This window comes from Anopheles merus, chromosome 3R (genome assembly GCF_017562075.2).
Source record: "Anopheles merus strain MAF chromosome 3R, AmerM5.1, whole genome shotgun sequence".
NCBI lineage: Eukaryota > Metazoa > Arthropoda > Insecta > Diptera > Culicidae > Anopheles > Anopheles merus.
Window position 1 is genome coordinate 24197565 of NC_054084.1, and position 285852 is coordinate 24483416.

Consider the following 285852-nt stretch of genomic DNA (forward strand, 5'->3'; position numbering starts at 1 on the left):
CTTTAAAAAAATGGTTACAAATTTAAGAAGTTTTTTAAAATAAACTCAAACAAGCACACTGAATAAACTTTTAATAAAAACAATACTGCAAAAACGATTTGTAATTATTATTTTAAATTATTTAAAAATGATTTTTTAAATAAGCACAAAACCCCTGCAATAGCTATTTCTGTCTAACGATCCCTTTCCGTATAAAAACCATTCCGCTCTCTCGCTCTTTCTCACTCTCTCTACAGTATACAATTGTTAATCGCTCATTTATACAGAGAGAGAGAGCACACAACCGTGGTCCGTGTTTTCGTTTGATAGCAGAATTTTTAACCGTGCGACTCAGGTCATTTTCCTTTTACAGTCGCTTGCAGACGGGACGGCAAATCGGACCATGTGTTAATCTGCACCTAAAACAACTGGAGTGCTGTGTGTGTGTGTGTGTGTGCGCGCGCGCGTGTGTATCTCTGTCTGTGTGCGTGTGTCTTTTCGTGTGCATTTCAAAGTTTTCCCTCCTGCCATTTTCACCCATCTCTGTGAGGTCTAACTCGGAGGTCTACTTACAACGGTACTTAAATCTTGCTGTTTTCGCGGGCGGTAGAAAAGGTCTTTCAGGTCTGTACGGTTGGTACATCGTGTGCATGTGTGTGTGTGTGGAAGTGTTTGCTTTATTATCCACCGAGCTGTGAAACGGTGTATGTACGCGGTGTGCTAACGTGTCAACAACAATTGCCAAAACCGCGCTGCTTTTAAAGGCAAATTCGCCACGGCATTATTGTTGTACCATTTCTCGTGAATGGTTTAAAGTGCTGCTCGCTGCCGCCACCAAATAGCAATCCAAGAGCTCCGTGTTTTTTTTTTTTAAATCACGCCCGGTACATTGCGCTTTTCCTCTCCCTGGATCTACCTTTATTGGGCGCTGTGTGCGTGCGTGCGTGCGCCTGTGTATCCAAGTAAGCGTGAAAGAGTGAAACGGAAGATTTGTTGTGTTTACCGTTGAGAGTAGGCGCAGCGAAGAAAAGGAAACAAAAAAGTCTCCATCGAAACCCATCAAAGGGTTGCTGCTGCTGCTGCTGGGAGCCGTGAACCAAGCAAAACCGGTTCCGAGCAGGGCGGAAGTGAAGCTCAATAGAATCATTCCCTTCGTGTGTTGTTGCTTGCTAGGGAAGCGAAAGTGTTTCGAGTTGCAACGGTGGTGCGTGTGTCTCTGTGTGAGCAGACAGAGCGAGAGAGAGAGAAAGAAAAAGGAGCGGAAGTGGATAATACGCCCGGAAGCACGAACAACCAGCGAGAGTTTTACTTGTAGAACGGAAAGAAAACACCCCAAAGAACGTGAACGAGAGTGTGCGCAAGCATTCAGCAGCATTCGGTGTCAGCAAAAGCGACTACTAAAAGAGCTCCAAAAGCAATGGTGCAGAAGTATGAATCTCCCGTCAGGATCTACAAGTATCCCTTCGAGCTGGTCGTGGCGGTAAGTGCAATGATTTCGTTTACCATGCTAAACTGTACTCCCTTTGCATATCTGTAGCTTTAGCTGGGCGGTCATATACGCTGACGATCCCGGTTTGCACGTGCAACCAACAAGCGATCGAAGAGCGATAATTATAACGGCAAATTGACCACCACCACCAACACCAACCTGTAACCGATCGTGTGTGGTCATGTGCAAACGCTTGAACGCTGAAGGACACTTAGCGGCAGTATCGCAAACTGGCTGGCCGGCAGGGCGGCTGATGCGACATGGTGCAACAATAGCCGATGACCTGTTTATTTTTATATTTCGTGCCCGCCACGGGAAAGGTGTGACCACCAACCGATCGACCGACCGACGTAAACAATGTTATGTGGTTTTTCGAGAAAAGGAAAAATTGCAATCACACTAGCACACCCCCTAGCTATTGGCGAAAACAGCTGATAAAGGCGCCAAAGGTGCTCATTCTGGTTCACGTGGCCCAGTTCCGGCCCAGTGCGCAACATGATTAAATTAAAACCATGTTACCGCTCATTGCTTCAGTCTCATAAATCAGGCGGCGGTGGTCGTGTCCACCGCTAGCCTGTCAGTAAGACAATGGACCATTTGTTTACCAGCGCTCTTCTAGCCTGCTGTGATGCGAAGGATTAGTTGAAGTGTTCGCAATGACCTTCGCTGCACCTGAACCGTGTGCGGTGCCGTGTAGATGCCACTCGACGGTCGGTGCTCGACTTTGGTGGGCGCTAGTGGGGTGCTCTCATGGTCCGGGTTGGTTGGTGGTGATGGTGATTGCGGGTCAAAAGAGCCCCCGAACCAGGGGTCTTTCTTGTTTTGTAACACGTTGTGTATGCCACTGCCGTCTTCGTGTAATAACAACAATCAAGTAAAGTGATAGTAGACCTATGATATCAAGAAATAGTCAACATTCTGATCAAAGATATGCAACACCAATTTGATAGACACGTTTGTTGAAAACCAGTTATTATTATACGAAGGGCAGCCTGCCCGGTAGTCTAAGTTGTTGTTGTACATGCTCCTACAAGGACGTTTAGTGGTTCGATTCCCTTCTAAGCTCGTCTATGCATTACACAAGGATTGTCTGTCCATATCTGGGGGTACATGGGGCCTCTAAATAAGTCCAATAAATCATCTGTCTAGTGCCAGGGCGACGGCCAAACAAAAATAAAAATAAGATGTTTTTCTATTATTGAACGTTAATATTGGAAAAAAGCAAATATTTCAAAATTAAAATTTAATTTATTTTATTTTATTTCACACAATAAGCACACTTTATACAATAGTTTACTATTCGTCTGTTAATTACAAATTCTGTATCGATAAATTTATCTGAGGGTTTTTCACTTAAAAGCAATAATGCTTGCTCTTCAATAATCTTAAAGATGTATATAACTTGTATTTGTTTGTTGTATACTCTTGTGGTCATCATATATTTTCCTTGAAATATTCAACACAGCACTATGGTTGCGTGGTAGGTTGTGATAGATATTCAACGAAATTATTGTTATAACCATGTGGGCAGTAGTTCATTGACCTGGTAAACCCTGTAATGTAATCAGAATTGGACAAAATCAAATTGGAATTTCCAAGGAGCCTGTCCAAAACGGGTGCCATAGAGGTGCCAATTTCCATCGTATGAAGTTGACTTCTCATAAAAAAAAGAGCCAAGGAAGTGTCCCACAACTAAGAGAACCCTTGGAAAATCCGTTAATTATCAATAAAATAGAAAATTAATACCTAACTTCCATTGTTTTACTAAATGTTATTTCGATTTTTTTAACATTTCTTCTCAATCCTCTACTTTGAATGCACATAAAGAGATCATATTCCGTGGTACTAACACTACTCATAAGCGTAGAGTAAGAATTATTGAAGAATCATCTTATAGAGTTGAATACACTTAATGATTTCGGTAAAAGTAAATAGGCAAAAATTTTACCTTATTATGACAGATATTGTGTTTTTAAATAATAAACTTATCGCAAGTTTGTCTTCCTTTTTTACAAACGACCCTGTTTTTTTTATTTTGCTTCTCACACACTAGCACGAACAATCAAACCCCTTTCAAGAACACGAAGCCCCAATCGTCAGATGAAAGCACTAAAATGCGCCACCGTTTGACGTAATCGGATCGTTTTCATGCTAGAAAAGTAAAACGCTACACCCAAAAGCCCCTACAGAGACACGGCGCCACATCGATATTGATTAAAAAACGAAGAGCCACGCTTTTTGTTAACTGCGGGCCACAGCGCCCGGGGAATGATATTGGTAGCCAAAAAACAACGAACAGTATCGAAAAAAAACAAGCATCATGCCGCCGCCTAGGTGGTTGGAATTCTATCGCAGAACTTTGTTCGCTATCGCTAGGGGTTAAATGTGGCAAGACAGCACCAGAAGAAAGGAGGAGTTCAATGTAACGCTATCAGGTACATCTCTCTTTAGATGCATGAACTTAGCTCCAAATACCAAGTACAAATCACCAGAACAAAAGTTGCCTGATAAGATTAAAATTGGTCGAAAAAAAAGACAGCTTTCCAAAAAGCTTTTCCACTAAACATACTTATCCGGATAAACCATGGAAAAGCTTTCGTTTATCTGGCCACCACCACCTGCAAACCGTGTGCTTGCATCCTTGCTTCTCTCCATCAGCACACACTCCACTGTTGGGTTTTCCGTTGGCAACGAACGTGTTTCGGGTGGTCTCCCGCGAGTACTTTATCAATTTAATGCTTTACTAGCACTCTAATCCTAATTTGCTGCTCTTTCGAGTTCGCGTTTATATCGCGCGCGCGCTCCTCGGTCGGTGTTAAAAAGTTTCACCGCACCATCCCGGTCGTTCGTCTGGGGGTCGCCGGTTTTGATGGATTTTACGTGACAAATCTTTTCGGTGCCAATCGTACTCGAGCTGCTCCTTGGTATCAATGGCAATGTGTAAAGTTTGGGGACGTTGTTGTAATGGAGCCAAATCTTTCTTAAGAAGTTTTGCACTTGATGTTGCACCGCAGAGAGATTTTTATTGCTTTACCAAGTAAATTTTGGAACATGAATGATTTAAATTACAAATTATTTTGCTCGAGATTGTACACAAAAGAACGGTTAGCAAACGTTTCATTTTTCTATTATATTTTTATCACGCCATCCTTGTTTGTAACTAAGATCTGCTCTATTTTTCTTATGCCTTTTTCTCTTCTTCATCTTACATCTGCAACTATTTTTAATCCTTCCTTGTTATGGTGGTGCACACCACACTATCTTCTGCTCCACTGGCTTTCCAGGAAATTCCTGCTTTCCAACCAACACAAAAAAAAATATTAAAATTCCGTTTTTCACCCGATTTGCCGCAAGGTTTTCGCCGCAGTTTTTGCTTTATGCTTTGATATTAAAGAGAAATTGCATCAACCAGCGTGTTTCGTGCCATTCCTTCAAAGATTTTCAAGGTTGCACCATGCGCTCAAACAACCCAACCACAACACACTCACACACGCACACACACACACAAACGGGGTGGACCGCAACGGAATATCGCACAGTAAACACGACGCACAGTAAGCGTTGCATTCGCGGCAAAACCGAACCAACAGCGACCGAAATGTGTCAGTTTGTGTGTGTGCGCGCGCACACCAAAACACACCTAGTGCACAGCATTTTCCCAACATTCACCAGCTTTTTCCTCGCGTCTTCTTTTTCCATTCTATTGCCACTCGGCAAGGTCCCCGCGTGGCGGAGACGAGGGTCTGTGTGTGCGGCCACAGTCTAAAATGTCGAACACTATTTTGTGGAATGTAATACACACGGCTGCGGTAACGGCGGGGTAGTGTGTGTGTGTGTGGGCAGCAAGGGAGGGAAAGTTTCGCAAAAGTAATAAATTTTAAATCGCATCACTACCGCGGCGCTACGCCGTTTTTGGCTCGCTCGTGGACGGCCGTGTAATGCTGGTGATGATGATGATGATGATGTTAAAGGAACTTCAATTATGCATGCAAACGCCTACTGCCTCTGCTACTGTGTTGTGTTGTTTCGTGCCAATTCCAGTTGTTCACATGTTCGAGATGGTGAGAAAGGGCCGTTTCGACCAATGCAGTGAGCAGCGACAATGCAGTGGTAGTAGTAGCAGTAGCACGTGCAGTACGTACCCCCCCCCCCCCCCCACCATACACGCGGTGCAGCATTATCTCCCACCCTGTGTTCGGTCAGCTGTTGAAAAGGGGGATGCCGTCGACGGGCCAGTAGCAGTAATGAAATTGCAAAGGTCAACAAACGGCGCCGAAATCCGGCGCAATGTTTTTATAATCCACTGTTGTTGGCCTCGGGTGGACTGCTGCAAGTGTGTACCAGGTTTTTGGCATCGTGCCAGCCAGGGTGTCAGGTAGTTTACTTTTTCTATCCTTTCCTGGCCGAAATCTCTTAAAACTGATAGAGTAAAAGGGGGAGTAAAGGTGTGCAGCTTAATCGTTCAGGATGTGTTGCTAGTTTACTGATGTTTTAGTTACTACAAAGAATCCTAGGAATAGTGAAGACTGCTTACTATCTAATCCTTCACTAGTGAAAACGATTTACGCATGCTTATTTCTTCGAGTTCATTCTTTTACAGATAAGCAAAACACACAAGTGGCGCCTGCTCACTTTTCCCCCACTTTACTGTACGTCTATTGATTACACTAGAAGATATAACTATACAACTAGCAGCGTTTCAGGTGTATTAAATAGTAAATAAATAGACAAAATAATACAGGATAATATTACTATGCAGGTTTATTGCATGTTTGCTGATCAGTTGCACGAACGGCAAAGTTTGGGAGCCAATTTCAGAAACGTGATGGGTTTAATATCAATCAATTAGACCGATATAGGTTGGGGATCTTTTCAGGGCCTTATGGGAGCAGTATTAGTTCCGGTACAAATATGGATTGGAGAACAGTTTCAGGATTCATGTAGGTTCTGCAATGTGAGAACCGATGTGAGTTCAGGTACAGCTTCAATACAGGAACTTCTTCAGGATAGGCATCAGGAGTTCAAGTCATGAAATCAGTTCCAGGACCGAAATAGTTTTGTGATCCGTTCCAGGAATGGTATTGGTTCGGGAAAAGTTCCAAGTACGTTGTAAGCTTGCGATTCATTCCATGGTTGCTATGGGTTCATATTCAGTACTTAGACCGGTATGGGTTAGAGATCTTTTGAGGACCTTATGCGTTCAATATGGGTTTCGGAACAGGTATGGTTTAAAGAAAAGATCCATAACCGGTATCGCTTCAGTAAAAGCTTCAAGAGTTGAATTATTTCAGGATAGGCATCAGTTCTTGGACCGATATAGATTCCATGCAAGAAATCTGTTCCAGGAACGAAATAGTTTTGTGTTCCGTTCCAGGAATGGTATTGATTTCAATTATTGAAAAAGTTCCAAGTACGTTATTGGCCTGGGATCCATTCCATAAATATGGGCTCGATTTCAGTTCTTAGGCCGGTTTAGGTTAGGAATCTTTTGAGGACCTTATGAGTTCAATGTTAGTTCTGGAACAAATATGGTTTGGGGAACAATTTTTTATAGGATCCGTATCGGTTCTGTATTATTTCCAGGGCGAATATCGGTTCAGGAACAGTTGGAGAAATGCTGTGGATTCAAGAACAGCTTCCAGGAAGAAATAATTTTAGGATAGGCATCAGTTCTTGGACTGGTACAGGTTTAAAACATATCATGAAATCCGTTAAAGGACCGACATAGTTTTGTGATCCGTTCCAGGAATGATATTGATTCGGAAAAAGATCCATGTACGTTATAGGCTTGTGAACCTTTACATTAATATGGGCTCAATGTCAGTTCTTAAACCGATATGGATTAGGAATCTTTTAAGGATCTAATGGGTTCAGTATTAGCTCTGGTTCACATATGGGTTGGGGAACAGTTTCACTATCCTTATGGGTTAGTTCCGGAACTAGTATGGTTTGAGGAACAGATCCTGCACCGATATGGGTTCAGTGACAGCTCCGGGACATGATTTTTTCAGAATAGGCATCAGTTCGTGAACCGGTATGGACATAGCTTTGGGACAAGTTCCCAGTGCGGTAAAGGCTCAGGATCTATTCTAGATAGTTTCCAGGATCATAGATGGTTTCAGGGTCCAATCCAGGGCCGATATGGTTTCAGGATCATTTCCACAGCAATAATGGTATTAATCAATTTTCACTTGATATATTCCTTGGATGTTTGGGGCCCCTGGGAATAGCTTTGTACACTCCTGTAACTGTAACCAATTCAACTTGTGTGGAATTAAGGAAACACTTTTGTTTATACTTTTAGTAAGATCTCGTTTGGATCAAAATAGCTGCAATATTCCACAGTAAATTGAATTAAAACTACTCTAGTGCTATATACATTTCACTCCCTGTATAATCTTCAATATTGCATCAATTCGTTCCTCATTCTGAAACAATTTCTTCATAATTGTGCCCAAAAGGTCTACATAAAATGATAACCCATCCAAAGCCCTTATGCTCCCCAAGGTCAAACAAATGTACAGTTTAACGAATGCTTACCTTCCCATGTGCTACGTGTGCGCTACGATCATAAAAAAATGAGATTGCGGCCGCTAACAGTGTGCTGAGGTGGGTGTGCGCGTGTGTGTGTGTGTATTTTTGGAGCCATCCGAATGGCACCGAGAGCTGCAAACACAAAACACACGAAACAACTCACCTGGAAGAGTGCGTTGATACGACGGCGTGTGGCGAATGGCGACAGTAATGGCCTTTCATGGTACACACTTTTCGAAAAACGGTCGCTGTACATGCCGGGGCAGCATCTTACGAATGTCGTTGGCTTAACCGAACCGAACTGCAGGACCACTTGCTTCTGTGTGTGTGGGGGGGCGGGGGGAGCACAGTCCTCAGTATGATAGAGGGCGGAGTAATTTTATTTGCTTTGCAATCTTGCTTTCATCGTTTTTAGTGTTTTTTTTGTTTGTTTTACAACACAGACTAATAGAGCCATTTTTTGTGTGAAAGCTGGAAGGGGAAACTCTGCAAAGGGCTTTCAATTTCACTATTTATTCGCAAGTAATTGTGTTTATTTTGGCATTTTCAAGGTTTTTAATTTGAATATTAGAGTTTGGTGACTTTAAATTGTATTGTTTGAATTGAAATGGAGCAAACACTGGTATCTTGAAAAGTCTGATGTTGTTCTTCGAGTTGAATTATAAGGATTGTATCAAAGAATAAAATCAAATTAAAATATTCTTGACATTCTCCATTACTATAAGAATATTTTATTATTATTTTTTTATATTTCATTGTATTATGTTTTTTTTATAAACTACTCAATATAAATGGAATAAAAAGTCGTTTTTTTTAAAAGATGATATAACAGGCGATTTAAAAAAAGCCAAATCGTGGAAAAATAGCTCTTTTCCTATAACTATTCCCCACAAAAGTAACTAAATAATTAAATTATGCACAAGCTGCCGATAATGGACGTTAATGTTTCCCTTCGCCCGACAAACCCCCCATCGCAGCGTTGCACCAGTTTACCTTTGCCGACGTCAAAGTCACACTTCCAAAACGTTACGAAAGCCATATTAACAACAAGGCATAGGACTTTACGTAACAATGTTATGATTACCTGCCCAGTGTGCATAATCGCTGTGCTTTTTGTGCTGTCCTATTTGGCGCTCCACACAGTAGACGACCTCAGCATGCAACAATTTGCCTAGGGCCTTAATCGCTAGGGGGAAAAGGGTGTAGAATATGAAACGTAAACAAAACCCAAACACTGCACAAACATATAACTACACACATGCACACTGGGCTGGACTGGACTAGGTAGTGTTGTGTGAGGCTATAGATAGATTTGCGTTGTGCGGCCCAGTGCATCGCCCTCCCCGTTGTAGGGTTTCTGCAACTTCTGCCGCCAAAAGTCTGTATTGAGGAGGGGGAAAAGTGTGTGAAATAAGCTGCACTTTTGGAGAAGCAATAACAACCACCAATACGTGGTCAAAACATAGAACAAACATGCGCAACCGTTGGTAAAACGGAAGCAGTATGGTGCGCCCTTTGGAAACTGAAGGAATGGATGGGTGCAAAGTGCGTCGCAATTCAAAGTTTTCCCATTTTTGCAAACGACTAATAAGAACAACTACTGGAATAAGGAAGGAAAGACTGGACAGTGTAAACAAAACCTATGAGGTAGTTGGAAAATACGGCCCTCCCGTATGGGGAGCTTGTTGGAATTTCACATTTGATGTCGGCCGGCTGACCATGGTCATGTCAGGAACGGTGTTTGCTTAGGCAAACTTTCCCCATAACGCCAGCGATACAGTTTGGCGAAGTCCTCGACATCCATTGTCAAATGGTTTTGGGGGGAGGCGACCACCCTTATGTGTTCCAAATGCGCACAGAAATTGGCCAAAGAAAAAAAAAAACAAGAATTGAAACGGTAGACGATTCGCCCTCCTCCCCAGTAGGTGTGACCCCCTTTTTGGATGATGACCTACAGCATAAAGCAGAGACCTTCCTGCCTAGTGACTTGATCTTGGCAAACAATGATAGATAATTTTGCTTGTTTGCACACACACACACACACACACACACACACACACACACACACACACACTCAGAGTGAAGAACTCTGAGGCAGAAATGGCAGAATGCAACGACCACAGTGCAACACCGCACGAAAGCCCACTTGTAAAAAGGGACGACGCAATGTGGTCGCAATTTGCTTAATCTATTCGTCCTTGAGGTCGAGCGACCCCTTTTGGATGGCGGGGTCGGGAGTTTATTAACGGAGCTTATAACTTTGAATAATGCAACGGTTTAATCACGGATGCCCGCGCCACTCGAAACGGTTGCAGGTGGTTAAAGGTGGCCTTTTTTCCACCGCCATGCCCATTATCAAAGTAAGTCATGAATTTTTAGCTTTGTACTTTTCACATAGGCCTCCTATTTTAAGAAGGGAATACAGAGAGAGAGAGAGAGAGAGAGAGTGTGTGTGTGAAAGGGAGAGTGTGAAAGGCTCTGCTTAACAACAGGTGCTGTGGATGTGTTTTTTATTCCCTTCAAACCTCCTGCTTGGTGTGCTTCTCATCCTTCGTGGGGAGAGCTTTAAATGATTGATAGTTTAACGGGATGGGTGCGCTACAGGAAATCGATGGGAACGACTGGGAATGGGCCGTTGTTGTTGTGGCCCTCCCAACCCCTCAGCACTGGCAATCAAGCGCTATGTAGAGCTTCCGTTTTGGTATCGCGTTCCCAAACAGCGGTTCTGTCCCGGATCGATACCGTTTGCTTTCCACTGCAATGGTGACACTCAAAGTCCACACCACCGTCCATTAGTGGTGGCCCAGCGGTGTATTGAAGGGGGACAACAAGAACAACAAAAAAAGCAGCGGATATAAAAGTATAGAAAAGCGCCCGGGCTGGAGCTGCTGGACGCCGTGCCGCCAGGCCAGTGTTTCGGTCAATTCCGCCTGATTGGATAATCAACGTTCAAAGTCGATGATTAGCTGCTGGTATTTGTAATAGTAGTAGTAGTAGTAGCAGGGGGTAGTAGTAGGGGGGGGGGGGGGTACTTCCTTATCGACGCCTGCTAACTAGCGCCCCTTAGTGCCCGGTGACTGTTTGTTTGCATTTTTTGAACACGCAACAACCGTCCCATTTCCTTTTCGTTCGAGAGAACACATTTTCCCTTCGCTTTTGAGTGGGCTGGAAACCTGGCCTGGTGGCATGTCGATACTCGCTAGAAATCGATGTGGATGTTTTTTTTTTTGGTTAGGAATAGCAGCTGCTGCACAGGGGAGGGCACTTCATGTGCAGTTTGTCCTGAAAGCTTTGTACGCTAGCGGAGAATGTCGTTGGTACGTGTGTACCAACGCACCAGCCAATCTTGGAAATGGAAAGGAAAAGTCAAAGTTCAGCGTGACGTCGTCGCAATCTCGGTCGTGCCACCCCCTGTAGCCGTGGTTGGGTGTGTGTGTGTGTGTGTGAGTGTGCGTGTGTGAACGTTCAAATCTGGTGAAGGTGCTTAAGGTGGTACCGCCATTGGCCCACTGTGGGTCGTTGAGAAGATTTCATCAAGTGGCACACCTGTACCCGGGTCGAGATCGAGACTTGCGGCGGTCCCTGAACCACGTGCCTATGATTATGTAGGGGGGAGGGGTAAATTACACACCACGCTGCAATGATTGCAAGTATTTAAATTATAGATCTGTTGACACCGTAGGTTCTACTTTGTGAGATTGTGGTGTGTTGTGCATGTATCATTTGTAAGGGGTTTATTGATGGGGAGAGATCATACAATTGTTACAAAAAGCTTTTTAGGTATAATATTTCTTGGTGTTCTATTATATTGCCATTCTATTCTGGAAAAAATGTTGAAATAGAATGTAGAATCTGATGATGAAATTGTAACATTTGAAAAGAACCATTAAAAAAGTAACGGAACATTGAGCACAACGTCACGCTCATTAAGCGTCACGTTAAAATAGAAGGCATAAGTGGAGCTATACTGGTCATGAAACTGTCCCACAATCGATCGGAATCGGTTCGTTGATCAATAACGACGAAAAACCCCCTGAAGCCTTTTTCGTGCCTATACGGATTGAAGAATTTAGATGATGATGATGAACTGGTCCTGAACCTTTCCTGGAACTGTCTCCAAATCCAAAGCGATGCAAGATTTGATCTTTAATATATCCGCAGTTCAGGTATTAAGTCCGAACTCATGCCTTTTCTAGAACTATTGCCTGTCGAATATCTGGCTACAATGATAGTAATTAATCATTGTATTGTAATTATATTTGTGGAATTTGGTGGAATATATTGACACAGGCATTTACCACTCAGGATTATTACGTAGGAAGGTATCTGTAACAACTACCAATGGACTATTTACTGTGCAATATTCCTCAATGTTATATTTATCTGGACCTACTCGACGAGATTGGAGAAAGAATTCGACATTCAACCAACGATCATCAATAAGTTCCGTGAATTGCTCCTGTACTGGCTCCTGGCGCATCTGGCGACGAATGACCGAGCGCATTTATCAAACAATTTGGAGCCGCTACAGAAAATATTTTATTTTTCCATGATTTTTACTTAAACTGGACTGTAAAAGCTTTGTAATTGATCGATAAATATGCAAGTATTTCAGACATTTTCGCATCAAAAAATGGTGAAAAAACTACTTAAATTGAAGATCCGGCATGATCATTCCCTCGATGACCAAAAAAAAAAAGCTTCCACCAGCCGCCGACACTAGCGAGTACGGACAATGTACCCCGGCCTTAAAACAATAGCTACACTCAGACACCTTTTCAATCTACTAGAAGATCGTATAGCTAAGACAATTTTACCAAAAATGATTGCAAAACTGAGTCATCCAAGTATCGCCGCATTACTTCGATGAGTGCCGTTGTGAAACTATTCCAAGTTCTTGTTTATAACCCTGTATTGTCTACAAACTATACCTATAACAGCCCAAATCAGCGTGGACTCGTTGCCAGAAGGTCAACAACGACCGGTCTGGTGCAATTTTTAAGCTGCAGCCACATATCTGTTGATGATCAGATGGATGGCATATTAAAAGGCCTTAAAGCTGCTTTCGACAATGTCGCTCTGCTCGCCAATGCTTTACAAACTTGGCCTACCTCATGGTGACATGGCTAAGATCATATCCGAAAGAGGGAACATAATCAATTAGATTGAGTCCCAATCTGTCTAGATCTCTTTGTGCTTCCTTCGGCGTACCTTTGTTACTCTGAGGGCCTTTGTTGTTTACGCTTGTCCAGAGGACAATCACCCCCTGTATGCGGACGACGCAAATTCGGGGCCCAGACGATCATCAGAAAGCGTGATGCGCTTTTCGATTACGCACTAAACGGGCAAACGCTGAAAAGATCAGATTGTGACGATAACTTAGGCATCCTAGTTTGAACCTAGCTTGCTCATGGCGCAAGAATGCAGCCAATTGCTGTGCCTTGTGCAGTGTGCTAGCCCTCTCGTACTTGGGCTCTAAGGTGACTAGAGTCAATCCAGCATAGAGCAACCCTTGGAGCTCTGTTACTGGAATCACGTCTTATGGAGTAAAGGATTACTCGGAGTGCCACAACTAGATCTTCGCATTCGACATGCCAAATTGGCTTTCATCATTGGACTCCTCAACGGGTGCATTGACTGCCTGGCTATCATCCATTTGTTTGTACGTGTCTGCAATAACGCTTTGTGCTGCGTATTGCGAAGCTATTGCAAAGCCGTCGACTAATAAATAAATAAATTACTGGAATAGTACCCGTGAGATGCAGCATCTGATCCTCTAGAATCGTTGCCGTTCGTTGCGATCTTGTTATTTATTTGTAAGGGACTTGGCCGCAAAGTAATTTCAATTAAGTTATTGTCCGCTGATCAGATGCCACATGTCCCAGCTTTTGCTTACATTTGCAACAATGTCCATCTCCATCCTCTTAGGTAGGCCTGGTTGGACAATTGGTCTAAGCCTCGTCATTCAAAGATACTTGGCAATGATTCGCGCCTTGCTCTTTGGCATTTTCAACCAATTTCTTTTTCATCGAAATAAGTGCACTGAATCAACTTTTTATAACTTTTTATAACGTGTTTAAAAATGGCGTTTTTTATTTGTTTTAATTGAAACATGACACAAAAAATATCCTTTCCGCCATCAATCAAGTTGAGTTTTCACGTCGCGCTGTGTTTATAACGCAACACTGACAATAATAGTTTGAAAAACGATATGATCAACAAGTGAACAATGTTGAACGTGTCCATCAAACCACCCCGAAAAGCAGACATCTTCCTTCCTTTCACTTTCATTGCAGCAACCATCGCTTGTTTCAATCGGCTAATGCAACATATTTTGATCAAACTAGCGAAAAGGGGCGGTTTACTGTGGCCCCTGTGGCAAAACGGTCACGGAATGCGAAACCAAACGGTCCGCGCGATCGCAACAAAGCCCCCACTTCTCTCCGGGCCTGTATCCGGATGTGTATGTGTGCTTTTTTGCGATTACACTCAAGACCTACCACAGAAAGAAGGCACATTTATCAGCGGCACACGACGACGACGACGACGACGACGGCTGTTCCGTTCCGGCTGCGCATCCGCCTAGTGGAAGACAATGATAATGAAGCTGAAGCTGGCGGCCTGTGCATGGCGGCGCGCATGGCTCCACTACGTGCCCCCACCACTTGCTGATGGCTTTATACCCTTTATCACCGGACCGGCGGCGTGCCATGTTGTCAATGACAGTGAAAAGTATCATTTTTCCACACCCACACGCGCCCACCGTTGGAATCTTCCCGCAAAAAGGAGCGGAGATTCTGCACCCGCTTTGGTGGGGAGATGTGCGGTTGTGGTTTTATGCCTCGCTTGATATTGCCCACCGCACAGGTCCTTGATGTGATGGTGTCCTCCCAGGGGGGGGGGGGGGGGGCTGGATGGGAGCAGCTGGATACGACGAATGTTATTTATAAATTAATGAACAACGTGGGCGATTTCTCGAACGATTCGATGACGGCAGGAAATAAGCCACACTTGACTGTGCAACGGAAGGTACCCAACGGGAAAATTGGATCCTTTTGCTCTGCTTCTTCTTGCTGGGAGTGGCCCTAGGTGGCAATGGGTGTGTAGTACGTACTCCTCTGTACAATTGATGGCGTGTTTTATGAGCTAAAGCTATAGTTAATTTATCTTCAATCGAACAACGCTTCTCCTGTCCGTTAATTGTTCCCTAATTGATTGGCCATTGGACACGTTGGCGACACAGGACGAAGAGTAATGGAATAATCCATTGACAGGCTTAGGATAACACTGTTTAGGAAGGTCACAGTTAGGTGCGCTGCCTGCAATCGATCTCTTTCAATTCAGGGCCTACGCTTTTCCTGCCCGTTACTATGAAGTTTTCTCTCCTATCACATATCCTCTCGGGGTGAAGGTCATCATGAACCCTGTCCATGCTTCAGTTTTTGTTTTCCACTCCAAACCCTCAACCTTGTCCTTGTAATAGAGGCTTCAGGATTGCAGTGGGTGTATTTGTGTGTGTGGTTGTGTGCAGGAACTCCTCCTGAATGAAAACGCCCTTTTGGAGAGGGCGTCAACGTGTTCCTCCCCCCCACCCAGTGGGGAATGCTGAATTGCCGGGAATGCGTTCCGGGAAGCAACGACCCACACCAATCCGCCTGTTTTGATTGACACAGTCCAACGCTGACGACGGTTATTGACAAAACTTTTATCATAACTGGTGCCTGGATGGTGTGCTCTACCGTCCGCCTCTTCCCCGCCTCTACTGCCACCGATGCTTGATGAAGGTTAAGGGGCTGCGAAACAAATGGAACCCATTCAGACCAAATGTATGCGTTAGCGAAGTCGGTCCTTTTCGCAGGCCATTCAGAACCGCCCGGGACACTGTCACTGTGTGCCGGTGGGTAGCTGTCAACCCACACACCGAAACCCAAGGGACACTCCAAGGGATGGGGGTGGCCTGGGAGGAGATTATGTCAACTGTAATCAGCGTGAGCTGGTGCGGGGGGGGGGGGCAAAAAGGATGCTTCTGGGCTTACCGGTGCTTCTGTCTTTCTGAAGCAGAACCATACGCCGTACGCTCCAGCGAGCAGTGCGAGGTGCACTCTCGTACGGCTTAACTTCACTTCACTGTTAAAGGGTGTTTCGGTCCATATTGGGTCGTTTGAAAGGTTCTATAATTCAATCCGCGTTGGTCTTGTGCAGTTGTCTATAAAACATAATGATTGAAGAATTCTATTATTTTTTGTGAAACATCAGTTATACGAATATTTGTGCAACCATATCGTAAACAGTGAATATTCATATCGTAAAGCATACAACGTTGAATAGATCTTCTCTTTTTTAACTCTTTTTATGTTGTCCATGATCTAATCCTAATAATTTACATTTCAATCATTCCTATTACACGTTATTGGTTAAATTCCTATCACAAAAATGATTGTCGTGGCCTCCCAAGACATCATGAAGATTCTTTATACCTTCACAAAAAACAGAAAAAAAGGATGAATATTAGTGATGGGCGGGGCGACCCTAACCGGATCGAGTAGGCTTAGTAGGTTCGCCAAAGCATATGCAATTCCGACCCGTGGGTGCAACAAGTTCAATAGGTTCGTACGAGTTAGGTAGGTTCTTACGAGTTCAATAGGTGCATACAAGTTCAAACGGTTCAGTAGGTTCAGTGGGTTCAAACGGGTTCAGTAGGTTTGATGAGTGCCTGCGAGTTCAGTAGGTTGAGTTGTTTAACAGACGGCGAAAGTGATGAATAGAAATGTAAAAAAAAACAATCTATTTTTATTTATTACATTCGACGTCTATCAAACAACCCAACTATAGAGTACAAACTCTCTAGTTAGTACGCAATTGTACCAGCAAAGTCTTACTGTATTACAACTGAACTCGTAGACACCCATCCAACCCATTAAAGCTACTAAACTCGTATGAGCCTACCAAACTCGTATGAACCTATTGAACTCGTTGCACCCACGGGTCGGAATCGATCCCGGCCTAGCTGCACTCGATTCCGGATCGATCCGTTAGTGGAGTCGTACCTGCCAACTCCCAACAATAAATCCAGAACTTCGATATTTTGTAATGACATATTCTGTCTTTGAATTTTAAAGATAGTTGTTCTAAATCCCTAAAAATCTAGGGCCGGTCTGGTGGTACAGTCGTCAACTCGTACGACGTAACAACATGCCCGTCATGGGTTCAAGTCCCGAATAGACCGTGTCCCCATACCCCCATACGTAGGACTGACTATCCTGCTATGGTAACAATAAGTCACTGAAAGCCGCCAAGCTCACTTCACTAGTAGGTACAGGCAGGCTTTGTGACCGACAGCGGTTGTTGTGCCAAAGAAGAAGAAGAAATTCTTAATCCCTTGACGGTTACAGTCTCAAAGGAATCCATATTATGTGCTATATTGGGATACCTATCCTGTAGGATGCAGTTGCAGTTAGTTTGAACAGATCGATGTCGCACAATAATTACGCGGTTTTGGTGAAATTGTTATAAAAATATATATTTTAGTAAAATTCAATAGCCACAGATATTGAAACAAGTGTAAACCCTTTTTAAAGACTGGCCCTCATTTGGTTTAAATTTTTGTTTCTATATTCTTGCTATCATACACATTATTTGAGCTTGTTTATTAATCTGTCTTATACAAAACGCCCATGAATATATTAACTAAAAATTGCCCTATTTATACACCTATAATTGATGAAACGATAAATGGAGCACCCTGTATCTGAAAACATTCTATTGTACTTAGCTGCCATGGACTGTCATGGTGGCTTATGTTGAATTTGTGCAAGCAAGCACCAACACACTGGTAACAGATTGATTAAATTTAGTTTTTATTTATCTATTTTAAAATAAACGGAAATAACGATACAGTACGGTACGGTACTTCCAGCCCCGCGCTGTGGGTGGCTTAAACACATACTCTTAATGGCGTACAGCAAGCTGTTTATTGATCGTTGCAAACATCCAAACAAGTAGTTGCTAGTTATGATAAAATTGCACCATCCGGGGCGAAAGATAACGTTTCGCTAGCTCACGTGCCGCGGAAGAGCTTCCTCAATCATCTGAGAGCGATATGTATGTGCCGTGAGGCGTATATCTAAAAATAAATAAACATCTTCAGATAGCAGTTTGCCAATAAAAGTCCCTTTAAATAGAGATATTTCCATCTTCTTTATCATTGAATAAAGAAAACAACATTCTTACCTCTTATTTAATACTTCATGCTTTTCAATGCTCTTTTTTCCCCACAACCAGGCCTACGAGCGTCGCTTCCCGACCTGCCCGCAGATGCCGATCGTACTCGACTGCGAGATCATCGAGGACAACGTGTTCGACAATGGTGCCCGGCGTGACACGAAGCGCCGTTGCAAGATCGCAGTCGAGGCGCCGTACCTGATCAAGAAGATCATCGGCGTCGATGTGGTGTTCTTCATCCAGCAGAACTTCCTCGACATGAAGACGCGCACGCTGAACATCGAGGCAACGAACGAGTCGTTCGCGACGCGTGTGGAAATCTTCGAAAAGTGCCGGTACTACGCCCACCCGGAGAATCCCGACTGGACGTGCTTCGACCAGACGGCAACGCTGGACATTAAGAACTTTTTCGGCATCGAGCATTCGATGGAGAAGATGGGCATGAAGCAGTACACGCAGACCACGCTGAAGGGCAAGGAGATTATTGAGTTTTTCGTAAACGAGCTCAAACAGGAGGGCATCACGCACGTGGATAGGTAGGTGGAAGATGGGTTGAAAATTAAATCAAATGATACTAATTCTGTGCTCTTATCGTGCTTCTTTGTAGATGGGTTGACGATGCGACCGTCACGTCCACCACAGCTGGTACAGCAACCAACACAACGCCACCGGAAAAGCCACCGCTCTGCCGGGACAACTCCATCCTGGACGCCGATTACATCGCCAAGTATCTCGGCCAGCTAACGCCGCTGCAGGAGTCGAAGCTGGTGCAGCTGCGCAAACGGTTCGAGCACGGCACGTCCGAACACCCGGAACCGGACTACCAGACGCTGTTGCGGTTTTTGCGTGCGCGCGATTTCAGCATCGATAAGGCGACGGGCATGCTGCAGGAGTCGCTCCAGTGGCGCAAGGAGCAGCGCATCGACAGCATACTCGGCGAGTACAAAACGCCGGTCGTGGTGGAGAAGTACTTCCCGGGCGGCTGGCACCACCACGATAAGGACGGGCGACCTTTGTACATACTGCGGCTCGGCACGATGGACGTCAAAGGATTGCTGAAGTCGGTCGGCGAGGACGAGCTGCTCAAGCTGGTACGTGAGGGGCATTGACCGCTGCGGCTGGCGTGTGCTGGCTATTATCTGTTCCAAAAATGGGCAAAACGTGTCGCGCAAAGACCTCCTCATTTGACTCTGACCCACGGGGCTGGCGCTTATCATTTTCCGCCTTTGTGCACATGTGTCTAGCCCCCAAGACACCAGCCAGTCCCAAAGTAATGGGGTCAAAGGGGGGGGGGGGGGGGGTCGGGTTGCGAACCGCTCTTGATTCCGGTTGTGTTATCTCCCGTTTGGTGTTGTGGAGCCGCCAGCAGTACACAGAAAGTTGCTGAAATTAATTTCTATTTCCTTCTTTTCGTAACCTCTTTTAATCGTTTGCGCAGACGCTGCACATTTGCGAGGAAGGCTTGCGGCTGATGAAGGACGCGACCAAGCTGTTCGGCAAACCGGTCTGGAACTGGTGCCTGCTGGTCGACCTGGACGGGCTGTCGATGCGGCATCTGTGGCGGCCGGGCGTAAAGGCGCTGCTGCGCATCATTGAAACGGTCGAGAAAAACTATCCGGAAACGATGGGGCGCGTGCTGATCGTGCGCGCGCCGCGCGTTTTCCCCGTCCTGTGGACCATTGTCAGCACGTTTATTGGTGAGTTAACAGCAGAGAAAGATACAATTTCAGTCACTAAATCTATTCTCTGATGCCGTTTTTTGCAGATGAAAACACACGCTCCAAGTTTCTGTTCTTCGGTGGACCGGACTGTATGCACGCGGAGGATGGAATTGAGCAGTACATCGATACGGACAAGATTCCCAGCTTTTTGGGCGGCTCGTGCAATGTAAGTGTGCCAAATTAAGCAGACCGCATTCCTTACCAGATTGGCAAAACAGCCCTGAGAAAGCTGATCACTTGAATTATTGAAAGTTTGAAGACGCAAACGCTTTGAAGACTCTATCCTTTGGTAATCTGTACCAGTACCGGATCAACCTTTCTCTTCCATCCCTCTATTTCCTTGCTTTTTCTTTTCCCCACTTCCTTTGCGCTGCATAAAACTGTGCTGCAAAACTCTATTTGATACTGATACTAACCACAACACTCCCACTGTCACCCACAAACCCCCCCCTAATTTGCTCAATTCTGTGCAGCCCAGCATACCGACGGTGGTGGAAACGATACCGGCTAAACTGTACACACGCTGCTTTCTGGGCGCGTGTCACTGTGTAAGATACTGTGTTTGTTACTTCATTTTCCTTCGTTTGTTTTTTTGTTTTCGTCCCCACCCGATACTCCTTCACGAAGATCTCAAGCTAATGATATGCGTAAAATTATGGAAAATTCCAACATCCACCATGCTCCGTTTTATGTTTTCGTATGCTCATTTAACGCCACACAGCCACAAACCTAATATTAGCCATGTCGTGTACTACGAGTATCACCGAGTCGATTGTCCAATTGTTGCATTACCAAATTGTGTGTGTGAATCGTCCCGTTAGCTCGTCCTCATTTGATTCGTCCATCGTAAAGCTTTCACCGCCACCTGCTCCTTCCCTTCATGCGTTTTGCTCCGTTGCCACTGCAGTTGCATTCCCATTGCATTTTGCTACACTTACGCGCAAACAACATTTGGCCCGCCCGCCGGGGGGGGATTGTGTACCATCCATGTACATTTTTATTATGAAATGCTCGTCCCACATCGTCACCGTCACTTGAAAGGCGCTCTTTAAAACTGCATTCCACCATTGGATCGTTTCGCTTGTGCTCGATAAATAACCTCTTTCAAAAGCCGTCCAATTTCATGCTCCGTTTTGTTTGGGTATCATTCTTCTTTTACATATCTCTTATTTACTATATTATGTTCCCTTTTTCCTAACCATTTTTCGGCACAGACGCTAATCCACGAGGGTGGTTTGGTGCCGAAGCATCTGTACAAGTCGGAATCGATCGAGGAAACGAACGGCGCGATCCAGGCGCACGATCATCACGGCCTGTACAAGGCGGTGGACCTGAAGCCGGGGCAACTGTTCGAGCTGCTGATACGCAACACCGACCCGAAGAGTGTCCTCACGTGGGACTTTGAGGTGCTGAAGAACGATACGCTGTTTGCCGTGTTTCACACCGAGAAGGAGATCGAACAGAGTGGAAATGGTATGGCGTTGGCTAAGCAATCAAGTTAAACGATCGGCTTTAATAATTTAATGGGGCTTTTTTTTCTTTCAGATGACTTTTCCTCCGTGTTTGATGGGCCAGACTTTAAGGAGGGTACCAATTACAAGAAGATCGAACAGAGTGTTAAATGCCGCCCGAAGGAAGGTGTACAGGTAATTGAGATCGTTTATTATTTTATTCCAATTATTAATTCATGCTTCCTTTTTTTTACGGGTTGCACTTCCAAAGGGCTCGCACGAAATGGCATCGACCGGCACGTACGTTCTGCAGTGGATGTGCCCACCGTCCTGCGATGGGCCAGCGCAGCTAATGTACTTCCACGAGATCCTCAGCTCGGCCAACTACAAAGGCTCGATGACCAGTCTGCAGTCGGGCTTCTCCTCCAACAGCTTGCAATCGCGATGATGAACGCTGCACGAGACTGAACGGCGAGGGATCACTGCCCTCCAATCAGTACCACATGCCGACGGCGGCGACGGTAGCGGTGAGGGTTGCTCCAGGAGCAACCTGTAATGTTCAAACAGAAACCAGCCAGCATGCATGATGCGTGATCGTGATCATGATCGTGAATCTCTTACAAACTGAACGTAATCTCTACTCCTACACAAACATGGCAAAGCTATAGTTGGAAACGAAAAGTTAAAGGAAAACTCATACACACATACACAAAAGGTTGTAATACAATGGAAACCAAAAGCAAGGAACGTGAATCGAATCGTAATTGTAAAAAGCTAAAAGTTATAAACGTGTCTAGAGACAGAGAAAGAGATATGGAAGCAAACAAAAATCATTTTACACGCTACCCACACACAACCCCATACACTAAGCGCAACATTTTGCAATGCAGCAACACGAGTGAACGAAAGTGAAGCATAATCAATTAGTAGGATAATAATAGTAATACAAAACAACCCCCCCTCCCCCACCCTCCTCATGCCACGTAAACAAGAAGATCTCGCCCGTTTAGATACGGAAGCGGAAGCGTTTCGTTGTACCGTACGTACGTAATCGAAGATATTAGACAAACAACACAACCAGCACAACAACACAACAGCATAAATATGAATCTTTCAAGAAGCTACTTCCCTGCCGTCCTTTCTCAAGTAGGCTGAGTGTGTGCGCGACGTATGTACGTGCGCGTTTGTGTGTCCCCATGTGAAGCGGACAATAATAGTAGGAATTTACTTGCAAACAAATACGTACGTGATGAAGAGGTGTAGAACGCAAAGGAAGAACAGGAACCTTACGCAGCCAGCATTCTTGCGCAGCAGTTAGCACGTGATGATGATGTGTGTAGGTAAGTGCAAACGTTTTTTTTAATTATTATTAAGCAAACAATCAGACACACCAGCCACGGAATAGTAAGATATGAGATATCAGCTTTTAAAATCACGATGCCGTTTTCAATGTTGACCGTCGTAATAGAAATAGCTTTCATAGACTCACATATACATCTCTATATATAGATAAAGTTAACCCTTATATACGCTCAACACTAGAACGCTATCGACGTGGTGTGCTTAAGGTGTGTGTGTCTTAGGGTAACGGGGCTGCGGGGTATGGATGGTTTAAAGTTTAGAGAAACCGTTGTGACGGAGAAGAGAGAAAAGGGAACCTTTTTTGTAAATGTACGCGCAGCAAGGTTACGCAGCAAATTGCTAGGTAGAATGAATTTTATTTGAAAAAAAAACAAACCGCCACAAGCAAAGCATCACTACAGAGGAGCACACAGCCGTAAATGCGTGCGTGTTTTGTCCCATTTTTTTAAAAAAAAGAGAAGGCTTAATATTCGCATCATTGCTGGTAAATGACGAAGAAATATAAGGAGGTGTGTAGGAATGTTAGAAAATAAGCAAACAGGTGATAATTAATTACGGCTAATTTCCGTTACAAACGCGTGTCTGTGTGTGTGTGTGTGTGCTGTAAATGATTTTATTTTAACGTACTTGTGCTGTATAAGTGGGAAGATCGTCTGCGCGTCACGCGAAAGGGAATGGATGAGCGGAGTTTCGTTTAACACTTAACGGGCCACAATGTACCACTTGCGGGCGCGTGCATTGTTAATGTTTTTGGGGCGAACGTTTTACATTAGAAGTGGTTTTTTGTTTGTAGATGGTTTTATTTTGCATTAGTTCAGCAAATATCACCATCACCTTGAAACATTTCACCCCAAAACGTATCTCGCATTGTTTGCTAGCGAAGTAAGTGACTACACCGATTGTGCAAAATACATTGTAGGCTGGGTTGGCGCAACACGCAGCTTTGATGGCAGCTCGGTTTAGCTCTGCAATCATTAAATTGGGGTATGCAATGTAGCTGATTAGCGGGCAAGCGATTTGTTTTACTTTTACCTTGTGAAGTATGTTCAAATAGTGAGTAGAGAGCTGAGGTGAGAATACTATATATGTTGTCGTTAAAAACGTGTGGCGAAATTAGCTCAGCACAGTCGTGTGTTGTTTGTAGGTTCTTTTTTTGTGTAAGAAAATGCAAAAAATAGATTTTTTTACACGCTAGTTTGTTAATGGGTAGCATTTTCACTTTTTTGTAAAATTCAAAAACTACAACCACACAATAGAGTGTAACCACATACGAGATTGATGATTATTGTACAACTTTATAGACGCCTTTTTTCCCAATCAGTGTGTGTGTGTGTGTCTCCCGAAGAAGGAGACGCTGGAGAGCAGTTTGTTAGATTTGCAGCGCTGATTTGTTCATGTTGTTTTCTAAGGCATAAAAATAGGTAAAAAAAAAGAACCCCCTTTTTCGCGCAACCAAAAAGCAGACAAAAAAAAAGAAGCAACAACCACCAAGTGATAGGAAATTGTCATCCAGCAACAGCAAAATGCAACAGCAGGCAACAACCAAAAAAAAAAAACAAATGGCAAAAGTAAACGATGGTACACAAAATCATACATATTGAATGCCCCGCCATCGCCCCGTGTGTGTGTGTGTGTGTGTGTGGTGGTGGCGATGGATGGTGGCAAGATACGGTTTTAGGCTCAGTGGCGCGTGGAATAGGAAAGTGCAAGAACACAACGTGGTGGGAAGATGGAGGGAAACAAAACGGCCCGTAAACACAATTTATGGAAGTATTGTATTGTCGACAACTAGCATATATACTGCAGATAATAAACAGAATATATCTATTGAAATGCAACATCGTCGAAGTTGAGGTTCGGGCAAATTTCGCTTCAAAAGTCCCGAAATTTAGTAACGCATGGTTTATTTGTTTAAGCGTTTCCTTCAGCTGGACGGTTTATTTGTGCAATAAGGAGTTTCTTCATTTGCTCACTGAACAAAGACGCGTGTTTTTTAAGCAATGCATTTCGCAAAAGCTTCCATAAGCATTTTACGGCAATTTCGATGTCGTCAACATTAAACGCTTGAATTAGCTGTAAATTAAATTTTTCAACGATTTTACAACCGAAAGCTTCTCGATGGCGGCTCCTTTTTCCAGCGTAATACCAACACAGTGTGTTATGGTGAGCTCCTGAAATGAGCGAGAATAAAATCAACTAAAACGTTTAAATCAAGATGAAGATGGTGAGACTTACCATCAGATAGAAGCAATTGTTAACGATCGAATCGAGCGAAACGTTCGTCAGCGCTCGCAGGTTCACCAGCACCAACATCCTCAGATGGGTCAGCTTGCGTGTAATTAACTCCAACGCCTCATCCTCTAACCCACGCTTGTTCGACTCCAGATGCAACCGCTCAATAAGCGGACAGTTGCGCACAAGGTACGATAAGCCCTCGAAGGAAACATTCGGACAGTGCGTGAGGTAAAGTTCCCGCAGCACCGGCAGGTTCATCGTCAGCAGCGACGCGTCCGACATATCGCGGCAGCTATACTTCAAGCACTCCAGCCGCTCCATCTCCTCAAACCGCACCACACCATCGTTCAGGATTTCGCGCTCTTTAAACACAAAGTTTTCCAGATCGAGCACGCGCACCTGCCGCATACACGCCATCAGCGTGCGCACGACCACAATGTCGCGCATCAGCGTATCGTCGTCTACGTCCTCCAGATACAACCGCTCCACGCACGGAAAGGAGCAAAATATGGCTGGGGAAATTAGTGGAAATGTTACCGCGAGCGAAAGCTCCGTCACACCCTCGAGCTGTACCGTTTCGTCCCACGCCCGGACATCGTACAGACACAGCGTAAGCCGGCGCAGATGCCGCAGCTCGCTCAGTGCCTTACAGTTGTTGATGCTTTCCGCAATCAGCTCCAGCTCCTGCAGGTGGAGCAGCTTCTGCGGCAGTGCGTCGACCGCCCGCAGGGACAGTTCCGAGCCGATCGTAAGCGCACGGAGCTGCGGCTGCTGGTCGTACAGCTGGACCAGGGCGTCGGAAAAGTCGTCCTCATTGCCGGCACTCTTCACATTTAGTCGGTGAAGCTGGAGCGACGGGTAGGAGTTTAGCAGCGTCAGCAGTGGTTTCATTTCCTCCACCCGTACCGTCAGCTCGCGCAACGTGCGATGATGATCGTCCAGCAGGGGGCGCAGGTGGTGTAGCTCCATCTCGAACCGTTCGAGCGCTAGCGACACGAGCCTTGCGCCGCTCAGGAAGGCGACACTGCGCAGGATGGTGTACGAGGGCAGATGCAGCCGGAGGCGGGTGAGCGATTTGAGGGAGGTTAGGGCCATCTCGACGTTCGCTGGCACGGGCCCGTACAGCGATTCCGACTCGCTGACGATGCAGAGACTTTCGAGGTTGTAGAGCGTGGGGAACGCGGCAAGAATGTCCACCGTAAGCTCGGTACACTGGATGGTGAGCGTTTTGAGCGAGTGTCCTTGCTGGTTGAAGAAGCGCATAAACTCTGGTTGACCGGGTAGGTCCCCATTGGGAATGGTTAGCTTCAGGTTGGTCCAGGGGAATGGTTTCACCGCTTGCTCCTTCAGGACCGTCTCCATGGCAATTAGCTGGTGTGTTACGGGATGTACCGGACGAACGTGCAGTAGGCCCTGCTTGGGCAGCACGAACGTTCGGATTACATCACACCAGGCGGAGCAGACGAGCGAAACGACGTTGACGAGCTCGTTCACCGGCAGAAAGTTGAAGATTTTTTCCAGCAGCTGTAAAGAGTGTTTCCCAACAGGTAAATTTTACTTAAGAACTGTTCATTTGATATGTAAAACTACACACGCACCTCGTTCGGTAGATCCGCTAGTTCCATCGCTGTTCCGGGGCTGTTGGTGGCAACTTTAGCGTTCGCTTTTCACACAGTCCGTTCTGTTTTTCGTTCGGTCCGACTGCCCCGCTGGTCGAAATGTGGTCCCGTCCCGTTTATTTGATCAATACTTTCACGGTGGATTATAAATAGCCGCATCATGTGACGACGAACGGCAACAATCGCCCATTACGCTGGCCGCGCTGCAGTGACATTGACGTCCTCGCGTGGAATGGACCGACCGAGTGGACGGACGGAAAATTCTCCAAGCAACAGGTGCAACAGGTGCGGAACGGAGCTGCATTTTGGATGGGCGTGCGCACTGCGCACATTCCTAAGGATTCCCAACTTTCCCAGTGTTACTGTTTGTTGTTGAACGGTGCGCTGTAAAAAAAGGAAGTGAAAATGGGGAAGGATCAAGATTACCCCAGCAAGTTGATGGATTTGTGTTTTTACAACAGATTTTCTTCTTCTTCTTTGGCATAGCAACCGTTGTCAGTCAAGGCCTGTCTGTAAAAATCCTACTGGAGCTTGGCTTTCAGTGACTTACTGGTTTACACATGGCAGGATAGTCAGTTCTTCGTATGACGGCACGGTCCATTCGAGGGCTTGAATCCATGACGAGCATGTTATTAAGGCGTACGAGTTGATGTTTGATGTACCACCAGGCCGGTCCATAGTGAAAGGTTGATGATCTCTTTTATGTCTCGGGACAGCTTCGGAAACAGTTCCAGGAGCACTATGATTTTTAGATAAGTTCCAGGAACGGCATGGATGCGGAAGGATTTTCAGAATCTTTAAGGTTTAAGATCAGTTTGGGGACCAAGATAGGTATGGGGTATGTTTCAGAGCATGGATATGGTAGGAGGCGGCTCCTGAACCGGGATGGATTCGGAATCAATTCCAGGATCATGGTAGATTTGGGGTAAGTTTCAGGACATGGACATTGTTGCGGTCAGTTCTTACACTTATAAAGATTTGGAATTTATTCTAGGACCAATATGAGTTTCGAAGCAATTTCAGGTTTATGATGAATTCCAGGATCGTGATTTAGGAGCAGGATAGATTCCATGTTAGTTCCAGAATAGTTTTAGGACATGGATATGGTCGGATCAACTCCCCGGACAGGTATGGATTCGGATTCATTTCCTGGATCGAAAAAGGCTCGGCATCAGTTCTTTTATCGAGCTGGATTCGAAATCTATTCCAGGACCGATATTAGTTCGGAATCAGTGCCAGGAACGGCGTAGATTCAGAATAAGTGCTAGCCTCTTTATTGGTTCATTATTAGTTTTAGGACCAGAATTGGGAAGCGGTAAACATGATTACTGGGAAATGATCGGAAACGGTTCCTGTACCGAGATGGATTCGGGGTTCAGTTTCAGAACTAGGATAGGCTTTGGTTTAGCTGCAGGGCATGGGTATGATCGAGACCAATTCCCAAACCATAGATTTGAAACCAGATATAGAATGGTGATAGTTTTGAGATCAGTTTCAGGACCGGGATAGGCTTGATCATTTGATGAACCGAAATGGATTCATAATCAATTCGAAGACCAGTATGAATTCAGGATCAGTTCCTGCATGACAGTTTCGGCAGCTTTTCTAGGAATGGCATAGCTTGGGAATCAGTTTTAGTGTCGTTTTAGGTTCCAGATTTTTTTCAGAACATGAATAAGATTGATTAGTTCCTGAAGTGGGAGGAATTCAGCGTCAATTCCAAGATGGCAATGAGTTCGGGATCAGTTCCAAACACGGCTTGGGTTTAGAATCAGTTTCAGAAGCGTGATAGTTTCCATTTCCGTTCCAAGATCAGGATAGGTTTGCGGTAAGCCTCAAGACAGGTATACGATTGGGGTCAGTTTCTGAACCGGGAAGAACTCAAATTCAATTCCAAGATCGATATGATTTCGTGATTAGTCCCAGTAACAGCATGAACTCGGAATCTTTTTCTACAACGGGTATAAATTATGAAAATTGCTAGGACCAAGGTACAAAAACAGTGCCATGACCAAGTGCAGGTTTGAGAAAACTCTTATTTGGGGTTCACCACGTAGTTGGGGAACGTCTCTAAATTACGATGCGCAACGCTAACAAAACCGGGCCATATTTAACGAATAACACCAAACGCACTTTAATATATAGAGCTTTTATTTCGTTAATAATTACTCAATCAGTTTATCTATAATTATAAATCACATTTTACTGCAGTTGTTTTGTTCATTCATTTATCGTCATTCGTGTTTAAAGGAGATTGTGTTTGTGTGGCTGTGTAGGGGTGTGTTTGAATGTGTTTTGTCCTTCTCCTCCGTGTTTCATTTTCTCCCCCTCAGAGTGTTCTCCTCCATCCTGGAGCCCTAAAGGTTTCTACTTTAACTGAAACGTAACCCTACACTCTTCTTCGTTTTCTACTCCTTTTTTTCTCTCCCTCAAACACGCACACACACACACAAGACTCGCTCTTATTAATCGAGCGCCATCCTGTACGCAACACGCAGGAAACTTAAGGATGTCCAGGCGCTGCCGGGGGAACGTTCGTTTTCCCTAACCGCATAGCGATTTCTAATTAGCTCACACAGAAACGGCATCATCAATCGTGGCAGTTGCTTGGCATGTGTTTTTCTAGCAACAGGATTGTATTGGGTTTTTTTTTTCTTTGTGTCCTCTCCCCCTCTTTCTCACCTTGTTTGTTCTTTTACTCGTTTTCTCTGATTTTTCCTCTATTTTTCATTTTCTACACCTTTTGTTTGCTTACTTGGCTGTTGTAATAGTACGCTTCTTCCCCCCTTCTATCTTTGTGTATCATTCAATTGTTTTTTTTTTAACGTTGTGTTGATAGAATTAATAATTTACTTCCTTCGTTTCCGGGCAGATCGTCTTTCTGTTGGCAGTTTTTAGCCGAAAAATAAATCTGCACTGCTTCAGACCCCAACATCGTGTCCAACACACAGCGAGAGAGCGCAACAAACAAGAGATGGGATTTTCTCGTGAAACTTTGTATTTCTTCCTTTTGTTTTTTTTTTCGTTTGTTTGCTCTCTATTTGCTTGTTTGCACTCGGAATCAGTTCTTTTTTTTTTATTTACTTTTCGTTTTTGTTTCGTTATTTACTACTGAGCGTTTGTTTTACTTTTATTACGACGCCCCCGTCCCTTTCGGCACCAACAACAGCACTGCCATTGTCCCCCCACAGGCGGAGGCATTGTGGATTTGTATCCTTCTCTCTACTTCCCCAAATTCAACTCAAAGCCCACCAACAGGGACCGCGCGCACAAGCGCCACCACACGAGACGGCCGCTCGCGCAATAGTAACAAACGCCTTCCCATGCTCCTTTAGTACTGTACACCCTCGGGCTTATTTGAAACGGAACGAATCACTACACTTCTGGCTCAAGAGACATTCGCGCTACTCTTTTTTTACACACACACACACACATATACGTACAATCAACTAACAGATGAAAGAAGTTTACCCGATTTGCCCGCGTTACCGCTTCCTGTTCCTGTGCTGTGGCTGTGTTCCTGTGCAGCGCTTTTGCTTTCTCACTTATCTCCTGTAATTATCTACACCCTTTTGCTACCCCTCGTCCGTATCTACCACGCCACGCCGTAGATGGACAGCTTCGCGTTCAAAGACGCAATGGACGCAGCAAGTTTCATCTTCGAGGTGGTGGTTTCGCGTTGTCGTAAAGGAAGATGTTTGCTGAGTGATGAGGGGTGATGATGCTATTATACACAGGCAACTCAAACTCCCCAGGCTTCTCTATGGGTGCGTGTGTGTGTGTGTATGTGTGTTGTATTACTTAAGTGATTAGCTTTCTTGCTTTGCTGCTCTTTTTGTACAAACGATTCAACTAAGAGCTTGTTCGTAATTGGCAAAGAAATTAGACAAAAATGTTTCTCTCTAAACCGCTGTTTAACTCGTTCTCCAACTAGATTGGGCATTTAATTTAAAAGAAAAACCTCTTAACGAAAACAGGAACCGTAAACAGCAACTTGAGCATGACCAACTGCGTCTTTTGTGAATGTTAACACCAATTCTATGCAGACTTAGGTGGGTGTTGAATGGTTATGGATGAGTTGTTTGCTGGATGAACAACAAACTAAGCAGCGAATCATGTTTTTAACCCATCCCCAAAACGGCTAGCAATGGACTTAAGTGCACGGATTTTCCTTAAGGACGTACGTTCGACAGTTTGATTGATGAGTGAGTGTGTGTGTGTGTGTGTGTGCCCCGCTTACGTATATGGGGGCTTCTTGTTTGGGGTGAAGAATCGAGAAAACCCCCATCCTTAAGTGAGCAGGGTTTGTCGTGTGTAAGATGGTTCTAGCAGTTACTTTTTACATAGCAATGGTGATTTCGGCGCAAATGATGGATGGGTGAGCGCGCGTGTGCTGAGCTGTGCAGATGAAATTATCCGTTTTTTAACCATTAAACCCTTCCTAAAACGGCAACACGAACGAAGGCGGCGTGAGATGGCAAACGTGCACATAAACCGCCCGATCGATCTGTGTTTTTTCAGCTACAAAATATCTTTTCAATGCGCTTATTCCTCAATGGAACGCGCTCGTTTAGGAAAGGGGAGGGGGATGATGATGTTGTTTGTGTGTTTGCATACTTTTTTGTTTTTCTCTTACTTTCTGTTTGTGTTTGTCGCTAATTTTTGCCTGCTTACGGGGTTTGTTTTGTTTTGTTTTGTTTTGTTTTGTATCTTTTTACACATATTTTTTCTTGTTTGCTTCACTTTGAACTTTTAAAATCTATTCTCTATCATCAATCAATCATGGATTATGTTATGGTTTTACGTTGTGTATGTTTTCTTTTTTTCTTTTGCTTCTAAAGGTTTACGATTTCACTAAAACATTGTTCGTAGCTGGGACCGATCTCTCACGATGAGGCACACCACACAAACTCTATTCACACAAGCGCCAATTGACATTCCCAAAACGTTCAAGAGAAACAACGAGATACATGAGGCAGCCAGCGTATATACCTCCGCTGCCGTTTGAAAATGCAAAAGTGCATCCGCATCCACACGGCTGTGCCGGCGGTTTCCAAAATCGTGCCGAAAATACGGCCCACGGACAGACGACGAGCACCGCTGATTTATGTACAGGATGGTGGAAGCTTCCTTTTTCTAAAAAAAAAAGAATGAAAAGCTTAACGAAGAGAGAACCAAAGGCAAACATTTTTAAATCCGAGTCTTTGCAAGTTCCACACGGCGGAAAGTCGTGGGATGTTACTTTCAACTGGGTGAACCCCTTTTCAAAGGGAAATGCCGTTTGTACAGGTATGCGTTTACGCAGAGTATCGATGATCATCAATCTTCACTATTCAACTGTTGTCGTGGATATTGAACAACGAAACGGAGGCTCTTTTTGCAGTATGGGAACGTATGCATTCATTGATACGGTATGTCGGTAGTAAGAAGCGCGTTGCTTGTTGTTTGCCGCCGCTACCTTCAAGTACGATAGACTTCCTCCACCGAAACTGTACAGCGACGGCATTATTTTTCGTTTTTTGTTTTGTTTCTCTTTGTGTGTTTGGTGTGAGTGGTGGTTGCGGTTGTTTCGCCCCCGTTTGGGGTTGGAGGGGGTGGTTTTTTGGGGATTGGTTTGTTTTCAGAACATTTTATAGTTTTTATTGATCAATTTTTTTCGCTTCATTTTGTTTTTTTCCACATATTTTTTAAAAAAGGAGTTCCGTAATCTGTAAAGATCAATTCAGGTCCCTGTCTTCTAAGTACTTGTATTCAAACGTAAACCCTTCCTTTTTACGCTGGCCCCATTTTTCATAGTCAAAATAGATGTAGGTTCCCTGGAAAGAAGAACAAAAAACCGAAAGGAAAAAAAATAGTGTTGTACTCATATATAAAACGAAACAAAAATTGTCGTTCGCACTAAACACGAAATGGACAAGAGCGGTTTGAAGCGGTAAAAGGTTAGCCTAACATTGCCGCATTCGCGTCTTACCTGCTCGTATTCTTCGTTGATCACTTTCGGTTCTTCGTGGCGTTGAAACCACATCATATATTTCGTATGAAATCTCCAGCTCTGCTTTTTCAGCGCCTTCGCGGCTAGATATTGAGCCTTCGTTCCCTCCATGTAGTAAAACACGAAGAAGAGCGTTTCGGGTGACAGACGCTGGAAAAACTCAACCGTTTCAGAATGTGGAAGTTGTTGCTGAAATGGTAGGAAAAGAGTAGAGCATTAACATTAACGAACCATGCATTTATGGACAGATCAAATATTTATATCAAAGTTTATCGGTTAAAATTTTACACAATAGTTACTTCTGCACCTGATCAATGTGTGGCCAAATTGAACCATATTAGAGTATTACTAAGTATTAGCGGTAGTGTTGCAAAATGTTACTGTCAATGTCATAAAAAAATCTGACTTAAACAAAATCAATGTCAGCGTCACGTACTCAAGTGTGGTGAACAGAGATGATACTCAAAACGATTGGTGAGACCAATACATGCTTCGTGGCATTTTTGCACCCATCGCTTGCTCAGTCACTATGTCATGACTTTTTTTTACAGTGATTAGTTTTACAAAATGGCAATGACATAATCATGACAAATTCCAACTTAAAAAAAAACATGTCAGCGTCACGAGCTCTACTGCAATGATCAGAGGTGAGACTCAAGCAGTTGGGTTCGACCATCACATGTTTCATGACATTTTGTGCGACCTTGACGAGACTCTTGGTCAGTTACTCAATGATCATCACGATGGCCAGATATGCGGTGCTTGCGAGTGGTTCCAAGAAACAAAATGAGCATATTTGCTCGCTCTGTTTGATCCGACAGTTAATCAAAGTAAACAGAGCAAGAAAGAATGCTTATTTTGTTGCTTGAGACCACACACCAAGCATGCCACAACAATGTGGCGATTCCAAGAATGTGATTATCACCGACAGAAATTGTCGTGACCAAGTGAAGGACTAAGAATTGGGTACTAAACAAAATGTCACCAAGCATGTGAATGATCCACCAACTGGTTGCGTCTCACCTCTGATCGCCTCTGATTTGTGAGCTGATTTGAGCTTCGTTTCAGTCATGAGTGTTGGTGACTGCAACAGTGGCATTTGACAACATTGTACACAGCATGAAAAAATCATGATTATGCTTGTGCCGGCATTAAGCTCAGCTTGCCAGTCAGAGTTTCGCGTTTGACTCAAGCACTCGCATGTCGTTTGCAGCCCGTCATAACGCACTTTCATTGAGTATCAGCAATGAGCTTCAAGCTACCACGGACATGTTGATTGTTTTCGTTGGTGAACATGAACATCATGACATTTTGTAGCACTGATTAGAGGTAGTCTGTAAATCATCTTGTCTAAAATCCATCTTACCTGTGGATAGTGCGGTGGAGTTTGGACAGGTTGACGTTGCAAGTACGGCCTTAGCCTCTCTGAATCGCTTGGTGTTGGCAGATGATAGTAGGCGGCTTCCATGAGTTGGAACTGGCAAAAGAAAACAAATGTTCATCAGCAACCAGCGTTCCACAGAACAATATCCTCCCCATCAGTATTACTTGTATTTGATGCTCCTTCTGCAGCTTGGACGTGCCCAGCGGTGCCACGCCGAGTAGCGGCGGTATGCAGGCCTCGTGCGTACCGGCCGACGGCTTCATGCCTCCGGGGCCGCCGCCGCCGCCGCCGCCACCGCCGCCACCACTGTTCACGTTGGCGGCGTTCGAAATACTAGAGTTAGTGTTGATGATCGTGTTCGGTCCGTTCGTGATGGCGGCAGTAGCCGATGACGTTGGCAACAGGTTGTTGCCCGCGTTGGCTCCCGCCGGCACGCCGCTCGCATCGACCATTAACGACTGGCCGGCGCCGCCGCCGCCACCGCCACCGGACTGTGGTTGGGGCGTTTGATTCGAAGGAACTGGCCCAGCCTGTCTCGAATCTGCTGGCTGTGGTTGTGGTTGCTGCTGTTGCGATTGTTGCTGCTGCTGTTGTTGTTGCTGTTGCTGTTGTTGCTGCTGTAGCTGACCAGCCGCCGCGACAAATGCGGATGCTTGTGCCGCTGCTGCTGCCGCTGCCGCCGCTGCAGCTTGTTGCGCAGTGGTGGCTGCGGCTGCCGCGACCGCCGTTGCACCCTGGGTATTCGACGATTGTTGCTGTTGGCTCTGCTGCTGCTGCTGCTGTTGCTGCTGCATTAACGCGTTCGGGTTGGCGGTTGGGCCCGTTTCGAGAACTCCCGTTCTATTTATCACTTCTTGCGCTACACCAAGATGTACAAGCGAACACGAGAAAGAACACGGAAATAGCATCAGTGAATCATTAACATGCGCCAACACACACAAACACACTTGTTACACAACACGGCATCATTGTGTTTTGTGTGAGTGTAGGGAGCAAAGGTAGGGAGAGGGGGTAGGAGAGAGTGTTGTCAGTACAACAACAAACACCTACACTTACCGAGTGCTGTGGGACCGTTCAACAACTGTTGCTGCTGTTGCTGCTGTTGCTGCTGCTGCGGAGGTGACATCAAGCTAGGTGACGCTCTGAGTAAAACACAAACACAGGGAACAAAGGGCACAGAGAAAAGCCGAAGTTAGAAGAGAACGCCGTTACTACAGACGCCGGGAGCGCAACGGTTACACGTCGCAACGGTTCACTTACCTGCTACTGACTGCGGAATTGCTGGGAGAGACACAGTTATTAATAACGTTCGCCCCGCTACTACTGATGGTAGACGCGGACGATGTACTCATTACATGATTGTTGCTCTCCGTACTCGATGCCGACGACAGGGCATTGTGAAGTAGCATGGAATTCTGACCGGGAGGAATCTGCTGCTGGGCCTGCTGCTGCTGCTGCTGCTGTGCTTGCTGCTGCTGTTGCTGCGCCTGCTGCGCCTGCTGCTGCTGTTGTGAAGATGCGTTCGACTGTGTCGAAGACGGCACACCACCACTACTGCTATTCGCGGCGGCGACAACGGCTGCAGCACTCGGTAGACTACTCGGCGTTTGCTGTTGCTGCTGCTGCTGACTAAGCTTAGTTTGAGATGTATTAATAATCTGACTGAGGCTGCTAAAGACATTCGATGAATTCGGTGCTTGCGTTTGCAGAGGCCCGCTTGTCGACGATGCGGACGATGCGCCAGCACCCGTCGTGGGCGTGCTGGGTTGGAGTATAGAACCATTTTCTAAAAGAAAAGAGAGAGAAAAGGGAAGCATTCCATTAATGCTACACAACTCCAGTAACCGGTGCTAAGCAACAATGCCATCTCTTTAATGTGAACAGACAGGGTGCACATCTTCTCTCTCTCTCTCTCTTTCTTCCACTCGAATATACTCACTGGGATGTTGTTTTGCAACGGCAGCAAAAGCGGGCCCGATGATCGGTATACTGTTGGGCGGCTGCGGTAGCACCAGCATGGTGGGTAGCGGCGCGGCAGCATTCGCGTGGTTTTTGCTCGGCGTCGAGCTGATTAGCCCGGTCTTGGACGTATTGTTGTTGCTAATAGTGGTACTACTACTATTACTACTGGTGCTATTGCTGCTGCCGTTATTGTTGACGGCATTGCTGACAGCGGTGACGGACGGGTCCACCTTGCTAGCGCGGATTGCGGTCGGTTTCACCGGCTGCATGCGTATTTCGGAAGCATAAAACAAAACAAAAAACAACATACTTCAGTCGCATTAAACCAAAATGTACAGGGGGCGGCTGAGACTTACCGTAATCTTCGTGCCCTCGCTCTTCGAACGCTTCTCATTCAGATTGTTGTTATCGGCGGACAGATCGCTACTGTGATTGTGTAACGTGCTGGCACTGTAGTTTAGCACCGGTGACTGCGCCGGACTAGTTCCCGATATTAGACTGCTTGGCGAACCTGCCGTCTCGTTGCTGTTATTGCTATCCGTACCGGTCGACACCGGGATGCCTACGATGGGACGAGAGAAAGAAAGAACATCTTACTCAATCTCAAGCCCTTGCAAATGGAGCATTTTAAGGGGGGCAACTGTAGCCACCGAAACAAAACATTACCAGAGATTTCCACGTCATCCAGCCCGATGATATCGTCGTAGATGTACTCGTTCTCCTCAAAGTCGGGCTCCTGCGACGAGTCGATGTAGTACTCGACGTCCTCCTTGATCTTCTTGATCTGCTCCACCTCGACGCCGTCGTTGTCGAGCATCCGCAGCAGCGTCTCCAGCTTCGTGACGTGGAACTTGTGCCGCTCCAGCTTGCCCTTCAGCTCGTCCATCTTGTCCTGCTTGTCCTTGTCGAGCTTTTTCTTCTTCCCGGCGAGCAGCGACTCGACCTCACACTCGAACTGATCGATCTGTATCTGCAGCGAGGTAATGGACGACGTTAGCCACGTGCTAATCTCTTCCTTTTCCCGCTGCGCCGGATCCATCTTCTGGGCCGCGCCAAGGCCCTCCTTCGAGTAGGCTTTCGTTTTCGTTTCCCGTTCGACCACCTTAAACCGCTCCATTTGCTGTCGGATCCGAAGCCCGGGGTTGAAGTTGGGGTTGGGGGATTGACGAGGAGAATAAAACATAAAGAGCGTATAGAGTACTGTGGGGTGGGTGGGTAACGGTTTCGGCACACCATTTTCTTTTGCCGACACACTTACGGTTTCTATGAGCCGACGGTTTTCCAGCAGAGCGCTTTTATCCTTGATCTCGCCGGATGCGATCCATGATTTGATTTGATCGCGCAACCGCTGCAGCTTTTTAATTTCCTTCTTGAGATCTGCTTCATACTTTTCCTGCATTGCAAAGGAAGCAGAAGTATTATTGGGGCTGCTCAGTAGGGACCGGCTATTTGTACGGAGAGACACACAAACCTTTTGATTGCTGTTGGTAGCATTGTGAACCTTCTGCCAGATATCTTCGAACGTTTCTACACCCTCAGTGACTTTCTTCAGGCACCGATCGATTTCACCTGCAAACACGGAAGAAACATTTTGTTAGAATATTGTACTTAAATGCTTAAATGTGCTATTTTTAAATCCTAAATCTGCTAAATATTATCGAATGTTAGAACGTCCAATCTTCCAATTCCAACCGAATGTTAGAACTCTAACAAACCAATTAGAAAAACGTAGCAAATGGGAAGGAAATGATACCCCAAACCTAAAAATACTATTCGATAAATTGAACCGATATTCCCGCTCAAGAGGAGGATGGAGGGATAAGTGTGGTGGTTGGCAAATGTTTATGTAGCCTTTTGTTTATAGCAGCAGTACATGTGATTCGCCCGCCAGCTGCAACAACTGACAGTGTGGTCGCGAGCGTCGCCGGTCGCGATCCTCTCGTCATTCATATGTGTCATTCGGTACCGTTCGCTTCCCCCCCTCCCTCACGAGCCATGCAGAGAGCTCCGCGAGACACACACTTCATTAGCATCAATTTCTCTGTAACCCCTTCGCCGGTCTGACTAGATATGTATATCACACACATATATCCTCGCAGCACGCTCTAACACTCGGTGTATTTATGCCATCTTTGGTTCGTTTTTGCACAATATTCTACCCAATTAGTTTTCGCTCGGTGGTACGATCAAAGTAGCGGCAAGTAATCCAACGTGTTTTTGGGAAGGACAGAGTGATGTTGTGTCCAATAATGGTGATAGATTAGATAGAACAACAAACAAAAAAATCCTAACTTTTACTTATTTAAAAATCCCAATGCCACAGTCACTGCTTTTCCGTCCCTTCGGTGTTCGTTCCTACACACAGATTGCGTTTCGCACAGTATCTGTATCTCCATGCAAATTGTTATTTTGAGACAGAAATTGCACAATCATGTGATTTGAATAGATGCAAAATTATGCGACCAAGCGGAGACGGGGGGATAGGGTGGAGGGGAGATGAAACATACTCCAACACCGCACACACACGCAGAACGCGACCCGGTGTTGTCACGGGATAGTTCCGACATACGAGATGCTATCCCCTCCCACTAAACGGCCCTGGTTCGATTGTGAAAAACTGTTCACATTGAAATTGTCACTTTCTTTACTGTGTTACACACACGGCCTACTACTGCTGCTGCTACTGCGTTTGCCAGTGCGTGCGCGAAACCGAGGCAATAATAACCGCACCGAAAAAAAAAACTACCCAAACGCACACACACAATATACACACACACACGCGCGCGCGTTATTCTCACCTTGCAACTTTCGCGTCGCAGCCATGGCTATGTACACATCTGCTCACAGATATCAGACATAATCTACTCATGCAAAACGGGCCTCCGGAATGGTTCTGGCGCGCGCTTCAACAACTTCCTGTCCGCCGCCGCACTCCCGTTCGCTCCAGATTCTTATGCTGCTGCCGCTGCTGCTGCTGCCGCTGCTGCTCCACTCTGTTCCACCGATGTCGGAACGGAAACGCTTGGGGGTAATTTTGAGCTCCGCAGAATGTACTCCTTTCGGATGCAATCGTTCAGCTCGTTACCCTTTTCGTTCCCTGCTTTTGCACTGTGTACGGTTGTGGTCACACCGAGAGGGCAACCGATGGCGAATATGTATGGGGCGAGTGAGCTTCTGCTCCTGCTGCTGCTACTGATGATTGGGGGGGGGTTGGGGGTTTCTTTTTTTCCTGCGCCTTCCTAGATCCAGCATCTAATGCCAGCCATGGAGGAAAAAGAAACGCGTTGTTCCGGTACGGCAACAAAAATGGTGCGGCGGTGGGGGGAACGAGGAGCCCTGTATGCCGAGAGCTTCCGCCGGTGCTGGAAGTTGACGAGACGGATGGCCGTGTGTGTGTGTGTTGGTTGCAAATCGTGGATTTATGCTGCTCCGTTTGCTCGGGGTTTTTCTTTTCCGACGGACCGCAAACACAGGAACCACGGTAAGTTTGCGAAGCAAAAGAGAGCGAGAGAGAGCGAGAGAGCCCCCTCCTCCTCTTCACGACACACGGCGGGGCCGAGCGGCTAAGGCGACGTTTGTGTGTATGTGCGCGGCGCACGTACGTACGTGTCTACGTTTGTGCGTGTGTTTGTGGTGCCTCACTTTCAAGATGGCCGCAGCCGTGCTCATTCAGCGAGTGGCGATCTGTTTCAACCTTTGCACACCGAACCGTTTCGCAATTCGCGACTAGATTGGACCGATTTTAACGCGCACGCGACAGCCCTTTTCCCGGAGCTGCTAACGCCTGGCACTGTATTACTGGATGCCGTTAATTAACGCACGATTTTCCATTGACGATTAGAGTACTCTTCTTCCAATTCGGAGCACTGCTTTCGGAACTTTGCCCAGCGAACATTTCGGGTGGCTGCTTCCCAGCAAACATTCGGGCGCTGTTTTGTCAAAAACAGCTGTCAAACCAGTTGGCCGCGAAAAGGGAATTCCCATGCAACGGAAATGTTTTGTTATTTTTTTGGTACGATGTTCGGTTTTCTCATTTCTTTGTTCCGGAAAGCTGCAATTAGATGAGTAGGAATGGGTCTTATTAGTTAAATTTCTTGAAAAAGGAGCTTCATATTCACCAGACTATGTTAGTAGAAAGCCTTGTTTGGGCTTCAGGTAAAGCCACTTTATCGTCCACATAAATAGGAAGTTTGCACAACATTTGCGCTTAAATAATCAATTGTAAAAGTAGAAGATTTGTTTAAAGATCGGTCTACATGGCTGATTAAATCATATTTAAAGCACAAGGAAATATTAAGGAAAAAAAGTAAATATTAAAACACACACGACTTGGCAGTTTTAATTATGACGCATGTATTCAAATTTGAAAGAGAGCTCTATTTTAATTGTGTTGCTCACTGCGTGTATTTATTGCTGGTAACAAACTAATTTAAAACAAAATTATGCAAATAAAAAACCGTGCAAAAATGTTCTCTGGATTTTGCAATGTGTCCGTGTCGTTTCGCTACTGTCCGATAGAGTGCGCCGTCAAGCTAGAAAAGTAAAGCATGCATTATTTTTTCAAGATAATGTTTGAATAATTGCAGAAAAACTCGTTAATTTTTATTTTCCATAACGAAATGTGATCACTACATAAACGATAGGAGCTTAAGTTTTATTGTAAGACACTAAAAACCAGCTGTCACTATAGTACAATATTGGTCACAATAACACTACCGCACGTAGGACATAAATAAGTATAAAATAATAAATTACTGACCATTTTCTCAATATTATGAACAATCCCTGTTGATTTAATTAAATGATAATAAGATGCTAAGTTTCAGCAATTTTAGCGTTAGAATCGATGGCACACCTGTTTTCATTAACATATTAGCTAAGGCGATATTTCTATTGTTCGCAATGGCACCTTCCCTCCCAACGACTGGCGAAACAAACACACTCGCTAGAGTTTTCTGGATTCGATGCTAAAAACGACAGAAACGGAAATTTATATTGGGCAAGCAATTACACTTTCGGCACCCTCATCCTTGGCTTTAGAGAACGGCAGATGCTAGCTGCCAGCATGATTTCACGTAGATGTGCCTCAATACTAGTGAAGGGATAAACAATTCCATTTATTCCGTTCGATTGGAATACATATTGACCCATGGGTACAACGACAGCGTGTTATTTCGACTGGAAGAGGTAATGCAACCGCCGTTAGTTATCTTTACCATTTTTGTCAAGTGGAATAGAGCCTTCGGAAGCCAGTAGCTAATTTGCCCAACTTGTTAAATGAAAAGGAAATTTGCTATCAGTACCGTGCCCTTCATGTTCACTCGTTTAAGAATGCATGAAAATTCCACTTTCGGATTAGAGATGAAACGAGCAAATTCTCCTCCACTATTCGCCTCGCCAAGTGAACCAAAACTGTGTAGCAATAGGGTTTTCAAATTAGCATTTGAAAGTTGTATATTTATGATCCTCCGTATTAAGGGATCAAATGAAGCTTACTATCTAAGGAGTAAACTAGCGGCGATACCAAACCGTCCCTCTCTCTTCAAAAACCCGAAACGACCGACGACGACGACGAACAACAACAAAATCGAAACCGCGTTTATTGTTTGATTCCAATTCGACTGAATAGAAACATTACATTTATTCACAACATCTCAAATCGTTTGTCTCACAATCGACCTGGGGGTGGTCGCGCTCCATCACTTCACAGCACACGCCCACCGGAGAGGGGACGGGCTGCAGAACATCCGGAGACGGAAAGAGAGAGAGATAAACAGAACTGAACTCGTGGGGGGGATGCGAATAGGAATCTTCCCATTGCCGCACACCACACACTCGCACACTACTACCACCTCTAACAGGTTAAACGACACCGATCGCGCCAAAAACACACACACACCGCGTCCAAACATAATGTTTATCTTCAGCGAATAGTAGAAGCAAAAAATAAACGATTGTTTTTTTTCTGTTGCTCGCCTCATCCTTCGCACAGGCGAAGAACAGGGCAGAACAAGGATGATACACCACCACGAAGAGAAGAAGAACGGTCGACGGCGACGGGGCAGCCCGTTTAGGCTTCGACGTCGGCCTGGATCTTGGCCAGGAAGTCGGCCTTGTGCTTCGCGATCTTCTCCTTGCGGGCGGCGAGCGGCAGCTTGGCCATCGTCCACCGCTTCTTGGTGACCTTCTTCTCGGGTTTCTTCGTGAAGGAGGGATCCTTGCGGATGGCGGCGTGGGCGTTCTTGTAGATGTTTTCGATCTGGAGGGAGCGTAAAAAGGAAAAACAAAACAGTTAGCATTAGACATTCTTTGATGGAGCGCTTTGCCTGATCAGCTGAAAGCAGTGACGACTGTACAACAAAAATTAGGAAGTTTACTGGGTGGATATAGTCCCGCATACTCCGAACTATTTGTCGCAAGCTTGCTGTGGTCCATTTTCGGACACTGACGTGACGCGGGGGGTTAAAGATCGCCGCCAGTAATTTGGAATGGACGTGTGTGAGACATACTAAAACAAAACAAACAAACAACAATACTCACATCATCAGCCTTGATGCCCAGCGAGATGTACTTGCTGAACTGGCGCTTGAACGCCTCCTCGTCCTCCTCCTCCAGCGTGCGCATGTAGTTGGCGACGTGCAGGCCGAAGATGTGGTCACGGTGCATTTCCGCGTTGAAGCTCTTGTTCTCGGCGCTGTAGCCCGGGAAACGCTTGACCGAGTGCGGAATGTTCAGTCCGCCATCGACGGCACCCTTCATGGCGCCGAACACACGGGCACCGGTGGTGGTGCGGGCCAGACCCACATCCAGGTAGCACCGGAAGGCGGCCGGTCCTTCATCGACCGGCTCGACCAGGTACTCCTCGCCGGTCACATCGGTACAGCCGGCGTACAGCGTGTCCAGGCGCAGCTTCTGCAGGATGCGGCGAGCAACGAGCAGACCGGTGCAGTAGGCGGCGGCATAGTTGGTCAGACCAACCTTCACGCCGTAACGTGGCAGCTCGTGCGAGTAGGCCGCGCACACAATGCGATCTCCCTCGATGCGGGCGTACGCGATCTGGCAGGTGATGTCGCGGTTGCTCAGGCGAACGATCAGCCGGAACTTCGGCGTGTTGTATTTGTTTTTGTCCTGGAAAATCAGGCGCTTGCGGGCATAGTAGTCGGTCTTGCCCTCGCGACGGCGACGGAACCTGACCTGATAACGCTTGAAGTACTGCTTGTTCTTCACTACCTTAACGAACCCCTGTGGTGTGCGAGAGAAAGGGAGAGAGCAAAAAGAAATGAAGAAAAACCGGATGAGTCCAATGCAGTTTAGTGAGGTTAGGTTTGCTTCACGGTGCAATCCTTGCCGTCGGCCGTTTGTTTATGGTGACCCGAATTGCATCAGCAAGGAAAGTGCGATTGAGAGGCAGGTTCGATGAAATGCTTCCTAAACTATTTCAAGCACCACACTGCAGGCCACACGGGGGCACGCGAAACGGTCCAGCCGCCAGCCAGCCACACCACACGTCTCCACGATGGGATATGCTGAACGAGAGGGGGGAACATCCAGACCGTAGGATTTTGAGGTGCTTGAAATTGTTGAGTTCACCGAAATTTCCATCTCACATCACTTCGCCTCGATGCAATGGGGCTTGCTGCACGTGAATAGCGTTTTCACAACCCGAATAGCTTACCATTTCGAATTAAATTGGGAAATTTTCGACACACGAAACGCTCAACACGTTTTCTACACGTCGGTGTCTACCAGAAAAAAGAACGAGAAAACAAGATGGCCTTTTGACACTGACAGCCGAGCGCGCCCAAGTAGCAATTTCCGATGGAGAGCATTGCTGCACAGTGGGAGAGAACTGCTAATTATTGGTTAAAATTTATTTCTACTAATTAAAAGAGAAGAACATTTATGAATGATTGCACTAATTAAAGTAATTTGCAGATAAGTTGACGTTTATAGCCAATTCTAGATATTTTAAACTCTAGAAAGACAGATTCAATAAAAGCAGCATATACAAAACCAAAACAATTTAAAATAAGCGTGGTAATTTTTTTGCATTATGAACACGTCCAGAGTATAGAAAAAATATTTTCAGCCGACATAATATTACTCAAAAAATAAATGTTGAGATCTTGTTGCATCATTATTGGCATAATTTTCAAAATTTAACCGTTTTTCTCCAGCAGAGACCACATTCCTCTCAAAAGCCAATTGAAATCCGACGTCAAAAACATCCGGCACACGGATAACCCGACCGCCATCAAAAACACCTCCCCGAATAAACGATGTTCCACGTTTGCTGCGAATTATACACACACGGACACGCACACATGCGTACACACACCTGACGAAAACAAAAGTCCATAAAATTCCACCGTCACAGTGAGATCCTACCGTCGTCGTTACAGTGTGATCTGGAATTGGAGAAAATATGTGCAAATACTAACCCAGTCCGCCCACTCCAGTCACTTCCAGGTGGAAGGGGAAGTTAGGCCTGTGCTATGGGCAATGAACAGTCGCAGCTGAAAGGGGTGGAAATCAGCAAGAAAGCGATCCAGGTGACCGACTACTGGTCGCTGTACAATGGCGAGCTGCCGAACGCGAACGGGGCCGCCCCGAGCAGCATATCCATCTTCCAGGGCGAAACGCTCGTCAGCGGCCAGTTCTGGACCAATCAGAATCCGCTCGAGCGGGCGATCAGGAATCTGAAAATCTACCGCCACCCGTACATCCTCAAGTACTTCGCGTCCTGGAGCAAGGGTTCGCTCAAGATGCTCGCCACGGAACGTTGCCGTCCGCTGGCGACCTGCCTAAACATCACCAGCGACGTGCAGATCTGTCTCGGGCTGCGGAACGTCCTCTGTGCGCTGATCTTCCTGCTCGAGCAGGCGGCCGTGCGGCATCTGAGCATCAGCATCTCGTCCATCTACGTCACCGACGATGGTGCGTGGCGTTTGGCCGGGTTCGAGCATCTGTGGCGGACGGTCGACTTTAACCAGACGCTGCTGGAGAAATCTCAACCGTACCGGTACACCAAAGCGATCGACAGCAACGAGCTGACCGGCAAGGGGCAGGCGCTGGAGCAGTACGCGTTCGGCGTGATGTGCGAGGAGATACTGCACAACAAAACCGACGCCAACATACCGGCGGTGGAAGATTTCAAAGCCTACTGTGCGACGCACCTGAAGCATGGCAATCCGGCGATGCGCCCGAACCTGTCCGCCGTGCTGCTGCATCCGATCTTCAATCACGACTTCATACTGATCCATTCCTTCCTGACCGAGCTGCCGCTGAAGGGCACCCAGGCAAAGCAGGAGTTCTTCATCAGCCTGGCCGACCGGTTGCGCTCCTTCGATCCGGAAACGGTCGCGGAACAGATGTGTTCGCTGCTGCTGTCGCGCATCGTGCTGCTCGATACGACTGCGCAGCTGTGCGTTACGCCGTACGTGCTGCGCCCGAAGAGTGACGATCTTTCGCCGGGTCTGTTTACGCCCAAGATATTCTCCGCGTACATTTTGCCAAAGGTGAAGCAGGTGTTTTGCGTGCAGGACGCCCAGATACGGCTCATGCTGCTGGAGTACTTCCCCGCGTACGTGGAGTTTTTCACCAAGGAGGATTTGCAGGACCACATACTACCTCAGGTACGATGCTTTGGCACCCATCATGCCCTTAATTAAACAACATTTTTCACCATTTTCAGCTTCTGCTAGGGATAAAGGACACAAACGATGTGCTGGTCGCAAAAACGTTGCTCTGTCTGGCCGATCTGGTGCCCATCCTGGGGTCGGCCGTCGTGATCGGAGGCAATCGTAGCAAAATATTCGCCGACGGACGACCGCAGGGCATTCCGGATGCGGCCGGCCCGTGGAGTGGCGTCCGCTCGATCACGCCCGTCATTGGATCGGGCGAGTTCCTGTCCGGTAGCCCTGTACCAGACGCCGGTGGCGATAATAGTGCATCGTTCACGTCCGTCCTACTGCGACCGGACAATTTCAACACCATGCCCGAACGGTTATCGCCCGAGGGGGAAGACATCTATCGCACCAACAACTCGGACGTCGAGCTGGAGGTGGACGAGTGGAGCGACTGGGAGAACGATGGCAGTGAGGTGGTGCCGGTGAACCATCTGCGACTAATAGACACGGGTGCACCGGAACCGATTCCAATGAACGGTGTCCCAGAGGAAACAATCCTGGCGCCCGAACCGAACGCACCCTTCACGACGCTCAGTCGCGAAAGCTCAACCGAAAGCAAGGGTAGCAAACAGCCCGATAAAGGTCGGGCGGAAAGAATAGAACGGTTAGACATAAAAACGCAACCCACCGCAACCCGGAAGTCGGATGCAGCCGGAGGTGCCGGTGAGGAGTTCGATTTCTTCAAAGACATGGAACCGGTCATACAGAAAGCGAACGTGCTGCTGATCGACGATGAGACGGGTCCCACGAAGCAGCAGGACGATGGCGGTCAGGAGGTCAACAAAATCGAACAATCGGGCGGATCGGCGGCGTCGGCGGCGTCGAAGGAAGGGTCTGCCCACGAGCTTAACGAACGGGAGGAGGAAGAAATTCCGCTCGTCAGCAGCAGCCGGTTAGAGATTAAGGTGGACGACAGCATGGCAACCACCGAGGATGGTTGGGGCGACGAGGACGACGAGGATGAGGGGAACGGTGGAGGGTGGTAAAATGCCGGAACAGTAAGGGACGACACCACCACTCCGTTTATACGCTTTTGTTTTCATTATGATTTAGCCGCGCTAAGCAATAAACAGATTTTTAAAACCGTTACCAAGAAGTGGAAATATGGAAAATAGTCGGTTGTTGGCGTGTCAACGGTCTATAAATATGTTGAAATAATTACTTTACACAAGCAACAGGGCTAAAAATAGCAGCAGTAGCAGCAGCAGAAATGATTTGTTAAGAATAATAACAGTATCCAATCCAGTTTACCTCGCAGCTGGAGGACGCCCACAAACGGATCGATCGCTTACTCACGTAACACCATCATCCGACATTGCGGTGTGTACCGCAGAAAGATAACGATTTCGTCGTGCTTAAAACTTGCATTTACACTAGTGGTGGGAACACGGAATCGAACCTACCCGATTCCGATTCCGTGTTCGGAATCAATTCCGGAGAGGATGCCATTGCTGGAATCGATTCCAATTCTGGAGCCAATTCCGGAGCCGATTTCAGGATCGGAATCGGTTCCAGAGTCATAATCGACCTGGGAATCGTAACTTACTCCGTAGACGGAATTTGGATTGACTCCAGAAATGGAATTAGCTCCGGAACGAGAGTCAGTTCTTGCATTGAAATAAAAAGTTTCAGCAGCGAAATCAGTCCAAGAATCTCGATGAGAATGAATCATTTACAAGTAAAATTTTGATTCTCCGCGGCATCATTGGACCCAAACGCCTATTCTTAAGGCTGTGGGGCACATTGGCCGTTCTCGCTAGTTACGAAAATCTAAATTGCGATTTTCACTAGCGCATCTGGCGGCGGCTGACCGAAGCATTTTGCTAAACAATTTGGAGCAGCCTCAGAAGATATGTTTTTTTTTCCAAGTGTTTAACTTAAACTGGACTGGAAAAGCTTTGAACTCGATAGATGCATATGTTGTGCAAGTATTTCAGCCCTTTTGGCACCAAAAACGGTGAAAAAATACTTAAATTTGAGATCCGGCACGAGCATTTCCTCAATGACCAAGAAAAGCTTCCACCAGCCGCCGCCAGATGCGCTAGGGAAAATTGAAATTACGCGAGTACGGACACCCCGGCCTTTATAAAAATGCCGAAACCGGCTCCGATTCTGATTTCGGAATCGATTCCGGACCTACTATATGGAATCGATTCCAGAAAACTTCGGAACTATCCGTAATCGGTTCCGGCGAAATCTTCATTTTTCCCATCACAAGTCGTGTGGAGTCGTAGTTGCCTAGATCAGAGTCGTCCGGAGTCGTCCTGAGCTGTCCAAAGTCGTCCTGCATTGCCCGGACTCGTCCTGAGTTGTGCGGAGTCGCCCGGAATCGTTCGGAGTCGGATTCGGCCGCGGTTGTCCGAAATCGTCCGGAGTCTGTGGGAGTCGACCGGAGTTGGAGTCATTCGGAGTCGACAGGAGTCAACAGGAGTCGTCCGGTGCAATGTGCTTGTGACCAGGCCTTTCATTTCGTTGCGTTTTTTTGTCTTTCACTGCCAGGAAACACTTCGTATACAGGCCATTATTTCAAAGGGCAACTCCAGCCGATTCCATACGACTCCAACTTCGGCCGACTCCGGACGGCTAAAGACGTTTCCGAACGACTCCGGATAATGCTGGGCGGACCTACCTCCCGGAGTCGGTTCCGAAATTATCGAGGTCGGATCGGAGTCGAGCCTGGATGTTTTCCAACTTTACCCATCACTATTCTACACCGCGATCTTGCCCTTGGCTCGTTGAAATGCATCTTCCGCTCTCGTCCAGACTCTCTCCACGCTCTCCCTCCCTCTCTCTCGCATTCTCTGAGCAAAGGGAGTACAACAACAATCTTGCAAAACAAATGACGCGACTACTGGGTGCAATATTCAAACGAACGTCGTGTACGGCCATGGAAATGTGATAATGTGCTAGGTTTGCTAGGATTATCTCACGGTACGGGCGTTCCATGACAAGCTTCTCAGCGAAGACTGATGCTTTTATTTGCTTACTAAAATTGATTCAAACACTCACGCTACATATTACTACGAATTCAATTAACCTAGGCTTTTACATTTAAACTCGTAAAGAGAGACTGCTGAAGAAGGATGGGGGGAGGAGCACAACGAACACCGTAGCCGTGTGAGAAACTTGATCTACCCGGGGCTGGTGGGCTGCGGGGACGCACTCAACCATGATTAATTGACCCTAAAGTAGTCACTTCCTCGGCGCACGACTCGGTTCGACCTTTCTCCTTCATGTTAATGGCGTTTTCGTACAGCCCCCGGTTAACTGACTGTACCCACAGCGGCTTTCTATCCCCACCTGGGGGCGGCTGCTCAGAACCGGGTCTCTAAACGAGTCGCGCAAGATCGAGCGACGGCAACTGGGCGCACCGGATCTGCGGGTTATCGACCGCTGGGACGCGGAAAATGTCACGCTGCACCCGGTCGACCTGTGCCGTGTCGCACATAAACCGTGCCGCACTGTACTCCGCCAGCAGTGCATCGACCCGCTCCAACGGGACCGGCGATGAGTCGACCTCGATCGCCAGCGATCGGTCCAGCTGCTCCCGGATCAAGCAGGACAGCGTTGGGCCAACGATCCCACCATTCACCGGCCGCTCCGCGATCGCTCCGACGATCAGATCGACATCGTGCACGGTTGCGTACGAGGCGCGCACAATTTCCAAATCGTCCGCTTTCAGCACCGGCTCGAGGTCGGCCCAACCACTCACCGGGCGGCCAGTGCACAGCGCGTAGTAGTCGGTGTAGCGGGCCAGCCCATGATCCCGTCCGCGCTGGATGTCGAGCGCGAGCACATCGAGCCCCACGTTGCGCACACCGAACAGCAGATGCGCCAGGTCGTCCACGTACGCGGTGTCGAGGGACATTGCGTTCTGCCCCAGCACGGAACCGACCAGATGGGCAAAGTATTCCCGCTTGCGCAGATCCTTCGGCCGGTAGAACAGACGCTCGAGATCGTACGATCCGATCGCGTTCGCGATTTCGCCCGGCATCATCGCGTTGTAGAAGCGGATGGCGGCCGTTGCAAACTCGTTGCTCACCCGATCGTTCCGTTCGCCGACGGGTGGTGGCGGTGTGCGATCCGCGGCCGCCTCACCCACCACCGCACGCAACCACTCGCGCACAATCCGCTGGTAGAGGCGCGTATTGACGGTCCGTGCCACCGCGAACAGCCGCTCGTCCGTCCAGTCCGGGCGCAGCTGGGCCAAATGCTTCGCCAGCCGATTGTGCGACCGCAGGAACAGCGTGTGCAGCAGCGTAATGTACGGGTTCACGTTGACGCGCGTATCGCCCGACCCGTAGCAAACGGTTTCGAGGTTCGCATCGGCCACGCACAGCCGCCCGTCGGCCGCCGGCTGCAGATACTCGGCCGAATCGAACAGCTGCGCCTGCAGCCGACCGCCCCTGCCCGTGCGCAGCAGGCGCGTATCGTTCGCCCCACTGCCGTACAGTTGCGACAGATCCAACCGGTTGGTGGCCGCGTTCAGCTGGTTCGCCGGCCCGAGATGGCAACCGCCGGTGCTGCCGAGCGAAAGGGCACTGCGCACGTAGTTGAGACACGTCGCCCGGTACGTGCGGTAGTATGGGTCGTCCTCGCGCACCTCCATCGGCTGGCAGGACGGATGCCGGTACCGGGGCAACAGCGGACCGTGCTCGCCCGTACAGCACTCAATGCCCGTGCCGTCGTGCATCGTCTGGACGGTGGTTTTCGCAAGATCGTGCTCAACGAACTGGCTCCACTGGACGAGCGCCACCGAGTGGCGTGCGTCGGGGGCCGGCTGCCGCCCACTGCGGGCCGCATGGAAGTGGCTGGAGATGTCCCGTGCCGCCGGCAGCTCTCCACCGGTGGTGCTGCGCCGGAACTTGTACACACCGTCGTCGTACAGGGCGGGGAGTAGTCGCCGGTACTCGTCGTTGTATTCTTTCGCCTCGATCAAGCTGCGACACTGATCGGCGATCGTGGACGGGGGGATTTCGGTGCCGGCAAGGAAGAGGCCACACTCGTACGAAGGAATGCCGCTCGGCAGGCAGTAACGGTTGACGAAGAAGCCGGACGCACGCAGCACTTTGCGGGCGAGCAGATCCTGCCGCTGGGTGCTGGGTGTCGGGTAGCCGTCGATGATCTGCGCGTACGTGGTGCCACCCTTGACGACCTTGGTGCGCGTGCCGGCCGCTAGCGAGCATTCGAGGCGTTTGGATCGTTCGTAGATTGCCTCGCCGTAGTCCAGCGCTGTCTCCAGATTGGTTTTGCTCGCGTACCCGGCCAGCCGATCGCGCGTTGACAGCGTCGCGAGCCTTTCCGCGACCAGTGGTGCAACTGTGCACGCTACCAGCGCCACCAGCAGCAGCAACACCTTACACATTTTGTTTCAGTTTCTGTTCTGTGTGGAAATTTTCTTCATAAAAGCACACTTTTTCAGCACACAATCACACTGACGAACCTGATGATTTGCGCACAACAACAACAAATTCACAACTCCGATACGCAAAGCGGTTGCGGCAAGAGAGTGCGCGCGCGCGCGTCCACTCGTTCGGATCGCTAGCGGAGAATTGACTCTTCTCGCTGCGCATGGATGTTTTTGTTTACTCCAAACATTATCACCAAGTTCCTTCGTAGGGAACCTCCCTCCCCTCTGTTTCTCACCCCTCCAGCTGTCCCGCGGGGCCACAAAACGGGTTCCACCACCGCTGACTCAATCCCTCTGTCTCGTTCTCTTTCGCGTGCCGCGTGTTCCCCTTTGGTGGTGACCCATGCGGTTGCTATTACCTTATCGGGGGACGGGAGAGTGTCTGTTTGTCTCTGTGTCTGTGTGCAGCGTGATCGTTTATGTGGCCTTTTCCCGTCCTGCGATGCGTTCAAACCCCGATCAAGTCAACAAACACAAGAGATCGCCAACGGCGCAACACAACGACGTGTTCTATAGCCGCGCCGTTTTGCGTGCGGGTGTGACGACGGACACACGCTCGCGGAATAGTCAACACACAACGGGGCTCGCGTCAATCCCAAACCGCGGAACAAAAGCGAGGGAGGGAAAGCTGGATCGGTCTCCCAGCCAGCAAACACGTGTGTGTACGTGATGGGACTGTTTGAAATGGTCTGAAAAATGTGCGGATAAGCGATCGGAAATCAAGCACAAAGGCGTTGGCTTTAGTTAAGGTTTGGTTCGGTTTGTTTGAATAGGAAGAAAATGTGCTCTTCTGGCGAGATTTTGAGTCGATCTTGCCCCTTCAAACCTTCTTCGACTCATTGTAGGAAGAGGAAACATTCCAACCGACCGATGCCGAGAGGATAATTAGAGACGCATTTAAATGCGTTGCTCTCTACCCCTATTTCGATCGCGCACTGTTCGCGCATGCAAGGCACTGTCGGCGGCGCAACGTGTCTTCTTTTCCGCGTTTCGCGAGCGATCGCCACTTCGGAAAAACACGCTTGCTTGTTAGAACGTGGGGGGAGCAAAATGACTCATCAAAGGGAAATTAAGTGCTATTAAGGGCGACCTTTAGCTGGCCCAGCACGCATGGGCACTGGCAAAAAAGCGATTGGAACGCAGCGAGAGGCTGTATTCTGTTCCACTTGTCTGTTGAATGAATGGGATAGAAAAATCTTCCTCACTCGTAAACAGGATGTTGGAAATACATATCCATAAAAAAGGCGCATTTTGCAATAAAGATTGTGAATCTGCCGCAAACTGGTACCGGACCAGGCCCAGGCGGCGGTTTTGCGTCAGTTGATTGAAAACCATTTAGCAAAAAACCGGTACGCGTATTGCGGTTTTCGAAGCATCGAAGAACGTGTGAATCGATTACCAATTGCCAACGCGAGAAAAAGGTGAAGGAAGGAAGGAGACGCATTTTTACTGCGAGTTGTCAGTTGCAGTTTTTACAGTTTGTTTGTAGGAGTAGGTTCCGCCCGCTAACGGTTCATTCCCGACCACAAAACGAAGGCTTACACGGTGTGTTTAGATTTTGCTGCAAATAAATGAAAGCTTTGGGTTAGTTTTAGAAACAAACATTTCGACGGGAAACCCGCATTACTTAGAAAGCGGAACCGAGATAGTGAAAAAAACGAGATTTTAGATTAAGTTCTTTCAAATTATCAATCAGATCAATCGTCAGGTACCTCTCGATCGCACACGATCAACGTGATCACTCTTTCTCTCTTCGTTTTCATAGTTTTTCAATAGCTCACGATAGAATAATTTATTCATATTGGGGAGGGGTTGTTGTTTGTTGCTTCACTTTCCGTCCTGTGCATGGACGATTTTGGGTTTATATGCTGCAAAACGCTCGCTCCTTATGCATTATGTATTGTGTTTTTTTGATTAATACACACACACACACACACTCTTTGTATTTGGGGGGGGATGTGGTCGCCTGCTATCGGCGAGGGGCAGCAAAAGTCACTAAATATGCACTAAATGTAGTACACCTCTTTCAATACCCAAGCACAGTGGAGGCTATCGTTGATTTCGTGTCGAAATGCTTCGTTAATGCTGAATGATTTCGTTGCAAAGGTGTGTGTGTATGTGTGTCTCTCTCTTTGTATGTATGTATTTATGTATCACTTTGCCAGAAGAAGCCAAAAACAGAAAGTTAAATTCAAACATCACGCATAATTTGGCAAACTTATAAGAGCACTCTTCTCTATATCCCTCACACTCATTGATAGTAATAGTAGTAATTATAGTAGTAGTAGTAGTAGTAGTAGTAGTAGTAGTAGTAGTAGTGGATTGCAACCGTTTGTTTAACCGGGCCCAACCACCCGAGCGGCGTTTGGGTCGGGTAATATTATAATATTCTGACTATATTTACACAATCTCTACGGTTTTTTTCTTGCACGGTTTTGCTTGCAGGAGATGCGGATATGCGAAAGAAGTAATAATAAAGCTTAATTCAATATATGTATATATATAGATCTCTTTCCCATTCCCTGGCATTGCTAAACGCCAGTGGGGAGGGAGCCACAAATTGGACTCTAAAACGATCGGATGAATGTCTCCTATAACTCAGCCTGCCTGTTTTTATATTAATATGGTTTTAACTGCATTTGTGTTTGCTGTCCTTGTTTGAAGTGGATGGATATTAGTGACGCTCTGCGTGAATTACAATTATCTGTAGCGTATTTTGCAATTTGCGGAATTTGCGAGGCTAATGTGTGTGGATGGGGGCGTTACCAGGGCTTCCAGGGGTTCTCATAGTGGCGGGACACTTCCTTGACACTTTCTGATGGGAAGTGAACTTCAAATGATGGAAATTGAACTCAATGGCACCTTTTTTAGATAGACTCCTTGAAAATTCCTATTGGATTTGTCCAGCAAGGGTGCTAGAGAGTCCTATTCCCATTACATTAAGTTCATTTCACGTAAGAAAGACTTAATAAAGTGTCCCACAGCTACGACAACTCCTGGCAAACCCTGTATGCATGTGGAAGTTGAAGTTTACCTTTCTCAATACTAATTGGTTCCTGTGTTCGCAGTTTTGTTCGTTTGCTGCCTGTTGGCTCATTTTGCATCCTTCTGCGCGTGTCCTTCTTATTGTCCTTCTGGCTTGTTGTTGATGATAAGCGTTTCATATTATATTCTACACCCTCTTTTGGGTTCCTCTCCGTTTTTTTTTGTTCGTTTCGTAAAGCTAACACAAGAAGGAAAACGATACGATAGCTTGGTCTGGAAAGAAGGAGAAAAGCAGAAAAAAGCAGAAGCAGCTGCTAGACCACAATCCATGCCACCGCTGGACAGAGTTAAGAAAAGACGGATGGCTCAGTTTGTAGTGTAGTTTTTGTTTAACTCTATCATTCTATGGATCTTAGTTAGCAGACTAATTGACCTCACTACAACACACAGTCGTCTTGTGGCTTTTGTACAGAAATGTTGTTTTAGTGATGAAAGTTACTGCGGGAGTTTAATTCGAGAATAGAATAGTGTGTGTGTGTGTGACGTGTGATAGTATTTCTCCTACACTTACTGCTTGAAATTCGTCAATATTGTGTGGTTTGGGTGAGGAAGAAACCGTTCAAAACTATTGCCTCTATCTCTATGATCGCGATAACGCACGATGCTTTTTTTGGGATTTTACTGTCTTTCGGTTCCACTCCATAAACGATTCTAAAAAGCCAATAAGCCATCTACAAACTGTATATTCTGTTTATGTGTGTATAAAACCATACCCTATTCTGCACTGATGTGATGACGCCTTTGGTGGACGCGATGGCCCCACCACCGTCGTCGTCCCAACACTTGGCTGTTGGTCGCCTGTAATGGATGATATCATTTTCTTGAGGCACGTTACGTTTCCCAAAGCACACTCATTGTATTTATGTCTGCTTGTGTCCTTTCAAGCGCAGTACGATTCCTGTTTAACATACTGCAAAACGAACCGTTTTCTTTACATTTCACTCCACTCCAGTTTATGCCGATGCAGGTTGTCTAGGCCTTTTTTTAGGTTTAAAATAACACTACAATGAATCAGTGCAAAACCATCGTTCCAGAATGATTGTAAATTGTTACTTTGTTACAGCACTAAAACCGAAACTTTCCTTTGCTGAGAGACAGTGGCTTGCCTTTTTTTTAGAACGTTTAGATGATATGATTATCAAACAATATTGTTTCATTATCCGATGCATTACTCCCTAAACTGCACTCTAAACGGCTCCTGTTTCATTGCCTTTTTATGCAATTTTCTTACTATGTAAAAAGGGTGTTTCTGTGTGTATGTGTTTGTAGTGAGTACTACGAGGTTTACAAGTTTACAGACTATCGTTAAGAACTCATTACGGAAATGCTGCAATGGTTGAAAGAAGTGGAATGATTATTAGTTGTTTAACGTACAGGGTTTGTTATTATAATAAAAGGTTAAATTGCGCAGCTACAATCGAGCAGGGCCGCGGTGGTAGACAGAATTACAAGAAAATGGTAATGCAAAAAAGAAAAAAAAAACACATTTTGAGATCTTTACCACTACACAATGAGGTGTGCGTTAAATGTTACGAAAAGAAAATGTGTGAAGCATTCATTAAAATGTGGAAAAATTTAATTTGATTGTGCGTCATTTTTTGTAACAGAAGAAAAGAAGGATTTGATTTATCTACCGATCATAACATAATGCCGAATTTTCAATGATTCTCCTTTTTTATTACAAGGAAAGGGGACAAGCAATAACCGAGCCATTCCAGTCAGGCATTTAACAACGAAATGAAAAAAAACCGCAAACGTGCCTATTTTAAATGATACTAAAAACTAGCCATTAACTAAAATATCAAATTCCATCGCTTAAACACACATATTACCACAATTTGTGACGATGACTGAAGATGAGTAACATTTTGTTTTGCTTTGCAATGTGTGTGTTCGTGCAGTTTCGTGCCCCCGGTTTTTTATCGTCATAATTTCATTACACCTTTTGCACAACTAAGATTATGCTAAGAAAGATAAATAAATATGCATTGCTAACATGCCGTCGTGTGTGTGTGTGAGTGTGTACGATCGTAATTGGTAATAATAGTCTCATAATTCTACGTAATGTGTGTGTTTTTTTCTATACAAATTAAGCTTGCTAAATAACAATTGTCCGCCTTATGATGACTTGGTTTTATCCTACCGGTAAAAATTACGCATACGTCGTGCCAATGATGAGAGAAAACGTATTCACTTCCCCTGGCTAACTACGCTAAGCTGTGTGATGGTGCAGATTTGGGCCATAACTAAAACCAAACGAACGATCGTTTTTGGGGTGGGTGTGAATATTTCAGCATGCCGACAAACAATTAAGCTGCTCACTGCCAAAACAAAACGGCTGCCCTAATGCGCGGTGCTGTTGTCCAAGCATGGTATATAAAGAATTCGACAAATTTGACACAAACCTTGCTTTCGATTGGCGTCGACTTTTGGTTAAAATTTACCCACCAGCAGTACGGTGAGATATTTTGGATGAGGTCCGGGAGAGTACGACACAACGCGAGATTGACTTTATATCCATTCACAAGATAAGCTGCTACCGCTAACGCACCACCACCACCACACTGCCGATAAAACTCGCCAATGTAAGTCAAATATCGGTCACTCTCCGCTGGTTGTAAGGGGTTGTAACACATAGATCGCGTTACGCGTATAAATCTCTTCTCCCTTCTACTGGGTAGTGATGGGAATGCCCACCAAGGACTCCAGCTGACCGCCGCCACACTGTTCTTCAACAACGATACTGCGGGGTTGGGAAGGAGAAAGTGGATGAAGCCGTGGATTGTGTTGTTGTTGTTGTGATTATGATGTTGTGTTGTATATGGTTGTTTTTTTTGCCCGGTTATTATTTATTCATCCAAGCGAATTGATGAATTGTTGTGTTGTGATGCATTTGTGGAATGAAAGAGAAGAGAGAAGAAAATCGTCTTCAATAAGCTAAAACATCAAAGGGCACAACTGTTGTTTTCTCTACAAACAAACCAAACAAGAGTCTAATCATAATTATGGTTTCAAATCTACTGTGTAAATTACCGCAGATTGAAATGAAATCAAGCCTATCGCGAGAAAACGAAACAGAAAAAAAAATAGTGAACAACAAACAGATAAACATACATTAAAAAAAACGCATGTCAATTTCATCACAGAATACTCCCCTTTCCCCGTTTTCCTCTCGACGGCGGGTGTATTGCACTAGAGCACACACTATATAAAATACACCTATAACAAAACACCGCTCGAAAAAAAATAAAGAACGGCAATCAAACAGTGCGCAATGTTCGCTATCACCACGCTGAACTGGTGCCGAAACAAACCGAAAAAAGCGTACAAAATAAACGAAATTCTATACACAAAGCTAGCAGCAACCAGCATGCGCCTAATACACGTGGTTGGAGAAAATTCGGTACCCATTAGGATCGCGCGTATCGTCCACGATGTTGCTGGTCAGCCACGGATGGTCCAGTATGTCCTCGCTGGAGAACCGCAGCTCCGGGTCGGACTGCAGCATGTTGATGATCAGATCGCGCACACTGTCGCCGATGTTGTTCCAGTACGGAGCGGGGAAGTCAAAGTACCCGTTCAGTATCGCATCGAACAGCTGCTCCTGTTGATTGTCGGGCGAAACGAATGGTGGGAAGCCGCACAGCAAAATGTAGAGGATAATGCCAGCGGCCCAAACATCAATCTGGAGAAGGCAAAACAAAAGACAAAAGATGTAAGTATATAAAACGGCCCATCGTCCAAGCAGCTTGTATGTAACAAACAAAACAAAACTATACCTTCACGCCGTAGCCGGATTCCATCAGAATCTCGGGCGCAACGTACGTCGGTGTGCCGCAGATCGAGAGCAATGGTTCGGTTACCTCGCAGGCGAGCCCAAAGTCACCGAGCTTCAGCAGCACGACATTACCATCACTATCCAGCTCCACCTGGCAAAGGGGAAAGTAAAATTCCAGTTAGAAAACACACAATTTGTCATCCATCGACCAGCTCCACTCACCAGCAAATTTTCCGGCTTAATGTCCCGATGGACAATGCTGAGGGAATGCATGTACGCCATCGCGGAGGCTAAATGTTTCATCATGATCTTCGATTGGTTCTCCGAGAAGCGGGTCACACGCGTGATGGCGTCGAACAGATCGCCGCCGCGCACCAGCTCCAGCACGAGATACATGTTCTTCATCGTTTCGATATCGTGCACCAGCTGTATGATGTACGGATGGTTTAGCTTCTTCATCACACGGATTTCGGCCGCTAGATAATGGTCCTAAAACGAAGGGGAAGTAAAAAAAACTAGGACTAGTAAGGATTGTTTTCTTTTACTAAGAATTTATCAATTTACCTTGCCGGCGCATTTTGATTTGTCGATAATTTTCAGTGCATATTCTGTGTGGTTCTGTTTGTCCTTCAATTTCAGTACTACGGCGAAATTTCCATCACCTAGTGGAAGGGTAAGGGGGTTAAAAGATGCAATTACAATTCACCCGTTCTACTAGAACAGCAAACAAAACTCACCAACTATAGACCCGAGCGTATATTTGGCCTGCAGCTCCAGCGGCAACGAGTCCGGCAGAATGCCACCGTTCAGTGCCGACTCGTCCACGCAAACGAACGTATCGTTGTGGCTCTTGACCGGCATCTTGGGCTTTGGTCCCGTGCGCGTCGTACTGCTGCGTAACGTTTTCCGGTGCGCGGCGATCGCTTTGCTTTCCTCGGCCTCCAGCTCGAAATCGTTGTTGCCGACCCGCTCGTTACCGTACGCGAAGAAGACGTCATCTTCCTCGAAGAACTGTGCTAACCGCTGCACCGGCACCCCGGCCACGGTAAACACCTTCCGCACGCAGCCGGTATCTAGCTTGACGCATTGCGTGATCGCGGTCAGCACGTGCTCGTACGTGGGGCTGTTCCGTTTGTTTAGCAGTAATCGCAGGATCTGTGGAGGCGACAAGGCGAGCAAAGGCAGGTAAAGTAACATGGGTTCACCCTCACTACTAATCAGCTTACAAACAGCTTGTTTGCTGCTCGATTTTTACCTTTCGCGGTTTTACACCATTGCGGATGAGTGTCACGATCCGTGGATGCACCACGGAATCGATCTCTTTCAGCGGCGTTGACCCATTGGAGCCACCGTTCTTTACTGGCGATAGGGGGCGTATTAGTCTGCCGGAAAAAAACAGGCCGCAAATAGCATTAGATTACGCACTCGATTCTATTGATTGTTTTGAGCTTGGCTCCTAAATTCCTACCTAGACAGTCTGTTGGGATTCTTGGTGTTTGTGTTAGATACGTTATAGTCTATTCGCTTGAAGCTTTCATTGTTGCAGGAACACACGTAACATTTGCCATCCTCCAGATCGTCCACCTTTTCGATCTTTTTGCCCTCGAGCGTGTAGATGGCGCGTATCGCACCGGTCAGCGTCACGCTGTCCTCGAGCAGGCGCGTCAAATCTTCCGTCAAACTGTCGAATGATCTGTAATGGGAAAGAGCAAAAACACGTTAGCACATGATTGAGTAACGCAAAGTACAACATTTGGCTGCCGCCTTGGCTAAAATTACCTGTAACGCTCCACCGACACCGGTATCGTGCTGCCGGGATAGAATTTGTCCCCATTACGAAAAAATCGTATTCTTTTCGCTTTCTTCGCCGGCGTTCGACTGCTCGAGATGCGCTTCTTGAGTGTGTTGGATTTGTTGTTCGCGCCGCCGCTGATGTCGAGATCGATCAGTTCCTTCTCGAGCTCCGAGTTGGAGCTGGTCCGACTGTTGCTTCGACTCAGTGTCGAAGTTGTATGGGTGCTCACTTCCATGCCACCTTCCGTCTATGTGTGCCTCCTACCAGTGTGTGTACCAGTGAAGGTGGCGCCCCGTGATGGAAATCGCACCTTACGCAAGAATTTCTAGTTCTAGCCGCTGGAGGAGCGGGCCGGGGAGCTGCTGCTTCGTGTTAGCAACACCAGGCAGGCTTCTGGAAATGAGAGAAAAAAGCAACAAAATTGTGGATAAATATTACGCTTACGACCCCGGCGTGTGCAATGGAATGTGCAAAGGGCAACACTTTCAACCTTCCAGACATTAGTTCCCATCAGTTTTTCCCTTCAATTCTGGTGGAAAACACTCACCAACACTCCACTAAAATCATTAGTTTTTTCAATGCCAGCATATAATAATTCTACTCACACTCCCCTGCCCTTACACTATCTCATCATAATCATTATCATCATGAACCGTTGATGTAAGAAGCGTGTAATAGAAAATCAATCCCACTACTGGTGGAGCAGCGCGCAGGGAAAAAGGTTCACTCGTACCCCCACCCTTCCCGAGTAAACACAACCTTTGAAGCTGTTCAGTGTACCGTTTCGTATCGAAAATGGCCCATTAAGGTACACGCACTTTCGTTACCAAATAGGTTATTTGATTGCAATCTGCTAGCTTTCTTCATAGGAGGAAAATAACGGGTGAGAATAGCTTAGAAGTTTCTTTTTGATTTCATGATTCTACTATGATCATGCTGCAAACTCTAGCTCTATAACAGAGCTTTTAGTAGTGATATTTGTGATATAAGTCTTCAACTGTTTGAAGTACAATCGTAACTTTACATCCAAGGTAATTAAAGCAATATTTAGCATATATTTGTCCTGTGGTATATATTCCCTTAAGAATTGACTTTACATGAAACCTTCTTCTACTCGTCCTAGGCTTTCTCGCGTAACGTCCTAGGCGGACAGGACAAGCTGGCCTATACATGTCTTCGGGACTTAATTCATTGCAACACGCAGCCTTAAAGTCCATCCTTGCTACGGGGGGACGGTCGATTCTAGGCTTGAACCCATGACGGGCATGTTATTGAGTCGTTCGACTTGACGACTGTGCAATGGGACCACTCCTTGAAACCTATCGGTCCCTAAAATCTAAAATAAGCCGAACTCCATCCTTGAATTAGGAGTAATAGTTAAGGCATTTAAAAACGATTGCTTATTGAATTGAGTTGAATTTGTTGCCCAAAATATGTTTAGTTGAGGCAATTGACTTATATGTCTATATATTATAAAATGACTGGAAATCGAAGAAAGTAGTTAAATTTAATCCATCATTAATACTTTATCAAGAAATAAATAAATATTCATGTGATCAATGCTATCAATTTCATCAATTTCTTCAGCCACCTGTGTCAATTTCCAAATCAAATGTGTCATATAAAATGCCCTGGAAACCTATTATTAGCCAGCAAACAGAGTAACTGTCGATTTCTTTTTGTCGGACTGATGATAAGAATTTAACTTTTCTTTTCAATTCGTTCAAAAGAAGAAATTTATATTTAAAAAATGGAAAGTAAGACTTGTACAGCATAGAAGGAATTGATCCATCGATCATAAAGCAACCATGACTTGACTGTTGACCGCTAAGCAGTAAATCTAAACAACGAAACATCGCAATTGACGGCCGTCCAAAGGTAAATCCCTCCACCAAAGCAGAATGTTGTAGCAACAGTTTCCCTTTGCTCGTAAAATGTTTCTTAACATTTGGAAAAAAAAAAAAAACATTTTCCATCCCCCAACTGCCGACCTTGAAACTTATGCCCCACAGGCCTGGTCTGAACAGCAAATGTAAACATAAAGAAAATTTAATGCAAACATTGTTCTTTCACCATGAAAAGAAGGAGAAAAGTTTTACGATTTTTTTGCCAAACTATTTGATTGCAAACAAAAGGTTTTCAAAAATAAAATGATCATTAAACTGCAGTACATCGGAACAATGATTTAAAACGCATTAGAAAATTTGTAATAAAAATTTAATTTCATTAGTGTAATAACCCGCTCGATCACAAACAGATAAGACGAAAGTACAGCAAAAACGGATTCCCCCTGATGTTTCGACGTGCTCGTTGAGCAGGAGCAACATATTCGCAACGGGAAACATCAGCACGGAATGTGCACCCCCTCTGTCATGTATGGAATCCAGTACGCACAAATGGTTGAACAACGATTGCAAATTTTGATTGCTGCATCGACGCCTGGTGCAGTCGGCGACGGTAATGGTCAGTTGTGTGCGACAGTGTTGGAAGTTTAATTTTATTTATTTAAAACAAGTCCCTCCTCTGTCCCGGTTGATAGTTTATTTATTGGAGTAAAAAAAATAGCAGTACTTGTTTGTAAAAAGGGGGAAAATAACGGACTCCCCTCAACGATAATGACCTAATACGTAGGTTGGCAAAAAACCCCACTTCTTGATCTCACCAATAACAACGTATGAATAATTTGTTTATATGTTTCGGTCATGTTTATGTTGGCCATTTTAACATTAAACCCTATGCATATTGAAGCTGTACGCTTTGATGGATTGTGATAATTCTACTCGATCGTTCTAATATTCAAGATGATCACACAGCAAGGTTGATCGATTTCTGTGTGCTTCACTTATCTACGGGTACGTTTTACGTAACTATCCTCCAATGCCCTACCAATGTCCGATACGGATTGCCACCCACAGTCAACACACTGGGGGGGTAGTACATGAGCAACGTTAGCAAATTAGTAAGAAAATACTATGCAGTGCACATTACCCATTACGCTGGAGCTAATGTAGGGGGAGGGGGAAGGCAAATACAAAAAAAAAAGACTGGACCGACTGTTTAGAGTATGATGGATTCGCTTGATGGCGTAACGGTCGTCGTGGCATCGATCGTCGGACTGAACGCAACTGAATGCAACGCGGCTCGCTCAGTGGGTGGTAAACGTGTGTGTGTGAGTGTGTGTGTGTGTGTGTGTGTGTGTGTGTGTGTGTGTGTGTGTGTGTGTGTGTGTGTGTGTGTGTGTGTGTGTGTGTGTGTATACTATGTATTGCTACGCTAATTTCCTGACCACCTGCTGCAAAACGCTGAGCCAGCCTAATTGTAGCGCGAAAGTGGCGCACACAGGACCGAAGACCAACGTCTTCGTCGCTTACCACCGGCCCCGAAAGACCTTCACAGGCGACGACGGTTAAGGAAATGGAATGGAAGAATTGCGCGCGCGGATCCACCACCATCAAAGATAAACACTCGTCGTCTATCGTCTGCCAGACTGACCTCTAAAGCTATCCTAATAGAAAGGGCGGAAGATGCTTACTGCCTTGCCACTGTTTCTAACTGACCTGCTTGCAGTAGAGTGATCTGTTTATTATTTTTTTGCGTTTACTGTTTTATTTTGCGTTCACTTTTGGTGAACATAGTCCGTACATTAATTGCTTTAATTGAACTTTAAAAGCGATTACGATAAACTCTTCATCGGATGTGTGTACAATATTCACATCCTTGTAGTTAGCTTTTTTATTATAGCTTATCATAGTTTAATAACAAGTAGAATATGTTTGTTCATTTACTACGAAGAATAGATTATTCTTGTAAATAACGTAAAGCTTTTTTGTTATAATAAAGGAATAATAGTAAAACATATTATCGAATAATATTTAAAAAAACACAGAAAAAAGGCATTAGTATTGAGAAAAATTATGACATCTTGGAAAAAGTAGTTCAAAAATTGATGACACCTTAATAATCACACTAAATGAATAGTTTTTTTTTAATTATTTATTATTATTTAACGCATTTTTTTATAGAACGGATGGGAATTGAAAACAATTTTTACTTATGTTTATTTTCATTACACTTCAGTTTTAAACATAAAAGTTAAAATTGTTTCCAATTCAAAGAGGTTTCCATGTGTTTTTAAAAAAGTTTTAACGTACAATTTGAAAAGTTAAGGTATACGCCTCCTTTGATGATAAAACAAACATCTGACAAACAATGTATCTTTCTGTCAAATTGAAAAAGTAAGTTAAAGAAAAGCTGAAGAAGAAGAAGAAGAAAAAGAAGGAGAAATAAAAGCTTAAAAATAAATAAAGCAAAGATAAAATGAAAATAACGAGCTAAAATAGATTTGTTATTCTATTTTGTTTCAACGGACAGAGAACAAACAATCAATATGATCCTACAAAAAGATCAGAGGGAGAGTAGAGGACACAACCCAACCACCACCTTACACAACAACAGACGTCCAACAAGATAAATACGATACCGGGACATGACACGCACGCAGGCAGCAGTGTGCGTCCGTTTTATTGCTGTCTAACGTTTTCTTGGCAAACATTTGCCTTCCATCTGCGTTCTGATAACAACGATTAGTCCCAACGAGCATATTTCAACTCCTCTCTCTCTCTCTCTGTCTCTCTCTGACTCGAGTGCAATGTGCAGCAATCATATTTTTCCTTCCGTGCGTCAGTAAACTGAATAAGCAATCAGTAAACTGAATAAACTCCTTATGAACTCTCTTCTCTTGGCCCTACAAACCATCACATTCCGACTAGCTAAGCAGCGAGGTAGCTAGGGAGTTGTCCGTTGCCCAAATGGAACGGATTCTTCGGTTCGGTAGCAGCACACACCGTCTCTAGCTTTACAAATCCGGAAAAGATGAACATTTTTCCCTCCTCCGGCTTTGCGGCGTCGTCGGCATAATATCAAAATATTAATAAACGTTCCACCTGAGGGATTTACAGATCACACGATCGCGCCCATTTCCCTTACCCATCCATCCATCCATCCACACGCCCCATTTTTCAGCCCCACAAACGTCAATGATTTACAACCGCTTCGATTAGAATTAATTGTAACACACCAGAGCAGCGCGTCACGGTGGCGGCGGCGACGGTGGCACCCCGGTAGCAATTACTATCCGTGGTTCCGTGAGTGAATCGAAGGGGGGGGGGGGCAGCAGTAGCGACTACGGTGGAGCTTTCCCTTTCGAAAACGAAATCAACGGGCCCACCCGAATGGGGTGGGTTTGTGCTGGTGGCACAAAAAAAAGTAAAAACCTAGCAAGCCTCCATTGCACATTGCCTTAGCAACACAGCACAGTGTGCACCTTGGATGCGAAACTGACGCTGCCGATCGGGGAAGCTAACCAGTCAGCCAGCCAGCCCCATTTGGAGAAAGCGTAGCCGAAAAACCATCATTAATACCACTTAGTTTTGGACCACTTTCGATGTGTCGATGCGCCGTGGTGGTCGTGGGCCCATGGCAGCGGAAACCGACCTAGGAAAGAGAAATATGTGGTCGTCATGCTACTTCGCCCGAGTGTGTACGCGAAGAAGTCAGTTTTGAGTTGCACAGCAGGCAAGCAGCAAACGAGGCCCCCGTTAATGAGTAATTTTTCACAAAAACAAAATCTATTATTTACGACACCGTAATAATTCCCTTTCTTTTAACCGCATGCCATAGACATAAACATAAAAGAGGGGAAAAGAAATAAGCGTATACAAAACAAAAGTTTCTTCCAAAAGGGCAGTGGACAGGGGGGTGGGGCTTCATTTACTGTATTGGTTTCCCCTCTAAAGCATGTGCACTTTTTCTTACACAGCACATTAATGATACGAAGGGACATTAGATCAACTGCCGCAGGTATCTGGTACACTCTTCATTTAAAGGGGAATGGCATAAAAGCTACCGAAAATCGATATATCATAAAAAGCCTGGGGGTGCGTTGTGAAAATATGATTACCCTATATTCTTCTTCTTCTTTGGCTCAACAACCGTTGTCGGTCAAAGGCCTGTCTGTACCACACTTGTGGCCTTGGCTTTCAGGGACTTTATGGACTAACCCCACCATAGCAGGATAGTCAGTGTCAGTCAGTCAGTCAAGTCCTACACGTATGGCGGCACGGTCCATTAGGGGCTTGAACCCATCACGGGCATGGTATTAAGTCGTGCGCGTTGACAACTGTACTACGAGACCGGCTTGATGATTACCCTATAACAAGTGATTTTGATAGAAACTTCCGCAGTCGAGAAAAAATGAAACAACTAGATCCGCCGGAGTCGGAGTCGTCTGGTGTCACCCGGAGTCGCCCGGAGTCGCCCGGAGTCGCCCGGAGTCGCCCGGAGTCGCCCGGAGTCGCCCGGAGTCGTCCGGAGTCGTTCGAAGTCGTTCGGAGTCGTTCGGAGTCGTTCGGAGTCGTCCGGAGACAACAGGAGCCGTTTGGGTAAATGTGCTTGTGATCAGACATTTCCTTTCATTGTGTGATTTTGTCTTTCACTTTGCGCGTGTACTTTTTATACAAGCCGACCTCGGCCGAATCCAGACGACTCCGGATGCCTCCATCTGCAGTCGATTGTGGATGACTCCATACGACTCCAGACGACTCCGGACTATTCCGAACGATTCCAGATGACTCCGGACGATTCCAAACGACTCCGAACGACTCCGGACGACTCCAACTCCGGGAGACTCCGAACGACTCCCGACGACTCCAACTCCGGACGACTCCAAACGACTCTGAACGACTCCGGACGACTCCGACTCCGGGCGATTTTTGCAACTTTACTAATCACTTGTCCAGAGGCTTAGCTTTATTGGGACTTTTTAGAATATTACATTTGGTATTCGCAAGCACAGGAAGATTGTATCAAGCTGTTTTTGGTATTGCACAAAAAAAAAAGAACTGTCTCTATCAGTGACATATGTTTCGTAATCGAAATTTGGGTTATCATGGGTTACGTAGCAGGAGGAGTCACAACATCCATAATCGAATCCCGAGTGCATCAGTAAAAATGAGGGGAGAGGAGATTGATTGACATCGCTTCCAAAATACACATTTGTGACACTTTTACAACCCTGGGAACATATTTTATCCCTTCTTCCAAATTTAATAGGCCTTTTTATTCATTTTTTGATTAAAACAAAAAAGCATACAAACATACTCTCACAAAAAAGAAGCTTGTCACTCAAAGCGGCACACTAAAACAGCAATTAGCAAACACGGGCAACAGTAAACAAAGCCGGAAGGTGCAATCCGCTGATTGTACCGGCTGCACTACACACCCCACCCATTTCTCTTATCGATTGATCAATATTCATTCATAACCTGTCACTCCGAATGATACTGGTGCCCCTGATAGCATCGGCACAAACCCGTGAGATATACATGCGACAAAAACCCCGCGAATGGTCTGGGGCGACGACGAAAGCACGCTTCTTCTATCCTTAACCTTGTCGTCAGTCAGTCGGTCGGTCGGTCGGTCGAGGCTACAGCTAAGAGATAAGAGAGTGTGTCGGGAGAGTGTCGCGCGTCGGAAGCGATCGCAAAAAAGAACGAACACGTTGGCGACACAGTTACAATTAAATCCACAGCCGGTGGGCCCTTTTTAATAAACTGAATAAACTCCTTATGAACTCTCTTCTCTTGGTCCTACAAACCATCACCTTCCGACTAGCTAAGCAGCGAGGTAGCAAGGGAGTTGTCCGTTGCCCAAATGGAACGGATTCTTCGGTTCGGTAGCAGCACACACCGTCTCTAGCTTCACAAATCCGGAAAAGATGAACATTTTTCCCTCCTCCGGCTTTGCGGCGTCGTCGGCATAATATCAAAATATTAATAAACGTTCCACCTGAGGGATTTACAGATCACACGTACTCCCCAAAGGGAAGAGAAACCTTAATCCCAGGTTTTCCACGCATTTCCCCCACCAAACAGTTCAGGTCGCAAGTTGGTCGGGATGGTTCCTCCCGAAAATTTACCGCTGCTTTTGGGGAAGTTTGCACTATTGGGCCGTTCTGCCCGCGGTGTCAATGACCCGCTCAGTTGTGTTTGCCGTTCAGTTTAGTAGCTCTCGCTCAATTCGCGACGCCCGAGGGGAGGGATCGGTCGTCGGACTGGCGGTAAATGACGCACTTTTTTTTGTTGCAAATGCTAATAAATTCAGCCCACCGCGAACAGCGTACTGGTTTGGCAAAGGTTCAATTTCATCTCACCCTCTAAGCACCTACGGAAGAGGAAGAAAAAACCCCGTGGAGCTCTCTACCTTCATCCATTTTGCAGCGCGGCGGTGGATCGATAACGAACGGTGGCTGGAGCTGGGGAGAGGACCGGAAGTGGTCCGCAAAAAAACAACGAAAAAGCGGGGAGGAAAGAAGAGGTTTATGTCGAACCAGCTGGTCGGATTGTTGGGACCGAGGAACCAAGAAGCATAATGTCACCTTCTTCTTCTTCTCCTGGCGGATGTGGTTGCCGCCAGAACGGTGGCATCGATGGGGAGACCCACGGAGAGAGAGAGAGCAGAGGGAGGAAAACAATCTGTTAAATGGCCGTGTTTATTTGTTTGTCCAATGGAAGAGCGAGAGAGAGATCGAAAGATACACTAAATCCCACCAGTGTAATGAAGGCATTATGGATCTTCTCCATGCGCTGGAGGAAGAGAAGAACTCGAACCGGAACGACCAGCAACGCAATATTTGTTTTACGGACGGTACCATTTACCGTTTGCAGATAATTAGTAAAGTGTTGTAAAAATATTGAAGAAGCAAAAAAAAAACTTTTTTTTGGGCAATTAAACGGGCTTTGAACATTAATCTCTCCGCAAGCATCCGAGATTTTGCTGGGAGATTAAACATGCGTTCACACTTTTAATAGCATATTATTTTTTTTTAAATCGCACAACAACAACAGTGCTATTCATAAGAGCGAAGTGAGTGTTGAGTCTTGGCGAATAAATCTCTTCTGTCCCTTGGCCGGTCGATGCTACTAACGGCCATCAAAAATTTACATAATAACGTCCAAGCCCCAAAACACGTTGAACCGTTCTTCACGAAAAACGGTGCCGTCATCGAAACACACACACACACACACACACACTTCCACATACTTGGTTGTGTGTGTAGGACCGGTTAACGGGCCGTTTACACGAACACATAATTTTAGAAAAACTCATTTTTATAAATGAAACACACACGTGATAAAGCAGGGGAGAAGGAGGAGTAATGCCACAACGCACAGCTGTGACACACAACGACAAGGGGCCAATTCTTCTACCAGAGGGATTTATAGATAGAGCAGTGTCGTTCGCTCAGATTGATTATGACATTAAGAAAAAAAACTCACACACACAATCGCTCGACGACATTTTAAACATTCCTTTAATTGTTTACACTGCTTGAACAGTGTAGCCCGTTGGCATTAGAACGAAGCAAAGAAAGCGTTTGATCGTTGTACAGGGTTCGTCTTCCTTTGGCGCACAGGAGATCGTCGAAATTGCACGTGTACACCACTGTCATCGGACTACTGTGTGAGCTGCGAGGGTATAGCACACATAAAGTGTTCATACTAATTAACCAAAAATCGGGTTGTTCACACCGACCACACTGCATGATAGACTGATAAAACATGCGTCAACATCATGGCAGGATACGTTTCGTTTCGCCATCATACGATTGTTTATGCGACTGTGGCCCAGTACTGCTACAACCACCGCCATCATCACCACCGAAACGAAGTCTAACAACTGCAGCAGCGGTAAATTTATTATTTCATTATGGTTATATTCTAGGCCAAAAGCCGTAGAGCGCCAGGCGGGGCAATAAATGAAGTGGAAGCCTCCCCTTTGTGCTGTGTGACCGAGCAAAAATCAATTCGAATTAGAACCGGGAGCACTGGATGGCGCTGCTGCTGACCGCACCCGAGCCCCCCGAAGCGGGTCGTTTGCGGAGGTAAGGCAAGCACGGTGGTGCTATCTTGCGTCAAAGAATGGACCGAAAACATTTAACGACCCCTCGCGTCGGTTTGCTTTACGGCTGAAACTCGGTCAAAGTTCAGCTATTGGGGGGACAGTCGCGCCCTGTGCAACAGTGGCGGCGGTGGCGGCGTTCTTGCGTTCACCGGAACTTCCATCATTGGCCATCCAGTGGTGCCGCGCGCTCATTCGTCACGGCACGTGCTGTGCTGAGAAGGCTAGAGGTACAGTACCTTTGTTTGTAAGATTTCGAATAACTTTTTCTGTGCCAGACATAGGGACACAGAAGTCAAACTCATTCGCCAAGTGATTGGGGTATTTTTGATGGCCATTTAAGGAGAATGGCGAGAGAGAGAGAAAAAACTACAAATGCAGTATTATATTATACAGAGTATATGTTAAAAAAATAGAATAATTTCTTCATTCTGTAGCTCTCAAAAGTACAATTTAATGCTTATTTTATACGAAAATTGCATCTATGAAACGAATACCATGTACGTTACGCTGAACGATCCACAAGAGATCGACAAACATGGCATTACAATTGACTTCCCGCCGCCTGACATTGACATCGGCCACAGCGCGAGGGTGCTGCTGCTGCTGTTGCTGCTGCTTGACATGAATATTTATTATTAGAACACTTCATCGCTTTCCACACTTCATACTTCATGTGAGTCAGACAGTTTGGAATGTGGTGGTCGCGGGAGACTGCCATTGGAAGAAAGAACTCAATAAGAATGGGCTGGAACGTCATGACGCCAGATTGTGTGTCTGAAGCGATTTTACTATAAGCATCGTTTCCTACAAGATAAAAGATACTTCCCTCATGCAATAGGAAATGACCCATCCCATTGGGAAAAAATGACACATTCTAGCATTCACCGGGACACACATTTTAAAATCCTTCTTCCTCCCGCCTATAATCATTATTGGGTAAGTCGCAATCGCAAGTGTAATGGCTACACGAGTCTTCAATTTCCCTTTCGTTCTTCTGAATGGACAACTGAGACTCTTCCTGGCAAACCAATAATCGGACATAAAATCCCAGTTACTCTCTCTCTCACACTTGCTGGATCAGTCTGACCGATCGGCGTGAGTCGTTGGCAGATATCTCGAGACGTCTTCGCCAACGGGGACGGCAACGATTTCGCACCAAATACGGACAATAAAACCTTGCGAGACAGCAGCTTGCAAACCGGTTTGGTTTTGCATAACCAACAGCGCACGTCAAGCTGGAACGGACGAATTGGCCAGCAAGGCTTCGAATCAGCAAAGCGGGGGGAACTGTTTGTTTTGTACTTCTCACGCTGTGCGATCCTCCTCGTAAGTGATCGTGGGGCTGATCCTTCGGGGCTTCTTTCTTCCTCATTCCCACGAAAAGAACGCAACACGGAGGAGAGCGTTTGAAGGTATGACTCATCCATTTGAAGCTTTATTTGTGGAAGGCTTGGGGACAGCACGTGTTTGGCGTTACGATATTGGCAGTCCACACCCACCGGAAGAAATCCATCGATACCATTTGTCATAAGGCGTACCCTGGGGTGGCTTACAACTTTGTTTTAAAGGTTTGCAAAATTGACATTTCTTAAGGGATTTAACATAAAATTAAACGATATTACAATAAAAATACAACACATGAAACATAACATATACAAAAAGGATGCTTCTGCCGAAGAATTTCACAATAATGTGGCACATTATATTACAAAACCACCCAATAAAATCCACACAATCGATCGACAGCAGAATTGTTTCTTTTAACATGATTTTGCTGTTTAAATGTTGATTACTTTGGTATGTTAAATGAAGAATGACGTATAAAGCCGTACACTAAGAAACAAGTAACACAGCTAAAAAACACATTAACGGCTCGTCAGCATGAAGCAGCAGCTAGTAACACGGTTGACCTACATCATTAAGACCAGCAACACCGTTGCCGTACGTTACTCGAGCGAATTCATTCAAACTACAGCCAGCGAGCGCGTTGGGAACATTGCTGTTTTGAATGATGTAAAGCTACAAAAAGGAAGAAAAAAGTCTCCCGATTTGCGTGTCTCGAGCGCCTCCCCTACCAGCAAATGGTTTCACACACGACACATCGCAATCCGGACCGCCGCGTTCGTCATCACAGTCGGTTATCACAGAATGTGCGGCGCACACAATCTCGGGCGGCCTTATGATTGTCCACCACCCTCTCATCAGCCCATCCTTTACCGTGTGATGATTGTCCACCCGGTGCTTTACAAAAGTAGCTTAAGAACATTCGGCATAATTACACGTGCATCAAAGTAGGCCAGCAGCTGTAGAAAGTGTAGAAACTCCCGGCGGAGTTTCGCGTTCACAACCGTCACTGCAGTCCGCGCTCGCCTACCGTGTGCTTGGTGTGTGGCCCACTCCTCTCTTTCTGCTTTCATGTACAAGAGACCTCCCATTTTATCAACAACAAATTCGTAAGGGGGGCGCGAGAACGGGTAAAGCTAGAAGCGCCACACCCCGGGATGGCCAGCCAAGCATGGTGATGAAACGTGTGCGTAATAAAACTGAAATATTTTCACGTCAACGTTAGTCCAGCCGCAAGCCTAAACTCCAAAGGTGGTAAAGACGCGTGGCATTGTAGTGGCTACTACAGTAACTGTAATCCATCTAGTTGCCACTGGCCAAACACTATACACACGTGCACTGGAGCCATAGCAGCAAGCAAGCCGAACATGTAGCGCGTGCTTGTTTGTGCGCGCTACCTTTTTAAACAGAAAAAGGAGATAAAATTGTGTGAGTGGCACACAATTACCATATTCTTTTTCAACGGCGCTCCAAATTATGTACTACACTGTCAACAACACTGTTGTGTTGTGGTTTTTTTTATGCATGTCCATCGGCACGAATTTTATCACTAACCCTGTAAGCGCACTCGCCGCGGCGACCGGATGGCTCATCTTGTGCTTGTCGAGACTTAGAGATAAGCCTCATCATGCAAACAATGCTGTGTTGAAGGAGTCGCGCTCAACAACCGAATCGTGCTAGATCATAAAAGCTATGTGCAACTGCTGGGTAAAGAAGTAGTGCTGGTGGCGCCTGGCAGCATAAGATGCATTATGATTTTCACAATACAAGTGTATAAAGGGACACATCAGCAAACACTTGCAACAATCCCCTTTTTTCTTATTTTTTTAAATAGATAAAAAGGGGTTTTTCATGCTCGGCGTTCATGCCACTTTGTACAGGCTTTCTTGGACCTTAATAAAGGTGTCACGCAATCAAACACAGCCAAGTCCTTGCTACGAGGAGTTGGGTTGGGATGGGAATAGATCGCTTCTGGTCGTGCAGGAGCCGATGCGTTTATCGAGTCGATAATTGAGCCTGCATCGATCAGGCAAGAATAATGCACCTTTTATTCAGCCAACCGAGGTATGTCGAAGTTGCTTTAATAAATGTTTGTTTTGAAAAGTTTACCTTTAAGTTGGTTTCCTGGGCTTGAATCGCATTGAATTATAATGCAATTATCCTGATTATTAAAACGGTTTAAATAATTCCACTAAACACCAAACCACCAATAATTTAAAAATCAACAAAATACTTCACTTTATAAAGACTAACGAGAAAAAATGTTTTTAATTTTAAAACATTTTATACTTTTAATGTATTAAGTCCCAATTTGATTTTCACGTAGAAGCGTTTATTATTTTTAAATTATTTTGAATGGCTTGCACTTCATCCGTCATTAAAATATTCTTGACTTTAAAAATATTGTCGTTCGCTTGTAATATTGTGAAAATTCCGTAGGTTCTACCATATTCTATGACGCTGAGCCAAACTGTTGAACGTTAAGTTTGGCCGCAAAATGAGAGTATAAATCAACAAGAGCATTGACACCGGGCAAAACGTCCGTCGCCGGTGTAACAAATCACACACACACACGCGCGTACCCTCTCTGATAGAACACACTAGCAGCAACAATCGAAACCGACATAAATACTGCTCTAATATTATCCAACCCCAACTCCCAACACGCTGACTGCTATTACTACTATATTGACTACTGTCACGAACATGTGGAAGACTGAGAAGCCCAGCAGTAGAGTAGGAACCAAAACACACAAGCCACCGCAGACGCAGTGTAGATAATTGGACCCGAAAGCAATTGAGATCAACTGGTGAGGTCTAAAAGGACGAGAAAAGATTCATTTTTGCCGCATAGCGATAGTTACAGACCGTGGCGCAATAGACGGTCCCTCTCTCCCCGCAGGGGTCCGAGTAATTGTTGGCCATCGTGTCGTGTAACTTATTGCAGGATGAAAAATGACTGATGCGATTGTGATTGTGATTGAAGGGACTTGCAGAAAGCAACGTGAGCTACCTCTCGGACCAACAACACGATGGGCGAGTACGTACAACGAGCATTGGAGGATTGTTGCTTCAATAACCAAAATAGCGCACCGGCAAAACGCCCGAACTGCGCCATCATCTTCCACGGGCGACGTATTTGCGTAAATCGCGTAAAACATCAGTGCTGCGAATGCTTTCCGACAGAACCGGTGACATCTTTCATCAATCATCCATGAAACAGACACTGGGTCCAACTTTGCCTACATCGCGGCACCAAATGAACGACTTAGGCTTTCCCTATTTTCGTACGAGTTTTACTCCTCCACTGCTGTGCAATACCGACGAACAGTCGTCCATCGTGGTACAGCCAAAGTGGTTAAGAGATTATTGAAAATGGAAACAACAGAAACAGAACCAACATTAAAGCAACACTGAACACCGCCAACCAGTCGGGCCGGGTGCACGCACCGTTTGGCACAACCGTTTGGCAAAACTGGAGCTGGAGAAAGTATTTCCACCCATAAAACATCCCTTTTGACGGTCGACGGCAGCAGCACCGATTGCAAATGATCGAGTGAATTTATTTAGGTTAGCCGGGGAGGAGGGTTAAGCATTTTCGATTTTGTTCCTTTTTTCACCGACTGAGAATAAGGGTTGGGGTCAGGCAAAGTGGTACAAGCCGCGTAATTAACAACGATTTATTTGTACGTTTTACACAGCCGGCAAAACAAAATAAAAAAAAAAAACTGAAGCCAAACTTTCGGTTCGAAGTGCAAAACAAATGTACTCGCTTTTTCTTTTCTTTTTAGAACAATTATTTATGCACACAACGAAACCGGGTGGTGGAGAACTTTGCACAAAAGGGAAATATGCAAAAAAAAACCTCCGCAATGCTCATTCAGAAAAGCGCCAGTTGGCGCTTTTATATGTTCTTCTACTCTGTCCGGGGGCAAAACCGGCAAACAATTACCGTACATACACACACAAACAAAGTATGATAGCGATCAAGCTTTATCGTGCATTTGTGTTTGGCGTGGGTTGGCTACGTTCGTCCTACTGCAACTCGATGCTGTCAACAGATAAGACGTTTAGGCTAACGAGCTATCCCTGCTGCTAAGGGCCAAGAGGTTGACGTTCGTCTGGCCTGAGAGAGAAAAAAAGGCCCCACAATGTATCATAATGGCCATTATTGTGGATTTGTTTGTGATTTAAATGGTCGCACGATCATTTCAAGAGAAAAGACGTGCCGAAAATCATACATACATATCAAATCACGCACGTTTTCGTGTAGCGGAACTTGGGGCAAGTGTGCCACCTTAAGCATTTCAAGTTATAACTCACTAAAACGTGTTTTTCAAAAGCCGATTTAAATCTCATAACCATTTTACATCTATTTCCTCACTTATAAATGAGTTTCGCTTGAAAAAAGTGCAAACAAAACAGTTTTTGAAGCGTTTTAAAAAGGGTCCAAAAAGACGTTGTTTTTTGGGCTATGGGGCAAGAGTGCCACTCGTATGGGGCAAGACGGCCACCTGGTTAAAATAACCGTGTTTCTTAGATAATTGGAAATTATTACGTTTATACCACTAGTATATGTATTCCTACATGTATTTAGTCCTCAATGAACCCTTTTTGACCACCAACTGTACCACAATATGGTTTGTTACTGTTCTGTTTTTCCGGGGTGGAATCCGCTCACAATAGCGCACCATTCTGCAGCACGCTACAACAATGTTTACATTTTTGACAGCTCGCGCCTATGAAAGATGGTGGCACACTTGCCCCAAACAAAGATGGCACACTTGCCCCAAAAGTTGTAACTTTTTTGAAATTGAATTTTTCAGTGACAAAAAGAAATTTTTTTTTCAACTAAACCCACAAAAAATTTCACGTTTTCTCAGCTATACGGTGGTGTAAATATTTTCTCGGTTGATTGTTCGCACGATTTTTGAGAGCTTATTTGGTTAGATTAAAAAATTATAATATTCTGCTCACTTTTGAAACTCAATATAAATCAGTTTAAAACAATGGGAAATATCGATTGGTCTATATGAAATTAGGCTCAGAATACCTAGTCATTGGAAAGCAACCAACTGTATACACAATTGATCATTAAATTAAAGTTTTTAAGGAAAAATGCTTGGTGGCACTCTTGCCCCGTATGGCACACTTGCCCCAAATTCCGCTACGTATACCTTCCTCTTTCCTTTATCACTCTCTCTGTGTGGTGTGGCGGCAAGGGAAAAGATATTCATTGAAATGTTAACATTAGGAGCCGCCTGCAAATGATATTTATAACGCAGTCATTTGCACTTTACAATTTTAAGCGATTGCTCTGTCCACTTTTACGCATCAATCGGCCCCGAATGAATATCGGCGAAAGTGCGGCGGCAATGAAGGTGAAAGGAATCGTTTAATGACACCTTAAATTATCCAGCCGTTGTGCCTTTTTTTTTTGGTCTTCTACATTTCACTTTTGAGACGTCGCGTGTGCGCAGCTTCGTTTTGGGGGCATGATTTCGTTTCCGATATCGAGGCGGCCACAGGTTTTTAACAGGTTTAATTTATGCCACAGACGGTTGTAAAGTTGCTGTGTCCAATGGCAATTTAAGCATAACGGGGGAGTAAGTCGTATGATGCTGCCTCGAAGGATGGGGTGAAAATAAATGCAATTAATGCTGGCATTTTATGTTTCGTTTCAGGAATTTACAAGAAGAAGGGGCACAAGGGACCAATTCAGAAGTGAACATACATGATTCCATGATTTCTTATCGATTGGCTTTCATTTAAAATAGGATAAGATGTGAAAGCTAAACCGTTTTGTCACAAATTTGGAATAACTTACTTAGAACTTAGAATAACAACTCATACAGAAAACACTTAAAACAGCGATGAGGACAAACTTGTATGCCTAAAATGTTCATGTGTTGCAACTGATTTTAATCATTTGTTTTAAATTATATTAAAAAAAAAAGTCAAGCCCGAACAACACCAAACCCAACCATCCCATCCTAAAGGTCATCTAATCTCGTACCCATCTTAAGTACCGGCTGCCGGCGGGCTCCACACAAACGCCTTGGCACGCCCATTAACCCACTAAGCTACCGGGTAAGATAGGTAGTAAAGGAAACGAAATATACTTCGGCCCCGGCGTTCGAGTGCTGTACAACAAATCAATCCGCCAAAAGCCACCTCCCCCCGGGCGGCCAGATGCCAAACCTCTTTTTCCGGCCACACGCTTGGATCCACACCCGCTCAGAAGTACCGCGGGCAGATAAGCCGCTCAAGGGAGTAGAGATGACGATGTAGTGGATTAGCTCCTTTTCCTGCGTTTTATAGGTCACCAGAACATACACACATGTTACTATTTCCAGAACTGTCCCTATAAATAAAAGGTGTTGTTTGGTGCTCAGTTTTCCTTCTGGAAACTAGTGATGGGTAAATACAATTTTTTTCCGGAGTCGGATCGATCCGACTCCGGCACCCCTCGGAGTCGGACTCGGAGTTGCTCCGGACTGTTTAGCGGGGGGGGGGGGGGGGGGGCAAAGGGGAAAACCCTCGGACTCATCAACTCCAAGTCCGGATCAGTCCGGATTACTCCGGATCACTCCGGATCCGGAATGACTGTCCATTATCGTTTAGACAATTCTTGATGAGCTCATTGACTTTCAAGTCGTACATCGAATATGTACGAAAACTGATCCGGACTGATTCGGACTGATCCGGAGTGATCCGGAGTTATCTGGAGTGATCCAGAGTGATCCGGAGTAATCCGGAGTGATCCGGAGTGATCCGGAGTATTCCGGAGTAATCCGGACTGATCCGGAGTCGAATCCAGTTATGATCCGGAGCTGGAGTCATATTTTGCGCACCGGAGTCGGAGTTGATCCATGACTCCGCTCCGGATTACCCATCACTACTGGAAACACACAACGTAGAGCGACACATCGTGTAGAAGTGTAGGAAAGATTTCATTTCATGTGTACTGTCACCAAACCGATGCGCAGCGCAGCGGCGCGCCGTCGTAAGCAGCGCAATGTTCAATGAAAAGACAATCATGTGCAATCATTAGGCACACTTCGGTGAGCAGCAGAAGCAAGCAAGTGGGTGGAAGAGGCCGCGCGAAGTGCACGGAAGCGGCTATTGAATTGCTGTTCGTACAATGAGTACCCAATAGAGCGAACACGATCGGTGGAAGGACCAGCGTCTGGAACGATCGGTCGATCTTGCTAGAATGTAGCAGCGCTGGGCGGAAGTAACACAAATGCAGTTTGAACGGCAAATGTGTATGTTATATAATTAAAGATAAAATTAGAAATAACGAAAAAAATGTGTTCCAATTTCAAATTTAGTCTAACAGAGTTTTCCAGGGGTTCTCATAGTTGTGGGACACTTCCTTGACTATTTCTTATTGGAAGTGAACTTCATATTGTAGGAATAGGACTCTGCGGCACCCTATTTGGTCAGGCTCCTTGGATTTGGATTCCTATTAGATTTGTCCAACAATCGTGCCATAGAGTCCGATTCCCATTACATGAAGTTTATTTCACTTAAGAAGGAGTCAATAAAGTGTCCCACAGGTATGAGAACTCCTGGAAAACCCTGTATGCCATTTACATGTTCCGGTTCCGGAAATCGAAGACAATATTAAACGAGCATAACGGACAATTTGAAGCAGAATTTCAACGCCTTCTTCGATCGCACAACTAAAACCTGGCAAAATGGTGTCAAATTCAAAAGGTGAGTTAAGCAAAGCTGTTACCAAGGTCCTTGAAAGAGAACAGGTCAATGCGTTTAGAGTAAATTGACAGAAAGCCATGGGAAAATTTTGACAGTTAAATTGAACATTGTTTTTGTTTAGCGATGGACGTTGCTATGGAGTGAATAAGAGTTTTGTTCAACATTTTGCACTCATTTCCTGTTAGAATATTACAAGAATTAAAATCCACCTAGAATATTACATGGCTGATACAATCCAAGGATCTCTTTTATGATTCGTCGGCGAGTTAGAAGCAGAAGCGGTATGCATATTGTACCAGTGTGTGCCGATCCGATGTTTCATTTTACTTTCAGTGTTTAAATGATAGTAAATAGGACTTCTGTTACCCAGTTGGAACATATAAAGTGCTGTTTTATGCCTGTTTAACTTTTCGTTCTTCCAGCAGGACTGTTGCAAACGGTAGTGATTCGTGGCCACGGAATGGCAAGCAATGAGGTTATCTGTATACAGAGAAGATTGCAATTACAATTCCTTTATTCTCCAGAAGCGTTTGACCGCAAGAAATTTAACCAATATAATTTTTCTGATAGTAAATTCGTTCACTTTTCCACGTTAATTATTAGCCGTTTTTTGTCAACACTTTTTCATGAAACTGTCAAAAGCGAGATGAAAATGGAAACCTAGCAACGGGCTTTGCATCGACCTGTTCTCCTTAATAGATCTTGGCTGTTAAAATAGCTAGCAAAAAGTACGTTAAAGAAGGCTAGTCAACAATGAAATACACTAAAGATGAACGACATACTGTTATTGGTTTAAAATGCTCACTCCACCACAGAAATGTCCCTATAATGGTGTGATTTTAGCCCAGAGTCCATTCGTCACAATAAACGTCGCTGGTGTGTGTCGCCTTTCGCAATGGCTTTTTCTCCAACCGCGCTTCTCATAAATCTTTAGACGAACCCACATTAGAGAATGTGGACCATAAATATCAACTAAGGCTTGCTCCCGCTCTCGCTCTTGCATGCTTCTCATCGTTTACATATTTTTCCACGCTTCCTTTCCCTGGCTGGCTTCCCGAGGTAAGATGGGAAGTTTTAGACAGCTTCACACTCGCACCGCACCACTCCACTGCCGATCAGAGCTCAGCCAGTTCAGTGCTAATCGCTCGCATCGTTATGAGTTGACTCGACATGCCTCATGGAGCTGTTGGATGGATTTCTAATGTAATAATTAGTCTACCGACCGTGCGTGCAAGGAAGCAGCAGCAGCAGCAGCATGCGTTCCAGTTGTTGATGGGGCAATATCTTCGCAACGTTGGACGCAGTTTAAACAATACCATGTATCTTCATCACGCCCGGACAACCGGAAGAAGCTGCTGAGATGCTGTACACACACACACACACACATAGTGTTTTAAACAAAATCGATCCCGTGTTCGAACTACATGGAAAGGGAATACGTCCATCATGCGACGGAGAATGAAAAGCAGCAGTTCCTTTTGCACTTTTGGAAGAAAGTAATCGGAGGCGGCAATAGTAAGTCTAACATCTGCTAAAGGCAAGTGGTGCCCGACCAGTCGACAATGGAAGAGGAGGGGAAAATGCTTCTACAGGGAGCTGTGCCCGTAGGGAAGAGTCATGCGTACACACACCGTCACAATTCGTAGACGCATTCCCACCCCGCGGTTCATTTTTAGAATCTCCTTGACATCGACACTTGGAAGACGATGATGTCGCCGACCGGCATCATGGTGCGTCGTCGTCGGGTTCGGCTGCTCCAATGCCAAATAGGGTGGGCACAATACACCCGCCGCCACGGTTGCCATTGCGCACACCCGGAGGGTGACTTTTTGTTACAGTTTGTGGCGCGCGTGCTTTGTTTTTCCTTTGCGCGAAAGTGTGTGCGTTCGAAATTCCAATGTTGCAATCGGGCACGACGGGGAGAGACAGGCGCAAGCGGGAACATACCACCGGGACGGGACGGTGGTTTAGCTCAATGAAAATATTTAAAACACACACACACATATATACATCGCTACTTTCGCATCCACATGCCGGATATCCGGTCGGGCGCGTGTATTTGTTTGAGGGGAGAATGAAGCAGAAAAAAGTAGTTGGGCTTCCTGACCGGGACGGACAGCAGCATAACGCACAGGTTGAGCATAGGAAAGTGCCGCTGCGTGTGTGTGTGTGTGTGTGTATGTGCATAGCTGCGAAAACCGTTCGATGTATTGGATATACATGTGGCTTGCAAATTGGGCACACAAATGTGGTCAGCGCAACTTTCTTTTTCTCCACACTCTATTCCGCGCACTGCACACAAGCGAAAAGAAACACAATTTTGGCCTTTCATAAGACGACGAACCGAGATCATCAACAACAAAAAAAGCCTTTCTATTTCTGTTGTTGCTAAATGTGGCGTGGCGTTTTGGCACTACAATAAGGACGGTCCACACAGACGCACAATGAACTTAAGAACAATTTTGCATTTTTTTCCTTCTAATTTTCTAGCCAAATGTCATTTGGACGGGTGAGCAAAATTTAAGTCCGGTCTTTTCAAAAGCGAAACCTTTTCGGTACAGTAGGGGACGCAAGTTTGCTTACGGTGCCTTTTGCGAACCTAGTGGTGGGAGCTCGGAATCGAACCTACCCGATTCCGATACAGTGTTCGCAATCAATTTCGGAGCCGGTTCCGATGCTAGAATCGATCCCGATTCCGTAGCCGATTCCGGAATTGACTCCAGAGCCGATCCCGAAGCCGACTCCGAATCCGGAATCGTATGCGGAATCGGAATTGGCTCAGGAATCGGAATCGACTTCGGGATCGGAATCGTCCTGGGAATTGAAATTCGCTCCGGAAACGGAAACAGAATTAATTTCTGAATTGGAATTAGCCCCGGAATGAGAATCAGGTCTTGAATTAAAATAAGAAGTTTCAGCAAACAAATCAGTCCGAGCATTTCCATAAGAATGGATCGTTTTCAGGCAAATTTGGATTGTTTGCGGCTATCAATTCGTATCATTGGGTACCCAAACGCCTATTCTTATGGAGATGCCGAAACCGACTCTGATTTCGAACCCGATTCTGATTTCGTAGCCAATTCCGTTTCCGGACCTGATTCCGACCCCGGAACCTATTCAAATTGCGGAACCGATTCTGATTCCGTTGCCGTTCCGACCCGATTCAGGAAACTGATTCCGGACCAACTATCAGGAAACGATTCCAGAAAACTTCATTTTTCCTATCACTATTCTGAACAAAAAAACACATCTCCACTTCTCCCTTCAACAACAACAACAACAACCCCCTCTCCCCCTCCACCCCTTTGAACGAAGCATAAATCCAGCCATCTTTGATGCCGGAGAGTAAAAAAGGGATTTTTAAAACACAAGAAGGATTGCGTGTTATCGCTTTTTGTTTAAAAAAGCATCACAGCAACCCAGGAGAGTATTTTTGCTATTCCACCTGGCCAGGGCATGGTCACGAGAGAAGAACAAGAAGGAGAGAACCACGAAGATTCGATGCGCGCACATGCTCTTGACACTGGCACTGGCGGGGCGGTATATCGAGCACGAGATTTGTTTTAACAGCTCAGCCCGCAAACGCTCGCTCTTACTTCACTTCGTCCTCCTCGCCACAGAAGGGTGTGCTGCGCCTCGAGGTTGCGCTTCCTCGATTCCGCCCACTCTAGGGGCGCTCTGCTTTATCATTTCCTGTCTGTGATTTTTGCCAAGCCAAGTGAAGTAAAAGCGGCAAAGTTTATGAGAGGAAGGGCGCCTTTTCTCTTTTTTTTACAATCAGCATCGTAAACATCGTACGCGCCTTCACACACACACGCATCACACACAACAGGGAGACACAGAAAGCGGAAGATGAGGAGGCCTTGAAGTGCACATGCGGGCAAGCAAATGGATTTCCGTCTGTCGCGCTTCTAACACAGCTTCCCCATTTAGCACCTTCTTTTAGAGGAAAACCACATCCACTCCCACATGTTTGCAGCCGGTTGAGCAGTAAAGCCGAAAAAAAACTGTTCTTTATTCGCTAAAACAAAGCGGCAAATGTTGCTTACCTGTTCCTTTTTGTGTAGGGCAATTGAGTATGTGTGTGTGTGTGTGTAATTAATAATGCAATACCGACGACGACAACGTCAATTGCCGTCGCAAACGCCCTACACGTATGTTAGGGAGTTGATGATGCTGCTGTTGCTGTTGCTGTTGCTGTTGCTGTTGCTGTTGCTATTGCTACCACTGCCACCCGCTTTTACTGCTACAGCAGACACATTAAAACGGTAACGGTACACACGCGAAACACTTGATCGAACACACCACCGCACACATGCACACATACACACACACAGCCACTGTGCGTTTTCTATGGCAACAATTTCTCTCCGGCCTATTATTTCCGGCCGCGGATTCTAGACACCGAAACGCACAGGTGGGCCGCCGCCGAACGGGAAAACAGAACGGGATACACACACATACACATACACAGGCACACACAAGCACACACACACGCAGTGCTCAGTGCAAACTTAAGCGAGCATTTTTTTGCTGCTTTCTTTTTCCGGCAACGCACACAACAACACTGCACTGAACACGGGCCCGATTTACACAGCCAATGCACATGCACGCAGCATTAAACACTTTTTTGCACGAATTTTTAAGCAGGTTTAGTAGAAAAAAAAGGATTACTCTTCCTGCACTGTACCGAAACGAAAAAAAAGGGAGCCGCAGGTTGTGGAACAGGGAGGGCTGCTGATGGCCCCGTGACAAGTGGCCACTTTCTGTTGGCGATACCGTGCGTGGCGCGGCTGGGGCTGGGCTGCCAATCCGTTGCTCGTCGGTGGGATGTGAGACGTTCCTGGTGGTAGTGATGGTGGTGGTGATGATGATGTTGCAGCTCAGTGCATCGCGGTTCGCGACGGAGACGGACACACGGGAAACACACACTACAACAGCACGGTTGGGAAATGCATTGTTTTCGGAGCGGTACTTGGGAGCAGCGAACCTTTCTCACTGGAGCAATAGATCCCACCGTTCGACCGGAAGGGAGCTGCAGCAACAATGGGACTTTGCCAATGGGGTGTGTGTGTTTGAGCTGGTGCGTGCGGTTGCGAGGTTGGACCACCTGTGCTGGACCACCTTGATAGCTGCTGTCACGAACGTTTGGTGACGCCATGATTGGAGCTGTATGGAGTGACAGCAAAACGATAAGTTTGAAAGTTGGGGTAAAAATGGGAAATAAGAATGAGAATTTTTGAGTAATTTTTTTTCGTGCGACAGCGGACGAAAATAGTTGCTGGACAAACCTAACTGTGGCATAATGTTGATTTTATTGCTAGATTGCTGGTTTTAAAATTGAATACAATGATGAGTTATGAAAATTCATCTATTGAGCAAACCAGTGAAGCTATAAGGCTTTCGTTTTTTACGGAAAATTTTTTTTTTACTATTCAACGAAAAAGTACCGTTTTAGATGGAAAACTAAAATTTCGAAAACAACACTAAGGTCGAAAATACACCGACCGGAATTTTGCGGCCGCGGAATTCCGCCTGCTGTCAAACGCATATACAAAGTGTTAACGGTTACTTTCCCGATCTGTCATATCGATACATTTTTCAGCAAGCGGAATTCTGCGGCAGCGAAATTCCGGTCCGTGTATTTTCGGCCTAACACTGCTGCTAGACGACCCAAAAAAACTTCCGCGACAATTTTTTGCGACACTTTCTATCTGTCAAACCGTCCTTGTTTTAGCACGAATGTATGGCTTACTTTGATCGTAATGTCGCGAAACGCGAGCGTTGCCTTTCTGTGAACATTTCACAAACCCGCGACAATCACGGTTGCCTCTGATTTTGTTCTAAAACTGAGATGTTGTTTTAGAACAAAGAGCTCGCAGAAAATTTGTCGCGGTACAAAAGTTGGTCGTCTAGAAGCAGTGTAACATGTGAAAAAATACCCAAGCGTAACAAATCCACTAAACGACCACTAAATGGGTTCTAAACGACTCAAGCTCTTTACCTAAACGGAATATAGTAAGACTTCGTTTAGCAGACGGTGAACAGCTGATGCATTCTAAAAATAGCCAAAAAAAAGCTGGTGGCGCCATCTGTTGGTGGGATACCCAACCAGTGGAGCGCTTTCTTCGCTTTGAGAGCTTTCTCCTTCCCTCTGTACTGTTATATGGTTTCGCATTGAAGTTATGCACCGCTAGAGCTAGAACCACTGACAAACCGACGTGACACTTGCGTTACAAAACTGTCCCACACGAAAGTACTGTCATTTGCAATGAAGGCGATCACCTTTGTCAAAATGATCTCTGTTTCGGCCGCTTAGATGGAAACAACTTTCCCAAGTACAAATGGCAGAGGAAGTGGCAAGATTTTATGAAAATAATTGGACAAAATACCCAGAAAAATCATTTGATGGGTTTCCAAATCAATACAAATGATGTGAGAAGTGAATAAAATATTCTTCATCAGCAGTTGGGGAGGAAAACAAAAAATGTTTTTAGCAGTTTCTCCTCTATGTCAGTGTAGTAAGTGAATCATTATAGAGATGGCGCTAGTGTTTAACGTATTTTCATTTGAAATAAGGAGACAACTTTTGAAGCTCATTTTGTTCGAAGTGTCACGTCGGTTTGTCGGTGCTAGAACGGCGAAACGATTGAATAAATACTAAACTTCAATGTGTTGATTTGTACAGAAGCAAGTGAGATTTGAGTAATGGTCGTTGGTGTTGATACCCACGTATTCATATACATTTTTGCTCAGAAAGTTAGAAAGCTATATAGGTCATGATTAGATGAAACTTGTCGAAATACATTGCAAGAAAAGGACAGCAATATAATGATGAGTTGTAATATGCCTATATCTATTAAGCAAACCAATGAAGCTATGGAGCTTTAACTTTTTTCTATGGATATTTGGAGATACGCGGTTTTCTAAATTTGTCAGATTAAATGTCAAATCAGTACAATTTGCTTCAAGTTCGGTATAAATTGCATTTTTGCTAACAAATTGAAACCGCTTAAAAGCCAGAAATATTCGAATTTTCTGCACGAATCATATCAAATAATTGATAAAATGTATGAAAGTACTAAATTAAATAAAAAAACACGAGGAAACAACAGTATTTTAGTCAAAAAACGTGAAACTCTACTTACACGGATATTCGAGTTACGCGAATTCGTCGGGAACGCTGCAACCGCGTAACTTGGGAACAGGCTGTAGTTTACAGACAATCGAAGCTCGCCTAGCAAAAGCAGATTTTATGCATGTTTGGACAAATTGTTGCCCTTTGAGTCAAACACCCACTTTTTCCAACAAAAAAAAAGCGCATTCAACGAGACCATCTCCCAATGGAAGTTCTCTTTTTTATTCTACTTCCCTTTTTATCTGACAAACAGAAGCTCAACATGGCTACCAGTGACACCGATGGCCCAACCTCTCACTACCTGTCATTCGTTGTTTTTCGTAGCTTTTTCACGCGAAGAGACGACGTTTTCTTACGCCCGGGCCACCGAAAACCGCGTTTTTCGCACGTTTCCGCAAAATTTAGTGAAATTAATCGCATCCCCGTAGGAAATACTTATCCTCATCGAGTGAATGACACTAGTGCCGATTCGGTAGCGAACGTTTCAACGCCTTTCTTTCTGCGGTGCGGATTCTTGGCCTAGGGTTTGGGCAAACACACCACAGCAAACACAGACAGAACGCGCCGCTTGCTGCCCCGAACGGACCGAGTGCAAACCTGAGATCTTGCAAATAAAGGAAAAGGGCTGCCGCCGTTCACAGTTTGTGCTTCATTTCGCACTGGCCTAAAGATGAACGTCGAGGAGGAGGTGTTTCGTATTCAGAAAAAGCTGGGCAAAATGACTTCCCTGTCGGACGGATCGGTAAGAAGCGCGCTTGTGTGTGTCTATATGTGTATGTGTGTGTGTGTGTGGGTGCATATTGTTCTTAGGGTGGGCAAAGGGGGATGAACAAAAATCTATGCTTTCCTTCTCTCTTCCGTAGAATGATGATGCTTCTTTATGCGATATTTTGCAAGCTCAAAAACTGGCAAGCGCGGAATACAGTTTTACATTGCAGGAAGAAAAGCACTGAACATCGTGATGGGAAATAGTAATCATGATGAAGACCCTATCCCCGCAGTGTGCATCTCATTTCCCGCTTTGTTGGTCGGAAATGTAAAACGCTTTCCATGCCTCACTGGAAAGGGTAATGCGAAACAAGCTGCTGTTTGGCCGATTATACGTATAGAAGCTTTTTTACACCCCTTGCCGGTGCAGTTCAACCGAGCACTATATGGCCCCCAGGCCGTTCCGCTTCGGTGGCTTTGGAAATTGTGGTCTGATATTATTTTTTAATGTACTAGAAATGTTGAAAATCATATTTCATTCCCTGTATTGGGCCTCAATATTGTCAGCTTCTGTGAGAGATTTTGCACAACGTTCGGCCTCGTTCTCTCGTTCAGCAATACCGTACCGTTGCGGCTATTTTGTCGAATCGCCATACGTTTTGCGTAATCTTTGCCAAACTCTGTGGTGAGTCGGCGAGATGCTTCGCCTGACCCACACACAGCCATCAGGCTGTGAAGTGTGCTTCACGAACCGCCTAAACACAGTGGCGATGTGTGAGATTTTGGTGTGTTTTCAATCCGCCCTATGCGAGCGCGCGCGCGAAAAATACGCCCCCCGTGCGGTGTGCTGGTTTAGCCAAGCTCCAACGCTAAAATGCTCTTCGCTTGAAGTCGATAGCTTCACTGCCCGGAGGGTCCGCTCCTCAATCGATTGCCCGTGCCGTAGTGGTGTGCCACTTTAATCGGGTTTGTCGTGTGTGAGCGTGTGTGGCAGCGAAAAATATGCTCCTCCACACACGGGGCAAGGAAGCTGCGCTGTGTTCTAGTTGGCAAACGATGGGCTGGGCGGATCGCGCTCGCTCGCCATCGTCAAACTGTGCTCTCCCAAAGCAGCTTGGTTCGGGTGAGCCGGCACAAAAACGCGCGCGCGCACGCGCACACACACACACACACACGCTCCCGTCGTACGCACTCGTGGGGTGAAAAATGAGAAGCGAGAAGAAGCGGGTAACGCTCACACCGTACCAAGCGCAGCAGCGCGCTGCTTTTGAGAAAGAGCGAATCGGGAGAGTAACCGGTTTTGCATCCAAAACAAAACACAATACCCAAACAAATAAGATGCACGCACATATACACACATATCCACCGTACAACGAATGCATCCAGTTGCAGTAGGCGGGGTGAATCGAAAAGGGTTCGAATGCGCGAAGCGTCCCTCTTTGTTTGAAATTGCGTTAAAATAACACTAATAAGCGTTATTTTTCTATAATTTTAGGGCCAAGAGCAGGCACTCGATTTGCTGCGCGAGCTGCAGCGGTTAAACATCGATCTGGATATACTGACGAAAACGCGCATCGGCATGACGGTGAACGAGCTGCGCAAGTGCAGCAAGGACGATGAGGTGATCAGCCTGGCCAAGTCGCTGATCAAGAGCTGGAAGCGCTTCCTGGCCGGCACGCCACCGTCGAAGGACGGCTCGAAGGATTCGTCCAAGTCGTCCAGCAAGGCGAGCAGCAAATCGAGCAGCAAATCGTCCGACAGTGCAAACGCCGGATCGGGCTGCGCTGGCGGTGGCGCCGGCGGTGACAAAGCGAACAGTGGCAGCGGCGGTACCGGCGGTGGTGGTACCGGCGGTGGCAACAAAAAGGACTACGAGCGGGAGAAGGAAAGCAGCAAATCGAAGGCTCCCCCGTCGAGCGGCATGTCGTCGCAGTCGAGCAACACGACCGATGCGGTGCGGCTGAAGTGCCGCGAGATGCTGGCGAATGCGCTGCGCGTCGATGGCGAACCGCCCGAGGGCTGCCAAACGCCGGAAGAGCTCGGGGAGGAGCTGGAGGAGGCCATCTTTGTGGAGTTTAAAAACACGGACATGCGGTACAAAAATCGTGTCCGGTCGCGGGTCGCCAACTTGAAGGACCCGAAGAACCCGAGCTTGCGGGCGAACTTTGTGAGCGGCGCCATCACGGCCCAGCGGCTGGCCAAGATGACGTCGGAGGAGATGGCGAGCGACGAGATGAAGCATCTGCGCGATCGGTTCGTGAAGGAGGCGATCAACGACGCGCAGCTGGCGACGGTGCAGGGCACCAAGACGGATCTGCTCAAGTGCGGCAAGTGCAAGAAGCGCAACTGCACGTACAACCAGCTGCAGACGCGAAGCGCTGACGAACCGATGACCACGTTCGTGATGTGCAACGAGTGTGGCCACCGTTGGAAGTTCTGCTAAAACTAAAACTAAAACTAAAACAAAAAACAACAGGTTCGTTCGATGTGTTGTGTGCGAGCGCGCGCGCGAGATGTGTTCGATTTATGTCTCTTGCTCGAGATCTATGGTTTCCATTCATTCACAAACGGGAGCGGCGTTTGTTGTGTGGAATGTGGAAGACGCTGTCTTTGTCTTTTTGCAATGATCGTAACGAAATGGACGATGATTGTGGCAACCTTCACCAGATAACGTGTTCTGGCAGGAGGTTCGGGGTTTTAACTAAACATACTGGCCAACCAACCAACGTTTAACTGTGCGTACCAGCAAATGGCCCCAATGTGTTGGGCAAAATACATAGCAGGCAAATGCTTACGGCATTGTGGGTTGTGCGGACGCTTCACGTCGATCTTTGAAATAATTCAGTTAATCAACATTTGTTTGTGTAAACCCAATTGGCACACTCTTTTACATTTATTAAGTTTACTTCTTTTTGCTTACTGAAATCATAAACAATAGTCCAATCTTTGCTATCAATTTTAGATTCTAAACATCCCAAACCCACGGATAAACATATGGACGATAAAGATGTGCGTTCGTACAATTTCTCTTGAATGCAAGAAAACGAAGGGGGAAAATCAATTATTCACTGTCGGCCGCACTAACATGGAAGATAACGGATTGTAAAAGGGTGAAGCGATCCTTTGTCGAGTGAAAATGAATCCGGTTTTAAAAAAGAAAAACAAACAAAATTTACAAGCGTTTCGTCGTACGTGGAAAGCGTACAAACCGTACAAACAGAACATAACACACATAACCATCATTAACATTACAAAGGATCAGTAACATTAGTCGATAGAAGAAACTCCAACAATACAAAACAGCAGACAAAACGGCGTGCGCAAAGGCTGGTTAGCGATCTCAGTGGTAACAATTGCACCCGCCAACATCGGCCCCACAACGATGCGGCGGGTGTTAATTTAATGCGGCTAACCGTCCTGGCGTCACGCTCTACTATACGATAATGATGGCGGGATCACTACAAGGATCACCACACCAAGAGTGTTAGGTTAGGAAAACGGGGAATATGTTGTGGCATGTGTGAGGCCGAGCTGGGACGACAACTGTTGCTCACACCGCGCTATTGCTATTAGCGAGATTTGTAGGGAATGTAGCAAAGCGAAGGAAAATATAACTGTAACTGTAAATAAGTAAACGGTAATAATGTTTGCGTCACGTTATGTGCTGCGATAAAGAAACAAAAAGAAGAAAAAAAACAGCCCCGGCATGCAGAGTAGAGTGAGGTAGTTTCGTACGTTTGCGTGTGTTGTAACAGGTAATCAACTGCAAACGGAAGTTTCACTGTTTTGCATCCCATGCACCCTCCATGGTAAGGCGGTTTGGGCCATTTGATCCGAACGTAGACAATCCAAAACCCCCCAGAAAGCACCAAGGAAGCATGGAAATAATGTTTAAGTGTAGTAGAACATTACAGCAATGTAATTGGCTTTAATTTACGCGTTCGTTTAGTTCCTTTTTTTGCAATAGAAATAAACAATTGCTGTAACAATGGAGTGGGTAGAATTTTTTCTAGATTTGATCTTAATTTGTTCCAAATTTCGCTTTATTAATTAATGTTGGCTTAAATACAACATTAGCAGGATGAAATTCAACGTTTTGGAGCTCGTAGAAATACGATTTTTGAACTTACGGGATTCACTTTAGTGACTACAGCGCTCCTAGCGGACTCTAGCAGATTAGAAAAAAGTTATAGAGCAGAGTTGAGTTCTTGCAGTTTGAAAAAAGCGTTAGTTTAAAATAAGCAGTTAGAGCTGTTTTTTCAGTGAGTTTTTCAGATCCTATAGATATGTTTGTTTCCGTATTAAAAATATCTTGTGCTTCAGATTATGAAAATAATCACACACAACACAAAAATCTAACAGGATTTTTAAGATTAACGACTAATCCATATTCCTATTTCCTACTTTTTAATGGATTTTTTAGATTGAATTTGGGATTATGCTGTGTTTTTTTATAACATCGCAACCCATCGCCATGCATTGTATAAAGGAAAGAACATATTTAAGCAAATGGTCGTCGTTCTCGATCTCAACAGTTGAAAGACGTCAAACATCATACTGGTGAATATGACGTACTTCAGATAGCGTACAATTATTATATAAAATTTCGGTAGCTCAAGAGCGGCTGCTGGGTGGCCCCCTCATAAAACACCCCCGGATCCGCTCGAGTTCCGATCTACATTCCCGTTTTTAATTTGCCTATCTCGTCTCATCTCGTGTTGAACGATAACCTTTTATCACACCTACAATTTGGTCATCGTCGTCTGATAACACGGTTGCTACTACCTCCTTCGCTTCGCTCCGCACACAAGTCACACATGTTAACAGCTGCATCCAATTGGGTGTTTCATTTCACTCTCCCCCCCCTCCCCCATACACACATACACACACACAGTCCGCTCAGGATATCCACGCAGTCCATCAAGGTACGAACGGTGGTAGTGGTGTGTGTCAATGACAACTGGCTACTTAATTAAAGTGATAATACAAAATATGAAGCTACCTTCGGGTGGGCACGAGCCTGCTCACCCCCATTATGAGACTACCGCGACCGTGTCACCAAGATCGGACACGGGGAAGTGGACAGGGTAGGGTGGGTTTGGTTGGTTTGCTGTTTGATTAAGTCTTTGCGTTCTTGGCCGTCCGAAGGTAATGGTACCCGTCTAAGCTGGCCACGCTCAGTCGTGCACTCATCGTTCTGCGGAACGGTTCCGTCGTCCCGGTCGAGGTTGCTCGAAACAGGTGTGCCGAAGGAGCAGTAGTGCGAAGCTACTAAGTGGGATCATTTGTGATCATTTGTAGGCTCCAGTAGAAGCTGAAACGGACCAGAAACTAAGGCTTTTGGTAAGTACCGCGTAGTGCGTGAAGTGAAATGGAGAAATTTATTTCCATAAATTGAGATACATATTTCAAATGATCAGTACTACTTAGTGTCTTGAAATGTACTACGCGTTAACTTAAAGACAGGGATATTGATAAAAGACTCGTCAAGTGCACAAGATTGCATCACACGCTACTTCAGAATCTGCACACGAAAAAAAAGACAATCTAAAGTGTCCACAAAACGTGTCCATTACGACCTGGTTTTTTGAATTGTATGTGGACCAAGATGACAACCATCGTAACCCTCCGGATGTCACGAGATCCTCCCGTCCCGTATGTCCACAGTGTTAGCAATGTTGTTGTATCACCCACTCCGAATGGCCACTTGTACTTGTTCGTCGTGCGCATGTGGATCAGTGTCAATTTTGTGTATTTTCACCCCCAGCTTTCATGTCGTAATAGTACTACACCAACCTATCCCCCCCCCTGTAAGTGCACGCGAGACCTAGATAAATGGGCGAAGGAGGAGGGCTGTACACATCGGGGTTGTACCTTTATGGTAGGTGTCTCTCGGGTCTGATAAGACTGAAAACTAATTTGCCAACTGTGGCTTGTGCTTGTGCTAGCTCACTCGGTCGGTTGTTTGCCAAGGGCCTCGCGTTGTCTGCTGTCGCCTTGGGCTAAGCGGCTTAGGAACCGCTGGACTGATCATCAGCCCCTCGTGGCTGTCCTGGATTGACGATGGCGACTGATAACACCTGGGAGGGGTTTGAGATGTTACCTTCATTCTCCCGTCATCCCGGTAGGTCAATCTTTGCACTAGCTGTGCCGATTGCAGCCTGCATGGCCGGATAATCATGGCAAGAAGTGAATCCTCTACCGCTCACGTCTGGCTAGCTCGCGCGGAGCTATAAATCTTGATGTCAGCCACGCGACATGCAGATGCCCGGAGTAAGCTGCTGGACAAGAATGTTACAATTCTGCGGGTATGGCTGTTTGTAGCACAGTGCCATCCAAGTATGCAACGCTCGTTATGACGTTCCGTGCTTTGAAGGTTACTTCCCGCTGATTGCTTCGGATGGGGAGGTACTTTTGGAGCAATCAAAACACCCCAAAATAGAGCAATACGCGCACGACATTACACATCAATCATAATCGACATAGGTCGGATCGTTTCAATTGCATGCCGGGCACCTACCTACAACACATTGGCAGCAATTAGCTCCGCCCGTCTATAAGTAGACGAACCGCACCGCACCGAGTTATTGCAGTTTTTGGCCGTAGACCCGCCGATTGCGGGGCCCTTTCGATTGGCAGTTTTTAATTGCGGAGCGGTGCGGGTTCTTCAAAATTACCCGTTATCGTAGCCCGAATACGTCAGAGAACACAAACAAGCATCCCAAACAAACATCGGAATGACTGAGTCGCCGTAGATGCACGCGATCGACTTTATCAGCGATTTGTACGGAAGATGATTGATGTCCTCGTGTCGCCGAAGACATTGCCAATTTGTCTTTCAGTGTTATAGACACAAGCTGTCACGGATGAGTTACGCTGAAGAAGAAAGAGCGTCGAGTATTTGCTTTTCCTGCTGATGGCTACGGTTCAACGTTGAAGCTCGCATGATCACTTTCGGGGTGCGCGAAAGCCTGGCAAGAACAAGTGTGGGTAGAACAACTGCTCCAACGCTCAGATGTCACGCTAATTATGCTAAGGAGAGCTGCTATCTTACCTATCTCAGGAACTAGCGGCAACGGAACTCGATTCTGCGCATTTGCCATCAAACAACGGATCAGCTGTTTTCAGAAGCGAGGGGGATTATTGCGCGTAGAACCATCCCTTTGACAGTAGAGTAGTAGTAGTGGTGCAAGGTCGGGCCAAATCGTTGCGTTTAGCAGGCTGTTGTTTTCATTTTTTGCGGGAATTTGGAACCTAAAAAACAACAACAAAGTCCTAAATCAATACTCTAAAAACAACAATTTTGGTCACCTGTTTGGGGGAAAATCACGATCATCAAAGGAAAAAAAAAACGATACACCAACGAAAACAAACCAGAAGCAAATACACGCTCACCAACACCAAAACACGCATTGAGGGAAACACACTGCTGCAGCAGAGGGAAAAATCCGGAGCGGAACTGAGTGAGAAAATCTCCCCCAAAGATACAATGGCACCGTGAGAGAGAGAGAGAGAGAACGAATGAAAGAGCGTGAGAGTGAGAGAGCGTGTCAGCTGTCAAAACGGAGGTTTGTTGCCTGCCGTCTGCTGGCTGTTTGCTATTGCTGGCAGAGGAAAAACACCGACGATTTCCCATCCAAGAATATTGGCCCCATTGCGCACAACCGGGACGGCGCGTCTAGCGCTTGGGAGAGCTGTTCTCGCTCGCTCGCGCACTTTTCCATAGCGCTTCGTCGCTCCGTTTAGCAGAAAACATTCTACCAAACAGTAGTTGGTGGTGGGTCGTGGTGGCTTGGTGGAAAATGGAAGGAAAAATCTATTCCCCCTGCTTCGGCTAGCGAGTCGGGAAACAGCGAGTCGGTGCTGGTGGTCTCGCTCTGCGTGTGCCGCGGTCGGGTGGTCGGCGTTGGGCGACAAAACGTCATCCGGCTCATTCCAGTCGGTGAGCTAAGCAATGGCGGCCACGTCAACCGTCGTCGTTCCCGGTCAGCTACTACCAGTACGGTGCGGTAACAGCAGCAGAAGTAGCAGCAGCAGCAGCATCCACGGTGTCCCTGCGAGAACCGTCAACTGTGTCGTCGGTCGTGTCGGTGCCCAACTTCGTCGGAAAGCGCACGCCAGCAGCAGACGACCGGCTGGAGTGGCCAGCAGTGCCGTACCCTATCGGCGGTCGATACTGGGGCTGGCTGCCCGTTGCCACCATCACTGAGTGACACTGTGTGTTTTGATCGTTTATTGGGAGTTTATTACAGACAGCTTTTGCTTCACTGCTGTTTGCACAACGTTTGTCCAATTTCGGACGAAGCAGGCGGTGCAACACCACTGAACAACGCTTCCCACCGCCAATCTCCCGTAGCGCGCTGCACGACAAGAGAGTGTGCGTGTGTGTGTTTGTGTGTGTTTGTGTGAACAAAAACTATCGATTTATTGCGCCAGGCATTCGGATCGCAAAATAGTAGCCGATGTTTACAACGCAAATTGAAAGCGCCACCCCTCGGCAGCGTTGAAGGCAGGCGGTGAGAGTGACAACAGGCAGAGCATCAACACAAAAATGGCCACAAAGACAACGTGAGCGCTAGTTTTCCGTTCTCGAACAGCGTGTATTACGGTCTCCCTTCCAGCCCAAAGGGACAGCACTCGGGGTCACACTCATGTGAAGCAGCTACTGCGATGCTATCCGTGCGTTTTGTGACAAATTTTGCGGTGCAATAGAGAAAAAAAACAGGCTGTTTTCCTCGCTCAAAAAGGGTAAGTTTTCCACCTCCCTCTCTGTCTCTATCTCTCTCTCTCTCTCTCTCGCTCCATTTTCCACCTCTGCTGTGAACGCAGCGAAAACGGAGGAAAGCGTGCATTGTGCTGTCGTGTCTGTGTGCCTGTGGGGAAAGAAAATTTTAGTCACGTTACATAAGTGTGTGCATACCACCCCCCACTCCCTCTGGAGGGTGCAAGGGCAAGGGCTGAGAGTGAGCTGGTGGCCACTCCATCGGCAAGTGCAATCGAAATGTCGTGCCCCTTGGGTTCAGGCATTGGAAAATCAGAACAAAATGAAAACGGAGAAATTGGCTCCCAAGCTCGTAGCAGCAGCAACAGCAACAGTGTGCTGGTGTGTGAGTGGTTCGGTGTCGTTGTTATAAAGTGTTGTGTGTTTGTTTTTTTTTCTTTCGTTTGTTGTCCCAATAGAACGATTGTGCTCTAAGTGTGTGTGTGTGTGTGTGTGCTGCTGGTGTGTGATGTTTACAGCAGAATATGGTTTTGTTCAATTCTCTTTTTTTGTGATTTTTGTGTGATTTTTGTTCTTTTTCCAATTTCCCTTCGAGGGGGGCCTCGTTCAAGGTTTGACGTTTCCCAAAAAGCCCGCAGAAATGGCAGGTGTGTGTGTGTATGTGCGCAGTGTTATCGTTTTGCATCGCAGTGGGCCATGCATTATCTAAGCGGTGCTCGATAAACACAATCAATAGGCTGTGGCTCTCTCTCTCTCTCGCGTGTGCTTGTTGTTTGTACTTTATACTTTCTCCGGATGAAAGTGTTTATTTGTGTGTGTTTGTATTTATTTTTACAGTGATTTAGTGTAGCCAAAATCGGTAAAAAAAACCAAACAAATAGCCAACACGATGAAGCTGTGCAGTGTTTTCTCCAATGCCTTTCCATTTCCCAGCCATACAACAACGAACGGCGGTGGTTTAGAGCGACAGAAAATTCCCAAAACACGTCTGGTCGGGCGTCTGGTACAGGTACAGGGAAGGGAAAAGCAAAGGGAACTATCGCGCAGAACGCATAACCACACAGCACACATTGGCAATGCATCCCGCCGCAGCATGCGCCTTCGGGTGCGTGTACTGCCAAGAGCCACCTGGCGGCTCCTTCGCCCTGCGTACCACATACACACACACACGAACGCTTGGGCTGTCGCGCTTGCTGTTGTTGCTGCTGTGCGGCATTTGTTGTGAAGGTTATGTAATTTTTAACCTTCAAATTTCCATCCCCGCACAATCACACACAGAGGGGCGCGCGCGCTCGGACGGGCGGGACGACCCACACACGCCAAAAAGGTCCTTGTCCTTGGAGTCTCCTACCCGGGGCCGCAGCCGCCGCCGGGGACAGTCGTCGCGTTGACAACCTGCCAACTTGGAAGCTGTTTTTTTTTGTTGCTTCGGTCGGGGGTTTTTGTGTGTGTGAAAGGACTCTGCTGCCGTTTTGCGGGAAGGATCAGTTTGTTCTTTTTATTAGTGCAATTGGAATCATGTTTTTTTTGCTGTATGGCAGTGATTTAAATTCAGGGGAAAAAATGGTTACGTCGCACGCATTGGTGGCAGAAAAAGTGGTCGGATATGCAATGGTGTTTATGTAACCCTGCGTTACATGATGCTGTAAGCAAGTCTCAGTGTAGTACATGCTCGGTCGCCCAACAGCAGCATCATGCTTAAGCAGCTTGACAAAGCTTGTTTGCTAGAGGTTGGCGTTGGGTTAACCCGGCGTAAATAGGGAATATAGCATATTTTACGTCTTCCAAGCGCATTGTTTCTCTTTTTTAATCCCTTTTTTTGTTTGGTACCACTCTCCATTCCGACAAAGCTCCTCCTTCACGCTCCCGAGCAAAAGGGCCGTGTATAATCTTTTGATAAATTAATCCATTTTGTGTTCGTTCTTTCGCATACACACTCAAACTACTAACGAGTTTGGAGTGGAATTTGAAAAAGGAAAACGAGAAGGGGAAAGAAGCGCCCGGGAGTTGTTGTACGTATCGATTTTCTTTGACCTACAGCGCAGCCCAAGCAAGCGACGAACGGCGAAGCTCCCATATCGCACAATGGATGTGGAGCGACTGTGGACTGTGGCTTAATGTGTGTGGTAGCAGGGTGATGAAAGACAATAGACACATACACACACACACACACACACATCCACATACACGTACGGACACACTTCACTGGAGTAGCTTCGGGCGGAGTGCAAAACGCACATTGCTCGTGCTATCAGTACAATCGTGTGTTCGTTTCCATCAGTGCGCTTCGCAAGATTAGGAAAATTTATTCGATTTGGTCCTTTGGACGCGTCCTTTGACAGGCGCCAAGCAGCTCCGGCCATGGCTCTTCGGATCGTAACCTTGGCGCCCGACCGGAGCACCGAAGCGGCCCTTTTCATATACCACCGAGGGAGGGTTTTGGCCTTAGCGTTTGTCTACGCGTTTGCAGTGTGGAAGAAGCAAAAAAATAAGTAAAAAAAAAACCGGTTGACTGGACTGATTATGGTTATGTTTACCTCAGCATGTTTGTCCGTTCGGAAGGTTTACTGGTGCGTTGAGGGTCAATGCTGGAGGTTTTACATGTTGTTTGATATGCTTCGTTATCAGATCTGCTTCATTTATGTGAATTAATTAATTAATTCTACGTTCTAGTTGAGTTCAGCATTTGGAACTATTTGCGTAACCATGGCGCATACATCTCTGGGGACTGTACGAGATTCAGAGCCCCATTTGCAAGGAAGTAAAATCCATTCGCTGATGAGCTCTATGCTGTGTACGCTATTGACCTGTCATGTCATTAGAAAGACACCGGATATGCCAGATCATAGCAGTAAATTTAGATTTATAGATTTTGTTTAAATTTGGTAGGCCCAAATTGAGGTGGCAAGATGGCGTGGAGGCGTCCGCCATTAAGGCCGGGATAACGGACTGGCAGACGAAGGCGCGAGACCGTGAGCGGTTTCGGACACTCCTGAGGCAGGCCAAGACCGCAAAGCGGTTGTAGTGCCGGATAAGTAAGTAAGTAAGATTTTGTTTACCTTTTGAGTGTAGGATGTTTTTGAAATATGAGAGAATCCAGATACTGGCAAAACAGAGCTACCCGGTATTATTGGGTGAACTAACTACTGGGTTTGATTTTACAACTTAAATGGAAGTTTTGTTATATTTGAACTGTTTTGATCCGTTTTGGTGTAAAATTTGACATCCTTTTGTTAAGAATGTTGCACACTTTGGATTGAAAACGTTCAAGTCACTTCTCTATACTGAAATTTTAATAAAGGCCGTTTTCCACAAATTTTTCCAAACAGTGGTCCAAGGAATTGTCCAGGAAGCCTCAAAGTTATACTGTAGGTGCCCTGCTTTAGGTGACCGCCACTGTAAATCCAGATGTATGAAAATGTAGCGGCAACATCTCTAAAAAATAGTTACTCCAGAAATTTACATTCTTTCAGTCAATCCTTGCTTAGGGCAAAGGTCCATGCGAGGCTTGAACCCAGGACGGGCATGTTGTTAAGTCGCCCGAGTAAACGACTGTACCGATAAAAAAGGACCGGTATAAGTTTAGTGTAAGTTCGGTATGCGATCTGGATTAATTCCACGACCGCTGTGGTGTCAGAAACAGTTAAAGCACTGGTAATGGGTTAGGATCAGTTCCAGGGTCAGTGTAGGTTCCTGACTATTTACAATACCCATATGGGATTGAAATCCGTTCTACCACCAGTATGAGTTCAGTAAAATTTCAGGATCAGTATCAGTATCTTAATGTGTCCATTGGCGTTTAAAGTCACCTGGAATTTACTTTGTCTTTTGAAAAAAAAAAATACGAATTCAAAAGTTATTGAATAACCCCGAAATTATCTTGCATAACCTTGTAACCGGGCCAAAGTAATTAGTATCATTAAAAATCTACTTTTTAAGTAAATAAGGCTCCTAAAAACTCTGCATAAGCAATAAACACAATTTCAAAACTATTAACCAATAAGAAAAAGCTCAATCATGCGTTAATAAGCTGCGATAAAAAAAAAATAAAAAAAATAACACGTTGGTTGCAATAATATTTTCCCAGCTACGCAAAGATATATTAACGTTAAATAAAATAGTGCCAAATAAAGAGCTGTAAATATATTCTAGCTGTTTTTACGCGCTCACACTTTCTTCTACCTAGCGCCTAGGCAATACTAAATCAAAGTTGTTTTAAAAAATGGTACACATGTTTCCTAAACACTAACTACATGCACATTAACCACGCTTGAATGTTTTTTAAATAGAAATAGATGAGAGCGAAATGGTACGCTCTCCCGTTTCGACTGCACAGCTGTACCAATACTGCTGCGTATCGTGCAAGAGCGTAAAGCTAAGGCAGTGGTATCGGCAGGAACCTCTTTCCCACAGCACTGCCTGAGGTGCAAATGCGTTCAATCGCAATTTAGTTTGTAGAGAGCAATAAATTTCGCGTGAAATAAAGGGAAAAATACATATTGCTTGATTAATGAAGAAATATGCTGATTTATTTGCAACACATGATTTGAAATATTAGATTTGGTAATTTTGTGCTTGCGTTGTGTTGCGCTCATGTTTTACACGCACCAGAGCGCAGCCTAAGCAAGCGAGAGCGATCGGTCCCCTCAACACACTGCATTGGTGTGAGCAGGAGAGCACTGTCCGAAAGGTGAGAACGCGCTCGTTCGTTCGCTCGCTCGCTCGAGCAGCGCGATGAGATGAGCGCTGAGAAACAATAACACAGCCAAGTCCGTCGTGGCGCATCGCACACAGCACAGAACGGCAATCGCCTGCTTTTGAGGCTGAGGTGGCAGTGCGGTGTCTGCTTGCTGACTGTTCCGAGGCGCGCTTGGCGGTGTCTCTTCGGGCGTCTTTCCGTTTAGTCCTTTGTTTCGGTCGCACGGCTGCAGATCGCGCGTTTTCCGGGAAGGCTGGCTGCACACCGCCAGATGGTGCACATGGCACTAGTCCGATCAAAAGCGCGTGTGTTTGGTGTGTCTGTGTTGTCACTGTGCAACAACAGTGCAGCATTTTTGAACGGTGAGAATGAACAAAACCTGTGTGTGAGTGTGTTTGTTGTATGCTTGAATGAATGAAGAAGGTTTGTGCCCGGATATATCGGCACAAGTTCCGTTCACAGTGACCCGGAACACCCCGGATGCACACGGGGGGAATGAATGAAGGCAATCATACGCGAGAGAGAGAGGATGTGTCTGGTGCCGCCACAGCGTTACGGTGAATGAGCAGTGAGAAGTGAAAAAAAAAACGAAAAGAAACGGACGACGAGAATCCACCGTCTGCCGGCTGTGTCTATGTGTGTATATATATGTGTGTGTATGTGGTAGTTTGTTGTTTTGCTTGTTTCACTTCCAAAAACGAACATCGATCGCTCTAAACAAATTGTCTATTCCGCGTAACTAGACACATGCGCCGCGCCGCGTAAGTTTCACATGATCATTCAGGGGGTTTGGGGCGGATTTTGCTGCCAATATCAACGCCCCACACAAGATATACCATCAACAAAAAAAGAAACGAAGATTTCACAGAATACAGTCATCCACGGCCTTTCGTGGGTAATTCCGAAATTCCTTCCCACCGTTTGTTTTTTGCTGCTGCTCCTGCTGTCTGTCTCGGGGCAATAATTTCGTCTTAACGATTACGAGAACAACAACCGCGCCAAAATCCAAGCAACTAATGTGTCGGTGGTATTGCGGCGCTGCGTCTGTGGTTGAATCGTTATGGAAATTTGGTTTGAAATTCTTATTCCTATAGCGTCCACTTCCCCGTACATTTTGTCTCTTGTATCCCTTACCTGTGCGCCTCATTTTTTTATTTTTTGGCATTGATTTTGGTCCCTTTTGGTTTGGACCCGCATGATGGTGCGGCTGGCTGGCAGCAGGAAAAAGATCACAATATCGTCTGCCAACAATGTGTGTGACAGAGAGAGAGAGAGAGAGAGCTCGACAATGTGTGTGATTTCCGGTGCTCTTGACATACAGTGTGTGCGAGAAGCATATTGAAAAACCCACGTGTTTCTTTTTATGTAGAAGGTTCGCTGCATCAAGCAATTTTCGATATTTAATTTAATTGTTTTTAAAACATTGTATGGCACTTTCATCACATTTTATTACGTGTTAAAAAAACGTAGATACACTTTTTGTTGTGATGTTGTGTTCCAGCCTCGAAAGCTTAAAAGCGCACAAAACGCCGCACTGATGGTTCAAACACCGGGTGCTGTGGCCCAAATTTGGCTCCGTTCGTTCGTTCCGGTGGAATGAATGGAACAGTGGTTGTGTTTTTTTATGATGGCACGAACGAGATTGACCGTGGGCAAAAGGTGGGAAAAGGAAGAGGAGGCAACGCGCAATGGACGAGCGAAAGAGAAATAGCAGGAAAGGCGGGGAGAGGTACAGGTATCACCGGCTTTTTGAACCGTGTGCCGGCTGTTATTGCCTACCTCTGCTTTATCTATTTTCTATGTGCTCTCTCTCTCTCTCTCTCTCTCTCTCTCTCTCTCTCTCTCTCTCTCTCTTTCTCTCTCTTTCTCTCTCTCGCACTCACACTGTTCTATGTGATTACTGGACTGTGATAAAAAAAAACGGTATCGGTATCGGTAGTTTATGTTTTATGCGCTTTGCACTATTTTTCTTTTAACTAGAAAACAGCGCAAAAGTATGGCAATTACGCGCGTGTGTGTGTGTGCGTCCGTGTGAAAGCGCACGAGCCAACGCTGGAATGTTGGCAATTTTATTTACATTTTCATTTACAAACGATCGAGATCATTCGCCTTTGAGCCACCGTTTGTTTCACGATCCACACGCACACAGAGACAATAGAACCATTTTATTAATGAATTTTTAACAATTTGTTTAAAATATTGCAAGCAAAAATTTACATTTTATATGCATATGTGTGTGTCGATATGTTTTTGTGTGCATGTGTGTGTGTGTCGATATGTTTTTGCTATGCAGCCAGTTTGTCGTGTGTAAATATCAGTTTGACCATCTGGTTTTTGCATACGTTTCGGTTCGCATCGTTCGTTCCCTTTCGTACCTATATATCAGTGCGCTAATGCTAAGCATGGCAAATGTCAAGGTCCTTTTTTGGAAGAAAGTGAACCGAAGATTGTGAAACGCCAGTTTGTTTGCTTTGTGAATGAGGGAAAGAGATGCGTTTCACACTAAAACACAAGCAATACACTGTCTCTTTCGGTTTTCGATTTTCGATTGATTTGCACAAATGAGACTGTTATTTTTTTACGCAAGCATCTATGTTTTGCGCCATCGGTGTGACCTACACTACTACTACTACTAATCAGGAAAATGGTTATCAAGAAATGCTCGCAAGCGGTTTTGCATACTGGTTGGGGGGGGGGGGGGGGGGGGGGGGGGTTCAAATGTTTAACTTGCTGACGTCTTGCGTCACTTGTAGTACGAAAAAAAAGCGAATGTTATTTGTTATGGGTCGTGATGGTCACATTCTTATCAAATAATTGGTTTTGGCTTGATATACACAAAAAATTACACCCAGCACCAACCATACTATCCCCCTCTTCTCTGTGCAATTTGCCGCCGTCTGGGGTGTTTTTTTATGTTTGATTGATGAATTTTCTTCTTTTTCCTTTTGTTGTAAACGACCCAATATTATTAGTGAAGAGAACACACATTTCCGTCAATTTGTTTGAACCCTATCCACCACAAGTATAAGAGTGGAGGTAATGGAGAGACGATAAAAGCCAGTGTGTGTATAAGATGGGATTTGAACCGCGCCCGGGATTTTTTAAGAGAAACACGCGTGCTTACCATTAAACCATACGAGCGCCTCTGCTATCGATTGCTAATAGTGGCTTTTATTGATTTGTGTTACGTCATGCCGTCTCTTGGCATTTGTTCGCTTGCTTCAGTTGTGTTGGAATGGTTCGAAAAAAACCCTCGTTTAATGATAACTTATGATAGAGAGGAACTTTTTATCGCCCGACAGGTCACGATCGACGATTGATCGACGACACTGTCTGATCTGATCATCTTCCTTTACGCCTGTATGCTTATCGCTTATTCCAACGGTCTGTGTTGCGGCTCTGTTTACCGTCTACAGGGATTTGCAATTCAGCACAAAAAGAGTACCCATCTTGAGCACACGAGCGCACATGCATCCGTCGTTTACCGTCGCAGAAATGCTTTAATAATTAATGAGAGGCAAAAGGTTCGAAATGTGCAACTGCCACCGTCGCAGCTGCCTGTAGACGATGAATTCATAAGATTGAGCGCTCCCTGTCGGTTTGGATGGGATTGTGAAGTGTTCAGCGCACTTAATATGCACCAGGATAGAAGGAGGCGATGGAAATGGTGGATGACGAGTTGAGCAAATCGTACCGAAGTAAACTCGGCGGTAGAAAATCGCTAAAGTGATGGTGTCTTGTGTCGCAGGAGAAATGGTCCAACTGTGTGGGAAGACGAAAATATCGTCTCTGCAATGGGGTGATCCGATTTCTTGTGATTGTTGTGCACGGATATGTTTTCGGTATTTTTTGTTTATTCTGTCGATCACATCTTCAACTGTGCGGGCCAAAAAATCAATTGACTGAGCAGTTTTAATTGGAATCAATGTGCCGTTCTAGAGCATCTGGGGAGTGGCGTTAACCTAAAAATTCACTTACGTCGGTTTCTTTTCGATGCTGCACACACGGCTTCGCAAGCCTCAGCAGCTCGAGTAATCATCACGCTTGCTGGTACGCTATGTTTACTTCTAGATCGGTAATACTAATAGCCCGCTTTCTCGTCAGACCGCTCGACGTCGTCGCCGCCGACGATGCAAACGGTTCTAAAACTAACACCCTCTGGGGGGGGGGGGGGGGGGGGGGGGGGGGGGGCGATCGCTCAATGAGGCGACGTTGCAAAAGCATATGCGAAAAGAGCAGCCGAAGAGAGGAACCCGCAATGCATGCCAGTGTGTGTTGTGTGACGTTTCCTTTGCCGTTTCATTTATCGCTTCAGATCAATACGTACGTGCAGTTTGTGGTCGGCTTGGGCGGTTTCTTGATCGCTGGCCAAAAACAGCCAATGTACAACAACTGGTACGCTTGGACGTGTTTAGCATAGGCAAGCACCAGAGAGGGCAAGGACACACACCACCAGGCGGAGCTGGTAGTTTGTGGATGGATGTGAAAATTTCATTTGGAAAACAAACCGCTTTAAGCCATTGTGTGTGTGTGTGAGAGCGCGCGCGGGATGGACAACGGTGGTTTGTCGTTGGGGGTTTTTTGTGTGTTGCGTTTGGGTTGATTTTCCTTTAAAATGTATTTGGAGCAGGCATCACCTATTGGCGCAGGCAATTTTGTGGGCCAGCAAATCGAATCAGCACCGGTAGACACACTCATACACACGCTGGTCTAGCCAGCTGACCTTCGCTGTGAGTTTTATGGCACAGATCTGTTTCTGCTAAAAATAATCCCAAATCGGCCCTTTTTGCGCCAAAGCGGAGACTGAAGTTCGACGCGGGCGCGCGAAGGGAAATAATGGGGGTTTGTATTTCGAACTTGTTCTTCAAGTACGCTGTTCCGCCATATGTATGATTTTACTGCTAAAACCATATACCACGGCCGTTTCCAACCGTTTTTCGACGCAGATTAATTATACTCTTTGAAAACGTATCGATTTGGGCGAGATGGTAGAGAGCGGGAGAATGACTGAAGAATTGGGAAAGTTTTCCCTTGTTTGTGTGTGTGTGTTAAGACCAGCACAAGATCGATGTACTGTGTACATTACACCAGCTGTGTCAAACTCATTTCATCAGAGGGCCGCAAGTACAGATTTTCAGTGATTCGCGGGCCGCAAATGTGAGAATAAAAACTATACCTCAATATTTATATAAAATACTGTTTAAAATCATTATTGTTAAACAAATTGACTTTTGTACTCCTCGCTTCAAATCTGGAATAGTTTCCTATTTACAAATTTGCTGTGTTATTTTTCATTGTGCACTTTTTTATTTCGAAAAATAGTTTAATGTACTTTTAAAGTCACATGCATTTTTTATCCTTATTATTAAAATACGACATTTTTCATTAGTCGCGTTCTAACACGGTAGTTCTGTTAGAAAATATCGTCCAACTACACTTTTTCACTAAGGTATCTTTTTCGCGAGGCGAATCATTTTCAAGCCATCCAAGCTATCCATCGCTGGATGAATAACAAATATATTGCCTGCAATTTTTGACAGATCAAGAGAAAAATTGTAATAAAACGTGTTTAAACATAATTTTTGCTTATTTCCAAGTTCCAAGAACCCGTATTTTACAAATATTTTTTTTTAAATTACGATAATTTTATCTGACAAAGATTCGTTTTTTGACACTTGAAGGGAGATGATTCGCGAATTGAGGTAGTGGACTGTGTGAGCTAATCTATGGAAATAAGCTATACATCGCAGGACTTCGGCATTTCGATTATTTTAATCCTTAATCTAAATACTCATGGCTTAAGCGTAATCATATCATTTTGGTTTTGATTTTTGGGGAGGTTGGAAAGTACATTAATTCGTTTTGTAGAATGTGGGGTACACATAATTCCAAGATTATGAATAAAACAGAAGTGGCTTCAATCGAACATCAAAAATGTAACATTCTAAGGTCGGAGCCGTGCAAATTCGTTCGAAAAAGAATTTCGGAGCCCAATGAATCCTTAACTCGGCACTCGGGGGCATAATTGGTCAAATTCGGGTAATTGGGGCATGGTCAAATTCGGTAGGACCGACCAGATCCATTTCTCACTGCAGATTAGCCGCTCCGTGCGACAACCGATGACTCCAATGGTTCCGAATGGCATTAAACGGCTCTATAAGCTTCGGTCGGCACCGAACGGAACTGTTGGTTTGATTTGGACGGATCAGGAGTCAGAATAGCTAAGATCAAAAATGACGATTCTGACAATCCAGCACTAGTTGTTGCGAAGATTCCAAGTGTGTGTATGAAAGTATTTCATTTTTTTTCGTTTGTAGAAGGTTGACGCAAATCTATTTTTCCATATTTTTCCATAGAATGTGCAATCGAGTGTACACAACATTGTGCTAATATTCAGAATTTCATCGAAACATAATGAGTTTGCATTCAAATCAATTTTTCTTAAGGGTTTCAATTGTTCTGTACGATTGTGCAGCATAAGTTTATGAGATGTTATGGTTACATTCATGTTAGATTCGAAAAATATACCATCAAAATGATTGTTCTTCTCTGGAAAATTTTATACAATTAGACAAATAGTAATAACAGTTTTTTGGTTTGCAGTGCTTTTAGCAATTCTCAAAATTTTCTCGCGGGCCGCATTCAGCATTGACGAGGGCCGCATGCGGCCCGCGGGCCGCCAGTTTGACATACCTGCATTACACCATTGATCGTTCGGCTCTCGGCTCAAAGAATATTTACTTGCAACACAGATGCCAGAGAAGTTTAATTTTACAGTCGCGTACGTTTTGCAATATATCTTGCGGTGGGGTTCTTTTTTGGAGGGAATTGATAGTTACCACTTACCATAACAGACGGACGCATTTTCATTATCACAAAGAGACATGGACTTTTTGCTTGCTTCTCAACCACGCTTATAATAACATACCGCTTGAAATGGCTTATTCACGAATCACGATTGGTTCTTGGATCTTTTGGACAGTATTCGGTCTAGATGGGAATCAAAACATGTGCGACATTTTAGCAGCCTGCGCGGCTACCATTAGACCATCGGTCGTCCCAGATCAGAAGCTGTTGTAACTCAATAATAAGGTTTTTAAGCAGAAAAAGGTCAAAAGGCACAAGAAATTGAAGTATTAAACTGATAGATTTTTTGAATAATAAGTTTTTGAAAAACAAATTTATTTATAACAAAGCCTATACCATGTTTTCCTATATTTCCATTGAGGTAACCTTAGCTCATCAATCAAATTATTTTGTAAATAAATCTACTTGAGCATCCAGCTTCAAAACCTTTCCTTCGACTGAAGATTGTTCGTCAAATTTGTTTTTAAAATCGTATCAAAAAGCTCCACAATTTCACTCATTGTATTGTAATTGTTAGTGTACATTAAAGTTTCACATCCTGTTAAACGATGCAGCCACCTCCCAAAAGCGGATGACATCATAACAAACCTGTTCGTCACTCACAGTAACGGTCTAAGATTATCTGTCAACAGGCCCCACAAGCACAAGTAAGTTCGCTTTAATGAGCAAACTTTCCACAGTTCGGTTTCAAACACACGGCTCGGGAAGCTTTGTGCGCTGTGTCCACCGTAACAGCTCATCATCGTTCGTGTTTGAAAACGAAAAAGAAGTAACAAACCATAAACGCACAGACTATTAGCAAATTTTGCGCACCTCGTCGAAAGATGAGTAAAGTCGGGCGCCAACTGAAATGTGACACTCCTTTCGGAGGGGGAGAGATATCGCCTTTACCTCGGCACCCTCAGTCAGGAATGGTAACGTGCAGCGAGGTGCCCTTACCTAAGGGGAACAAACTACCCTTCAGTGTTTTTGTCGTTGTTGTTTTGTTTTGGAGTTTAGACCACCAGATTCCAGTCTCTTTTGGGGTGTGCTGTAAGTGTGATAAAAAAAGGGTGGATACAGCCCGTCTGGTCGTTGCGCCACAGCATAAGCCGACGTCAAACTGCTCCAAACTGCTTCCCTGTCCCCTCCCCAAGAGTGCGCCCCTTCCAATGACCCTGGAACGAACAGCCTGTTTTCAGTGTCAGTGCCTTAAAGGTCACCCATTGGGGGGTGGATGGGTATGACCGAAAGGGAAGTAATGGAAAGTTGAGTTTTTTTTTGTTATGTCTATATATTTTTGTTTTCTACTACCTTTCGAGGCGTTCCACGTGATGTGTTGTCGTGGTGTGATAGCGGTAGTGTTAAATTTCCTGACTCAAAGAGGGTGTGGTGAGGTGCCAACGCGGCCAGCTAATAGGGTCTTTGCACGAGATATGCCACAATGTACGGAACCGCAGCCTGGCACTGACCCGACACTGCAGGTGCGTTGGGAACAACAGCTGATTGCTTGCGAGCATAGGAACAATTCAGACCAGGAAAAAAAGCCGCAACTACGCCAAGGGTGTGTCTCGATTGTCGCAAACCGCCAGTCTCCGATGCACTTCTCATGGTTGGCGTCTCATAATTTGCTACTCTACTGTCGCACACTACGGGGTGCAACTTACGGCTCTAACCTTCTGCCTCTCTTCGAAAATGGGCTTCGAGATTGGTTCGTTTGTCGTTTCACGTGTGTGTATGTAGAAGCTACTTAATTTTCCATTTATCCGCACCACCTCCATCGCCACCAACGGAGGTGGAGTTTATTGAGCGGACCCTCCAGTATGAAGCAATGTAGGTCGGCAACTGAATCACGGCAATTTAGTGAGAAGCCACTAAAAAGCGCCGCTGCTGGCATTGTGCATAACTTTGGCGAAGGAAAACTTTGCCAGCCCTTTGCTCTGGTTGCAAAAGTTCTTGACATTTCTGTGCTTTCTTCTGAGTTTGGAGTTTGGAGGAGCTGCATGATGATTTAGATTCGGCACACGTGAACAGATTGAATTCTGCGATTCAGCTCTATGTATGTGTGTAAGTGTGTGAAAAGGAACTTTAATTAAAGTCATTCTTCGACGAGTTACTCTTGCTAGTTTACAATTGATGTCAACTCTCAACATTTCTTCGATAGGCAATTTACAAAGCTTTACAGAACTTTCGGAATCCCGTAAGTTTGAAATCAATTACTGTTACTGTTACAGTATATCTTGCGAGCTGCAGGCAACACCTCGTTTTGCTGCTTCGAGCGGAATTGGTGCAGGATGATATATTAAAAACATTTACGCCGCACCGCCGGGCCGGGTATCACGTGCCGACACGCAATGTGGTTTTCGTGGTTAAAACTGGAGCTTGGGGAAACTGGTTCGCTGGGCACATTCCTTCCCTAGGGGCTTTGTATGTGTGTGAGGGCTTTGTGGATAGTGCAGCGCTAGAATGGGCCGAACCTTCGGTGACTGCAACTTTGGGGCCCTTGGTGATCAGGGAGGTTAGTTTTTGTGACCGTGAACTAAACGCTATAGCAGGATGAACATTGTAGGAGATGAACTGCAACGGTTGAGGTCCAAGGTTGGGACACTAATTTAAGGTTAATATCTAAGGAGGAAAAATAAACTCAATTTCGGATTATATTTAATGAGCATTCATTTCCCCATTGTCCATAATTTTGAACTTAACATGGGATAGGTAACTCTTCATCTTTGGTAACACAACTTACGCGGCCTATTCCTTTGTATGAGTTGATTATCGGATTTTCTTTCATCGCTAAAGATTACTTCTGCGTCACGATTGCTCCACAGGACACCCCAGGCTGTACCAATTCAAGCTATCCGGTGCAATCCGGACCGTCAGCGTTAGTGAGAGTAATCTGGAAATTGGTCGACCCGGGCCAGCTGATACCAGTGGCAGCTGGATCAAATTATCGTTGTCTTTTACGTCCTTCAGTCGGTGTACATTCGACAGCAGCAGCAGCATTGGGGGCTGAGAATGAGGACCAAGATAGTCTGTCTCACAATGACGATGGTTTTGTCCGCCATGTGAAGAGTATCAGTATCATCCAGCACGTCAAAGGATGAGAGTAGCGTAGGGGTTTTTGGTGCTCATATGCTTAACAGTTTTGAAAGACAAGTTATCTTATAGCATCACGTTTTGCATTATAAAGTTCAGAAGTCTGTAGACATTGACTGTTCGGCGAAGAAGTTTCATCTGAAAGGATGTTATTCTTTGAATAACATTAAAGATATGGTTATGGCTCGTACGTATTCTATTTTGCATAATGAAAGTAGCACGCGATGAATCAAGATAAGGAGACTAAAATCGTGCCAAATTACAAATGTCTGCAACATGCCAGTGACTAACCTCATTTGCAGCAAATGCACACGCTCGCTATCGATTGTTTTTCTTTCATGTCACGCAGGAGCTTGCAATCTGCAAAGAGAAAACCTTACTCTGTATAGAAGCATTAAAAGTATTGAATTGTTGAAAGTGCAGACAACGACGTGGTGTGTCTGTACTGGACGCTAATCGCTTTTATTGCTTTTCATTCCGATAGCTAGTTGTACCGATGTCAAAATTGTTTTTCGCTGTCGCAATGCATTTGTTCCTGCCTACTGGCTTCCAATCGATCCAATCCCCACTGGGGGGGTTTTTTTTATGTATTTGCTGTGCTTACGCCACCATTGAAGCAGACGTCAAACCGCTTCGCGTCCCCATAAACACTCGCAGTAACGGAGTCATTGGAATGTAAACGAATTCAAGTCAATTTGGCGCCACTCTCCGGTCTCTAGTGACGAGCTGCCGGTTTGTTGTGTCGATTAACGTCGATGGGCTTTCTGCCGTCCTTTTACACAGCCCCGAATTGCGTCATGGTGCCACGCCGGAGAAACCGCCAGGCTGAATTAACAGAATAACCGTTTATGGGTGATGACAAAGTCACATTTGTTGGGCTGGAATTTTTATTCCGCGCCCTCTCTCATACCCTGACGAGTTATTTTCTCAACGTTGGAGCGAACTTTTCATATTAGTTTCCCTCCCTGTAAGGTTGCGGAGTTCACTTTCATGTTTCACCCCTTCGCAATCTATTTGCCGGCATCAACGCGGGACGCGAAAATGGTTGGTCGGATTCGAAAAAGCACTCTCTCACAGCCGTTATCAACTTCCGGGCGTGTCGCTTCCTCGCGCCTCGTGATACGATGCTGACGCGGGAGGAGGGAAATAAAAAAAAACACGAACGCGCGGCGGGGAGTTGATTCTTATCAAGCCAACACGCCTCAGAACTGCCGCATGTGTATCAGTGCAGCTTTGCCCCTCTATTGCATTCTATTTCTGTGTAGGTTCGATTACGCTGCGTTTGATGGGCTCGTTTTTTTAAACAGATACATTGTAGCAAAACTAAAATTGCTGTCATCGTACAGAGGAAATGTGTCGTTTGATAGTATTAGCTAGCTCTCTTCGCTTCCACAAGCGATCGCAAACGATCGATTATGTTCGAGGGGTGTGCAAATAGCTTTGATGCTGAAACCTTGTCGATTGTGCCCAGTGCGTCCAGTGAAGTGTGGACATCACACTTGAGATTGTGAGCCCTACAACAACACGGAGGAGGAGGAGTAAAGAGGACGCCGTGGCGCTGACCTTGATCTTGACGGTTGGCGGATTGAATTCCTGACGAGAGCCAGGCAGTGGTTGGTGCAGTGCAGAGGGAGCAAGAGAAACTTATCAGCACGTGACCGGCATAGTAAGCTGACGGTAGAGGGAGGCTGGTCCTGCAAGCATCCAGCCCGAAAACAGGTTTCAACTCCCAGTCACCCCGATTGGCGCCCCCGGTCAGTTCCATTTCGGAATTTGCACTTGTGACCCACCGGACGTGGAACTATTCGCAACGGTTTGCAGCGTGACCGTGACCGCGTGTATGCATAATTGCAATTCGCGCATCTTCACACACCCACCCGCGATGGGTTCAAGACGTTGGCTGGCTAAATAGTTTGCACAGTTGCCACTCCAGCGGGGCTCAAACTCATGTGTTTGCTAACACGGTACCAGTGCTGCGGTGCCTATCGGGATAGTTGGGAGCAGTGCGATAAGGGCCTCGTAGAAGTCTTCTCAAACGGCAGTGTTTAACTTTCAGTGTGTTGTTGGTGTTGGGCTTCTAATTAAGGCGTTGTTATTCGCCTTTATTAATCAACAGTATTACACCCTTTAATGTAACGCTTACAGCTCATAGGGTCCGAGTGTGAGTAGAAAAAGTATATTTATAAATCAATCTTAATCCACCTTGACACGGGTGGTAAGTGTTTTGATTGGAGATGTTTGATGATAATCACTACTGAAGCTGATTACGGGCCCCATTACGTATTATTACGGAAAATTACACTTAAGCGAACCGCGCACGCCCGCGGAGCTCCGCGGGGCGCGGACTTTAAACAATCGATTTATCTCACCCATTAACACAGCAGCGCCATGGTGTTTGAAATGTATGTTATCGCACACATTCGCTAATTCGTTTGTTGTATTCGTGATTCGTGACGGGCACTACAATGTAAAATCCCACCACCGGTTACCGGATTCTTGCTTTTGACATCCCGCAGCACTTGCTAATAGGTTTGGAACACAGTTTGGACAATCGACGGCGTTTTCGATCGCTGGAAAGGCGGACGATGTGTGGGAAAACTAACAGAAACGAACGAACTGTCCTCATCGAACGGTAACACACCTGTTTCGGGCCGTTCAGCAGCTTGTTGTGGTGAATCAATCAGACAGATTCTAATCGGTTTCTCTGTGCCGTCAGACGGCCGTCTTTGGGGATGATGTATTGCGCCCGTGGGGAGGCCGGGATTTATAAATAACCGAATGCTACAGACGCACAAGATAGCAGGGAATCGTTGGAATGTGATGCGAATCTGATACCAGGTTTTGCGAAAGGTGTTTAAGAGCGATGAAAGGATTATCAAGATGGTTGTGTTAACCCTTTTTTAGATTATTTATACACCAAAAGTATCATCAGCATGGGCTGATTTCTTTCTATTCATGCTTTGGTGCCTCAACATGTCGTCCGTATTGGCATGTTCGGAAGTTCAAAGAATTGGCGTTCTTTGCTCTACTATTCGATACTGAGGAATCGATACTTTCAGGCTTTTCTAAAAGCCTTCTATAATTTTTGGATCTAGTAGGGCGCTTCAACACAGCTTTAAAAGTTCTTAAAGCTTTAGGAATTATCAAAGTTTTTCCGAATCAAAGCTAGGAAGCTTTTCTCCAAATACCGAATGCAATTCTACGGTAGGATTATTGAATTATTTATAGTACAGTAATGATGTAAGTACGCTTCTATACGCAACTATTCCAGACAAATAAGACCCCGCTTTGCAAAGGCCCAGCAGCATTGCTCACCGCGGCACGACTCATCACAGTTTGTCGGCCCGATATGATCTTAATGCAATTGCAAATTGAATTGCATTTTTGCACCCGCTTCTATGGAGCGATGGCGGCTTTTGTCTCACATACCTCACCTTACTACGCCTACTGGCGACACTGCCACTGCGGGAGCTGGCCGCGAAAGCTGGCTGCGGTGGAAATAAATTGAAAAATTATCATACCTAACCTAGCGCGGCTGCCCCGGAAACGATGGGATGCATTCTTCAAATGCACCTAGAGAGGGAGCGAGAGAGAGAGAGAGAGAGAAAGAAAAAGAGAGAAGGGACAAAAAATAGACTAACGAATGCCACTTTCCACCAACGCGTGAGTCTTTGCAAACAACAACAGCAAAACCCCTTTGCGGGCCAACCTCCCCAAGTGAACGCGCGCGCGCGCCAGTACGGCGGAGTGATATGTCCACAGGGTTCGCCATCCCCAACCCCCGCGTCAGGGCAGGGAGTGACAGATGGGTTGTCTATTGTAATACAATGAAGTCGTTTATTGTCGTCCGTTTGTCTGGGATATTTTATTCGTCCTCACTCTCTACTATTCCTCTTGCTGCCTGCGTGCTGCCCAGGTCGTTTGAACAACCAAACGGTGGAGAAAAAACAAACCCCAGAGCGCCACAAAGGAAAGAGTAACCCCACCGTCCCTAGGCAGCAAAATGGAACGCACGAGCTGATGGAAGCACAATTTCCTAGCGAATTACGTCGCCCACTGATTTATTGAGCGAAACAATACAGGGGAAGTAAAAAAATAGATTTTACAGGCCCGGACTATCGGACGTCCATCCGTCAGTGGCAGCGCCGCGGCCGTAGTGCATATGACGGCCAGTATTGCATCGAGCTGCAGCAGCCGCACGTTGAGATATGCGCCACGTTGAGATCGCTCCTCCGATGTCGTGTGTGGCACGTGTTGTTTGCGTTCCGCAGACCCGGGCGGCTTAGCGCAAGCGGGCCGCTGGTTTGCTCTGGAGCAGCACTAAGTAAACAGCCATCTTGCTTGCTGAGCCGCAGTAGTTGATGCCGGTACTGAGCGCTGGTGCCGCGGGGAAGCTTAAGGTGCTGTCCGGTACACGGGGCAACATTGTGGTCGGTATCGTGAAACTGTTTTGTCTCACGTTGAGATAACTAATGCCGCTCCATTTCCAATTAGGTCATACGGATAACGATGGCGCAGTGCTGCATCACCAGCAGATACTGAGAGTGGGAGAGTGCATCGTGAAGGCTGAGCTGGTGTTGTAATGGAAAATTAATTGGAATTGGTTCATTAGTTGTGTAATTTGTGGAAAACAATCCTTTTGTCCATTGTCCTGAAACAATAATCATTTTATCGAAGTTCTGTAGAAAACATTTAAAAAACAATGTCCTAATAAGTCGATTTATTTCTTTCAAAGATGATTCTAATGGTTTTTCATATTTTTGTTTTTTTCAGTATCTTTCTAACTCGTCCAACCGATCAGAATTAGCTGCCATTGGTTCAGGAGCATCTGCCCGTCGTCATAAAGCGAAAGGATCCCAAGAAGAAACCCCTTGAGAAACCGTTTAAGGATTATTGGTTCATCTGAGCTAAACACTTCCGGCGCTCCTTTTCCAAGTGTGTGCGTGTGCGTGTTTGTGAATAAGCGTACGTGTGTGTGTGTGTGTGTGTGTGGACTGCACAACCATAGCCGGCAAACGGATTGTGCATGCGGCCCAGTGTTCCATTCCTGCACATGTCCTCACTGTGTCACGAGCGAGGACGATTGTGCTGCGTGTGAGGTGGCCGTGAGGCGGAAGTTCTTGGTTCTTGGTTACAGGATCTTGCACTAGGGGGTGTGCCCGTGTGCCCCCACACCTACCACTGTTGACAGCTCGACACCGTACAGCGGGAAAAGGGCGACGATGGCTGTGACGTTGAAGCAGGAGGTTAATTTATCGCGCCGTGCCTGCAGGCCACCAACCAACAACGACGACTGTTTGCAAGAGCAGAGGACGCTGTTGACGACGCCCACCGAGGAAGGGTCGTGGCACAACGACACTTGCTACGGTGGCGGTGGTGCTAATAGCCGCTTGGTGACGGTACCAGCACCCGCAAAGGAACTCACGGACTCGAAAGGAAGTGGTGGCCTACCATCGTCGTCGTCGTCGACGTTGTCGTGCCTGCTGGCTACCATCGTGATGTGGTGTTCGGGTCAAGTGTTATTAAAGCTACGCCAGGCCGGCCAGGGTGGCTGGCGGGAGGTGCAACAGCCGCCGCGGCTTAGCCGACTGTGTATATACGTAGTGTTCTGCAGTGCTTTGCTGTCCCACAATGCCTTCGTTCTAGCTAGGCCAAACCTAAGCGCACCGGCCAGCGGCGAAAAGGTGGTAAGTGTTTTTTTCTTTCTCCCAGCCGTCCAAGCGCTAATGAAGATGCGTGAAATGTAACATATAACGTTTGCTGGTCCAGTCGCTGTTAGGAGGGGTATGAGAGATGTCGCAGGAGGCACCGGGAAGTAGATCAATATAGTTAACGATACAAGACGATTGTTTGCTTGTTGAAAAGTGGTTTCAACAGAGACATTTTTCAGTCCCTCGTACAATCTTCTTCACACGGTACACATCAAAGCGTCCAGTAGACTTGTTTCGAGAATCCTTGGCCTGGATTTTAAGTTAATGTTGACCTAAAAGATGTTCTTGTGCAAGTGCGACTATCATTATCATTTTTGGACGTTGTCAGATTCTATCTTCCAAGCGTACAGCAGCGGCAGCAGCGCCGGTTATCAGCACTGACGTACATGTCTGCAAAGCTTCTTCACGCCAGTAGTTTGACGACACGAAGATGGTAGTGTTCTCCCGTTATGCCAGGCTCGTCGACGTCGTCGAGATATCTGGTACGGACAGGTTGAAACTGTTGCTAGCGTCATAGCCTGAAACGCCATTGACGCCATTTATAGCACGATTATGCAATTTTAAGGCTTGTCTGCCGTGACTTGTCTCGCGTTTAATGCACTCTCATCATGCCGACAACGAGTGCCGGGAATTGGAGTTGACTAATTGAAACGATTTCTTCCGCAAACCGATAATAGCTTTGCGTTGTGCGTTGTATTTCCTACTGGAAACCCTAATCCAAATACCATGGTCCACCCAAAACCGAACAGCTAGATGGCAATCTCTCTCCCCGTGCTGTTTACATTCGGCTTGTTTTTGTGTGTGCTTAGCAATCCAGCCAGGGCAGAAAGATAGATAAAGAGCTGTTTGCGCCAATAAGAGATAGAGGATTGCTGTTTCCGTCTCGTGCAGAACGCGTGATGGACAGACGCGTCAATGGTCCATATTTCGAACGATAGCTGGACTACCACCCAACACCCCAGAGTACGATGATGAATGCATATCTGATAATGCGCTTTGCCAGGCGACAGGAACGATTTGCCCGATGCTCGGTTGCGTGGTGGTGTTGATCGATGAGGTTTTGAGTAGTATTTGGGGCTAGATGCGGAGTCACATGTAGGAGATAGGAGGGGCCCACGGCTTTTGAAACAGTTATCATTTTGGGAATTTTCCCAAGGTTTAATGTGAAAGTGATATTAGGAAATGACTGCTGATAATCAAAAATCGCACGAACGAGCAATTTTTGTTAAGGAAATAGAGAACGACGATAGAAGGAATTGTTTGTCAGAGATAATTAATTGCTGTTAAATTAGTGCACAAGATAAATAATAGATTGATGCGAATTTTATTGGGTATTTGGCCTCAGATTTTCAACTTTGCCAAGGTGTCAATTGTTGGATAAGCATCTCTAATAGACGATTTGTTTTTAGATATTGATAACGAAGCAAGAGAGGAATTAGATAAGCTTCTCTTCATCTTCTTTTCGGTGGAGCGACTTACGGGAGTTCCCCTCTAAGAAAGATTGAAAGTATTCTGTGGCTTATTTCGGTACATGAATTTCATAGCCTCGGTACAATGAACTTCAAATACCGGCTTTGGAAGTTGAAAGTTAATCCCGGTCGGTACTGTAGGTGCCAGTGCGTCTACCCAACAGACTATCAGGATACCTGTATACCTCATGCATAACTTCATTGTTTGTATACTAACCGTGTTTAAGGGTACAGCTAGATAATGATCGCAAATTCCTCACCTGGACCATGTAATCAGAATATTTCGGGAAGCGAAAAACAAAAGTTCTCATTTTTCGCGTTAATGACTGCAGTTTCCGTTTGCGCATCGCACACCGTTTTTATCTGTATCCTTCTTGTTCTTCTTCCTCTCCACCTGCAGCCGGTCGGTCAATTATCGCCCCTGGATCTGGCGTTCGATGCCAGCAGCGGATCGCTAACGAGTGCGAGTCAATTAAAACGTTCTGCTGAGGCGGCGGCCATCATCGCATCGACCGCACCGTCCGCGGACGGCGGCGCTGGCCACGAGGCGGAGGATACGGCGCTCGGGCATGGCCGGGTCGGCGAGGGCGAGGGCGGCGAGCACGGGGGCGAACACGTCGTCGAGCGGTATCCCGTATCGCAGGTGGACTTTTCCCGCGTCGAAACACCGTTCGTGATCGGCGTCTGGATTCTGTCCGCTAGCATAGCAAAGATTGGTAAGTCCATCCATTGCACTCGGAGAGCAAAAGGGATTCTGTGTTACTAAGTATGAGCGTTTCGTTTGGGTTGGAGTTATCGATTTCTGCTTTTTTTTTTGGTTTTCATTTTCTGCTGTGAATTACATGCTGTTAAGCACTGTTAAACACGGCTGTAGGTTCTAGAGAAATGGTACAACAATATGGGTTTTTTGTTGTTGCTGTTCTGTTGCTCGATAAGAGCAATTTTCCTTCCTCAGCTGACGGCTGTCTGATTTCTGTGTCTGATGGTTCAGGGTCGGTTGTATCGAGTCAGCAGTCATTGCTTTGTTATGACTAACTTTCAGCATGGTTTACTCCAAAGATTGTGCTCTTGCGTTTCATAACATGTTAAGCGTTGACTCTGCAATACCCTAAATAAACAATCACACAACTTCTGACTCTAAGGTTTCTTCAGCCAGCTGGTTTCAAGCGAGCATCATTGCTGTATAGAGCTATGTAAATATGTTGTAGTTGCTTCACTTGATTAAAAAAACGGTTGGCTTTCTGGGATTTGTTGGAGTATTCATAAGCAAGAGTCTGTACTGCTTCTATGGATTCACGTGGGGTTTGAATCCATAACGTTCAATCTTATGCTGAAGGTTTGTAAAATCTTGAGAATTTTATACTCGTTGCAGCTTATATCAATTACGTGTTACTAAGAAATAATACTGACCCGAGATTTCCAAAGAAGTTGTTTACTTTCTCGTTAAATTCCCCCCATGAGCCTTAAGGTACATGATAAGACCATGATTAGTTGAATGATGATTCAATGAAACTAACTTATTAAATACGGAGAAGCATAATATCTCCTGCTTTAAAGTATTATCTACTTTTACATGTACAGAATCCTTTCCAACGAGAAAATTTGCTTTGCTACGCCACAACAGCAGTTACGCGCAAAACATGTAACGCCTGCTCATTCCACCGACGTCGTCAACCTCATTCTGAGAGTAGTAAAAATAGCTCTTGTTGGAACCATTTCGGACGACGGTTTTCGTTCATCTCTCCAAAGATGTCGCCTGAAGCTGCCATTTGAAGCGGCGGACACACTACTAATGCTAGGCGTATATGGCTGTGTATGATGTGTATTTTTTTTTATTATACTTACGATTACCTCTCAGTGACTTGCAAATCTCTCGATCCAGAAGATCGTTCCGTGTAACAAACGGCAAGCAAATAGTCGTACATCGTTTGCAGACGAGGGAGGATTTTTTGTTGATTTTTATCGCTTTTTTTGCTACATTGATGGCAAGCAGATGCAGAGGGAATCTGTTTAAAAGAAATTTTTACATGTTTGTGTAACTGCAACACATATTTAGATAGAATGTTGTTAAATGTTTTTTTTATTTTATAATTAAATATGACTAAATGAAAAAGGTTGCAAGTAAAACAATTCCAAACAGTTTTGGTTAAATGTTTTGTAAATATCAACAGTTCAAGACAAAGCTAAAAATAATCGATTTTTCACCCTAAAGTCTCAATTACCTCACTCCAGGAGAGATTTTGTTAAATTTAGTTTGCCAATAAAACATAAAAGCACGTGTGAAACCTCTACCACGTTGTCTGGAATTCGCGCAAAGTCTCGGCCTATTTCAGCAGCCGTTGGTGAAGTGGTACACTTTACAGTAAGGAACACCCATTCGTCGTCCTAGATGGGGAGAAGCAGCACGCAATATTTCTATCATAAAAACCAATTAAGGCCACTGACCGGATGATGGACCGGGCAGCCGAGCCAGCTCGATCTCGCATTGAATTGGCATCGTTAGCTCTCGCATCAATTCGATCATTGTTTATTAATACGAAATCAATCTGAAGTGTCGTGCCAGTTTGGTGTTATATTTTCCACCGACTCCCAGGCAGCTGCCACCGGGGGCGGCTATGTGTGGGCTGCAAGCAGGCGAAATGCATTTTTAAATTCCATTTGCAAACACAATCACAAATCAGTGCCTGTTCAAGTGCAATTGAGTACTGTTGTGTGGGTACTGTGAGTATTCGTTGAAAAACAGAAACCAAGCAGATGTGAAACAGCACCATAGAGAGGGGTGAATGATGGCTGTGTGATATCTTCGTGAATGGTGGATTAATTCAACCATAAGTATGAATTTAATGCTAAAAAAAGGCTCAAATCGGTAGGATTTTTTAAATTTATGTTGCTCCCTGTTAGAAGACATAGCTTGCATCAATAGATAAATGAAACATATTGATTTAAAAACCTTATAGGCTTATTTATTCCCTAACGGTAAGACATAAATCATCGAAGTCTTATCAGAGTATCGCGTAAGCTGTTTGCCAAACATTAAGCCAATTAAAAGGCCACGTTAATTTTACCTGTTTTCTCCCGTCCATCTCGATACACGTTCCACCAACACCCGGGACAGTTTTCAATGCATCATTCAATCTTGATTTATTTTGTTTATCTGGTGATGGTGGTGGTGTGGCATCCATCTTCCAATTAGTGTCCTGTAAGAGGAATGCCAGCATTTGCGACGCGATTGACGTTAGCTGGTGGTGGTGGTCCCGGTTAATGATCGTTTTCGCAACACGGCGGACCCATTTTGGTGACCGTTCGAGAGACGAGAGACAATTCAAATACGACTGTTAAGAATGCATAGATCATCTCACGATTTCTATGCCTGTCATCATCATGCAATGCACGATTTCCGATCGGGGTGTTGTATAACGGGCCTTTAAAGGTGTAAAGGCGTCGTTTTTTTTTTTGCTTTTTTTGTGTGTCGATTCTCGTTCTCTGAACACGCTGACAACTGTTAAATCTAATTTGTGTCGTGGTTTTTTTTTGTTCAACACATAATGGTGTCTTCTTTTTTGTTGTGTGTATGTTGAGAAGTTCGTGCGAATAATTGCTTGATGGTGGTTGATTATCTGTTATTGGTTTGTGGAGGACAACAACGTTTCTGACTTGCAATAGATTACGGCTGGTCTTCAACAATAGAATAAGACAAACACAGTTAAATATTAACAGAGTTTTAGAATGTTTAGATACTGCTATCATTTAATAGTTCGATTAAAATGATATGTTTGAGTAGTAATTATTTTGTTTTAACTTACAATCTTTGGTTATTAGTAGAGAATTTCCTTCCCATGCTTGACCAGGTTTCGTTATTGCTGGGAAACGCTGAAAATATAGATTAATCAAAGCAGTACAATTCTTTTTTTATAGCTATTTGATGCTCTGCTATAATCCATGGCTGGGTGGTCTAGTGGTAGACGTATCGGTTCCTGTACAGGCCGGGCGTAGTTCAAATCCAATATTGATGCCCTCTTCCGTGAGACAAAATAGTTCGTTATTTGATGATAATAAACAGTTTTATTTGACAATATGGAGGAAGTATCGGCTTTATTCCTGAATAAAATGAGAAGTAGTTTTTCACAAAAAAAAAAAAAAAACAATTGTGTGAAGTATTCAATTCTGGTCGTTTCATCCAATGGACCAAATTTATTTGCAATAAATTATGAATCAATTAATTAAATCTCAATTTCGACACTGCTGCGTTTCTTGGAAGAAGAATCAGTTGCCGCGATCAGTTGCGAAACCCCAAATTGATCAGCGTGTTCGTGCACACAACAATACATAAGAACAATGCTTCACACTTTAATCAAATTTCAATCAACACCAATCAAAGCAAATCTTTTGCAACGATTGCTTTTAACGGTCGCGCAACGGTGCTTTGAACGCGTCGTAGTGTACCACGAGTGCAGATATAAATTCCATAACTCATCCAATACGCTTAATAACCCTACGCTAGATCGGGTGCAGGTCTCTCCCAGAGCCGTCACTTTTATTTCCTCCAATTAGTACCGAACTAACTCTTCCCTTCCATTGAGTGTAGGGAGGAGGAGTGTTTTGATGTAAAGTGCGCAACACTCGTCGGGTCGTTTAATGAACTCTCCGGTCCGAACGACTAACCGCAAGCTCAGGGGCTGGCCGCCCCTGTCTCGGTCTTGGTTGTCCACTTGGGGTTCCGGAATTGTTTTCGAGCTGTGTGCCGAGCCGAGTAGATGATGATTGAAATTGAAAGGCAGCAACATGGCCGGTATATTGGCATATTAACGCATAGTTTAAGGCGGCCCGAATCCCGCAGAGTGGAAGCGTAGTGATTGGGGATGTAGTTGGGCTTCAATTTCACGCCATCTGCTTCGTTTAAGTGGGGTGAGTACACGATCCGATGAATCTGGAACTTTCATCAAGCTTGTACCGGTGGTGTGTGGCGACCCGATCGAACCGGGGATCAGTACTGAAAGTCTGGTGCCTGCAACGATTGGCAAGGACCATGTCCCATCATCGACTTGATGAGTTAGTGGCAGAACATTTTAATTGCTTTCCATCTCAACACTTGGTGCTCTTGGTGACTTCAATATGTAGTGCAATCACACTCCTGACAACGCAATTAGATGCTATGAAGGCTCTCTCATAGTGGGATGTATCGAGGCATATTGCGTGTTATCCTTTTAAATAAACTCATTATTAGTATCCCCGGTTATTGAAGCGATACCCAAATTGCCCCCCGATACCCAAAGTCTATCACATATAAACAAGTGTTATTGATTTTTTTATTAACAGTAAATGATCCATACTATCAACGCTCGTTATCATCGTTTATACAATTGTCATGTACTTAACATGATAAGTCGGTCTTTGAAATAGAGATAAACGTTAATATTGTTACTGCATTGTTTGTTACTTACGGGTTACTCTAATAGGCGATTAAGGCCGCTTCATGACGGCCCAGTTGCGGTATGCATGATGAATATTAAACTGAAACTGTTTTCACGGTCAGCGATTGGCACCTGCTGCTATCTCCGTTCTAAGGCTTCGGACGTGGGCGGAAAAATTTACATCTCGTTTGTTTACAGCTTCGTGCGCCGTCGCCGCTGTCGCCGCAAAACATCTTCCAAACGGCATTTCGTTACAGAACCGTATCTTTTCGCCGAGCCGTTAACTCAATTGCTCACATCAGCGGGCCCCCAATGCTATTAGCTACCGAGCGTGAGCCACCGTTCTACCACCGTCGTGCCGTTGCATAATGCATCATGGCAAACGATGGGGCCACTTTTCCGTCGTTAAACCCAACCGCACACAGCCGAGGGGTGATGATGATACTGCTTTGTTATTTTTATGTCACTGTTTATCACGCTGGCGCCTATTGCAAAATGGTGCACTTGTAGTGCACGCCACTTTACCACCCCGTACGTGAGTAAATGCGGGAGAAAAGCTCTCACGCGTGCGGGATCAGTGGGCGAAGTTGGATTGTGAACTATCGAACAATATGCACTTGAAAAAAAGGACTTTAAGCTCAATCAAGTGTGCTTTCACCCATGCTGTGGGGGCTGTAGCTGGAAACCATACGGTGTTATATGGCCTCGTACGCTATTTGGTGGTGTGGCCATTGCAGAGCAATGTACGAAACTGAAGAACTCTGGAACACCGTACATGACGTGCTAAGATCAAAACGTTGTCGTCCTTAATGGGGTTTGCTGTACCACTGTGGTGCTGCTGTACTGTGTCGTTCGTCCCTCTTCGATAGTCTAGCCTACTTGGATTGGGAGAACTATCTGAAGGAGGGAAAAGGGTGCAAACACATGAGACCACTGGCACTAACACAACGATATGTTAGGTGGCAAACAAAGCAAAGGTCAAGGACTATTGAAAAAGGAATACAGTTGTAAAGGTTTATTTGTCATTTAGTATCTTGCATAGCCATGTTACAGTTGCTTATATAATAAATCCTTAATTTATCTATAAACTTAGCTACAGCGCTATCAATGAGCAAACGAGAGACAATTGGGTTTGAACTGGTTTATACTAATGTTGAAGTCAAAGAATCTTTGGTATTTGTTAAGCTTTTTAGCATATGGTTGTAGCATATGTATATTTTGAGAACGTAGTTTTTAACAGCTCACGTGACCTGAGAGGTCGTTCAGGTGTATAAAAAATCAGCTTTTCTATCGGGTCTGGGGAGAGTCTATGTTCCCGCTGATTAACTTCACGACAGAAGTAGCCGCCTGTTATTGCCTGGCGTCTATGTTCTAAGGTTTGCAGACGAAAAAGCGTGTCCATTGTAATCGGGTTGTAACTATTCTGGAGAATCTTTTTTGTATGCTTTCTATCCTACCTGTCCTCACGTGACAGTAGGGCGAGAAAAGAAGTTAGACTCCAGGATGGATCGTACCAATGCGGCATATGACACTTTCAGACACATTGGACCTTTAATCTCTAGAGTTTGCCTGATTACAAATCCTAATATCCTATTGGCTTTGTTAGTTATAGAGTGGTAGTGCTCGCCAAAGGATAGTGATGAATCAAGAATCACACCAAGATCCGCGAGTGATGATGCGCGAGACAACTTCTGACTGTGTAATGAGTAACAAAAGTTTAAAGTTTAAAGAGTTTCATTGCCGGCTGAATGTAATTGCGCTGGATTTATCCACACAGAGTCTTGGTTGGTTTGCCAAACACCAAGTGCTGAATAGGTTGAGATTCCTCTGGAGCGCGTAAGAGTCATCAATTGACCTAACAACTGCAAAGGTAGTAGTAGTGGAAATGTTTAAAAGGTGTTGGGTTATAATCGTTAAAGTTATCTATTTATGTTTCATTATTTTTGTTACTTGCTGTAGAATTAAACGACTAGTAATGAACGTACAAATAATTATTGATATTGCTCTTTCGCACAGGGTTCCACATGACGCCCAAGCTGAGCCGCATCTTTCCCGAGTCCTGCCTGCTGATCGTGGTCGGCGTCATCATCGGGGTGCTGCTGCGGTACGCCACCAACCTGCACGTGTCACCGCTGACACCGAACACGTTCTTCTTCTACATGCTGCCGCCGATCATCCTCGACGCGGGCTACTTCATGCCGAACCGCATGTTCTTCGACAACATTGGCACCATCCTGCTGATGGCCGTGATCGGTACGATATTCAATATCGCCACCATCGGCGGGTCGCTGTGGGCCTGCGGTCAAACCGGCATCTTCGGTGTCGACCTGCCGTTCCTGCACATCTTCCTCTTCTCGTCGCTGATTGCGGCCGTCGATCCGGTGGCGGTGCTCGCCGTCTTCGAGGAGATTCACGTGAACGAGGTCCTCTACATCGTGGTGTTCGGTGAATCGCTCCTAAACGATGCTGTCACGGTACGTATATGCGCGAGGGAGACTGGCAGGTTAGACATTTTGGTGACACTACTAACCTACTATCTTCTGGGTTGTCCCTCCCCACAGGTCGTTATGTATCACATGTTCGAGGTGTACAACGAGATTGGTGCTAGCGAAATCATCGCGGTCGATATCGTGTCGGGCATTGCGTCATTCTTTGTGGTCGCACTCGGCGGTACCATTATCGGTGAGTATCTGGCCATGTTCTTTTTCAAGAGTCTTGCAACAGTCAATACCCAGTGCCACGTGTCTTTAATGGTTGTTTGCGCTTGATTGTATATCCCCCCCCCCCCCTTCTTCATTCTTCAGGTGTCATCTGGGGCTTCCTGACCGGGCTGGTGACACGGTTCACCGATCACGTGCGCGTCATCGAACCGATCTTCATCTTTGTGATGGCTTATCTGGCGTACTTGAATGCGGAAATTTTCCACATGAGCGGTATCTTGGCGTAAGTTTGAGCGTGTTTCTATGTCTAGAAGCAATCGAGTCAATCGACACTGATTAATAATGGAGAGCGAAAAGCTGCTGCTACCATCGTAATATGATCCACGTAATCTATTGTGGAGCATTGTGGTTGCATTGGTTCCTTTTCAAGAGTGCCAACTTGTTAGTACAGTGTGGCAAAGGATGAAAGAGTACATTTACGTAATGATAATAATGACTTCATGTGTTGCATTTGATTGCATACAATTGCAACTGAGTACAATTTGCTACAAATTACAAGTTCCAAGGAAAACCTTGAACTCTTGAACACGTGTCCTACACGGTCTTCTGCGTCCTTCCTTCTTTTGCCGTTAGTTACTAACAATTATTCTATGTTCTTCCCACTTCCTTCCCCGTCGCTCGCAGTATCACCTTCTGTGGAATAACGATGAAAAACTACGTCGAGCAGAATGTGTCGCACAAATCACACACTACCATTAAGTATGCACTGAAAATGTTGTCCTCCTCGGCGGAAACGATCATCTTTATGTTCCTCGGCGTGGCCACTGTTAACAACAAACATGTGTGGAACACTTGGTTCGTTTTGCTGACAATAATCTTCTGTTCGGTGTATAGAATTTTAGGTACGTGTTGATAGTGGGTGGGTGGGAAAAGTTACTTCGCACTATACATTATTGTTCTTTTTTCTTCCTCCTTTACCAGGTGTTTTGATACTGTCAGCGTTAGCGAATCGTTTTAGAATACACAAGCTTACTAAAGTAGATCAATTTGTTATGTCTTATGGAGGTAAGCAATGCATCTCGAACGCGTGCCTTAATAACCCAAGAGTGTGTCCCATCGATATATACATACTTGTTTTCAAATCCCTATTTTTAGGCCTTCGTGGAGCGGTTGCGTTCGCTTTGGTGCTGCTGGTGGACGTGAACCACATTCCGCTGCAGCCAATGTTCTTGACGACGACGATTGCGGTCGTTTACTTTACCGTGTTCCTGCAGGGTATCACCATCAAACCGCTAGTCAAAATACTGAACGTGAAGCGCTCGAGCAAGCGGAAACCGACCATGAACGAGCGCATCCATGAGCGGGTAGGTGATGGTGGTACTAGTGGTGGTGTCAAAAACTTGTTCCACCGCAGGCACTATGCTGGCATGAATCTTACCATCTCTTTTGGGTATTTCCGCTTTCCCCAGTTTATGGATCACATGATGGCCGGCATCGAGGATATCGTGGGCAAGACGGGCAACTACAATATACGCGATAAGTTTAAGAGATTCGACAATAGGTTCATTCGTCCATTATTGATCAAGAATTTACAGGTAACGGCGATACGACGTGTGCGGCATTAACAATGCATGGACACACTGTGGCGCGGTTGGCTCTTAATGCGTGCATGTTTCGATTTCTTTCTTTTCCCCCCACCGCCAGGGTCCGGAGCCGAAGATTTTGGAAACCTACTCTAAGCTAACGATGCGCGACGCCATGGACTACATGCGGCGCAACCCATCCACCATCGGACAAATGTCTGGAACTGAATCAATGAGTGCATTATTTAGAAACTACACGTCCTACTTCGGCGGAAGGTGCGGCGCCACAATGCTCGGCACATGGTAACGGGAAACTAATTGATCGATGCATGCCCTCTCTCTCTCTCCCTCTTCTCTTCACACTCCACGTGTGCGCGTGTATATACGTTGTTTTGTTTGATTTAATTTTCTTTTGATTATTTTGTTTCCTTCTCAACTCACTGTTACTGGTTTGGCACTCTCGCTGGCTGGAGACGTCCTGGCAGTGCTCAACACCCGATTGGTATCGGACATCTTTGGTTTTATTTTTATTTTCTGTTGGTTTATCTTCTCCCCTGTACATGAAGTACTGCGCTAAAGGGTTCTTTTTGCGTGTTACATTTGCTAGCTCGTAGTGTTTTGCCCTCACAGCAGCGCTCTGCCAGTAATAGCTCCGTTAAACAGCGTTCGAACCCAATTTTGCGGCAAAATGTGTAATATATTCACTGCACTTAAAGTGTGCAGTTTTCAAATTGCACATCAGTTTTCAAATTGCGCAGCAAAAGCACAGCAAATCAACAGTGCTGTGCTATAAACTGTACACTTGTGCAATGGCTCGAACTGAGCTTTTAGCTTATCTTAAGTACACGTTATCTTTAGTTTGAAGTACATGCATCTTTTTATTAGTTTCGTATTGTTGGTGTAGAGTGTGCCAGTGTTGATTGTTCCCTGTTAGGATCGTGTGGATCATTATTAACCTGTGCTTCATTCAATCTATACCACGTTTCGCATCAATCCTGCGTTTGCGTTCCATAGCCCTAGCTTTACGAACCTGGAAAATTCGACCCGCAACCTGGACATGCAGGAGCTGGACTACAATCCCTCGAAGAAAGACTTAACGGATGCCAAAATACATCATCTGCTGTCGGAAGAGCTTAAACCATACCGCCGGGTGAGTAGATTGTGGAGGGTTTTTTTTCTCTCGATTGCGTACGCATGGAACCGACGGTTCCGACTTTCGTTTCGTTGCACCAAAGTCATTCCATGCACTTACCGGTCACTGCGTTGACTGTACTCCACCGCTCTTACCGCTCAAGGATGTCTGTCAAAATTTTGCCTTATCATAATATTTTGCCCATACATAAAACGATTGGATGCAAATATGAACCCGCAGAGGGTTTTCATTCGTTGCGACTTTGAGTATAGGGAGTTAAGGGAAGAATACAATTGAAAACACTTTCACAAAACACGTAGATGCTTGTTTATTCTTTATCATGCTAGTTTTGTACGTAAAACACGGACACAAAAAGGTAATCTGCTAGGACACAACCTGCAAAACCTGCGAACGTTCCAGCTAGAAGTTACTGCCCTCTTCTCTGCCACCCCAACCCCAATCCGTGTAGATATGCCGTCCCCACGACAGTACAGTTAGTACTTCAATGCCACTCATCCCTTATCCATTATTTGTGTTCTTCGTTTCATTCGATTCGATGCCGAATTGTGCATTCCATACCCACACACATTACCCACCATTTACTTTCATCCAATAATTGCGCACCCCTTTGGTAGATGTTTTAAAGCTCCAAAATTGGTCCGCGTATGCTGACAACAATTCACATAATGAAACTTTTTTTCTTTTCTTTTCTTTCCTATTCGTCGCCGTGTGTGTGTGTACATTCAACAAAATGTGTTTCAAATCGCTTCCATATCTCGAACCAATTGTGCGCTTCTGTCTGAACAAACAAAACTCAATCAAACTCATTGCGCTACGCAATTTCGTACATTGTCAAATATTTATCTCCTACCATCATGTCGGTGTGGCGGCATTGGAATACAAAAATCAAACGAAACACTGTATTCGGCATCCGCCATATTTTACACCGCCATACATCGCTTCCATATTTGGGTGTTTCAACAACGCGCGAAAACAACCATCATGCAATAAAACGCAAACCCGAATCATCGCCGGTATTGAACGAATCAAACATCCTGACCAATAAACTGTTCCCTGCCCTCCCAAAAAAACCGAAACCTTACATCCACCGAACCCGGATCAAACAAACAAAACAACATGCAACGCAAATTTTCCCTTTTGCCATAAAAACAAAACAAAACAAAACAACACCAAACTTTGGTGGCAAACCATACTTGAAACGCTTCTACAATGATCGTGCTCGAAACATGCGCTCCAAACATTGCCATCATTGCCTTCTCATGCTAAAACCTCCTACTTGCGCAAACGAAAACAAATCAAAACCAAAATCTTGAACTCGAAGGCTTCACTACATACGGTACGAAAACATTAAATGATCTCGTTTTATGTTCTTTTAATTTCCTAACGTGCTAACTTTATGTTCACCTACTGCTACTGTCACTACTACTACTGCCCGTTATTGCTGTGTCTCGGTGCGCAATGCCCCGAACGATTTGGTTTTGTGGTTTTTGTCCCATTTAACTTTCACACTTTCATGTTTTGTGTTGACTTTCTTTTTTCAACTTCAACCATAAATTTCGTTACAAAACCATTTACATTTTCTCTGTGTTTACCGATTTTTTTTTGCGTTTCTGTTCCGGTGAGCGTCACTTCAAAACACTAATCTAGCCATTTTTCTCTGTACGTGTTTCTTTTTGTATCCTTCCGTGTATGTGACTGTGCGTGCTGCATACCTTTTTCTATGTGTTCTCTTCTGTATATGTGTGTGTGTGTCTGTGTGTTGTGTGTACTCACTATTCCTAACACATAATCGCGTGAACGCGTTCTGGGCTTTGGATCCTGTACCCTGTACCCGATCTCGCACATCTTTCGACGATGACCCTGAAGCAAGTGAAGGTGCGATCTGTTTTCATTGTTTTTTCAACCAAACTGTTATCCTTTTCTCTATACGATAAGATGTTTCATTTTTCTTCTGCTATCTGTGTAGCTTCAATCTAAAACTCCCAGATGTGCTTGTGTTTGTGTGTTTGCGTGATGTATTGCGCATTTTATGATTTATTTCTTGATTTTACATTACTTGTAAATATTTTATTGTAAAATATATTTGTATTTTATGTGTAATGGGATCCTTGCGCAACTGTACATTTATGCTTGCAATGTTCAAATTATCCTAGGATCCTAGGTTTATGTTTATGTTATGACACACAAGTTTCAATGAATGTAACATGTAGCACTTCTCTTCTTTTATTTCCCCCCGAATGAACTTTGAACTTGAAAATTTTAATGAATGTGTTTAGTTTGAAAACAAAGAACTCCGGGAATGTTTTCGAACAATTTTGTTCGGTGTGGAACAAAACAAATTCAGTCCCGTCTGCAAACAGTAGAACAAGTAGAGTAGTTAATTAAAAACTTCATCTTACATTTGTACATATCGTTTCATTTTTCATCTGGGCAAAACATGTGATTAAAATGTTATATCATGTATAATTAAATTGTTCGCATACTCTTTAATGGTTGTATTTTTTTGTCAAATTGTTAAATATTGTACAAATAGTGTACGTTCCCGTTGATGTTACAATTGGTACAGTTAGAGACTGTAGCAGTCTTACGTTTGTCTTTAAGTCCCGTGCTTCTAACGGTTGTGTTTGTCTTCCGCTTATTGTGGTATCAGTGTGAAGGGGTCAAAGCAAAAACTCACATATTATATTTAGCCAAATGAAGCACTCTTGCCCTCACCCAAACCTGAACCCGAAAAGAATGTTTTGGCATGTCTGTTCTGAAACGAAAATAAAAAACTGCACTTTATAACAATCTAACACCTAATGGAAGACCTCGTGTAACGGGAAGAAGGAAAATCAACTAGCATTTTGATCGAAGTTCGCCAACAATACATTTCTGTTACATTACTTTTGCTCGAGATAATAGTACCTTGTGTCGTGTTCGTTTATGTACTGTCGTGTTTAAGCCATTTTTCGAATGTCAGCTGTATTGAGCGAGATAGAGCCAGGAAACGGACAGTTTTCCTTAAGCGAACCGTTTATGGGCGGACGTTACTAACAGTTGTTCCGTTCTCCTTTCCGCAGCATCGAAGACTTAGCTACAGCCGGCACGCTGTTGACGATCGGGATCTATCAACACAGGTAGTGAACGTGAACGCCCCGATGGAGTTCGAATGCAGTGTGTTTAACGCTTTCTTTTTTTTTAATTCGTTTTAGGTCAACTATAAAATGCAGATGAACATACGCCGTATGATTAGTGAGAAAAAGCATCACAAGCGCAGCAAACGTGTGAAGGTATGGCATCCCATGCGGTTTGCCCGCACTGTTGCATTTAATTCAACTCACTTTTTTGTTTGTTTTAATTTACAACCCATGGTGGGGTACCCAGGATGGCAAGCAGCAGAACCACGTCTCGTTCCCCGAGTTTGTGCAGAACGGATCCGCAAAACAGTTTGCGAACGGTACGAATGATATCGTTATGACTAATGATACAATTACGATTACTACCGACTACCACCATCCACCACCACCACAACCACTAGAACCACCACTAACCGATCAAGACAATCGCAAAAAAAGTAAACGAAAACATTCTCACAGTCTTAACAAGTACCGTAGATTAGAAATAGGTAAAAATGCAGCTCATTCCTATTATCGTAAGCGTATTTTTGGCCGTTGTTTTCAACGTTGTGTACTTTTAGATGTGTCTCGTTTGTTTTTCCTTACGATTTATCGTTGTCTCTCTTTCGCTCTCTCTGTCTTTCTCTCTCTCTCTCTTTCTGTGCCCTTATCTTAAACGAAATCTTTTTTGATGAATTATTTGTCTAGTCAATTATCAATTTGATGTTTCTTGATAGTTTTCCGTTTTTTTGTGCACTCTTTTACCTCTTTTATCTTTCCTCTGTACTGTTGATGTATTTCTTTTCAATTTAATTTATTAGATACGTGTTTGTCGCACTTATTCAAAGAAGCACAGTACTATGCTTTGATTGGTATAATTGGAGTTTTAAAATAATTAATATATTATTTTAAATTAAGTTTCTTAGCCAGGTTGTGCTGTCTTCCGTAATAGTGCTCGTACTGTTTTGTCATATTTGATTGTATTGCAATTTATGTAAAAGTATGAGTAGTCTGTGTAGCTTTTTGGATACATTAAAACATTGCACGATTCGTAAGACCAAATTATAAACAACCCGCCGTACAGCGAGGAGCGTGGTGTAAGGATTTACTTTTTTTGTGATATATCTAACCCATTCATTCATTCACTCTCACTATCTCTCTTTCTTCAAATTTGATGTATTTTATTTATACTGTCAACCCAAAAGACTCCTTTTGTTGGCTTAAATCCCTACCTAAGAGCACCTTCGGATCCATTTGCAATGGAAATCTAAATTTCACATACCATTCTTCTCAGTTTCATCAGACTAAAACTAACTCACAATAGATTGGTCGTGCTTTCGTGTAGAAATTCATATGTTTCGCACCACTGCCGTGTGCCGTGCGCTGAGTGTTGGGCGTGTTATTTAAACGTGTCCTGGTTGTTTTGTTTCTACAGATTACATCAACGAAGTGCTGCACGAAGACAACGAGGATGAAGAAAGACAGGCGGCGGGACCGTCGGAAGACTGGGACGGAGGTGGCCTAACGTTTACCGCCAAGTCATCGCGTAAGTGTTCATTTGCTCACATCCCTGTTGGGTTCACTCTGGTTCACTCTTTTTTTTACATGTCAAAGTTTGATTGTTACCGTGTGGTGAGATTCTTCTTATTGAAGGACGATGATGTTGTCCTCTTATGCTACCGTCAGCAACATGTGTCTCTCTCTTCCTTCCCCTTTTGTTCGAGTACATGCGACTAATCGTGTGTAGTTTATAGCATCCGTTTTGTGTTTGTGTAAAATCTCTTCTCTACTATCTTTTCTGCTTGGTATCTTCTACTATTCACTATCTCTTCTCCTTTCTTCCTTGATCTTTCTGAATAGACTGTAATGCTGGACCTATTTTCTGTAAATTTCCTATTGGTTTTTTGTGTGTACTGATTAGTCTATTGGTTCTGACGATAGGAAAACCGTTCCATTACAGGATATTCCAGCGGTTCTCATAATTGTGGGATTCTTTTTGACTCTTTATTATGGGAAATGAACTTAATATGATGGAAATTGGACTCTATGGCCACCTTTTGTACAGGCTTCTTGGAAATTCCCATTGAATTTGTCCTTAAGTTACATTAAGTTCATTTCACGCAAGAAGGAGTCAATAAAGTGTCCCACAGCTGTGAGAACTTCTGGAAAACCCTGCATTGTGGCGTTAGAAGGAGCGGACCAATTTCGGCTAGGATTAATTTAGTTATGAATGAAACAAAGTTCAAATTGTTCGAACTACTACTTTGCCCACCGGTCGATTCGTATTTGCACGTGATTTTCGTGTAGTGGTATTGGCAATTGGTTTTACGCAAGGGACATAGTTATGAAATTCTCCAATTTTATTTATTTCTTCCCAAAAAAAAAAAGATATTAAATTTTCTTAAAACAGTTCTTTATGCTTCAATTTTGATCAAGTGTCTCCCTTATCCGTGTCATGGTGTTTGTGTGTGTGTGTTTTATTCTTTCGTTTGCTATTTCTATCTGTCTGTCTGTCTCTTCTTCTAGCCGAATCGCCGGCTGTAAGTGTAAAGCAATCGCTCACCGGCGGAGGCGACCGTGGTGCAAGTAAGCCAACCGCCACTTCTTCTACTACTACTACTACCGCTAACAACAACAACAACAGCTCGCTGATCGCACACATTACAAGCCTGCCCGGGTTTGATCCCACCAAGGCACGCATTGTGAAGCACTACACGAGCAAGTTTGCCTCCTCGTCCTCCGATCCTTCCACCTCGTGCCCGTCCGGCAATCACCCCACCCACAGTCACCCCGAGTCCCACAGTAAAGCCAATAGAAACACGCTCACACTCAACACGTACAACAACAACAGTAACTTCAGCATCAGTTCCGCCTCCGACCGGGAACGGATCACGCCGACGGCGGCCGAATCATTCCTCCCCTGGCGCAGGGACCGATCCTATCAGACCTTCGGTATGTGTGTGTGTGTCCGGCCCGTACGCAATTTGGCCTACCTACGCAACACTGCTGCCTCCCCCTTGGACCACCCCCCCCCCCTTTGCCCCCCCCCCCCCTTACATATACACACAAACTTGTGTTTCTTATTTTATTGTCTGCAAGTCTCTCTCTTTCTCTCTCTTTATCTCTCTTGCGATCTCTCTCACGTTTGCAAGTTGCGCTGCAAGCTTTATCCCCTTGTATATTCTTTCGTTGTCATGTTTGATTGTTTGTTTGTTTGTTTTTTTTTTGTTGTTGTATGAATATGATCTTTCGTTTGGTCGTTTTAAAAGGGAGAGCAAATCAAGATCAGAAACAAATCAGAGCTGTTTCGGTTAGTAATCTGTTGCGTAGCTGTGTTTTTTGTTTCTTTTCAGTTTTCAGTTGTTTAAAGCTTTCGGTTATTTTCGGTTCGTCTTTACTATACCCCCCACCCCCACTGCCTCTCACTCCCCCTCGCATAGGCTGAAAAGTTTAGCTCCTTAGGAGATTGCAAGCAGAACGTTCGTTATTAGCTTTGTTTGTTTGTTGTACATTTTTATTCGAATGTGTAAGCGTTCGATCGTTCCGCTCGGAGCGGTCCGGTAAGTTTTGCGGAGTTGCTTGCTCCCCGTTGCGTTTGGTTGGTTCTCTAGTACTACTTAGTGAAAACACTCGTATATACACACACACACACACATACAATTATTTGCATGACTGGTTGCGATTGTTACAAAATTACATTATGTTTGGTTCAGGTTTTTTCTTCCTTTATTTTTATGATTATTGTCTACTTACATTCGGACTGACGCATTGTACAAACTCTTAACACTTTGCTATCCGAGCGATCAGATGTACTTAAACCCATTTTCCGATCTCTCGTTTTGATGAGAAACGCAAAACACTCAACACATACACACACACGCACATAGACAGACACTGCTAAGAAGCTCACGAGTGTGCGGAAAGCTCTATAATATGCGGCTGCGGAACCATTGCGGAAACTAGCTCCGCAAGAACGGTCCCGACGGATGACACTGAACTCACTGTTGTATGTTGCTCAGCTCCGTTCACATACACACACGCACACTGTCCTATCTTCACATCACCCGTCACACCACCCATCGGACACGCGTCGTTTTGTGCGCTTTTATGCACCATGCCACCACCTATACGATTGTTGTAGAGTTGTTTCTGTATTTGGTTTTCAGATTATTTATATCTTTTTATTTCTTTGAGTTCATATCGATGTCTTCGTCGTTGTTGTTGTTGTTGTTTTCTGTCGTTCTGGATGAAAATTCACTTTGCCTATAATTTTGTAGCGTTTTCAGCATGGTGGGAACATTATTCCAAATGCCGCCTTATTCTGTGCTATTTATTTCCATTGGAAACAGTTCTCTAGTATTTTTGTTTGTTTGTTTGTTTGTTTGTTGGAGTGTTTTTATTCTCTGTAGAGCCATTAGGCATTGAATGCATAAAAAATCACATTAATCATGCGTTTTACTTCTCGTCTCTCTTTTTTTTAATTCGCAACCATTAATCATACGCCATATGCCACGAACAACACAGTTGACGAGAGAGGTGCGGCAAAGGAAGATAAGCGATTCTCACGAGAGTCACGCTTTTTGGAGTGTAAGTATCATCCATGAAGCATGGAATCGTCCGTGTGCTGTTTTAAAATAACACTGTTCTTCTTCTCTCCCCCCCCCCCCTGTTTTTAGCGGAGCAACGTGTCGCTACGCCGACCGCGATCGAGTCCGTCCTGCCCTGGAAGCGGGTGGACGAGAGTGACGATAATGGTGCTATCAAACAGAACGAATTCCCCTCGTGGGCTTCGAACAAGGAGTATCTAGCTTACAATTCACCAAGTGCAACATTTTTGGGTAAGTCTCGTGCGTTAGAATCGATTCTTCTCCTTCCCCCCCTCACCGGTAAAGGTAAAGGTTCCCCGGTCGTTCTTCCCCTCGAGCTAGAAAGGTAATGAAAGAAGATGTACATTACACAGCCAAGGAGCGGTTTTACTCCTTCCCGCCCTTAGTCTCTTTATCTAAATGCCCGTCAATGGTTAGCGCACACAGCGTAGGTAAAAAAAGAGGAAAATGGTTTGATAGCTCTCGCCAACACTCATGCCTCATGCTCCTCTACCCCCTCTCTTCCCAACAAATCGCATATTTCTAACACGCGACAGGGCGCTAGAATCCAATTGGAAGTTTTCAAATTCGGCGCTTCCAGCTACAGTTTGTAGATTTCATTGTACCCACCCGGAAAAAACCAAGTTTTATGTTTGCATGGCGACTCCGAAGTGCGCTACATACGGCAGACTGTATGTAGAACCGTTTTCCTTATTTCTCAGTTTTTGATTTCAATATTGTTTCGTTTGAATTTGTGTTGAGTATTTAAGTGTTTGTTTACCATATGCACTACCACATCTCTCCCAGTCTTCAAACAGACACAGCATTGGACAGCGGTCGATTAAAATTTTTTGTATCTCTATCATACAGTAGTAGTAGTAGGTGCTCATTTCACGTTTTAAAAAGAAAGCCACCACAAAAACGCAAACAAACGCCACACCTGCTGCCACCCATGGTATGAAATTAAAAGAAATTGGCTTACATCGTTCCCTATAAAAGCAAATGGAGGAGTATTATGCTATTTTACTTTCTGGCCTTAGATTGTTATTCAGCACATCGCTTTCTTGTTTGTGCCGCCCTTTTGTTTTGATCAGTCGAGTTTAATTTACACCGATGCACCACCAACAGCACCGTGAGAAGTTTCTGTTAATGTCCTTTGTTTTCGTACTAGAGTTATTTCCCTCCCACCAATGCGGAAACCTCAAGGTGTTTTTCTTCTTATAGCTCTAATTCTAATGTGTATTTTCGCACTCTCAAACGTCAACAATCTTCATCGTTTTTTTGTCAGTACTTCCTATCGCTCTCTATCAGACAATATATTGCTTCCATGTGTACCATGTGCTCATGTTTACGATCATTGCCGTTTTTTTAAGTGTAATAATTGTGTAAATATAGAGGTACGTGCATGTGCGAATGAAATGGTATCTCGATGTTAACAGGCTCACCACCACGGCACCATCAGAGTGTACGTGGAAGTAGTACGCGCCTACTATTGCTACCGTCGCTTTCAAAACGATGTACTAACGCTGCTGTCTATAGCCTCATGAATCAATCGTTAGTCAACTCTTCTACTATCGTTCTCTCCCTCTCTTGCACTATCTATTTCCGTATCTCTCTCTCTCTCTGCCTTTTGAATTTGTTTCGTATTCAAACGCACCGTCTCGAATTTGCACTGGCGCGAGTGCAGTTTTTGTGTGTTTCATTGTTTCGGAGAAGTTTTTTTCCGACAAGATTCCCAAATTTTCCAACTTGTTTTGAGCCGTGTAGGTTCATGCTTTTTTTGTTGGTTACACTATACTGATAGTTTTGGCTCCTTGTCTTGTTGTTTTGTTTTTTTTTCTTCGCAGGGATGATTTGTCCCACACAACGGCCTCACTTCTCTTTGACCGAACCAATGCATTTGCATTTGAAAGTTTCGTTCTTTGCCACAGCAAACTGCTGAAGTTGTTTCATCCGTTTCAAAAACAGAAATAAATGCTCCCTCTCACTTGCCCTCGAGTGATCTTCCTTTACGTTTCCGCCGTTTTAGTTTAGTGTACTTTCTTCTCTAGATTCATATAATTTCTGCATCCCGCGCATTAGCTTGCACCTAACCGCATTTTTTTTATCATCTATCCGTGCCTTTCCCCCGTATGGTTTCTCTTTCTCTCTTTACACGATGATCCACCAACCACCAACAACACCATTACCGCCACCACCACGATCGACTACAAAACCGAAAAAAAATACACACACACGCACACACAAAAAAAATCCTCTGCAAACCATCAACACTGCTGCCGTTCGATGTGTGCCGCTGGTGTGACCGCTGGCAATATTTAATGGTGCAACTGGTGCGATCCTATTTGAACGTTGCTCTGCTGCCCGATCCTGCTCCTTATCCTGTTCAAACGTGCACCGCCTCGTACACCTCCAAATGTGTGCTGTGTTGTGCTGTGTGTGTGTGTTTGTGCGTGCGCCACTCTGTTGTAATGCCCAATCGTGAACACGCATGCGCGTGAACTTACGCCACCAAAACGAAAACGAAAACAAACGGGGAAAAAACTCCACCCCAAACCTCACCTCCCCACCTACCCACACACACACACATACACACACACAGGTGGCTTAACGCAACCTAAACAGGCTAAGTCCGTAATAGGTCTGTTCCGGCGGGAGAGTTCCGGCTCCGGTGGGGTCGTCATCGGCGGCGTGACGGATTCCGAGACCTCGACCCCGGTGGCGGCGACGACACCGGTCGGCCGGATGACGGCCGTCCCGAAGGACAAGCGGTCGGCCTCAATCGCCGGCTACATCACGATCGATGGCGGCGACACGGCCGGCAACCCGATGCTGGATCCGCTCGGCATTTCCCGGGCGGGGCCGCACGCGACCGCCTTCCCGGTTACCGCCAGCCATCGGCGCAACAACCGCCGTGGCTCGATGCTGGAGCTAAGCGGGTAAGTGTTTGGAAGTGCTTTTTTTCTGCTTTCTACTATTAATCCTCCCTGCCCCACCCCTCCCCGTTTCCCCTTTGTACTGTCCCCACCCCGTTTACTATATATGCAAAATTTTCCTTTTTTATAAGCGCCTTTACGTGCAATTTGGAACCAATTTCGGAGATTTTGTTTTTGTTTTCGGTTATACTATTTAACCCATTTTAATTGGCACTAATTGAATTTTGATTTATTTTAAATTTTGTATCCCTAAATTATTCGTTTTTTGTTAAAAGCGGTAAGAAAATGTATTGCCAATAGCCCAAAAAAGGCCTCAACAAACGCCCACCTCAATGGAAATTGGGTTGACATTTTTAAAGTAATTTTCTTTCCACATAGAACAACAAAAGAAAACCTTTAAATTTGCTTTGCATGTCTTTTTAAATTTAGATGAAACAGAAAAAAAAACATATCTGAGAGTGTTGTTCAGTAAGTTTGTGACTGTTGATTTTAATCCATCTCTTTTCTCAAGTATGGCTGTGATTGTGCGATCGCGCGCGCCCCGTCGTGTGTGTGTGTTTGTGTTCGTCTGAGTAGTATGTATGTGCGAATGTGTGTATGTGTGTTTGTATGTGTTATGTTTAGCACAGTAGAATAATTCTAACTTATCTCTATGTTAAGCTTAGTATGTTAGTATGAGTATGACTTAACAATATATAACACAATAAACAGCATCCTCACTACTACATTAAACATTTAACTGGATTAACACACACATACACAAACTAACTAGCACACACAAATCTCCTAACACACATACGCAGGGAGACGAAACAAAAGTATCTTATAATGTAGCATTAAACATAATTACTCCTAAAAAAACACATAACACACACATACTCTGTAACACAAGCCTAAACTAACAATCACACAAAAACCTCCACCCACTGGGAAGGTCTCGAAACAATCAACTCACAACGCTCACACCTCACCTAAATAACCTGTGTTCACACACACACCCAACGATCCCTTCGATCCTATTGGATACCTGAAACGAACGACGAACGATCTTTATTCTTTCCTTGTGTACTACAAGTGTCAGTGGACCATTTTTGCCACCACCCCTATACTATTTCCATTGTTTCCTTTTGCTGCACTTTTGACACTTTTAGTTAGTGTTGTTGTTTTTCTTCTCACAATTATTTACTTTTGATGCTGTTGTCTCACCATTTGTGAGATGGTTGAGTTTTTTATTGTGTTGTTATTACAACTTTTGTTCGACTTAACAAAGACTTTGTTGTTTTTGTATATATTTTTGTTGTTGTTGTTGTTGTTGTGCGAACTGAATAATGTGTGAAGGAGGGTGTTAACACCATCCCAGTTTGGTTGGGCGGTGGGTGCATCGTGGTGCAAGCGGAAAGGACAGCAAAAACAGCGAAGAAAAGAACGAAACAAACAAAAAAAAGAGAGCTCTCTCTCTCTCGCTCTCTCACTCTCTTCTTCTTCTTCTTCAGTGAAACCATGTTCAACTGTTGTTTCTCTTTCTTTCTTTCTTTCTTTTTCTACCAATTTCTTTCTTCTAGATAATGTGGCCTTAGCAAACAGTTTTCATCGGTAAATGTGTGCTCCTTTCTAAAAAAAAAATCAAACCCCATTCGGCTATGTTCTTCTAGCACTATTCGGAAAGCACCCAAAATTTCAATTTTGCTTCGCAATTTATTCTTCTTTTTTTTGTTTACTTCTTCTACGTTTTGTCGCTTTGCTGTGCGCCACGATAGAGCCCTGTGGGGCTCAGTTCTTTTGTCACTGCTGAATGCACATTTTGTAGGACAATTCTTTTTTGTTGGGAATTTATGATTGTAGTAATGGGAGAAGTACTTCTTTACTGAAAGTTTTGCTGAACTGTTGTTACTAGAGGCAATTTCTTATCTTGCAGATCACGCACATTTTTGTGTATTTCTTTTGAAAGTGTTGGATTTCCAATACGTTTTGTAAAAAAAAGGTTTAACCTAAGTTTAGTTTTTTTTTATGCTGCAATCTTGTAGCTGTTTTTTCCACTTCCAATTTGCTAACGTCATCCACAAAGCTTTGTTGTTTTATATTTTAGACTTAATACCGCTTGATGGAAATTTTGTAAAACCTTTTCTACACATGTAGAACACGCTGTACCGCCTTTCTGCTTCTTCTAGTTGTGTTTTCCTTGTCCAGCCGTTGTGCAACGCGTGTCCGTTCTATTTTCCTGGGTGACTTAACAACTGTCGTTCTGTATTCTCTTTTCACATATGCTGTGTCTGTCCGTGCTTGTTGTGCGCTTTTGCCCGTTCACCCGTTCAATGCTCTCTCGCTGGCTCGATCGATCGTTCAGCTGTGTCGTCGCTTGAGTGTGCTTTGCACAACCCTGCTCCAGAAGTTTAGCATCCCCTTTGATCGACAGCAACGAATATTTCCCTATGTTTTCCCTTCTTCCCAGCATGAAGCGAAGAAAATTATGGAAGAGAAAAATGTGAATTTGTAACGTGTAATGTGCGAAACAAAGTATAACAATTGAAAAGTACAAAAGCGTTAATGTTTTAAATTGAACAATTGAAACAATTGAAAAGTAAAAAAGCGTTAATGTTTTAAATTGGCAAATTTGTTACAAAATTGCCAACGAGAATATGAATAGAAATATAAAAAGAAACAGAGTTGGTTTTCCTGGAGTTTTCTCGTTCCATTTTAGAATGGAAATAACGATAACTTGAAATAATAAAATAAATAAACAGGATCAATTACAAAAAATAAAACCAAACATATAGATTAAAAACAACAAAAAAACAACATCAGCATACATCACTCAAACCACTGACAACTACGCACAACACGATGCGTAAAATGCAAAACAGAAAATACATACATAAAACATAACACGACGGAATAGAACAGAGAAACAAAAACAAAACAAAAAAAAAAAACAAAACATTGTGACAAAGGCAATCAAATCCAAAAACGGATGCGAAGATCCTGGCCTTCTCATCACACGCCATCATAGAAAAAAAATGCGACACAAAACCACCACAAACCCCCTACAGACATGCATGCGTCGCCAGTCCCCTGGCGTTTGTTGTTACTGCGTGTACGTGTGCGTATGTGTGTGTGTGTGCGTGTGTGCCAATTCTTTTTTTCGCTGCTGTTTAAACATGTCCGTTGTTGTTACCACCCCCTCTCACGCAGGCTGCTAGTGCCCGGACGACGGCCAAGCCGGTACACCCTAGAGCCCTTCCCAGCTCCACCACTCGAGACGGACGACGAAAAACCGACGCAATCCCAGTAGTGTTGTAAAGCGAGAGAGAAAGCGAGAGGGAGAGCACGTACTCAAGCATAATAGCATAGCTGAAAAGCATTGTAATAGTGTACAAGGGAGCACGAAACACAAAGCCGGAAAACTGCTTCCTTCTTTCTCCCACGGACTATTGCAACGATCCTACGACGATCATTTAGGGTTCCTTTTCCCTCTTATAAACCCCTTCCCCATGCTCCACATCGCCCCAAAAAATGGGAACGAGTAACGCTCCTCCACCTCCTCCTTCACAATGAGACGCATGAGACGCACCAACGCTGCCAACGGGACGGACGGACGGACGGATGGTCGTCGCACAAACGAAACGAAGGCGCACCACCCGGCCCCAAAACGCGCGCGGGAATCCCAGATGGTTTTGCATGCCAACGGTGGCCACTTCCACCTCCTTCCCCCTTTAACACCCCCCCTCCCCCCAACCCCTCATTCCTGTCCCCTTCGATGGTGTACATCATCAGCCACGGGTGGTGAACGCTTCACGGTGTGATCTTGGGTGTGATCATATATGTGACACGGTCGGTTTCGTTACTGTTATTGTTTCGCTCAGCTCTACACGCTCGCTCTGCATGATATGCTGCATGTTGTTTGTGTGATGGTGAGGTGTGGTGCTGTGGAAGTTATGATTTAGAAACGTAGTTAGTTGCAATTTAGCATTTGTTTTTTGTTTTTATTATTATGTAGCAGAGGGAGATGTTGATAGGTTTGTAGTCCCAAAAGAGATGTATTAGCAAGCTTACCTGTGTAGTTTGTAGCCGGTGCTTTGATAGACACTTTAGAGAACTTTAGTGAGATAGAAACAAAAACGTGTAGCAAAAAAACAAAAGCAAAAACAGTATCAATCCACATGCCAAAATGGTAATTACGCAAACCCGGTGCGGTGCGCAAACTAGCGCGTCTAGTCTAAGGCGCGAAGCCAGCCTACTTCACTTAGTGTAGCCATTATTATTATTATTATTATTATGATTATTATTAACGAACTTATCTTAGCGCTAGCAAACGGCAGCAGCAGCAGCTCCCCCTTTCTTTCCGCCCCATATAACCCGCAAAGGGCCCCGCTCCGCTCTTCACGCTCTTCTTACCGATGCCAATTTCCGTTTCTTTTCCTTCTCACCACCAGGTACAATACGACCGATTTTGACTTTAGCCTTGTGTCCCATCGTCGTTTGTCGATGAAATGCTGGTATTTAACAAAAGAACAATCTAAACAACCATTTTCTTTTCTTTGCCATCTCTATTTCACTCTCTCGTTCCTTGTTAGTTTCTAACCACGTTCTGCTTAGAGAAGCATCATTGCATCTTCTACTCAACTAGTGCATCCTGAACAAAAAACCATACACACACAGTTGTACCTAAAACACAGTGGCAAATTTGCCTAGTCTAGCGTGTGTCACTACTTTTCCTTTCGACCTGCTACTACTCTCTGTTTTTGTAAATTAATAAAAAACAAACAAACTTGCTTTCTTTCAAACAAGGAACCACTTAACTACAAAATTTGTGCAAAACCTAGCTACTTAATCGGCAAACGACAAACCAACCAATCGCTCCCGTACTTAACATTCCACTTCAATGGATGGGCCGAGCAGTATAGTGACTTTAGTGACTGGCCAGGCCCCGTTCATTGATGAATGAGGAAAGCAAAGAACCATTCGGTCCACAGTATTTTACACAAACACGATCGTATATCTCCTCCAACCCGATGGGGGGAATCTTCTATCTCACAAACCCAATTCCCATTGAAGCAATATAGTATACTTACTGCTAGTATTATTGAGTAGCGCTTTTAGAGTCGTTTAGCATTTATTTCTCCCTGTTTTTCCCTCTAATAATTCTTTAACTGCATGCATTTTATTGGCTAAACTGTCAAACGCTTTCGCAACACGTGTGTTTACTTCCTTAATGTGTAGTGTAGCGCGTAAAACCCGGTTCTCATTGCTGTAGCTATTATGGCCTACTACGAGCTTGCTACGTGTGCAGGGGGTTTTGCGCATACGAGCCAAGAGCGCAAGAACAACGCGCCTTGCAGGGCACGTGGTAGTCCAGAAAAAGGTGGCTTTCCTCCTGTAGGCTTAAGGTAAAGTTGTGCCTTACGGTGTTGAGCGTATGAGCGGAAGACTCTTAATAACCCGGTCGGTAGATATTAAGGCGGTACAACTGTAAGCTTGCATTAGAGATACACTATTCGGGGAGGCTTCTCCGCCATCAAATCTACTTTGGGAGAGAGCGGTAAAGGGACACTGTCACTTGCCAGAAGGTGTCCCCGATTAGTTGTGTTTGGATGTTGGGAGTAAGCTGGATGTTTGCCTAATCTAATCTTACGGTGGAATAGCTAGTAATCTTCTAACTTTAGAACTATCAGTAACGATCGTTAAATATATATAATATATATAATCACAAACTGTATATGTGTGTGTGTGTGCGTGTGTGTGTGTATGTAGAATCAAATGGATTGCTTTAGTCGATACCCGTTATTTGGTATAAACTAGTTTAACGGTGTTGCGGTGATGAAAGAAAATCGAAAGGCGCGTAAATGCAGTCTCCCGGTGTAGAAAACAAAAATGGGCGAAATATTCGTGCTGTGCTGTTTTCCATCATCTTCATCTGGGTTTCATTTGAACAACACTCACACACATGCATACGTTTTGCTTTGCCAGCGTACCTATAGTGTGTACGCTTTGTACAGGAAACGGGTTCATTCTCATCTTGGCTCGGGTTTAGGTGTTATTTAGTGTGATTGGTTTTCAATTTCATAGCTCATTGGCATGTCAGCTTTTGTGAGGTAGCGCAAAACCACACAACCCTTTCTTTCTACGGTGTAATTAGATATTTGTGATGGGTTATTTTATGTACTAACTGTGTAAAATTATCTAAATGTGTATTTTTACCAATTTTTCCTTAACATCATTAATGTATTTTGTATGTATTAAATCTCAATTTATGCTATAAATAATCAATATGTCCTATGTGAAATAATATGACCTAGTATCTAACCATCTTTGCTGTATAAATTTGCCACATGAACACGTGTTTCGAGAGAAAGACTGGGCGTCTCCATTGCGAATGTCATTGATTTTTTTTAAATTTGTGTTAACTTGTTCACCGAACAGATATATGTACAAAAATGCTTCTCATCATCTTCGCACTTTCCTATTGAAAAAGAACAAAACTAATTGCATCACATCTACTAACGGGAATTATTCGCATTATTAGTTTAACTTTTTAGTGGTTACAAATTACAGCAGTAGAATAGATTGCTTGTAGCAAAGTAGAAACAAATGTGTGTAAAATTCGTTGTGTTTAGCTTGATCTTCCTAGTGTCATAGTACAATGTGCCATCCTTGTGGTAGAAAAAAAAACGCATTTCGCTTACTACCTCAACGTTCCCATTTGGTGGTAGTCAATTTCCGTTACTAGGCGTTACGTTGCGTTACATTCTGTTGCGTTCGTTGTTATATAGTTTCCATTCTGAGTTTAAGTGCCGAGGTGTTGGTTACTTAGTTCTTCGCTTGGCGGCGTCATTCATCGGGTGCTTGGCATCACCAATGCACAAAGAAAAGGGGAAACACCAACGTTGAAAGCCCCATTATTCCGCCTGCGTTACGTCTGTAGTAGTGCATAATTTACACCGTAGTGTGTATTGTTTCCTCGTTCCGTTATCGTAGCTTATCGGCCTTATAGACTCTCTTATTCTGCGCTCCAGTGAACTGTAAACATAAACTATTCACACCGGTGGCATCAACACTTGCCATTGAAACCACACTGCATATCACTGTTAGCTCCACTCGTTCACTTGTTCGCTACGTAGACGCGCGCATCGACGCTGTGTATAAATTCAACTGTTGTCATATACGTATTTTGTTTCTTTTTTTCTTCCTCTCTCTCTCTCTCTCTTTCTCTTTTTCTCTCCCTGCCCTGCAACATTTTTTTTTATCTCGTTCAATCCAATTTGTTTGCGTACTTTTGCTCCTTTTGGATTCTGTTGTTGTTCCCAAATCCCATTTTTTGTTGTTGAATGTATTTTCCCATTTCATCTGAAATTTCAACAATCCCTCAACACCCACCAAATGATCCCCGCCTTTACACACACACCAGCGAGGCAATCCCAGAAGAAAACTACACCAAATCCCTGCCCGAGCGAGACAAGTACGGAGCCCGCCGAGCACCAGCTCTAATCAAAGCGTCATCCACCAACACGCCCAAATCGGCCGGCCGACGGTCGGGCGGCGGCCCCGTAAACCCCCAAACCACGGCCCTGCTTTCCGCCAGCTCCACCGACTCGGACGAGGACGATGAGGAGGAGGGCAGTGGCGACCGTCACCGGGCCGACGACGCGACGCGCCGGTTAAATGGCGCGGGAAACAACGACGATGAGGACGACGACGAGGACGACGACGATGAGGACGACGACGATGAGGACGAAGACTGTGCGGACGAGCAGCACCCCATATGAGAAATATTCATCTAGGGTAGTCGCGCTCGCACTATCGTGGTAATACATCTGTCTGTCTGTCCGCCGGGAAGCACCTGGCGGCGGCATCACTGGTTGGCCGACCAAGCAAAATGCGGCCGCAAACAACGCACAACACAAGCAACCGTGATTCGGAAGGCAGTTTTGCAATCCCAGCAACCTGTTCAGCGCTTCTTCCAACCAAACTTCCGCATTCGAGCAGTACCCGATGCCTTAGCGTGCGAGTGAGAGAGAAAGAGAGAGAGAGAGAGAGGGAGAGCACAGTGTACGGGCAATGAGTAGGCCGTAACCGTTACTTTGTTACCGGCGGTTACACGTTTCGGGTGTGTAACGCTTGCGTGTGATGCAGCGTGTAACGCTTCACTTTCTCGTTTGCCTCAATTAAACCTGGTGTGTCGTGCACCGCACAGATAGCATATCCGAAAAGGTAGCAAAGGAGGCGCATCCTAATGACCGTGAACGCTGGAGTGTCCGTTCACTTATGAGCTACTACTACTACTACTAATAGTACTACTACTACTACAACTACTATCTACTTGATCGTTGCGTTACGTTTGCAGAAAGTATTCGAAATCATTCCGTTTGCGTTCAGTGGGAAGCGTTAAGTGTTAAGCAAGAGCGTTACTAGCGAACGCTCAGTACTGTCAAAAAGTGAACCAAGCTGTACCCAGTCGTACTTAGTAGTTTGCAGGCAAAGTAAGACCGATAGAGAGTAGGTGATAGGAAAAATGCAGAAATGTGAGAAAGGTATAGTTTATTTTGTGGGAGTAGAAATTTTAAAAGACGACAAAACAATCGATCGTTAGTTTGTAATGTAGTGAAAACCAAAACGAGGGGGAAAATATAAATGATTAATTTTACATAATTTACACAATCGTGTGCTAGTTACATTGACGCAAGGGCATGGAACATGTTGCTCCCTTTCCCGTACAGAATACACACACACAAATTTGGTGCTATAACAACGTGCAAGAAATAGATCGATCTACTTGCTACATTCAATGGTTAGAGACAGATAGGTATGTGTATGGTTACATATTTGACAGAGGATTTACTAGACGTACTTAGCGCGTACCTAGTGGCAGCTTCACATCCTCTACCGAGATCTTTACCGAGGGGCTTTAGTTTTGAACAGTGTAGTGTTTGGGTAATAATTCAACTCAAATGTTGCACCTTTTGATTTTTCTTTCGCCGATAATATCATCGGCTACTACCGAAAAACGGCAAGAAGAGACCCCTGCACGCACCGAAAACTAAGAACCATCCACATCGAACTATCAACTCCGATAGGACGCCCGATTGCATCGGCCACCAAACTATGTTACGTTAGACAATTTCAATGTAGGGATAATTTTTAACTAAACGCAGTCTCTATCGAAATGGTGGAAGCTGATTAAGGTCTCTTAGTGTCTAAAGAGCATACTAAGAGAAGAGACATAGTTAAAAAAAAAACAGATCAGTTACCAGCATCCGTCTGGCGCAGTACGTCCAAACTATCTACCGTGTTTCGATGGATACGTTTAGATGCTAGACAGATAGATCATACCTTGTGGAGCTGCACAAACACAGCCAACCAACCATCAGATGCAATGCTTTGACGCTTCGCTTCCAAGTAGTAAATATCTAATTTCAATATTCACAGTTTCTGGCCTCTGTTTTGCCTTGATTTTAAATTCTTTAAGGCACAAGAATTTCTTTCAATGATGAAGAGAGGTTAAAAATGCGAACAAAACACTTAAAACCCAATAGGAGATATTAAATCAAGTTCTTATACCTTGCAACAGTTACTTAAACCGGTGATCCTTTGCTCCCATGCCGATGGATGGATGGCACAAATACGCTATGATTTAGCTAGCTTACCGAATAAAGAAGAATTGTATTTAGTTATTGAATTGTAGCATTATGTAGACCAATGACAAAAACAAAGAAAACACACACAAAAACATAAAGAAGGTATTATTACTCAACAGTATCGGGGTGTAACAGTTTAGGTATAACTGAGGTTATTTTTGGATAGTAGAAATGTAGCAGGCGTGTGGGAGAGGGCGCGCCTCGAAAGCAGTAAGATACACACACACAAAAGTGCAGTTACGTGTGTTACGGTAAGCTGCCTACTGGTAGGAGGAGAGTTGGTGGGAATTAAGAAATGTGTTACGAACGTTACGACCATTACGCGTCACGTTTACCAGTTGGTACAACCAAGATACTTAATTATGACATTTCTGTGCATTCTCGTAACGCGTTTGCTGCTTGCTTCTTCGGTATTATGCAATTCTTTTTTGAACAATTTTTTTCGTCTTAGGATTTTTCTATGAAGATGGATATTATTATGAGTTCTGTTTTAAATTCCGTATTCTAAGGTGCATTATTCCATTATGTTTGTCAAAGTTACTCGTTACTTTTTATCCTTAAAATTTAAATACTAAAAAGGAAACTAAACTGGGCAATTCATTTCACCTGGTACGGGCTTTAAGCAGCAGCATCTTGGATTAAAAGTGGAAAAATTCAAGCGACGGCAAAAAAAAAAAAATAAAAACAAGTACACACTGTCTGTCCAATCCAAGATGGCAGCGACGTTACGCGGGCGTTACATTGGGGCGTTACCGGCCATTACATGTCAGAGTGAAATGCGGATAGCATAAAACCAATACATCGTTGATAATAATAGCAGCAACCTTAACGACTGTAGGTCAACTAAACATTTTACAGCAACAGCCTGTACACGCGTACAAGTGTGAATAAAATAATAAAAATAAACAAGCAAAAGTAAAACGCAACGCATTCCCCCTCCCCTTCCTATTCCGGCGTACCCGGGAGTGCTTTTTTGTCCGCAGTGACACAACCCCCCGACCCAGGTGATCCTCACCTACACACACATACACGACACCTAAGCCCCCCAATCTTAGGCACACCTTTTCGCCCCGTTGTTCGCAAGCAGCAGTAGAATATGCAGCAGAGCATCTGCACCATTACCGAAATAAAATGGGAAAAGAAGCAAAAAGGTATGAAGGGGGATGATGCTTATGTGTGTGTGTATGTTTGAGAGAAAAGAAATAAGGAATGTGGAAGTCGCGTTTATGAGAAAGCCCACCAGCAGCGAGGAGTGGTATACTTTTAAAACGAAACTGTACTTAAGGTGATACATTTGGCTAAAAACTAGGCAAGCACAAAGGGGGGGAGGAATTGGGAAGAAAAAGGATACAATAGCCTGTCTGTGAAACTAACTCAATCATTAATTGCAATTGTAATTTGAATGAGAATATGTTAAAACAACACAGAGAAGGAACGAAAAAGTAACACACAAATAGACAAAAAAACTCAAAACTTCTATACAACCAGCGAGACAAAGCAGATAAAGGACGGAGGGACATACACTTGTCGATTGTTTGGTACGACAGTTTCCGCTGGTGGTTCTGTATTTAAAATAAAGGGGAAATGCAAAGGGTAGAAAAATAAAACGAACAATACCGTACGGGTTAATAACAGCAGGATGGCTGGTAGTTAAATAAAACCAGAAAAATAAACGAAACCTAATGGATCAAGAATAGATAACAGAGAGAGAGAGAGAGAGAGAGAGAGAGAGAGAGAGGGAGAGAGAGGAAGCTAGAAAGAGTATAGGCAATCTACTAAGTGGGAAAGGCGAAAGGCAAACAATGTAAGTATGTAATTGAACGTGGTACGTGTGGCAGAGAAGCAGACGGGATGTGTATAATAAACTCGAAGAAGGAGAAGAAGAAGAAGAAGAAGAAGAAGAAGAGAATTGAAAACGAATCGTTCATACGTGTGTGTTACATCTTCGGTCGAGAAATAGGAAATGAATGGGGTAAGTACATTAGAATTTAAAAAAAGACCACTATTACAGGGTTTCCCGTGTAGTTTTGGTTTGTTTCCCAAAATGTTTTGGATTTATCCCACGATGTAGTTTTGAATCATTTGGGCTAAATAATTTTGGGAAACACACAATAAATACATGGGAATCAACTCGATGAGACTGTTCAGACAGCCGAAAAAAAAACGTTTGGTAATGTCTAAAATATTCATCCCTTTAACACTTTATATAAAAGATAATAATTATAATTATAAGCCATAATAATATTAAACAGTTTTGCATATCTCGGCAAGCCGCCAAAGATTAAGCCGGCATTATATTTTTAATCTTTGTTTTCTTTCATTCAGTCTAGTGTTGGGAATTTCGTTAAAAAAAAGGAACGGAACGGAACGGAACTAGTTCATTTTTCAAAAAGAACGGAACGTGAACCTGGGGTGCAAATGAACCGACCCAGGGCTTAGAAGCAAAACTGTCATCCGGGGGGGGGGGGGGGGTTTGTTACTTGAGACAGGATATGAAAAGGCGTTTCTTAAATCATCATTCTGAAATCACCAAATCCAGATGGGTTCAACCTGATGTCCAGGAAGCTGTACCAGCTGTGCTAATATAAAGCATGCATTTATTATCTAGCATTTTTTAAACTTTTTAGATGCGACGACCATTTTCGGTCAAAGCCTTTCTGTACCACTAATAGGCTTGGCTATCAGTAACTTAAATGCCCATAGCAGGATAATTATTCCTGCGTATGGGGGCACGGTCTATTCGAGGCTTTTACCCATGCCGATGTTATTGAGTGGTAGGAGTTGACGATTGTATCACGAGATTGACTAATTATTTGAATTTCACTTACTACTTAGAAAAAATAGTTTTTTTTTCACATAAATCGTTTACAACATCACGGCACTCAAACGGTTGTCGAATGGAACAGAATGCTTCGAATCGAATGGCTAAATATTGGAATCATGCCGAGTGCCAAGATCAATCGGATATCGTGGCATAAAAAATAAATACATTTTATTTTTCGTTGTTCATAATCGCATATTATAATACATCTCTTCCAATCCGTTCTGCCATATGAGTACAGATTTAAATTTTATAATAATTATTTGTCTGGTTAGGATAAGCTAAGTTATAACAAAAAGTATAATAGATGTTACAAATTGCACCATAACACCAAATAACATTTTTGGTCTCGCTTATCACGATTTTTATAAACGATACGCGACGAAGTGCGATGGATATTCCTGTGAGCATGGGAGAGTGCACAGACAACACATACTGTGTGCGAGAAAGAGTGAACAGTTATCTTGCATGCAGCAAGCAACAGCCGGACAAAGCCGGTTTTTTTAAAGAACGGAACGCACGAACGATAGCACCCTTGCTGACAATATTGAACCGGCAAAGACCGGAACGGAGTGAATGGAAAGAACGAATTGAACGGAACGGAATGAACGGAAAGAACTGAATGAACGGAAAGAACGAAATGAACGGAACGGAACGGAATGAACGGAATGAACGGAACGGAACGGAATGAACGGAAAGAACGGAATGAACGGAACGGAACGATTTTGTATAAAAGATCGGAACGGAACGGCCTACATAAAGAACGGAACTTTTTTACTAGGTTCGGACCGGAACGGCCAACACTAATTCAGTCCATAGAATCTTAAACGTAACGCAACAGTTAATGTGTTCGCATTTTAATATTTATTCTCTATGTCTGTGTTGTTTGATGATGTTGATGATGATAAGAAATTAACGATCAGCCCTCCCCATACATTCCCCACGATATTTCGGTTGTTAGCATTACTAGTTTATGTCTTCGGTTCTATTATTTAACCCTTCCCCTTACGCGACAACGGTTTATTGTTATGGATAATGCAGTTTTATTTGTCTCGTGTGAATTTTTCCAAAGTACATATTTTCATATTCTTCCATTATTTTGTTGTTTGTTTTTTGTTTGCTTTTGTTTTGTTTACGGTTCCATTGTATCAGTGTGTTTCTTTGCGTGCGTTTTTTTTGTTTCTTCCACGTAAACACGGTAAACAACGGGGTAAATAAATAAATAGGTTGTTTCCGTGTTTTCTGCCCTCCCCATTTCTTTTTTATGAATTTGAACAACATACACATTCACACAGATTGTTACACGTAATGGTTTTTGAAAATGATTAAAACAGAATGAAACATGATGATGCTGAGTGACCATTTTGTCCTCTTCTGTTAGCATACTTGCTTGTGTTTTTTGTTTGTTTGTTCATAAGTTTGTGTTCATTCGTTTATGTGTCTTCATTATAGTTTCTACATTTATTTTGTTTGTTTGTTTTTTTTTTTGTAATATTGTTGTGGTTGAGCTTAATAATTGTCCATTTGCAGTGGTATATAGTTCAGAAGCTGTGGGTTTTTGCTGTACGTTTTGTTTTAGTCTTTCGTGTTGCATCTTTCGTGCTTACGCTAGCAGCTTTGTTTTCCTTTTTTTGCTGTTGCTGTGTACGTAAAAGGGGGGTTTATACAACATCCACTCCGCTACAGAGGGGTGGAACAGTTTGTAGCAGATTTGTTATCTTGCTGCAAGTGCTGGCTTATAATGTCATCTAAGGAATCATTCTAGAACCCTCGTTTTATGTGGCGCAATAAAGCAAATATAGTAGAGCATAAATAAAAGAACAAAAACCTTTGTTTGAAATAATCTAAAATTAAAATCGTACAACCATCAAAGAGCAACAAAAGAGTTGAACAATCAAATTGACAAATTATTTCTTTCGATTTGTATTTTTGTTTGCTTTCTTTGTTTCTCTATTTCATTTGGAACTACTATTCTCATGTTTATTCTCAACTTTATTAGATTTTGCCTTGCTGTAGTGTGTGTGTCTTCCGTGTTTAACTTATAGCTTTTGGGGGGTTTATCCCCAATTGTCCGTTTACATTTACACACAACACACAGTTGGGATCGCGGAACGTTTTTGCAGATTTTTAGCCAGTGAGAATATGCTGCAGAAAAAGGAACTCACACAAAGTGTTGTACAATTATTTGGGAAATGTTGGAACTTTTGCAACACTCGTTGCGGTTTCCACTGCACTAGTTTGCTGATACTTAACACTTATGTATGCATTTTCTTTTCTCTCCCACATGAGTTTTACGCATATCTTATGAGTGAATGTATGTGTCTGTCTATGTGTGTGTGTGTGTGTGCTTGCTCGTGATTATTATGCTGTATGGTACAGCAAATACGGTACGGTACGATCGTACAAGGAAGGCGGCCGGCCTGGCAATTGGGGAACAACAGAAGCTACAACCTAAACACTCTATCAGCTTGAACTTTGCATTGCCGAATCGATACTAGGATATGGGAGGTTAGAGAGCAGTGAGATGGATAGAATACACGCGCGTTCAGCAACCGTGGTTCCGCGCGAACACTACCCGCACTACTAAATTCATGTAACGCCCTCTGTTTGTTTTTGCAATACAGCATAAATAGATAACACACTTCGGTTTGAAGCAAGAACCCCATTTATTATCGTTCCCCCTGGTACTGTTTGAATCCCGCGAACCATCGCTTTTTTGCTTTAGGGATATACATACTAGAGAGATGATCGGGAAGGGCGGGGGATTTCTAGAGGTTTTCGTGTAAGGTCTAAATATATGTATATATTTGCATATGTGTAGGTATATATATTCATATATATAGGTTTGCTTCAGTAGCATCATACTAGCAAATTTGGATAACGAGTTTTGTTTCTTGCTTTGTGTGTTTTTTTCCTGTGTGTATTGGGTTGTTTTTAACGAGCTTAACGAGAGAGATAGAGAGAGTAAAGTTGCTTGCTTTTGCGTTTTTTTTTGTAATTGATTATCCAGTTTTTGGACGAACACGAATCAAACGTTCGCAATAAATAACGAGGGCATAAATACGATTTAATTAATAATATACACTTACAATAATCGGGTTTTTTTCTCTAGTATTTATCGTTGGACACGCTGAGAGGATAACGTTTCTTTTTTTAGCGAACAAAAAACGGTAAACAATTGACGAACGCACGCAATCAGGCCCACTGACAATACGACAATCGTCTTTGTGGCTTTGCGCGGAGCATCCTTAACGTGCTGTGTGTGTGTGTCTATATTTTTTTAAAATAATTTTTACACAAAATTACATACATCACACACACATCGTACTACCAATGGGAAAGGAGGTTTGTTTGCTAATCCTAGCTTTTCTGTTTGCTTCCAGCAACACAAGCATAATACATAGTTGCAAAACGATTTCTTCCCATTTGTTTTTACCTAAAAGAACTGAGTAGAGCTGCTCCATTTAAAAATCAACCTTAAACGTACATAAAAACAATTACCCTACAATAACAACATTATTTGTATGCGCATTGCAACAGATACTGACTGATTTGCTCAAAGATGCAATGCGCAAAATGAGCGCAAAACGAAGCAAAGCTGCTGTGGTTGCTTTGTTTCCCTCCCCACCCTCTAGCACTCTGTTTCTGTTTGTGTTAAATGCAACAAGCCAACAAGATAAGACCGTTCCTACCGTTTATGCGTAGAAGAAGAGCCACGTACAGGTGGGCGGTGCTACAGATCACTAAATTCACTTCTAGGAATGTTTATCAGTTTTTCGCGTGTTTGCCCCGTCTACAGCCACTAACGGAACAAACACAATTGCAGTAGGTTTTTATAGATTCACTAAACGCTTTAACACGTTACACACGGCTGCTGTGATTGTAAGTTCACCGGAGTCACATTGCTTTAAAGATACGGTGCGCGTAAGAGCGAGAGAGATAGAGAGAGAGAGAGGGACAACAGCTAAATATCTACGCTCGTTAATATCTACAAATCGTCGTCAATGTCTCGACCCTGGTTTTGTATGACACTAAACACACTAGCCACTTCCCACCACTCTAGGGCGGCATAACTCAGGTGCCACAAACGCCCGCCAAATCCCCCTTTTAGAATAGTTGCGCGCACTGAACGCTCTCTGATTCACTAAACAGAGCTGAATGGCTTAAATGAGAGTGAAGAAAACACGACTAAAACGCGGCTATGATTGGTTTGAGAAAGCGAACCATCGAGCCAAGCCCAAGCCCTCTGGGTTTGCTAAACACTTCAACAGTTGTAACTTATCTTACTATAATTAACAGAATCGAATAATACTTCATTCTTGCTGCGGTCTGCTACTGCTACTACAACATCCCTCAACGGAGTTTGCATAGCCATTTTTTGCATTTTTTTGCAATCTAATCCCTCTCTAGACAGGAAGTGAAAGAGAGAGAGACAGGATGAAACAGATAAAAGAGAGCCGAGGGAAAGTTTTATGTATGTATGTGTTTGTGTTCGATGATTGTATATGTGTGTGTTTCTGTGTCTGTGTAAATAGAATACTACTATGCGTGGTTCGCTCCTTCGCTATGCGCGCGTTCTATTCAATTTAAATCAACCCTTCCTTTCCTTCGTTCTTTTCTGACTGAATTCTACATTAACATTATACACCTATAACAGTGAAGAGGGAGGAGGGGAAGAGGGCTTTGTCTTTCACTAAGGGTGGTGGTGGTGCTACTGCGCCTGCCGCTGAAATGCTCGCATGATTAGCTGATTATTATTATTATTGTTGCACTGATGCATAATATCGTTATCGTTAATGATAGTGTTGTCGTTACAGTTAGCGTTATTATAATTAGTGTTATAGTTATTGATTTTATTGTTGTGGTATCGCTTATTGTTGTTGTTGTTGTGTAGATCGTCCTCAGCACGTTCCACAGCGTGTCTGTCGTCGTCGTTGGTGCTGCTGCTGGGACCATAGTTCGCCTGATGCGGGTTGCTAGCGTTGGTGGTGCTGAACTGTGCGAAACCACTGCCGTCCCGATTTAACGTGTCATTTTGGGCTTTGGTTACGGTAGCAGAAAGCCCTACTGCCCGTTATACGTTACCTTCGCGCGCGCGCAGCATTGGTGGAAAGTTTTAGAAAGAGATATGAAATAACACACGCTTCTTTGCAGCAGTACAAGTGAATTGCAGCAGAAGTTTTTGTTCCACTGCATCATGCAGCTACAGTGCCGTTTTGCGCTAAAATATAACTAGCAAGAACAATCCGAAATCTGTTTATCATGCTGAATTTAAATTAGAAAAAAAAAAACAAAAAAAAAAACACGCACAGACAAAAGCGAACAAACACAACCTTTTGTACAACAAAAATACGAATAGGAAAGTACGTTTCTTTCTATCGAATAGAGATCATTATGACAAGAGCACGTTGGGAAATGTATAAATGAAGAATGTATATAAATAATGGAACCTTTACTAGAGTATAATTGTCGCTGGACAACAAAATAGTACATCCTATGGTATTTTATCTCACTCTGTGGTATGATATTAAACCGTGCTTTTAACAGACAGTCGCAAGAAACGATGAAACGATACATTCGAATGTAAATAGATCTTTGAAAGTGTACGAAATAGGGGGAAAAGGGTATATAAAGAATATAATATCTTGGTATAGTATAAAATTTAGAGGCACTAAACTGACCTTAACATTTTATCGATTGGTGTTGTGTGGAATCAAATTTCCTTCAAACTAGTCATATCTATATATATACAAAGAGTATAATAAATGGGAATGATGTTTGGCAAAGCGTAACGTAACGAAATTAAAGAGAGAAAAATGCTACAACACAAAACGTTACTATACACACCGTTACAAATGGAATCACAACGCAACGCAAGATTCACACAGACAACGTATCAAAGCAGGCACGTCCAAGAGGACTTCACGACTGGTACTAAAGCACTACTGTGTGTGAATGTGTGTGTTAACTAGCGGCGGGAGATTTGCCGTTCTTACCGGACGACACGAACGGGCCGACGTAATTGCTCGGAAACAGACCGGTGGTGCCGTTCAGCTCGCCGCGCCACCATTCCGGCTCATCCCGGCCGAGCACGCTAATGATATCGTCCTTCTCGAAGGACAGTTCGTCGTCGTTCAGTGCTTTGTACGGGTACAGTGCGATGACTTTATCTACCGAGTTATGGGGAAAAAAAAAGTCTTTTTCAAAATTTGCCTCTCAACTGCTAAACAAAATCATAGGTGGTTGTGGTGGTGGTGGTGGTCATGGGTGGTAATGGTGACGGTGGTATTGTGCCCAGGAGCCATCCCGATCTCCCCCCATCCGATCCCCCCCCCCCCCCCCGCAAGAGGTTACTGTACAGTCGGGTCGTACTTACCGAGAATCGTTTCCGTCAGCTCAACCTTGCTGGCCGATACGGGCGTGTTGCGGCCGCTGTTTCGTCCACCTTGCAGTATCTTCACGTACGTCGCCGGGAACCAACCAATCTGGCGGCGTCTGCCCTTTGCCTGTGAGGAGGAGAAGCGGTGGATGTGTAATCTCTCGTTTTTTTTGTTGTTGTTAAGCCTCATTTACGCCCAAAACCAATACGCACCTGCAATTCACCCTCCCACCAGCCAGAGTCGGTCTTTTTTCTAATCATTATTAGCTGGCCGCGCTGCAGCGAAAGCTGCTCGGAGCTGGTCGCCTCGTACGGTGCAATCACCTGTGCCACCTCGCCCTTGCGCCGCAGGCTGGGCGTGGCCGACGTCATCGACATGGAGGAGTAGCGAATGTTTTCCTCGTTCGCGGACGCCCCGGAAGGTGGTTGAGTATTGATCTGGGACACTTCCGAGTCCGCTTCGGCCTGGTTGCGTGCATCCTCCGCGTCCTGAGTATTGCCGGCGGCGGCGGCGGCAGTGGCCGATTGCTTTCGTTTGGTTTCCTGCTCGTACGCTTGCGTCTGCTGCTGCTGCTGCTGCTGTTCCGGTTCCTGGTGCATGGCCGGCTGCTCGTTATATGTCGCTTGATTGCCGTTCATAACCTCCTGCAAAGGAAATGCTTTGAGCAACACACTGAACTGTGTTGGCTTCTCCGATCGGATTACTTACGCCCTCGTGTTTCTGCACATAGTTCGAAGGAAAAATGCCAGTCCGGTTGCCGATGGTGCCAGTCCACCAGTCGCCTTCCTTCTTCGAAACGGCGATCGTTTCCCCTGCGTCAAACACAAGATCGCCTGCCTCCGCCGACTGGTAGGCATAGCAGGCGACATAATATTCCACATCCCCGTTACAGGTAGCCCTGAAATAGTTAACAGCAAAACGGGCGACGTTACGCGTTAGTGCACAACGCTTCCCACTGCTGGCGGGGCAGTTCCTTTTCACACTCACTCTGTATTATCGTTTGGTGCGTGATACTCTTCTTCGACTGGTGCGGCGGCGGCGGCGGATGCGGCGATGGTGGTGGTGGTAGTAGTGGTGGTCGTGTAATCAACTTCCGGCTCACTGTACGCTATCGTTTCTGGGATCGCTTCGACCACGTTCAGGTTGCTGTCCACCTTTTCGACGAACGATTCCGGGAACCAGCCAGTGTGACCGTTTATTTCACCCGCCAGCCAGCCCGGCTCGGCATTCTGTTCCAGCGGTACCTAATGACGGGAGAACAAAGTTGAATAGGCTTCTAAATTGACTATTTCCATTCAATTACCATCACAATGTCGCCGGGCTGGAATGAAATCTCGTCGCTGTTTCGTGCACTAAACTCATAGATCGCCCGGTACTTCACGTAGCCCGGTGGCGTTTGCACATCCTCGCCCGAGCCAGCTGTCACGCTAGCGGCTGGTGCTGCCGGTTCGCTATTGAGCGTTGCGTGCGTCGTGGTCGTATCCGGAGCGCCCCACGAGTTGGATGTATCCCACGCACTGCTGTACGATTCGTTTTTGCGGTTGTTTTTCATCTCCAAGATCTGTAAATATTCAAAAAATCGGCACAATGTAAGAGCAGTTTAAATCATTAAACTGTGCAAACTACTTACCTGAATTCTCTGCATGTCGTATTCACCGTACAGCTGCTCGCATGCGTCAATCAGATCGGTCAGTTGGGATTTCAGCTCAACCAGCTGGTCCCGGTTCAGATTGATGTCGGTCGTTTTGTTTTCGATCTGTTGCTTGGTGTTTTCTAGCTTGTCCTTCAGCTGCTGTATGACAATCTGAGGGGAGAAATTCCACACCATTAGCCTAGTAGAAAGTAAACCTCACTATCCGATCCACACACCTGTTTGTTGGTGAACTGCAGCTGGCTTTCCGTTTCGCCCGACTTGCTCTTCGCGTCCAGCTTGGCCTTCTCCTGGCTCAGCTGCACCAGCCGCTGGTTTTGCTCCTTCACCTTCGCCTTCAGCTGCGTCATCTCGGCCATCTGCGTGTCGCGCGTGGTGCGCATACCGTCGATCGTGCTCTTGACGTTCGTCACGCCGACGCGCGTGTCGCAGATCTTCTGCGACAGCTCCTTGATGCGCTCGTTGAACGTGCTCAGCTCGACGCTCAGCGATTGGTTCTGTGCCTTCAGCTTCAGCACGTTCTCCTGCTCCCGCTGCCGGTGCTGCTGCATTTCGGCGATCTTTTGCGTTTCCCACTCCAGCTGGCGCTGCTTCTCCATTTCCCTGGTATGTGATAAAACAGAAAGCAAAAAAAAAAAAAACAATTATTTAACAATTGAAAGATAAACGTTGAACACTGAGCGTACTTTCGAGCGAGTTCCTTTTTCTCCAGCTCGCGCTTGCGTTGTTCCTCACGCTCTTGCTCAAGTTCGCGCTGGCGCTGCAGTTCCTTTTCGAGCTCTTGCTGCTTCTTAAGCTCTGCCTCCAGCTTGGCTTTGCGGATCTTTTCCTGCTCTTCGCGTTCTTTGCGCTCACGTTCCTCCTGCAACAAAAGATGTAGATTTAGGTAATGTTCAGAATGTTCAAAACGTTCACCCGTAAAGCATCTCACTCACCTGTTCTTTCTTCTGAATATCCATCAGCGCTTTTCGTCGCCGTTCCAGCTCGGCCTGACCCTTGTCAAAGTTTTCCTTGCGCTTGTCTTCGAACGAGGCTGTAGATTCACAAATGAAATCGTTTTACTTCTCTGCTGTCTCGCTTTGTCCTACTGTTCGCCAGAACAACACACTTACACTGCGGTAGTCCCGATAGCGGATCAAGCTCAACGGCGGCATGCACCGGTGCGCCCTGGGAGGAGACGGAACCGTGCCGCGAGCCCACCACCGAACCGTGGCGCGATGTCGCCTTGCGGAACGACGGCGGCACCAGCTCGGGCGGAAGCGTGGTCGGAACCTTCTCGCCAGCGGCGGCCATATCGCACAAGTACATTGCGAGCACGAACTCTTCGCAGCCGAGCCGACCGTCGGTATCCATGTCGGCCAGGGCCCAGATTTGGGCGAGCATCGCCTGTGGAAGCTTCGTTTGCACCATGATGTTGCGGGCCTGCGGTCCGGTGAGGAAGCCGCTGCGGTTGCGATCAGTCGTGTTGAACAGCTGGGTGTATTTGAGCTTGGCCGGACCCTTGATTGCCCATTCAATTTGTCCGCTAAAGAGTAGGAATTCGTTTCATTAGTAAACTGCAACTTCACCATCATTCCCATATCCGTGGCCGCACTTACGGAGATTCGATAGATGGGGCCCGCTCCGAGATAGACATCGAACGGGCGGGTGTTCCACCGCCGGAATGGGGCGGTGTCGGTGGTGCCGGAACTGCTACACCGCCCGCTAGCGGTACCGCCGACACGCTTCCGAGTGGATCGATCAGTGGCTTTACGGCAGCGGTCGGTGGAATGGTTGGAGCGCTCCCAACCAATCCCCCGATCAGTGGCTGTTGCATGACAGCGGCCTGGACCGGGGCCGTCATTCCCGGAATCAACGGTTGGCCCATCGGGATGAGCGGTGGGCCTGCGGCGGACGCAGCGATCAGTTGCGGTGGAAGAGCCGGCTTGGGCGGTGGCACACCCGGTCCCATGCCCGGGACAACCGTTTGCGGGGCCACCCCCATTTGATTGTTCATCAGTGGGGGCACTATCGCGTGCGGAACGGCATGCGGTGCCATCAGGGGCGGCTGGGGCTGCGGGACGACCCCGATCGAACCGGACAGTGACTTGAGCGGATCGAGCGGACTCAGGCCGGAAGTGGGCGTTAGGATGGGCGTTCCGCCGACGGCTGTGAGCGATGCGATGAGCGTTGGTGGCAGTGCCTTCGGCACTTCGAATCCACGCAGCTTCAGGTTGATCAGCTTGCAGGCGATGCTGAACTCACCCAGCGTCATCCGCCCGTCCGCATCCGTGTCGGCAAGGGCCCTAAAAATAGAATGTAAAGAGGGGGAAGGGGATTGTGTGTCAGAGGAAATCATAATAAATTGTAATATTAGAAGGTTATTCTTGTGTTCTTAAAAGCCATCAAATCAAATGGAACGAAGCTTTTCATTTTTATGAATTTGCAAACGATCAATATTACACATCCGAAGATGATAATCAGCAAACAGTGCTTCGTTAGTATGTGCAAAAGGACGTCGTGTCAACTCGACTCGATGACTCAGAGGTAAACAACACATTCCGTACGTCCTTGGGGAACACGTTGATAATACTCAGACGAACGGTTAGTTAGAACGGGGAGCGCCCCCGTGCAACCGTAACGGGGCAGAGAGTAACGATCTACTGAACAACCAGTGCCAGAGTTCAGCGCAAACCTCTCATTAATTAGGCACCAGCTAGAAGCAGAGAAGTACATTATCGAGTGCTTAGGCCGAATTGGGCGACTCGTTTGAGCGCCATATCCCTCGGCTCCCTGTAGCCTCCTCCCATCAGGGTGGAAAGTAATTGAGCTTTGGACCGAGCTCTCTTCTAAGCTCTTCGGGGGGTTTTCGGTCGTTGACAACACAGTTCGATTCGCGGTACTGCACTTGGGCAAGGACGTACGGAGCATAAATTATGCCAAGGGAGAGATTACGCTTGTTTTTACGGACCGTGTGTGTGTGTGTCTCTGTGGCTAGCCAGAGTAACAAGTGATTGGAGGTCTTTATTTGGAGGAGAGGATGGCTCTATTTGCCCACATTGCGTTTCTATATTCGGCCTATTTAATGCAATTAAGACACGCGTGCGATAGGGCGATTTACAGTACCGTGGCACACACATATACCGCACCATTCCAACAATTCCATTAACACTTCTTCGCCTGATAATGGGGCCGCCCCACACTGATGACGGACTGTCGGCCTACCCCCATAAAATCAATGCGAATGACATTGACGAAAGTAACCATCAATCGTATATGATATCAGCAAATATAGAATGTAACACTGCCACAGTATCTACAATGCTCCGAAAACCATTCACGGTGCTGCCCGACGAGTTGCCGATGAAGCCTGCTCCATTGCGAGCACGAAAAAAGGAGCCGTGAGTCACGTGAGCCAGTTGGAAATCGGAAAGCAGACAAGCAAGAAAAAGGATATGAAATTATTCGCCCCAAATCAAGATCCCAGTAGGCCCAGGCCTCGCCGAGAGCCCTTTTCCGAGGCGAAAACAAAAGCACATCTATAGAATGGGTTGCCGCGGGTTCAATTGCACTTTTGCAGTTATGTAAGCGAAAGGAAACCGGAAACACGGGAAGGAACAGTAGTGAAGCGCATGAAGAAGGGCGAAAAAAATGGTACCACACAAGTACGAAGAACCCATGAGAATGGTCGCGCGAGCAGCATTCTCGTAGACGGGCTGTGTTGTGCCAACAGCGTATAGAGGGGTGAGTGTAGTTTTTTTTTTGTTACACACAAGCTTACCATATCTGGCCGAGTATTTGCGGGGGCAGCTGGCTCTGGAGGAAGAATCCTTTGGCCTGCCCGCCCGTCACCACCCCGTCGACCGGCTGCAGCGACTTGAACTGGTCCTCGTACTTGAGCCTCTCGCGGGACGTTATCACGAACGGGTCGGATGCGTTCATGTTGCTGCTGGTGGTGGTGCTGGTGGTGGTGTTGGTGCTGGTTGATGATAACAACACACACACAAGAGATATTTGCTCGACGTTCTACGCGTTCGGTTCTAAATTACCGTTTATCAGTGGGGAAGGGCCACCAGTAATATCCATGCACTGTGGGCGGCCGTGGCGAGCGAAGTTAGGTCGAACCGCTGCTGCTGCTGGGGCACTCCCGGGAGCAGCGAAGAAATTCTTGCTGCCCTGCCAGCACCACCACACACACTCACTATCGTAGTAGGCGGTACTGCTTTTTTTCTTTTCACTTATTCACTTGTACCGATTTTTTTTCTGGCGTATTTTTCACTCGCCCACCGTTTGTTGGTGGTCACTTCGCATTCCCACTGACTTTCGTGGTGCTGTGCGATGGTTGTTGCGAGCTGCAAATTGGAAGGAAATGATATCACCTCAGGTCACTCTGGGGGTACACACACACACACATAGTACCCTTGCCCTTCCCACCCTACACCCCTTGACCCAAGAGCGTACGGGTCCTGCTGCTTCAGGAGTTCTATTCCCTTGCAAGAAGCGAATATAGAAGCTCGCTCAGCAGCCTACACAACAGGACCACCATGCGCAGGACACGATTCAATAGAAAGTTGTATATCGATTTCTTTCGCTGGCTCACGCTCACGGTTGTAGAGGAGGAGTGCGTTCTTCACGAGCCACCAACACTTGATTTGCAGCGACTTTTACACCCTTCACGAACGACACAATGCGGCCACCGTTGGCCGTGAGCGAGGGTGCGTTTTCCGACGGGCACGGAAAACGCACTTTCTGCGCTTTGCGGACGCGATTTGCAAGTGAAATTTTACAATCTAGAACCACAGCGCAGCTCACCTCTTCTGTTGGAAGCAAGAGCAGAAACGGAACCGTACAACAGTCGCACTGCGCTGAGGGTACAATTTGTTTATCTGTCACTCGCTGGCAGCACCCAACGAGCAGAAATGGCGGGTGAGTGATGATACCCAAGAAACAAATAAACAGGTAGGTATCAGCAAATCCAAACTAACAAGATAATTTATTTCAATAACTGTTTAATTTAATTTAATCTTACATTGATATTTGTCTTTTTTAAGTGTTAAAGGAATTGTATGACTGGTTGTCACAAAACTGTTTTAAAAATGTCTAATTACTCATTAATTACTAATTAGTGCTACAAACCCAAGCGCCACAGATTAAGCTTAAACGACTGGAAAATTGAATATCCATAGAAAAAAAATGAAAGCTCCACAGCTTCATTGGTTTGATCAATAGATGGCGTATTACAACTCATCATTATATTGCTATCCTTTTCTTGCAATGTGTTTCGACAAGTTGCATTTTATTATGACCTATATAGCCTTCTAACTTTCTGAGCAAAAATCTATATAAATGGTCGTGTGGTTAAATACGTGGGTATCAACACCAATGACCATTGCTCAAATCTCACTTGCTTCAGTGCTGGTGGTTTCCGTTGGAGTTTAGTATTTAAACAATCGTATCGCCGTTCTAGTTCTAGCGATGCATAACTTCAATGCGAAACCATACAACAGTACAGAGGAAATGAGAAAGCTCTCCTCCAAGCGATGAAGCTCAACTGGTTGGGGTATCCCACCAACAGATAGCGCCACCAGCTTTTTTGCTATTTTTAGAATGCATGAGTCGTTTGGCGTCTGCTAAACGAAGTCTTTCTATATTCCGTTTAGGTAGAGAACTTGAGTCGTTTAGAAGCCGTTTAGTGGTCGTTTAGTGGATTTGTGGCACTTGGGAACGCCTTAAATGATTGCTAAAAGGCGTCAAAATGACTAAAGCTCTCAGTTTAGAAGGGATTTAAATAATACAGGTGTCCCCCGAGATACGAATGTATTTGGGACCGAAAAAATGTCCCAACGCTAGGCGTAAGTTGGTAAAATTTAAAATCAAATATCCATAGAAAAAACAAAAGCTCCATAGCTTCATTGGTTTGCTCAAAAGATGGCATATCAAAACTTATCATTATATTGCTGTCCTTTTCTTGCAATGTATTTCGACAAGTTTCATCTAATCATGACCTATATAGCCTTCTAACTTTCTCAGCAAAAATCTATATGAATGGTCGTGTGGTCGGATACGTGGGTATCAACTCCAACGACCATTACTCAAATCTCACTTGCTTCAGTGCTGGTGGTTAGTATTCAAGTTTAATATTTAAACAATCGTATCGCCGTTCTAGTTCTAGCGGTACATAACTTCAATGCGAAACCATACAACAGTACAGAGGGAAGAAGAATGCTCTCAAAACGTGGAAAATGCTCTGTGTAGGATTGCGACCTACACTAAACCCAAATAGCCAGCTCGTACTTCATAGCTGATTTAGGGCTGTTTAACGAAAAATCGTTCCGATGTCGTACTTTGTGGCTGATTAAGAGATAGACGGTACTTTGCAGAACTATGGAGCTTTTTAACAGGCACATGGTACTTTTTGGAACTTTGCGGCTGATTAGCACTATGTGTAGGGTTCATGGTGGAACTTGAAGGCTTGTTAAGAAAGCGTACCGAACTTGGTGGAACTTTATAGCTTTTTAATGCATGACATCGGTGCGAGATGGCTCTTGTCAAAGTGTCAAAGTGTCGCCGACAATCATTTCATTGCTGCTGCACAAGTAAGATTAGTTCTTTCAAGAAGGGATTTTTGGGGAAGTGATTGTGATTGTACAGTAAATTGTGATACATTTCGTGTAATTTATTAATATTAATGATTTAAAAATATATACATGTACACAAACAAAACAAATCCTGTAGTTTATTTCATCGATGACATTTGCTTGAAAATAAAACACAAAGAAAAATAGTCCCCGGCACCGTAGCATAATGAAGCTGCTTAGGCGCTATTTAAAAGGACCGCATGGAACTTTGATGCTGTTTAACTACTGCAAAAGGCGAATTCAAGCAGCGATCTTTAGCATGCCAAAATGAGCTGCTTAAGCAATTCTGGCTATTTGGGATGTGTGATACTATAGCTAAGCTCATTATTGACCATGGCTTACATCAAATACGGTTGTAGCTACGAGAGTTATTTAGCACTACGCAGCTGGATTAGTCAGTTCTTCCCTACGGAGGGACGGTTCACATGAGGCTTGAATCCATGACTGGTATGTTCTTAACTCTTGCGAGTTGACGATCGTACCAAGGGCCTAACTGAAACTTGTTTCATGTAAGAATAACAAAAAATAAAAATTGGGGACAATTCTCTTGTATTGAAATCAAAAGACGAAAGCTTTTCAGGGACAATCGATACAGCAGTTTCTAGTTAAATTGATACCATTATCCATCTTCCATTAAACAGTCTTCAACACCGTTCCAAGCCCTAGCAAAGTGGTAACACATTCTAAACATCGGTATCATTTCATAAAATTTGTAGCATCGATTTAAATTCCAGCACCTTCAACCCCTGCACTGCGATAGTAAAAGCTCTCCAAGCCGTTCACTCTCATTTTAACCTTCTCATCACCTATCTATCGTCAGCGGTGCCGCGAGAGTCCGGGCGCGTGTTGTTGGGGACCGAGTTTGGCTCTCCCCATTCATCGCGGCATTCATGCTCACGCAAAAGGGCGCGCGAGCGAACCATCCCTCCCGCTTTGCAATGAATGGTTGGTATGGTGGATGAAACGGACGATGGAACGACGGAGACATAGCGAGATATAGCGAGCTGTTGGCGCTTCCCATTGCGAGCAACCATTCATTTCAAACGGTTTCGTGTTCCGGTGCGGACGTACCTTCTCCGTGTGTGAGCTGCTCCGCGTGTTCAGTTGAGCTGGCGCGTATCGTGCGTGCCACTGGTGTGTATATCTCGCCGTCGTTGGCGTACAGGAAGGAAGTGCGCGTTCTGGCCAACACACGCTCGAACACTAGTGCCCGTACTCTTGGGGCAACGGGGCAAAGTGTGAGGAAATAGAGAATGGTGTTTTTTTCCCCTAACCGTTTTGCTTTCGCCCTTCAATGTCGTCTCATCCCCCTGTTAGCCGGGGGAAACAGATTTTTATTTTCTACGGAGTGTGTATAGACTAGACGCGGAACTAGAGCGCGCCCGTGTGTGTGTGTGTGTTGGAGTGTACGTTCTGGGTGTTTTTTTCCTCACGCAAACCAAAGCAAAAGACACGTTTTCCCAACTGAAACGGGCTCGTTTTTCATCCTGGAGATGTGTGTTTTTTTTTCATCCGCTAGTGTTGGAAGCATCAATCGGCTAGAACGAACTAAGAATGGAATAGCGAATTTAGAAGTGGATGTTGAAATTTAACTTCTTAATGTAGTATTCGACCGTATTAGCTAACCCAGGTTAATTTTCTACTTTGTTCCATTTCCTCCCTTTTTTTCCTATAACATGAACACAAAGAAAATGGGTCCCAAAAAACTCCAACCCATCCATCGGTAAACCCACTTTACCCCAACGCGGTGTACTCGTAGTAAATTAGTTTGCATTTGTTTCTCACTTTTAAAGTACAAAAAAAAAAATGCTTAATCGAATTTCGGTTTCCACCGACGAAGGATCCGATTCATCAGCGAATTAAAAAAGGAATGCAAAAAAAAAAAGGAATTTTCAATCTGGCCGGGAAAATCCGCGTCTTATCCGCGAGCGAAAAAGGAGGGAACTAGAATTACACACAAAAAAAAGCATGGAAGAAAAAAGAAAAGTCTCCTTTCCTGCAACTTCCCGGTTCGAGGTGTGCTAGAAGCGTTTCCCCTAGCAACCCGGGTTTTTATCTTCCGGGCTGGGTGGGGCGGGCTCAGCAGCATTGCGCTTTATTTGCTCTGCTTTGCTTTTAATTTTCACCTCTTTTCATCCTTGTTGGTGTGTGTGTGTGTGTGTGTGTGTGTGTGTGTGTGTGTGTGTGTGTGTGTGTGTGTGTGCTTACTCGTTGTAAAAGGAAAAGCGAGCCCCGGAAACCGGTAAAGTGTGCCACCGTGGTGGGTACTGGGATTAAAGGCCGAATGGAAGCTGGAAGAAGAATCAAATTCAAACAACCGACAACAGTGAGGAAGGCATATCTGCAGAAGCAGTGGTAGTAAGCGGGTGATAGAAAAAGGAAGGCGGGAAAAAGGATTTGGATTTTAATTGCTTCAAGAAGGTGGCACAGGGAATCGCAAAGGACAAAGACGTCGTCAAATTGAAAGCGAAAAACCTTAAACCAAGAGATAGAGAAAGGGAGAGAGAGAGAGAGAGAAAAAAAAGAGGGAAAAAAGAACTCACCAGGAATCTGCTTACTAAACAATTGTGTTGTCATGGATTTTTTTCTCATTCCCTAAACTTTCCATCGCTTGCTTTTTCTTCACTTCCCGAGCAGGATAAAGTGTCATCGATTGTGTGTGTGTGCGCGTTTGTGTGTGTGTGTGTGTTTAAAAATAAAAAGCTTCCAACGGGAGCGAAGCAGCGGAAGAGCGGTTGAGAAAAAGTGAAAGTGCAAGCCGGTTTTAAGCTTGGGGAAAAATCCTTCCAGGAAATTCAGTGCCATCGTGCGCGTGGTCTCCTGTTCGAATTTTACATCCGTCCATTTCGTACACTTTGTGTCTGTGTGTGTGTGTGTGTGTGTGTGTCTTTTGTTTTTCTTCCGGTTCCGGCCAATCGAACGTGCGGGGTTTTGGTAGAAGGTAGTGGTGCTGGTAGTGGCGGTGGTGGTTGTACCACTGACTCCCGGCGTAGAGCGTGTTGGGTAGGGCGGCACTGGGCGCACCCGCGGCCCAGCAGATTTCCCCCAAAACCCGGTCCTATCCGGGGGTCATTTTCCACGTGGCGATCGTCGACGCAAAGCAGCTTATATGTGTGACCAGGGCAAGCGAAAGAAAAAGGAAAAATTCCAGTACAACAAATCGATCATGGCCGCCACGAGCGTGGTGGTCCTCGATCGGGGCAACAACACGACCTGCACGGTGAACCTACACGGTAAGTGGACTTCACTTTTGATGCGCTTTGATGAGGGAGTAGCATAATATTAGTGCTTAGTTCCTGGCGGGTGAAGCATTGCGGAATGTTATTGCTTTGTTGCTGCTTTGCTATTTTAAACGAGAAAGATCCATCGGTTCGTGTGAAGTCGTACGAGTAAAGCCGCCATTTGGGTGAAGCGAACACGTTGACGGGAAAAGAAAAACATCTGGGAATTTTGTGTGTGTGTAGGTTCTTAGTTGTGTGGTGTTGGTGGAGTATCTCTAAACCTAAACTCCCTTCGCTTTCATCTCAAACATCCAACTTTATGTATCTTTTCGGGTAGACCACCGCAAAATGGATACACAAATGTCTCCGTTTTAAACCACACGGTGTCCTCCACATTGGAATGTCTCACATGGTAGATGCATGTGTGAAGTGTGTTTCCCTCCACAGCCGGATGCTCTATACACGGGAAGGTTTTCCAACTCATTTATATGAAGTTTTGCTTTTATTAGATCGAGAACATTCAATCGTTGCGTGTAGCATGCCATTTGATTGCACCTAGTGCAGCCTAATGCCGTTTATTCAATATTGCACCCTTACCTCACACTAAAAAATCGAACTTCATCGTGTTGCAATTTTGACAGTCGCCTATCGGTGCTTCCGCTTCTCGTACCCCATCAATTGCGTCGCATTGGTCCACCGTTTGGACCTTTCGCTGGACGCCCCAAAAAACTCCGTAACCATGAATGACCGCTGCGCTGCGGTTGCGATCAAGTGCAGTTTGCTTTGCCAATGCTTGTAGTTGGCGGTGGTAGGTGTGTTAGTATCGCGCTTTCGATGCTTAGCTATGCGCTTGTTCGTGTGTCAAGCGTGTCGGTCAAAGCAGCGTGCGAGGGCAACGACGATTTGGATGTGGTTGGAAACTTCGCGCCATTCACTCGCGATCGGTTGCCCTTTCCAACACGCGCGAAATGAGTTCGCGAGGGAGCTAGGTGTGTGTGTGTGTGAGTGAGTGGCGAAGGTTTTAACCTTGACGCGGGAAGTTCGGTTCTGTTCGATGGACCACCACCGAGCGATGGAAGTTTGAACCCCCAAAACACTGCACTGTTTGCAGTGCACGCTACTAGTGGTAGTGCAGCAGTGTCTAAGTTTTGCTGTCGTGAACTGGTCGTGGGATGGGTGGTGGAACGGGGTCGCGGTACACATTAGTCAGCCTGTCCCAGGCATTAGGCTTGGGTGACGACCCTGAGACAATGTGACCTGCACTCGGCCACGACTCGCGTCTTGGGTAGGAATTTTAAGGCGGCAGGGTGAAATCACAAGGTGTTGAATGGAGCGCTACTGTATAATGTGTGTGTTCTTCCACATGCTTTCAGATGGTTTTTGGGAATAAAGGGCAAAATTCCAATATCCCTAAAAGCAATTGTTGTCGATCATGATGTTTGTTTAAACATTTAAAATGATCATCAAATAATTATTATTAATTACCCTTTCAATTCCGTACGCATTTTGCTTTGTTAACACTTTGTTTAACACGCACTGAACACGTACAAAAAAAAAACCAAATGCTTGTAGTTTATCAAATGCTGTGTAGCCTTTTATTTTGTTGTCCCGAGGGGTTTTTGTTTTAGGTCACTTTTTGTGATGTCAAATAAAGTTTCTTTTTTTAATCTGCTTACTGCTAACGCTCATCGACTTATGCTTCCGAACCATGTGTGATGTGGCCCAGTGGCTTCCAGGAAGTTTTGATCTTTTCAAGCTAACGCGTCGACAAATCTTCGAGTCGGTGGCATAAAAAACAGAAGATATCGAAGTACAAAAAAAAAAGCAGCACACATGCAACAAATTTGCGCCGCTGTTGGGTGCGTAAGGCGCGCGGGGTTTTTTGAGATGTTGATTTGACACTTTTTTAAGCTATTCATAGATTTCATTGATTGTTGAACATGGTGCTGACAGATATTGCTTCTTCTTCTTCTTTTTTGTTGGATTTTCGACAAGCCCTTCTTGCGTGATGAGGTATGCAACTTTTGCTTTTGCTGCTTGAATGTGCTGTTTTCCCATTTTGATTCACCTTGATCGATTTTTTTGCACTATTTTGGTGCGCATTTGTCGTGTCGTTTCGTTTTGCGGCCAACATGAAAAACAATAACAAACGTACGCAGTTCATGTGCGTGCAATTAAAGCAAAACTGCAGTTGCTGGAACTGATTTAAGTTGAAAACAAATAACCCCAACTTATACTTACATTGAATCCAATACCTTTGCGGATTGAAACGTTAAACGTTAAAGGCTAATTGATGTGTGTCTTGTTTTATTTTGTTTTTTTTTGTTTAAATTTTTGCTTTGCTTTATCGGCTAATGAACTTTTGCATCTTCCATGAATCGCACGATCGCGTGGCATCTTCGAATGAACGATAGGTTTCTTGGGGCGCAATGTGTTGGGAGTTTGTCGGTCTTATCATCCGCTGCAGTGTGTTGCAGTTGGGGAGGGAGAAGGGGACCCTTTCGCTTGAAAAGACGCTTGTTATCATCGTTATCATCTGGTGTCTAGTGTGTCGTAAAGTTTTCGGTCAGTTTGGTATTTGGTTTGGTAGAATGAAAAAACAAAAAAAAAAACGGGGGAAACGACGACAACTGATAAGGCAAATATTGCAACATGCGTTTTTGAAACGTGAATGCAGGTTTTAGGCGGGTTTTCTTACCATAGGAATGCTTTTACACTTGTCATTTTGTTGTTGAAATGTGATTTAGGTATATTTTTGCAATTAAATTTGAAAACCTTGATGATAATTTGCACTACAAACCGTTTTATGGCATGTTTTGGTGGACATCGGCTAGCGCGATCCTCCCTTTATTGCACAAACCAATCTTATCTTAATTGGACACCTGTTTTCTATTGGATTATATCTGTTGTTATCTGCGCTGGTGTAGCGGCCTGATAACAGTGACACAATTCGACCGTTGGGACTTGCACTCTGGCAATGAAAGCTTCTTTCAGCAATATCATAAACCCCATCGATTCAGCCTCATCGTTTCACAGCGGTGCTGTATTATAATTGTTTAAAGCAAAAGTGCACACTAGTGCATGCAGCACGTTGCACGCGCATCATCTCGCCGCTGTAGGTTAGCTTATCAAGCGTGGTGCATTTGTGGTTGATCAGTCTACAGTCTGTTCGAGAAGCGATTAGAAGCGATCGTGAACTCGCCTGAACTGTTCGTCTGGGACGGTACTGGACGTGGGCTGGAGTTTAACGTTCGGACAGAAAACTAATCCCAAAACATTACTGGAAATTGTCTCGATGTTTCGACTCCGGATGGAATGGAATGATTTATGAAGGGTAGACAGAAGCTTCCGTCACTGTGTGCTTCACTGTACTACACCGGATTGGATCGGATGGGGTCCCGCCAGATGGGTCCCGCCTTAAGATCGTAATGCATGGCGACCTTCGGCCGTGCTGTGGGATAAGGAAATGGGTGGCAGTCTAGCAGCAGCAAACATTGATTAGCCCGGAACATTAGGTTGTGAAATGTGTCGCCGATTTTTTGTTTTTCTTTTTCGGGGCTAATGCTTTCAAAACCCACCATGTTCTGTATGCACAGAATCACAGTCCCGGGCAGAAAGGTTTGTAATTAAAACCTCAAAACGTGATCGTTCCGCGGCGGTTGTTCGGCCAAGGCGCATTGTTCTTATCAAAAATGATACTTTTTTGCCCTTTGCTTGCTGATGAGGTTCCCGTTTGATGTTCTCTGTTTCATTTGTTGTGAAATTCTCGTATATTACGAAATTGATCTTAATTGCTTTGTCGTGATTAGCTATTTTTTTTACTTGTTTTATAGTTTTTGGCTTTTAAAATTTACTGTCATTGGTTATCTAATTTCTCTTCACTTAAGCACACTATAGGGGTTTTTTTAGACAAGAATCTTGACCTGCAAGAACTAAGTGTGATGTAAGTTATCAATCTTTCAGGAAGGAACTGGCGAGCCCTGTTTCGTGAATTGTGAAATAATTATCAATACGCTCTAGTTGTTGTTGATTCATTATATTATTCTTTGATGTCCATGCGAGTCTGTTTTTTGCTATATTCTTGAACCAGATGTTTGTTTAGAAGCGTTTTTGCTGTTGTCCAATTCTCTCTTTTTTGTTTTAATACACATGGAAACGTTGTACTGCAGTAGGTTATAACGCTTTCACTATGTTTTTGTTTCCAATTTGATTCTCAACAGTAATTTTACTATTAAAAATAGTAAATAAGTAAATTCCATTACAATTGCTTATTTCTTTAAAAGATAGATTAGAACACAAATAAAAAAATCATCGACCCTAAGACACGAAACCTACTCAATCTTTAGTGATGCGATACTTTGGCAGACTGGTTGAAGAAATTTGATTTGTGGGCCAACATTGCTGAGAGAATGTTTTCAAAAACCAATAGGAAAAAAAAATAATAGCACAACCAACACAGACGGATCGAAACCGGCAATCCTTTTTTTCCGTTCTTGGAATTGTTTTCAAAAGCAATATTCTCGGGAAATGTGAACTCTCTCTGTCTCTCGCCTATCGCTGGCGCCTATGCCGCCAGTGTTGGTGGCCTGTGGGATCAATCATCCATTTAATTGATTTGAATTTTGTTTGTGTAGGGCGATGGATGCGTGCAAAAAAGGGATTCCTAAAGACGCAAACCAGAGTGGCCCTCTGGCTGGTGGTGAAGGTGGTGGGAGTAGTAGTAGTAGCAGTAGTAGCTCATCAATTAGCATAGTGCTTTTTTAACCCACCCCGAAAAAGGGAAACCTGTTTAAATTTTGTAAAGAATAGATCGACATAGAGCGTAGCGCATGGAAAGGGTAGAATAATTTAAATTTTTGTAGCTTTTTGTACATTTTATTAGGCATATTTTTTAAATCATTTCGGCGTTATTTATTTGCTGTTTATTGTACCGCTTTAAGAAGCATTTAGCTCTTTCAATATTTACAACAGATTTTCTTAATAAAGATTGCCTCCGAGATACGTTGTTAATGAGGACCGAAAAGAATTCGGGTGTTTTGAATTTCTGCGAGTTTTTCTTGTATTGCTTATAGAGTCAGCGGTAGATTTTAGACATCAAATTCAATATTTGATATGATAATTTAACACTAAATGCAGATTAAAAATGTGTACTTTTTGTACTTTGGTAATAAGTGTAGAGTACATGAACGATTACTATTAGGAGTACCAATAAGTTCATAGCGTTTTTATGTTAGATGTCGCCACTTGTTTGTTTGTTTAATCAGGTAACGGCTCTATTTCACTAGCTTAACGCTTTTTGTTGTTGTTGCGGGAAGTTCTTGCTTTATTATGAACAATTCGGAGAAAAAATCTACCAAAAATGCATGCTCCCTAGCTGAAGATGGAATGGCAGTTCATGCCTGTTCTCTAACTGAAGTAACTGGTCGGACGTGGTTTGAGTTGGAACAGTGCTCTCCAACCTTTTTAGGATTACCCAACACTTATGTTTGAAAATGTGCAATTAATTGTTTAGTAGATAAAGTTCAAAAGATTTTGATCGAACATATGTTTAATATTATTCTATACACGCCCGTTGAAAATTTAATCTTGATTGTGGGAACAAATTTGAACGATATGTATTGTAATGAGCTTTTCTTTTTTTAAACGTCTTTCGCGTACCACGTCTGTTCACGCCATGGACCACAGGTTGGAGACCACTGATTTAGAAGAAGAAGATCGTTACCGAGTGTTACGGAAATGTGAAGATCCTGAATAACCACTTAATGAAGACACTTGTAGTATCTCGTCTTAAGTCATTTCCCATCGATAAAATGCAATGGAAAGCCAGACGAAAGTTCAGACGAACAGAAGCTGAGAGACACCTGATCTTTCGGTACCTGTAAAAACGTTCTATAGAAACATTTAAATGGGAAAGTACTTGGATCCAACCCACTCTATATATGGAGGACATAAAAATAACATAAATCTTTTATTAACAACACTTTGGACTTCTTGGTATACCTAGTGCTAAAAGAAAACTCTTCCATATCGTGAACAAAATTACACGACCATTTCATTTCAGGTGGACACGTTTAAACCCTTTTTTTGTTGTTGTTTAACCTCCATCGTTTAACCATGGCCACATGGCGAACTAGGGCTCTGGGGAAGTGTGGGGAGTCGGGGAAACAGCTTCACCACCACACGACCTGAAAGGCGTAGGAAGGTTAGAATGCACGAAGAGGAGAGGGCAATGTGTAATTACACTCTTATACATAAACCATATGCAAGTACTCTAGCCGTGTATGTGTTAGGGATGTGTTTTTTTTTTTGCGTGTGTGTCTGCTTCATGGTTACTATTACTCCGGGATTACTGCCGCGTTTTCATTACGCGACCGCCCGTGTCTGTATAGTGACACGGTAGCCACTGTAACCGTTTGTTGGTATATAGTTGCCATTGTTCGGGCATGTACCCAGTGGTTGTGTGTGTGTGTGTGTGCCTCCTTTTTTTGACTAATTTTTCTGCCGTCCTACAAACGGCCTACGACATAACATTAGCATGGCCGCCGTTCGGTCGGGCAGCGTTCAACAAGCAACGACCGACCAGAGCCGCGCAACCTGCACTTGGGCTTGCGTAGTCGCCAGGGGGAAAAAAACATGCGTTTAATCTTGATAGTTTGTACGGTAAAATGGAGACAAAAAAGAAGGGATATGAAGCATGCAGTGCATATAGGGACCCTCACGGTGTAAGTGAAGTATTGATCGTTCACCTTTATAAGATGATCGTTAGCCGTTGATTAGCAACGGGATACGATGAGATGTGCAGCCTTTATATTAATCGCATGTACAACAATACTGATCTCCTTTTTTTTTCACCACTTGTATCGTAAGTTATTATTCAAAAGTTCTAATTACGGCAAGGGCGTGGCAAAAATTTGAATATTCTCTCGTTCTCTTTTGGCAATTCCCTTCGATCCTACAACGGCAGTGGTTTTGGGAGTGCAATTTTTTGTGTACTTCTTCTAGCGTTTCAACTTGCCAAAAATAAAACTCCCCAATAACCCGTTACATCAGCGTCACCCGGAGGCGTTGTTTTTTTTATATTTTTTTGTTCTCCTTCTCTTTCTCTTTGGTGGCATAGTGTCCCATTTCTTGCGGCCGTCCCGAAACTTTCGAATCATCTTTCGGGATGGGAAGAAGGATCCTTTCTAATTTCCCGTCTCCACCCATTCTGCGTTTGACTAATTTTTCTACACTTTGTTTGTGTATCGCTGTGTGTGTGTGTGTGTGTGTGTGTGTGTGTGTGTGTGTGTGTGCTTCCCCTTTTTTGCGCCACTTTCTGTGCTCGATTTCGAGTGCAGCTAGCCTCCCGAAAGTCAGCTGCCTGCGGGCGCCCATGAGCAGGATAAATTAGTTCAAACCAACCCCAAAAGCTCATGCCGTGTTTAAGACAGGCATGCTTTTTTTTCTTCTTCTAATTCTCTCCAACTCTCTCTCGCCTTCTCCTTTCGCTTGGTTGATGCCACTTCTTCGTTCGTCACCCACCGCGTTCTGGCACGAAAATCGGGCCAGTATAGAAAAGGAACGATAGAAGAAGAAGAAGAAGCAAAAAAAGCAGACCCCAAAGGCTCCAATTTCCACCCATTCAATCGGGGAGGGTTGGAAATAGAAAGGGGGTTACGGGCAAGTGGAAAGAAAATTCGCGGAAGACGAGACAAGATCGACCGTTAGTGTGAGCCGGCGGCAACGGCGGCGGCGTCGGCGACCGTGCTTTGTGGTTGCGCCATAATTTCGCCAAACTTTCGCGGCGCTACGTAGAGCCGTGTGGCGTGCGTTGGTCGGCTTCGGAGGTCGAAATAGAAAAAAAAACCAAAAAACGGGCAAAGGTGCAACCGAAACAGTAAACAAACAGTATCCGGGTGAAAGAAGGGATGTGTAAAGGAGAAGCAAAACCACGAAAAAAAAATGAGCAAAAATTCGCAATAGAACCACCTTTTTTTTTTGGCGAGCCGGCTGGCTGGGAGGGATGGGTTGCGTTGGCGAACGAGATGAACGGGACAACGGAAGTGGAAGAATTGGCACACATTTTTTTTTTTGTTTCGGGCATTTTTACTGTGTGCTCCTTCCTCTGCACCGTTCTTGTTTGATGGCTTTGGACCCCATGCCCGCAAGTCGATAGAAAGCTAGACGCTCGATCAAATCAAACCCGCTAACCATCGCGCCAAACCAAAGCCCCGAGCAGCGAAGAAAGGCCGCAAGAAACAAAAACTTACCGATCAGGTTTTGGTTGTTAGGTTTTTTTTTGGCAAAAAGCCTTAATCTTACCCAGGGTCGTCGTCGGGGTTTGTTTTAGTTTCTCTTTGGTTCCAGATTTCGCACACAGTGAGACGAAATTTGCAACTAATATTTTGGATTGCTGCAAAACCCCGTTATGATCGTTGAAAGCTTAGTTTGGCATGGGCTTTGAATGAGTTTGAAATAAAATTTGGCCAATTCATAAATTTGGCCGCACTCTATCTTTCTGATAGGCACGTTTGGACATTAACCTAAATGAAGTGAATTTGATTATGTTTGTAAAAGTTTTGGCATTCGGTTAATGCGTTTAAAGGTTCAAATTCATAGAGCAATTTTTGGAGACTGTAAGAACGGTTGAAGAACTCGTTTGAGCTTCCAAAAATTGGACATCTTTGAAGCTCCAACGGACTAGGCGACCCTTAGCTTGGATTTTGGGTCCACCAACCGGGGTACCGTTTGCTGACGATTTGTTCATGGAAGTAGAGTATTTACCTCCGATCAATCCGTTTGTACAAACACTTCTTGGCATTGACCTGACTGACTGGCTATATACTTTAATTCTCTACTTTTTTTAAAGCCAAAAAAGCACCTTCAAAATAATGCAAAAAACCCATGCTAAACCCAAACAAACGGTGACGATATGTGTGGTTGATGAAAAATGCTCGAAAAAGCGAACGAATTGGTGATAGAAACAAGGCAAGGCAAAGGCCATTCGAATGGTGCTAAGGTGCTAAGAGACCTGCTACTGCTGCAGTAGATTCGATTGGACCAATACACCGTCAGGCTTCGGGGTTAATATCGGTACGAGGTTGGCATGATTTGTCCGCCGGTAGCACAAACACTTGACCCCTTCAGGTGACAGTCTGGTTGGGAGGGGGGGGGGGGGGGTGGTGAAGCGAAGAGTCTAAGGCCTCGGAACTGGCAGAGCTCGCGACCAGCTGTACTGTTGTGTGGTCGTCGTAGTGCAAACAGAGACCGTGGTTAAGTGTTTGTTAGATGCGTCGCCTGCTGCTGCTGCTGCTGCTACTGTCAACTGGTGTGTAGTAGCCGTGGTCATGAACCGAGAAAAGTGAATGTATTTGTGAATGTCGCGTACCTCGTGTGTGTGTGCTCGCGCGCGATAGGTGTGAGGTGGTTAGGAAAACAACAGCTCTGGGACGCACTGTTCCGGAGAGTGTTTGGAGTAAATAAGGAATATAGTAAATTGACAACGTTTTTTTGTAGATAAATTGCATTGATAGTTACATCAACTATCGTTTTTGACAGCTGCAGAGTGCATCCATCCGGAACGGCAGCAAAGAGCGTCATGTGATGATGACCGGCAGTCAGATTTATCTTCACTTATTCGTGTGTGTCTTGTATTGTTGTTTGGTTGTTCGCGCCACCAAGACACCAAGAACTCCCTCCCTTTTGCTTTTGGCAAGCACTTCGCCGGATGCCCGTCTAGCGGAAAACGTGTGCCGGACGACACGCTCATTTTACGAATGAGTAAAACTGTGCGTTTGAAGGTCGTTGGAGGTCTCTTGCTGAGGGCTCCTCAGCTTCGCTGCTTCGCCTCGCTTACACAGTTGTCTCTCGAGCTAAGCGACAACAAAAAGGAGAGAAAAAAATCCGTCCGTTGGGGTCATCGGGAAGAAGTATGTTACGCTGTATGTTGACGGGTGGTTTAAGAGCGGGGCAGTAGGGTACGTAAAAAGCGTCATAATAAACGGAACGAAGTGCTGTGTATGTACGGTTTGGTTGTAGGGTAGCTCTCGAGAAGGGGGGTAAACGGCATTTGTAGATGGTTAATTTTGATGAGTTTTTTTGCTTATTTGTTTTTTCTTCTCTTTAAGGGTAGGTTTGATAGAAAATGATGACCTCTGGGTAAAAATTGATTTAAACCTGTTTGTTGAACTATACCGCAAGAGCGCTTTTTTGACTCATGCTACTTGCTATATTTTACGAAATACGGTTCACCATCGTACTGTTTATTCGTGTAATGTCTCAATCATTGTTAACTTATTACGAACCATCACAATTAATTTCGATTCGCACTTCCTTCCTAGCTGTGTGCAATGGCATGTGTGGAATGCACCGTGATGTTTCGCCCACTTAATGCTGTAAATGAAATAATTACGTATCGGTCTCTTCTCCTTGTCCCGCTTGTCGAGGGTTTGGTTTGTTTTGGTATCGAATTCTTCGCTGTAAATAGAGCAATTCATTTCACCACTTGTTGGATGTGTGCTTGTTTTTGCTTTTTCGTTCTGTTTCACACGGCGTTTGGACACCAACTGTTGCCATTCCAATTTGAGAGGCATTCATAGTTTTCGTACACGTTTTCTCAATTCACACGACAATTTTGACATGGAAGAGTTTTAGATTTAAAATTTGTATTTATAGATAAATCATCCTTTATTTTTGTAATTTCCTTGCAGGTGCAACCGTGGTGTCCTGGCGAGTAAATAATCAAGAACAGTTGTTTGTAAGGTGAGTCACACATAAATAGCACAATAAGATCGAGGAGGATATTACTTGCATTACCCAAAACATTACAAATAGATACGCAAGCTATTCTGTAATTACAATCGCAACGAAACTTATTTTTTTCTTCGTTAAACTGTCAACATTATAATGAAAATCGAAGGCCTGGTAATGTGTATTGACACTTCTACGCATACTGACAATCGGTTCACGACAGCAGATTTACAGTATCGATTTCACTTGTTAACATTCTTCTTCTTCTATTTGGCGTAACGTTCTACGCGTGCTTGCCGGCCTATACAGGCCTTTTTTTCGAGACTTAATTCGTTACCACGTAGCCGGATAGTCCATCCTTGCTACGGGGGGACGGTCCATTCTGGGCTTGAACCCATGACGGACATGTTATTGAGTCGATCGAGTTGACGACTGTACCACGGGACCGCCGCTTGTTAACATGTTTGCCACAAATGAGCATTCAGATACTTCTCGTCTGTGTTCTAATGAGTATATTCCTAACCGCAAGCAACTAGCTTCATAATCCGGTATCTTACCGCGCCAAGGAAGATGTCGAAGGGCTAATCGAGTGAAACGCCTTTGCACAGATGCAATTCGATCCATCCAAAGTAGAGAATTGGGACAAGCAAAGCAATTGAATTCGAGGATCAGTCTCACTAAGGGATCAGTCTCACATTTAAATTTTGTGTATAATTGTTATACTAAGTAACACAATATTGCAAGCTTTTATTGTAACTGTGTTTCGTATAACTGGTTATAGCTAAAATTGACAGTGTTACATCCCCAAACATGATCAATTGTATCCCTATGCTATTGAACGGCAACAGCAAGAGAAGGAAAAAAAATCAAACCTTCAAACTTGTCATCACAAAATGCCAACATGAAAAGGTTTCATCGGTCATTTGAAAAACGTGCACAAAAAAAACAAACACACACACACACACACACACACACACACACACACACACACACACACACACACACACACTTTTGTTCATCCCTTTCAACCTCGAATGATTTTTAATTCACCGCTTCATACATCTATGACACCTGGCCGTACAACGACAACAAGCGCGGAAACGGTGCAAGCAGCAGTAGGAAAAATAATACTAACATGCAAAGTGTAGAAAGAAAAACAACACTCTATATCACATAAAAGTGCTAAAAAATAGCAATATCCCTCGCTTGCAGCAATAATAAGAATAATCGCCTGACGAGAACAAAGTAGAAAACGTGATTAAATTTATTATGGCCATGTGCGTGTGCCTGTGTGTGTGTGGCAGGCGCGCGTTTTCATACCCCTGTCGCACGATCCTTTCCGGTGCTTCCTCCACCATGGCAGGGGGTGGCAGCGGGGTGGCATGGTTTTTTGTGCCCCCTATTTCCCACACTCCCACCGGTCCTGACGATGCCGGTTTGCGTTTGTTTTTTTTTACCCCCTTCTTTCTAGTTTCATTAGTGCGAGTTGTGCTTTGGGGCATGGGGCAAAACTGAACAAAAAAAAAAAAAACTCTCCATCTATCGCTAACACCCCCTTTAAACCCCGCATCCTTTTTCCAACACACCCCTGCCAGTGCTTTGCAATTTGTGCCTTCACTATCGCTTTACACAATCACTGCGCCATCGCCGTTCACGCACCGGGGCCCCACACGCACTAACGCACCTAGTCCTAGTCACAAAAGGGGAGGGTAGAGTATTGGGCGGAAGTGGAGGAGGATTTGCCTTTTTTTGTTTGATTTCCCCTTCCCCCCTTCCTGCATTTCCCGGGCTTTATTTTTTCACCCACAAAGTCCATATGTGGCGGGCGGAAAAAGGATGCGAGCATGTGGAAAGCTTTTTTTCCACCGACACGCACCTACCCATGCCAGAGAGTCCCAGAGTCCATGGTTGTAAGGTCAGGGGCAGGGGAAGGTAGGCAAGGAAAATCGGTGTGTTGTGGTCATCATTTGGCTGTTGCCATTGGTTAGGATGCGATTTTTTCCCCCGTTTCGTTCCAACGTATGCTAAACTCGTCTCTGGCGGTCGGGCAGGACGTGACAAAGGGTGGGAGGGGAGGGGGGGAGGTCTGTGGGGATGTGGTTCGGGGCACGTCGGTTTGGTTAGGTTATGAATTGTGATCCTCCCGGCACGGATTGATGAGTGTACGGAGTGGAAAAGCGCTGGAAAAGCGCTTTCCCAGACACCCCATTCTTTTTAAAGCTGGGAAAGCTGGGTCGTAGTGGCTGGGGGGGAGGGGGGGGAGGGTTTGTTCATTTGGTGCATATTTGAGCTAGTGCAAACTTTGGATCCGATTTTTTCACAGCTGCCTGGTTGGCTATCGTCTACACTCTCGCTGTATCATTTGATGCTGCGTGCTGTATTGTGCTCCTGTGTGTGTGTGTACAGTACAGTCGTTATCAATCTTGGTGGAGCTTTAGTTCTTTCAACCATCCCGAAACACGGTACGCTTACTAGAGTGGATTCCGGTACCCGGAAGGGGAAACTAAGAACGGCAAAAATACGTTTTAAACCCCGACACGTGCAGGATGAAAAAAGAGCTCCCAAAACACGAAACACGAATTCAAATCACGCATATCTTTGGACACACGTTGGTTTGATGAGTGTATCATGTAAATTTGAACGATTGGAAGCAGTTAGTTACTCAACGGGAGGAAAATGGTACCCGAAAAAACGCTTCAATGAGCAAACAAAACTGCTTTTGAATTTAATTAATTTCACCCTTAAAAAAAAGGTGAATTGAAATACATTTGATTGTTCTCTGTAAGCGCCGGGAAAGTGCTTTGTCCCGGATTATCTGATTGATTTTAAAATAAAACGTTAAAAATAAAGCATCAAATTATGCGTTTTCAAATCAATTTCAAAACGAGCACTGATTAAAAAAAACCTCCCCACTTCACACCTCACACTGCATGGTATTAATTTTTCATCAAATCCTCCGTTCATGCATGCATCCCATGATCAACCAGCATAAGCGCATGAACAGCTAAACAGCGACAGACAGACAAAGAACAAACCGCGAACAACGCGAACCCAGGCGTGTACTTTTAATTCATGTTCCATGGTAAACTGTTTCATGTGGTTGAGGCGATGTGTATGTGCTTTTTTTTTGCTTTTTTTGCAGTGTATTGTACATTGTGAGAATGGGAAATAGATGCGTATTTTGAATTTTAATGTTTTTTTGTGTAGTTGTATTTAAAATCACCATATTATAACCATGTTTTTCTTCCTCTGTTGCTCCCTATTTCCAATGCTTCCACCGCAGCAGCAAAAAAGGAAAAAAAAAAACCCCACTATGCTCCAGCGATTTGTTATGTATTGTGGTTAGAGGCTGGAGGGATTTTTTGTTTTGGTGCCATCGGCGGTCACTATTATTGCGCTGAATTTGCGAACCGTGCGAGCGGTGTGGTTTTTGGCGTTCCAACTTGTACTGCGGGACAAGCGAGTGGCGGGTGTGTTCTAGTAAATGAGGTTTGTTCCGGGGTGTAAAACCAGACTCGACCGCGGCAGTACTACCTAACGGGCGCACACACACACACACACGCATGTATGTGCCAATGTGCATAAATAGATTTGGTTTACTGTCCGTGGTTGACATCCTCATCCTCATCCTAACGCCATACATAATCAGCTCATGGTTTGCTAAAACGCGACAGCATCTCACTTTTATTTACCACCCTGTCTAGCATTACTTTTTTCTCTCTGTTGGTATTGTTTTTCTATTCTGGAAAAATAAAACATTATGGTTCACTTAAAAAAAGCACATAAAGAGCACAAAACGAATCAAAAGTGAGGGAGGAAATATGGCAAAGCTCAATGTTGCATTAATTTATTCTATCACTCCGATGCGATATCGATCAAATTGGCTGCTGAATTGACTGATTGCAAGCATTGCAAGTGCATGAACATACATGAAAATTACAGATAATACTGTATAACATTATGTGGATATCTTTATTTTTATATTATTTAGCCAGAGCCAGATCTACACAATGCCATGGAGATAGGCAATGGTTCTGGTACATACAGACCATTTGCTATTTAGTAACAGATTACTTTCTCGTTTATTATGTCTGTTCTAATCTCCTTAATTGTTGCTCTGTTTTTAGCCTTGATGAGGTGCGCTAATTTCGTGGCTCAACTGTCCGCCAGTCAAAGCATTAATTTCCAAAATACTAATTAAATTTTCATATTCGATACACTGTTTTGAGCCTCTGCCTTTGTTTCATTTTTTGACTTTTTTTCCTTTAACGATCAAGACACAATTTTCATAGTTGATTGCTTTAATTAATGCATGAGTCTGGTTCAGATTTTTATCAATATTCCGATTGAGTTAACCTTTGTGGTGATGTAAGCTGTGTTAAGAAATGATTTTGGGATGTTCAGTTAATCGTGACAGTTTTGAGAATTGAATTCCACTTGAACTCAGCTATTGACATAGTAAAGGTTGATGAGTAATGTAATTAAATATTTAGTTATTTACAATTTAAGAGTAATAGGCTTAACAACCGTTGTCGGTCAAAGCCTGCCTGTACCTGTATAAGTGACTTACTGATTACACATAGCAGGACAGTCATAGTCCTACGTATGGGGGCACGGTCAATGCGGGGCTTGAACCCATGACGGGCAAGTCGTACGAGTTGACGACTGTACTACCAGACCTGCCCAATGTCGTAAGCATACATTTATTAAAACATTCCAACTCGAACTTAAACTCGCTAACCGATAAAGAACAAATTACACCTAACAGTGCCCAACGCGCCACCAGGCCCGTTATCGGACACTTTTCGGCAGGCGGTTTTCCGGCCGTTCCCAACCCACCGATATCCTTTCAGTGGACAGAGTTTCTTTTATTTTCGCCCTCCTCTCCTCCACTTGCATTGGCACATAAAATGTGCATCTACCGGTGATGCCACTGCACCAAATCGAGCCATTTTGTGCAACCGTTTTCCTCCATTTTCATTACCAACGTGGCGCTCTGTGGAGTGTTTTTTTCTTCTTCAGTTTTTGGTTAGTATCCTTTCATCCTGCTGCTGTATCACGTTCTCCTTTTTTTTTTTGCTTCTTTAGTTTTCTGTATCCCCACTACTTTGGACCACCACTCCACCGGCCAGGGATTGTTCGTTAAAAGCAAACGCGAGCGAAATTATACCGCACCGCACCGGGGACGATAGGACGAACGTGGGCCGTGGACGAGGCTGATGAGAGATCGTTGTACGTTGCAAAAAAAAAAACGTACCTAAAAGATGACCAAAGGATAAGGGATAGCATACGAAAAAAATACCGCTGATAGTGACGGGTTGGTAGTGCAAAAAAAAAGGAGTAAAAGGGGAGAGTGTGGGTTTGGACAAAGTTTGGCACAAAAGAATGAACGCGAATACGCGCGCGGCAGCATTCAACTTGCGGCAGACAGACGGGGCAATCCGCGCGGATCCGCGGACGCGGTATGCGGCCATTCTTCCGGCTCCATCCTTGCATCCTTAGTACGCCGGTGTCTCCCTGCACATCGAGCCGGTCCCTTTAGCTGGGCATGCCATGTTCCTTTTTGTATGTTTTGCATACCCTTTTCCCTATCACAGCCCTACACGTCAGTGTTTCCAGTGGCGCTCCGTTTCCTACTTCGCGAGGATGTGTCTGTTAGCGATTTTTTTTTATCATAAAGGGACACAGGTTTCCACAGTGATAAGTTCATCGAGCGCGCGTTGTTTTTAGAAAATAATTATTAAAATAGCCTCACGTTACTTTAAAGCACTGGTGGCGATCAGTTTGTCAGTAGTGTTGATATTCAAAGCACTTCGTTAGAGGAATGACATTTATCCTTATTTTATCCTTAAAGCTTTTTTTAAAATTAATTTCTACCTATTTCATTGATCGCTATTGTGAGTATGGCACTGTAACTTCGAGCGTTTTCGGTACATAAAGCCATTTTGTCGATTATTTCATCAGCTGCGTCCGCCGAGCGGCCAATCCGACCGGACAAATTTCCAAAATAGACGACTAAAACGCGCGCGATCGATGTCTCCTGCCGCACTAGCCATTCGGCGAAATAACAAAAAAAAGAGCAAAAAGAAAAGAATATTTGCCCGAACAAAAAAAAAAAAAAAAGGCAGAATATTTCCCAGCCCCGGACGGTGTACGCCGTCCCGTTTGCTAATGAAAGTGATGGAGAGAGGCGTATAAAAATAAAAGAACACCTTCACATGACTCTCTCACTCTCGATTCATCCGTGGCACTACTGCTGCTGCTGGCTGCTGCTGGCTGCAGTTCACCACAGCAGCAGCAGGAGGGGCTGGTGCGTTCCAAGGGTGAGAAGTGGGAAGAAGGAAGCGACCATCAAAGGGCTGGGTAAAAGAAGGTGGCGCAACAAAAAAAATTGTAGCTGCAAACGCGCCGAGCTTGGATGCTGCCTCAGTGATGTGAAGAGGCGGTTCGTGTTTTTTCCTGCCCTGTTCTGTACGAGTACGGGTGTGTTTGCGTGTGTATGTGTGTGTGTGTCTGTGTTTTAAAATTCTTTTCCTATGCGTTTTTTTTCTTCTCTTGCATAAAAGCTCCCCGGGCTGGGTGGTAAATGGAGGCGGATTGGTGAGCGCTAAAAAGGGGAAGCATTTCCTGCGGGAGTGTTTCAGCAGTGTGCGCCGCCCGCCCGTACAGAACGAGCAGGATTGACGGCTAAAACCTGAAAAAAAAAGATAGGGGAAAACTCCACGCAGAGGTGTCACACAGTGAGGACTCATATAAAGGAGCCGAGCCGTGTCTGTGGTGCTCGAGATGGAGCGATTTTCTTTTTCATTTTTTCGAGTTTGGTGTTTGTTCGCTCGATGCACATTGGTGCCACGGTGCTGCAGCCGACCGGCTTTCGCGCAGGGATCAACGCAAGGACGATGATAAAGCGGCAACTCGGTGCGCGGAAAACCCGGCAAAGGAAAGCTCCCTACCCCCCAACGAACGCGCGCGTAAGCAGCCAGGGACAGGGACAGGGACGGTGACGACTACTCTGCAGCGAGCGTTTCCGAGCCGAGCTGAGTCCGGGGTCCAAGTTTTTGTGGTGCCATTTAAGTTTCCATTTGTGCCGGTCGGGTTGGGTGGAAAGCAAGCACACGCAATAGCCAAAAAAAAAAAGAACCTCCGCTACTTGAGCCAACTCGATCAGCGGAAAGTGTCCGCATTTTTCCGTGCTGCTTCTTGCATCCGACCGGCTTGTCTCACTGGGCTTTGAGGGCATACTCTTTTTCGTTTTGGTTTTGTTTGAGGTTTGGTTTTTTGTTTTTCATTCGGCAGTTTCCGTGCCCGAATTGCATACGAAAACTTTAAATGAAATGAGTTTTCATACACATAATTGAAGTTGAAGGACGGTTGGGTGGCAAGAGGAAGGAAGCATGGGGCAGACTGCAGGAAAGATTTGTTCCAGCAATTGTGGTGGGTAGATTGGACACTGTACAATAAGAGTTTGCAATTAGTCTCGAATGAGAAAATTAAGATGAAGGAAATAAAGGGAATTTTTAAGGGAATATATTAAAAAAATATTCACACATTGCTTTACATTTAAATGTTAGGCAAAGGTTCTCATAAGGCGGCTCCAAGGTTTTCAAAACCATTACAAAAGTGTTGTCTACACCGTTCTCCCTTTCTGTGACATTTTCCCACTCGGATGTTCTTAACTAACCCACCCATAAGCGTCGGTAGAAATAACTTCTATCGCTGCAACTTTTCGACAGGTGGCATAACCGGTGAGCGTCCTTTTTTTTCCTAACGAAAGACTCACGTCGCTAACAATCTTTCCCTTTCTCTCTCTCTCTGTTTTTCTATCGCCTCTGGCGAGGATGTAGATGCCTTCCCTTTCGTTTACTGCACGTTGAACGCGCCAACCCACGATACACACAGGGAAAAGAGTGTTTTTGGGGGAGAAAATAATATCCTAAGTTGGCGAAAAAAGTTAAAATTGATTTTGCGCTTGCCATCCTCCTGAACCGTACAACCACACACACACACACGCACAAACACCACCAGCCTGTCGTGGCAGCACCATCCACGGAACGAAAGATGTTAAAGTAAACCGAAGGTAGAACAGAAGGGGAAAAAATAGTCAACACTCTGTCGCGACAGAAGCCTGCTTCGACGTGGCGACCCTTTCTCCAACTTTCTCAATAACGGAGGATTGAGATGCGTAAGGTGTAGAAAAGAAGTATGCATTCGGGGTTGGGGCGAGGACATCCTGTGGTGTGGAATGGTTTGTGTTTGAAAATGGCAGTGCGTATCAATTGGTAATAGTTACAGTGTGTCGTCGTTCGCGAACAAATGTGTAATTAGAGACCTTTTGTGAGACTTTTTAATTGCACTTTTAGTGAGCGAACATAAGCAACTAAAGGCGCTTAAGTTTTTTAAATGCTCCACCATGGAGTCACCTGGTGGTTAACGCATCAGAAGCTTCTTCTTACGATCAAATTAATCAATACTTAATGGCATGGCATTAGGATTCGGAAGACTCTGAGAGAAGAATATGATGTTAAACTTTACCAACATTACGGAGACTGCCGTGCAATAACTTCCCTTACCGTTGGGTGCGGTACCGCACACGGGAGCTTCCCCTCCTGAGACGTAGACGCTTCTTGAGACGCTGCGACAGCGTGATGTAGTGCACGGGAGTGATGTGTTGTCCGTGCCTGAGAGCTTTTTTCAGCGACAGCACCGTTTGATGCACCACTGGAAGGGAATGAAACTTTTAACAGTAGTTGATGATGTTGACAAGTCGATGAGGATGAGGCACCGATGAGCTCCAAGCGTATGGAGGAAAAGAACTAACTGCACCGAAAAGAGAGTTGTTGGTGGAAATACTTCGAGTAGCGTATATGTAAGGCTTTTCTTTGGTTGAAGTTTTCCTACAAATGATGCAACAAACAAACGTTGACTGATCTACTTCAGACTGGTGTGATTTTTCCCCCCCTGACGATTTAGATGATACCACTATGCCGATGGGAATCCAAAACACGTCCTTACATCCTGCAATTTTCCGTGGCATGATGATGCAACTGGGATGTCTTTGACATGCAGTTCTCTGTACTTCTCCTTCTATCTGGCGCATTTATTGGGCGGTGAAAAGCAGAGGAAACACGATGACACACACATGAAAACTAGGCGCATCCCAGTGCAGTAGACTAGGCAGAGCGTCTACTAGCAGCGCACGGGACTGATAGGAATCGAAGGCGAAGTTGCGGAGAGGCAAACTACATGGCAAAACCCTCCCGCATAGCGACGATAGAGGTCAAGGTAGGGAAGACGACGAAAGAAAGAAACACGATACACAGGACGGTGTTATCGCCATCAAGGGACAAAAGGCGGGGGAATTCAGAGAAAATGGGGGAGAAAATATAGGACAAAAACGCAACTTCCCAAAAACAGCGGCGGCGGCATTGGCCGTACGGTAACGAAGCTTTGGAGAAGTTGTAGAAAAGTTAGACAACACACACACACACACAGACACACAGTTCCAGAGCAAAAACAGCCGCAACACAAACAAAAAACTGGCTCTCCAACAAATGGCTAAACGAAGTGGCAAACGAAGGAAATAAGCGAGAGGCGACACAGCCAACGAAAAAAGGATATTGCCCATTCTTGTGGGAATGTGAGCACGAATAGCAGGGTAGCAAAAACCCCGGTTTGCCGTCGCCCCGTTACGGACGGAGCATGAGACGCGATCTAGACACGGAAGGAATTCAAATATGGCCATGCTCCAAACGCTCCGCTTCTTTCTGTGTGAGCATGTGTCCTGGTTGTTATAGCCAGGCAGCGGAAGGTTAAGACGACGGCAGCCACCTTGTCCTACCCCAGGCCCAGGTTCCATTGCACTTTGCTGGGCGTGTGTGTGTGTGTATGTGTGTAAATAAAAACTAGAGCACCGCGTGGATAGCAGATTCGTGTGCGTTTTTTAGGCGGCCGCTAACGAAGCAAGACGCAGACGATCTCGGCACGATCGAAATGTGAACGAACGATTACCGGCGCAGGACCAAGGCAGGACCGAGTGAGTGTAATTTCTCTTTTCTTCCTTCTTTGCCAAACTGCACCTCTTCAGCTGACATGTCCTGAGTTTCGTGTCGATTTTTTTTTCACAACACACAGCACACACGGCACCGAGTTTGTAGCAAACTATCAATGTCTGCACGAAATGGTGGAGTTTGTGGTTGCGTCTGCCTGGGAAGGATTTCTTTCTTTCTTTTTTTTGTGGCATCGCAAAAGTGCTGAATAAATCCACCCGAAACTCGCGCAAATAAAAACTTTTCCCGGCCGGCAGGCAAGCAACGCGAAGGAGTGCGCTTCACACATCCGTGTCTTCGCAACCTTCGCAACAGCCCGCAGCCCTTTTGCGTGTGCGCTGCAATCTGCTAACCCGCGGCTGCTCATCTTTCCATCGCGTAGCCAGGCGGCGCTGCATTAATCGACCAACGGGGCTTCGGCTTCCGAAACTGTCCACCGGAGGGCGTGTGATGACAGAGAAAGATGGTGGTGGTGATGGTTTGCTTTTTTTGTTTTTGTTGGCTGTTAGCCTTCCAACCTAACCTCTCTATGTTCGATCGGCAACTGTGTGAACTGTGTTCCTTTTTGGGGCCGGTGTGTCCGCCAGAAAAGAAGAGAAAGATCGGTGGACTCCGGGAAGCCTGATGATCGTAAATTATCTTCTAGTTGTTGTCTGGTATAGTTTTTTTAAGTGCGGAATTCTTGTGCTAACCGAGCGATGGAAGATTAGAACGGGGTGGTTTGCTGTAAGGGTGTCCAACCGAGGCCGAGGGTGGACCTTGTCAAAAGGAAACAATTTGCAAAGCTTATCCATCCGGGTAGAAGTTCTAAAGGTTGATTTTTTTTGTCATGAATCAATAAATTTGTGTGGAATAGTTTTCCATTTTCTTGCCAAAATTTCCGTTGTATTTATGTACAAGAATTTACTCAGCATTAGAAGTTCTAAAGGTTGATTTTTTTGTCATCAATCAAGACATTTGTGTGGAATAGTTTTCCATTTTCTTGCCAAAATTTCCGTTGTATTTATGTACAAAAATTTACTCAGCATCCTGTTATGGAATATTGAAGATAATTAATCTTACACACTGGTAAGATGAACAACAGTTAAAAAAGAAATCGATGTAAATCATTTTAAGAATGCAAGCAGATGTAATTTAGCTATGGTATCTGCGCGGAATGTTATCTATAACATCATATATTGTTGAGTAAATAACGGGACAGAACCCAAATAACCAGCTCAAACTTTATAGCTGATTTGAGTCTCTTTAATGAAAAATCGTACTTATGATTGTATCGTTATGAAAAATCGTATTTAATGATTTCGTACTTTGTGGGATTAAGAGATAAGAAGTACTTTGCGGAACTATGGCACTTTTTAACTAGCACTCGGTACTCTTTGGAACCTTGCGGCTGTTTGGCCTGATGTGTATAGTTCATGATGGAACTTGATGGCTTGATAAGAATGCGTACCGAAATTGGTGGAACTTTTTAGCTTTCCAATGCATGATTTCAGTACAAGATGGCTCTTGTCAAATTTTGAAAGACTGACGCCGTCAATAATCTCATTGCTGCTGCACAAGTTAGTTCTTAGTTAGATTGTTCTTAGTTAGTTGTGGGATTAGTTCTTTGTAGAAGGGATTTTGAGGGAAGTGATTGTGATTGTACAGTAAATTGTGATGCATTTCGTGTAATGTATGAATATAAAGGATTTCAAAATATACACATGTACACAAAAAAAAAACCAATCCTGTAGTTTATTTCATCGTTGACGCTTGCTTGAAAATAAAACACAAAGAAAAATAATCCCCGGCACCCTGGCATAGCGAAGCTGCTTAGGCGCTATTTAGAAGGACCAGCTGGAACTGTGATGCTATTTATCTACAAAAGGCAAAAGGCGAATTCAAGCAGCGATCTTTAGCATACTAAACTTGGCTGCTTGAGCAATTTTGGCTGTTGACATCAAGTCATTGTTGACATAAAGTTTACCATTTGGTACGCAGAAAATTATTCTTACATGCCAAAAGTAGACATTTTCATACATATTACATATATGTATAAAAATGAATACAAAATAGAAATCAACTTTTTTCGTTCGCTCGAAAGTACAGGCGGTCCCCGAGATACACGGTACCTCTTATATGCGGATTCGGAGATACGCGGTTTTCTAAATTTGACAATTCTTTGAGCAAATTGTACTGATTTTACACATCAATTGTAAATTGCCAAATAATTTCCGTTTTGATCGAATGTTAAACACAATTTCAAATTGTTTAAAACTGTTATATTCAGTCAGAACCATATCAAATAATTCATAAAGTGACTAAAACCGCCTCCTACTTGCAAAATTACACGAAAATTAGTGATATTTTAGCTGGAAATCACGAGATTCGACTTACGCGGAAATTCGACTTACGCGGTATTTTGCGGCCGTTTTCGGTCCCCATTAACCGTGTATCTCGGGGACCGCCTGTACATTACGATCAGCAATGTTTTATCTCTTAACTGTCACAAATCAAATATGGTCGAGCAGCATCTGTCAATTGAAGAAGAACGGTGCCCAACCTGGTTTCGATTGTTTGGCAAATGTTTGACAGATACGGGACGAAAAGTTTTGTTTTCAGGCTTGAAACATTCAACCAAGATCTATTAAGGAGAACAGGTCGATGCAAAGCCCGTTGCTAGGTTGCCATTTTCAACTCGCTTTTGACAGTTTCATGAAAAAGTGTTTACAAACAAACGGCTAATAGTTAACGTACAAAAGTGGACGAATTTACTATTAGGAAGGTTATATTGGTTAAATTTCTTGGGGTCAATCACTTCTGGAGAATAAAGGAGAAGTAATTGCAGTCTACTCTGTATTCAGAAACATTGATAACCTTTTTCATTGTTTGACATTCCGTTACCACAAACCACTACCGTCTGCAACGGTCCTGCTGGAAAAACGAAATATTTAACATGTTCAACAGGGTTAAAGAAGTCCTTTTTACTTTCAATTGAACACTGAGAGTAAAATGAAACATCCAATCGACACACGCTGGTACAATATGCATACCGTCATTTACTTTTAGTCATTTATTTAGTCATTTAGTCATGTAATATTCTATATTCTTCTTGGATTCTAATTCTTCAAATATTCTAACAGGAATTGAATGTAAAATGCTGAACTAAACTCTCATTCACTCCATAGCAACGTCCATCGCTAAACATAAACAATGTTCACTTTAACTGTCAAAATTTTCCCATGGCTTTCTGTCAATTTACTCTAAGTGCTTCGACCTGTTCTCTTTCAAGGACCTTGCATTCAACAATCCCGTGATGAATATAAATAATTGTTATTAAAGATATTACATTTTTAATCTTCTTTATCAAATTGTAAAAAAAAAACACAACAATCAGGTGAGAATGTAGTTCAGAACTAACGAAAACAACAAAGAGAATGTTAACAATAAACAATTTTTATTCAACTTATTTCATTCAATCGATAACAATCTAATGCAAATGTCTTTCAAGCTTCAAGAATTTGCATTAACGTTTACGCGCAAAAGTTTTTATGTTGCTTCTCTCTTATTACGCTACGATAAACGATGCATACCGGTGCAAAAGGCAATTAGTAACGGTAAAGAAAATGTAACTATCTTATTTTTTCCACATTTTCACCTCCATTTTTTCCTCATCCCACCAAAAACACCCAACCGGCTCTCCGGTTGTGCTAGCGACGCGAAGGTATCGTTTGATGCCCCCAGCAATGATTAATGCTGCATTTGCGATGAAAATGAAGGGTACACACACACACACATAGACACACACAGACACGCAGAAAAAACAGCATAAAATACAGAAGAAGAAGACGAAAAAAGCCAAAGCAAAAGAAATTATCCCTTTGAAGAGCGCAAGACGCAAGGTAGAAAAGGAGAGCTAGAGGATGCCAAACACAACGCATAAAGAAAAAAACACACACACACAAGTTCAGTAAAAAAGTCGTGCGCTAATTAAATATTAAACATTAAAAATTTTCACCCCGAGTGGATCGGTCGTTGGGCATCGAGCGGGGGGGAGAGAGTACCTTTTTTTGTTTTAATTTACGCTCATGTTTTACTTCTACTTGTGCTTGTTCCGTTGCTTGCTTGTGTGTGTGTGGGGAAAGTTCAGAGCCCAGAAGACTTTGCCCTGCTGGGCTGGAAAGGACGGCAGGCGGCCAAGCGGACGAAGACTCTCTGCCGGCCAGTTTTGGTCCTATTTGAATAATTACTGCGTCGAAGCGCACGGAAAACGGCCGATTTGATGGTAAAGCAGAGGGAAAGCAAAGGTTCTGTGGTACTAATAGCTTGTTGCACTCACCGCATGGAAAGCAGAAATCGGGTTTTATAAGCGAGCTTTGCGTAATATAAAGCAATCCGTATGCGTCACTCGTGCTAGCACGGATGTAATATACGAATTCGATGCTTTGCTCTTTGAGCACAGTTTCCGTTTTCCAAAAACGGTTTCTCGCAACAAGTAGTGACAGCGATGAATTATCGTAACCCGTTTTTTTTTTGTTGTTTAGTAAATATCGCATGATTGGGCTTTGGATGTTGGAAATACAGTGAATACAGGGAAGAATTGTGGGCCTTTTTTTCGCCGGGTTATGCTCACTTGTTCGGGTTTTGCGCGGGAAGACGTTGGCCGTTTGCTCCCGCACGACGACTTCACCTGTCTGTCAATCAATCAATTCGGGAAGGTTTCAATTTTTTCTGTTGTTATCTTTGTCATTCTTGCCTCTAAGCGCTTGCTCCATCCAAAAAGCCACCACCATATTGTCTTCCCGCCGGGGGCCGGGCATCGACAGCCGGTAGCAGAGACACCCCCCTTCCTTCTGGCGGATGTGATCCTGTGCCGATTGAATATTTGGTATTTGATTCATTTTCGCATTGTTTGCCCCTGTTTTTTTTTTTTTTTTGCTTCGCTAACCCTTGCGGAGAGTTTGCTATCGTGAGAGTTTTGGCTCGGGCGTTTGCGTTTCGTGGTCCCCAGCCGATGATGTGACGGCTGTCCGCGCGGAACACGTCATTGGGAAACAACCTGCGCAAAGCAATTGCTAACGAGCGCACAGTAAAGTTTGCAGTTTGAAGCAACGATGTGTACCATGTTTTTTGGCCACGTTGCTGGTGGCTGTCTTTTCCACATCATCGCCTCGTAATTTTTTTCGAAGCAGTCAATCCCGACCAGACACCAGAAACGGGGAGGATATAATTGAGATAAAAAAAAACTCTAACCGATCCGAAGGAACCGAATCGAAGATCTGAAGGAACGTTGCGTGTACCTTTTTGTTGTTGTTTGTTGCGCATTTGCCAGCGAACCTGCGACATTGCGCAAACCGTTGACAGCGGTCGATACAGCGCGATTACCAGGGCCGCGCGCTTGCTGACCTAAACAGTAAATTAATCTCGCCGCACAGACACACACACACACACACACACACACACCACACACACACACACACACACACACACACACACACACACACACACACACACACACACAAGCTTCTTTGCGCCTGCTTTGTGGTGTCCTTCGGGTGGAGATTCTCTTCCATCCATAAAAAAGGAGCATTTTTCCACCGCTCTTTGACTTCCTTTGACGCTCTAATTGGTTGAGTGAACGAAAACGATTGGTTATCTTTTTTTTCTTTTTAGTAATGATTTGTGAAAGAATATACTCAAACCACAGAATGTTAAAAAGAAGGCATGAATGAATTGTTTTTCGAGCGAACGAACGGAGCCGATTGACACAACTTTGAAGGCTGAGGGAAGCGTCACAACGCACCGAGCAGCCTTATCGAATCGGAATGAATAAATGGAACAGGACAGAGCATTTAAAATTCAACACGACAGTCAGCCTTTGCCAACAAAAAAACAAACTCCACCATTTCTTAGAACGTAGCACTTTCCGCTGAACACATGTTGAATCGTTCGGGCAAATGTTCAGCTTTTCATGGAGACGCCTCGTACCTGTTGCAACAAAAGATGCGCGCGCGCGCGCTTGTCTGCTTTCCCGTTTCCCCCGGCGGCATAAGGCTGATGGGTGGTGGTAATCTTTTGATCGTTATCATCAGTGCGCACAGAAAACACCAGCCCAGCATTTGAGCACGTGCGTAAATTAAATGCGAGAAACTTTGCCACCGTTTGCCTGTTTACGGTTGGGGCGAGCTTCGGGCGAGCTTTCGCTTCTTCGTTCCCCCCCCCCCAGGGGCTCCCAGGCTAGGACAGTTCCAGGGACAGACTGTTTCGTTGGTGGTAGGACAATTAAGAGAAAAAAAAACATGCTTACCCTGCGTTTAACGCCTTGCCCCCCCCCCCCCCCCCCCTAACGCCATAATCCTTCCCGCCCGGCACAAGCAATCGCGCCGCGCGGCAAATTGTTGTTTGGCGTCGAACCGTGGCCACCCACCACTTGCTAGTGCGCGTCCAAGGCTGCGGCTTATCGCTTACCTGGTCGAAGATGCTGGCGAAAACCGTTTTTCCCCGTTCCGCGAACACGGCGACGTTGCGGCTACTGTGTGTGTGTTGCTGCAATCGGCACCACGCACAACACAGCGAGCTTTTGCAGTTCTTGGAATGTAGCCGCCCGAGGGTGGCGCAAACGCAAACTGGAAGCATTTGTGCGGACGAAATCAGAATTTTTCACCACGCGTGAAGCACCGCGCGTTTCTATGGTCGATTGAGCGCATGTAGCGGGCGAAGTTGTTCTTTTTTTTCGTGTCGTCCCGCTTCGCAATCATCTTGTTACTTGTTTATTTGTACAGTTTTTGCCTTACTTTCTCAGGCGATCATACAAGCACTTGCATGAATGGGCGTTTCATGTCCTTTGCGTGTTGGTTAAGAGTTTTGTGATGTATATTTTTGGTAGAAGCAGGGTTAGTGTACTAATTGTGGCTATGGCACCAATTATGGCAACAACAAACAATATTTTCGCTCCAAAACAGTCAATTTATGTACTGAAACCACGTATGGATTTTATATTTCAAATATGATCATTTTAACACATTTGTGCTTCATTAGTTTCTTGCTGGTCACATCAGTTTTTTTAAATATCAACCCTTTTTAAAATGTGTTGCCAAGATGTTTGGCATCTTTTACCATTTTGCTAAGAGCAGCACTGTAGGATATTAGCGATATCCTGCCTTTTTGCCTTTTTCCTTATTTCCATGGTGCTGGTACAACTAGACATCGATGTACCAATTATCGCCGCTTCGTTTACCACTGTCATTGCAGTTGTAGTGCAAAGTTTACAAGTGAACAAATCTGGTTTCGCTTTGTAATTTTCATCATCGAAAGTGTTAATATGCCATTTAAGCATAAGTTATGTGTAAAATGTTATAACATCGGCTCAGTTTCACCAAAATAATGCAGCCTTTATGACTTGCTTTCGAAAAAAGTGCTATATCAATTGTGCGATTAATGAAGCGTGACTATGAACACAGCCAGTCATAGAAAACGCAAATTTGAAACTATTAATTTAACGTATTTAAAGGTGTTCTTATAGTTATTAACCTGCAGTGACCTTATTATTACTTGAACTAATTTCAAACGATGTCACAAAATGACTTTTGATATAAATATCATCGAGTTCTGTCTAGAGCCACTATTGGTACAGCCTGATTGATGAATTGCCTGAAACAATATAGCAGTATGATTGGTACCTTGAGGTGCATTTTTTAATTGAAATTTTATAAGATATTTTTCCAAACTGTCGTGTTGTACACATTTTAGTCTTCAAGAAAAAATGTAGCGGAATTTGGGGCAAGTGTGCCATAGGGGCCATAAAAACTTTCGTTAAATTATCAATTGTGTATACAGTTGGTTGCTTTCCAATGACTAGGTATACTGAGCCGAATTTCATATAGATCAATCGTATCGTATCATACCCCTCATTTATGAAAATGGTTATGAGATTTAAATCGGCTTTTGACAAACACGTTTTAGTGAGTTAAAACATGAAATGTTTAAGGGGGTACACTTGCCCCAAATTCCGCTAGACTTTTGAAGTTTTGCTAAATAATTATTTTTACAGGAGTAAAATCGGTATCTCAATGGCATATTATAGCCATAATTGGTACGCTTAGTCTACTCTTTCATATTATATTTATAAAATTTTCTATGCTTTTGTACCGTTTTATGTTTATGTTTTAGACTAGAAGGATTGTTGTGATGTGTTTTTGTTTTAGTATCTCTGCAAACCTCTCTCAGCTAACTAACGGTTCAAATGTAACCCAAACCAGTCAAACAAATAGCAAGTAACAGGATAAATATCCCTTTTTTTAAATTATACCCATACACAAGACACATGTGTCGAGGATGACGATCCGCATGCACCGTAGGCGTCCTTGCCCTTGGCATTCAGTGTAGTGAGCAAATCGAGAGAAAGAAGAAAGAAAAAAAAACACCCATGCGCAATAATTCCTTATGGGTTGTATGTTCCCCGCCTCCTCGCTAGCTCGCAAATGCCCCCCCCTCCTCCCCCTCCCCACCCACACCGTTTGTTGAATCGGTGTTTGTTTATTATGCTAACGCCCGCTCGTACCCATCTTATTGCGAGAGAACAATCACCGAATGGCAGCGCATGAAGCCGAGGATCTCTTCCGTCTGGCAGAGCGCGGTACCATCACCCCGCCGCTGGTGTGTGGCCTGATGCCAAAACATAAAAGATTCCAGCAAACATCAAACTGCCGCTGCTGCTGCTGCTTGTCTGTTAAGAAGGGGGGTTGAGAGTAGAGCAGCAATGGCGACGACGGCGACGGCGACAACGCAATGCGCCTTTCAAGGTCAGTAAAATGCAAACGAACCGTTGTTTTGTATGCACGTTTGCGCTACCAGCACGAAACCACCGACCCAGTTTCGATTGTCAATTTTATGCAATGTGTTTGTGTGTGTGTGTGTGTGCATGTTATACGTTCGTTGCAGAAGAATGGGATACACATTTTTGAATGTTTGTAGCTTTGATAAGCTTTTTTCGGGGTTGGGGAATTAAAATATAAAACACATAGCAAACGAAACGCATCATCTTGATCACTTGAGAAAGCCCCGGTCATCCCACAAATGTGCAAAATTCTTTGCTAAAACTCTACCACTCCAAAATACCGTTAGGCGGCACACCTGAGCTCAACTCAACCGCTTCCGTTCCATTCTTCGCTTCACAATTCGCCAATTCTGAGCTTCTCTGTTGTTAGATGGGCTAAACATAAAAAAAAAAACGCCGCTCGGAATTTTGCCACACACAATGAGACCCATTTCGGTTCCCAACTGTACACTCCTCTGCTCCGCCAACTATGATCGCCGTCGGAAACCAGAAGCAGCAGCTTCGCGCTACCGTGTTTTGTCTGCGGGCGTCGAAAAAATGGTCACATGGTTTTTTTAATTTTTTTATTTTTTTTTTGTTGGTTGCCTTCCTCCAACATGCGGAGCATTTGCTTTCATCGGCCTGGGATTCTGGGATGCGCGGCCAGACACCCGCCCCAAGTTGGAAGTTTCCGCCTTTTTTCGTACATTCGGTTTTTCTTATTTAGCGCTTCCCTTTTAGCCTGTTCAAAAAAGGCAAGGGCTGTACCGTCAAACGGTGGTACGGTTGGCGCCTGTATTATGGTATCTGTGTGTTTGTGTGTGTGTGTGTGTGAGAGAGAGAGAGAGAGAGAGAAAGAGAGAGAGAGAGAAAGGGACAGTATCCCAGTTTGTAGAGCTGAGTTCTTTGTTATACGGACGTCACACGAAGCGTAAACTTTGGCGTAAACTGGATTTCAGCCATACAACCCTGAAATCTTTTGACAGGAAGTTTACGCTCTCCCATACAAATCAAGCGTAAACTTTTTGAGTTTACGCCTCGTGTGACGTCCGTATTACGCCACTAGCCTCCCAGAATTTTTCCTTTCTCCGGTTTGCTAGGATCGTTTTTTTAAACTGACAGTTGCCGTTGCCGTTTTTATGCCGTTACAAAATTCAAAGTTTTAACTGCACACCGGGGTCTGCGGAATGAAAGGCGGAGCAGTTCGTTAGACGAGTGTGGAGGAACCATTTTTTTTGGTGAAGATGGGAATAAAAACTAATCTCCTCTACCGTGATGGTGGCCTGGTTGCCGCCTGGTACGGCCGATAGGCAAAGAACAGGCGCTAGACCGGGAGCACGCTTGGGAGAGCGAGAGATAGCTCGTCGGCATGAGAAAGGCACGAGACATTTGGCTGTTCCTGTTGGAGCATGCATGTGTTTTGTTTACCGCGCTTTTGACATTCTCGATGCTTCTCCTTTCGTTGAACATTTTTCAACCATTTTCACCGTTGCTTTGCTATTCTTTCTGGAAAGTGCAGCATCATACACTTGTGCTCATTATTCGAGTATTATTTCTACAACATAGTCTACTAAATACAATTTATAAGAAGTATTTTATGCTCTTACATAAAAGGTTAAAGCTTATTCCCTTGTTCAGGACCATTTCCAACACAATCCTGCTTCGCCAGCGAAGCCAGGATGATGAATTTTGTAGCTTTTTTGTTTACACACTGATTTCGACCGCTCCAAAACCTTATCTTCGTGTTCCTTTCCCCTCACTCCAAACCCCAGGAGGAGGATAGAGAATGAAGCAGAAAGAAAAAAGGCCCCGGACTGCGCATCACAATCCTGGCATGGTTCCTTTTCGTTCACTCCAGTTTGTGTGAAATCTCCCTGTCTTTCCAAGTACCTTGTGTGCTCACTAATACACACACACACCCTTGGGGCGGAGGAGGTTTTTCCCCTAGTTTTTCTTCTCACCATCATCACGAGCAGCAGTAGCAGCAGCAGCAGCAGCAGTGGAAAACGAGCACACAAAAAGCCATTGCCGCCGCCAGCAGCTTCAAGCATGTCACAGCACTGGTGTGTGTCTGTGTGTGTTCTCGGCTCTTTGTGTTTGTAGCCGGCGTCGAAGTTTTGGTTCCAAGTTTTTCATGCTGCCCTTTTCGCATTCATTTTCTCCACAATTGCGCCATTCACCATCACCACCACTTTGGTCGGAGGGAAGGGGGGGGGGGGGTTGGAATGAGGCGGTGAGGTACGTCGGTTGAACGATGGATGTTGTGTTTTTATGCTCACCAGAGTTGGCCGATAGTGTGGTTCTTTCGCTCGGAGCGTTTGCTGTACGTGTTTTGGGGAGGCAAACGCAGTCATAGGCGAACGCAGTGATGGAAACGTTTCTGGAAGATGTTCATTGCAAATATTCTAAAATTATCTACTTTTTTTTGCAACAATTTTAACGTAGCTAGACAGGGGTTTTCAGAAGTTCTCATTGCTGATACTTTATTGAGTCTTTCTTTGCGAAATTCGCGAAATCAGCTTAATGTAATGGGAATTGAACTCTATCGCACCCTTGGTGAACAAATCCCATAAGAATTTCAAAGGAGCCTGTCCAAAAAGGGTATCATAGAGTCCAGTTTCCACCGGGTGAAGTCCACTTCCTCAAGGGAGAAGGAGGCAAGGAAGTGTCCCAAAACTATGGGAACTCCTGAAACCTTGTATTGTCACTGCATTTTTTCTTGATGTCATAAATTTCTGTCTCTTAAGCATTCATTATTGACAATTTAATTGAAAAGCTCTATTTAGTCTATCTAACTGTTTGTTCCAAAATTCATAATTTCATGTCATTTCGTGAAGAACAAATAAATTAAAAGTAGTTAAAATATTAGGCTTGTTATTCCGATTTAGAAATTTTAAACGGAGTCTCTTATATTGGTTTAGATTTAAATTAAAATATATCATTTTTTCACATGCAATAATTTAGTTACTTTATTTAAAACATAGCTGCACATTGCACAAACACATAATGGTAAACATTAATGCAAACTGTCAAACATTGATATCCTCGAGACAAAAATTAGTTGCTTACGGGCAATGTTTAGCGGCAATGACTGTATTTTAAATGCATTTGCAAAGTTTGGTTTACTGTTCTCTGAACAACTTATGCAAAACATACCTTCTTGTGACTGTTCAGGACCTCAACCAGCCTTCTTAATCTGCCATTAGCCGAGATCAATGATTTCAATGATTCGATGATAAATGAGATAAAGTTGGACGATGAGGGCCTTGAAGTTCGAATGTATCCTTCACACATATTAACTAACATTCACCCATGATCTGATATTCACAGTTTGTTACAGGGTTTTGTAAATGAGCTGATTGAGATGAAATATTTCCCGAACTCTGTGCGATATTAAGTGATTCTTGCATTCTTGCGTTGCGTAGGTTTGTGATTTGACGCAATATAGCTTAACGTACCAAGTAGAAAGTATACCAAAAATATCACAACCGCTGGAATAAACCCCCAACACACCAAATCCAAACCTAAGTCTGTTAAATCCTTAGTTCCCTGAACACAACTCTGAATTTAATCTCGTTTGAGCACTTCTGTTGTCAGCCTATTTTTCTCGTTGGGATTTCTACATGTTGTTTCATTGCCTCATTCTGTGTAAATGATTATTATTCACCTAACATCATAATTTGTCTATCACCATGCTGAGATTAGGGATAAGACGCACCATTTTTTTTATCTTCTCAAAACTGACCAAATTGATATCAGTGCATACTAATCCTTTCCAAAAACTTATCAATGCTCGCGAAACGAAGCGAAGATACATAGGTCGGTTTTGTGCTTCTTCCCATAACACGCCCTTCCGGGAGAGGGCGTCCGAGAGACGGTGCAGCCTTGCCATCGTCCGACGCAAACAGGGGACAAGCAGAAACGCTCGTTTGGCGGGGGGTGGGGGGGTCGGTGGAAGCAGGGGGAGAAGAGTTCTGGCGTCATCACCAGGACCGACTGTTGCGTGCATAAAAACCGGACCGTTTTTTCCCCTTTCGCCGATTCTCTCGCGGCTGCACACTACACTACTCTCTCCCGGCGTTCTGTGGCCATTCTCTCTGTTTTGGTTTTTATGCACGTGTTCGCCACCGTGTCTCGTCGTAAATAAATGCTGTCATGTTGGCGTTTTTTTTTTTTGGCTGACCCACCTCTCCACCCCCTTTCTCCGTGCTGCTGACACACCCTTCCCCTCCCATAAAGTGGGACATAGTGGCGCTCCGATTCATTTCAATCTCCGCACCGTTCCCGGCCCTTGTTGCACCACCCCCGCCGGCTGCTGCTCAAGCGGCGGGGTTTTCCGGTTGCGAGATGCGCCATTAGCGTTTTTCACCACGTGCTTTTTCTGCACACTTTCTATACAAATCCAACACTAGCAGCCGTACTATGTGTCTGTGTATGAGTGTGTGTGTTTTTGTATATATGTACGAGAACATAGAGAGTAAGAGAGAGAGAGAGAGCACGAAAGGCACAAAACAAATGGCCCACCAAGCAGTGGGCGCACCCCACCCATCGTATCACCCTCGTGCTCGTAGACGTACATAAACATTTCTTGCTCCCGCGCACACCGTGAAACTGCACACCAGCACACATAGTAGGAAAAAATGAAGAATGAACGATTCAGGACGACAACCCGGAAGGATCGCACAGGAGCGCACGGGGAGTCCACCAAGGGCCCAGCGCAGGGTAGGATATTGACCGTGAGCGCGGGGAGGCGAGCGGCTGGACAGGGGTTGTTGCCGCAGACGCGCCATCGGGAGAAGAACCACATGTTTTAGCGTTGGTTAATTTATGGCGTACGAGTGACTTGACGTTTCGACGGGTCAACCATGGGAGGTATTGCCGAGGGAGAGAGAGAGAGAGAGAAAGAGAGAGAGAGAAAGAGAGAGAGAAAGCGACCGAAAAAATAAGATATGTGTTGCAGTGGCGAATTTAAAGAGGAAGAAACACCGACCCGTGGAACGATGATCGAAACCGATTTATTCATTCACGCAAACGAAACGGGCGGTCAGACAGAAGGCGGTAGAATTTTTAGATAAACATAAGTAATCGGAAAGTTTTGTACGTACACCATCAACAATTGGAACATAAATCTCGGTTAAGATGTTTTTGCTGCTCGAGTTAGAATGTTAAGCTCCCAGAACAGAAATTGGATAATTTTAATAAGAAGCATTTAGTACAGTAGCCTTTTGAAGGTTAATTGTTAATAAGCCTCTAATGAAGTTTTCGGAGGAAAATGAAAATAATTATTCCAAGATATTGTAAATAAGATAATGATGAGATTTATCAAGAAGGAGCATGGTGCGTCTTTACCTTTAGAGTCAAGTAAAAATTTGGAATGTCAATTAAATGATAATTAATTGCTCTTCATTTTAAATTTGCACTACAGAAAAGTCTACATTTTTATATCTATTTCAAGTGCATATCATTCAATTAATAATATGAGTAACTCACGGTTATCGGTTCCCTATGGATAAGAGAAATCATAAGCGTAAAGTGAAAACTAACATTACAGTTATTTTGATCACATTATCTTTTATAGACAAATTAAATTTCAAAAAGGCTTATTAATTGCCGATTTTTTTCGATTTTTGAAGAATTCTTAAAATTCATATCAAATGTAGGGGAAAGCAGGGCAAAATGGGCAATATACTGCTAAATCTTTTTTTGTATTAAGCTATGGTTATAGGTTAATTACGGTTTATAAAACATACATGGTGTTAATAGAACACTGTAACAAATACATGTTGAGCCTTGAATTTTATCCTTACTTTGAAGTAATGCTTAAATAAAGGGTGCTCTTTTTGCCTCACATGTTCATTTTACCCCGTTTACCTGAACTTGCGAGCCCTAATTGAATCAGCTTTGGTAAATAATAGAGAAAGATCATAGGCATACCTGCTGATCAGGGGTTTTCAGGGGTTTTCATAACTTTGGGGTACGTTCTTTGAGTCTTTTTCATCGTAAAATGAACTTTATAAGTTGGAAAATGAACTCAATATGGGAATATGGGAACTCAGATGGGAAAAATGGATATCAGAAGGGATTCGAATTTTCGAATCCCAATCCGGGATGGGATTCGAATCTTTGAATTCCAATCCTGGAAGGGATTTGAATCTTTGAATCCCAATCCCAATCCCAATCCCAATATGGTATAGCGGTTTATTCTAGTTTGCAGCGGGAGGGGGAGGGGGGGGGGCTTAGTTAAAGGTGGAATAAGAGGTCGATCTGTTTTACTCCAAATCTTACGAATCCCAATCTAATCGCAATCCCAATCTCAATTCCAATCGCAATCCCAATCCGAATCCCAATCTTACGAATCCCAATCTAATCGCAATCCCAATCTCAATCGAATCGCAATCCCAATCCGAATCAGAATCCCAATCGAATCCCAAACGAATCCCAGTCAAATCGCAATCCCTATTCCAATCAGAATCCAAATCGAATTCCGAACGAATTCCAATCCCAATCGAATCGCAATCAAATCCCAATCGCAAAGGAATCTTTAAGGGATTCAAATCCTACAAACAAGATCCGATCTCATCGAATCTTTCTAGGGATTGAATCTTCGAATCTTCCGAATCCTGGATCTACCAACACTACTCTATAGCACCCTTTTTGGATCCAAATGCAATCAGATTGTTTCCAGTAAGAATAGTAAATGATCGTTTCAAATTGTTGGCTTAAACACTATTGGTTTGAAGTTACAGAGATAAAAAACGTATCCTTCCATATACGTTCATCATATCTTGTTGCTCGTTTGCAGCCCCACAGAGCACCTTATTGCGAAAGGCATTCGCACGATTTGTGGCCTGAGAGACACGGGCTGGATATTGTTTTCCCGCTAAAAACATTTCCCTTTCATCCGAACGAAATGAATAGTTTCCTCGAATAAATGTTTCAACATTTGGCCCAACGGACACGTGGACACGTGGACAGGGGAGCGATCATTACAGCTGCCGGCTACTATTACAGAGCCGACCATCGGTAATTGATAACAATTTTTCATTAGTTGCAATTGTTGACCACCACACTGACTGCTGATGGTGCGTTTGTTATGCTTTGCTTCACCGAGATGAAGTAATCCCTTTTTCCTATGCAGCATACATTCATGACGTTACTACATAATCGGATTAAAAAAAAAACAGTTTCCGATAGCTTCATTGCCATTTTCCTGCGAATCCATTTCCTAACTTGATCCATCGCACGCTGTCGTTGGAATCTTTTTAAACGTTCTCGGTATATTTAATTTGCGTTTCAAGTACACCGCTCTCAGCATGTGCGAGTGTGTGTGAGTGTGAGGCTTTATTTGCTCAGTGTGATGAGCAGCTAAACGATGGTCATTAGAAAAAGACAACCAAAACAACAACAACAAAAAACACCCAGCAAATGGACGGACCTATCCATCTTGAACGGCAGGGGCGATGATACAGTCAAGAAAACATGCCCTCTCCCAGGGCCCGCAGAAAAAAAAGGGATGGCACATGAACAAACCAAACAACAACAAAAAAAGCTGGTAAATAATTGCTTCCACGAGTTAAAAAGTGCCACTAATGGCAGTTGATTTTATAACTGGAATCGAAATGAATAATTGGCCTCCTCCTTTCGCAGGGTGGGTGGGAAGGGCGGGTGGATGGGTGATTCCATCGTGGTGTGGAGTGTATGGAGCTTCAAAAAAGCAAAGTTGGATCCTTCACAGACTCTGTAGTGCTGGGGATACACACTTGCAAGCTGGAAATCGAATCGTTTCTGCTTCTGCTTCTAGTTCCACCATTTGTAAGACAAACAGCGAAAAAAGATTCGACCGTTTTGTTCTTGCACAGGATGGGTGAAGTTCCCGATCGAATGCTTAATGAATTAGCCGTTTAAAACTGTTTTTTTTGTCTTGCGGGTGTTTGTTTATTGTTGGCAGGCATGGATCGATCGTGTAAAAGACTGCTCGAGGCAAAGATAACAGAATAACTTTATAATGTTTAATGTTCAACAATATTGCACAACAAAGTACCTTTAAAACAATTCTACAAATATTGTTCCATTCCTTCATACGAAAATGTTGTGTTTTTCATGAAAAACAGCATTTTGTATGCCCCAAAAAAGCTTCATAGTGATAAGGCATTACATTTTAAAATGGTTTAATACTGTCCCAAACGATCAACGTTCGCCAGCGACACTTGCCTTCCCTCGCTGGCGATAGTTAAACGAAGGAAAGCACCTTTCCATTACTATTATGACCATCCGAGGCTTTGAAGCTAGCGAGTCAGTTTTTGTTTGTCAGTTAGATAATGAGTACCGGTTTTTTTTGTCTTTTTATTACACAGTGCTTTTGTGGCTTATATCATACACCATTTCGTTTTTTGTTTTGCTGTTGTTGACGATTTAACAGTCGACGAAATAATTTCGAATGCAAAAAAACACAACCTGTGGTGTGGTCAGTCTAAAGAGAGCCCCAGAGCCGCTATGAAGTTGCTCTCGAAACAGCCGGAACCATCCGTTACTTTAAAAGATGTCCACCCTTTCGCAGAGTGACCGTTAGCAACGGGCTCTTGTACAATTTTAAGTGTGCAATGAGATGAGTTGCTTCCCTTGCAGTGCGTGTTGTGTGTTTTTTTGTTTGTTTTGTTTTTAGTTAGCTTAACAGACTGAAAACAAGTTAATGTTGTCTGTTGTTAATGTGTGTTGATTCAAATGATAACGGTTCAAAGGTCCGGTAGTCACTGTTATAGAACAGGTACGTCAAACTCTCTCCGCTGTTGATCATCTATTAAGGTGTGTCAATTTAATGAACAATTTACCTTTAATTGGCTCACACTGTTTTCTAGCTAGCTTGATCTAAAAAATCCATATTCTAATCCTTTTGAACATTATCAGCTGTACGTTGACTGCGATCATAGATCATTTTACGGCAAATCGCAATCGCGAGTCAGCATTGCAAAAACTGCTAAAATTTGTCTTAAGGCCGGGGGATACTGTTCGTACTCGCTAGTGTAATTTCGATTTTCACTAGCACGTCTGGCGGCGGCTGGTGGAAGCTTTTTTTGGTCATCGAGAGAGTGATCGTGCCGGACCTCAAAATTAAGTACTTTTTCCATCGTTTTTTGCCATGAAAATGGATGCAATGCATGCAGAACATGTGTATCTATATTTTACAAAACCTTTCTTGTCCGATTTAAGTAAAACAAAATATGGAAAAATAACATATTTTCTGAAGCGGCTCCAAATTGTTTGAAAAAAATGCTTCGGTCAGCCGTCGCCAGGTGCGCTAGTGAAAATCAAAATTACACCAGAGAGTACGATCAATGTAGCCCGGGCTTTACGAATTTAAAATGATTGTTTATGGTATATCGAGCTGCCTAGAGACGCTGCAGTACTTTAGTGCCTCTGTAGCCCTTTTCTAATCCTTTAAAAATAGGTTATAAAAGCTGACAAAGTAAGTTGTGACAATAATTTCACACTAATTAGCTAGTAATGTTTGAATGGTATCGCGTATTGTGTTGAAGCCACATTCATGAAGTTCATTCACCAGCCATGCGTGGATTAGAGCATCAAAGTAGATTTTTGTGGAAATGTGGTGTAATTTACTGTTGTGTTTTACAGAGCTGTATTAATCCACTTGCTCGAGATTGTCTGATGAATGAGGAGCATGAGATATCAGACCGACAAAAGGCGGAAAAGCTTTGCACACACCAGCTTTGAGGAAAAATATGCTGATTGTCTTGGATGGCAAGTGGGCCAACTCTTTAAAAATGCATTAATTGAACAATGCTGATTAAGTAGTGATGAAATCAAATAAAACCAACGAGAATCAAGAAAATCGAGGGGATACAACAATAGTATGAAGGTAGCAACCCCTAAACAAAGACGATTAATTTATAATTTCATTAATTCACAATATTTAAAATTTACATTTTCTGTCGCTATTTCGTTCTGTTGCAATTGTGTACCATCGTGACCATGTTCCCTGGTTTTTGTTTTTTTGCTTCCTCCAAAATAACGCTTTTCTTCGAAAGCGTCAAATTACGCTTTGTTACAGTTACCTTCTAACAGTGCAAAAATTCATACAGGTACTGGACACTTTCCTCCCTTTCCTCGGTCGATTTTGACCGATGTGCAGCACCATCTCCAACAAGAGGTAACAAAAAAACCCTATTCGCCAAAAAAAATAAAAAATATATTCCAGTACACCAGAGGGTGTACACCCGGGGGAAAAAAATCAAATTACCATCCACACCGAGGGTGCCGGCTCTAAAACTGGCGATCTGCGCTGCTGCGCTGATGAGCCGACAAAATTAATGAACTAAAAAAATACACATACATTAAGATCACGATCGAACGGTGCTTGCATGGGGGAAAAAGGGAACTTCCCTACTCCTCCCATCGCCCACCCGTTCCGGTAACAGCCCATGGTACCGGTCTTCCCCAAAATGATGGGTTAGCTACGGGCAGTGGGACGTTATTATTATTTTTTTTTTTTGTTAACGAAAAGAAAAGCTGAGTATAGAAAAAGCTCCAAGCTGTAGGATGGAAACAAAGGCAACCGTAACAGCAAAAAAAAAAAGGCGCAAAAGAAGGAAAAGGGCCAATGGGGTGTCCAATGCACGGACATACCAGCAGGCGTCAAACGCGGCACTGGTGTGCTTGCGCGTTAAACGGTAACTCGATAATTGATTGCTGAAAAAAAGTAATTAACTATCCCGAGAGGGACCCGTTCATTACCATACCCGAACAATTACACTTTGGCGGTCGGCCAGGGTTAGAGCGCTTTGGGTGGGAGCGACTATGTGTATGTGGGACAGTGAAACAAGCGGCGAAGAAAGGGGTAGCCTAAAGCAGAAGACTAAAAAAGAGTCCGTCATCATGCTGACCATCGTCTGTGTAGATCTCCCGTGAAGGGGATGCAAAGCCGTTGGCCGTTGGTCAGTGGCGCTCGAAGACAGCGTGCTGTCGTTACGCATGAAGCGCGCGTGATCTTCGTTAGCGTTAGAGGGGTTTGATGGTGGAGAAAGGGAAAGAAACGGATGGAAGAGTTAATGTAAGATCGGTGCAGCTTCGATCGGATGCTGCGATCGTATGAGCATCGACATCATTGGGAGAAATTGATGATTGCCTACAGAAGCCACGTGCGCCCGCTTATGCTAATTTCGTCTTGATCGTGTGCCCTTTAAGTGGTCTCTTGTGGAGTCATTCAAGGCGCAGACGAAAATACGAAATATGATAGTACTACTAGCAGCAAGTGAAACATTAATGTCTCATTTGAATGGAAGGCTTTGACTGTAAACAGTTGATCAATGAATTCGTTGCTCATTGCCACCAGTTGAAGGTAAAAGTGACATTCATCTTGTTTTATATGTTGGTTTATATAAAAAAAAACCCTTGGCGAATGATAAAGATGTTGTTAATGCTGTGTCCCTGAACTGCTCCGTTGTTGTCCGAAATGCCCAACCTATGCAGCCCGGTGCCGGTAGCAGCTGATCTGATCTGTCTGTAATTACAACCCACCATCGATCGGCCCCATCCACCGCACACAACTGCGCTTAACGCGTATCGAATGTACGCAGCATCGTTATCACTTCCGGTGATTTCACTCAAAAGAAGCAGCTGCTGCTGATGCTGCTGCTGCTGATGCTGCTGGGTCTAGTAGAGTTGGATCGGACTTCGGATCACGGACGCGCCTCAGTGACAGGTGATCGATTCGTGTCGATCAGCGTAGCAGGCGATCTTGGACAGCGCTTCCGGTATCGAAACATGAATGAATGGGCTTTGGGTGCGTGAGTGAGTGAGCGAGTGGTCGCTGACAGCTGACCCACAGAGCGCTGCTGCTGCTGCTGCTGCTGCCCTTCGTTAATTGATAAGCGTGACCATCATTTCATTCATCGATTTCGCGACAAGAGAAACAGTTGCCGATCGAACTGTCGGTGAAAGATCGGTGTGTAGCGTAAGAGCGTTGCTCTTTAAAATTATGTACTACGCTCGATTGTGAATGAATGAATGAACGATGGGATGGATGTGTGTAGCGGTTTTTTCCTTCTTAATTTCATTCAATAATTACGCAAATTGCGCGTACAGAGTGTGGTTTTTTTTAATGCAAATTCGAAGTCTATAATAAGACATCGTGTTTCGGTGACACTTTAATGGTTATCTAGGATTATTTTTGGTTTTTTTACAAAATTCAAAAAATGTTTTAATAATACTCTTTCTTTTACGATTCTGACCAAGGTCGTTTTGATGGCGTTATTCCAGTGTGTGAGACACTCGGTTTATTGACCAGAATTGATCCCCTGACCAATGATGTTGTTATGTCGTTGGATTCAGTGCCCTATATTACGAAGGGCAGTTTGAAATCTCCAGAGCTGTAGATAGGCTCGATGATGGAAGTTTGATCAGTCCTATGGTTTGTGTCATTTAATTTATTTAATTTTGACGGATGACGGTTACTCAAATATAATATATTTCTCAATATATTTCCCACCTGTTGGTTTGCCTTATACCCGTCGTACTCGGTTTAATTACTATCGTTTGTTACTGATTGATTTTTGGCATGACTTTAGTGAATTTTCATAATTATATAAAATTCACACAAAAAAGCCGGTTAACTTTTTATTTTACTTTTGCTTTTTTTGAAATAGAGACTTTGAAGTCTAGCTCATTCGCCTCTTCAACCGGTTATTATTATTATAATAATTATTTTGATAATAAAATCCAAAATTCATTCCATTTGCTTGCCGATCTCTGCCCATAGAGGATGAACCTTATTACTTAACATTTTACGAGCGTTGGGCTAAGGCACGTGCTTATGAACGAGCGGTAAAGACGCGATTCGCTCAACAGAGAGTGCTTATTAAGCGTAGACTACTGGCCGGAAGCGTAAGCAGCAAGCCGGAAGGTAGAATAAACCAAACTGAAGAGTGAAAATGAACAAGTCCATGTTAAATTAATGCCCCAAAAGCGGGCTGTATGATCTTCTTCGTGAATGTTTTAGAGTTATAGAGTTATAGAATTGTATGCTAAAGAATGAAGTAAGTAAGTTAATGAATATGTCTTTTTTCTTTTTTTTTCCTACAGCAAACTAGCCGTTTTTGATGGGAAGAAGGCAATCCGTGGTGGCATACCGTTCGTTTTTCGTAAGTTTCTGCTCATTGGAAGTAGTCACTATGCAGTGTTTTGTAATTAATTCCATATTTTCCCTTCCTTTTAGCACAATTCGGTCCCTGGAACTTTGGCCCACAGCATGGCTTCGGCCGGGTGGTCCGGTGGACGCTCGAGCGTGCCCCGGAACGGTTGCCCAGCGGTGACGTGGAAGCCGTCTTCAGCCTAATGGACAACGAAATTACACGCTCGATGTGGAACTATCCGTAAGGCGGTTGCTTATTCCTCAAATTCTTTCCTGACCACCATTGCTGACCATTGTCTTCCCATCTCAGATTTCGCATAACGTACCGGTTGATCCTGCGCGAGAAGGAGCTCCACTTCCACATCGGCGTGTACAACCCGAGCAAAGACATGACCTTCTCCTTCAATCTGCTGCTGCACACCTACCTGAAGGTGCCGGACGTGCGCCGGTGCCAGATTACGGGACTGCACGGTTGCACCTTTGTCGATAAGGTAGGGCCTAACGTTCTGTCGAGTACCTTCTAGTTTCGGTGATACGTTAAATATGACAAATTCTCCTACACCTTCGCAGACACGAGACGGAGCCATCTACCAGGAGGGCCGGGATGCGGTCACCATCAACGAGTGGACGGACCGGGTCTACCAGCACACGCCCCAGGAGCACATCATCACGAACGTGGTGTCCGGGCGGAAGATGCGCCTGCAGAAGTACAACTTCCCCGACACGGTCGTGTGGAACCCGTGGATGGAGAAGGCGCGCGAGTGCCAGGACTTTGGGGACGACGAGTACCCGAACATGATCTGCGTCGAGGCGGGCCACGTCTCGACACCGGTCATCCTGCTGCCCGGCACCGCGTTTGAGGCGTCACAGATACTTCAGGTATGGTCCCAACACCATCTTCGGGATCTTTTACTAACGCCCTGTTTTTGCGGTTGTGTTTTTTTCTTCTTTTTGTAGGTTATGTGAGTAGAAACCCCGGGAGGTACTGTGACCCGCAGTAAAGGTTCCTCCCGAGCAAAATCCAAAAAGAATCAGCAACAACAGCAGCAACAGCAACAACAGCAGCAGCAGCAGCAACAGCAGCAACCACAGCAACAAACATCTAATCAAACACAGCAACAAAATAATCAACAACAGCAGCAGCAGCAGCAACAGGCACAGCAACAGGCGCAACAGCAAGCCCAACAGCAGGCTCAACAGCAGGCCCAACAGCAGCAGCAGCAGCAACTTCAGCAGCAGCAGCAACAGCTGGCGACGAACGCGGCCGCACTGTGGCAGGTGCCGGCGGCGGCCGCCGCTGCCGCAGCCTGCTGGAACGCCAACTACGCCAACTTCCAGACGGCGGGCGTGCTGGCGTTCAAGATGCCACCGTCCTGTGGTGGGCTGTGCGGTCCGCAGACCAACTGTGAGCTGTGCTCGTTAAACTCAAACTAAACACTCCGTACCAATCAATTCCGTTAATGCTGTTGTTTGTCGCACCGACAAGATGGTTGTGCTTCTTTTTAACTCCGCAAATCACGAATATTTGCGTGCGGCCATCGAACACGGTTGGTTAGAAGTCTCTCGGCGGGCGATACTGCCGCGGAGACGTTTGGTCTTACCATCATTTGCCGAAAAACGTCCACCCCATTGGATTTTCCATCGCAGTAGGCGGCGGTGAATCAATGTTTTGGGGATTGAAGCTAACCAACCTTTTGTTCGTGGCCGAGGATTTTGCTCAAGAAAGTGTCAAAGGGTTTTTTTATATATTTTTTTTACTATTTTATATTTTAAATTAAGTTTTACATTTCAATACGCATTACACCTTGCTGTTCAGGGCGTCCAGGTGAAAGGTGAGAAGTGTGTGTTTTAATTGTATAATCATCGGTCCTCTCTCGCTCTGAAGGACAGAGAGGAATAGAGAGAGAGAGAGAGAGAGAGAGTGAGTGGGATGGCATGTTTGTTTTCTCTTCTTTCAACGAAAAAAAACTCTTTTAACCAATCTAGTAGTAAGAGCTATGAGAAAATGGAAATCAAAACGTTAGCAATTAATTCGAGCGATCGTAGATAGCGATGGCAGTGGCAGCTTGTTTCCGTCCCGAAGCAAGGGCATGGCGTAGAAGCAGCAGAGGGGCGCTTTTGCTGCAGCAAGTAACTACTTAGTGTTAAATAGGAATTGATAACTGAAAACAAACGGGAAAAAGGTCCGACCCGTCGCTGGGCTAGGAATAGGAAGAAAGTAATGGGAAAATGGAAGACAAAATTTCAAATCGCCAAAACTGTTTCAAACGTGTAGCAGCAGCAGCAGCAGCTGCTGCTGCTTTGAAATGGAGATCAAGCTAAAGAGGAAAGTACACGTTGTATGTACGTCATGTAAGTAAATTGGGGCTAGCGAAGTGTTTGTAGTTAGGTTTAGCAATCGATCGTTCGCTTTTTTGTTTGTTTTCCTTCGAATAGCAGTCTTGAAAAGCATTTCGTTTTTTGTTAGGATTCAAAATATTTCACTGTCGGTTAAGTTTTTATGTTCACCACTGCACAGAGCTGCACTGGTCCCTGGTATGTTCCATAAATGATACGCCTTGATTGTAAACGTGTTACCAAATGGGTGTCGTTCTCCGGTGTTGTGAAGGCACTTAACTTTTCTGTTGCCACTTTGATTTTAAGGGACAGTTTTTAACACTGTTTTTGGTGGTGTAAGCGACGACATAGTAGGGGTGCGAACAGGGAAGACGGATAGTATATATCGCTAAGCGAAACCCAACTGCTTCTGTTCCGTCTACCAGTGGTCAATTTTGTAAGCGAAATGGAATGCCATGAAGGTGAACGAACGATCGCACAATACCGATAGAGAGGGCGGAGGAAAATGCATATACGGTGTGATAAATTGTTAATATAGAGTGAAATACAACGGGCGAGACAAGTGAAAAAATCCGCATCATGTTCACACTTTTATGGCCTTTAGTTAGTAGAGTTACTTTTTTTTAAAGCGAAAAGAAAAACTGTTACACAACGAAGCAAAGATTCCAAAATTTTAGAGTTGTTTCTTTTGGTTAGCTACATGTACTTTTAGTTTGTCAGATTTCAGCATTTAAAGGGTAGGGGGGAATAGGAGCAGCTATCAACTATTCAAACAATGTAATGTATACGAAAGGGCAACAGACAATGAAATCAAAAACAAACTCCTGTACATACGTGTCACGCGCAGTTATGAAACAATCCTACCCTATTCGCTCCGATAAAAAAAACATTTGATTTGATTTTTTTATCTTTTTAAAATACATTGCTCTAAACTAAACAAACGTAGATCCAATAACGTTTGTTGCCAACCGGTCCTAACTGCTAATAGTAAAGGTTCTTCTAAATATTTTGCAACTTATCATCTGAGCATTGTGTTATCGTGCTAATTTGTCCTCTTTTTTTACCACAGGTTAGGAAATAGTGTTTTTTTAATGTTTCGGAAATGCATGTCAACACGTTGCGGTAACGTTAAATTGTGTTTTAATAAAAATATCATGGGAAGATACTTGAATTGTTGTTTGGTTTATGTTGCTATCCTGTACGGACGACATTGAACGACTGTTGGATTAGGAAAGAAATTAAATGCGATTAGTTTATTTAAAACAATTTCCCTATCGACGGGTCCAATAGTGAAGTTATCCCTTGGTATTGTTCAATAACATGGCCACCTTGCATTTAAATCTTATATGACATCTCGCACCTCCATCAGAGTTACGAGTAGGACCAGTTTTCTTACCGAAGATAGTGATTTTTTCCTAATGTTCTCGATCATTTAACCAATTTGGCTAAAACAAGCTTGATAACTGAACACTTGACTACATACTTTTTAGTGTGATGAGTTTTGAAAGCGTTTTTTGCCATCTAAATTATTGCTTAGTTGTGTCAATACAGTGTAACGATATTGTAAAAATTTTAAAAGACAATTTCAAATCAAAGAAGTGGATTTTAAAAATTTCATAAATTTCTACAAACCGTCACATCGCTTCAGTGCCGCGTTTTCGTGTACGCGCACCTTCACCTTGCTCGCAACTGTCATCGTTGCCTGTCACTGTGTTGGTGAGCGCACGTTCCACGAACTCACCCTCCGCTTTCTGCTAGCTGTCAGGGGTGAACATTCGTCGTAAAACCCACAGCCACCACTCTTTCCCACTCCTCGGGTGATCACGGTTGAAAAAACGCATCTTTTCTCGAAGCTTCCCTGGGCCGCAAAAAAAACCCACATCACATTTCGGGTGCATTTAAGATCGCGCTTAGATTTCACCGCTCCCGGAAGTTGGTCGCTGCGTTGCTTGGCTCCATTATCCTGTGCGTTACAACGAAGTCGTCGCCGTGCGTGAGTGTGACTGACCACCGCCGTTTGTGAGAGTTGTTTTTGGCGTATTCTACTCGGCGTGAAAATAGAAAATGACCCGTAAGTATGCTGCTGCGGGTAGTGTGAAATTTGTATAAATTTTCGCACCGGGTTCTTAAAACCCCGGGATGCAATTCCGATTTGTGTTAGGAGTGATAGGGTGAATCGTAGAGGGCGAGGCTTACGGGTACGGTGCGGGCCATCCCACATCTCAGTGCGACGTAATGATGCTTCTCTTCATTGTGCTGTTCTAGATCACAGAAGGCGATGGTGCCTTTTTCGCCTGCTTTGTTACATTTCAGAACGAATTACCAGATGTTTTTCTCTTCTAACATACAGCACTTGGTCTTGGCAAAGTGCTCATCATGTGGCCATAGTGGCCATTGCTTGCCCTCAATTGCTCAGCGCCGCTGTAATCGTCTCCTACTCCCTTGTTGGTCGGGATGACATTGTTCGGGGCTTCTGGTACATTCGAAAAGCTTCTTCGGCTTGCAGCGTAAGAAGAGGCACGGTCGCCACGGTGGAAGTCTTTCGGGAGGAAACGGAGAAGATGTTAAATAATACCCTGAACCGAAGAGAAATCCGACTTCCCACTGTAGGTTGTTGCTTGTGTTTGGTTGGTTTGTGCGTATGCAAATAAGGCCTTTTCCCAACAAAGCTACAGCTTTCTGCGACAAGAGACGCAGCATGCCATGGAAGAGTAGCGTAGGCGATGCTGTTGTGCGAGAAGGTAGAAAGTAAGCGTGAGAGAGAGGGAGATAGAGAAGCTTTGTTTATGTTTTTGCTTCAGCGTCCAGGGTTGTGTGGTGAAGGTGCCACCCCAATTATTCCAGCAGAAAGCGATACACCATCTCTTACGAGACCGATGAAGTAAAACATAATTGTTACAAATAATTCTGTTACTTTTAATTTCACAGGTGGAAACCAGCGCGAATTGGCCCGTGCGAAGAACCAGAAAAAGAATGCCGGCCAGCCAAAGCAGCGGGACGATGGTCTCACACACGAGCAGAGGAAGCAGCGGTAAGTGGGGAGCTTTCTGCTTTTGTGTTAACCCACTCCTTTCCCTGCCATAGGCAGGAATGATGTGTATAGTTTCTTATCAATTGTTGATGTGTGTGCCACGACACGACTTATGATATCGGTCTGTGTCGTGTTCCTGTTCCGTTTTCTCTGGGGCTATAGCCTTTTAACATCAATTTTGAGTTTCGTTGATTAGAAATTGGTCTTTATTGTGAGATAAATTGACCAGATATGTTTGAATAGTATCCGGAAAATTGATGATGACGCACACGGAGGCGAGCGAAGGTTCTAGATAAATATTGGAAAGATAAAGCTCATTTGTGGATTATTTAGAAAATGATTTAAAAACGGTCATTAAAAACAATCGGAAGTGGAAATATGGCTATTTAAAAAAATAATGCATGAGAATTTAATAATTAGTTCCTGTGCATTTTAGATTAAATAGATTATTGCACCTAGCAAAGTAATCTACATTTTTTTTAAATATTTAAACAATTAACTAATTGCAAATTTGCCATCAAAGCTTTATTCTTGCCTTAAAGAGGGTTCTACGGTTGATACAGGAACAAGAAGATAAACATTCACAAATTTTACAACATTCAATTAAGGATGTGAAAGTATTTTGAAAGTCTTTACTAATATTTAATGTGTTTTCAGTATAATAAAAAAAGTTCCATTATTAAATTAAAAGAAAAATAATTTCACAAATTCATTTTGTTTTGGTCATTTATCTCTCCTCTTTTCCAGTGACGCTGACATCATGCGACAAAAGCAGTTGAAAAAGGAGCAAGATGCAAAGCATGCGATCAAGAGTTAATGACCGTTCCGGACACGATCGCCCACCACAAACCACCACCACCAAGCGCCAAACAAACGCATCCTCTGTCCCTCATTTCTTCGTATAAAACCAATCGCGAAAACCATAGGCCAAAACCGATCGCACCAACAACAACAACACTCTAACTGACACCGGAAACCGGTGTGCTGCATCGTGCGCTCGGGTATATTCAGCTAAATTGAAAGGTTATTATAAATTGCATCTTGCAAATTCAATGCCCGTTTGCTTTTGGCTGCGTTGGCTTTTGATTCCCCTCTTCTTCGCCTCGAAACTGTGCAAGATGGCCATTGTTTTTCTCACTTAAACCATCCGCACACACATCGGGAAAAGTGTTCTCGGGTGTGTGCACCACCACCACCACCACAGGACATTTCCCTTTATGTTTTCAGGCTTTACTTTTATACTATTTAGTGTGTAAGCGTGTGGGAAGATAGTAGATGTACGCGACAAAGGCCCACAGTCCAAACAGCAAAACCTCCTCCCGATTAAAAGCAATAGCAACTGCAAACTCAGCGAGCTCAAACCAAGCTAAGCGCAACCGCATAGTAGGCTGTAAAACGGTGTAAAACAGCAGACAGCATAGCAGACATATACACACACTCACACACATATACAGACACGCGTTTCAAGTATTGTTAAAGTTAAAACATGAAAGGATCGATTTGTGGGGGAGGTAGCCTAAACACCTAGCGTCTAGCGTCTGTGGTCGGTGTAGTGGTAGTAGTACTACAACAGGACACGCGGTTAGCAATAGCGCACAGTCAGATTTAAAGCAAAACATAAAACACATAAACAATGGGGCCGGGAGGAGTACATTTGAATGCTTTTTCCTATGTTGACACGTGCTCTGCGAAGTGCGAAAGGAGCATGGAGCCATGCGTAAGCGTCACCGCGACTGGATTTCGAACATGTTTGTATGGATAATTTAAATGTGAAGCTTGTTTTTGTATAGGTTCACGATTATCGTCCATCGATTGTGTACGTGTTTAGTGTAACTGCAGGCTACAAACTTTACATACAATCCTTCCGTGTCTGCATGACAGAGTTTTGTGTCTTATAGATGCTACTCCAGAAACAGAGCGAACAGCTCAATTGAAAGATGTTGTGCTTGAGCGTTTAAACACAGGTGAATAATTTTCTTTTTTTTTTGTGTTTTGAGTTTGCTTTATCAAAAGTAATATTCATTCAATAGAAAATTTGTGTGGAGCGTATGAGCGTGTGAGTAACATGTGTGCATGTAACATGTGTGGTATTGATGCTGCAAATGGAGCGCGTTTGATAGGGAATGATCGATGACTGATGGAGTAAGGTTAGAGAGAAACTGCGTGCAAAATACGATAGGAGGTTCATTTTTATACTTTTTTTTTGCTACTGTGCTATTTTTTAAAATAATAATTATACTTAATTAAAACAAAATCTGCTACTCCCCAACCAAGCAAAATAATGTTACAAAAAAAACTGAAGGCGCGAATACTACTAAGCTAGCACTATATGCGCTATGCGTTGGGATGATTAATTACCCCTTTCTCGCCTCCTCCACACTATACCCCAACCTCCCAAACGTAGCTGTGTTGTATAGAAGATCGTAAAGTAAATAGAATTAAACGCAAATAAAACCACCATGAATTAAAACTATTACAACAACGTGTGATGATCACTGGCTCCCGGACAGGGGCGAGAACAATTCGAGAGAATCGTTTGAAAGAAATGCAACAATCAGCTTGTTATTGTGTACTGGCTCTAAAATGCTAATTTTATTCAACATCGTCCAACATGCCCAGCTAACAATTATCAGCATAGTTAAGGTTAAAATTAAGTAAAATGTAAAATTTGAGCAAACTAAACACAGACGCGTATCAATTTCTCTCTCTCTGCGGTACGCGATCGTTGCGCGTACATCGTTAACGGGCACTTGCGTTTAAAATCAGTCCATAAAGTTACGAAACTATTTAAAAGCGCACTAAAAGGTATTAAAACTAGCATAAAATGCACTCCAGGTTCTCTATCACAATACATGTGTGGTTGTAGTGCGTGACGATCGATTTCGCTCTATCTCTCTCTCTCTCCCTCCTACATGGCACTTTCCTGTCGTTTGGCCAGCCGGTCCCGCTTCAACTTACCCCTGTACGCTTCGCCCATATCTTTGAGCGCCTCGAGCAGCAGCGATTTCAGCAGCTCGTCCGTAATGCGATCCTTCACCTCGATCTCCTCCCGATCGAAGTTGGTCCAGCGCGCATCGTCATCGTGCGTTTCCTGCTTGAGTATCTCGTCCACCTGGTCCGGTTTGCGCTTGCTGGCACACCCGTTACCGTACAGGAAGGGCAACGACGCCGTGGCCGCACAGTGTCCCCCGTGGTGCAGCAAATGATGATGATGATGCAGCTGGGAGTGTGCGGGCTGATGTTGCTGCAGCTGATGATGCAGCAGCAGCTGATGCTGCTGATGTTGCTGCTGTTGCTGCTGAAGCGTTAGCTGTGCGTCGGACAGGACGCGTCTGATTTTCGCCCGTATGTAATCCTTCATGCAGCCCAGCGCATCGGGCGGATTGTGGAACACGAGCGGTCGCTTATCGTGCGCTATCGTGCGGAACGAGACGGTCGGTTCGGCTGGGCGCAGGTCGCGATAAAACTCGACGCACATGTCGAGGATGAGCTTTTCGTACACGTTTGTTACGTGATCGGAGCGTAAGCTTTCCGGCGCGACGCGATCACGATGCAACTGTTCCACCCGCCCGTCAATCAGCTCGTCGATGCGTGCGTCGGGTGGAAAGAGCAGCGCCAGCGGGCTACCGTTGGCGGGTGGGATGTACGGTGGCGGTGGTTTGTTGGGGATTTCGCGGAAGAATCCCACCTGCTGCTCGAGCTCCTTGATCTCCTGCTCGATCTGTAGCTGCTGGCGGCGCAGCACTTCCGCCTCGTTGATGATGTCCGGCATGCGCACACCGATGCTGGGGGATGGTGGTGCTGGTGGGGGCGTTGCATTGCTCTCCGTATTATCATCCCGACTATACGCCGCAGAGGTAGTACCTGAAGCGATCACGATCGTATCATCGCTTCCCACCGTCTTGGAGCGTAGTTTCACCTCTATTTTCGAAGCGGCCTGGTCTTCCTCTTCCTTTGGCTCACTCGTTAAAGATTGTTCTTCCTCTTCGCCTTTCACCGGTTCCTCCGAGGGTGGAGTAATTTCACCACCATCTTCATCATAATCAAACGTGATCGTTTCTTCGGAACTGTTCTGATCCTCCACCGGGTGATCCGGCAGCTCCTGCGGTGGGGTTACCATTAAGGGTGATTTCATTAGCGGCGTGCGTTCGAACGTTTCGCTCAGCTCCTCCAGCTCATCGTGAAGCGTGGCGAGTCGTTTGGCTAATTCTGAGGTAGTGCCGCCCTGTCCGCTCGACGATTTCGTGTGAAACTCTTCGTCTTCGTAATCGCTTTCCGACGTTGGTGGTGGTTGATTTGTAGGAACATCCTCCTCCTTGCTCGGGGAGGACGGTTTTAACTCATTAGACCGTTCATCTTCCGGCTCTAGCTTATTTCTGTCCGATCCTGCCTCTTTTTCAACGATTTCAATTGCCATCGTTGGCGTAACGGTTGTCGGCGTGGTTGTGTTCGAAACGGACCCACTATCGCTTACATCTTCCAACGATTGAGCAATGGAGATGCTGGTAGCGTCGCTCATCTCCAAATCATGTTCTTCTGATGTAGCCGCTCCGTCCGGTAGCTTTTCCTCCACCGCCAACGGAACGGACAGTTCCACCGTGGCGCTACTTTCACAGCTGCTAGTAGTACTGCTACTACTACTACTACTACTGCTGCTTGTTGCGGAACCATCCTCATCGTCGATCTCCAGTTGTTCGGTCGTGTTGTTGAGCAGCAGCAGCATCGGAGGCAACGACATATCCTCAATCAACTGTTGACTTTCTTCGGCCACAGCAGCACTCACATCCGCTTCGTCTGTGCCTTCGTTCGGCTGCTCTTCGAACGATGTCGAGTAGCTGTCGCTTTTGACCGTTTCTTCTTCGCCCGTTCGGTCCCGCTCGGTGGCCGTTTCGTTTTCTAGCGCCGATTGATAGTGCTGCGTTGGCGTTTCCTCCAGTGTGTGGAACTCGACCGATTCGATGCTTCTGCGGCTGGCCGGCGGTGACCATCCGTTAACGGTGGAAGAGAGCAAACATTTGCCCGCATCTTCTTCCATCGCAGGTAGATTACACTCTGGTGCATCGGTGTCCTCTTGAGAGATATTTTCCGCTTGCTCCAGCATTGCTGTTTCCTCCTTTGTGCACGTTTCCACGTGTTCCGGCACTACTGTTTCCTCCATTCCCTTCGCAACGATTTCATTTTCAGTTTCTTTCGCAACAAGTTCAGCTTGCGGTGGAACAACAACACGCACCGTTTCTTCTCCAGCAACCGAGCTTTGATGGGATCTATTCTCTTCCACACTTTCAATGTGACTGTCAACCGTTTCATTACCTCCGCGGTGACTGATTCCGATCGATTGCTCAAGCAATGCTTCCCTCAGCTGCACATCGTTCCGCTGGAAACCCTCCAGCACGCACCGTTTAGCATCCTCGTACAGGGCTTCCATGTGGGGACGGGTTACAGGATAATTGCGGGCCGGCTCGTACCGCTGCTCCTTCACACCCGTCAACCGGTACCACAATCGATTCAGCTTGCTGCCTCTCGTTAGCACAGTTTCTTCCTCCATTTCCGCTGCCCTACCGCCCGATGAGTCGCCATCATCCCGTTCCTCCTTAGCCCGACGAACGATGGCGGGCGGGATGCTGTGCAAAATGCGCAAACTTTTCTCGATGCTTTCCACCCGTGCCTCGATCGACGGTTCTTTGCGCGGTGTGGGCTGTTGTGCGCCACCAGCGGACTCCAATTTGCGACTGTTGTACGCTAGTAGGCGATCCTCGACTGCAATTAGCTCTTCCTCTTCCCGCTCTAGCTTGCGGTGCCACTCTAGCAGGCGCTGCACGTGCTCCTTGCGTTTGCGCAGCTCTTCTTCACGGCGTAACAAAATGCTGAAAGGAAGGAAGTGTTCGGTTAGCATCCTTTTCATTATTTTTTTTATATGCACTCGCTCGCCTTTATACTTACTCTTCTAAGCGATCGTTTGGCTCCAGTTCTCGACCCCGTATCGCTATCTGTATCGAATTGCTTGTAGTCGTCGTAGCCGTACCGGTTATACCGCGATGCTGGCTTTCCGGCGCGTGCTGCTGGTGAACGGTGGCACTTACCTTGCGGGACGATTTGCGCAGCGTGAGCGAACCGGAATTGTTCGCCACCGGTGATGAGCAGTACGAGGTAAGCTTGCTATCCATCACTCGCGATGTCAGCACGTGTCCATGATTGCCGGTCACCGTGCGGGATGATTCCGTCGATGATTTAATTGCCCTACAAAATAACACGAAAATGCATGAAAACTCACATCCTTTCACGATTTTCTCTAGCATAAATACCTGTTCAGCTCCGCTCGATCCTTCTCGAGCCGCAACAGTATTGCACGCTGCTTCTTCTTAACGGCCGTTATCTGATCCGTCATGCCCTTCTCGCGGTACCGCTGCTTCTGAAGCTCCAGCCAAGCCAGCTGCCCTTTGGCACGGTTCAGTAAAGCTTTTTGCTTCGACTGTACGCGCGACACGAGCTGATCTTCCTTGCTGCGTTCGGTTTGTATGAGTTGATCAAACTGCAAACAATTATGGAAGGAAAAACGTTACATCGCAATGAACTATGCAGTAGAAACACGAGTACTCTTACCATTCCGATTGACGAATAGCTTAGATTGGTTTCGGACACGGTTGTCGATAGGATGGACACTTCCAGATCGGTTCGATTGAACATGGCGGCGAGAAGATCGCTGTTGATCGTTGCATCCAAATTCTCCTCGTATGCCAGCGTATCGTTTTTCACTTGAGGGAGGTCCTTGTCCTTCTTGATGCTTTCTTCTGATGAATTGCTTACCATCGGTGGCACAGCATTCACCTTTAGGTCGTTTGCCTTTTCCGAATGATTGAAACTGAACGATTGTTCCTCCTCCCGATCCTCTGGCGGCAATTGTTCACTGATGCTACTATCCTGGGAGTCGTTTTGCTCGCCACCTTGCTCGCCACTTGCTAGTCCTTTTTCGTTTTCATTGCTCCGTTTTTCAAAACCATCATGTTGATGTCCCATTGCCGGCAATTGCCGCCTGCGCAAGCTCTCCTCGAACGACGGCAAATACTCTTCCGGCTGTGGTGGTTGATTGTTCATCGTGTTGTTGTGACTATCCGAAAGGCTGAATGAACGTGAATCGAAATCACTCGAGTGAGCCGTGGTGGTGTTACTTTTAGCCTTTCGTTCATCGTCGGTGGCATTTGCTAGTGGGTGATTTGCAGCTCTTCGCGGCGAATCAATCCGTTCGTGCTCCATCGATGATGAAGATGAAGATTGTGAAGATGAGCTGTTGTTAGTGTTACTATCGGCGGAGTCGCTGCTACTGCTGCTGGCACTCCCCGAGTTACTGTCCGAGGAAGCTGGCGATGACGAGCCGGAAGAGAAAGTTGTGGTCGATGTTACTGCTATTGTGTCGTTGGCGTTTCGTTCCGGCACAGGCGGTGGCGCTTCTGTTTGACTTTGATGTTCAAAGTCATCGCTGTAGTTTGAGGCCGTTGTTGTACTTGCACCGGACACTTTGTTATCTTGCAGTTGTTCTATTGGTACCACAGGAGGCTTCGGAAGGACTGGTATCGGTAGCGATGTTTGTGTCATTTCATCACGTATCCTTAGCACCTCCTGCGGGAACGGTGGAATCGCTGGTGCGGATGGGACATTTTTGAGCGCCGAGTAAAGCTGCTGATTAACCTCGATCACGTGTGTTAGGCTACGATTGAACGATTCCAACAGGCGCTGATACTCAAGCTCCCGCTGTGATCGATCTAGTGGTTGCGGATCGTTAAACGATTGCTGAAGAGTGGTGGTCGGAACTTCTGGACGGAATGCGGCGGCAGCAGTTTGTGGTTTAGCCTTTTCTTCATCTCTACTTTCGAGCGATTTTGTGTGATTGCCGATGTGCGATGATCGAGACATGTTGCCGGGAGTGGCTATTTTCATTTGTGAAATTCGATCGACCGAAAGAGGACTAATGGGCCCGGCGCTTGCTGTCGCGGGGTAAAATGGTGCAGCTGTGGCTGGTGGTATCTCTATTTTTGTGCTACTGAATAGCGGTGGCAGCGGTAGAGCAATGTCCGATCGAATTGAGCTTATCTCGGACGTAGTGTTTGGTGATGCGCATGTCGATATTTTCGTCACAATGGCCGATTCTCCATCGAGAGTATCTTTCGATTGTCGTTTGTTTAAAGCAATGACTTCAGTCGGTTGAGGATAGCCGGTTGCTTTCTTCCTGATGTACGGTACACTTTCAATTTCATTCAAATAGGCGTTATATCTTGTTCCAGGCAGCTGTTGTTGTGTGACTTTTTGCTTTTCCTCCGTAGCGATCGGTTGGCCTTTCTCCTCGCGAACGTTTTGCACGGCTTCGAGCTTTTTACGCACGGCCAATATAAAAGGATATGGATCGGGCTGGCGTAGCGATTGTTTTAGCCAGGAAGGAATGCTCTTAACCGGTTCAGCGTGATGGTCGTGCGCGGGATGTTCTTCTTCCCTTGCAACAGGATGAGGACGTTCGCGGTCTTGTGGCACACCCAAAACGGTTGTTGCATTTGGCGCCACAAGCTTTACATCCGGCACTTGAAGTTTCAGTTCCTTTTCTGCCGCTTCGATCGCCTCGTCCTGATCCGCGTTGATCACTATGAGCTGCGCGTTTACCTTTGCGGTTTTTGGCAACGGTTTCAACGGACTCGGCGAAACAATATCATCCAACGCCATACTGTCCGGTTTGCGTAGAATGCCAATTTTAAGACTAGCTTTACCCGTCGTACAACTGCTGGCAGTGGATGGGTTAGCGGATCTTTCTGACGTCGTACCTTTGGCTCCTCCTCGTCCATCACTGCTACGACTGGCGGCTGAATGTGGCTCAGCAACACTTCGCACAGGTTGTTCTGGTTCTGCCTTCTTTGATGGATTACTCTGTTTCTCTTCGTTCGGAGCATTTTCTCTCTTCACCAGTCGCAATGTAGGAGTGGAGGCAAATTTGCGCAATCCCAATGTCGGCTTAACTGCACCGGCGCGGTTCTTGGGCTGTGCAGAAGCAGTACTTTTATCCTTACTCGTAGTAATCGGTTTGCTGGAACCTTCATTCGGAGTGCAAGAGACTGACCGTTTGCGTGCTTTTTGCAAGTTTTTCGATACCAACTTTTGCGAGCTCTGTCGGAGCGTTTCCAGCCGCTTCTTGATGAGGTCTTTTTCGGCGGCACCTTTGGAACTGCTGGCCGTTCCACTGGTCGGAGCATCCTTTTTCTCCAGCCGTCGTTTCGCTTGCTGCTCCTTCATGAATTCACGGGCCTTGGCGGGATCGTAAGATTTCTCCTTCTTCTTCACCTCTCCTTTCGGGGCAGTTTTTGTAGGGGTGGGTTTGGTTTGCGGCTTGGGCCGCACTGGGTTAGAACGTGTCGCTTTTGCTGCGATTTCGACAGTTTCTTGAGATTCTTGCTTCACTTCAGGTGGATGTTTAATACTAGTGGTTACAGTTTTCGCAACCACGGGCATACTTTTAATACTTTCAATTGCAGTCTGTTCGTTTGACGTAAGAACGGCAGTCGGTGGCAATGGTGCGGTTTCCATTAGCAACGAGCGACGAGCAGCGGGCGTTGGTGCAGCTACATGAACTTCCTTCTCCTGCCCGACATGCTGAGATTCGACATCGATTGGTTTCATCTGCTCTCTCGGTGCAATCATACCACTTTCCAATTTTGAAATACCAGTCTTGCCGGTACTTTTGGACTGTATTCCACCACGGGGCACACTTTCCGTATCCGATGGTCCAGTCGATTCCATCAAACGAGTGACTTCGATCGCGGATGAGGAGGACGGTACGGTCGGCAGGAGTGGTGTAGAGGGGGGAGGGGTTTTGTTTTCCTTAAAGCTTTCCCGAAGGAAATCTTGAAATTCGTGCGTCGCGTGCTCTCGCTCCGATCGCCGTGCTTCGAACTCGCTTTTGCTATCCTTATGCTGAGGGGAGCGGTGGATCGGGATGATCCGGTACGGGGCGCCGGTGTGATCGTCCGCCACCGGTAGTGGAAGGTTACGTTTCTCCGTCAGGATGTTGTTCACTTTTGCGGCCACCGTTGTTCCATGCTGGGTGGTAACGCCGGTTAGACCCGGTCCAGCAATCGTCTGTATCGATTTCACCAGTACACCGGGTGCTTTGGGTTGTCGTTTAGGGCTGCCGGGTGGCGTTTTTAGCACCAGCTTTGTTACCTGCATCGTGCCATCAACGTCGCCGGTAAGTGGCATCGATCGCTTCGCCTGGCGGCGCGGCGATAGGGTCACGATCTGTATTGCACTGCGCCGCACCGTCGGGAGTATCACATCGTCGAGCGGGATCCGTTTCCGATCCGGTTCCGATTCGATGGAGTACGTAGCGGAGTCAAAATCATCCATGGCGGTGTCAGTTCGCGGCCACGTCTGCGAGTGCGTGTGTTGAGGTTAGCTTTAGTCGGCAAATAGTTAAAATACACTCACTAACTGGGTTACACAACCCAATGCTGACCAAAATTGCATATTCTATCGTCGATGTGCGAATAACATTTACACCTTTTTCCGGTTTTACAGGTTGCGGGGTCGTTGGCCGTGATGGCGTCGTGGCGGTAACTGGAATGTTCGCTTCATTTGCGACGTGATTCTGCGAATTCCTATACACAATGTTGATTTCCTTCACTATTCTTGCAAACACAACACATTACTTAGCACATTTAACACGAATTCTTGTGAAAAGTTGGAAAACTAAGCGTATTTTGGTGGCATCCTCACTGTTAAGCCGACCCTCTCGCGTCTCTTTTTATTGTTATTGTTTGTTTGTGTGCTTCGAATCCGAGGCAACGGTTGAAGGTAAGCACACTGGGGACGCTTCCATCGATCAATATGTGCAAGAAAAAAAATCTTGGGAATATAATTTCTACTCATTTTATTGATGTTTAACAATTCCATTAATTTAATTATCTTTATTGTAAAATTATGTTAAATGCACAGGGGGGATAAAATTACAATGCAATAATAAATTTAATTGATCAATCCGGATACCACTGTGCATACGGAGATCGATTCGCCGTGCTGGCTTGATGCGTTACTATACGTTACATGTGTGACCGTTACGCTCATAACCCTTGAGGAAGCATTTCGGAAACAGGGCAAGCTTTTAGTTTAAAACCATTTTTCCGTTAAGATTTGAAAGCAAAAGGTTTTTTTGTTCAAATCAAATCTAAAAATAAATAAATTAAAAAGGGAATTATTACAAACAATAACGAAATATTGAGAACATTTCCGAAAATTACAAGAACCTTTCACCATTCATTTGATTTGGTATTAAACTGAAAAAGTTGGTGTTTGTTGGTGACCATAAACAATCTCTTCCAGTTTTAATGGAGATCTTTATTTTTCGCCCACTTTCAGCTTTGCTTCATCACATTTTCCACCGTCGTCAGCTGCGTGCGTTTGGCACGTCTCGTTGAGAGTGGAAACTTGGTCGCGTGCTCAAACATCGTTCAGGGCGTTTCGTGAGCGAGAGCCGTGTGGTTTCGTACTACTAATTACTCCAGCATCCGCTGTATCATGCATCACACACTCACACACACCCTACCATGGGGTCAGTCATGTGCGTGTGGGGAGGGCACTTGAGTGGACACTTTCTTGCCGAACCATGTCATCGTACATCGGTTATTCCATGTCAGCGGCAGACAACTCTCCTCGCCTCCTCCAGAAGCTGTTGAAACATTGGACAGGTACCTTCCAGTCGGTAAAATGTCACACCGGCTTAGCCCGGTGCACGGACGACGCATCGACACGACGGATCCGACGTGAATGATTGGTGCCAGAGTGGGTAAGTGGCAGCACGAGCTTGCTTGGGCCGGGGGGAAAGGATCAACCGACATCAGTCACGTACTATCTTCATTATGTCCGCACAAAGGCGAATTTTTCATCCGTGCCGAATTGGCCCAGGGGCAGGTTAGGCAGGCATGAAGTGCGCAAAACCACGCGATCAACAAGATCACCAGCCTGTCTGGGAGGACTGCTCTTTCATGGCCCAGTTTGCGTTGCCAGCAGTTTCGGGACAGTAGTTCGGAAGGAATAGGTCAACTATCTCATCTCGGCTTGACCCAGTTATGCACCGAGGGGGCACCAATTGTCCATTCTGTCACCTACTGCACACCTAATCACGGCCACGAGGAGCTGCCTTACAAACTCGGGCTTGCAAAGATCTGCGTGACGATCGGATGGATGTCTTTTGTTGGGTGCAGAAAATTAAAAAAAAGTGGTAAACTATCCCTGGTCAGGGTCACTACATTCTTCTGGCATTCTTTGCATTCACCGGAGAAACACAAGCATACCGGGCCCGTGTTTATGTTCGCATTGTTCGCAAAGGACACACAGCTCGCATACGTAATTTTGTGTCAGTTTGCAGCACAGTCAGCTGAGGCTTCTGCCGGCAATAATAACGGATCGGTTTCGGAGCACCGGGGGGACGGCACTGGATGCCGTAACGAAAGCGTATTGAGCACGCCTTCACGTCCAGCTAACACACGCATGCGTCAGCCATGTCCACGTGTCCAACAAGCAAGCACAGGTGGTATGTCATTCTAATGCGCTAAAATCGAACCAGTTTCGCCAAACGCGCACCACCGAACCGGTGCGACAGTTTTTACAGCGCGTTTGCGTGCAACGAAGTACCACCAGCCGGCCAATAACCGGCAGGCCTTCAAGACAACCTAGGATCTTGTTCTAGGTTGACAGCGACAGATCACGCACGCACGCCAATCAGCATTGCTTTACCAGTTATAGAACGGAAGCTACAAAACGTAAAACAAAATTCTGCAACTAAGTACAACCATTCGCGGTGGAGGGAGCTTTTGCATTGCGCCTCTTTCTTTGCGGCAAGCGCAACGCAAGTGCCCGATGCGCGATCAGGTCACTGGTGGTGGTGGTGGTGGTGGTTCAGCAGGAAAATCGTTATAGTTTAAAATGCAAAATTGCATTTTAATTAAACGATTTCCTGCGCTCTAATGATGGTGACACTGCACTTTTGTGGCATATCCAGCACACTCACCAACATCAGATGAGTATCACTGGTTGGCCTAAAGCGAGATGTTATGAACATTTGGCAGGAATCGATCGCCATATAAGTCGATAATTAATAAGATGAGATTTGAATGCTGGTAGCGTACAGGTTGTGTTGTGTACCTTTTAAACAAGGCACTGAACATAACAGCCTGTGTGGAGAAACAAGTTAATATTGCCCTTGTAGAAGGTGATCGACAATTGGTAGATGTGTTTGGCTTTTAACGCCGCTTTAGTCAATAAACTGATCAGAGTTTACGATACCGTTAATGACGATATTGGGGTAATGTTTAATTATAATTTCCAACTGATGATCCGTCACATATAATGCATTTTTGAGCTTATTTATACACAATTAAGTAGGTGATGTTCACTACCAGGAGTACATATTTGCACAAAAAGGGAAATATGAAGCCTGTTGTGATTTAATTCCCTCTCATAAACAGGACTGAATCTGTTCAACGCATCAAATTCTTATGTTTTGAAAGGTTCTACAAGCTATGAAAGCTTACAAGTGTCGCTGTATGTATAGGAAATAAGATCAGGAAAATGAATTCAAACTGTTCGTAAGAGTTGTGCTGAAGATCTCAAACACCCCCTCAAGAATGGATCATTTCCACCTGTAGTGTGTGATATATAACGTAGAGGTTACATCAAGGTAGACAAAATGTAGGAAGAAGATAAGCAGCGATCCAATTACTGAGTGTCATATTTAAATCAATTCCAAACTAAAGAGACGACAGCGAGCATGTCGTATGATTTGGATCGAACGGTAATGAAACAACGGGTACAGCGATACAAATTGGACCACCACCAGCACACGTTCAGGCGTGAAATCATATTCCAGAATGGAAAGGACCCAGCAACAGAATCAGATAAATCTTACAGAATGAGTCGCTCTTACGTCTGAGGCTTATGTCCAAAGATAAATCCAAGGATCTCAGCTAGTTCCATTCCAATATGTGTAACTGATAGCGTGCGATCGAGTTGAGATCCGTTGGATAAAAGCCCGAAAGAACTTCAATGAGCTACCATGTAGCTTCCAAAAACGTATATCTCCTAGTTGTTCATTTGTGCAGTTCTTACACAAGACTACTTTAAATTATTCAGGAGAATGGTTAAGGGATCAGAAATGCATTCGTGATAATAATCTAAAAAACGCACAACAAACATCTTTACAGCACAGCTTGTTTGTTAGTTTTATTAGCAAAATCTTTGATTACAACTCGATAAAGCTTTTGCAGATAATTGTTCAACAGAACTATCAAAACAGCTCAACTCCCTTCCTTCACTGCTTGCTGTGCGGCCCAAAATTCCTTTCATACGCCGGTAGCGCTCAATGTCTCGGCTCACTATCAGAGAGCCTCACGCACATACCCGAAAAAACCTTCGAACAATATTTTCCCAGCCTCGATCAAGGCAATGGGGAGCATAAATTACGCTGTTCTGATTTTATTTTGGTCTCGTTTCACTTTCATTTGCTGCCAGATACAACACACCCTGCCTATTCCAACTCAACGCTGCCGCTTGGCCCCGTTGGCAGCTCGTTTCGTCTTTTCGCCAATGAAAGTGGTCGGCTCTGGATGGATGGCAACAAGGGATGCCTTGGTTGAGGCGCGTGTGTACTCTGTGTCTGTGTTTTGTCTTAAGATTTGGATGGGTATACCCATAGCCTCCGGGGCGACTCCCAGGCCACTTCTTACACGTACACACGAACGAACGAGTTGAACAAAATCTCCAAAAACGCTGCCTATTCTTTGGTGGAACGTGTACCGCACGCGATGCGGTGGATTTTGGTGCACAGTGCCAGGGTTGCAAAGCCGCCTTTTTTGGTGCTGGAAAAGTGGAACCACTACCCCACTGGAGTTCCGCCCAAGTGGTTAGGGTATGAAAAAATCGAAATACTTCGAAATAAAGCTGGAGCAAAGGAGCAGAAGTAAAAAAAAAAACAATCCTCACGGGCAGAACACAAGGTTACGGTAAAGACGCATTGTTTGGCACATTCCATCCTTTGCGTTTGGTTCTGGTGGATACAATTATTGGCATGAAGGGTAAGGGATAAAACAGCTAAAGTGGTTTCAAAAAGAGGGAAACAAAACATTGGAATGTTTTAATTTCTGCTATGATTAAACAATGTTAATGGAAACAAGGAGAAACGTGGGAATGGCACAACTTTGTAATTACGAATGTGTGTTTATTTCTGTTTCTTTGTGCACTTTTGGATGTTTCTTAAAGATCGAGGAACGTATATCCTTTATTTTTCGTTTATAGGTCGAATTAATACGGAAGAATAATACAAACGGACCCGAAAATTAATTGGTATCGCATTCAGCTTTTGTCAGCAATATTGGATCATTAGCAAATGTGATATTTACTTATCTTTCTGTGCTATTTACTCAATCATGGCCAATATTTGGGTGCAAAAGTGGACGAAATAAACAAGACTGTTTCCAAAATACATCCACTTTAATTTAGTAGTCCTTCGCACTTGGAAATCGATCATTGATCATTTTAAACTGTGCGAAATATGTTTTGCAAAAATGCTCTTTGCTGCCCTTTGCTAGCGTTTTGAAACGGGTGCTAGATAAACACTTTAAATATCCTTCCCACCCGCATTAAATGGCAGCCGGTGGTAGCCACAAAGTTTAGCCATTTTAGCCGAGTTAGGTGGCTTTTCCGTTGACATATTCTCCAAGCTTCCAAGGTGAAATGGGAGGTCGGGAGGTATTTTACAGCTCACAACAACACACCGAAGGCAAGGTGTCGTTTATCGTGTCCGTACCGTACCGTCTAAGTGACATTAACGGCAATGCATACGGTTAGCTTCTAATCGGACATTGTACCATAAATAAAACGCGTAGCCTACACCCCTACAACTCCTTGCCCGTTTGCTGGACCCTAATGGATCTAATTAAGCGCACAACGCAAGGCGAAACAGGGTGGCAGGAAAGGTTCTTTTAACCTTACCGCTAGTCACCAGAATGCTAAACGCATATTGTACTGTCACATTAAATGGTATTGGGATCGCTAATAAATTTAATAACAATTTGTAGTAGTTTAATCCCATAACGATTAGGTATGTTGATTGAACGAGCTTAACTGTCTTAGAAAATGTGATAACGATCAATAACAAAAATAAAATAAAAATGTTTCGGAAGATTTTATCGAATTGATCGATTATGATCATTCTCGAGATCTGAGAATTGATAGATTATGATCATTCTCGAGACCTGAATACCAGGTGTTCACAGAACAAAATGCGATGATAGAAAGAGTGTTTATAGAACGACCTGATGATAATTGATTAGAAGATGAAAGGCATTGGAAAGACTTTTGGTAAATAAATGTTACAATATAGAATTTTTTTTTGAAAAAAAAACTTTTAAAAATGAAGATGATTGAGTATTAAAAGTAATGAGTAACTATTTTAAAGAACAAATAAATATCATGTTATTTACAAAGAAATGAAAAAATAACACAACTACACAAATAAATAAAAAATGAACTGAAAATGAACTTGAAACTTGAAAATGAAATGAAATGAATGAATAACTTATTAATTAATTATTTATTTATTTAATTACTTTTTGTTTAGTTATTTGTCACTGGTATATTTATTTATTTATTTATGTTTTGTAGTTTGTTATTCATTCTAATTATTCCTATTTAATTTTTCTAAAATGTTAATTTCAGTTAGAACCATTGTTAGCCTGTGCATATAAAAACGGAAAGTAGTTATGCAGGTCAGTCTAGGTTAGATGACAAAATAACCATAATAATAATAATACTTATAATAATAAAACTATTAAAAAATTATGGAGTCATATTCGCACATTGCTGAATTTAGGTTTAAAATAATCTTGTTTGTTTATACCAAAACAATGATATGATAAGAATAAACAATACAGCAGAAACTAAATGAGATAATAACAAAACAGAAGAACACAACACAGAATGCAATAAAAAAATCAATTTAAATCAGTAACAGTGTCGTGTTCTGCGACTACTTACAATCGAAACCAAACCAAACCGTATCGATTTACGCTCATTGCCTTCCCAAAACCGTTTGCTATCCTAACACCTTTCACCGTTTGATTAATTTTCCTTCGCCCGATCACCAACCAATAACACTGCCACGCGTTTTACCACCTTCCCCCGCCCTCCCGGATTCGCATCAATTAAAGGTCGCACACCTTTATCGCAAATCTGCAACTGTGTACGGGCAGTGCGGATGATCAACACCACGCGATGATTTATGTGGCCTTTGGTGCAGCTCAAGGTCTGCGAAAAAAAAAAGAGCGCCGCAACGGAAACGCTCAAGTAACGGGCGATGATACCCACTGACCATTAGACCATTAGAGCAAACGACGGTGTCGTCGGTGGTAGTGGTGGCGGTGGACCCCGAATGCTCCATAAAATTCCATTCTCAATGTTTCGGTCGGAATCGCGTGGCGGAAGGCCGGCGGGGGAGTTAGAAAATGATACGAAATGGCTTTTGTTTTTCCTTCTTATTTTTTTGTGTTTTTGCAAAAACGGAACTATGTTTGATTGATTTAACCAAGCTGCCCTGGACCGGAGCAAGGACAGAGCGGCTGCCCACGCCTTGCTTTTTCAAATCTTTCGTCTGAGTGATGGGATGGGTATTAATTGAAGCGCAGAAAAAAAGCCCCCCAACAGAGGACAAACTAAGCGACGGGGATCTTATTCTTTTAGAGAAGAATTGAGTTTTGTTTTTTCGGGGTATTTGTTTGCTTAGGTGACATTTTAAAGAGAGAGAGAGAGAGAGAGAAAAAAAGCCACAGATTCCCACGGTTCTGAAAGTTTTCCAGTGGGCATGAAGCATTGGAGGAGTTATGATGGGTTGTGTTTCGGTTATTTTTTGCATGAAGATTAATGAACAAAGAACAATTCGGCACAGGTGCCGCGACAAGAATTAAAATTTGTCAAATTATTACTGATAAAGCATGGACATAGGCGTTAGAAGAATAACATCAGCTTCATCAAGTTCCCACGTGATTCGATGACAGGTTAAAGTGTAGATTTCATTCAGTCAGCAGCTAAGGAGTTCTGGCATGAAACATAAGAGAGAAAAAATCCCAAAAAGAGCTAAAAACACACCTGAAACGGCAGTTTGTTTTGTGCAATCAAAATTGCATCAGCGACCGGGCCTAAATTATGGCTGATAAAGGCGCGAAGCTTTCTTTCGAAAGCGCATTGTGTGTCACCAGTAGCACCCGATCTGGTGTAACACACAAAAATGCATACACAAAATGCAAAACGTTAGCCGCCCGGAGATTTGGAATTTTGTCCATTTCGAATGGTACCGCCGTTTGTACCCCGCGAAAGGTCACTGTGCCGCAGCAACGCGACCATGTGATGATGATGCTAAGGTGTGGAAGTAAAAAACTAAAAAGTTGCCAAAGAAACGCAGTTTTTTGTTGTTGTACCCCACCGTTGTTCATTTGTCTGAAAATGGCCGTGCTCGGCGGTTAAGCTTTTTCTTCCTGCCGCTGGCATAGATAATTTCTAGTTCTTGTCTATTTTGTGTGTGTGTGTGTGTGCTGAAGGTAATGGGGTCATTATGCGATTCCGCAAGATTTGATTATGATAACGGACGAATCGTGATGCTGTCAGGTGTTTGAAGCGTGTCATTTGATGAGGGGTTTTCACCTCATAATCTCCAATAAACGAGAATGCAAAGTTGCACCGATTTAAAGTGTCCTGCTGAACTTAATGTTTGAACATATGTGTTGCATAATGTAGGTCATAATGCAGTCAGACGGTAGCAGAGGAATAGTATTATTTTTGCACCAAAGCTGCATGCCATCCTATTAAATCAATTAAACAATTCCCCAGCAAAAGTATTCTCACACACAATCGCTTACGATCGTCTACGATCGCCTACAGGAGCAGTATGCAACGCTTGATTGGTTAATTGGCCAACTGCCAACGTGATGTTGTGTTTGCTTTCCTGGATTTGGTTTTTCTTTCCCTAGTGTGTTCCCTAGTGTCACATAACGATCTGTGTAACCAAAAAAAGCGGTAATAAAATGTTGCAAAAAAGAAGGTTCCAACGCGCTTGTCTAACGCCGTATCAAAACACAAAAAGAAAAGCAATAAACGGGCAGCGTTTAACTTGGCTGCAACACACGGCGCGTTTCTTCTACGGCTCCGTGTGTCCGTTTGGGACGAAAGCGATCGCGAATGGATTTGCTGTCGTTGTTTTTGTTTTTCTTTTGCGGTGAATTAGTTGCAACTCGATTTTTGACATGTTGCGTTTAACCATTTCGCCCATTCCGCACATTTGTCGACAGGTGGTGGTGGTGCTGCTGCTGCTGCTGCTGCAAGGCAAGGAATGAACCTCCGTTCCACACAAAGTGGCGTGAGAAAACCGCCCCGATAAGAGACTCAATTTAGATGGACTGCTTGATTTGACTATCCAACAGCTTCATCCCTCTCAAGCTGGATGTGTGAGCTGGGCGGGAATGTGAAGTTTTGATTTCATCCCTCACGTTGTGTGTGTGTGTGTGCGAGAGAGCTTTTTTTCTGTGTAACACACAGTAGGACAATTGCTTCTGCTCTCGATTTGAGCGGCAGAGACACAACGAGCTGAGGTGGCGAAGGTGGCACGAGGTTAAACTTTCGTAAAACAAAAAACCTTTATCCGCCCTGGTAGGTACACGGGTTTCGTTTGTTTCTTCGGGCGCGGAAGTGTCATAAATATTCGAATCCATAAGAAATAACACCAATGCACCGATGCTGCCGACGGGCGCGACCGGGTTCGCCGCTTCGGAGGCGACACGGGCGCGCGATCAGGATTACCATTTGAAATTAGTTTATTTTCACTCGTCGATAGGTTTTATCGTATAAATTAGAGTGGACAAGATTTATGCCGCGCTAGGGCGAAGCGCGAAATCCGCTGCCACGGGTCGCCTTTCTTTTGGCCGGTTTTCGATGGCCATTGTTTTGGATCGTCCTGCTGATGGCTGGTGGAGTATGCGTTTTATTTTCTCTGTTGTAATCGGTATGGATGTAATAGTTTTTTGAATAGAAAGATGAAATCATGGAGAGGAAATAAATGGATACTTTTGAATGTTTCTTTCATTTTCATTTTCAAGATCACATAAACTTTACCCATTTAGCATGATCATCGCACATGAACTCGCTAACCAAATATTTTAATTTATTTTTTAATTAATTTTTTTATTTTTATTTTTGATGCCTAAATCAACAATCGAAAAGGTGCCTTGGAAAACTGACGATAAACAAAACGGAGAAAAAGAGGAAAGGAAGAAAAAACAAATTTTAGGAAATGTTTAAAAACCAACACATTTTATATCCAAGAAAAAATATGTATGTAGCGACTGTTTGAATGTCCATCAATACAATAACAGAATAGTTAAATAAGCAATAGACAAGCAAAAACAGAATAAATAGGCGAACATAAATTAAAAAAAACGAATGAAATAAAAGAAGAGATAAATTAAATATAAATAATACGTCAAACATTTAAATATCGAACAACAAAAACGAACATTAAACAAAAAGTTATAAATGATAAATAGATATGAAGATATAATGGTGTGGAGATAAAACACCTAAAACAATCATGAAAAAATAATTAGACAAAAATAAAAAGCAAAACAAATTATCAATTATTTCAAAAACAAGATTGAAACAAACAATTTGTAGAAATAATTCCTTAAAAATTAATATAAATTCTATATTAATAAACAACTAAACATTGATTGAAATATAAAGAACAAAAGTAATTGTCGGCATTATTATTTTACCCGGAAGCTCATTTGCGTTGTCATGCTACATACTATGAAGTGTGTACGACCTTTAGAGCAAAAAAGGTTTCCTTATATCCTTGAAAACGTCACATCACCTTGAACACTGTGCTCAGTGATTTAAGCTACTTCGTAACGTTCTGAAGGGAAACTATTTTCCCGTTCTATTTATTCGTCGATTGAATGTTCTTCCTCGCGCGAACGTACTTAAGCTACGTACTTCCATGAGCACCACACAATCACCCAAATCTTGCTATCCCTATCCCTGGTTCTTGCTTGGTCCTTGGCAATCGTTTCGAACCGGTCGGATAGACGAATGTTCTTGGCCCTGGCCCTGGGCCAGTTTTGACTGTACATGGTAAAAACTGGCCAGCCCGTTGAGCTGCTGTTGCATTTTTCCCACTTTTACACGATACATTCTACCAGTTCTCGATCGATAGTGTCTGTTTTCGAGACGTTCTAGAGGAAGGATTTGTTCTACGTTGTTGCAGCGCAGAGGATTGTGTGTAGCTAAATGTGTTGAAAGCTTTTTTGAAAGTCCGTCCGTATGCTCAAGGCTAACCGATTGTCAGTGGCAAAAATCTTATGTACTAGCTTATAAATAATCCTTTTAAATAAGCTTTATTTGAATGCTGACATAAATTACCAAAAGACCATTACATTGCAATTGCCTTTAAGCAGATTAACATTCAATTACCGTGCATAACGTAAAGCAAGCTCTTATTGCACAAACAAAACCGCCAAGCTTTAAGCTGCTTTTTTTTTATTCTAATGAAGTTATGGTCAATGAAGATGCGCTGTAAATTTGCAGTGTGCGCATAATGTTATTAAAACACACTTAGCATATTGCAATTAATTTACATTTAATCGATTCACCAGCCTTTCGATTAAGGGCTTTATTATAGCTTCTTAATGTGTGGAATGAGGAGCGGAGGAAAAAGCGCAAAAAATCATTAGAAAGTAAGCTCTGCCTCTTGCAGCGCATGCTTGGAATTTACAATGGCTGCAGATGCAACAGCACTGCAGAAGAAGAAACAATCGATCGTGCCCAAAGCTGCTGCTGCTGCTGCTGTTGTTGCTGCAACTAACGCACCCTTTGCACATACCACCCCGGTGGCCATTTCGCTCGACTTCGACTTAATTAACCGCATTTTGAGAAACTATTCAAACGAAACAGCGACCCGATGCGTAACTATTGACAGGGTTGCGTCGAAGCCATGAATTTATTTGCCCAGATTCTGGTGCGGGCGGCTGTGAGCGTGTATGCAACTCCCGCCGCTTCCCGGGGCGAAAGGGCAGAATGCTGCGCAAGGGAAGAATGCATCACGATGAAGACCACGAGCGCCGCTCAGCCGAGCGGTGCAACTGGGTGCTGACTGGGAATTGCATAATTTCTGGCTGCACAGCGTGAATGTGTGACCGAATGCGGGCACAGTAACACACACACACACGTACGTTCCGTTTTGCCATACCATAGCGCTCCAAAAACCGATCCAGTTTTGCTGAATTCGGCACATTGGTTTGGGATGGGAGAAAGATGTAGGCCGCGAATCGCGATCGTTCAGCGGCGAGATCGTTGGAAGAGAGAAGAAGAAACCGAAGAGGAATGGTAATGTACCGCTCACGGGGGTTGATTATACAATTTCACTCTCTTTCTCCGTCCCGCGCCCGTTTGTTAAAAAGGCGAAGCGGGTCGACGGTGGTGCGAGCCGGTCGAATACATCGAGTGCAATGATGCATTTCGTGCAGCATACCAGAGTGTGCCCTTGCAGTCTATAGCCGTTGCCGTTTGCATGCTGCAGGAACACGCACCCCGGCTGGGTGGGTGTACCATTTCACTGAGATTTCGTAAAAGTACCACTTGCTTCACCTGTCGATAAAGCGATTCTTTTGTTTGTTTGCTTTTTTTTTGCTTCCCAGCATCTATTGCAGGTGTGTGGAGTAGGTTTTGGTAGAGGTTATTTGTTACCTTCAGCCATGTTAGTTAGTAAGCGTTTTTATTTGCTAATACAAAAGTTTGCATTAAAAGTGCTTCTTTAATCTTTAAAATTTAATATAAAGGGCTTGATTGCAGCAGCAATTTGATGTTTTTTTTTAATTTTGAAGAGTAGTTTTTTAAATATTTGTATTGTCATGCTTTATATTTTATGTTTGTATATGGTCTTAATAATAAATAATCATATAAGTTTCGATAAAGCTAGTAGAAACAGTTCAGTAGTGCCGTACGACTTTCTTAGTTATTCAAAGTGACTTGCGTGCTAAGAAATTTTCACTCTTGGGCAGATCCTCCAGAAGTGCCGAGAGCATCAGTTTCCTAAGCACCACCTGTTCATCAACTTCAAAGCGGCCTACGACACTATAGAGCGGAATGAGATATGGAACACCATGCAGCGGACCCATAGTGCAGTGCAAGGTGAGAGTGTCGAGCTTGACGTCGGAATCGTTCGAATCTCGCAGGGGTCTGAGACTAGGTGACGGACTCTCCTGTCTGCTCTTTAACATCGCTCTGGAAGGTGTCATTCGAAGTGCTGGGCTAGACAACGACATCCGTGGCAAGATCCTCTACCGATTTCTTGGCTTCGCGTATGACATCGACATTATCGGCAGGACAACTGCGAAGGTGTGTGAGGCTTACATCCGACAAACGCGAAGCAGCAAGAACTGGATTGAGAATTAATGCCTCGAAGACGAAGAACCTGCTTGCCGGAGACTCAGACCAACTGGGAAGCAGTGTATTAGTTGACGACGACAATCTCGAGGAGTTCTGCTGGGGACGGTCGTTACTTCGGACAGCGACAGCAGCAGCAAAATCCGGAGACGCATTGTTCATCGACTGCTGAGATCCAGAAGACTTCGAGACCGCACGAAATGTGAGATATATCGCACATTGATTCGCCCGGTGGTCCTCTATGGACACGAGTCTTGGACCATTCGAGCGAAGGATGCAAACGCTCTGGGCGTATTTGAGCGACGCATCATCTTGGTGATCGAGCATGGAGTTTGGTGGAGATTCCCTTCGTACAGTCCAAACGTTCATTCTTTTCGTGCAATCCGAGACTTCTAACGGCTGCTAGCTGAAGTACGGGCGCTCCTTGTCCGATCCTCAAACGATCGCGTCGCCACCATAAAGTGACAAGTTCCTTAAGGTTCACCTTTTTTTGTCTCTTACAGCACCCTCATATTGGACGACCAGGTGGTCTGCGCGATAGACAATCCAGCTCCTACAAGCTCAAACAGGATCGAATCCCATTCTTGAACTTCATGACATATGGGGTATAGATTGTTGTAACACAAGCAGCTTTTAAAAGCAAAAACTAGCTTAGGTTCCAAGGTGTAATAGGCAATTTCTACAGCATTCTAAGGCTTATTTAATAACCCTATGCGTGATCAACCCGCACGCCACATACGCACACTATCTGCGACACGAACATACGCGTGAAATGTGCCATGATTGCAGCTTCCAGAAAACCTTGCCGGGTTAATGCATTTCCTACATTGCGGCATTGATTTGGCCCCTGTATGCCCGGGTAACAACACCGCCAGCGCGGTCACTTTGCACCTGATTCTAATGTCAGCTTCAATTGGGGACGCACCGTGCATCGCATGGGGTGACGCAAGAGTTATACACGGGCGGGGTCACTTAAATCCTGGTGACACGAGAGATGATAGTGCGCACGCAGTGAATAAGCCGCCGAGTAAAGGCATGCGAAATTAATTACACAAGCTTCAAACAGCAGGGCGATCCTAACAGAGACCCACTACACGAACAAACTGCTGTTAAGCATCCCTCGCTTCTCGAGTTAACATTAAGCTGTAATGTTAAGCCACTAGGTGTGAGCTGCAGTTTTTGCTGTTGCTCCAAATTTAATCCCTTAATTTCGGCATCGTTTGTTCGGTGGTGCTATCGACAGCGCTGTTTCGTTGCGCATATAGAGAAGCTTGTCCGCGATGTGGCGAAGCAGCGTTAACTAGGAAATGCTGCGCGTGCAATCCGTGCAAAAAAAAAAAGAAACGTGTGTGACTAATTTCTGCCTGCCGTTTGTCCAAACCTAAACAGTGCCCGGCGTGTATTGACAGCGCGCGGAAAACCGAAGCCATACGCGCGATGTTAAAAGCTTGAGGCAACCTGAGCGTACGCACGCGTTCGGCTGAAATCGAAAGCGGTGCGCGGTGGTGCAGCGCTTGCAAATACGCGCTGATACGAAATATTTGCATAACACATAGCTACACACAGCGCAAACCGGCACGCACTGCCGACGAACGATGAAACCAACCCCCGGGGGAACAAGCGCGCGCGTGCATCGCAGCATCGCAGTTGGTGTGCCGGGGCCGCGCAAAACTGCACACAAAACCTCCCAAAGCGGGAAGCGAACACGATGAATAGCTTTTCTGGAGCGCTTTTCCTCGGTATTGGGAGGGCGGGGCGGCTATCGGTTACAGAACCAAGGCTCAGGCCCACTCAGCCGATCTGGCCCGATTAGCTGTTGCCGTTGATACATTTATCAAGTACGGGTCTGCTTTGCGCAGCACACAGCTTTGCGTCTCCGCTAGGGACATGATGTTTTCCCTCGCGTGACCTCGGTCGAGGTTATGAGAAAATGCCGAGGTGTGATATTTCATGTCACGTGTATCAATTTCGGTTCCGTGGGTATGGCCCTCGTGTTTTAGTGTGTTACGTGTGTGTCTTATATGTTTGCTTTTAATTTTCTTTCCATTCCCTGCTCGGGGGACTGGGTTAATTAAAGCGCACAATTTCCATGGGAAACTGTGCCGCACGTTATCACAATGTAAGGCAGTAAGTAGTAGGTGCCGACAGAAAACGGGCTGATGAGGTGCGTGCAGCAGCTGTAAATGGACACGTTCTGTTGTGGCAATGATCGCTTGTCAGTGGGTTTTCACGGGAGGAAAAGCTTTTGTTGCGATACAACTATATTAAATATGTTTGAATAAAATTATTTTAAAATTTCCACAACAATATGATTCATCACTCATTTCTCGAGTGTCGATCCGTGTCTCCATCGTTGCAAATGGTATACAAATCCTAACCTAGAAGTTGCGTGCCACGGCCTGTGCAAAACCGTATTTGCGTGTGAACAAAACACATGCGAGCAGCCTGTTCAAGGTTTTTGAAGGAAGTATTTCGCGAAGTAACACCCCTTGGCAAGCAAAAAAGGGACTTTTAAGATCCAATAGAGAAAGAGAGCGATGAAAAAAGCAAACCTCGGACAGACAAATCAGAGCAGTAATTGTAGCAAATTGCATGCCGTCATCAATTAAGGACAATTTTAGTATGATTTGTATCCCCTACCCTTTTTTGCCTCTCCCATCAACGGTCAACTTAGTGCCTTCGCCTGTCTCAAAAAGGAACCTTTTAGAGCCCTAAGACATTGCCGGGGTCGGCCCGCAAATGTGGCTAGGCGGGAACGAAGGGGCGCAACGAACGAAGCACGCGAACGCTCTATCTCTAACTGCTGGGATTAAACTGTCGTCGCAGTAACCAATCTCCACCGGGTAACCGACGGCCCACCCCCGGGGAAGCGTGGAAGCGTTTGCAAAAAGGACCGGGTGAGACAGTTAAAAAAATAATTTATCGCTTATCAACGGCAAAGTACCGCCGGCACTGTTGGAATTCGCGGGCTAGCACAAGTTGCAGAAATGGCGCGCTGATGACAGGCGCGAAGCGATTGCGCTCGGCCCCGTGCTACAAAGTTGCAGCAGGAGGCAAGATGGCAAGAGCTTGTTAGGTTGAAATCATTCGCCTTCTTGCATTTAGCTGGAGCGTTGGTGGTGTGTTTGTGGGGTTCAGTTGTAGCTGCACGGAGTAAGCTATTTGGAGCTTTTGCTGGACGTAGGTTCAAAAGAAAACTTCATTTGATTGTTTGATGCAATAAATACTTTTTCCCTCGGTGTGTCACTCAAAGTCGCTGGCTTAGAAATCGATGCAGCAATTTAACACACACACATTTCAAACTAATGTTACACCAATCCCTTCTGCCGATCGACTTCAGCAGCAAATATTTTCACAATTCACAACGTTTCAACACGCCGCTCTACTCTCTCACTGTCTGTGTTATTAAACACATCGTACTGAAGCAGCATTATTGGAACGATATGCAGCTAATTGGTGGAGCTGATGGGGGCCAAATGTGCCGTCAATCACGGCCCTTTAGTCCTCTGCTCGGCCCTTGCTCGCCCAATGCCTCCTTTGCCAATAATTACCCCTTTCGCGCGAATAATTCATTCAAATTATCAATCATTAGGCTCAGCTTTTTCACCCAACGCGTTGGTGCGCAGGGAAAACACTCCGCAACCCAGCGCGCGCGTTATCAGCAGTCGTCGGACTGTCAGAACGGCCAACGCCGGAGTTCGCGGGACGAGGAAAAACCGATCAGCAAAAGTGAAGTGAACGCATGCGTGCGCGTAGTTAATCTCCGTTTACCAATCCCGACTGTGTGTTGAAATGTTCGACATTTGTTCGCATTCGATTGTTTTTTTTTTTTGCGTTCGCAACGCTAGTGCTGAGAGCAGCAATTGGGCGAAATGGGGTGGTAAGCACGGTTTTGGGGTTAAGTAGGGCGCGCACCCGCCGCCCGCCGGGGAAGACTACACATTAGCCAAAACAACCACTGCGCTTACCGCCTAATCACACGCTCTTCTGGGAGTGCTCTTCTTTCAGGGTGATCGCGGATCGATCGAGCAGCTGCTTAAGCTGCGTGCGAAATTACTAAATGTTGCGAAAACAACAGGGTCAATTGCTTGTTTCGTGTGCGCCGTGTGTCTCACCGGCTCAGACCCAACTCGAACGAGCGCACACATGTCTTCTAATTAGTTCTATGACGGGGAGTACCACTCCGCCAGCGGGTGGATTAGCAGATTCCCTTTCCCGAGGGCTTTTCAAGGCTCGTTGAGCAAACTGCGTCGATAACGAACGGGCCGGGTAAATTAGGGTGAAAGTTATACAGGCACATTCGTTATCTCGTGCACAGGGATTGTGTCACACTGTGTGTCGGTTGAAGCCCACTCATTTCATCGGCACGCTAGTTATTAGTTGGTCTAATGAGCACCATCAGCGAGGGGGGGGGGGAGCAAGAGTGAGAGATTATCTGCTGGTAAAATCGTTGACATATGCACGTTTTTATCTAACGCTTAACGATAAGCAGACCAGCCCAGTGAGATTACTTCTAATGAGCGAACAAATGCTGATGGCAGCGCAGGCGATAGAAATTCCATATCAATAACGCAATTCTCCGTTAATCATTTCGTCCTGACAGTTTCGAAGATCTCCAACATTGCAAAGGCTAGTGCCGAGCAAAGGTGGACATGGAGCCTGCTCACACACCGCTCTCCTTGGGACGGAAAGATCGTGTTATTATAAAAATGCCGCTCGTTTGTGCGCGAAAATTATACGCTTTTAGGCGCATGCATTCCTTTCGGTGCGGCCTTGGGCGTGGGTATGTGTGTGTGGCGGGGCCTTCCACCCTCGTCCCACACGCGCCGTTGACCGTTGCTCCGTTCGGCCCGTTTTGATAACGCGCACACGCATAATGTGAGCGAACTGCATTGGCAAACCGCCGCCCGACCTGACTACTGACGGACTGACTGACTGGCGCCGTTAGGTTGCTGATCTTTTCTTCTCCTTCTTTTCCCCCGCCCGCTTTTCTCATTTTAGTTGCTTACTATCTGTGTTGCTTGTTTTGTGCGCGGCCTGCTTAGTATCGATACTGCTCGAGATAAAAGCATTTCGTACGTGAGACGTGTGTTCGTGTAGTGCGCTTTTCTTTCGAAACACAGGTAACACAGCGGTACGAGTACGGTTGCCACCGAACCGAGCCCCAACGCGGTTGGTAAAGACGGTGTGCATGCATGTGCGGTGTGTTCGGATAAAGTTTGCAAATTGCCCGCATGGGAAATGGGGCTGCACGATGTATTAACATATTTTTGATTATCGTATCGTGTGTGTGTGTGTGTTGTTTTGCCTACCCTGGCCTGCCTGTCTGCCTGCAGAACAACGCTGTGATAGAGATGATACGGGGCCTCAACAATGGCTGGCTGGAGACGTTGATTTAATTAGATTAGATTTTACATACGCGTGCACACAATTGGCGGTGGCCAATTGTTTGCAAAAATTGACAAGTGAAGATGATGTTAACAGCGTACAAGGCGAAGAGCTCTCACCGGATTGTTAGCCGCTTGGGAAAATGGGTGCCGTCAAAGATCGGTTTACTAATGAAGCGCTATGTTTTTGCGATATTGAGTTATGCAATTTTTGTGTGTGATTGACAATGTGATGATAAAGAAGAGCGCCCAAGATACGTGTGTAATCTCATGGGAATCATTTTAAACATGGTGAATGGTTGACAATGTTATCACATTGATTGCTTAACAAAGGAGCATTTATTGGTAATAATAGCTTGCGTTCGTACCTTGCTCTAACTCATCTTACTCAAAATATTCTTTTTTTGTGAAAAATAATGTTTAATTTAAGTAAAAAGGGTATCATTACTTAGTTTGAAGCTTCTACTACACCTCATCTAATGGTTAACATTATTCGGGGGAAAAATACCTTTCAAGCCATTTCGCAAAAAAAAAAAACAAAAAAAAACAACAAGAAACGTGAAGCATTGAGAACAATCTTCACGATCAACGCACACAGTAGTATTTATTGTGATCAGCGTACGCGCACTGCAATTATTGCAAATTATTGCTCAATCAGACCTTCCGCCGCTTTTGCGCTACGGTGCGGGTTCGGCGCAATCAAAACGTCCCTCCCTTTTAGCGAAATGACAGCTGACGAGGACCACATTTTACGGCCCACGTTTCGAGCGAGTGTGCCCGGGACTCGCCTTCCTTTAGGGAGCCACCAAACAAAAAAAAAAAAAAAAACACCACCCAAATTGTGCACAAAAATTGCAAACTATCAAACATACTGTCGAATTATGCTCGACAGAAGTGAAAGGATGCGGTAGAATCGTCCGAGCAGCGGGCCCCGTGGGCAGGATCGCGCCGGTTCCTTTCGCGATGGAATGCCAAGTGTCCTCGGTGCGAAAGGAAAGGAAACGCGTGAAAAAAGAAGCACGAACAAACAAGAGCAAGAGCGGTACCGTACTCCAGGGTCAACGGGTTGATATATTCCACACAAAACGACAAGCAAATGTAGCGCCACAAAGGCTCGCCCGGTAGCGTGGAAAGTTGCTCTACATGTTTGCCTGTTTGAAAGCGCAAAAAGGAAGCAACGGGGAATGCAGCCGGTTCTACTTTCAATCAGATTTAGAAGAAATGCATTAAAGTGATAATATTTGGGCAGTGCAAATGAACCTGCTTTCAAATTAGTATGCGTAATTCAAGCTCAAAACTATCGAAAACAGTGGACATAGTGAAGTTAAGTTGCTTCCTTTTCCAAGTTGTCCAATTAAGTCGTTTTTCATCTCAAAAATTGATGGTAACATTAAAGCGAAACACGTATTATGTCGCGCATGTCCGTAATACTCCATATCTTGTCCACAATGATGCAAACGAAAAAGGGGGGGCAAGATATTTTTTACTTTTAAATAATCATTTTAACACCCAATGGGCAGCAGTGAAGCGCTGATCCCATTTCTCAGCCCGGCGCAGGCAGGCTGTTTCTGTTGAAGTTGTTTTTGCCACAAACAATTGTGTAATAAGGCGGGTTCTCCTCTCGCACTTGTTCAGTCAAACCGTTCAAAGCGTTCGATTCGATTTGTCTCTTTTGGAGCCCGCTTCCTCACGGTGCAGCGCGAGCAACCAGCCAGCCTTACCAGCATTATCCGTCCGTCCGTCCGGCTGCAATTATGCAATTGCAGGCGGTCACCTTCGGATGCAGGGTAAGGTGTAAGGTATGGGTTTTGTTTTTGGGGGTAGCGAAAAATAGGGCTACCTTCCTCTCTGTCCCGGGACCCACGCCGCTCGTGTGTGTGTGTGTGTGGGGGGAGCATGTGTGCACATTCATCTGGGAAGTGGGAAATTGGAAAGTAGTTTCGATATATGGGTTACGGAGTCAGCGAGCCGGAGTCGGTGCCCGCTCTGGTGCCTGGTTCTGGTCCAACTGGGCCGCCGCCACCGTATATGGGTTTACAATCGGCGCCTGCTGATCCCTGCTGGTGTGTAACGTTCTTGCACACTCCTTGTGCCGGTGCCGCCGCAGTGACAGAAAATTCATCTCGCTTTATCGATCGGCAGGCCGAAGCGTAAAGGCGACGATCGAGTTCTTTCGAGTCGCACAACTTTTGGCCAGTCATCTTTGACATTAAAATATGGGGGGCAGCTTTTTCGCCAGCGGAGGAAAGTTGTCCATTTTCGAGCCCCGGCCGGCCGGGAATGTGAATGCGGCTTATCGAGAGAATGTGTGCTCCCCTTCCGATTGCATAACGGTGCGCACATGTTTGCACATTTAAATGTATCTCGCAGCACCGCCACGCAACGACCTAACGGCAGGTGTGTGAAGATACTGTTTGTTTGGCTACGGTAATGCATCCTGTGCTAAGGTCAGCTTCAAAATCACTTGCAACATGGGATGAAAGGGAAATGGGTGCCATCTTACACACACACAAACAAATCGTAAATCAGTCAGTGATGATAGATGGTACGAAAGAGGCCATTTGTATGCGCCTAACTGCTCATTCAAACCCATCTTCTATTTCTGAAAGTAAAATCCAGAGGGTGTGAGAGTCGTCGTATTTGTCAGTGTTTCTATTCCCGCGACTTCGGAACGGAAAATTAAATGACAAAGCATTTGTAGCCGTAAATGCTTCCGGGGTAATATAAACTCAATCTCTTCCATATTTCATTACACGGACAAAGGAGAGGATGGTAAATGAAACCAGTTACAACAACAGTGAAAATATGTTAATCTGGATGATAATGGGTATTTTCAAAACTGTGAACAAATGGTGAAGGGAGTAGTGTCGGGTTTCCGTTTATTGGTGGAAATTTCTCCTCAAACACCAGCACTGTCATCAGTTGCAGTTGAAAGTCTGGTACAGTATAGACGAGCCACTCGGAACAGAGCTCGGCCAGCCGTCCTCTGGAAGGTTTTATTTACTTCGCGCTACGGTCAATGACCATTTGATTGGGATTGGAAGCGGGCTAATGTGATTTTCTGATGAGAAACAAGACATGAAACTGGGTGAAATTGTTGTATAATACTGCTGCGACTACTGGAAGGGATTGATTGAAATTTTTTTTAGACACTAGCAATCTTCATTTTCGTCTAACACTGCGTTATACTAAAATAAGAAATTGAAATTAAAAAAATGTAGAGTACAGATTACTGTCAAAACATTGATGCATATTGTGTATACTCGTCTATTTTCAAAGAGTTTGAACTTCCCACTATTTCCACCACTTTTTACATTATTTGTGGATTCGATGTGGCAAACGCAAGCTTTTATGAATTTCCACCCATTTTCACAAACAACTTTTCATCAAAGTTAACGGAATAAAGGTAAACAAATGATCGACCGGTGTTAAATTCCCTCCACATGACATAACACTTCGGGAAGATCGATTTGGCTGTTTGGATCGAATTTCGATTGCGACAGCGCCAGGTGCCGCAAGCGAAACTAGCGTTTAACTGTTGTGTTTTTATTCTTCGCACAAACGCATTTGCCAAAATTTGAAAGAGGTCTATGACCGTGCCGTTTCCAAGCACGGTCGCCATAAGGTGAAGCGTGAAAAGAAATGAGATTGATCACTAGACCCGGACCGTGACAGCAAAGAAGGAGGAGCACGGATCGATCGGGGGCGCGATCGGGCGGATAAACATTGCATCCGCAACCGTCGCCAAACTTTCCCGCTCAATTTCAGATAAATTGCCAAAAACGGCCAATACGCATGGCTGTGCCGAAAGACGTCAGCGCGCCCATCTCCGACCGTCCCCCTGCTTCCCGGTGGTCCCTCTGCCGTTTAGGACTGCCCCGGAGATGATTGATTGGCATTGTTGGCCGCGGCACAATGCGGCAGAGCGTTAAGCCGGCCGCGTCTCAGGTGCCGTGCAAGTGTTGACAATCCCAACTTTTTTTTACACTGCCGCAGGAGATGGACGGGAAAGCGCAGCACACCACCGCAGGTGGTTGAGATTAAAATTTGCAACCAATCGCTGCTCGCGTTTGAGGACGTGGATGGAGTGCTGATGGTGATGGTGGTGTGCGAACGACGTGGAAGGAAGTTAGCTTTGAGCTGCGCCTTGGTAGGTCGAATCGAGCTGGGATGCGAAATTGCGTAGAGTTGCGAATCTATCTGTCCGGGCCACCGCGATAACGATCTACGGTGCGTACGGCGTTGAGGATCATTTTCACCTGCAGCCTTTGGCGGGTGCGCTTTCGCCCCGTTGACATCCGGTAGGAAGGAGAGGATGAGGTTTGAACTTTGTCAAATATGGCTTATCTGATGGCTTTTGAGGGTGTAAATAATATCTAACGACACCTTTACACTCGCTCACTATGTCTCCGTGTTTATCAACAAGATGTCAAGTGTCTTGTGGAGTGCTTGTTGAATGTCACAACTACTAGGGATGATGTAAACATGAAATATAGCAAAAAATATTTCAACTATGTTGTTTATGGCGATATTTCATATAATTTCATTTACCTAATCGAATATCCGCCATCAAGGCTAAATAAAACAGACTTAAAACTAATTAAACACTAACAAATAAACAAAATCATTCATGAAAAACTAAGCCTAACTAAACTAGTCCTGACCTAGCAAAACACAAAAGAAAAAAAAACATAGGTAGAGCGTAGTATAGAATGTATAGAAAAAAAGAGAGTAAAAGAAAACTAAAAAAAAGAATTAAAGAAAATTAAAAGAAAAAAAACAGTTACGGTTATTGCAACGTTGTTTACAGTAGATATAACAGGTAAACGATCAAACATTGGATCTAGTTATTTAAGGTTTTTTTAAGTTATTAGATGAAAACAGGTAATAAAATCATAATAAGAATTGTTTGAGAGTTCACGGGGTAACCAGTCGATCAGATCAATGGTATCAGCAGAACGTCTCAAGTCGCGCCAAGTACGTTTACACATCAATCTACAAACCCCAAATCCTTATTATTTCGTTTTAACTGGAAGAGTCAGGAACGGATATATGTTAGCTTCTACAAGACCGGACAGAATCGATTCCCATCCGGGACCGCCAGAACTTGAAGGAAAATCTCGGAAGCCTGTACAGATCGGCATATTATCTGCATCTGGATCTTACGCCCAAAACGTATAACCCATACGGCTTCTCAGCTGTTTCTTTTCCAATAAAAATGTATCATGTGTAATATAAGATTCAGTTTATACATCATTACCTTCTGCTAGAGTCACGCTTTCTTCTGCCAAGAAATAGTTTATTCTCATTGCAATTGAGTAGTCTGTGACGGCCTGCCGGCAGATACAAACCAGTACCTTGAAGGTGTAAGCAAAAGCGTACAAGAAATGCTCGATCGTTATCGTCGTTTTCTCGCGCGTAACTTCAGAACTGTAGCACCAACCGCGCAGGTTGAGTAGGTCACGTACAGCGGCGCGCACTAATTAAAACTTTAAATACAGCGAAAGGTTACGGCGATACGGGGTTGCCTGGGCGTCGTTTCATAATGAAGTTCCTGGCCGAAATTAACCTTGATATTTATCGAAACGGGGCAGTGTCAATGGGAGAACTAAATGGTGCCACTACCAAAGTGTCGTTCGAGAACATACGCCTTGCAGGCGTGGAGATATGTTTATTAACCACGCTTTTGTTAAGAATTCGCTGCATTACGTAGATTGTATCATCGTTCGTCCGTACGGTAAGCATTACCTCCGCATATCCACACGTTCCACTGCTCTTGAGGATATGTGGAGGTCTTGTGGCTGGTGAGAATCGTGTCATTTCAAGGAGCTGATTACTAGGCTGAATAAAATAACGAAACTAATTAACAAAGAATATTAAATTAAAATCCAATTTTACTGCATACATCCAATCCATGTATGTCATATAAACGCCATGAGTCGATTTATATTACTTTACACGAACTGATTCCCCTTTTCTCTGGGCTACCATTTCAACATCTGTTGCGTGTAAAGAAGGAAACTGGAGGCAACATTGTTAGAGCATGCACATGCACGGCAAATTAAGCGCACGCGTACCCGGCGTTCGGCGTTCGGTGCCGTTCGATTGTGCAACAATCCTCCCGGCGGTGCTTCACTTCCAGTGCTAAAACCACTTTCCGTGCCGGAATATGCCCAAAAACCCAGCGCCGGCACAGGCAGGCTGGTTGGAAAAGAAAAACCTTCACACCGGCGCAACCCATTTATTTACTTAACTTCTTTTTTTCTCTCTCGCCGCCACCACCACCGCCACTACCACCGCGTTCCCACATACCCACATCGTGAGGTTTACAACACGCCCAGGCAGAACCAGTCAGGAGACACCAGGAGAGGTGCACCAAAGATTTATATCGGCGATAAGAAAGTAGATTGATTTGTTTATAAAAGTTATGTCAACGACAAATTATGTTTTACTCTGCTTTCTTTTGCTTTCTCGGCTGTCTCTCTCTCTCGGCGGCGTCTTTTCAGCGCACTAGGTCTGTAGTGTAGGGCGATTGGTGGTTGGCGACTGTTTATTTTTTCTCACCCATTTCGCGTGATGGGTCCCATGTGTCCTAATGGGTTGGCTGTCGTTCGTTCAAGCGCGTTGTCCAAGATGTGTGTTGGTGTGTGCATTTCTTTTTCGGTTGAAAATTGTGCGTGCATTTTATTTATTGTGTCCTGGTCGGTCCGAGTGTGCCACACTAATGGGAAGTGGTGCGGTGATTTTGCTTCCCCCCCCCCCCCCCCCCAAAAAAAAACTGGTTGAAAGAAAACCACAGTCCGAGCATACACAAAAGATACACTTATTTCACGGTTTCAGGCCAGACCGATGGCAATACATATTTGATTGCTAGCCTGCCTGCTCGGTACGGCGCGAACCGGGTATCAATATTTACCTTCGCCTCCGTACGGACGGGCAACGAAAGATTGCATTTGGCACACAAACGACGAACCCCGGCTCGAGTGACGATTTTATGTTTTTATCTTCGATTTGCGTTCCGTCCCAGGTTGGTACAGTAAGAAGTGGTAGTAGTAGTAGTAGTAGCACTGAATGGAGCCAGCTGTAGGGGGAAGGGGAAGATGGCGAACCATTTGCTCCAGTTTCGTTCGGTCTCCACTTGTCCGATGAGATAATCTCATTAGCGACGACTGGGGACGGCTTGGAGCGCACTTGGAAGACGTTAAAGAGTGTTTGAACTTTTTTTGATTAAATAGCTCAACGAAACTATTGCACTGATTGCATAAGTGAATTATTGAAAGGTGAGCTATGGTGAGCCACTGGAGAAACTGTGTGAATAAATTCCCGTTGACCTGGTTTGCGATTGAGAGGATGGATGCTTTTTGCTCCATTTTTTTGTTCGTTCAAAATCTGGCGAACGAATTAGCCTAAGCTTGATATAAAACTTTAGCGTTCATTCAAGCTTAGCCTGCGTTAGCAAACATCAAACCAATTGCACACAGTTTGGCACAAAACGCACACAACGCATCATCGTACACTGCTTCTGCGTCAACCTGTTGGCCCAGGGGTTTGTAATAAAATATGGTACTCGCGTCGTGTTTTAATTGCGCAATAAAAGGCAAATCAGGAGTCATGAGCCTTCTTAGTAACGATAACTTACCTGCCCCCCTGCGTCACACCAAATCTAGCAGCATGGCTCTCGATACCTCGATCGGGGCTTCGTAACCAGTGCTGGGCGGTAATGGTTGGTACTTGGTACTTGGCCGCCGCCGGGCAGGAAGTTATAACTCACCGAATCAGGAGAAATCAAATCGACAGGCCCAGTCGGTTCAGATGTGTAGCGCCTTGGTGATACATTTCAGCAGCTTGTTGTTGTTCGCTTTTTTCTTCTTCACTCCTTCGCTGACCCGCTGATTCGATTGCACTGCAGCCCCCGGGGCCCCGGCAAAAAGCCGACCCCGACGTCAATGCTTACATCCTCCGTAATCGAGCGCCAAAGTAGAACCACTTTGTAGTGGTGGCGTGCTCTGAGCTACCGAAACCGGGCAACCGACGGGGGGGAAGGGCTAACAGTTGACCGGTGTACATGACGGTGGCAAGCTTGTGTGTTTTGGCCCGCTGCTGTGCCTTAGGGCGTTGAATAGAGAGAGAGAGAGAGAGAGAAAAAGATAGAAGTTCGATATCAAAGCTAAACCTTTGCCGTTTACGATGGGCGGACGGTGTTAGGATTGGATTGGAGTGGATGGGTTGCAACACCCGTAAGCAAGCAAGAAGGTGGCATCTGGCAAAAATGCGTACGTATTTCGACTACACACACACAAACACACACACGCCCATACATGTATTGCCCCGGGATATGGCGATTAGTTTTTTGTGATGCTTATTTGTTTTTAATTACTTTCAACTTTTATCGCTACGATTAGGTTGTTTTTCACAATAATCTTTCCTTCATCTGCTCAAATCTGCTGTTTCTGATCGTTGGCGAATTGTTTTAACAGGTTACGACAGATTGAGCCAATGTTTATTTTGGTGGAACGGGGATGGAAATATTATTGTGTAACGATATTTGGATTTTAAATTGATTGCAGCAAAAGATGATGCAAACAGTGGAATTGGGAAAAGCTATGCTTTCTTTGGAATTCACTTTTTTGTCAGTTTTGTCATGAGGTAGCACATAATTGTACCGATTTTATCACAATCAAAATTCTTCCACTTGATGTAAAACTTTTTGAGTTCTTATGTTCTTTTCGAGTCTCCAGTTGCTCATACAATTTGATTAAAACACGTATTTTAATATAGTTTTAGATTTGTTAATACAGATTATACAAATGAATAGGATTGTAGTTTGCGTTAAGGATTGAGACGAAGCCACATGTATGACCCATGCAGGAGCCTGCGAGTAAACTAATAGACCACTAGATCGCCTCTAAACACTCATCTCTTGTGACTTAATATTAATCGACAAAGTAAGCATTACTATTGTTTAAAATCATCGCAATCGCATTTTAATGCTGCTAATCAAAATCAGGTTTTAGTTGGGAAACAGATTAGTATCATCGTCGTGTTTCCCCTCCCGCTGTAACACCAAGGTATTAGGTCTCTTCTGTGTTATTTATCTCAACCTTAGGCTCATCAAAACACCATTCCACCATTCTTTGCTGCTGGTAACCGGATTTTTGGACAGTTTTGCCAGAAATATCGGGCGGAGCGGCCCGAAACCGAGCCGATGGGACGTGTTGATTGTCACTAGATCGGTTGATCAATTTATTTCTTGACAGGGCAGCCACACCAACCGACGCTCTTGTTTAATATTCAAATTTATGCTAAACGGAGCGAGATTTATCAAATTCTACCCTGCGTCGCTATTATTCTCGCTCACCAGATGTTCATTCTGGGCTAGCTTCAGCATAAGTTTTATTTAGCTTAGTTTGGATTGTGTTTTCTTCATGGGCTTAAGAGCAGTTGATGCAGACTACTGAACTTGAAGGTAGCTTAATGTTAAAGGGTGTTCCATGAATATTCGTCACATCGAGGCATACCATTTTTTTACTACAAACACGTAATCTGCCCACTTATGCTCAATTGATCTGCAGTAAATAACACAAAACAAGATCACAGCAACGCTAAGCCTCATTACGTCACGTGGGAATACAAATAATCCAAGAGATGATGTGCTGCAGTCGGAAACGAAAGCAGACCACACAGTGCTTTGTTAATGTAAGTAGGACGATCATATCGTTCGGCAAAAGGAAAGGATAACATTACACACCGGTACCGTGTAATTATTATCGGCCGATCTTATCGATCAATGTGCTTGCTCGCGCACACACTCTGCAGCAATGATTCTGCTTTGTAGCTTGGCACTGCGCAAAAAAATACAACCCGAAAAAGGTCAATGCAATACGCTGCCAATGCATGTGTGCGGTTTTGTTTGACTTTTTATTGAGTTCCTTGTGCGCTTGTTGGTGGTAAGGTTATTGTTTTGTTGCGATTTTTTTGTGTGCAATTGCTTTTTCAAGTGAAAGTAATCGTACCTGCAAAAGGGGAAGGAAAATGTATGCAAACAGCCAAAACAAAAGAAAGAATGCAAAGCCATGTTGAACAAGCAAAAAGGGTTGAAAAATCTGCTCGGCTTAAAAGTGCAAGTGCACGGCGGTATAAAAAAAGAACAGCAACAAGCCATACCTACCGACCAGCAAGTACGAGTACATCACATCCTGGGCGGTGGTTTTTGCGGTGTGGGCAGTGATGGGCGCGCGATTTGTACGCCTCGCCTTTGCCGATGGGTTGTTAAATGGTTGTTCGGCACAAAGTTGGAATAGGCCGCTGCACCCTTTGCGCAACGGCTACCTCATGTGGTGGCGCTAATTATAGAGCATGAGAACGGATTCGATGCCCGGCAGGCGGTGCATGTGCGCAACAGGAGAAGGCAGAAGAGGAGGAGGAAAAACCCCCTCAGCAAAACCAACTCGGATGTATGACGGTTCCTTTAGGGATGCGCCAAGCTGCCGGCCAATTTGCCGATCGAAAAACATCCTTCCTTTTTCCGGGCAGCAAACTTTCTTTATGCGTTCGCTTTTATGCGTCGAGCATAAGCATACATAGGACAAGGCATCTTCCTCCTTTTTGTAAGCAATCAAAGCAATACGCGGCCGACGAACCGTTTTTAATGTACGTATACAGCCCTGCTCAGAGGCAGTCCTTCGAAAAATGGTCTGCACAACCAGCTGCCGGGGTTTCGGGAGGAAATCGTTTGCCTCGGCTGATTCGATTTTGTTCGAACATAATTATTGCGCTTATTGCTTCAGCCTGCTGTTCGGGTGGCTGTTTTCGGCGGGTGCTCCCTTGCAGCGGTGGGCATGCGTTTGATCAACGATGCATAAAAAAGGGAAGCGTCGTGCTTACCGTTGCGTCGTGTTAATGTTTATCATAACATGCATACATAACGCATGCGCCGAATCTCTTGTCGAAGGTACCTCAACCTGTTGTGAGCTTGAGGAAGCGAGCTTTGATTGGTGTGTGTGTGTGTGTGTTGATGCGATGCACTGGACACTCTGGTTGAAGGGGGGGGGGGCACTTTGGGTTCGATAGTCAACGAACGCAATTTTAAAACGAACCCGACAAGTGATTATGCTTCATTTAACAGCTCGTTTTTGGGGGGTTTGCCGCCGACTGCAGCCTGAGCGAGAGGTGGGTTTTTACCAACATAAAGGTATGCGGTAATAAGGATGTATAATCACTGTTTTTGAGTTATCTTACATTTTTCCGGTAGACATGTGTTTAATACATCCTAGGTATTTTTTTTTTGTAAAATAAGTTATATTATGTAGACGTTTATTATAATTCATAAATTTCTGTCAGAGAAAAGAGTCAAGAAGACAACTATTATATTTCCTAAATTTTTACAGCGGTTTTCATATGATCTCATAATGTTGGCATACTTTCTGGACTCAACAACTCAGCAACATAAAGTCATCCATTATTTGAGTTATAAAGTTTTTGTTTTGGCAGATTATGACATAATGGCACAAGGTGCTTAGAAAGGGTGCTAAAAGTACCAGAAAGACCGCTGAAAACCGCTGTAAAATTGTCACAATTTACCAATCTGGCGCAACATAAGTTTAGTTATGGAGCTCTAAGCTTGTCTAGAATAATGAAAATGAATAACGAAAGCTGCGGTCTTCCATTCAGCGATTAGTCATTTCATCATCAATTGCTTTCGAAATCTTATTTTATGATGCTTAAGTTGTTATCAATTTTGAGGTACAATGCACAATATTACATAACATAATTCGATGTGCTACTACTACACGATTTTCCACCGCTTTGAGTATATCGAACTTCAGACGTACTTTAAAAGTGTATGTAAATTCAAGAGTTTATACAGCGGCTCTTCACAAAACCTGGCGTTTTATGTTCACTATCAACATTGTTTGTTAGCACAATTTTCCCGGATTACATCAACAGATGTGTTTGGGTCAACTGTTTGAAGCATACATTGAAGTGTGGTGTTTCGATAGCATGTGTTGCAAGCTTTAAAAGTAGTGATTTTTATAGAGACTTTGAGCTTGATGGCCTTTAAAAGTAGTTATTTATACATTTTAATAATTCATACTTTATGTGTGGCTTTTGAGTTGTGTATGCTCAGTTTATAGAAATAATTTACAAATATGATAATAAATCATTCTATGCTGCTTAAGCTTGAAAATAGATTTGGGTGTCTTCAATGCGCAAGTTTGCATATAGTAAAAATAATTTACAGAAAATCTTCGTTTAATCGATTACCACAATTAATAGTTTTCAAATGATTGCTTCAAAAGATAAGGATAAAAACATAAAGTTTGGACAAGCAACAGCGGAACATGAAAACCGTTTGAAGATTTATAATCACCAGTTACAGTAAAATCTACCAATCTATCCTGAACAATACAATTAGGCTTTGCAATTTCGCATAAACATACGACTATTAATTACCATTAATTTAATAAATGGTTTTATAATTATCACCAACACCGGTGATCCAATGTCGTAATGAATTAATCAACCAAGTCACTAGGCTAAGCATAACGACATGATCCACACGTAGGAAAGTGTAAAAATCTTTTGTCAGAACGTGCGTGTTAATTCATCATCCGTCCAGCACTTTCACTTTCGAGGAAAACGATCAACCCGACCGCTTTTGCTGATCGATCGTAATTTTGAAATAATTCCAACTTACTTTGTAATTCCAGAGTCAGATCTTATCATCCTTTTACGCGTTAAAGGTGTTGCACAAGCACCACTCGAGCAAAGATACTCGCCCACGCATACCGCGCTTCATCCTTGCTTACAAGCGTGCCAATCCATCGGTGGAAAATAAAAAAACTCAAATCTAACTCACATTCATTACCCGCAGTGGAATGCATTCGAAAAGACGGGTGCGTGCTGCCAAGATCGTTTCCTTCGATTAGACGTTTCTTGTTACGATTGGCGATTTACGTGCCTGTGTACGCCACCTACGCCACCGAATCTTTCGCACACCGTTTTATTGCCGCCGTGATCCATCATTGCTTGACCAATTCGCGGCCAGCGCGTGCTAATGCCGCGTACGCATCGTCAGTTCGCTTGCGTGCTCTTTGCGCTCAAAACCATTTGACCAGCAACGTTTTGGTGGGTCGCAACCGCCCCTCTGCTGCAAGAGGGATGGAGAAGAAGAATGCATTGAATTGGCAAGTAAGTGGGAAACCTTTTTATGTGAAGCCGCACACCGTACTAAGTACTAGCGGGGGCCGCGCTAGTCAACGGTTTGTGTTTGGGGTGCGGTGAAATTTTATTAATTAAAATTAGATAATCAACCACAGCCGGGCCCGTTGCCAATCAATTAACGATGGTTTTGTTTCAGAGCTGGGAGCATTCGGTTGCGGTGCTGGAAAAGCAACGGTCAGTGATGTATAATATGATCGATCGCACAACACTTTGGTGTACTTTTACATCAAATACATTGTAGCGAAATGTTTTCCTGGATAGGTGGCTTGGTTTGCTACTGAGGAGTAATGTGGTTTGGCGTATAGTTCCAAACATATGACAGGCCAGGATACAAGTGTCAATTTAAATTACTGCCAAGAATTATACATTGTATGTGCTAATGTAGTCGGAATTTATATTTACGAAGTAGAGAACCAACTTTGAATTCCAATTACAATTAAAGAAATTCAAATGATTCCCTAGTTCATTTCAACGTCAGTTCCTTGCCGTTTTGCGCAAACAAAGGTTCGTTGTCAGGTGTAAACTATACAGATAATAATGCGCTCCTTAGTCAGACGTGAAAACAGTGCAAAACTAGATCATAAACATGGTTTACCCACAGCCTGCCGATCAGAAATTTCCAACCCTTTCTCTCGTTGCGCTGTATTTGGAGCGAGAACTTTCTCCTTCCGTGTAAGTGTCTAAGATTGTTTGCAACAGTCCCGTGCACCGGCCCGGCCCGTGCAGCAAGTAATTGAACGTCCCAATACGGTGAAAACAATACTGCCACAAACAGGGTAAATGGTAAGTGCACCGTCGCTAGTCGGGCGAAATTATTTTACGAATTTTCATTATTTTACTCGTCCGCTTCTCGCGCCCCAAATGGGTCACAGCGTGTGCGAGCGGGCCGTTTCACTGGTTTATTCTTCTTCCTTACCATCGCCGTCGTTGTGTGGCTTTAATTTGCTGCACAACTTTATTTGCTTTATTAAACCGTCCACATTTTTCGTTACCGCTTAATCGCACACACCCGGTGCGGCAACACATGACACGATGCTGCTACCATCCGTTGCGCCGTGACGAGTTTCTCCGTTCGATATATGTATGGTATATGTTTTTGCACCACACGTACGTTCGTCGCTTGTACTTTCGCGCAAGTCGTTTCGTATCTTTATGATGCGCTCTGAAACGGGAAGTCATTGGTGCTGATTTTGACGTTTGCTTCACACCGACCATGATGGATGCTTGGGGAGCTTTTGCGGGAAGGCTATATGAAACGGAAGGAGGGCCTTTTTTGCTCCCCCCATCGTTGCCTTTCGCTGTGCTTAACCATGATCAGGTGTGGCTCGTTATCGTTTGCTCGGGCTTTTGTTTGTTTGTCTTTTTGCGCATACTGTATAAACATACGGGATGCATTATATCATAGAAATTGTCTTTTTGTTTATCTTGATGAAAATTTATTAGCGTCGCTCATTAGAATTATGGCACTGCTTTATTAGCACTACCGTTCCAGCCCACCAAGTGTCTTTAACACTCCAACGCTCACAGAATGAGCAGAAATGGTCTTTTTTGTGTTGATATGTTTGTGTTTAAAGATAGCACCTAAAGTATGGCAGTATGAGCTGTCATAAGGTCGGGCTTTTTCATTATTCCTTCCTGTCCAGATACAGACGCGAGAGAGTGTCTGTACCATTATTACATAAATATATAAAGAGAGAAAAATGGGATTGTTTGCACGTGACTGACTGGTTGGTGACTAACTGGCGGAAACTGGCGGTTTTCTTTCCATTCGCAATCCGGCAGTTGTGTGCTGGCTGTTGTTTCGTTCCGTTTTAAGTCGCAGATCTTTCCCTTTTCATCGTTTCGATGTCAACGCACGACCCCTATTCGTCATAAGGCGGTTATCATGGGAAGGTCGCTTTTCATTATGCTGGTGCTGGTGGGCATTAGGCGGCCGCCTGCCGTCGCCTTGTGATGGATGCATTTTCCTTTCCCTATTCACACGGATTGCGTGATTTATTCTTGATGGTGAATCTTCCCCTTTACCGCTTGAATGATATGTTTGAGCGACAATGCTTCCGGCGTGTGCGATGTTTGTGGGTCACGATTTTGAACGGGATGTTCTGAAAACAACAACACCACCACCAATCAGGTACCATAACCGTTTGTGGTATGTGTGTATGTTTGGGGCGAAAAAATAAGATGGTTGTGCAATTTCCGTGAGCAATTACGAGGAAAGGAAAAATTCGCCAGCGTGAGTAAAACGGAATTGCCGTGCGATTGTGTTTGTGCCGGACGAGGTTACGGGATTTCCTGACATCTCTGTTGCTGCCGCTCTGGAATGTCACGTAAAAACGTTGCAAAAACATCGTATTCGTCATCGCTTCCGCGTTGATCATGTCACGCAATGGGAGGAAAACGTAAGAATGTGAACCAAATTAAAAAAAAAAACTAAATTAAAAATAAAAGAAATATTTCTTACAAAATCACGGATTGCTTGAACATATTTTACGTACAAAAAAAAAACATTGAAATAAATGAAATAACACACACCGTACACATAAAACAGTCGTCGTCGCTGCATTGGGTTGAAACACACTAACAAACGCTGCTCATGTGCAGGCTCGTAGTCCAGCCCTTATCTTAATGGGATCTATCTATCCGTTATTGTTACACACCGTTTCGCCTACAGCTGGATTCACTTTCACTGACCGCTGTCGCTTGCCGACCGTACGCATGTGGTGAACTGTTTATGACGGCTTTATGACCAACAGCTGGGCTTGCGCAGTTGACGCCAGAACCTCGGCTTACGTCAGCAAAAATAAAATGGCTTTGTTTAGATTATAATTCGTAATTTCGTCGTAATCGTGCTTAGCTCCAAGAAGATGCAAATGTAGTTACATTAATTTAGGTAAATGCTGCTGACTTACGCAGCACAACAAAGCGTACCACTAGTGTTAAAATTGATTATGCTACAAATTTATGAAAGCATGTACAATTATGAACATAAAGGTAGAGCATGCTGAGCATTTTAGTTTGACCATTCTGACCTACTGTATGTACAGGAATCTCACTTGACGGAATCATTAATCAATCCTACGCCGATGGCGCTCGGATGCGTGGCGTTATCTCAATCTTATCTCGCACGCCATACTTTGCACCCTCAGCTCTTTCCCAGCTCTTTCTCTTTCACTCTCCTATGGGAGTGAAATTGATCTGCCCTTGTGTTGGACAGTACCGGTGTGTACATCCTGGTGGTCAGGGTGGTAAGCTGCATACACACTATATAGGGGGAAAAAACACTCTTACACACACGCTCATACAGCCCCGGGTAGTCTTGCGGATCTTGAGCGGCGAAGAAAAGCGGCTCCAAAAAAGCGGCCCCACACACGCACGCGAAATGAGAAAGGGGCAGATTCATACATAATCAATCATTCGCGCGAAAGTCGGCGTCTGGTGACACGCAGGCTGCCACACCGCGCCAAAAGGAAGAGGTAGAAAGGGGGAAGGTGATGCCCGGGCGGGTGGTCTCTCCCAGATTCGAGACAAGGAGAGCAAAACAGCAAGCTACCTTAAGGAAAGTATTTCAATAAATGGCAAATAAATGAAAGAGCGAAGAGGAAAAGTGCAGCCGCCAGGGCAAGAAGTCGCACACACACACACAGGAAACTTATAAAATACCTCCATTATCACACTCATTACAGATTTTTTTAAATGTTGGCCTATGCCGGGGGTTGTCCATACCGCCGACAATGGGAGGCAAACGTAGAACGTTGCGTTATGCAATACGGGAGTTTTGGGGTGTCCTTTCTACCTTCGGCAGGGCGTACATGGCCAACCTGTTGGTGCAGGATGATGGAGGGTTTTTTCGGTGAAATGTAAACAAAACCAGTTCCCTTTGTGCGCAAAAACGGTGCAGCACGAAAACAAATCATTAGGTGGATGATATCATGGCGCCCGGGTAGCGAATTTCTTTCGCCACGGCTCTTGATGTCATAAGGAGCAAGAGGCGTCTCTGGTCGTTAAGATGGAAGTTGTTTGTTTCCCAGAGTTACTTCAAAATGTTTTCGGTAAGATTGTTTTATCTAGACTTTATACATAAAGTAATTGATAACTAGTAAAACGACTTTAAAAATATGTTTAAATTAAAATAAGATAAGCAATTGATTTTACACGGGGGCGAAAAGAGGCTTGTTGGCAAGTTTGCAGATGTTAAAATCATGTACTAAAATCTCACTTCATATTTATCATAGCAAGACGCCGAAGATTTTTAAACGCCTTTCCCTTGTGTTTACTGTAGCCCGGCATGTATGATTGACGTGAGAAAGGATTTGCAGCAAACAGAAACAACAATTAACATAATTTATTGATTTTTTTCGTTTCATCCTCGTAGTGCACTTAGGTAAAACCGTTGGACCCTTTTATCGCCTAACCCTCAAGTGAAACACGAGTGAAACAATCGTTGGTACAGCCTTACACGGGCGGGCATACCGCACCGGGTGCATTTTCCTGCGACTGGCGCGTTCGTGCGTACAAGGGGCGCAGGGTACCCGACTCAGCGTGCGTGCGTGTGAAGAAAGTATGAAAAGCAGGTGAAGCGTTTTTGCACCTCTGCGAGCGCAACTCATCCCATCCCGCTTTCTGCGCTGTGGGGTTTGCGAACGAAATTTTCCAACACGGCGAGGAAACGGCCAGCTCGCAAAACGGAATGCTACCCGCCACACCGGAGAGCCAGCGTGATCTTGGCTAAACGGGTTTCCACGCGGCGTCGACCCCGTGCTTGAGTGATGGAACGTTCGCAGGCAGCTTTTGGCTGGGCTGATTATTGGGTGTCGTGTTTTTTAATCGGTAGATCAACCGCGACCGCTGCAGATGAAGCAGTTTGCCCAAGAGCGCTGGCAGTCGTAAGTGCCTCCACCACCGGTGGAGATGCGTATTGCACCCCTCCTTCCCCGGGGTGGGAGGAGGAAACGGACGGATGGCATTTGCGGCTGTGGACGCATGAAAAGTAGCTTAATGGTCATTAAGAAGATATTAAGGTAAAAGTGGCCGGCTTCGGTTTGGCGGCTGCTGGAGGATCAATCGAACGTGCTGTGAGGATGTATTACGTGTGTGTTTGTGGTTGTTGGAAAGCCCGTGGAAAGTCTAGTCTCAATCACACACACACACACACGCTCATGAAGACGATCGCATACCGATGCACTAAGAGCGGATCGGAAACAATATGCATCACACACTGCAAGCTGCATCGCTCGGGGATCCGCGAAAGCGCTTATAATTGCTGCAACGTGTCTGTCTTCTTAGCGGCTGATATTCCCATCAAAGGCACGGGATTGAAGGGTGGTAGTGCGTAGAGGAGGCGAGAAGAAAAAAGAGTCATGAAATAATACGGCCAAGTGTTTTGGTTTACGATGGGGCTTTTCATCTTTGAAGGCTGGTGCGAAAATGATTGCCCAAGATATATCGGGGCGAACGTGCGAACCGATATCTGCCATTTTCGTGCGAGGATTTAGCAAAGAGTACATTCCACCGGCAGAGTTGCAATCAATCAGTTTGTGTGCGTGTGAGTGTGTTGGTTAGGGCAATTGATTTTTAATTTTTATGATTTAACTGCTCACTCGATCGATGGTGATGGCGGTTAGTGGATGGAACTGATTTTCACACCTGGTGGGCTGTTGTTTACTATTGCAAACGGATAAACATTGTTCGCATTCAATAGACTGTTGAAATAGAAAGAAATCAGTGTAATTGCATTTTAAATTGATTTTTAAATAAGAATCTGTACTGTTTGAAACATTACTTTCATAAAATAATAAATGGCTTCATAACATATAAATAATTATCTACGATAAATCAGTCAGCAATATAAATATTTAAAAACAGATCCGATGAAGCTTCTTTTGATTGTACACGACGTTTTTTTCTATTTGGATCCATTTAGACTGCATGTCAACATAAAAGCTCTCCCGATGCACTCCGTGTAGTATCACCATTTGGCACAACGATGCACTACGCTCCGAGTTTACTGTTGTTTTCTCACCCAAAAGCTTACGGACGGAGCTTTTCCTCTCATCGGGAGAGCACGGTCCCCAATGAGCGATCGAGACCCTGCGCGGATGCTGAGACTGCGAAGATCGTCAGCCGAGAGCGAGCAACCGAACGAAAGTGAGAGCGAATCGCGCGATTTCGTTGCGCGAGATGTGAGTTATGCTACGCCAGCTTGAGCGTGAGCAAACGCTACAGCAAAAGTGAGAGCGCGATCGATCGCGCGATCATGTGAATGCTCTGGGGGGAGCGCACATAATTCGCACTGCAATCGTGAGCGCTCCCGCGGATGGCGTGGGGGAGTGTGTGTGTGTGCATGGTGGGAAACACAATCTCCACCAAGCAGCGAACGAATGGCCAGCAGCAGGCTGCTAGGCGCAGAAATTGCTGAACTACGGTCCGCATCGGTCGCACTGTTGTTCCCGTGGTCCCACGTGTGAGTGTGCTATAACGCGTTACTGGTGCGTCGCGTGTATTTTTGTCGCGTGCCGTACGATTCCGAACAGTCGAGCTCTCCCGCTCCCTGCCCTTTTTGGCTGGGTGTTTGTAACGTGACAAAGCTGAAGTTATTGCGCGGTGATTTGAATAAAGGTAAATTTGTTTGAGGAATGCGTAAAAACACAAGGCTGAATGTACGATCGAGAAGCCAACTGCCAGCGAGTGCAATTTGTGTGTGTGTGCGTTTTTTGGGCCTTCCAAAAGTATGATCCACCACGTATAGCTAAGATTTTGAGGAGAGTGATATACGAATTGCAAAATAAGAGTGTTTGATCCGTCTACTGTGGTGTTACTGCAAAAGGAGTACAATAGGGGTTTCAGAATATTTTACTTGCTGTGATAGTGAAGATATGTAATACTGACCAAAAGTGTGCAAGTGACAGAAGTTCGTGTTCGAGTTTCAAAACAGTATCAACACACCGACATTTGTGAATGCATGGATTGATCCCGAACGTGAACGACGTATAACTAAGTGCAATGCTGCAACCAAACGAATTTAGCATAACTTCCGGAATAAAATTAGCTTTCCTAGTTCGTTAGCGTGCACACACACTGCTCACAGAAGGATCGGCATGATCGGTAGTCAATTGAAAATGCTTATCAAACCCGATGGGCCGCATGCAATCCGTACCTTGTCGCAGCAGTTGGCGTTTGTCTTCGCTTTCCACCGTACCGCGCGCGAGATTCCGCACCGACAGCAGCGATTTCTTTACCGTGCTGGAGGAGCTAGGCTGGTGCCGAAGGTGATTTATCTTACCCTTGCCTCGTTTACCCTCCCCTTCATGCCGTCCACTGCCGTACGTTTGCTTTTCCCTGCAAGCTGTTTCGCAAGCCCCCGTGCGTGTGCTGTTCCCTACCGGCTTTGGGGACAGGATTTCCGATTATTTCAACCGAGCGCGCCGGTGCCTTCTGTATTCCAAACGCAGCATTCATCTGCACCGGTGACACCAGTGTGTGTGTGATAATGTTCGTGTGTGTGTGTGTGTGGCTCTTTTTTCGCCAACTTCCCGTTTTGATGCCGTCCCCACGGCGATGCCGGCGATCGACCGATCGATCGTCGATAATGATGATAATGTTTGGAGGTTTGTTTATTTTTCACTTCATCCTCCAGCGTCCAGCGGCAGTCGGAGATGAGAGATGCGACGTGTTGTTGTTGTTTTTCTTTCTTTCTTGGTTTTGCTCACCCGCCTTCTCCCCGCACGGAGTCTGCGCACCCGCGCTTGGTCGAGGGGGGAGGAAGTTGTCAACCCGGTGTGCCCGTTGGCAGAGCATGTGCAAGGGAGCAGCACCGGACTGGCAGCCAGGCAGGCAGGATGGTGGTGGTAGTCCGAACGGGGCAGGGTCACCGGCCGTGCGTGATCGCCGTGGCAGACGACAAACGCAAAGGAAAATAGAAAGTGCCGCCCCGCCGCCGCCGCCGCCGGTAGTTTGCGTGGCGTTGGTCGTCGCTGGTTTTCTTTGCTGCGCTGGAACGACTTTGGAACAAAACCGACAACCCGGTGGCCCGGTGCGGTATAGGATGGGGGGACAGTTATTATGACACGTTATTACGGGACTTCTGCGGGCTGCGAGTGTGGTGCTCGGTTTGTGTTTTGAACCACTTTTCGTTCCCAGGCTGGACATCAGTTGCTGGGGGATGAGGGCCTGGTGTGCCATTCGAACGGCACCAGCAGCACACGGCGGATTAGTGACGCCTTGCCAGGCCAGCAGTTGGCAGTTTGGAGAGATCTCATTTCCGGAAGCAACTCCCACGCCTACCGTCCGGTAAGGAGCTGGGTGGAGTGGATGACACGCGAGTGATGGGCCGCATTGTTTTCTGTACAGTTTTTGAGGAAGTGAGAAATACCTTCGGGTATCTGTTTGTGAATGTTACAACACAAACATTTTTGGAAAAAGAGCATAAGATGTTCAGTGAAAGCCTTTACAAACGTTCTAGGAATATGCTGCGCAAAACATTCACAGTATCTTTGGCGATCATTTTCCACACATCTGCATCTGGATGGTGAGAGGAAATGTAGTAAAAACTGTAGCTTCAATCTGGAACAGCAGGTCCCCCTCATCGGGTTAGTTTGATCTCAACTGCCATTTGGAGTCTTACTGCGAGCCCTATCTCACGTTCGCCGCGCTCGAAACCGAAACCGCGCCGCAGCGATTTATTGACGCACTGATATTTATGGTCAAAGCTGTCAATGTCACCGTCACCAGGCAGCACTGTTGTGGCCAGCGTGCATGTGTGTGAACGCACGAGAGAGAGAGAGAGTATGTGATAGACGCACCAGCAGTGGCGCACAGAGCACAAGCGAACACGGGGTGAGAATGTCACCACAGCACGCGCAGTTGTTGTGTTACGTCGAGAGATTACGCGCAGCTACAGCCTCCCTGTAGCTCGGGAGTCGGTCTGACATTTTTAAACTACGAGAAGTAGCGAGATGAAGTGAAAAAGCACAGTGCATCAAAACAACCCTACAGCAAAGCCCAGCGACGTGGTGTCCCATTGCGTACGCGGCGTTTTGCGACAGACACGGGGCGCAGAGCAGTGCAGGTGTGTGTGCACGTTGGCACAAGATAAGATTTTGCACCAGTTTACGACACTGCCATTTGTGCGAAAGGTTGCTATTAACCTAAGGGACGCCCCGTGAACGCGTTTGCTGCTCTCGTTTTGGCAGGACTACAACTTTTGGAAGACATACCGAGTTTGATTTTCAGCTTCCTGAATGGTAAAACACAATCTACAGCATTCTTAGTTTGGTTGTAGATCGTAGAACGTGTTCAAGTGTTGTTTTTGTTTAAAAGACAAACACTTTAACCGTTGATACTTGTGTATTGTTTCTTTTTGGTCGTATGCTAAACAGCTCTACCGCCATCCAGCAGCAGTTGACTTGTGTTGACGCCCGTTGCGACTGATTGGACACCTTTTTGGACTGCGGGATCGGGCAGGCAAAGAGGTGGCTGGTTGATTTCGTACCTCAAGGGCAGTGAGTTAACGGAAGCGTTACGCCGTAAATCATACGCTCGCGTATTGACAGTGACCTTTCAGGGCGTGCGCTCTTTTGTGCGAGATGAAGAAAGAAAACGGTATACATACATCACACTGGGAAGGAAGGAAAGAGAGTTCGTGGCGAAGGGCCAGACAGAATCGGGCGATGCGATGGGAAATGATAAAAAGTGCAGCATATCATGAAGGGGGGGGGGGGGGAGGGGAGGGAAGGAACAACTTTAAACAAGCATTCGCAGACGGTGGGACGTTTTTTAAACGGTCGAATGGCTGTGAGGTTTTGTGAAGAATGGAGATTTGGGTAACAGAGAGACAAAAAAAAAATAAACGCATGAAATGAAAAGTTATGCACTGAGCGAAGAGTGTGTTGTTGATGAAGATATCGGGTTGTAATTTGTGCCAATTACATGTCCGTTCGCAAACGAGACATTGCTTGAGGACACTACACTTTCGTTACTTGCTCGTGCATTGAAGTCTTTCGATTTGTTCGACGTGTTCGAACCGAAACAAACCGTTTTGAGTGGCATGCCGTTTTGTTTGTTAATTAAATAGCATCGCAAAAAATTGTCGATATTATGAATCCATCCGATTTTACCGCCAGTACTGTTTACCGCTGCACCGGAAGAAATGCGCATCGTTAATGTTTGCTTCGCGCGAGTAAAATAGGAACTGCTGCGACACCACAATCATCAACCCTCGTTCATCATCAACCATCACATTGTATATATACCCATCGAACTGCATTTACATCACTAGCAACGAGAGAGAAAGAGAACAAATACAGTGCGTACCGCAGAAACTGAGTCCGTGTACTAGGTCGGCCCTCGCTAAGGGCAAGGACGTTTAGCGTCCACGTTTCTTTCGGTGCAGAGTAGCAAGCAGTGCGTGGTGGTTTCGGCTGTGAAATTGTGGTGGATTTTATCGTCAGTTTAAGATGTATTAATTACGTCGAAAGGTAATTTGAATATGGTTTTATTGTAAGTAAGTTTCATGTTCAGAAACTTTAAAAAATATCTAAAATAAACTTAGGCTCCATTTGCTATGAAGCTTATCCACTATATTTTCGACATCAAACATACCAACATTCCTATGAACATGTTAATTGTAATCGAATTAGTGTGTACATTGCATTGCTCGCCTTAAACAATATGCTCACGAGTGTGTTTAAACATGAGCAATGCGCACCAAACGAACAACACCAAGCATTAGTTCAGGGCTGCAACCGTAAGTGAATGCAGCCAGTCGCATTCCTTGTACAGCGTATGTGTATGTGTGTGTATGTGTGAATGTAGCAGAGCAATAAATGTTTGCTCCAATTTCACCGCCACTGGCATGTAATGGGTTTCCCTTCGCAAAGGTAAGCGCACGACGATTTCACGGACATCTTTTTCCACTCCCTCTCCACTTCTGAGCGCTTCCACCGTGATTCGGATGATTGGTCCCGCCGAGAGCTAAATTGCTGCTCCTTTAGCGCAGAGACCCTGAAACACTGGTGGTGTGAGCGTGCACGTGTTTGCAGTAGCTGTGGGTGCAAGTGAAAATAAAACACAACACAACACCGAAAGGGGACGCGCGCTGGGTGTCAATTTCGCACCAGTTTTTATTGGACTCTCGGTCCGATTGGCTCTCGGCCATCTCCGGATGGCATCGGATGGTGCGAGGATGGTCGATATTTACAAGCGGCCGTTAAGGATGGGTAGTGGAATTTTTACCACCCTCAAATTGCCATTAACCGGAGCGAGCACTCGGCTGGTGCATTCACCGGCCCACCCCGTCAAGGATCTACTGAGATTGGTCCGCCCTCTGAGAAGAAGAAGAGACAAAAGCGAAGAAAGAAAACAATAAAAACCGCACCACGGTCGGAACAGTTTCATTTCATCGCTGCTCCAGCCCCACCCGGTGCAAAAATGTAAGGTGAGAACACATTAATCGAATGTGTAACGGTTCTGTGTTTGCCACTAATGATGATGATTTACGCACATCCGGTGACATTGGGGAGGTGATGGATGAGCTGATGAGCCACACCCGAATAACGGTGCGCTAGTAATTAAGCTGTTTGCGCAGGCGAAGGCGGGGCCGAAATTGAAAAGTTTGCGACAAGGATACGTCCATGGTTTTATTAATTGATTGATGCTCGGAATTAGCTTTCGTTTCATTAGCGGGTTTTCATCTGCATTTGCATTCCAATCAATAGTGAACCATTGCCTTTGCTCTTATTCGAAAAAAATTACTTTAGTGGTGAAAATTTGTTAGCGAAAAGGTAAAGCCGCGTGCCACCCATTTAACGTGGTTGCTAGTGAACTAACGCTGGGCCCAATCGCGGTGCCGATCGGAGAGTGTTTGTGTACGGGGATCGTTACGTTGTCGTTGTGTCGGAGGAGCGTGAGAGCGTTCCGGGTGGCACTTCCGTTGCACCGCCGTTTCGCGCACCCTTTCCCCTGAGAGACCGCCCACAGCCGAGATGGCCTTTCGGAGGGCCAGTTACTGCTGTCTGGCGCTGCTGCTGCTGCTATACTTAGCCGCCGCCCTAGCCGCTGGCACCAGCACCAGCACCACCACCACCGGAGGACCGCAGCCACAGGCGTCCCGCGGCCGTTCGAGCAACCCGTCGCCAAGGTTGCCCCGCACCAGCGCGAGCCAGCTCTCGGCCCAGAACAATACCACCGCGACGCGCGGCACAGCCTCGAGAAATCTGACCAACAGTGCCGCCACCAGCTCCCAGGCAGCCCAAAGCCGGGGTAACTACAGAACAAGGTAGGTGAAGGAAATGATGAACTTTTAGATTGTTTGTTTGCTTCGTATTATTAAAAGCAGAATAACGCGTATACAGGGTTTCTCAGGGGTTCTCATACTTGTGGGATACTTTCATGACTCTTTCTTTCATCAAATGAACTTTTTCTGACTGGAATTCGATTTTATGGCATTCTTTTTGGATAAATCTAACAGGAATTTCCAATGAGTTTTTCCAAAAGGGAGCCATAGAGTCCAATACCCTTCACATAAAGTTCATTAAGAAGAATAAGTTCAGATAAGAAAGAGTCAACCAAGTATCCCACAGCTATGAGAACCCTGAAAAACCCTGTAAGACGAGAATTTGAACCAACATACGGTGGCTGCAAATGGTAAACTAATCTCAGTGTGACGAATGGTGATAATTTTTTTGTTTTGCAATTTCCGCACTTTTTCTTAATTGAGCCTGGTAGCCAGCCAGGTTCTTGAATAACCTTCAAAGGTTGACATCACTTCTGGCACCTAAAAGGCCAATATTAATCAGCATTGTTTCGCTGAGAGATACGAAGAGCCGGACAAGTGTTTTAAGATAATAATGCCAATCATGGCGGTGAGTTTGGTTTGGCAAAAATGGTACGCTTGAATAGATATACGACAAAAAAAAAAACGAGACAAAAGGGAAGAACTAATGTTTCACAGCAAATTTTAATGATACTTTTTTATGGGATAGATGTAATGAAAAGTCATTCAAATGGTTGAATTATGCTGAATTGACGGTAGATTGTGCTTCAACATTAATTACAGCTGTTAATTACGTTTTTAAGCCGACATGACTTTAAGATAAGAAATAGAAGTTCTTGAGTATACTGTGAGGATGAAACAGCAATTCAATTATCAGAATTGTAGACACATTAGCCTTTAATTTTTTAAATATTTTTTTCAAGTGTAGCTACTTGACTATACACTTGCCACAGAAGAAACGACGTCCCACCGAACCTAAAGAACCTGCCAAGGAATTCGTTGGATTCGTTGAGAGAAAATTAAACACAAATTTTCAGGATCAATGTTGGCAATCTTCACCTTCATTGCGCATTGTCAGCAAGCGCGGCATGTGGAATGCAATTGTACACAGAGTTTTACGCGCGCGGTGCAAATTATCTTTAATTACCCTTGACAAGTGGCCAGGTGCTAAATGCTGCGACCACCGAAAAAGGCACACAAAGCACGGGAAGCCGGCACCCAAGTCGGCGATGGAATGCGCGTGCGCTCCTCTCTGTGACAGTGTGTTTTGTCGAGCGTCTTCAATACTTTTGCCTCGATAGGTCAAAGTTAATCCTACCGAGCGTCTGCATATCGGCGGCGACGAATCGAATCGCTGACCGAATGTCCAAGACCAGCTCTTTCCCGATAGATCACCGGCAAATTTCGTCGCTTTTGTCGTCGGTAGCTGTCGGTCGTCGGCAGGCGCTTAACAGGTTTTCTGCCTTCTCGTTGAAGCCTGATGCTTTAATCGGTCAGCGCAGCAGGTTGCTGTGGCTTCTTCAGAGTTCAACTACCACCAATTGCCGCCGAAGTGAAGGGGCCATGGAGGGAGGGAGCGAGTTAAACACACACACACACACACATACACACACACACACACACACACACACACACACACACACACGAAAAATTAATGAAGAGTACGATACCGTCTAGCTATTCCGCGGAGCAATCGCAATGCGCCGAGCTTATTTCGCCATCACTCAAATTAATGACACTTACCTAAGTCCTTTGCGCCGTTCCCTGACTCGGGAAGAGGTGGTGGTGAGCAGGACGAAACAGGAAAGCGGCAAGCCATACGCACAAACACACACACACACACACTACATGCAAAAGACGGTGGGGTGTGCGTTTGTCTTTTTGGCAAATTAATTAATTGCAGAAAACGGCCGCTCGCAAACCGCAAAAATGGAGAGAAAAGATAAAAAATAAAACACATTTACATACACAGGCACACACACAGCCGTGCATACACAGTGTAGATGTGTGGCACGCATAGGGGTAAGTTTTTTTTTTGTCTTTTTTGCCCCTCTGGTTGGATGTAACGATGGAAAAGAAAAAGCCCGCATAGCTGATTTTGACCTCCGGCCGGGTGGCTGGCATGCGGCCCCAAAACAGGTTGCCGTGATTTAGGAGGCATTTAGGAATTGTTGCAAAGCAGAAATTTGGCAGTGACGTTTAGTTTTTTTTTGTGTGTGAATGCGTGTGTGTGTGTCCATTCTGCAGTGTTTCGGGGGGCTAGCGAAATCCAATGACCTTTCGTCCGACAGACGCACAGATAGATACAGGAAAAACCAGAGGCCCGTCCAAACGCAAACCTGCAATAAGTGTCTTGCGCTTGACACTCGTTGAAGTCTTTTGTGGGTTTTTTTTCATTGCTACCGTTTTGCTCAACATTCTACGAACAACTGTGAGAAATATTGCAACCAGCCTTCAAACCAGAAGCTGCCGACAATTTCAGAAACGTTTGGATTTCGTCTGGGTATTTCTAAATTTTCCTAAGTATAAATCTACATAAAATAAACATAAAATCAATTTTTTGTATTTCACTTTGAGTAGTTATCTATGTGTGTGTTTTCCTTTCCTACTACTACCTTGCCCCGCCAGCCTTACTAGCACCTGCATACTTTTCGATCGAATCGTGAAATCGAAATCAATCACGAGCGTGCGTAACCGGTGGTACACACATAAAAGCGGCACTTTCTTTCTGGACGCACTCTCCCTGGGCTCACGATGCCACCGTGCACAGCGCGAATGGGTGGTGGCAAGGACCGCCACCAGCGAGCGCGCCAGTTAAAACAAACAACCCGGGCGGCTACCAAATGCAGGTTGTCTATCATGGAACGAGCTACGAGATCATGAAACGATAGGCGATAGCGATCAGCAAACCCGTTGACAATCTCCATCGATTTAACTCGCGTTTGTTGCTCCATCGGATCGTGCCGCGTATTGGACCGGGTGAGATAGCTCACTCGTATGTGTGTGTGCACCTCATCAGATCGCCTTTGGAAGGAGGGGTTAGTAGAGTCCAAGGGTCCAACAAGCGTGTTGCGTGGACGCACACACTTTTCTCCACAGCAGGCTGTGGCTTGACCTGCTGGCAAAACCTGACAACACACGCACACACACATGGACGCTCTATTTGGGCTTTTGGCAAAAACGTTAAATGCCTGTTGCTAAGACATGTTTCGGTGTCTTGGAATGGAGCTTTTCTACTTCCCAACTAATGCACACGTCCAGTTGATTTGGTAAAATTTTACTTCAAAGTACTTACATGTACAGAAAAACGATCACAAGTGTTTAGACTCCCACACAGCAAATTTATTTGAGCTGGATCATCATGATCATCATCATCAACATCACCTACCTCAGTATCAACAACTCCTTCTGTGGAGTTTTTTTTGCCGCACCGCATAAACATTCACCAGCGAAAGAGCTACGATTGGTATTTGAAGAAGTCTGAAGTCAACAGCGAACGGCTTGGAGCATCTTGCCATTGCTTCTTATCGTTCGATGCTTCAGGAGTTGGAGTGGAATTTCGATGTAGGATATAGTGAAGCAACGAAACCCGAGACAAATTCGTGCCATAGGTTGAAGTTCGCGGGGCCGCAGATGAAAGAGTCGCTTTGAAACTTTCTGATTATGTTGTATACGTGTCTGTGTGGTCTTTAAACAAGCCCGCAGAGCTTCTAGCTTTTTTTTTACAATTACTTTAAACAAGATAGTTTTGCAAAGCATGCAATCTTTCAATTTGTTTCACCTGTAAGCTCCGGTATAGCTAACAGAGTGCTCACGATGTACTGGCGTGCTTAATAAATCTCGCCGTCGAAACCTCGCGAGCAAAAGTCGGCAGTGGCAGAACGAGCACCACGCTCTCTGTGTCGAACCCTTTCAGCAGCCGGCTTTCATCCGGACAGATTCGATTGTATCAGAACGGGGCCCTCGACAGTGGCTGCGGGCGAAGGTTACCCTCCCTTGCCTTGTTCGTTGGGCGGAGAGGAGAACTAGGCGTCCTTGCCGGGACACACCGTCGCTGTCGCTGTACACACGGCGAACACTCTCACACACACACACGTGAAGTAATGAACGCCGTCGGCACCGCCTACTTCGGTGAACTGTTTCCAGGGCATGGTGTTTGCCGGCTTGTTCTTCCTTTCGTTTGGCGTTCCGTCGATCACCGGCCGGGGTCGAATCCGCCACCGGAGTAGGATCGAACGTTTCTAGAACTTCCGAAAACATTCTCGTGCGCAGCGGTAATTATTTTACCACCGTACGCTCGAGGTCAGCGAGTTTCCACCAAAAAATCCAAATCAAAATGGAAAAGGAATCCGGGGCTACTTTCAGTTCTCCAGGCAAGAGCATCCAGGCATTAATCTTACCAGGAGTGGGCATGACTCTTAATCCTTTCGTAGCGCGTTTCCCGTGCACGATCGGATGTGCTCAAGGATACAGAACTGGGCCTAGAGATTGTGCTTGCTAGCTATCGTAGCTCCCTTTCACCTGGCACCGTGCATAGTATGCCGTAGTGTTTTCCATTTCTTTCATTATCTTGCATTATTTCATGCTCTGTTGCTGAAGAAACATCATTACTATCTGTTTGCTGATATAACAATGCTTCGTTGAAGAAACTGTGTTCTTATCTTGCTACTCCTCCAGCCTTGACCTATCAAACAGTCCGGGGGTTTACTACTTGCGTGTTCCTACCATCTAGATCATCAACACCCAGAGCAGCTTGTTTGTTGATGGGTCGACGGATCAATCGGAAATCACGCTGTGCTCGCTTGCTTGCTAGCGTTCCAGCATTGGGTGGAATGTAAATGAGCCACCACACACACACACACGCGCCATACGGATGATGCTCACAGAATGAGGACGACGCTGATCGTAAAAAGTGTCCCCCTCCGAGCATACAAAAGAACGTGTCAGGAAAAGAAACGAAATCCAGATCAGACAATAAGTTAAAGCTTCTAATTGCGGCGACCCACCACGCACGCTGCCAATTCGCTGAGCAGCTGCGTCATACTTAATGCCCAAATAAAATAAAGTCATTTGAGCACGAGGAACGAGTTTGATTCGATGCTAATGCTTTTTTCCACTTTATTCTTTACCCTTTTTTACCTTTTTCCACTCTACCGGTGGGATAGTTTGCTGTTACTGGTCGGAATTCCATTGCAAATTTTCCAATCCAAACCATCGTAAGATGGCATGGGACTGCCCCGCAAAACCCATGCTAGAGACCAACAGCCCATTGAACAGAGACCGTGAAGTTATTATGGCCAAATTTGTAAACTTTGCTCGTAGGAGGCCGTTTGAACTTTTGCAGCCGAGTGTGCGGCTGTTAAAATCAATTTTACAAACGCCACCGCAGATTTTCGTGTTTTTTGGCAGCAGATTGGCAGAAGATTTACGGTTTCAGTAACGGGGGTGCTGAGTCGTGCGATATTCCAAGCACACCGTGAACCGCGAGAGCTTAAAAAATAGGGGATATTTCACTACAAGAAAGCATTGCTTTTTATCTTTAAACTATTTTTATATTTCAAAATTTTGATGATAAACACTTTAGAAGAGAAGGAAGTAACAAGTGGGATTTGCTTAAAATTTCTAGATAATTCAAATTCATGTATTCTTTCTGATATTTGTAAACACATGCACAGTTACACCTTGCGTAGGAAAGCTGAGATAATGACGAGCCTCACACCACAACATGGATGAAACCATACACAGTTGGATCATTCAGTGGCGTGCGTGATTTTTTTTTTTGGACGATCGAACCGCGGCGGCCGGTTTTTTTCACCTTTTTTTGCATTTCAAAATGTTAATCTAATACAGCTGACGATGAGCGAACGTGTTGCGTGCTTCGCGTGGTGGCATTGCCAGACAGTGGTGGTGCGGTGGGTTGGAAAACAAACCATGAACTTTGCGTACGATCGCACCGTGGTAGTGTGGTCAACGACCATCCATATACGAATATGTTTGATTTACTTCGACGGCGGCTTTGGGCAAGGAAAGAGAAGAGAGCCTGCTTGAGCATGTGCGCATGTGTTTGTTTAAAATTTGAGCAGCATAGTAAAACCGGGCATTCGAGCAGAAAAGTCGAGCACATTGGTATTGGTATCGGTGATTAAAGCTATGCTGCCTGCAAGGATTGCTGTCACAGGTGTTTTCTGCAATGCTGAAACGCGATATCGCGAAATGATAATGGATTCCAATTTCGCCAGCGCTTGGGTGACAACAAATCTTTTTGTTTCGAGAATGATTAACAACCTTCCGATTTTTAGTAGCATTTCATTGCTCCAAACCAAATATGTGTGCCTCTTTTCTACGTGCATCTACGTTTCATCAACCCAAAACAATCAACAAATTATTAGCTGTGATGGAATGAACACATACCAGTTGCGTTAACAAATGCCTGCCAAAGGAAAGGTATGTTTGCTATAAGCAAAAATGTAGTATTGCAGTGCCAAAACAGAAAACGTCTGAGAGAAATGAAGGGTTTGCCAAAGTTCAACGAAATCGATTCGATACGGGATGCACCGCGCAGTTTGATGCAACATCAATTGCTTGCAATTTGTAGGGCAAAGTAAAGAAAACACAAGCTGCAGATACATTGCCTTCATGCATTGGTAGTTATATCGTAACTCATTTCCAAATATGAGGGTTTGAAGTTTTAATGCGAAAGCTGATAGCTGGTTGGAGGCTGCTGTGCAGAAATGTTTCACACGAAGTACAAACATCGGCATTTTTAAGCTGTTTTTTTCTGAATTTCAGCTTGGTGTTACGACGTTGATTGGCAAAAAAGTGGTTTTGACTCTACAAAAACTCAACCACATCGGTGATTGTGCATCGTTTTAGAACAAATTGTTCGTATCTAGTAATACAAAAGGGACAGCACTGAGCTACAAAAAGACAAAATCCACAATCCGCAGTAAAACCATATAATGAAACAATTCACTTCCACGAGCAAAAATCCGTGATTCACGAGAGGGACGCGATTAGATCACTAATGATCTAGCGTCAACGTAGTGACTAAAAGCACAGTTCGTTTGTTTCGCGGATGCGGCAACGGCTAACGGAAGGTGGTACAGCACGACCATCATCCACAGACGTGATCACGGTGGCATCACAGCGTTACAATCGGTCAGCTCGTGCGGCTGCGGGTTCCGGAAGATGGGGCCAGATAAAACGGAACAGAACGAACAGTCGAGAAGCCCCAAGCATAGGGCCGTTTGAAGCCCAAGGGGCTCGACGGATCGGAGTGTGCACAATCTTGCCCCATTTCCGTGCCACGGTTGCATTACCGTTGCCCAACCGGCAGGAAGCTGCACCGGCAATTGTTTCGTGCAATTGGGCAGCCGCATGATTCAGCGTATCGTAATAGTGCTTTTCTATTGGAATCATATTTTTCATTAGATCGTAACTTTATTTACAAACGAAACGAGCGAAAGAAGAAAAAAAACCCAACACAATGAAAGGAAGTGGTTTCACGGCTTGCACGGGTAATAATCGATGAGCAGCGTGCTTGGGGACGCTTCCCCTTGACACGTTGTTTTGGACAAAGTTCTAAGACAAACCATGGTGTTAATGGATTTAAGCGCGCTACGGTGTCTTCATTCGATGCTCATTTAGGTAATCTCCGAGCACGAAGTTCATCGCGGCGACTTCCTTTAGCAAAACAGATATCTTAGAAGGGTACGCTCGCCTATCGCTTGAAGGTGTTAAATTTGGAGGGGTGCACAAACAACAGCCCAAGGAAGATGTTGCGGGCGGTACTTCGTTTCACGCAATCGTGCAACGATAATGAGCGGATGATGATGATGATGATGATGATGATGATGCGCGCCCGTCACTCAAACCATTCGCACATCAAACCATCAGACAGATCGTTCCAATGCTCGCGTACCCAATGATTTATGGGGACGTAATGTACAGCGCCACGATTCAATCCTAGAAGTTCCTGAGAAACATTACTCAGATCTTGTGATTGGTGGGAAAGGGCCTAACAGTTTGTATGGTACACAACTTGGAAATAGAAAATACAGGATTAAGGTCAGCACCGAGAACCGTGGAGTTGGTTGGACTTAGTTCTAAACGCACGCGAGTAAGCCTGTAAAAGATTGAGTACAAATCGCATTAACTTCACGACCTCTGCAATGATCGTTGACGGGTGGTACTGACGATAATCCCAATCATGATTTAATACACACAGACCCGGTGCCTTCCACCCAAGGTATTGCGCGCACGTATGCAAACACACTCGGGGCACTACTCTGCGTCAAACAAGCTGGTGATTGTGTTCGCCAGAACCAAGCACCCACCGGTCTGCCAAGGCCGTTGCATAAATCACCTCCGTACCGATCCAGGATCGCAACGCAACGGAACTGAACCACAAGTTCTTGCTTTCGATCGCGGCGGAACAGGTTACCACCACCGGGGAGCGGTTTACCAACGTACCAACGCAAACCCGATTGTTGTCGTCCACAAACGATTTGTTGTCTATTGGACAGATATATTTCGCTAATGGTTGAAACCGACACACTGACATTGACAATGGCGTTCCTTCTACGGGCATGGCGCAAAGGAAATGTTAAAACGGTCCCGACCGTACCTGATGGATGATTTTCTTACAGCTGACACACTGCATTGACTTGGTGTCCCTAAAATGGCGTGACCTTTCCTTCGATTTGCAGCTTTGCAGCGATACAGCGGGTGTCTTAAAGGTTAATCAGACACCCTCAGGCTTCCAGCAAGCTCCTACTTAACGTGCACGCATGAGATGTAGAACTCCATCCAATGTGGAAAATGGATTGCTGAATCGTTTTGGTGTTTCTTGTGCGTTTTATTACTCCCAAACGAGATATTCACCCAAAACAGTGCCAACAACTACAGGTACCAAATCGAAAGTAATCATCTAGTGAGTGATCTTCTAATACGTAAAGTGTAATGGAGTGGTTTTATGATGTGCCTTGGACGGTGTAACACAACATGAATCACTACGTGTCGACGACCGACAAGATGGCGCAAGGCGCAAGCTCATTTAGCAGAGTTCATCAGTTGCGCAGAGTCACCCATCAACTCTGGGTGATGACAAAGTTGTCTTGTCGGCACTTGTTTCTGTAGCGCGGCATCTGAAGCCGTCACATCTAAACTATCTCTAATGAGACACTGACGTTCGAGTCGCAAGATTGGCATCTTCAACCGCTTCGCTTCAAAGTAACTGGAGAAACCTCAGGAAGCAAACAGCTTAATTCTTCTCGTCACTCAAATACGGAAGAGGGCCATTTGATGTTACTACAGTTGTGCAACAGTTGGCACAGAGCCACACTAAACTCCATTAAAAGACTCATTTCAGCGACCGAAAGGCTGAGAATGGAGAGGACAATTTACTGCTTCGAGTGAACATTTATCACCATTTTGCATGGCTCGGGCGAAAGTGAGTTTCTTTTCTTGCTGGCTGTGAAGCCGGCTGATCGAAACATTATCTCGTGATTGTTAACTCAAATTTATGGCCCACAAGATAGCTTTGCTGCTTAGAGCATAGCGCCTGGTATCGAAGCTTATCATCAGTACAGAGTGTGCCATGCCATGTACCGTTCAACGATCGTACAGTCTGTTGGCGAAAGCTTTTGTGGTTCTAGCTCGCTACAAAGAAAACAGCCTGCCGCCACAATCATGGCCACAGCAAATGGCCGGAAAAGCACCTTGCTCACAACGGTATGAACATCAATCTTTTCTGTGGCATTATTTATCGATACGACCCTTGCTGCGCGGTGCAGGTTGCGCGGCCGGCAAACTATTGGCCATTGGCGCAGAGATCGTGAAGCAAACCTGGCCGAAAAGTGTAGCCAAACCCTAGACGGCAGTAGATGGGGTTTGTGCAGTAATCCCGTTTCGGTCACATAAATCGGACGTGAGTATCGAAATCCATCGGCATCAGATCTCGAAACCGATTACGTCCCAAAGTGCCACGATTGGTAGCAAACATGGTGGTGAACAACGAATGCTCACCAATAGCACCGTGCAGCTGCCGATCGTCGTTGTTGATGTTAAATGATTTGCGGTAGTTTTTTTTCGCCCTTTCATGTCCAAGCGACCTCCAAGATCGTTGGCAAAATTGTGGCAGGTGTGGTGGCTTTTTTGTGTGTGCTGAAGAGAGACGAGTGTAAAAATTGGCATGTCCCGTGAGTTGAATCTATGATTAATGCTTGTCAAAAGTGCTTGCCAACCACTGTGCGGCACTTGCACCAAAGAGACCCTCTTTTGCCAGCGCTATGCTGCTCCATTTTTCAAACCTACAAATCAGAACACTCTAACCGGTCGGCCGGTTTGCCGCGACGGGACGTATCAGGCAAGCAAACGGTGATCGTTTGGCAGGCGTGTACCGCGAGCAGCGTCAAGCGTGTGGTGCAAAACGAGCCCCCCAGCTCGGGCCCATCTTAACGGTTGTAGCAGGAAACCGTCTGGTAATCATGGCACGGACCTCGAAACTGGTTCAATCGACACGCGCGCGCGCCCGCTCCATCGGTGGTTGCCACAGCAGCGTGTTCTACCGACTTTGGGACAAAAGCTGGAAATTGCAAACATGTCGTTATGCAATCGGTGCGCGAACGGGGTGGTGCTGCTCGTGTTTCGCCCGGCATGTGCCACCATCGACGCCCGATATTCTGCACAACACTGTTAGCCAATTGATTTGCGAAGGCTACTGATATGCCCGGAGGAGATGGCCGCTATGTTCAACGGCCCAGCGGCAGAAGCCATGTACGGGGTTTGCTTATGAATTTTCCAACCACCCCAATGGGGGCTTGTGCTGGAGAAAACTAATCGATTTATCACTTCGTCATTTGTCTCTCTGGAATCAATATCTCGGTTTGGGTACGTACCGATTGCGAATAAGGAAGATTTGTTCGTGTCCATATTGGAGCAAGGGGCGTTCAACGACGTCCTTCTCCTCCTTCTCCTCTCATACTTCTATCTCAATTTAACAACATGTTATACACACGAGCCTGCAAGCTCCCACCTTTAAAAGGCTTTGGACCACAGTCATCGAAATTCCATTTATTGCTTAAAGACATTTTCGTGCAGATCGCATACCTCCCTCGGTGACGGAAAGTTATACAAGATAACGCGAGTGTGCAGCAGCTGCCGCTGTGCGAAATTGATTTCCATAGACTTTTGTAGTGCATTTGTCACACCTTCTCTTTCTTGCAATCATGCCACGATTCAATCAAACTAATCCAGTATATCGTCACCGGTCTTCGGTTGTTTTCAATTTGTTCCGACCATGTTCTCGCCATGCATGTTACGCTCCCCAGATGTATGTTTTTTTGGATTGTCACGGTTTTTATGTGTGTTTCTTTGCAGAATATCATGTAACGAAACAAGAGGTAAATTATTATGAAATCGCGAACAGATGCATTTAACACACATGATACATCGCTCTTGAATAAACTCTTGTCTGAAGTTTACTTATCTGAATCAATGTAATGTACACACACAATGTAATGTATAAACAAATATTTAATAAACACGCAATTAAATTATGCTTATTGTTCAATAAAATCGTAACAAAATGGTCACAATTTTAAACTAGTTGATGGTCAAAGATGGACAAAAATCCTTGGCTCTTCCATACGTCGTCTAGCTCCGGCTTTTCACCTTCGCTTTAACCCCTCTTTTCTGTCCATTTTTCATTCAAGCGAATTACGCCAGTTGTTCTTGATCAGTCAGGCCCTGTATGGCTAAGAGATTGAAATTTAAATGTCGCCCGAAAGGTTATTCAACTGCATCCTCCTCTTGCAATGCGTTTCGGTTGGAATGGATGTAACGATGAGACCTAGAATCGGCTAGGAAGACGCATTCCATTTGGTATTCGTTTTCATATCCCATGATGAAACACATGAAGCACTCAAACTGCTCAAATGTCGCGTTGGAGGCGAGTTATTTATCGATTATTATGCTGGAAAGCCATCACGAAGCAAGACGGCTCATTGTTTGCCGGCCAAATCATGCTCTGCCGCTTCCGTAATGTCCTAGATCTTCAAAACATGCCGACCAGAGCCGGTTGTGCATAGGAATATGGGGATTTGAATACATTATTTCTACACGGGACACGGTCAGTAGGTCATCGTGGGCAAACACGGGAGACGGCACGTCTTCTGACCGTTGACCCAATGCGCACCAAACGTGGAGCCATACCGGCCTAAAGATTTATTTTTTATTCCCCCAGCAACACTTCATTAAAAATGCTGATAGTAATCAATAAATGAGTGCCAAGCGAAAATCTCACTCTGAGGTGTGCATCGTAAGAGCCTTCCCTCGCTAAAGAGCATCTTTCTTAGCGGTGGGATTGAAGCTACACTGGATGCGTTCGTCATTTCGTGTTGGCTGAACCTTCTGCCACCAGTCATAATCGAGAAAACTTGTTTTCTTGACCACAAGTTCGACGCACCGTAGCCAACCTTGAAAGCGAAAGTGGCGCATGTTTTTTTTTTGTGTTCGTCTACATCGTTGAACTCTCGCAGCCCTTTTGAAGTGTTGATTGGAATGCCTTTCGTTGCGATTAGGTTTCCGTCGCTGGGAGATGGAGAAACAAATATCAAACCCAACGATCGGTGGTTGGGTGGTAAGCCCACTACAGCGACCGTCGGGTGCGAACGACACACCCACGGCACACGGCTGGGCTGCAGCACACGGATGCCCTCCATTTTATCGCCCTCAATGGCCCCCAGGTCGTTGCTACAAATCTCCAAGTTCACACGTAATCAGTCGGAGCTGTGGTTCGCCCGATCTCGGTCACCGGGCACCCGTGGCAGGGACGGTCGGTCTATCGGTCACGTCGGCCGCTTCGCCGGGCTCGAACAATCGGCTGATTTTCCCCGAGCCGGGAGATGGCTGAGTCTGATGGCGAAAACCCCCTCGAGGGAAGGCCGGTTGCCGCACATCAATCGAGCGGATCGACGATCGATTTACGGATTCGATGGAATGAATTCCTTCACCGTGTTGGGTAATGCCGAAACGATACCCGCAAAACAAACGACTTCGGTGCTGCTTTTTTTGAGCGAAGAAAAATAAGCGACGAACCCCACGACGCGATTTGTAGGTTCGAGATTCAGGTCGGCTGAGTTGAGGGTGAGCATGGGTGGAGATTTTGCTGCTGGAACGTTATCATTTTTATCATTGTGAACATGATCTTTGCCTTGCCAAGGGAAAAGGAGTATAGATTTTACATTGTTTCTTTTTTGAGATTTTAACGTCATTCGATGATTCTCGCTAGAGTTTAAACAAAGCATTATGTCATCTTGCCCAACTACTTAAGCAAACCAAAGAACATGTTTTAGCTTGTTACGATGCAACGTAAGCACATTTGTTGTACAGAATTCTGCGCCCTTGCGCAAACCAGCAAACCATCTGGAATGGAAAGTGTCCTTCGTCAGAACACTTGCCTTAATGCGGCGTGCCAAATTATGGTGCCAAAAAAAATTAAATCACCCTTACAGTCGAAACTTGTTCCATTAACCGGGTGTCAAAAAGCCGAAGCTTCGATTGCGATTACCCCCGCTGGTGCAGGCTAGCAGTGAGGCGCGAAAGGTTCGCCACACCGAAACGAAACATCAGCTGGAACAACGTTGATAACGGGGGTTCGTGAGCGACGGATAATTTCGTGTGCGGTCCAAGGAGTACGTGTTCCCTTTATGCGACAGTTTTGTGTTTCAACCGAGCGAGATTCCTGCCGATCAAACTCTCCAGCGTGAGAGGAGAGCTTTGTCAACGTACCGGAGCAGGTGCAATTAAAATTAATTAATGCATAACAGTATCATGAAGGTCATCACGCGAGCCTCTCCCAGAAAGCGTTTATTTTTTAACGCCGTTGATTTTACTATTGATCCCGACGCAACGCGAAAAGTGGAGTGTTGCAAATTGACGTCCCCGAAGGATGAAAACGGACCGAAAGTGAGATTTACTTTCAATTTTTACGAGCGAAGCAGTAAACGTATGACCAACCAGCTTTTGGCGTTACTGGAATGTTTGTGGAGCAACGATGTGGGTCGGGAAGGTTTTTTTTTGCTTTTGCTTATTTCTCCTACACCCCATGGCTGCTCCAAAAAATGTCTCCTTTAATGGGTAAGGGTACAATTTTACGACCATCACCATTAAGAACGGTATCGACCGCTCGGGGCCGTCGATAATTGACGAAATAAAGCCAGCCCAAGTTCTGTCGGTTCAGTGTGCATCAGATTGTTACAGTCAGCGATCGCAGGTGCACGGGCAACGAACGCCGCGTTGACCTTGGGTTGGATGAAATCACTCAATACCCCAGCTAGCGGTAGATTGAGCTGAAACGGAACCACCTTTCGCTGTTGGATGCTGGATTGCTTTGCCCCATCCACCGTGGAGATACTAATTTACCGAACCTGAGCCAGACAAAGCTACAATCAAGGTGGGATCAATGGTTCGGATCTGATTTAAGTGCAGACCCGATACACAATTCGTTCCAGCGACATAAAGTGGAGTAGTAACGAAATCAAACAAACACACCA

The 285852-nt window shown here is 44.8% G+C and overlaps 14 protein-coding genes across 51 annotated transcripts in view; 7 read left to right on the forward strand and 7 right to left on the reverse strand.

Moving 5' to 3' along the window:
• Positions 1-302: 302 nt before the first annotated feature.
• Positions 303-24320, forward strand: LOC121597966 (protein real-time). Of its 3 annotated transcripts, XM_041924335.1 has the most exons (10): positions 303-1459; positions 3522-3903; positions 18284-18759; positions 18831-19314; positions 19662-19920; positions 19989-20110; positions 20418-20492; positions 21159-21417; positions 21490-21590; positions 21667-24320. In XM_041924335.1, the coding sequence occupies exons 3-10, from the start codon at positions 18317-18319 to the stop codon at positions 21841-21843; spliced, it is 1920 nt and encodes a 639-aa protein (XP_041780269.1). In that variant the 5' UTR covers positions 303-1459; positions 3522-3903; positions 18284-18316; the 3' UTR covers positions 21844-24320. The 3 variants fall into 3 exon arrangements, with proteins under 3 accessions (XP_041780269.1, XP_041780267.1, XP_041780268.1); XM_041924333.1 differs by lacking the exon at positions 3522-3903; XM_041924334.1 differs by lacking the exons at positions 3522-3903; positions 20418-20492 and having other exon boundaries at positions 304-1459.
• Positions 24321-24629: 309 nt separating this feature from the next.
• Positions 24630-26685, reverse strand: LOC121597967. The gene is made up of 3 exons (XM_041924336.1): positions 26591-26685; positions 24993-26516; positions 24630-24928 (listed from the first exon to the last, which is right to left on the reverse strand). Exons 1-3 carry the CDS (start codon positions 26615-26617, stop codon positions 24827-24829), a joined length of 1653 nt encoding a protein of 550 aa, XP_041780270.1. The 5' UTR covers positions 26618-26685; the 3' UTR covers positions 24630-24826.
• A 2227-nt stretch (positions 26686-28912) lies between these two features.
• On the reverse strand, positions 28913-39868 carry LOC121597965 (CCR4-NOT transcription complex subunit 3). 2 transcript variants are annotated; one of them, XM_041924331.1, is made up of 12 exons: positions 38748-39867; positions 37421-37518; positions 37208-37342; positions 36616-37069; positions 36306-36511; positions 35927-36212; positions 35248-35773; positions 35044-35129; positions 34152-34846; positions 33970-34080; positions 32583-32792; positions 28913-32427 (listed from the first exon to the last, which is right to left on the reverse strand). In XM_041924331.1, exons 1-12 carry the CDS (start codon positions 38770-38772, stop codon positions 32329-32331), a joined length of 2931 nt encoding a protein of 976 aa, XP_041780265.1. In that variant the 5' UTR covers positions 38773-39867; the 3' UTR covers positions 28913-32328. The 2 variants fall into 2 exon arrangements, with proteins under 2 accessions (XP_041780265.1, XP_041780264.1); XM_041924330.1 differs by having other exon boundaries at positions 37208-37518; positions 38748-39868.
• Positions 39869-41915: 2047 nt separating this feature from the next.
• Positions 41916-43734, reverse strand: LOC121596837 (60S ribosomal protein L5). Its single transcript, XM_041922130.1, has 3 exons — positions 43625-43734; positions 42490-43191; positions 41916-42208 (listed from the first exon to the last, which is right to left on the reverse strand). The coding sequence occupies exons 1-3, from the start codon at positions 43625-43627 to the stop codon at positions 42020-42022; spliced, it is 894 nt and encodes a 297-aa protein (XP_041778064.1). The 5' UTR covers positions 43628-43734; the 3' UTR covers positions 41916-42019.
• A 493-nt stretch (positions 43735-44227) lies between these two features.
• Positions 44228-46914, forward strand: LOC121597054 (protein-associating with the carboxyl-terminal domain of ezrin). Its single transcript, XM_041922527.1, has 2 exons — positions 44228-45584; positions 45644-46914. The coding sequence occupies exons 1-2, from the start codon at positions 44445-44447 to the stop codon at positions 46622-46624; spliced, it is 2121 nt and encodes a 706-aa protein (XP_041778461.1). The 5' UTR covers positions 44228-44444; the 3' UTR covers positions 46625-46914.
• A 1664-nt stretch (positions 46915-48578) lies between these two features.
• LOC121596868 (peroxidase) lies at positions 48579-51510 on the reverse strand. Its single transcript, XM_041922207.1, has one exon. It carries the CDS (start codon positions 51001-51003, stop codon positions 48967-48969), a length of 2037 nt encoding a protein of 678 aa, XP_041778141.1. The 5' UTR covers positions 51004-51510; the 3' UTR covers positions 48579-48966.
• Positions 51511-54257: 2747 nt separating this feature from the next.
• Positions 54258-83817, reverse strand: LOC121597764 (serine/threonine-protein kinase GL21140). 4 transcript variants are annotated; one of them, XR_006005475.1, is made up of 11 exons: positions 82742-83815; positions 59651-60059; positions 59340-59564; positions 59127-59253; positions 58609-59026; positions 58436-58533; positions 58094-58360; positions 57873-58022; positions 57501-57778; positions 56499-56836; positions 54258-55420 (listed from the first exon to the last, which is right to left on the reverse strand). XR_006005475.1 is itself a non-coding variant. In XM_041923865.1 (10 exons), exons 2-10 carry the CDS (start codon positions 59899-59901, stop codon positions 56764-56766), a joined length of 1887 nt encoding a protein of 628 aa, XP_041779799.1. In that variant the 5' UTR covers positions 59902-60059; positions 82742-83817; the 3' UTR covers positions 54258-56763. The 4 variants fall into 4 exon arrangements, 3 of the variants coding, with proteins under 3 accessions (XP_041779799.1, XP_041779800.1, XP_041779801.1); XM_041923865.1 differs by having other exon boundaries at positions 54258-56836; positions 82742-83817; XM_041923866.1 differs by having other exon boundaries at positions 54258-56836; positions 59651-60056.
• Positions 83818-86147: 2330 nt separating this feature from the next.
• Positions 86148-89782, forward strand: LOC121597765 (transcription elongation factor S-II). 2 transcript variants are annotated; one of them, XM_041923869.1, is made up of 3 exons: positions 86148-86572; positions 88034-89014; positions 89501-89782. In XM_041923869.1, the coding sequence occupies exons 1-2, from the start codon at positions 86501-86503 to the stop codon at positions 88979-88981; spliced, it is 1020 nt and encodes a 339-aa protein (XP_041779803.1). In that variant the 5' UTR covers positions 86148-86500; the 3' UTR covers positions 88982-89014; positions 89501-89782. The 2 variants fall into 2 exon arrangements, with proteins under 2 accessions (XP_041779803.1, XP_041779802.1); XM_041923868.1 differs by having other exon boundaries at positions 88034-89782.
• A 1918-nt stretch (positions 89783-91700) lies between these two features.
• LOC121597761 (sodium/hydrogen exchanger 3) lies at positions 91701-149800 on the forward strand. Of its 16 annotated transcripts, none has more exons than XM_041923848.1 (23): positions 100025-100321; positions 114675-115588; positions 117482-117797; positions 124509-124966; positions 125054-125174; positions 125297-125435; positions 125837-126054; positions 126134-126217; positions 126308-126516; positions 126622-126747; positions 126857-127038; positions 127750-127885; positions 129210-129224; positions 129755-129763; positions 130951-131007; positions 131083-131160; positions 131255-131327; positions 132422-132532; positions 133513-133572; positions 135511-135573; positions 135663-135824; positions 138175-138511; positions 145911-149800. In XM_041923848.1, exons 2-23 carry the CDS (start codon positions 115124-115126, stop codon positions 146266-146268), a joined length of 3777 nt encoding a protein of 1258 aa, XP_041779782.1. In that variant the 5' UTR covers positions 100025-100321; positions 114675-115123; the 3' UTR covers positions 146269-149800. The 16 variants fall into 16 exon arrangements, with proteins under 16 accessions (XP_041779774.1, XP_041779776.1, XP_041779779.1 ...); XM_041923850.1 differs by having other exon boundaries at positions 126857-127011; XM_041923840.1 differs by lacking the exons at positions 100025-100321; positions 129755-129763 and adding an exon at positions 91701-91881 and having other exon boundaries at positions 133513-133938.
• A 2568-nt stretch (positions 149801-152368) lies between these two features.
• Positions 152369-163844, reverse strand: LOC121597763 (intersectin-1). Of its 8 annotated transcripts, none has more exons than XM_041923862.1 (15): positions 163430-163774; positions 162750-163320; positions 160588-161274; positions 160102-160514; positions 159925-160022; positions 159676-159851; positions 159208-159592; positions 158969-159142; positions 158642-158899; positions 158326-158582; positions 158047-158236; positions 157551-157982; positions 157335-157464; positions 156955-157128; positions 152369-156043 (listed from the first exon to the last, which is right to left on the reverse strand). In XM_041923862.1, the coding sequence occupies exons 2-15, from the start codon at positions 162908-162910 to the stop codon at positions 156033-156035; spliced, it is 3546 nt and encodes a 1181-aa protein (XP_041779796.1). In that variant the 5' UTR covers positions 162911-163320; positions 163430-163774; the 3' UTR covers positions 152369-156032. The 8 variants fall into 8 exon arrangements, with proteins under 8 accessions (XP_041779796.1, XP_041779797.1, XP_041779795.1 ...); XM_041923863.1 differs by lacking the exon at positions 152369-156043 and adding an exon at positions 156050-156190; XM_041923861.1 differs by lacking the exon at positions 152369-156043 and having other exon boundaries at positions 156570-157128; positions 162750-162947; positions 163018-163320.
• A 2784-nt stretch (positions 163845-166628) lies between these two features.
• Positions 166629-212645, forward strand: LOC121597460 (glucose-6-phosphate 1-epimerase). 2 transcript variants are annotated; one of them, XM_041923231.1, is made up of 8 exons: positions 166629-166740; positions 168244-168839; positions 179516-179567; positions 211491-211549; positions 211624-211780; positions 211850-212030; positions 212110-212418; positions 212497-212645. In XM_041923231.1, the coding sequence occupies exons 2-8, from the start codon at positions 168716-168718 to the stop codon at positions 212503-212505; spliced, it is 891 nt and encodes a 296-aa protein (XP_041779165.1). In that variant the 5' UTR covers positions 166629-166740; positions 168244-168715; the 3' UTR covers positions 212506-212645. The 2 variants fall into 2 exon arrangements, with proteins under 2 accessions (XP_041779165.1, XP_041779166.1); XM_041923232.1 differs by lacking the exon at positions 166629-166740 and adding an exon at positions 166782-166844.
• Positions 212646-213589: 944 nt separating this feature from the next.
• On the forward strand, positions 213590-219383 carry LOC121595412 (putative SERF-like protein). Of its 4 annotated transcripts, none has more exons than XM_041919375.1 (3): positions 213590-213891; positions 216805-216907; positions 217655-219383. In XM_041919375.1, the coding sequence occupies exons 1-3, from the start codon at positions 213846-213848 to the stop codon at positions 217722-217724; spliced, it is 219 nt and encodes a 72-aa protein (XP_041775309.1). In that variant the 5' UTR covers positions 213590-213845; the 3' UTR covers positions 217725-219383. The 4 variants fall into 4 exon arrangements, with proteins under 4 accessions (XP_041775309.1, XP_041775311.1, XP_041775308.1 ...); XM_041919377.1 differs by lacking the exon at positions 213590-213891 and adding an exon at positions 215857-215947; XM_041919374.1 differs by lacking the exon at positions 213590-213891 and adding an exon at positions 216399-216617.
• Positions 215943-227705, reverse strand: LOC121595411. 2 transcript variants are annotated; one of them, XM_041919373.1, is made up of 6 exons: positions 227397-227585; positions 223508-227311; positions 223210-223436; positions 222848-223144; positions 219866-222771; positions 215943-216415 (listed from the first exon to the last, which is right to left on the reverse strand). In XM_041919373.1, the coding sequence occupies exons 2-6, from the start codon at positions 227285-227287 to the stop codon at positions 216216-216218; spliced, it is 7410 nt and encodes a 2469-aa protein (XP_041775307.1). In that variant the 5' UTR covers positions 227288-227311; positions 227397-227585; the 3' UTR covers positions 215943-216215. The 2 variants fall into 2 exon arrangements, with proteins under 2 accessions (XP_041775307.1, XP_041775305.1); XM_041919371.1 differs by lacking the exon at positions 215943-216415 and having other exon boundaries at positions 218982-222771; positions 223508-227705.
• A 37643-nt stretch (positions 227706-265348) lies between these two features.
• The window catches only part of LOC121596468 (fibrinogen alpha chain), an 83717-nt gene continuing 63213 nt past the window's right edge, over positions 265349-285852 (forward strand). Inside the window, exons 1-2 of one of the 4 annotated variants that reach the window (XM_041921453.1) lie at positions 265349-265644; positions 270691-271300. In XM_041921453.1, coding sequence (XP_041777387.1) covers positions 271008-271300 — 293 coding nt within the window. In that variant the 5' untranslated portion in view covers positions 265349-265644; positions 270691-271007. The remainder of the gene's footprint in view (positions 265645-270690; positions 271301-285852) is intronic. The other 3 variants (XM_041921452.1, XM_041921451.1, XM_041921454.1) reach the window with 3 other exon arrangements.

Excerpts from the sequence above, each read along its gene's own strand:
- LOC121597966 (XM_041924333.1), top strand. The coding sequence starts at position 1,397 with ATGGTGCAGAAGTATGAATCTCCCGTCAGGATCTACAAGTATCCCTTC. Across the intron at positions 18,760-18,830 it reads GGCATCACGCACGTGGATAG|ATGGGTTGACGATGCGACCG; the intron begins GTAGGTGGAAGA and ends GCTTCTTTGTAG. Across the intron at positions 20,493-21,158 it reads TTCTGGGCGCGTGTCACTGT|ACGCTAATCCACGAGGGTGG; the intron begins GTAAGATACTGT and ends TTTTCGGCACAG.
- LOC121597761 (XM_041923840.1), top strand. The coding sequence starts at position 115,124 with ATGGCTGTGACGTTGAAGCAGGAGGTTAATTTATCGCGCCGTGCCTGC. Across the intron at positions 125,436-125,836 it reads CACATGAGCGGTATCTTGGC|TATCACCTTCTGTGGAATAA; the intron begins GTAAGTTTGAGC and ends CGTCGCTCGCAG. Across the intron at positions 131,161-131,254 it reads AGCGCAGCAAACGTGTGAAG|GATGGCAAGCAGCAGAACCA; the intron begins GTATGGCATCCC and ends TGGGGTACCCAG.
- LOC121597967 (XM_041924336.1), bottom strand. The coding sequence starts at position 26,617 with ATGGAACTAGCGGATCTACCGAACGAG. Across the intron at positions 26,517-26,590 it reads TAGCGGATCTACCGAACGAG|CTGCTGGAAAAAATCTTCAA; the intron begins GTGCGTGTGTAG and ends CACTCTTTACAG. Across the intron at positions 24,929-24,992 it reads ACAATTGCTTCTATCTGATG|GAGCTCACCATAACACACTG; the intron begins GTAAGTCTCACC and ends CGCTCATTTCAG.
- LOC121595411 (XM_041919373.1), bottom strand. The coding sequence starts at position 227,287 with ATGGATGATTTTGACTCCGCTACGTACTCCATCGAATCGGAACCGGAT. Across the intron at positions 222,772-222,847 it reads CCAAACGATCGCTTAGAAGA|CATTTTGTTACGCCGTGAAG; the intron begins GTAAGTATAAAG and ends CCTTCCTTTCAG. Across the intron at positions 216,416-219,865 it reads TATGGGCGAAGCGTACAGGG|ACTTCCACCGTGGCGACCGT; the intron begins GTAAGTTGAAGC and ends TCCTCCCGAAAG.
- LOC121597054 (XM_041922527.1), top strand. The coding sequence starts at position 44,445 with ATGGGCAATGAACAGTCGCAGCTGAAAGGGGTGGAAATCAGCAAGAAA. Across the intron at positions 45,585-45,643 it reads AGGACCACATACTACCTCAG|CTTCTGCTAGGGATAAAGGA; the intron begins GTACGATGCTTT and ends CACCATTTTCAG.
- LOC121595412 (XM_041919374.1), top strand. The coding sequence starts at position 216,518 with ATGCAAATAAGGCCTTTTCCCAACAAAGCTACAGCTTTCTGCGACAAG. Across the intron at positions 216,618-216,804 it reads CGATGCTGTTGTGCGAGAAG|GTGGAAACCAGCGCGAATTG; the intron begins GTAGAAAGTAAG and ends TTAATTTCACAG. Across the intron at positions 216,908-217,654 it reads CACGAGCAGAGGAAGCAGCG|TGACGCTGACATCATGCGAC; the intron begins GTAAGTGGGGAG and ends CCTCTTTTCCAG.
- LOC121597763 (XM_041923858.1), bottom strand. The coding sequence starts at position 162,910 with ATGAACGCATCCGACCCGTTCGTGATAACGTCCCGCGAGAGGCTCAAG. Across the intron at positions 161,275-162,749 it reads CAAATACTCGGCCAGATATG|GGCCCTTGCCGACACGGATG; the intron begins GTAAGCTTGTGT and ends TTCTATTTTTAG. Across the intron at positions 158,583-158,641 it reads AGCCCGGCGACATTGTGATG|GTACCGCTGGAACAGAATGC; the intron begins GTAATTGAATGG and ends TCCCGTCATTAG.
- LOC121596837 (XM_041922130.1), bottom strand. Across the intron at positions 42,209-42,489 it reads TGGGCATCAAGGCTGATGAT|ATCGAAAACATCTACAAGAA; the intron begins GTGAGTATTGTT and ends CGCTCCCTCCAG.
- LOC121597965 (XM_041924330.1), bottom strand. The coding sequence starts at position 38,772 with ATGGCTGCGACGCGAAAGTTGCAAG. Across the intron at positions 37,070-37,207 it reads ACCGTCGGCTCATAGAAACC|CAAATGGAGCGGTTTAAGGT; the intron begins GTAAGTGTGTCG and ends CGGATCCGACAG. Across the intron at positions 35,774-35,926 it reads CGTTGCAAAACAACATCCCA|AAAATGGTTCTATACTCCAA; the intron begins GTGAGTATATTC and ends CTTTTCTTTTAG.
- LOC121597764 (XM_041923865.1), bottom strand. The coding sequence starts at position 59,901 with ATGGAAGTGAGCACCCATACAACTTCGACACTGAGTCGAAGCAACAGT. Across the intron at positions 59,565-59,650 it reads GTGTCGGTGGAGCGTTACAG|ATCATTCGACAGTTTGACGG; the intron begins GTAATTTTAGCC and ends TTCCCATTACAG. Across the intron at positions 59,254-59,339 it reads AATCCCAACAGACTGTCTAG|ACTAATACGCCCCCTATCGC; the intron begins GTAGGAATTTAG and ends TTTTTCCGGCAG.
- LOC121597765 (XM_041923868.1), top strand. The coding sequence starts at position 86,501 with ATGAACGTCGAGGAGGAGGTGTTTCGTATTCAGAAAAAGCTGGGCAAA. Across the intron at positions 86,573-88,033 it reads CTTCCCTGTCGGACGGATCG|GGCCAAGAGCAGGCACTCGA; the intron begins GTAAGAAGCGCG and ends CTATAATTTTAG.
- LOC121597460 (XM_041923231.1), top strand. The coding sequence starts at position 168,716 with ATGTGTGACCAGGGCAAGCGAAAGAAAAAGGAAAAATTCCAGTACAAC. Across the intron at positions 179,568-211,490 it reads CAAGAACAGTTGTTTGTAAG|CAAACTAGCCGTTTTTGATG; the intron begins GTGAGTCACACA and ends TTTTTCCTACAG. Across the intron at positions 211,781-211,849 it reads CGCTCGATGTGGAACTATCC|ATTTCGCATAACGTACCGGT; the intron begins GTAAGGCGGTTG and ends TTCCCATCTCAG.
- LOC121596868 (XM_041922207.1), bottom strand. The coding sequence starts at position 51,003 with ATGTGTAAGGTGTTGCTGCTGCTGGTGGCGCTGGTAGCGTGCACAGTT.